This window comes from Lacerta agilis, chromosome 10 (genome assembly GCF_009819535.1).
Source record: "Lacerta agilis isolate rLacAgi1 chromosome 10, rLacAgi1.pri, whole genome shotgun sequence".
Taxonomy (NCBI): Eukaryota; Metazoa; Chordata; class Lepidosauria; order Squamata; family Lacertidae; genus Lacerta; species Lacerta agilis.
The window spans coordinates 17,862,849-18,151,206 of NC_046321.1; the positions used below are offsets into that span (position 1 = coordinate 17,862,849).

General features: G+C 42.7%; 6 protein-coding genes across 23 annotated transcripts; 2 read left to right on the top strand and 4 right to left on the bottom strand.

The window, feature by feature from the left end:
* Positions 1-2,634: 2,634 nt before the first annotated feature.
* CAPRIN2 (caprin family member 2) lies at positions 2,635-35,564 on the bottom strand. Of its 12 annotated transcripts, none has more exons than XM_033163461.1 (23): positions 35,483-35,564; positions 33,698-33,963; positions 32,491-32,553; positions 31,455-31,511; positions 30,286-30,372; positions 29,354-29,592; positions 27,245-27,327; positions 25,371-25,559; positions 24,637-24,680; positions 21,909-22,580; positions 20,747-20,842; positions 19,660-19,788; positions 19,346-19,421; positions 17,995-18,047; positions 16,412-16,507; positions 15,084-15,197; positions 14,439-14,588; positions 13,001-13,169; positions 9,491-9,613; positions 8,181-8,281; positions 5,965-6,028; positions 4,979-5,146; positions 2,635-3,538 (listed from the first exon to the last, which is right to left on the bottom strand). In XM_033163461.1, the coding sequence occupies exons 2-23, from the start codon at positions 33,947-33,949 to the stop codon at positions 2,970-2,972; spliced, it is 3,594 nt and encodes a 1,197-aa protein (XP_033019352.1). In that variant the 5' UTR covers positions 33,950-33,963; positions 35,483-35,564; the 3' UTR covers positions 2,635-2,969. The 12 variants fall into 12 exon arrangements, with proteins under 12 accessions (XP_033019352.1, XP_033019353.1, XP_033019350.1 ...); XM_033163462.1 differs by having other exon boundaries at positions 2,635-3,535; positions 8,181-8,284; XM_033163459.1 differs by having other exon boundaries at positions 8,181-8,284.
* An 18,452-nt stretch (positions 35,565-54,016) lies between these two features.
* On the bottom strand, positions 54,017-73,223 carry SINHCAF (SIN3-HDAC complex associated factor). The gene is made up of 6 exons (XM_033163471.1): positions 73,060-73,223; positions 61,872-62,019; positions 61,603-61,702; positions 59,625-59,751; positions 56,729-56,879; positions 54,017-54,292 (listed from the first exon to the last, which is right to left on the bottom strand). Exons 2-6 carry the CDS (start codon positions 61,997-61,999, stop codon positions 54,130-54,132), a joined length of 669 nt encoding a protein of 222 aa, XP_033019362.1. The 5' UTR covers positions 62,000-62,019; positions 73,060-73,223; the 3' UTR covers positions 54,017-54,129.
* A 6,843-nt stretch (positions 73,224-80,066) lies between these two features.
* Positions 80,067-171,367, bottom strand: DENND5B (DENN domain containing 5B). Of its 3 annotated transcripts, XM_033162874.1 has the most exons (23): positions 171,126-171,367; positions 126,329-126,394; positions 123,355-123,464; positions 118,215-118,881; positions 114,164-114,351; positions 111,405-111,941; positions 109,811-110,042; positions 108,547-108,697; positions 104,224-104,326; positions 102,216-102,317; positions 100,069-100,200; positions 98,855-99,007; positions 97,457-97,535; positions 96,052-96,133; positions 92,601-92,729; positions 91,127-91,248; positions 88,311-88,456; positions 86,911-87,029; positions 86,318-86,505; positions 86,085-86,167; positions 83,974-84,100; positions 82,597-82,771; positions 80,067-80,826 (listed from the first exon to the last, which is right to left on the bottom strand). In XM_033162874.1, exons 1-23 carry the CDS (start codon positions 171,244-171,246, stop codon positions 80,643-80,645), a joined length of 3,996 nt encoding a protein of 1,331 aa, XP_033018765.1. In that variant the 5' UTR covers positions 171,247-171,367; the 3' UTR covers positions 80,067-80,642. The 3 variants fall into 3 exon arrangements, with proteins under 3 accessions (XP_033018765.1, XP_033018763.1, XP_033018764.1); XM_033162872.1 differs by lacking the exon at positions 102,216-102,317 and having other exon boundaries at positions 104,233-104,326; positions 171,126-171,366; XM_033162873.1 differs by lacking the exons at positions 102,216-102,317; positions 126,329-126,394 and having other exon boundaries at positions 104,233-104,326; positions 171,126-171,366.
* An 8,082-nt stretch (positions 171,368-179,449) lies between these two features.
* On the top strand, positions 179,450-196,568 carry ETFBKMT (electron transfer flavoprotein subunit beta lysine methyltransferase). 2 transcript variants are annotated; one of them, XM_033163046.1, is made up of 4 exons: positions 179,450-179,512; positions 187,356-187,789; positions 188,330-188,460; positions 196,139-196,568. In XM_033163046.1, exons 2-4 carry the CDS (start codon positions 187,470-187,472, stop codon positions 196,480-196,482), a joined length of 795 nt encoding a protein of 264 aa, XP_033018937.1. In that variant the 5' UTR covers positions 179,450-179,512; positions 187,356-187,469; the 3' UTR covers positions 196,483-196,568. The 2 variants fall into 2 exon arrangements, with proteins under 2 accessions (XP_033018937.1, XP_033018938.1); XM_033163047.1 differs by having other exon boundaries at positions 187,356-187,678.
* Positions 196,569-208,188: 11,620 nt separating this feature from the next.
* Positions 208,189-226,633, bottom strand: AMN1 (antagonist of mitotic exit network 1 homolog). Of its 3 annotated transcripts, none has more exons than XM_033162693.1 (7): positions 226,489-226,633; positions 220,784-220,916; positions 219,220-219,364; positions 217,164-217,381; positions 213,472-213,528; positions 212,663-212,774; positions 208,189-208,770 (listed from the first exon to the last, which is right to left on the bottom strand). In XM_033162693.1, exons 1-7 carry the CDS (start codon positions 226,536-226,538, stop codon positions 208,697-208,699), a joined length of 789 nt encoding a protein of 262 aa, XP_033018584.1. In that variant the 5' UTR covers positions 226,539-226,633; the 3' UTR covers positions 208,189-208,696. The 3 variants fall into 3 exon arrangements, with proteins under 3 accessions (XP_033018584.1, XP_033018585.1, XP_033018586.1); XM_033162694.1 differs by lacking the exon at positions 226,489-226,633 and adding an exon at positions 226,062-226,108; XM_033162695.1 differs by lacking the exon at positions 226,489-226,633 and adding an exon at positions 224,161-224,235.
* Positions 226,634-246,640: 20,007 nt separating this feature from the next.
* On the top strand, positions 246,641-275,901 carry RESF1 (retroelement silencing factor 1). 2 transcript variants are annotated; one of them, XM_033161543.1, is made up of 5 exons: positions 246,641-246,807; positions 258,742-258,809; positions 263,454-268,738; positions 270,904-270,981; positions 275,733-275,901. In XM_033161543.1, the coding sequence occupies exons 3-5, from the start codon at positions 263,479-263,481 to the stop codon at positions 275,873-275,875; spliced, it is 5,481 nt and encodes a 1,826-aa protein (XP_033017434.1). In that variant the 5' UTR covers positions 246,641-246,807; positions 258,742-258,809; positions 263,454-263,478; the 3' UTR covers positions 275,876-275,901. The 2 variants fall into 2 exon arrangements, with proteins under 2 accessions (XP_033017434.1, XP_033017436.1); XM_033161545.1 differs by lacking the exon at positions 246,641-246,807 and adding an exon at positions 246,893-246,944.
* The last annotated feature ends 12,457 nt before the right edge of the window (positions 275,902-288,358 follow it).

The following is a 288,358-nucleotide window of genomic DNA, read 5'->3' on the forward strand; positions in this document are numbered from 1 at the left end:
GGGTCCCTCTCCCTGCCTTAGGGAGAGGAAGCTCATTAGCTGTCAAGTAATAGGCAACACTCCCAGAACTTGAGAGCTGCAGTCCCCTTTTTGCAGCTGAGACTGCCCAGGCCCCCCCCTCCAAGTTCTCCCTGTACAAGGAAGCTCTCTTAACTCAGAAGTGCTATTGTGAGGGTAAAATTTGCAGTGATTGTACAGGTTGGAAGCAGATTCCCTCCCCCCCCCCACCTTGGGAAAGTAAGGGAGGGAAGTAGCAAACTGCCCTGTCTGAAGCTGAAGATCAAGTAAACACACAGGGTCACTGTAGAAGACTTACAGTGGGAAAGCAAGCAGCAGCGGAACCTGAAATGTATTTGAATAACCCTGCCTATGGAGAGAGTGGACATAGCTCAATTCAGGGTGTGCCTCCACTTTAAAAAGGTTAAGAAACCATATACAAAAAAATCTGCAGCTAATGTGGCATGGCGGTGCAACATGCACATACTTCAAGACAAATATGCAGATATAAGTCTCAAATTTATTTCATTTTACACCCTGGGACAATAAAATCACTTAATCCTTGGTAAAGGTAAAGATAAAGCACCCCTCACAGTTAAGTCCAGTCACAAACGACTCTGGGGTTGCAGCACTCATCTCTTTACTGGCCGAGGGAGCCGACGTTTGTCTGCAGACAGTTTTTTCGGGTCTTGGCCAGCATGGCTAAGCCGCTTCTGGCAAAACTAGAACAGCACACAGAAACGCATTTACTTTCCTGCCGGAGCGGTACCTATTTATCTACTTGCACTTTGACGTGCTTTTGAACTGCTAGGTAGGCAGGAGCTGGGACCGAGCAATGGGAGCTCACCCCATTGCGGGGATTCGAACCACCAACCTTCCAATCAGCAAGTCCTAGGCTCTGGTTTAGACCACAGCACCACCCGCATCCCTTGATACCCACCCACAAAGCAGACTGAAGTACAAGGTTCCATATGCTTACTTGCAAACCATCCAAGCGGAGCTCCAGCTGCACTAAAGCTTCCATCCCATTGGCCAGTTTTAATATTCCATTCTGACATCTGAAAAACCTTTTAGTTTATACAAAGCAATCCTTCAATTCACTTTTTACTTTTGTTACAAATCCAATTCTATGTACTTTGAGCACTTTGAATGTAGAACAGGCATCCCCAACCTGCGGCCCTCCAGATGTTTTGGCCTACAACTCCCATGATCCCTAGCTAACAGGACCAGTGGTCAGGGATAATGGGAATTGTAGTCCAAAACATCTGGAGGGCTGAAGGTTGGGGATGCCTGATGTAGACCCTTGCAAGGTAGGTTGTTTTTTTGTTTTTGTTTTGGTATAACAGTCTAGTCCAATGTGCAGCTTAAGGGCTACATGCGGCTACCAAGGCCTTTTCTGAGAGTCCTCAGCAACATTTGATGCTCCCCTCACCTGCAGCCCTTGCATACCCTTCCCAAAGCTTAATTAGTGCTTTCCCAGCTTTAGGAAGGAGGTGGGAGGGCTCTAGAACCCTGCCAGAGCCTTGCATACCCTTCCCAAAGCCATGTAGCTGTGATGTGTGTCCCAAATTTTGGCCTTGCTTCCTTGCACGCTCACACAAGGCAGTGTGTGGCCTGTGGGCTCCATGTTGAAGTACTCGTGGCCCACTTGGTATGGAAAGTTGAGCTGCCCTGATCTAGAATGTACCCCAAGGTATTAGCAATGTAATCTGCCTAATTTGCATACTGCTTCAAGAAGTGTGGTTGAAAAATAGTCTAAACAAATACTATTTGAATAGTTTGAACACTTCCCCTCTGTTGCCCAATATTAGGGCAAGAAGCCTAACCACATGTGTGTGACGCTTAACTTCAGATAGTTTGAACTCAAGAGAAGTTAAGAGTTCATCACCTGAAACAGCTGATACAATTAGTTTTAGGATGCATTAAAAGCTATAGCAACTTTGGTGATTGATGAAAACATTAAGGGTGTTTTAAGGCTCAGCTTAACTCTTTGTACCAATATTCATATATGCAGCATTGGAAAGCTATACTGGGCAGCTATACTGGCATATCCAGCTCTTGCTGTTGAAAACAGTATTCTTGCTAACATGTCAGATGCAACTAAGTGCTAATAGCAGCTCTTAATTTTAACAAGTGTTTCAGCAAAGGACTAAAGACAACTACCCCGTACTACAGAGGTCCATACATCCATGTGTGCAAAAACTAGTCAATGTACACATTGACCTGAGGAACTTACAATTAGTTAAATAGCAGCAAGAAAAAATGAGAACTGGTTTAGAGTGTTGCCCCAGATTTAGAAGTATTTCTTTCCAAGTAGCAGCACTGGTAGGTGACCCTTTTAAATTAATGGACCCAATTCAGTCAAGGGCATTCATTTCAGTGGGTCTACTCCCAAGTCTTAGATTGCATATTTTTATAAGGAAAAGTAAGAATATATGAAGCTGCCTTATACCGAGTTGGACCCTTGACTGGTCATTTAGCTTTATAAGTGTACTTTGAAAAGCAGGAGCCACATCCTTTTAGGTGGGAGTTATGAGGCCTGAGTCTGGGATCTCCTGCATGCAACGCATACACTTTACCATAGAACATGGTCCCTTATAAATAAAGGAGATCATGTGTACCCAGCAGTACAGACACTGATACTAAGGCATATTTTTTATTGAGGCACAAGGCATTGTGAATAGCCTAGACTTGAGGCAAATTTTGAGCAGTGTAGTAAGCTGATAATTACAGATCAGGGAGAAATGCAAACATACATTCACAGCATTACTATCAAGACTACGTCAAAACTGATAAAGTGCCACATTTGTGCTGACCCAACTCCATCTCAGAGCAAGACAGTTCACCATATCCCATTTCATAATTATGTGGGTGGGTTTTAAGTAGTTAATGTGAAGTGCAAAACGAGTCTTCCCAGTTTTCACCTTCCTTCACCAAATTGTTTAGAGCAGATCTATTGTAAACATTAGTGTTCAGTCTTGATACAGCACAAATCCTGAGAATGTAGAGTACTTCCAACTACTACCATAAATAGCTCCTCTGTGGAGGCGTAACCAAATCTGGTCTCCCTGAAAAAGCTGGAGGACTGCATGATTACTAGCAGTCTCATGATCTGGAGCACCATCATTGGCATATGCAGATACTAGAATCTCTTCATTTTTCATCAAGTTCACATAAAGTGGAACATTCACAGCCAACTTCAGCATATTGAAGAAGAACACATAAGTACCATTCACAGGACAACTAAACCTACCAAGATGGATATTAAAGGCTTCACCAAGATTGTGTAACAGGAGGTCAAATGTAATAGGTTGGTCTAGAGTTCCAGGAGTAAAGTTAGAAGTTCTAGTAGCCGAAAAGGCAGTTCTGGTTTGCTGTGGGAAGGCATAGATGTGCAAAGGTACAAAGGTGGTTGCTTGGCTCATCACTGGCATATCAACAGGAGTAATGCTGCGTGAGTCACCCTGCCCAGAGTCCCCACTGTCAAAAGTCTCACTGTCACGTTCTGGGCTGCTCACCTGAGAAGAATCGCTCCATCCTGCTGTTGAAGATTATGAGCAATGGTTAGTTCTGACGTAACCTTAAATTCAGTATTTCTAGCACTCGTTTGTTCAAGCTTGCATGTTTCAAGCAGTCATTAAAAAAGACCTTGTGTATTAGTGACTAGACAGATCCCAGTTAGACTTGCACCTAGTTCTTACAAGTTTTTAATCATTTTTCTTCAAAGTGAGTGTGGAGAAGGATACAATGTTAGAGAGGCGTGGGTGTGAGTTTCTCAGCTACAAACCAACTCCAGCTTCACTCAACCAACAAATATACAGCCTCTGGATTGAGTGTTGCTGCTGTAAGCCAGCTATGCTTTGGTTGCTGTGCTTTATTCATTCTCCCCACCCCATGCTTATCTGCTCCAGTATTTGTTCAGTATTTTAAAAATCTTCTCCACTAATGGCCAAGATAACCTCCAAAACGCACAGTGGTTCCCTGACTGACAGCAGTTGATGCTGTGCTCTGAAAAAAGCAGAGCTGCTTCATGGCAAACACAAGGGCCAGTCAATCAGCACTGTGCAAGTCCAGATTTCCTCTTAACTCAAACAGCTTTCCCACCTCCCCACTCTGAAAACTGAATGTGTGTGTCAGATATGTAACAAGTGCACTTCCACAGCAAGCTTAGTGTTGAAATGATTCAAGCTTCTCTTCACCCAGAAAGAGTTAAGATGAAAATGCAATAGTTCTACTATTATCTGAATCATGGCACATTGTGTCTTGTTGGATATTTACTACAGTTTGTTTAGCTTCAGTTCCAGAATTATGTTTCTCATAATGCCTTTTAATTAGGACTGGATTTCCATTACTTCAACCAGAATAGTAGTTGAGACAGCAGAACTACAGTGGTTTGGGGAGGGCATGGTGGACCTGCTGCTTTCCAAATCTTGCTGGGCTAACACCAACCATGGCAGAAGATGGCTGTGGTTTGTCTCTTTCAGTCTAAGTTTCTTAATTTCCCCTTCCAATGGTATCAATGGGAGTGCACATAATTTCCGCAGCTCTAGGGCTGGTGTAGGGAGAGAGGGCTCTGAATCCAAAACCTCCAACACACATCTCTCTCTCCATACCACCACTGTTGTCAGAGCAACAACAGCAGAAAGTTCTGCTACTCTCTGCCTGTGGAGAGAGAGGTCCATAATATACTACAGTTTTGAGATGGCTTCCCAGGGATCATAGGATTGCACTCCATTGGACCCGGTGTGACTTCTAAGCAAGCATATGACTACACTGTCAGAAATGTTTATGGTGAATAAGCAGTGGCTACATGCTCACCTTGGAAATCAAGACAAATACTTAAATATCTAGTTAACAGAAAACACATTTTGGAGGGTGCAATATTCTTACTACCAAGAAAGGACATATCTTAAAAATGTGTGTTTATTTAGTATAGAAAACCAAGTTACCAATATCAACTGAACTGTTAATCAACACTAACTGAACTGATGCATCCTCGTGTCCACAAGACTGCTTTCAGACTCTGCTTCCTTCCCATTTCTCTCAGTTTTCCTCAATTCCCTTCTTCTGAAGTATTCTCTAACATGAGTTCTACCTCGAGCTCTACCTGATGAGTAATTCTCTTCCTGTCTGTTTTCTTGCCTGTAACCTAAAATACAGAAGCTTTAAGGATTTTATAAACTCTGCACCAAGCTGCTAATATGGCTAAATTGGAGTAACTTCAGTACTTCTCCTTGATAAGCTGAAAAAACCATTAGGCTCACTTTAAATCACCCATGTATAAAGTGGGCTTACTACTGGCTCGAGACGATAGTTACAGTGAAATGGTTGCTCTGAACTGTTTATTTAAGTCAGTCTTGGATTCTCTCAAGCGGGGTTGTCAACCTGGTCCCTACCGCCCACTAGTGGGCATCTCAGGATTCTAGGTGGGCGGTAGGGGGGGTTCTAAGGCACAAGCTGAAAAGGACACACAGTGATGGGCAACTCCCCATCCACCAGAGAAGGCAGAGGGAGATTTCCCATGGTGAAAGTACCACAGTTGAGAAAACCTTTCACAATTAAAAGCCAAGTATTAAATAAAAATGTGACAAGAACAAATCCCAGCATCTCCTAGCAGGATATTTGACTGATCCTCCTTGCTTTGGCAAATGACTGAAGAGATGAGACATGATCATCTCTCCTCCAACAAGGAGAGCAGGCTAAGAACTCATCTGAAATGACAACTCTCCCCTTACCCATCAGCAATTTTTAATAGCTCTACAAATCATGTTCCTGGGCCAGAAAGAATTAGATTCCTCTTGCAAACAAAAATGGAGCACATATGTTGCGTAAGACAACTGATTCCAACCAAAAAACACATCCGATTATCCAATCACTATTGTATGCAGCCCAATGTTGTTTTATTTCAGATATTACATAATATCTAGAACAGAACTGCATTTTAAGCAATGTTTTAAATAAACTTACCTCTTGAGGTTGCCCGGCCACTACTAATACCGCCTCGCTTATAGTTCTGCTGGTAATTCAAATCCTATGAGGAAACAAATATTGGTTCCTGTTTAGTTAAGCACCTCCAGACAATATTTACAGTCATATAACATCTACTTCATGGGGAAGGGGGGGGGGGAGAAAAGAAAATTACTACACAGTGGTACCTCGGTTTTCAAACGTAATCCGTTCCAGAAGACTGTTTGAATTCTGAAACGTTCAAAAGCTAAAGCATTTACTTCAGGAAAACTCATTATGGAAGCTGTGTTGCATGTTTGACTTCCGAAAAGCATTCTAAAACCGACGCAGTTACTTTCGGGTTTTCAGCGTTCGAAAACTGAAAAGTTCGACTTCTGAGATGTTTGAAAACCAAGGTACCACTGTATCAGCACTGAAGTTTATTGCTGCTTAGTAGACATCAGAAGTAGTTAGTCCAAGATACTAAATTTCTACCAGCATCAACAGGATACATATTAAGCACCTATACTTTTAAATTAGAATGTTGGTAGAGTACATGCCATGAATGTTACTTCTTATTGGGTGTGGGAGGTGTCCAAGTGGGTTATGATTCCTCTATTGCTCAGAAGGAAGGAAATATGATCAGATTTCCCCCCTTTCTCTACTGGTGTGGTTCTGTTCCAAGGCAGAGGTGATGCCGAAACAACTTAGTAATACGAGAGCGAGAGAGCACGAGAGACAGAGTGTGCATTGAAGAACGAAGAAGACGAGGAAAAGAATAAAGCAGTGTGGCCTGGACCTACTGGTTTCCAAAGCTGAACTCTCAAGAAAAAAGGATAGCTAGAAGGTAAAAATAAATAAATTCTGAAGCATGTATGTCCAACTTGCAATGGTGTATGAAATGTGGCCTAGTTAACATGGCAAATCTGGTGCATTTATAGACAAGGCTGCCAATATGTAGTGTGTCATGGTGTTGGCAGATGTAATGACTCATAAAATACTGAAGTCCTTATCCACTAGGATTGAATTAAAGCCTTTCCCCTACTGCAGTTAGGCAGAAGGACGTAAGATACTGTTTTGTGTAAAGGCAAGTGTGTGGGAATGTTGATCTTGAGGACCCAGACATTCAGCTTCTTCCAGGTCCACTCAGACAGGTGATATGGTTTAAAGGTTGGATGAGAACCGGTTACTGTGCTCCATGGAAACACAAGCTGCCCTTAGGAATGAAGGTCTGTCCAGAATATTGCATATTGGAAAACACACTGGTGGTCATTACTGGCAACAGCACTGAGTTCCAAGATTCTCCACACTGTTGTGATGGCCATGAGAAAAAGCACACATTGACTGACCAAGGGAGCTCAAAAGGCAGTTTTTATAGTGCATTGATGCCCTTGTGGAGACTCCAAGTGAGGAAACCAGAGGCCTCAGGTATATGTTTTAGGGTGGTGCGACTGCATGGCACTTTGATGCACACCTCAACTATGCATCTCCATCCTTTGGGAGGAAAGCTCCACTCAGGAGCAATGCTCCAGGGGCACCCACTCCTGAGTAGTATTGGGAGAGGACTGCTGGATAAAGAGAATATGATCAAATCTTTCCTGCCTTCAAAGCAGTAGGAGGGGTCATAATCCACTTGGACACCTCTCATGGTCAACCCTTGCTCCAGTATCACTGCAGCTGACTGAATGTGCTTTATTAAATTGATATGAGTGTATATTCCTTTAAAGTGGAGCAAGTTGTAATACCGTTGTAGCTATACATCAGCACACTGGGAACTAAGAAACATAGCTCCATGACACACACATTAACCCAGGCATGGCCAAACTTGGCCCTCCAGCTGTTTTGGGACTACAGTTCCCATCATCCCTGACCACTGGTCCTGTTAGCTAGGGATGATGGGAGTTTTAGTCCCAAAACAGCTGGATGGCCAACTTTGGCCATGCCTGCATTAACCCAATAGACTTGAGATATATAAATGTAAGTCATGTTCTCAGAGTTAGGATGGGAAGCATGAACATATTCAGCCCTTTCTAGATGGCATTTCAATTAAAATTAGTCCCTACTAAATGATACATTACAATACTCCTCTCAATCTGATTAAGTCAAATTTGCAAAGCACCATTAACCTGACTATGTGCAAATAAGTACTTGTTCTTTATTCCCGAGTAGGATCCAGGACACCACCACCAAGCGTCATGTATACTTCTGCAAAGCCAAAAATCTTCCAAAATAATTACCCTGTGGGGATACTGCACTGAAGGATAATCTCTGCCAGGAAGATGCATTTGGCTATAAAGACCATTAGGAACAGGTGGTGATCCCCTGTAAACTTCAAAACCTGCTGAACAAAATATGAAATCATTTGCTTTTAGAACTAGAATGATTTGACAGATTGATCTCCGTATCACCCAGTAACGCACTGAAGAACTCTGGTAGTTCCCTCCTAGGGGCAGGTCAAATGCCCAATATGTTGCTGAGTACTAAGAGGTTCTGACTCTTGCAACATAACTTTGTTTTATGGGTAAAGAGCAACTAGGAAATTTATCCAGTAATTACAGTGTTGGAGAACTCTTCCTATGTTAGAAAATTAAGGAGTTTATGACCCACTTTGGCAGCCAGCATTTTCAGGCAAAGGAGCAATGCTCAGTAACTATGTATCTGACTTCAGTTTGAGCACATGCTTACAAGCAAAGTTATTTAGGGTCATTAACACTTAAATTGATATTCACCTAGTTTGCAATACCAAATAGCATCCAGGAATTACCACCAACCAAATACATGAGTGTTTCTTGTTAAGGTCAAAATCCAACTAGATATGGACAGCAAATGCTGCATTTGATCTTTTGGCTTAAGTTTCTTCCTTTTCACATGCTGCTACTATTTGGTGAAAGTCACTTAAAAAAACAAGACTAACATTGTGGTTGATATGGAGTTATATTGTTACATATGCAATAAATGATTGTTCTCAAAAAATATTTTAAAAAAAACAGCTTAAAAAACAAGCCCCTGCTTTTGCTTAAAGTAATGGATCAACTTCATAGGTATCTTATTTAGGCACTTGAAAGTTGCCCTTTGAGTGCCTGCCTTTTCAACCTTAAGCCATCAGGCAGCTTACAACAGAGCACCACAAAAGGGTTTGATGCACAGCTGCACAGGCAGATGGCTGCTCATGAAATGGGACTTCCCTCCTTCTATTTGTGCATGGTGCGCTTACCAATTTTAGCATTTGACTCCATTCTAACCTCAGGCTCTGTGCTGCAGCGACACTTTAATGAAAGGTCCCAACTGAGAGACTTCAGGGAACACGGTGTTACAGCAGAGACTGGAAAACCCTGTTGTTCAATCAACCAACTGCTGACACAGCTTTGATCCAACCCAATATGTCTTACAATTAAAAAACAACAACCATGAGCAAATAAAGTTCTAAAGTTCAGCCGTTTGAATGTTGCCCTTTACTATGAGGTTTTTTGTATTGGCCAACTTTATTTTACTTGTCCAATGTTAAGATATAGCCATTGCTAAGTATTTCCACAGAAACCATACATACCTTTATAGCCACCAGGAGAGCGATATGAATTGGTTGCTGACCTTGCACCTCGAAGGGTGCCTCTGACCGATCCACGGCTTGTGACAAAAGGTTGAGCTGGTCTAGGGAAAGTGGTCGTCTGTGCTGCATAAAAGGCAAGACTACCATTGCTTACAGGAACAGCTCCCTCAACCAGGTACTTTAAAAATAGTCTTATAATTTTCTGCCTAAAAGCAGGAGCAGTTTCCCTTATTGCTTCGCCCAATCTTTAGCAGCTAAAGACTTTCAAGATAGTTTGCAAGTCTTTACTTTGAACAGCTAGAATCATTTCCCCTATTACTGCCAGTTACAATTAACCAAACCACTTCTAGAGCTTTAACAAACTAAAGTTTTACAGATAAGTTATCCACCTGCCTCCTTGAAAATCAAATCATATTTATTGTAACAAGTAGTTAATGCAGTTATTACCAACAATAGTTTACTTCATCAAAGGCTGTCCCATCAATAATTATGGCTTATTTTTAGAATTTAAATCTATACTCCACCCCTCAAGTATAGGACAGCTTGCAGTAGAAAACATATGTAGCCAAAGTTAAAAAAAAGGAGCAACAAAAGTTGAAAGCCTAAGAAAATCTTCACCTGGCCCATGAAAATTAAGGGTGTAAGATCGCTGCTGAATCAGGCCAAAGGCCCTTTTGGTTCAACATTCTGTTCTCACAGTGGCCAACTAGATGCCTACCTATTGTCCTAGCAGGGCATGTGAATAATAGTGCTCTCTCCTGAGATTTCCGGCAACTACTCTGGTATTCAGAGGCATGCCATGACAGTGGGGGCAGGACACAACCATTGTGGCTATTGACTATTGATAGCTTTATCCTCTGTAGGGTATTGTTAAAGAAACAGTCTCTGCTAGCACAGTACAATTTTTTCACGACGTTTCAGATAAGATCATGTTTCCTTGGAGATGGACAGTTGGATACTGCTAAGTCATCACTCTTCAGTCCTTTTCTACTTCTGCTTTTATAGCCACTAGCAGAGTGCCTTGAAATCATTTGGGAAAGGGCAAATGGGAAAGGCAATAGAAGTGATATACCAACAACAAAAAGCAAGGTTAATTATAAATGGAAACCTGACTGAAGAATTTCCAATTACAAAGGGGACAAGACAGGGTTGCCCCCTTTCACCCCTGTTATTTATATTAGCTTTGGAAGTTTTGTTGCAAAATCTTAGAAAAGAGGAAAAGATAAAAGGAATTACAACTGGGGAAAATCATATAAAGTTACAGCATTTGTGGATGATTTGATAATAACACAAGACCCAAAAGAAAGTATCCCAGCAGCTCCAAAAGTAATTAAAGCATACAGAAAAGTGGTGGGCCTGAAGGAAAACTAAGATATCAACTAAAAATCTAAATACGGAGGGGGAGGGAAGAAATACAACAGCTGACAGGATTAGAGATCAAAGGCAAGGTAAAGTATCTAGGGATCCGGTTATCAACGAAAGGTATTAAACTTTATGAAGATAACTACACCAAAGTATGGAAAGAGGTTAAGGAAAATATGGAAAACTGGACAAGATTACAACTCTCTCTATGGGGCAGAATCTTGGTAGTTAACATGAACATACTTCCCAAAATGATCTTTTTATTTCAAACAATTTCGATACTAGGAGGGATGAAGTGTTTTCAGGAATGGAAAAGAGATATGGCGAGATTCATATGGAACAGGGGGAAACCAAGAATAAAATACCAACTATTAACAGATAAAAAAAGAGAGGAGGCTTTGCACTTCCCAATTTAGAAATATACCACGTAGCCGCAGGTCTTCTATGGCTCAAAGACTGGATAACATTAAGAGATTCAGATGTGTTAGATTTGGACAGATATGATAATCAATATGGGTGGCATATCAGGGGTTCCTGAATCATCTAACAAGGAAATAATTATGTAAGATCTGGATAAAATATAAAGGAATATTGGAACCAAAAATACCTCTGTGGACCTCGCTGACAGAAGCAATGGCAGTTAAGAAAAAGAACATGGAGCGGGTATGGGCCACATACTGAGTAATATTAGAAGAAAAACAGGAAGAGACGATCCAAAAAAAGTATGAAGAAATTAAGGGATATCTGACAGATTGGCTGCAATATTTCCAAGTAAATCAAAGATTAATTATTGACAGGAAAATAGGTATTGCAAAAGAAACATCAAAATTTGCAAAAGAATTAATACAAAGGAAAATATATCTCACAAGTCTATGACCTATTAGAATGGGAATTAAAGGAAGAACAGGTAAAGACTGATGGTAAGATGGGCGTAAGACAGGGGTCAGCAAACTTTTTCAGCAGGGGGCTGGTCCCCTGTCCCTCAGACCTTGTGTGGGGGCCGGACTATATTTTGGAAAAAAAAAGAATGAATTCCTATGCCCCAAAAATAACCCAGAGATGCATTTAGAAGGCAATTGGGCGGCATCCAGCCCCCAGGCCTTAGTTTGGGGACCCCTGGCGTAAGACCTAGGTTACAACACTCTTATGGAACAATGGGAAAAACTATGGCAAAACGACATTAATTTACGGCCTGTTATAATCTTAGGGAAAATACTATGAAGATGATGTACAGGTGGCATCAAACACCAGTACAACTTGCCAAAATGTATAAAAACAGGTCACCCATATGTTGGAGATGCAATAACGAAAATGGGTCTTATTTACACATGTGGTGGAACTGTGGAAATTTGAGAATTTTGGAATAATGTATATGAAGAATTTTAAAAAATTAAAACATTTTAAAAAGACCAGAAATATTTCTTTAAGTATATTGCCAACTAAAATAGGAAAATCTAAAAGACCAATGTTCATGTATGGGGTAATGGTGGCCAGAATTTTAGTGACAAGAAACTGGAAAAAATACTAAAAGACCTAATATAGCAGACTGGCAAACATTAATGGTAGAATACTTGCTGCTAGCAAAGGTGACGGGAAGAGTTAGAGGCCAAACAAAACAGAAAGTCCACAAGGAATGGAGACTATTTAAAGAATATTTGAAGAACCATGGTATAAAGAGTAATCTCCTAGCAGACCTAGATTGAGCCTTGTAGTATATAATGGTAATTGACAATTTACATAGACACACGATAAAAAATAAAAGTAGTAAGTAACTGCAGTAAAAGTGTATTTAACAGATAACGTACAATGAGAATGTTTGGAAGTCTTATTTAAAACCCCAACTACTTTTTCTTCTTTATTTTATTTTTATTTTTCTTCTCTTCTTTTTTTTAAAATAAATTGTAGTGTCATCTGCATTGTGAGGTATACAAAGTATCTTTGCTTCAGTGGCCATCATTTTCTTTTTTGTTACAAACAAAAACAGAATTGTATAAATGTTGCATAAATGTATATTTTTAAAAATAAAGATGGAATTTTAAAAAAAAAATCATTTGGGTTAAATATGCTAAGGCACCCCCATTGCTGAGGAATCAATCAAGTTGTACTCTGATGTCCCCATTACCATTCTTGCACTGAGGTTTTCCTTACCATTTGGCAAAGCATCTTGAGAAAAAGCAGTTTGTTCAACATTTTGAGTAGACTGTGGTTTACACTGGGGTGGAGTCTGTGTACTTGCTGTACAAAAATTCTGATTATATCCTGCTGGATGCAAAGAGTGCTCCCTGCGAGGTGGTAAAGGCGCATTCACTTTGAACACCTGCAACACAACACACAATTATGCAAAAAAGGGTTATTTTTACAGTGTTTCTATAGGCCACATGCATTATCAAGTCTGCCCCATCTTGTGCTGTGTAGTCTACACAGAGTAGAAATTTAAGTATTTTCCATTTACGCTGGAGTGGGGGGGGGGGGGTCCGGTGCCAGGGTCATATCACATTCTACCAGGAATTTGCAATTAATTTCAACTAAGTATTAAGATTGGTACTCCTTATTCACAGGGGTTCTAGTCTCAAAGCTGCATAATTTCAAGTAAGAACTGTAAAACAGCAATTGTATTATTAGGTCTAAATGCAGCTGTAAGCATGCAAAAAAAAAAAAAAGGATCCCTTGAGGGAATGCTTCTCTTGTAAACTTGTAGTAAATACATCTGCATATGCTTAAAAAAAATAGTTTCTACTAAACATGTATCCTCTATGGTCGCTTGCATATTATATAGGGTGCTCTGCTGTTTCTGAGGAGACCCTGGATTTAGCTCCTCCTCGTTTATGTCTAGATTTTGCCCTCCCATCTACCGTATTTTTCGCTCCGTAAGACACACTTTTTTCCTTCTAAAAAGTAAGGGGAAATATCTGTGCGTCTTATGGAGCGAATGGTGGTCCCTGGAGCCGAATTGCCCAGGGGCCAAAAGAGGATCGTGCTTTTTTATTTTACAAAAAGAAAAGGGGGTGTTGAAAGGACCCCCCTCAGCAGCTGATCAGCAAGAGATTGGGAGAGAGATAAGAGTCCCGGCTCCCTTTCGGCCCCATCCCCTTGCCCAGGCCTCCTTTGTTGAATGTGCTGCAGAGGGAGGTTGTTTGTTTCCCCAGCGACATGTGACTGGCTGATTAGATTATCTGTCTGGAAACTGTAGAAATGGCTCCCTTTCCTTAAGCGGTAGAAATGTGAGTTGAACCCCATTAAAATGGGGCTTTTCCTCTTTGCTTTACCCCCTTTGCAAAAAAGCTGCACAAATCTGAGCTGATCCTCAAAAAACCAGGGCTTTTCCCTTTGCAAAAAAAGCTGCAAAACTTTGAGCTGATCCTAAAAAAGGGGCTTTTCCCTTTGCAAAAAAGCTGCACAAATTTGAGCTGATCCTAAGAAAAACAGGGCTTTTAGAGGAGGAAAACCAGAAAAAAATATATATTTTTTTGTTTCCTCCTTTAAAAACGAGGTGCGCCCTATGGTCTGGTGCACCCTATGGTCCAGTGCGCCCTATGGAGCGGAAAAATATGGTAATTGCATTCACCTAGACAGCCAACGTACTTACAATCTGCACAGCCTGAAAGGGAGGTGCTTTCATGCTAATGCTACTACTTGGGGAAGGAGACTGGAAACCCTTCCCTTGGGGTACTGGTGACATGGTAGTTCTTGATGGAGTCAATGATGTCTGTGATTCACTTGAAAGAGGAATAGGAACCTTGAAGGAAAAAATAGTAATATTCTATTGTCATGCCAATGGGAAAGCCATTTACACTGTTAAACCCTATGCCGTCAAAACACCAGCAGTTTCTGCAAGCCAATGGTTACCAATCAAAGAACAGAATAGCTTCTACTTCATTTGCTCTTGCTGTGCATTTGGGATTTCCATTAGTCTCTGCTGACTATGTCAAACATGTTTGAACTAGATGTGTTACCACTTCATTTACATACAGAAGTTTAACATGATGGAGATACTTATGGCAATGAACTCTCATTTTAAAACTTACTAGTTTTCCTTTTCAGAGAATCAACATTATATAGCAAAGGGATAGCAAACATGGTTCCCTCCAGTTGTTTTTGGACTACAACTCCCATCATCCTTGACCAGCCATGCCAGCTGGGGCCAACATATCAAGGGAACAATATTTACCACCCCTGCAATAACGGCACACTTTTTTATCAGTCAAATTCTTACAGTATGTGTCAAACTCACCTGAGAAATTTCAGATTTTTGAGGCATTAATACTTCAGAAATCTCTTGGTTTATCTGATACAAGGACTGAGGTGGACTGAAGTTCTCAGACTCTTGAGAATTTGTAACAGGTGTCTAGAGACACAACCAGATAGTTATTAGTTACTTAAAATGGAAATAAATGCTTGCAAGAAAGTGTGTCCAGATTAAACATGGTATTTTGGAAGATGCTGGGACTCAGTTATTACAGAAAGTATATCCTCTTACTACATGCCTAGAATATCAATATTGAAGTTAGGGAAAATCTGAAATGAATCCAAGGCTGCAACCCTTACATCATTGCACCATAATGACCAACTGGAAAAAATACATTTCCTTCTCAGTCAATACTGCATGCATCAAATAACTGTTGTATTTCACTTAATTTCCTTCCCCATCAAATATCACCTAAGAGGGATGAAGTTAGTGCAAATTCACTAGAAGTGAATTCCCTGTTGTTCCAACTACAAGCAAGCTGCGAAGTATTCATACCGTGTGCAAAAAATTATAATAGTCACTTCCTTATTCAATAGCTATCAGTAGCTTTAGCACTGTAGATTGACATATTCTGGCTTTCAGTTTCCCTTGTAGTATAACACTAGAGCTGTATCTTAATTGGCAAAGTACCAGTTGCAAGATCAAGCTACATCTTCAGCTACCACAATCATTTAACTTCCAAGCTATATCTAACTATATTATAATTAAGCAAATATATGTATTTGGGAAGAATGCTTCAAAGAGTACCAGGGTCAACCCATCTATTTTTTGATAGCTAGATAGCTAGATACAGTAGATAGATACAGTAGATAGATAGATAGATAGGGTGGTCAGCCCAGTTTCACTGGATAATTTGCCTTACTGAAAATGGTTCAAATTTATATTATCAGAATTTCAATTTACTGAAGTGTTATTTTGTAAATGTAAAAACTGTTATAGAGATGCATAAGGGTAAATTCCAAGTCTGGTTCACACATCACATAAAACCACTGTTAACTTTAAACTATGCCTTAATGTGAACAAATGGTATGTTGGTTCACACTATTCAAGACCCTGCTTTGCTCCTCCTTAACAGTGCAACAGCGGGGGGTGGGGGAGTTGACTTTGTTTGATATGCCTTCTCCCAGTAGGGGCTTTTCTCAAAGGCACACCAGCATTTGCTGCACACCAACCTGTCACATTCAGTACCACCTGGCATAAGCTGTTCCCAATGTGTGCCTGCCCCATTTCTCAGAAATGAATACCAAAGGGAAGGTCAGAAACAGGCACCCCCTCATTAGAGGGCAACATGTTAATCAGGGTCAAGGGCAAACCTGTGGTGTTGCAAGTTCAGTTTCTGATCCAGACAGTGTATTGTCAGAAGTTAAGGAGGTGGTTGAGCCGTGCAAGGTTATGGGAGAAGCAGCAACCTGTCAATAGAGGGATATACAATGTAATATATAATCTACTGTACGGTAGACTTCATATATAGTTAGAAAAAAATTCTTGAAAATATTATTTAGGACTTCCGTTTTTTGCCACCATGGTGAACAGTGGTTCCCACAATAGCAGGCCCCAGGCATGCATCCAATTAAGGATAATTTGAGAATAATTATCCTTGCAAGCCCCACCCCCTTGGGTCAGGGGGGGGGAGCTCTCACTCGCAGATCGTCCAGTACCTGCCTCCCACTCCTACGGAATGCAGGGGGGAGGGGTTGCTGAGTGCATAGCATAGGAAACTCTTCAACGTGGTCACCATGAGCAGAGATTCTTCTGTTTTTTAAGATATATCAGAATTCGGACTTAAGAAACAGGCATGTTCTGGAATAAGGAGACAAGTTAACCTGCTCAATGAATCAGTCACTAAGTATCAAGGTCTCGATCTGGAGAAGATTTTTGTCGTAATGTGATTGGTATGTGGTGGAGAAAAGCCTTTGTTTTCTCTTTATATTCACTATGCTGTTTTATGATTTGGCAGCTCTTCACCGAAGAAAAAATTAGCTACTAATGCGTTGTAATTATTAATGGATTGCAATTATTAATGGACTGCAATAGGGAATCAACAAGAACTTTATAATGCTTATAGATTAATTGAAAGAAAGGAACTTTGTGGAAAATATTGGGATACTGTGTGGCAATACCCCCCCCCCCAACGGAGGACTCTAACTTTGATTTATTATGGTGTTGGTGAGATATCAGCTTGTTATTGGATGGGAGAGTATTCAAAGAAAATGCTGGAAGTCTGCCCGGAGTAATGGCCAGATGCCAGATGCTGGATCACTTTCAGTTTTGAGAAAAGCAAGATGGCGAAAGGTACACAGTAAAATTGAGTCCTTGGAGTGGGGGCAGAAATGCTGAAAACGATTGACTGCAAGAAAAACGGAAGGTTGAACGTTGGGGGGGGGGGAAGCATTCCACACAGAAAGTTACCAGATATAAACTCCTATTGCAAATTAAAGGATATGGAACAGTTAAATACGAACGAAAGTCAACACATCATTGGCTGTTAAAATAAAGGACCAACATTGGAACTGTATTATTTGGATTAAATAAGCGGATTGGAGCAGGAACAAGGAATCAACATCTCCTAAAAATTTCCTAAAATCAGAACATGGCATTGAGCTCAAATAGAAACTGCTTGTGTGAATCCCCTAAGTCTGAGAAGTTGTTTCTTTAGAAAAAGCTCCATCCAAGTTGCATGGCACACACGTCAAAAGCCCCACTACACATTTTGAACAAGTTGCATGTTTTAGGTCCCAGCCACTGTGCCTCCTAAAAACTGTTTAACCCAAAATGATAAGTCACATTTATACCCCCATCTTTTTAGAAGGTTACTCAAGGCAGTTTATGCAGTCAAGATACAAAAATACATTCCAAATAATCAATGCATGCTTGACAAATGGCTTATCACTCTTACCTGAACCAGTTCCTCAGGGAAATCATTTTGGCTTGAAAGTTGTTCATTAGGTGCTACAAAATATGGTAACATTTGGTTATGCCCTTTCTACACATGAAACTGCTCTTCAAATATCAGAGCTGAACTACTACCATAATATTGTATGCCTGATGCTAGATAATCTATTAAGACAATGCTAACATATAAGGTTTTATTTAAATATATATGTATGTTTATTGATACTTGAAAATTGAGTTGTAAAAAGTCAGCAAGATCTACAAATCGAAAGAAAATAAAAACCATAATAACTGTAACTGAGTGGAGTACAGAGGTTGTTTACATTATGTTCATCTTTACATTAAGAAATAAATATGGAGTGACAGTCCAGAGTTTATATCTGAATAAAATAAAATCACAAACCATCAACAACAAAACATCAGCTGAGAAAGGGAACAGTGTGAGACATAAAATAAAATAAAAAATTCCTTCCAGTAGCACCTTAGAGACCAACTAAGTTTGTTCTTGGTATGAGCTTTCGTGTGCATGCACACTTCTTCAGATACATGTCTAGGCCAACCAAAGAGTCTGTTGGGAGGATGGGAGGTAAATACTCCCTCCATAGTGATGTATGAGTCATTGGAGTTTTGTACAATACATTGTTGTTGGTTATAAAAGTTATAAATAGAAACTATACTACAGTATGTCAAAAATATATGCAGTGGTAAGTCAGGTGCTCTGATAATACAATTTCCCATACACTCTCTAACCATCCAGTATGTGTAGGGCTAACAGAAAATCTCCCTTGAGGTTTTACAATTAAGAGAATTAGTTCTCATTTAGTGACTATTTGTGTCAAGATCAAGGACCAAGTTTCAAAGTTTTTAAAATTGAAATTCAAAGAAAAAACTTTTGAAGAAATTTCTAACAGGAAGAATTAAGTTCTTCTCCAGTATCAAGCAAGATTTTGGATGCAATGTAATTTAAGAAAATTTGTTTCCCAATTTACTGCTTAATTGAAATAGAGGCTTTAAGAAAATAATGAACTCAGAGTTAAATTAAAGTTTATCTCTTTTTTTAACAGAATATCTCTGCACAATCTGTATAGTATGTATATTTCTTTCTGGTGGTGGTTGAAGTGACCATAATGGTTGTTAACAACAAACAAAATTGAATTGAAATTAAAGTTTGCATACAATACTTCTAAGATACACCATGAAGCATTAATCTCACCTATCGTACATCTTTGTCACATAGATTTAAGAATTTGTTGCTATACCAGTCTTTTCTGCTTTACGAAAGTGATCAAGGGATTCCTAGAACATCAAACAAAATAGGGTCTTCCTTGTTCACCATTAACCACAATTATGATTACCTGTGGAATCAACTGAAGGTGCTTGTGACGAACAAATGGCACGTTGTGAAGGTTTATCAAAATCTAGTAAAGACTCCTTAAAGACAAAAAAGTTACAAGCCTCTTGAATAAAACAAGAATCTATTCAGAGATGAATAAAAGTTTACATATTTTGTGGTGAATTTTAACCTCTGAAGTGCTTTCAGCAATTGAAAACATGGGCCATTAAAATATCAAAGACCTTGACAACAACTGATGCCCTCCGTTTCATTTTTTCTTTGCGCTACCATCAGTTAGGTACTTCCCAAAAATCCATGTTACCCAGGACAACTTACTTGCATGAAATTATAGGTCCCTTGTATTTGAGTCATCAGGTCTTGTAGTCTTTCCCTTCTTAATACTGGATCCTTTGGAAGACTAGTAGAGCAAAACTCTGCAGCTGGTTGATGTACAGGCTTAGGGGCCTAATAAAATAATAATAATGATAAATCACTAAGGAAAATGTTGGTTGAACTATTCAGAGTAGCCACCATCCCAGGGTGCTTTTTCCAGGATGCTACTGTATGGATTAAAGGTTTTGTTGATGCTGAAGCCAACTTGCAAAACAGGAGTAGCCAACATGGTACCCTCTAGATGTTGGAATCCAACACTCATCAGCCAACAGGTCCAGAGGTCCAGAGCAATGCAAGCTGTAGTCTACAACATCTGGAGAGCACCATGGTGGTTACCCCTCTAATCAATAATATTCTCCCAATGTACATCTTACATTAGGCTTAAATTCTAAACACTGTTACAACGGAGAAAGACCTCAGTGAACAAAGTAGGAGCTACTTCTAAATAAACACATGGGATTGTGTTGCAGGTACACAATTTCAAGACAAATAAAAAGGAGGATCCTGGAGCCAAGTCCTGAAAGTGGCATTTTCAGAATATGAGCTCCTTTTCAGGTTACCATTTTAACAGGAGGTCCATCCATACCTTTCCTGAAGTGGACTCTTCCTGATATTAAAATTAAAAATTTCTGGATTTTTAAACATGGATCTACTACTAAGGCTATGAATTGATTCCTGAGACACTCAGAACTTAGGAAGCTACCTTACAGAGGGGCAGACCACTGGTCTGTTTAGCTCAGTACTGTCTGCACTGACTGGCAGCAGCTCACCAGGACTTCAGACAAGGGTCTTTTCCCAGTCCAACCTGGAGGTGCCAGGAATTGAACCTGGGGCCTTCTGCATGCAAAGCAGATGCTCTACCATCAAGCCATGGTCCTATGTAACAACTTGAACAGTTTTTCTTTGGTTTCAAATTCTGCTTTCCCTGGAGAGATTCAAAGTGGATACTTCACACAGGAAGTATTCCAGCTGTTCTCAGGATTCTGAGTTTAAGCATTTTGAAGCATTTCCTATGATCAAGAAAGCAAACCTGAAGGCTGTTTTCAAAGATCCTAGGTAGTTTACAAGGTTCTCCAACAGACGTAGCATCAATGCCTCCTTTGTTCACTCCATCTGTCTTTCCATCCTATGTAAAATAAGAATTTCATGTATTAGATTATTTATTATAATATGACTTAGCAATGTACACCTTTTACATAAATACACCACAGACTCAGTGTTCTACACAAGTATCAGATTAGCTCACTTTTGAAAGCCCCATTATCTAAGGGCATTTTACTGTAACCACTTGTTTCATGTCAGAGTCAAACTTCAGTCTGAGCTCTCATTTCTATATTGAAAAGCATTTAGAAATATGTTTCGACAAATTAAGTAGAGGTCATACATAAGGATCTAATCTCAGCTGATTGATAAGGTTGATGAGCCCTATCTGCCGCTCACTTCCCTCTGCAGCACAAGCAGAAACCACTTTGACAGTTGGACCCACTATTTGTCTTGTTTTGTTCAATCTGCAGAGACTGTCTTCGCATGCAGGGAAGTACCTAACTCACCAAGGGGTTGAGACCCATTGGCTACCCTCACCTTCTCCTTTAATCATAACAACCCTGTCATGTAGGTTAAAAAAAAGTCTTCCATATTAAGGTTACCAGATTTTTTTCAATGAATCTGGGGACACTTTTCAACTTCAATGGATTTTGTATGGGGACCAATTTGTAAATCCGGTGACTGTCCCCGGGAAATGGGGACGTCTGGTAAACTTATTCCAGATTCATTATCCTTCCCTCATTTTTTTATTATAAAAATCCAAAACTGATCCAAACTTGGAGGTCTATGTCTATATTCCTCCCTGCTCTATTCCTCTATTATATATTACTCCCCCATTCTGAACATCTAGAATCTTCAAGGTTTGTGATCAGCAATGCTAAGTTCTCTCCCCCTTGCCATTCCAAATATGAACTTGGCAAAAATTCACTGAACAGCAAACTATTTACACCCCTTTAGGTTTAGTTTATTTCCATGCGCAAATATTTGCTGAGAACACTGTTTCATGTAGAGTTAGACTACTGTGGCAAAAAAGAAGCTGGTAATTGACAAAGCCCAAACTTTGAACTTTTAGATACATCACCACCCCTAAACTGCAATTTTAATATAAAAATAATGTTCCGGCAATACTATTGTTTATACCAACTCACTTCATTGGGTCCCAAATCAGGCTTCTTTGGCCCAGATTGCTCCTTTGAGGTAAGATTTCCAGCTCCCCATATCTTTGGAGGGTTCTGTAATGGCTTCTGAAGTGCTTGCCGTGGTCCCTCAGATGTTTCCCAAACCTTTGGGGGTTGGGTTTTTTGTTCCCTCTCTTCCTTGATGTGTGCTACCCATTGCTTTGCAGGTTCATGTTTCTTTTGCTCCTTCTCCTCTCCAACACATGCACTCCAAAGCTTCACAGGTTCTGGTTTTTGTACTGTTTCCACCCTTATTTGAGCAACCCATGTTTTTGGACCTTGTGGCTTTTGCTCCTGCTCTTCCTTAGCTTTGCTCATCCAGTGTTTAGGGGAGTCCCGCTGTTCTCTAACCTGAGTTACCCATGGCTTTGGAACTTCCTCCTTGTGATCATTACCACCTTCCTTAAGATGAGCTTCCCAAGGCTTTGAAAGTTCCAGTTTCTTTCCCTGCTGCCTTAAAGATTCCAGAGTTTTAACATAATCTTGTTTCTGCTTCTTCTGTTCCTGTTCTTCCATGTCAACAAGCATTTCCCAGGACTTTAGTGGTTCATCTGTCTTAACATGTTCCATTTCCCAGGGTTTGGATTCCTCAGGCTTCTTGATAGGGGAGGCAGCTTCAGGCAAATAGTGCCTATTAAGAAACTATACAAACCAAAGAAACTTAGCATTTCACCAGTACTTGTCTAAATTGCTAGCACAATTAAGGCTCATGTGAAATCATGCCAGAAAGTTGTTGTACAAGAGTCACCCAACAGGACTGAATTGTACATTTTGCAAAAATGTTTGTAACTATGTGTGTGACAGTGAACTGCCCTAAGATCTTATGATGAAGGGCAGTATATAAATTTAATAAATAAAGACATAAAGACTAAACACTTGTTTTCAGATTTACAAAATACTACTATGCCATCCTGAACACTCATTATATGGTTCTCATATTGGGAACATCTGCTGCAGCTTCCTGGCTAGTTTCTATCCAAGATTCTTGAAAGATAGAAATATGCCTGGTTTAAGACCACAGCAAGGTAGACGACTTGGTTAAAAAAAACCACAGTAATAGCACAGAAAATCCATATTGTGCTACAGAGATTTTGCCCATAAACCCTCAAAGCTAAACAGGCAGGTGGTTGTCAATTCTACCTCACTGCACCCTGTCTCAAAGTCAAAGGATTTATGGACTCCTATTTGGCAATTGCCTTTGCTAGAGCCTTGCTACAAATTTCTTCAAGTGGAGCTTTCTGAAGTGATTCCTGTATTATCTCCAGTTTTTAGTTCCAGCATCACTGGACTGATAAAGCAAGCTATTCTCCAGTTTAACACTAATTTCTTCTACTGTAGTAGATCATTTACCGTATTTTTCGGTCCATAAGATGCACGTTTTCCCTCCTAAAAAGTAAGGGGAAATGTCTGTGCGTCTTATGGAGAGAAGGCAAAGGCCCAGCGGCCAGACCAGCAGCCTGAAAGGGCTCCTTTTAGGCCGCTGGTCCCATCTCCTCTGCTGCCACTGAACACGGCAAGAGGCAGGGAGCCCTTTCAGGCCGCTGGTCCCACCGCCACCACTCGTCCTCCGCTTGCTCCTCCCCGGCGCGCTGAGCGTTTCAGCGGCTCTCCCACTTGTTTTTCAGAGAGCCGGGGAGGAGCAAGCAGAGGGTTAGCGTCAGCGGCGGGCATCAGAGATATAACCAGCGGCCCCAAAGGAGCCCTTTCAGGCCGCTGGTCCTGCCGCCGCCACCCACCTCCACTCGCCCTCCACTTGCTCCTCCCCAGCGCACAAGCCAGGGGCGGCTTCCCTTTGGGGCAGCGGAGCTGGGCAGCAGCTGCTTACACGGGTGTAGGCAGCTCCTGTCCCTCTGCTGCTTTGAAGTAAGCCGTGAGGGAGGGCTACGATTCCCTTCTCCGCAGCTCGCTTTGGGGCAGAGGAGCTCCTCCCAAGCCTCCGCAAGAGGAGAGTGATCTCTGCAGAGACTTGGGATGGAAGCTCCCAAACAGAGGCATAGCAAGCCCAAGTGGTACCCGGTGCGGATTTTTTTTTTGTCACCCCCCCCACACCCCTTCAAGTCACAGTGAGCGTTTTGCGTTCCCCCACAATGCTTTGCGGCACCTCATCCAAATGAGGTGCCGCAAAGCATTGTGGGGGAATGCAAAACGCTCACTGTGACTTGAAGGGGTGTGGGTGGATGGTACCCCAGGTCCAGGTGGACTGAGTAAAGCAAGCACAGCTAATGCTTTTGCAGTGCTATGGTGAGTCCTAAGCCCAAAGCCACTGGATTTGCTCTGGCTTATGCTTGAGGCTCTAAGTGGAGGTGCCAAATGTCACCCCTTGAAGATGGCACCTTTGTACCCTGAGGGCAGTGCCCTGGTGAAATGTGCCAGGGTGCTGGGTGGAGCCCTGGCTGGGCAGAGCGGTGCTTCTGTGGCTCTTCCCAGCAGGAAGGAAAAAGCAATGTGTGCTGTGTAAGCCAGCTGCTGCACTAAGCAACTTATGAATTGTGGGGTGGGCATGCTGAGAGCCACCCCCTCCCCTGGAACCTGGGGTGGGCCCCCCACCCCCTCCTAGCGACGCCCCTGCTATCAAGCCTCCCAGGCTTCTGCAGGGGTTGCTCTCCTCCCAAGGAGGCTGTGATTCAGATTTTTTCTTGTTTTCCTCCTCTAAAAACTAGGTGCACCTTATGGGGCGAAAAATACGGTAATAACTTACCTCTTGAGGCTGTATCTCAGACTGAATGTGATCCATTTGAGGTTCTAGGAAGAAGGATTGCATAATTTAGATTCAAGTTCTCACAAAGCCAAATGCTATAAAACAGTCAAGCTGAATAAATATGTTAATACTGTTGCTAGACCAGTTTACTTTTCTAAGCATCCATAGCACATTCACTTTTGCAGGGGGGGAAACCAAACTAAAAATGACTTACATTCCAGGCTAGTCTGGCAACCACCTCTGAGAATTTGCTAATGTTCAGTCTTATAGTAAGCAGTCACACAACTAACTTCTTCGGTATTTCTTACTTGATACTGTTACAGGTATGTAGCCGTGTTGGTCTGCAGTAGTCGGAAAGAAAAAAATTCCTTCCAGTAGCACCTTAGAGACCAACTAAGTTTGTTATTGCTATGAGAAGTGTGCATGCACACGAAAGCTCATACCAATAACAAACTTAGTTGGTCTCTAAGGTGCTACTGGAAGGAATTTTTTATTTTTTATTTTGTTTCTTATTTGATACATTTAGTATGAAAGTTTAAAATTAATCCCAAACAGCTAGGATTGTTTTATTATAGCATCTGTACTGTGGTACAATTGGTCTTAACCACGAATAAATCCTAAATAAGGTGAAGGGCAGAATATACATAACTTAGCTAAAAACGTAAAAGTTTAAGACTCACATCAGAAGTACTGTATCAGCAGTCAAGAATTTAAGATTTCTACATATTTATTACCTAATTCACTGACATGCTCTGAATCTGAGAGTTGTCTTGTTTTTTCAGGTCTTTGCATTTCTTCACATAACTCAGGTCCTGTAGACAGTTCTTTTGATTCCTCTTTTACTGATATGTTGGAAGGAGCAGGAGTTTTTTCAAAATAACTGGAACTTAACAGTTTAGATAACAAATCCTTCAGGCATTTATCTAAAGGACAGAGTGTTGAATGTTAAGCAGATTAAAAGATCACAAAAGGAGTTTACAGTTTTAGGATATGGCACCATCTCATCTCAACAAATAAGATCAAACATTTTTCTCTTGGCACAATACATTATTGATAATGTTTTTAAGTAAATACATAAGATATTTGAAATGACAATGTGATTCAGGCATTTCAGTTAACAAAAAGACCAAGAAAAAGTTACAGTTATGAACACTGAGAACATCCACAGAACACCCTTGATTTCAAGAACTTAATTTGCTAATTGGTAGAAGACTGTCATATCCTCAAAGATTTAAAAAATAATGCAGCCTTGGGAAGTTATCCTGAGATATACTTTGAAGAATATACCGGTAAGCCTTTAACCAGGCATAGGCAAACTCAGCCCTCCAGATGTTTTGGGACTACAACTCCCATCATCCCTAGCTAACAGGACCAATGGTCAGGGATTATGGGAATTCTAGTCCCAAAACATCTGGAGGGCTGAGTTTGCCTATGCCTGCCTTAAACACAGGGATGCTGAACTCACAATTGGCTAAAAGACCAATTTCCCTATCCAGTAAATCTCCTGGAGTCACACCCATAAATGTGCAGGTCTACCTTAATTATATACCAAGATAAAACATGGTTCCTGTAGCTGTGGGAACTCACCTGTTATTAAACACTTAACACATAAATGTAATCCTATGTAAATCTACATAATATTGTGGCTTGCTTTTTAAGCAAAATGACTTTCCACCCATGATAACAGACTGAGCACAACACATCTAGCAGTACTTCCTCTTTGCATTCCTTGCACACACTCAAGGTATGTTCTGGAGTGTTGGGGGTTTTCTCGAGCAGATTGTGGGTGCAGGGAGAGGAAAGGAAGAGGAGGTTCTGTCATGTCTGGTAATGCCATATTGGATATTGCCCTTAATGTGCAGTGGGGAACTACAGGCCATGCTGGGGATCTCTAAACAGTTATAAACCTGCACTTATGTTGCCCTAACCAGGCAACAGCAGTTACTGGATTAGAAAAGTAATTCTTCTGAGCAATGGAAGGAACAAAGTACAGTGGTACCTCGGTTTTCGAACAGCTTAGTTCCTGAACAATTTGGAACTCGAACGCTGCAAACCCGGAAGTCAGTGTTCTGGTTTGTGAACTTTGCCTCAGAAGCCAAACGTGCTCCCAAGTTTCCGTTTTCACTGTTGCGCTGCTAATTTGCGCCCCCCCATTGTAATCAAAGCCTTCCATTTCCAATTGCAGTGTTCTGAGGTGATATTTGGAGCTTATATTTGGTGCTTTTGTTTTTGCTATTTTTTGCGTTTTTGTTTGTGTGGCTTTTTTGTTTTTGTGACTGTGGCTTGTCTTATTTTATAGTATAATACAATGATTATTGCTTTCCTTTTATGGATCAATGGTCTCGTTAGATAGTAAAATTCATGTTAAATTGCTGTTTTAGGCGTTTTTAAAAGTCTGGAACGGATTAATCTGTTTTGCATTACTTTCTATGGGAAAGCATGCCTTGGTTTTGGAACACTTTAGTTTTGGAACAGACTTCTGGAGCAAATTAAGTTTGAGAACCAAGGTTTCTGAACTGGAATAAATGTTCTAATCTCAATATTGCTATGAAGTATTTTGCCTGAAGATGGTAGACGTTAGATGCAAAAATATCTAAAGACTACTCACAAGTTGTCCCAGCTACTGTTTTTTCACTGCCTTCTAGCAGATCCCAGAAGTAGCGTGACGATTGCTCCATTTGGTCTTCAACACTTCATGTCAGTGGGGGGGGGGAAATAAGTGTCAGTGCAAGATCAAGAAAGTAATGAACTTTTACTTAAGATGGCTGTTTGATATAATAGGGATGGCAGAGTACCTTGTACTCTATAAGAAGCAACAGTTTTTTGCTCAGAATTGAATACTTTACTAAAAACATCTTTTAGCCAGTTATGCCAACATCATTTCACCAATTTAATTCTTTTTATAAACCACTTCCTATGAGACATCTTGAAACAGTTTATTGATAAAAACATCAATTTTTTTTTAATCTTAGTACCAGTTCAACTGTTACAAGTGCACGGTGTACACCATTCGGCTTTTTTCAGAAGACCTAAAAGCCAAGTATATTTTGTCTGCAAATGCAAATTGTACTCCCTTCAGGCTATCTGACAAGTGAACAACTTGTACGGCTCCATTCCAAGTTGAGCCTAAAGGTCTACCAAATTATATGCTAAGTTGAGAAAACTAGTAATTCTAATTGAATTAATTTAGAACTGCTTCATTTTATCGTAGATAATGTCTTCAAAAACTATTTTAGCAACCACAAAATAGCCATAAAAAACTGGTAATATTCAGAGTCCCCCTCCACACACAAAAACACCAGGCAAAACATATACACACATCTCAAAAGAAATAAAATGTGGGGGTGTAGGGGAGAACAGGCAATCCTCCAACTAATCCGAAACACTCAATTTTTACAACAATTTGAGCGGCAGGAGGTCTTAGACACCAATGGGGTCTCTTAAGGACAGCAATGCTAAGGTTTCTGGGAACAATAAGCACATCAGCCTGGATTTGCCCAGCATGGCTTTGACTACATTACAGCAAAGTTCTGATAAGGCTCAATTAAAAACCCAAATTTGCAAATTAGAAGTTGATACCACTGGTAGCCCCAAGATTAGCCAGTAGTCTGCTTCAATATGATTTCATTTAGTACTGCATATGAAGCCTCCCCATTCAGAAAACGAAGCCACAATATCGCAGTTCAGTCCTCAGAATACATATTATGGTGCTCCATTAGTTGTTCAGACAAGTATGGAAGTTGTCCCCCCCTGAACAGTATTTGCTTGCAGGGTTTTATGTTTATCCCAGTCTTGTTTTAAAATAAACAGGTGAAAGCCACAAAGCCAGTTCTTTCAGCCTTGTAACCCTAAGGCAGCTTTCCCCAACCTGGTGCCCTTGCTAGACTACAACTTTCATCATCAATCATGTTGACTGGGGCTGATGAGAACTGTAGACTAACATCACCTGGATTAAAAAGACTGTCCAAAGGAATAGTGTATATATATATATATATATATATATTACTAAACACACAGTTCTGTAAAACAAACTATGCCAAGCACTGAGCACCAGGATGTCTGGGCACTTGTTGACATGCCAGGAGTTGATTGGCTCCTGCCATTCTTACTCCATCATACGTAAAAGAGCAATGAAGCAACAGCAGCAAAAAAGAAGGAACTGCCTGTCACTGATGGATCCAATTCCCACCACTATCTTAAGCGACAAACAACTGCCCCCTTAACAGTGGGTGCCCTCTCACTTTGCAGGCAAAAACCTGCTAACCTTGCTCTCTCTGCAGTGAGAAAATGACTGTGGCAAGGAGGAAACAAAGCACCAGCAGCAAGGAGGCTGGAGGCAGCTTATCCAAAGAGCTATCCTGAAGGGGCCTATGAGGTAAACCTGTAAGGTTTCAAAACTACACTTCTAATAAAGCTAGCCAGCATGGTGTTGTGGTTAAGAGAAGTGGTCTTGTAATCTAGTGAACCGGGTTTGATTCCCCACTCCTCCACATGCAACTGCTGGGTGACCTTGGGCTAGTCACACTTCTCTGAAATCTCTCAGCCTCACTCACCTCACAGAGTGTTTGTTGTGGGGGAGGAAGGGAAAGGAGAATGTTAGCCGCTTTGAGACTCCTTAGGGTAGTGATAAAGTGGGGCATCAAATCCAAACTCTTCTAAATGTCCAAATGCTAGCACAGATTCACTTTGCAATTTAAGTAAGGACACATTTACTTACCTCATGCCTTCATTTCTTCCAGAGCAGGTCAATTTTGCAAACCTAATGAGGCAGTCTAGTTCTTTAGAAGGCAAAAATATTGCACCATTAAAGCCACATTTGAAGTCTCTCTGCACGTGCTCTTGAGTGAAACTCTGCAACACATACTGGACCTGCAGTACTGTGCGGAGTTTCTTCTTCTCTGCTTCAAGCTTCATTATACTCTCCCTTCTCTGTGCTTTCTTCTGTGCTTTCAGCAGCTGTATTAATATAAAAACAAAATAGGCCTATTACACAAATTCCTGACAGGTCTGACCAGCAGCTGGACTGTAGCTCAAGGAAGTCAATCCAAAGTCTTACCTAAGTCATCTTCCTAAATAAAGGTGCTAAAGATTTTTCCTCAAGTCTCTGTAACAACACATTTCAACTTCTACAATCATTCCACTTATCATACAAAAAATGTTCAAAGCTTAAGTTTCTGGGTAGTGTCTCATATCAGGGTAGGATGGAATGACAGGGGTGGGATGGAAGAGGAGTACTCCATACACTGGTACCTCGGGTTAAGAACTTAATTCATTTTGGAGGTCTGTTGTTAACCTGAAACTGTTATTAACCTGAGGTACCACTTTAGCTAATGGGGCCTCCCGCTGCGCCGCCACCAAGCAATTTCTGTTCTCATCCTGAAGCAAAGTTCTTAACCCAAGGTACTTTTTCTGGGTTAGCAGAGTCTGTAACCTGAAGCGTCTGTAACCCAAGGTACCATTGTATCAACAATTTTGGCGCTGATATGCAAGAAGGCACCGGACATACAAGAGCAGAGACCCAAATCCAGATTCTCAGACAAGTGGGGGTGGGGGAAGGATAAAGAGAACCTGAACAAAGCCCACCTCCCCTCACAAAGTGGATCCTAAGCCACACCGACCCATTTCTACTCAATAATTCAGTCTACTTACATCTTGACTAAGCCCAGAAAATGTCTTCTGAAGGTCTTTAGCAAACTCCAAGTTATGGATCACTTCATCATATTTTTCAACAGCTTCCTATAATCAGCCAAACATTATTATTAAACATGTATAAAGTGCCTAGAATTATGAAGCACAGATGTTTTAACAAGACTATCCTTTAATGCACACAAAGCTTCCGGTAACATCTCAACTTCTGATAGTCATAAGGTGCTAAGACCTGAGGAGCAGTGTGAGCAACAGCCACTATGACTAAATTATAAGGTGATTTAAATAGAATTTTAATTGTGAAGTTTTCTGCTATGTACAGGTTACAGTTAAAACCAATGGATTTTTTAGAAGATACATAAACTGAAGGCTGCTATAAATCTGTCATTTTTATTATTATTTTACTACTTACAAAAGCACCTATAATTTACAGAATGCTACATTAAATAATAATAATAATAATAATAATAATAATAATAATAATAATAATAATAATAATATCTGATTTATTACCCGTCTTACACCATGAGGCCCCAAGGCAGGTCACAACAATGTAAAATACAGTGGTACCTCGGGTTACAAACTTAATTTGTTCCAGAGGTCTGTTCTTAACCTGAAACCATTCTTAACCTGAGGCACGCTTTCACTAATGGAGCCTCCTGCTGCCACCGCGCTGCCAACACACGATTTCCATTTTCATCCTGGGGCAAAGTTCTCAACCTGAGGTACTACTTCCGTGTTAACAGAGTTTGTAACCCGAAGTGTTTGGAACCCGAGGTACCAGTGTACAACAATAAAAACAGTTATGCCTCTTCTTATATACTCTTCTATCTCTTCTTATATACAGGGCTAGTTGCTCTTCCAGATGATGTTGCAGCAACTCCCATCAACCCCAGCCAGCATGGCTAATAATCAGGGGTGAGGTTCCCCAGCTCTGATCTTAAGCAAACTGAGCACTGCTATGCTAACAATTATCGTGCTTACATGTGAAGGACTTGGCTCACTAAACCAGGAGGAACTCATCATAAAGCTTGCAAATTTCTTGCTTAACAACTCTGGCTGGAGTGTTGAAGTATCTATACTTCCCTTCAGCAATTATTCATAATTCAGGGTTACTTCATAGAAAATGGATTAACAAAGGCCACATCTCCAACTCGATTCTCAGTGCTTACCTTGACCACAGATTCAGCAGTTATTTGACCTCTAACAAGCTGTGGCCCAGACTGCATCTATACAATTTGGTAAATGGCAATTAGACAGACCTCCCCTGCCAAAGCAGTAATATCAGATATCACACGCCATAAGCAGCAATATCTTCTGAACTCTTGGTGTACCAATTGCCCCTTCGTAGCATCAATTTCCCAACCATTTATCCACTATGGTGTCATGAAGATCATGACATTCAAGTAATGGCTATACAATTTAACAACATTTGCTCATATATCTTAGAATTCTAATCCAAAAAGTCAACTAGCTGTCAACCAATAAATTGTATCTTGCTGTATCAGAATAATCTGGCAATGGCAGTGGGGGGAGGGGAGAGGGCGTCAAAGAGAACTAAAGCCCAGGTCCTCCTCCTTAAAAGAATCAGTTATTATTTTTCTGCGCAGTATTATATATTTTTGTTAATGCTAACACATATAAAAAAGTTCATGGCTTTCCTGCTGCCTTAATTCATAACCAATCCTGTATAAAAATGGGATAATGCAGCATCACAGTTACTATTATTGGAACTTAAAATACCTTTTCTATCCAAACACTGTAAAAAGAGACAAGAGCCCGAGTCAAAAAGAGCCAACAGCATGAGTCAGGATGAAGATAGATCTACTATTCTCAACAAAATGTTAATTCTGTTTAACCATTCTAGAGCAGCTTACAGACCTTAGCTGAGAACAATTTTAAGTTTTTAGAAGTAGTTTGCTTTCCTATGTATTTTCTACATACTTTCCCAGCCATATTTGGCCCATAGGACTGCTTGAAGGTAGGTCCTGTAGCTCTATTCCCATAGCTTCAATAGGGCCTAGACACAACACAAGACCTCAGCTTGATTGGCACCACTGAAATCAATGTGCAATAACTCTTCGTTAAGATTTAGGCCAATATGTTTTGCCTAGGCATGAAGGACCGTCTCAGAAGTCTGTCATGAGCTGCTGAATTCATTGCTGCAAATGTTTGCTGCAATCTGAGATACAAGAACAGAAAGCTTACCAACTGATCCTGGTTGAGGGGTTCCCCCTTTTTCAGACGATCTCTGTAGTCTTCTAGTTTGAGCTGAGAACATGTATTGAGCAGGTACAGGATTAGACCATGTATAACCAACTTCTTAAGACTTTAAGCATAGGCCAAACTTGAATAACATGGATGCCTACCTACACATGCTACCATGCATTTGTAGCCTTAAATACAATAAAAAGCACATCAAAACAACCATAAATTAGAGCTCTTTGGCAGACATTTAACATTAGATTTTGGCAGTTAGTTTTAGCAAGAGGTACACAATATATTCATATGAATGGCAAATAATGCTGCAGCTCAGCGTCATGTTCTATAAAGGTGGTGGCAATACAGAGTTGATAAGATCTGGTGTTTCTAAGCCAGGTAACAGCTTTGGGAGATTCAATGCACAATAATTTCATAATACTGGAACCACTGTCAAGATACCAGTAGTACCACTAGCAATACAGTATATCTGGCTACAGTTACCAGATAAGGCGGATGTTATCTTCATAACAGCCTTTCTATGACATTCAAGCTCTGGTAACTACTGCAGCTAGATGGGCAAAGCCACCTTCCTGCTGGATGAAGACTGGCTACTTAAGCATGAAACTACTTCTAGTCATGCAGGTTTCTTTATATACTGATAGCACTGAGAGACTGCATCAAAATTCAGTAGACAGTTTAATTTTGGCATGCACTCTACACTACACACAAAGTAGCATCCATCCTTTAGGACTTAGTGGGCCAGTTCAGAAGCCAGAATACCATACTGGCAAAATTGTAATTGAAAAATGTAAGTAAAATATGTGAGATTTTGCCATTGTAGCCACACAGGGAACACATGAACCTAAAGCTTGTTCTCACCACAGTAACAATAGTTTCTCATGACACCTGAACCAGCTCAATACTGACGGCTCATACAAATTACACACCACAGCAGAAAGTTCTTATTTCTCTCTAGTCATAAACTCTATCCATTCTATTTTATTAATCTAATTTTGAAAACTGGCAAGTATCCTAAGTGAAATCAATTTATAGTTACACAGCATTTTACACTTCCATAAGCAATAAATATAGGGCCTTTTACCCCAAAGAGCTTACAATCCAATAGACAACAGCAAGAAAGAGTAAATGAACACAGTAGTTTGAGCAGTTTCCTTTGGTACCATTTCTCTAATAATCTAGGAGAGATACATACCTTTTTTTTCTCAATGTTCCTGATCTTGTGTTTCATGCAGATAAGTCCATTGTCAATGTAAGTCTCATATGCCTGGGATGCCGTTGCAGCAGAACTCAAAGCTGCCTGCAGGGGGCTCAAGGGAGGCTGATTGTCCCCATGAGGGCCCTGAGTCACCTGCTGCTTGGCAGGTTTCATGCTCTTCTCCTCCGCTTCCTCAGAGTGGCATGAAGGCGAAGTGCGGCAAAGCGGGGACTGTGAAAGCTGCACCATTGAAACAGCTAGGGCTGCAAAGAAACTGGTACTGTTTAGTTTTTCTCTCACAGCAGCAACTTCAGCATCCAGTTACTATTAAGTTTGTCATCTAGGCTGCAGCTGCAGACCTAACAGCATTTGGATCAATAAGATTCCTAAAGGGGAGTCTCTCCCTTCTTTTTCTTATTCCCTATTCCAGTATGATGCCAGCTTATACTAATCACCATCCTAAACTCTTTGCATGCATGTACCAACTAGAACATCATATCTATATGCCAATTTCCTAAGCAAGCAAGCAAACCTACTGGAGGCTTTAGCCCTCCCCACCTGCACTAGAAACAGGGTCACAAGTGAGGCATCAGCAATTCCTCATGCTGGAGACAGAAGCTAGCAGAGGAGTGCCTAAACATATTTTCAGGAAGAACGCAAGACTCTCATTATGTATTCCTAATTGGCTAATTCACCTACGAACAGACCAAAAAAATTACTTCCAGAGGGGAAGCCCTGTGGGTCAGTTGCAGTTGTGGGTCAGTTGCAGTGTATAGGCCTATATATACATATACATATACATATATATACATATACATATACATATATATATATACATACATATATATATATAATGGAGTTCACACCAGCATCAAACACAATTTGAGAAAGATGCTACCTTACCCGTTACCAACAAATTGGCAGTTGGGAAAGGGGTGAGCAAGACATTTCCTCATTCCTTACTGAAAATGCAAGGGCAGTTGAGCGCCTAAGGTAAAAAAAAAAACACCCAGCCATGTCGAGGCACTCTGCTTAAGTCGTCCTTCGTCAGAAGATTCGAGGGCATCACACAGAGCAGCGAATGAAACAATTTGGCGGCCCGTCGCCGTTCTGTTCGAAGCCCGTGTCGCTACTTTCAGCAGTGCTCCTCCTCCTCCTCCTCCTCCTCCTCCTCCTCCTCCCAGCGCATGATGTTGCAGCCTCACAGCGCAGCCAGCACCCCCCCCCCCCGGCCGCACGCTCACTAGGGCAGTTAATACCACAGTCACAGGGGCGCTTATTCCCAGGCAAGCAAGTGCGCGCAGGACCGAGGCCCCAAAGCTCCCTCCTCTGAAAGGGCGTCCAGAGAACAAGGCGCAGCTTGGCAGGAAAGGGGAGCAAGCAGGGCGGCGATACAACCCGCATCACTGGAGGGGTTTTGTGCGAGAGGAAAAACACCGGGAAATTCTGCCCGCTTTCGGGAGGGGGTGGTGGGAAAAGAGGAGGCTGTAATTATGGGCTATGGATAAAAGGAGGGGCGTAATAAGTGGCGTCGAGTTATCCTCTCCGCTCACGGAGGCGGGACAACGGCAGAGGTTCTCGCTCCTTCCTTTCCCCGCAGCGTTCCCACCACAAACGCCGCCAGCCCCCGGGATACGCCGCCCCATGTACTGCCTTCCTTCCCTCACATCGCCGCCTCACACACGCGGAGGAGTAGGAGGCGGGAGCGGCATCTGTTTCCATCCGTGCCGCGCGAGCAACCACTGCCTCCCACCCGGTGGATCCCGCCCTTCGCCAACTCACCTCAGCAGCCTAAACTCTCTCAAGCCCACCCGCCGGCCGGCTGGCCTCCCGGCTTATAAACCCGCCCCGCAGCGCGGCGGGGGGGGGGGGGGGAGAGAGAGAGAGATAAGTGGGCGGAGCCTCCGCGGAAAAGTCACACGCCGGCTTCCCAATCGCCAGCCGGCCTCAAGCCGCCCAATCAGCCGCCGCGGCAACCGCGTGGCCTCCTGCCGCTCGCGCGTTCGACCCCGCCCCCGCGTGACATGCCGGACCGTTAACTGGTGAGGAGAAAAGAAGGTTGCGAGGTGTCCGGGCTTCCTTAAAGAAGGTTGTGTGTTTGTATGTCTCGGGCAAAGGTTCCAGTCCTGACCAGGATGATCTTCTACACGTTCACACACACAGTCCCTCCTATACGGTTTTTTAAAGCATCAGGCAACACTCCAGATCACTTTAAGATGCACTAAGATCACTGAAACCATATGCTTATTACGGTTCCTTATTTAAAAACAAAAAAACAGATAAAAGTGATTTGGTGTCTGGGTTGGTTGGTCCCGTCCCGTGCCCCCCCCCCCAAGAGCAGTCGATCAGACATATTTGCAATGCGTGCACTATATAGCACACGCATCCATGTATACCCACACACTATAGACATATATGCAGAGAGAGAAAAAAACATAAATGCACAGATAAAGATGAAAGCAGCAGGCAAAACTGGTGCTTTAACTAAGGAATGCCACAAAGTAGTGAGTAAACTTTGAAGTGTCACATTGGGACTCCTCTCTCTGTTTAGTCTGAAGCTAAACACAGATACACACCTGCTGGGGAGGTCTAAGAGAGGAGAGAGAAAAAACTCTAGTCTGCAATTTGGAAGATGGAGCGGAGGTGTTATGCAAACTCAGGATGTTTGTCTACTCAGAAGGAAGTTCCGCTGAGATGCTCTTAGGTAGGTAGATGCTGGGCTGCAGGTAAGATAGCATTTTAAAAACAAAGCGTAACACAAACAACAGTAGTAGTAGCAGCACAAAGCAACAGATGTTGAGGTTGGGTGGCCAACTGTCATGTATGTTTTTAGTTGAGATTTCTGCCTTCCAACTCTACAATTCTATTATTTTATGTAGCACATTTCTGGGACTAAGTCCCAGTTGGGTTACAGAACTTGCTTCTGAGTTAGACACGCACAATAAATCGAATTAGAACATGCTGCACTTCTTTTTAAAAACAGTTGACAGTTTTAAAGGCTGAGGCTTTTCCAACACATTCCGTAGGAACTTCCCCCTCCTGTGTCCCCCCCCCCGTTTTATTTCATTTATGTTTTTGTAGGTAAGATATAATGTTGCTAATGCTTTTCTTAGTCTTAGTGGCGGGTTTGTTTGTTTGTTTTTTAAAAAAAATTGGTATCTTTATATTATTGTTTATGGTTTTATTCTGATTGTAAGCTGACTTGAATGTTTAAATACTAAGAATAATAGTTGGTAACAGTAATTTTCAGTTCCCTCACCCCATCTAATATTTAGCCCAATAGGAGTGCTGCTATGCAGTATATGAAATACTTTGTAATGTTTTAGTTAGTCCAAAGGAAGTTATTGTGCTACCGTTGCTTTGGATTTTTCCTATTGGACCAGTCAGGTTCAAGCCCCCATAACTTTCACCTTCAGGGAATGGACATGGACTCTAAAAGAAACAGCGCTGCATTCCTATCAGAGGACAAGCTTGGGAACACAGAAAGCTCTCTTTTCCTCACAGCGGCGCCACAGCTAGTGGGGGTGTAGCCAGGGTTTCTGCCCCGGGTGAAGCCTCCAGAGGGGCGCCACTGAGGCTCCCAGCATGTCTGGGCTTCAAGAGAAAGATGAAAAAGTGCATAGCAGCCATGAGCTCTGTCCTTCCTTTTTCCCCATGAAGCTGTCATTCACAGCCTGATGCAGGGAGAGGGAGAGTTGGAAAATCTGGAGAGGCTGCGTGAAGATAGGATCCCCTGTGGGTTTTCTACTATGTGAGAAAGAAATTCTGGAAGGACAGAGGGAGGGGTGAGAAGCTGAGGAAGAGAAACAGTTAGACTAGATCAGTGTTTTTCAACCTTTTTTGGGCAAAGGCACACTTGTTTCATGAAAAAAATCACGAGGCACACCACCATTAGAAAATGTTAAAAAATTTAACTCTGTGCCTATATTGACTATATATAAAGTAATTCTCTTGAATTTTTCAATTTTTCCTATGGCACACCAGGCAACATCTCACGGCACACTAGTGTGCCGCGGAACAGTGGTTGAAAAACACTGGACTAGATGATCCTTGGGGTTCCTATGATTCTATGATCCCTTCAGAACATTGAATATGTTTAAATAGCTAAGGCTGAGTCATTTTACAGACTATACATAATCTACATGCAGAGGCAGTTCCCTGGCAAGCTCTGGTCTGCCCGGCTGCATTAGGATTGTATTGGAAAGGCACTTTCTACTTTAGGCTCGCAAAAAGCATTTATTCACCTTACATACTGGTAGAACCTAAAATGACCACAAAATTATCATTTCCTAAAATGAGTAATCAAACAAAAATAAAATTGAAAGGAATCTTGTTGAAGCTTACTCAGAAGTAAGTTTACACATCAAAACTCCTGGAAAGGATTTGCACAGAACAAAAGAGAGAGGGAAAACATTTTAAAAGGAAACCAGAGGATATTGACTGATCTTTTGGAAATGCAGTCCTTTAATGTTCCTGTGACCAAATAAATCCAATTCGAAACCTGACCTCAGATAGACAGTTGCTACACATGGAATTCTACTTTTGACAAACAATTTGCTTTTACTGGAAGAGATGTTCATTCTCCCTTTGGTCATACAGTCATAATACTTCTTAGGATTCCTTTGTATTCAAACAATATATTGCCTACTTTTTATGCCCTTTGTGATTAAATGTGTTGAGGTTGTGTGTGTTTGTATGTATGCATGCATGCTTGTACAGTAGTACCTTGGGTTACAAACACTTCAGGTTACAGACTCCGCTAACCCAGGGGTACTACCGTACCTAGGGTTGAGAACTTTGCCCCAGGATGAGAACAGAAATCGCACGCCAGCGGCGCAGTGGCAGCGGGAGGCTCCATTAGCTAAAGTGGTACCTCAGGTTAAGAACAGTTTCAGGTTAAGAACGGACCTGCAGAACGAATTAAGTTCGTAACCCGAGGTACCACTGTATGTGTATGTATGCAAGCATGCATCCGTGTGTGTATGTGTGCGTGCACCAAAATGGGTCTTTGACCCGGGTGACAGAAAGCCTAATTTCAGCCCTGTTCCTCATACTGCATCATTGATCCATCTAGCTTAGTATTATCTACACAGACTGGCAGAAGCTCTCCAGGATATCCTACTCCTGCACATATGATACAGTAGATTCTCTACCACTGAACTACAAGACATGCAAGTGTATTTGTGTAAGATGCAATATACTGGAATCACAGATGCGAGAGAGACCCTGATGGGTTTCTCTTGCCAAGTAAAAACTTTCTTATACCTCCAGGCAATTGAGCTATCTTCAGTATTGTGTATTGTGTATTTTTTTAATTAGTTTAAGTTATTGTTGTTATAAATGTATATTTTTATTATTTTTTCATTTTATTATATTCTGGAAACCACCCTAGGATTACTATAAATGATGAAAGGTCTACAAATAGATACAAATAGATTAAAAAAAACCCTATTGTACATATATAAGGGACACCCCCCTTTTCCAGCTGGGCAAGTGGATGGGGGGGGGAGAAATTTGTTTGTGTACCTGTCAAAATGGCACTTCTTGAACCAGCAGGTAAACTGAAACACAGCAAGAAAAGAACTAACTGTTGTGAGAATCTTGCCAATAGACTTTAAATCACCCATCTACCATTAGAGTCTGATCTACTGTCTGTCTGTCCCTTATCCTCAAATAGGGGTAGGCAGTGCGGTGTCCCAGCCAGCATTGCCAGCGGCGAGGGATTATGGGAGTTGTAGACAAACAACAGATGGAGGGCATTGCCTTGGCAATGCATGTAGTTTATTGACAGCTCCCATAATTCTTCGGGAGAAGCCATGAATGGTTAAAGTGGTATCATAATGCTTTAAATGTATTGTGTTAATGTGCCCTAAGTCTTTTTATGAACAGCAAACATTTTATTGTTTTGGATAAGAGCGGCAAGCTTGAATGCAATACCAATGACATTGATCAGATTAAAATTATTGTACATTTATTTTCTGTATCATACAGGAATAAAATTATAACTGTTGTTTTCAGAGTTTTATACTATAGAGAACCCTCTGCTGACTTGCATGCATACCATCCTTAATAAGCAGTAGACAAATTGCTAATTTGTATGGACAGTCACTTTTAATACTGGCAGCTTTTAGGAACAGTTTGACCTCTGAATAGTTATCACCATTATGTTGAATATTCAGGTCTAAAATAATATAAGAACTCAGTGTCATTTAAATATGAAGAGCCACACATTAACTAACAGGTCACCCTGTTCCAACAAATGGACTACCCTTGGAAAACAGTCATGGATCCATTGTTGCAACTGCAGAAGCACACAGTGGTGCCATTAGGGCAGGGCTTTGTGGGCAGAAGTCCAAGGTCCCATTCAGCTGTAAGAGCAGAACAGCACTTCAGTGCAACTGGGCTGGCTTACAACATTTTTTAAGTAGAATCACAGAATCATAAAGTATCTCAAATGTCATCTAGTCCAACCCTCTGCTGAGGCAGGTAAAACATTTCTATCTAAAGTATTTGCCAACCTGGTGCTCTCGAGATGTTGCTAAATTATGTCTCCCATCAGCAAAGCACACTGGTGACTTCGGGCCAGTCACTCTCTCTCAGCCAACCTACCTCACAGTGTTGTTGTAGGGATAAAATGGAGAGGTGATGAAGTGTGTATTCCACCTTGAGCTCTTTGGAGAAAATGTGGGATACAAATGTAATAATAATAAAAAGGATGGGGGATGCCAACTTAATGCCCATGGGTGCTATGACACTCATGAAACACTTCAGGGGCCTCAAATTCTAAGGTTTCATTAGAAAAGAGCAAATCTATATCTCTCCTAGAAAGTAAGTTATGAAGCAAAATGTACTGGTAACTGGTACTTTCCTGAGTGATGCATATGAGCTAGATTGACTGCTTTCACCTGTCAGCGTTTTTAGCCAATAAGCAAAGCCAGCTGAAACTGATACATGAGTTGTTAAAACACCAGGCAATAGGAATCCCTGGGAGTGGCTGTGGTCCTTTCCACTTTAGAGCACTTTACCTTTTTTCTGCCTTATTTTCTAGTAATCCTTGGAATCTCTGTGGTTTGGCTTTTCATCTTTCCTTAGCAACCAAAATGCATCTTTCCTGTGGTGGGTTCATTGGATATCAGGTAGTTCCTGGAAGTTTTGTTCTGCAAATACTACTGCTCAATAAACATGGGTGGATGTTAAGGAATTGCCCCCAACTCTCATAAGACAAATGTGAAAACTTTGCAGAGGCTTAGGCATGTTTATTGCTGTGTAGGAGCTAAAGACCAGACACTCAGTAAGAATTTACTGTATAGTTAATTTACAGTACAATGGTATGCATGTATACTGATGCAGATTAGTCTTTGGATTAGGATTGGCATTGGTGAAAAACATGGTTCTTGTACCTTTAACAGCTGTATGGCTGGCAGAAATTCAAGAGGTTAAGACTTTTTTTTAGTATGGGAGCATAGTATGGAAAAGCTTAACCACGACTGTGCTGTCTCTAATTTTATGTTATGCCATGCCCCCCATGGCACTCCCTAAAAAATAAAAATGTGTGCACTGGGTCCCAAAAGCCAAGTGACACCCGATATAGGATCCTCAGCTTTGACAGCTACCTGACATGGTACACCACCACTTTAGCATTCTATAGCTTCATTCAGCTACATGTGTAAATCAGACTTAAGCAAAAGTGCAGGTTTTACCACCCTCCCAAGCTGAAGCCTTAAAAAAACCATATATTTTTGTTCTCTAGGGTTCAAATAAATTTTAAAAGGTTTATCTATTACACAGCCTGAGAAGGGGAATTCTAATGTATTCTACACTGATACTTTCCTGGGGTCAATGTTAGGAAACTGTAATGTGACCAATTCATATCAGCTTTATGCAATTGGCAATATAGAGTTTGAGGCTTATGACATCTATTGCTAAACTAAGGCTTTGAAATTAATTTGGTGGTTGATGAAGATTCTCTGAAAGATTATTCTTTGAAGAGTCATGTTCTGCATCACATTTCAGTGATCTTATGCTGTGTCATTCATATTTGTTTTAGAGCAGTGGTGGCCAAACTTGTTTTGGGACTACAGTTCCCATCATCCCTGACCACTGGATCTGTTAGCTAGGGATGATGGGAGTTGTAGTCTCAAAACATCTGGAGGGCCGAGTTTGGCCACCACTGTTTTAGAGGAATGGAAGGACCTGCATGAAATTTCAGATATATTGCCTACTTTACATTTCAGGGATCTGCTAAAACTACAAGTAATATAGCTTCGAGTATTTGTATCACAGATCTCTAATATTTTATACATGTACACAATAGCTGTGCTATTGATATGGCAACCAAGGAATATCGTTGTTTCTCACAAGGGGACAATGACAATAAAGATTTATTCTATTCTATTCTATTCTATTGCTAGCTAGCCTCAGTTATCCCTTAGATCATTGGGAAAGTTTTTTACTGGATTCCTTTCAACTTCAGCACAAAGTCAAATGTCACCTTTGAGCATTTTATTGCAAAGAATAAACTCAGAAATTAAATTTAGTTCAGCCCTTCCTGGGCTTACATTTAACACTCATTGGTTTTTATCAAATAATTGTATTTCCACTTTTAAGTTCTACAGTCCCAGTACAAATAGAAATAAATACTACATGTTGCTTTATGAATGAAATATCAGAGGGCAGATTCGGCAGCAGGAATGAGGGTATGACGTGGATGTGCCAACATAGTAAGAAAGTTGTCCTGCATGCACAATGTTTGTAGGTGCTTTTGTGACCATTTCCTATTTTGCTCTATAATGGAGGCCTGCCAAAATGGAATCCTGCTGTGTTCGCAAAACTGTCCAGCAGCCACTTACTTGGAACAAAAGTGACAGAGGCCCGTATTGTCAGGAGCACAAAGAACAGCTCTTACATCATTGTAGAGCTTTCCAGGAGGAATTAGAAAATGCAACCATGAGTGTCCCCTTGCTAATCTTCTTTGCCTTTGCCTTACAAAAGTTCCTGCTGGCAGTCATGTCCATGCCAGCATCTCCAACTGGATGCATGAGGCCAAGTCATTGGTTGTCAATTGGCATCTCATTACATAGAAAGATCTTTTAGATGCCATTTCTGTTTGCACCAATGAGAGAATTACCGGTAGCTCAGTACTGTGGTATCAAAAATTATTCCACTTAATATTGCTCTGGTAGGGTGGCCACCCATCAACGGATAGATCCTCTGAGAGATGGTTGGAGCACTTCAGCAGCCCTGGTTAAACTCAGACACTCCTATTAAAAAAAAACAGAGAGAAAGGGAGTTATTACCCCCCGCGCCCCTGCCCCACACTACTGCTGCTCTTACTAAACAATGATTTACCACTTGCTTTGTGCAGTATTTATTGCCGTACATTTATTTAGATGTGACACCTAATGTATGTTCCACACTTATATCAACCTTTTAGTGTGGTAGCACCTGTACCCTGGAACTCCCTGCCTATTGATGTTACACAGGTGCCCTCATTGCGCAGCTTTGGGTGCTTACTTAGAAATACCTACCCAAATGCCCATTTGTATATTTGCTTTTAAAGCTTGATCTTATCTATATTTTGAGAATTTCATGGCTATAATTTTAAGGTTTTTTATTGCTGTTTTTAATTAATATTGTATACTTGTAAGCAGGTGCCAAAGCGTACAGTGAAGGCACCTGCCAGATGTCAACGGGGAGTTCCCAAGTGTAGATGCTGCTACTCATCTTTCTTACTCATCCAGTTGCAATTGTGGAAGTTTGAGGGCTATCAAAAGTAGGACCTTTTATGTGGGTGGTGCTCCAGCGCTATAATTTCATCTGTTGGCATGTTTGCCTCGTACCTTCATTGCTACTTTTCAGGTGGCAGAGAAATCTGCCCTATTCTTGTGGTCTTTTACTGAGTTAAGCTGCTGTTTTTGCCTAATTGCTCATTTATTGTTTCATCTATTGTAGAGTTCAATGTGTTTATTATACTTTTTTAATGGATTTTCTTTTATAACCCTTATTGAAGTCATTTGTCAAAAGGCAGGTTATGACTGTTATAAATAAGCAAGCAAGCAGTCCTACCTAGGGAACAGGGAGGGAGGGAGTTAGCAACTGCACAGTGCAATGAGATTTCTGTAAATATTTCAAAACTGATCCAAATTCCCAAAAAGCCATTGCACTTGGTTCTCTGAGTACAGAATCAAGCCCTAATATAAAGTCATAAACTTCCCTCTACCTGAGGCTGGCATTTGGGAAGGTTTTTTTGAGGACGCTGAAATTCAGCTTATTTCGTCTATGCAACTGCGTTTCTGCAAGTTCAATATAATTGTTAGGTAACTAGCATCCACTTTTTATATTTCAAAAGGCCTCCAGCATTTTCTTAGTTCAGTATGTGTGCCATTCACTTGTGATCTCTGAGGTTTCACATAATGACTATTCAATGTGTCAAGCTTTTTCTGTGTGCTGTGTGGGAACAAGCAAAGATGGAGAGACACAAGCATGTTTTATTTCCTCTTGGCTCAAACGATCTTCTGAAAGCAGAATCCAGGACACTTGACTACTCAGTCCGGGGGAGGGGGAGCTTTTTTTCTAGAACATTAAGAGCAAATGGATCATAGAAAGGACAAAAGTGCAGTCAGGTCATTACATTCCCTACCTGTAAACAATTTGTGCTTAATATAGCAGCATGCAGCATTTTATTAGAGTATATTTTCAGCCCTTAATTTTCCTGATGTCTGTTTACTGTTATATAAGGAGTTTAGATCTGCCTTTATCTATTCCATGAACCTCAATGAAGCCATAGCATTTTACTCTGAACAAGTCTTTATAAATACAGCTTGGATAGCTGAGAGTAAACACATACATATTTGGGTGCATCTGCTCACAGAGACCGGATCCTCAGTCCTCTTAACATCCATACTCACACAAGAACATAGTGCTGGCCCAAGCCTTGAGATCGGCAGCAAAGGCCCTTCTCAAGGTCCCACTCATCAGTAAAGTCCATCATGTGGTGATTTGAGACAATCTTCTCTATAGTAACACCTTGTTTGCGGATACCCACCCCCAAAAAGGGGGCAAATCAAACTTCTTGTTAGATTTTTTTGTTGGAAAGGTTTGGAGAGATTCCTCTCATAGCAGAGTTATAGCACAATGGCAATTGTTCCAAGCACATTAAAACTTGGTTAGATTTAAACAAATGTTCCGCACAAAAATACCTAGGCTAGACTTAGTCAGTTAGCTTTGCAAACTGGTGACCGAATGGTCACTTTTTGAGGAGAATAATGTGGATACATATGCTTCAACAGTACTGTTCTATGTTAAAAGCTGCATTGATGTTGTCACTACCACCAGACAAATACGGGTGTTTCCTAACAACAAGCCCTGGCTAAACAGGGATGTGCATCTTCTGTTAAAGGCAAGAAATGCTGCTTTTCACTCTGGTGATGCGCAACAGTATAGAGAAGCCAGAGCCAAACTGAAAAGGGGCATTAGGGATGCCAAAGCTATGTACTGCCGGAGGATCGAAAAGCATTTTGAGAGCTCCGACCCTCGTAGAGTATGGCAAGGCCTGCGACAAATTACAGGGCAAAATATTAAAAACGAATTGACTAGCAGCAGCGAGCCCCTGGCTGATCAGCTGAATCAATTCTTTAGTCGTTTTGAGGTGGGAACTGGAACTACCGTCACCACAGCATTGGCTACCAGCACATCATCAGAAACTATTACTGATAAACAACCACTTTTATTACAGACTTCTGACGTACAACGTGCTTTTCGGAACATTATATCAGGAAGGCAGCTGGATCGGATGGAATCACGGGACGAGTTGTTAGGGACTGTGCTGCAGAATTAGCTGGTGTATTTACGGACATCTTTAACCTATCCTTGTTGCAGGGTTCTGTCCCTACCTGCCTGAAGACATCGATTATAGTGCCAGTCCCTAAGCAGTCAGTGGTGGTATCTCTCAATGACTACAGACCAATAGCCTTAACATCTATCGTTATGAAATGTTTTGAGAGATTGGTGCTGGATTATATTAAGGCTGGTCTTCCATCCACTCTAGACCCGTTCCAGTTTGCATACAGAAGTAATAGATCTACTGATGATGCTATCTCTATTGCTGTTCATACTGTACTGAGTCATCTAGAACAACAGGGAACCTACGCAAGGCTGTTGTTCGTGGATTATAGTTCTGCTTTTAATACAATTTTACCAGACAGGTTATTTTTTAAAATGACCAATCTGGGTATACATCAGAAGATCTGTTTGTGGGTAAGGAATTTCCTGACTGATAGGCCGCAGACAGTGAGAATGGGATCTTACTATTCTTCTACCCTAGTATTAAGCACAGGAGCTCCTCAGGGATGTGTGTTAAGCCCTTTTCTTTATTCCCTGTACACATGTGATTGCACCCCACTGTATAATTCCAACACAATCATCAAATTTGCGGATGATACAACAGTGGTGGGGCTCATTAGTGAGAATGATGAGTCTGCTTATAGGAAAGAAGTACAGGGGTTAATTCAATGGTGTAAAGAAAATAATCTTATGCTTAACACCAAAAAAACCAAAGAACTTATAATTGACTTTAGGAGAAAGAAAAGTGTATTTTTACCATTGCACATAAATGGCGAGGAGGTGGAGAGGGTTGGCAGTTTTAAATACCTGGGCATTTACATCTCCGAGGACCTCTCATGGACTGTAAATATTAATATGGCTGTGAGGAAGGTGCAGGGGAGGTTGTATTTCCTGAGAATGCTCAGGGGATTGAATCTATCTCAGCACCTACTCCTGTCCTATTATCACAGTACCATTGAGAGTGTCTTAACCTATAGTATACTATCGTGGTATGGGAGCAGCTCTGTAACGGATAAAAAGGCTTTACAGAGAATAATAAAAATTGCCCAGAATGTTATTGGGCTCCAACTACCAACCCTGGACGAGATCTTCACGTCTCGCTGTTTGAAGAAGTCACACAACATCCTGAGAGATCCCACCCATCCTGCTCACAAGCTTTTTGAACTGTTGCCTTCGGGCAGAAGATACAGGATAATGAAAACTCGAACCACACGCCTTCTGAATAGTTTCTATCCAAGAGCTTTGATTGCACTTAATAATGATCTCAGTGTCAGTAGTAAGTAATAGTAAGCAGTGAGTAGTAGGGAATGAGACAGGATCTTAGGTTATGCTATGCTTTTAATAGGTTATGTTATACTCTGGATTATGTTATGTTTTAATAGATTATGTTTTAATAAGGATGAGAGTGTTGGAGATATGTGCAAATGTGTATGGTAAATCCGGTCTTTGGGTGTTTGATTTTCGTTGTTGTGTATACTGTGTATATACGGACAATGACAATAAATAAATCTTAATCTTAATCTTAATCAAACAAGTGAAATTTTTACTCAGGAGTTACAGCAAACAGGGCTGTGGCTTTGAGCCTCACATTGAGGAAAAAAATTCCTGCATTGCAGGGGTTTAGACTAGATGGCCCTCAAGGTCCCTTCCAACTCTAGGATTCTGTGCTTCTAAGTTGGCAGTAAAAATAACGAAGAAAGGGGTTCTGAACAACTTAAAAATAACTTTTGTTTCCTTACAAAATAATTATGCACTCTTTGCATTAGCAAAGGTATAGGCTATAAAAATCTCATTTTAAGAGAGACTTTTCTTTCGTGTGCAGCATTTGCTGACCTGGGAGCCAAGTGCATGGATCCTTTCTTCCAGATAGGCAGAGATAAGGGAGGAAAGCAGAGACTGCTGGTAGCCTGCCAAACCCCACCCACTGGCAACTTGACTTCAGCACTCAGGTAAACCCTTTCATGCAGGCAAATAGCTTTTATGCATAGTATGTTTACTGCATGATTATTGCATTGTGAGCAGCTCTAGCTCTGTGATCGTAACTGGGTAAAGGGTGGTATGTAAATGAATCAAATAAGTAAGGCTTTTTTGTTATCGTAGTTAACTTTGAAACCTATGTCTCACTTCTCAAAATTTCAAAGAGAACATTGTTTTTGTCTCTGAATAAACTTTGGGTAGAAGTCTTGTTCAAGCATTTGACTCCAAGCATTTTTGTGTGCAGAAGCCACCCATACCGACCTCACTCCACAGCATCCCAGTTGGCTGTGCAGAGTAGAACAGCAGAACATGCCCACTGGACATGTGAAGACCGCCCCCCCCCCAATGGGAACCAATGGCCGGTTTAGCATGAGCTGCCTGCTTCTTTGAATGCATGGAGGCAAATGCCTGCACAGGTCTAGAGACAGACTGGAATCCTATATAAACTTGCCTGGATCAGAGTTCAGTGTGAGTTATTTCCAAATAAGATATAGATGGCATTGTGACTGAAATAACTGACCCCCAGACACACGAGACCTTGAGGATTTCTTAAGCAAACAACTCCATCTTGTGGCCCACAGCAATCATGTACAGATACAGTGGTACATTAGCTCTCAAACTTAATCCGTTCTGGGAGTCCATTTGACTCCTGAAACCGTTCAAAAGTCAAGGTGTGGCTTCTGATTGGCTGCAGGAGCTTCCTGCACTCAATCAGCTGTGGAAGCCACGTCAGATATTTGGCTTCCAAAAAACATTCGCAATCGGAACACTCACTTCCAGGTTTGCGGCGTTCGGGAGCTGATTTGTGCAGGAGCCAAGCCGTTCAACTACCGAGGTACCACTGTACTAAGAGATCATACTTGTACAGTTTGCACTATTGTAAAAGTCTATTCAAAAGTAAACCCCATTACTTGGAAGATCAGTTATCAGTATATCTGCAAAGGCAGACAAATTTCAGGCAGTCTGGTGAGTGTTTCATTATATCTGCTTCATCTGTATTGAATTCGTAAATACCACCATTAACCCACCAATGGTGTACTGTTTCATCGTATACCGTATATCGCGGCGTATAAGACGACTTTTTAAGCCCGAAAAATCTTCTCTGAAGTCGGGGGTCGTCTTGTACGCCGGCAACATCATGACCCGGAGTTCCGCCCCGCCACTGGCTGCATGGAGCCTCTCCCCGGCGCTTCAGCCGCCATGGAGCCCGGGCTGGGCGTGGGCGGCAAGCGCGGAGGCTTCCTGTGCGGCGACGGGGAGCTTCTCCCCGCTGCCCCAGGCGTCGCTGCCGACGCCTCAGCAGCCGTGGAGGCCGTCCTGCGCTTCAGCAGGAAGCGCGGAGGCCTCCTTTGGGGCGACGGGGAGCTTCTCCCCGCTGCCCCAGGCGTCGCTACCGACGCCTCAGCAGCCGGGGAGGCCGTCCTGCGCTTCAGCAGGAAGCGCGGAGGCCTCCTTTGGGGCGACGGGGAGCTTCTCCCCGCTGCCCCAGGCGTCGCTACCGACGCCTCAGCAGCCGGGGAGGCCGTCCTGCGCTTCAGCAGGAAGCGCGGAGGCCTCCTTTGGGGCGACGGGGAGCTTCTCCCCGCTGCCCCAGGCGTCGCTACCGACGCCTCAGCAGCCGGGGAGGCCGTCCTGCGCTTCAGCAGGAAGCGCGGAGGCCTCCTTTGCGGCGACGGGGAGCTTCTCCCCGCTGCCCCAGGCGTCGCTGCCGCCGCCTCAGCAGCCATGGGGGCCGCTGTGCGCTTGGGCGGCAAGCGCGGAAATCTCCTGTGTGGCGCGGGGGACGCTCTCCCCGCCGCTGCCGCCGCCTCAGCAGCCATGGATCCCGGGCTGGGTGAGTATACCCCAAACTCTGTTTTTTCACATTAAAAGTTGGGGGGTCGTCTTATACGCCGCGATATACGGTATTTTATATGATTTTTCTTGGGTGATGAAAGCTCAGTTAAGCTTCTGTGACATGCATTGTGTTCTTGAACTTCAGCACCTTTCATTTGTTGCCGTGTTTCTTTTTTTGTTCATATTGTTGATCTTGTTTTGTCTTGTTTTCCTTTTCTTATATGCAAAAATCAATACAAACATTTTAAAGAGAAATGTAAGCCCACTGTGTTTGATGTGGCTTGCTCTTTAGATAAGAGTGTATAAATGTGCACAGTAACTTTGTCAAAATATGTGGGGTCAGGGGAGTAATAATAATTAATGCTTAATGCTTTCCCCAATTACAATACTCAAGAACATTTCACATACATTACCCTGTTCATCTTTGCACCAACCTTGTAAAGTAGATCTGCATTATCCCCTCCCCAGATGGAGGGGAGAGAGAGTAGCTTTCCTAAAGGTCACCAATAGAGGTCATGACTGAGATCCCCATGGGAGGCATACCGGTTGTTGCTTAGAACAACTGCTGTGCCGAAGTCAATATATCAATATAGCCATCTGGTTTTTGGATGCAGAACTTGATTTATATCACGTAAAAATTTAACCTCTATTTAGACTTGAGAAACACTTCTGGGTACATGAAACAACATCCCACATGAACCAATGACAAGATCTGCTCTGAACTGTTTTAGATGTACATTAAGTACAAAACACTATTGAAAGCACTTCCAAGAAGCAGCAACAATACTGAGACATGAGGGGATTTCAAGTCTCATAGGCTTTGCAGAAATTCTTGCCAGCAGCTAAGTATTGGGATCAACAATTTTTTCCTGTGACAATTTGAACTTGCTTAATTCCCACACAGATCATAATTGGAAATTATAGAAATTATTATTCTGCTTAGGGAGTTACTTGCTCACTATGGTCACAGAGAAAACACATCAAAGATGCTAATTGGGTGGCAGCAAATATATTCATACTTGTGAAATTAATTCCACAATAATTCGAGCTGTGGCACAGACAATTCTCAGTCCATCTTCTAGCAACCAATTAATGCCAGAGTAACTCTGTCTTATGCTGGTAAAGCCATGGTTAGGGTGCAAAATGAATACAGTCGTACCTTGGTTTTTGAACAGCTTAGTTCGCGAACGTTTTGGCTCCTGAACGCCGCAAATCCAGAAGTGAGTGTTCCGGTTTGCGAACTACTTTTGGAAGCCAATCAGAAGCCGCGCTTTGGTTTCCGAACGTTTTGGAAGTTGAACAGACTTCCGGAATAGATTCTGTTCAACTTCCAAGGTACGACTGTATTGGGCTATTTTACAGTGGAGATAAAAATTCAAGGAAGTGTTTCTCTGTGAAATACCTCATCCTCATTTCTGCAGCAATATGAGAGAACGATCCCTACAAAAAAATAAAAATAAAAATGGGGGGGAGGAGAGGAATTCTCCTTATTCAGCCCATGATATCATCACACATCCAAATCTGATTGACATCATGGTGTCATGCAGCCATCAAACTAGCTACTTGATTCAATGGACATTTTTAAAGAGTTTGTTTTGTGATTCAGCCAAAGTAGCTGTCAAGTGTGACAGTGAACAGGAGGGACACTGTATTAAAAAATAAAAAAGACAATGTTTGGTGGGACTGTGTGTGGAAAACATCCTGAGATTTCTAAATTGTTTTCATACCAGGAATATTCACCCATGAAGGTTTATGATGTTACATAGTAAGTTCTCTCTTAACTTCCCATGGCTACCAATTAAGAATTGGGATGTTCTTCCTTATTCCATCCATCCTTGAAAATGAACAACTTCTTAAAACAGCATTAGCATTTGATCTGCCCCTGAATCTATACAGCCCCTATTCTCCTGCAATTCCCACCCACTTTAATGGTGAAATCAATAAATCAATTTGTGTTTTTTTTAAGTCAGGAAGAAAAATGCTTATTTTTCTAAATAAAATCTATTTTTTTATTAATTACCCTAGTGTAAAAAAAAGTTTGGATTACAAGTGTATGAACAATATAAAAAGTATAAAAACAGGTTCCATAGATTTCTACTACATTAATACAAAGTGCATAACTACATACAATTCATATTGCATTACTACATAGGAAGGAGGAGTAAGGAGGCTGAGGGAAAAGCAGTTTGCTGTTGTAGTAATAAATAAATAAATACAGAAGTAGACGAGATGATCCATATCATAGTACATTGTTTCATACTGTAGCTGTAAATGCACATAACCATTGACGCTTACTAAAAACAACAACCCAGAAACAAACAAAAAAATAAAACCTTAAATGTGTAAAATGATGAGGGGAAAATATCTGGGACTCCTACATGAATCCTTCTGAGATTACCAACCCAGCAAAACTGCCAAGTAGCTAGTCAGTTACAAATAAAGACCTATCTTATCCTCCCTTTAGAATATTTCTCCTATTTACAAATGGAGGGACACAATTAAGGGAACCCTAAAAAAAGGTAGGAAGACAATAGCTCAGATTTTGTTTTCCTAATGCATCAGCTTAGGATTTTTTTGTTTAATAAAAAGTATAAAAAGACAAAGTTGTGTTTGTAGTAGTGCACTGCACAAAACAAGACAAAATTCTCATGCTATTCAAATAAATGGAGAAATCTGTATGAGCTAAATACAGCAGCATACTTACTGCGGAAGCCATTATTTGCCAAAGCTGATAGAACTCTTTCCTTGGTCAACTGGCGTATTTTATCAGAATCGTGGGAATCTCATCTTAAAACAGAGCAAACAATATTCTAGTTCTTATGCTGGCAGAGATTTCAGGGAAAAACTGAATTCAGCCAAGTGCCCTGTCCTACAGTGACAATGCTTAAGAAACCCCTTTTCTCCCTCTCACAGTACAGACTGAGAAAGCATGGGGGGAAACATGGGAGTCCTAGGAGAGGCCTGCATGCCCATAGGTGCTAGGGCAGAATTAGCTCACCACCTCTTCAGGGAAGTTTGTCACATGAAATACTGAAGAGGGGCAGCATTTAGGAAGGAGCAAATCCAAAATAGGGGACAAGCAGGCAGTGAGGGGAATTAACTGTGCAGTTCTGTGCTGAAGGCTGAGCACAAGAGGAGTAGGAACAAGGACCGAAGGCACTTCTGGGAGATTAGGAGAGGAGGGGTAACAGGAAGGACTTGCAGTACTTAAGCAGCTGGGACCAGAAGATCATAGACAAGGGATTGACACTGACTACAGCCTGTGACGGCTCTTCATACATGAAGGCTATTATACGCATTTAGTGTCGTGAACTTGGGAAATAGCTCTAACTAGACAATACTAGGTTGTTGTTGTTTTAAAAAAGAGAAGTCACAGTAATTTATGCACACATTTATAGAGTATACATCTGAAATAAAAACGCTTTCTCTTATTTGCCAACAAATGCCGTGCATACCTAGAACTCTCTCTCTCTCTTTAGATAATACTTTATAATAAGGATGCGGATGGGTTTGTTATTATTGCGATTTTCCTTCCTTGGGTGCGTAACCAAGCTAATCAAACAGTGCAGAAAGACAGAAGAGGAATCTTAAACCTGAGCTTGAGCTAGAATGGGCTTGCTTTTTTGACTGGCCTTCAAAATTCTTATTATTAATAATAATAATAATTAAATTTGTATAAAATGAAGAGTGATTACCGCGTTGTTTGCATTCTGCTGTTGGATTGGGATTATAAAACCTCCTCTTACCTTACCAGGCACAAACTGACTGCTGTTCCCAGTTGCAATTTACTAGTTTTAGGCAGATTTTTACTCAGTCCTTATCAAGGTGTGGGACTAGACAGGTAAAGAGAGCAATCACAAATTATAATATACACTTAATTGGTCCCATATCAAGGTACTGAAAAGAAGGACTTAGTATATATACTGTTATCATCACAGCCCTACACAACTGGCCAACATTTGTAAAGGGTGTCCTTTCAATACTATGAAGGAGCCCCTCATCTCCCTGAACATTGTAATATTAATGCATAAATCATACATGGACTGCACACTGCAACAGGCAGGGGAGAGAAAAAAGTTAACTTGGTCCAGTACCAAGGTAATGAATGGGACAGTCTCAAAACTTTATTGTTTGCCAAAGGCTGATTGCATGCTCAGTCCCTTCATATATAGACTTTTACTAGGCCAGAAAGATGAGCCCTTGGCGTCGGGGTTCAGGACAGGCAACACTTTTTATCCCTGTTAAAGCATCAGTAGTAAAAATTAAGAGCTCCCCACCTTTACAACATATACAGAGCAGGGAAGTCTTGTACAAACTTCGGCAAACTCAGGTCCGTGCCTAAGAGTAATAAGTATTTTCCTCACAGGGAGAAAAGGTTACTGGCTAAAAGTTTTAACATGCCAAAATGTGAGCACTACTTCTCTTTCAGAAAAACACACTAAATATTTTAATTCTCTTTTATGGCCTTTCATCTGAAGAAGCGTTGTGTGGGGAAAGAGGCTGAACCAAGATGATTTGCAGCAGCATTCAGCTCGATTATGGATTTTAGAGCCTTTTAAATATTATTTACAGTCATTTCGGGGGGGGGGGGAGATATGAACAGGTTTCTGAATTGGTGGAACTGAAGCAGTAAAAAATGGGATCCTGAAACCGTTGAAGGTCGGGGGGGGGGAGTCTTTTGGCAGCATAGCAGGCTTCTAAAGTGAAGAGAAAATCACTTTCAAGCCTTTCCAGAGAGAAAAAGAGGTTCTTTTTTACACCGACTGCTGTGGAAGTCACCACTCTTCCTGGTTGGAGATGGTTGGAGACTGGGGGCCTTGTGGCTCCGGCTTCTCAGTTGTGGACTTCTTATTGCTACAGCAGGGTTTGAAGAGGTGAGCATCTATAACAACTTCTCCAAAGCGGCCTGTGTAAATAATTCCACAGCAAATTTTTTGCCTTCAAGAGAAAAGAAGAAGATAAATTTGGATTTCATTTCATACATGTATTAATTTCGACAAAAGATGGACTTGATATGGCATACAAAAATATAATAATAATTAAAATCAGCTAACAGATAAGAATGAAACCATCACAGCAAGGTAAAGCAGCATTAAATCTAAGTGGTGTTCAATGAGATTACAAAGGATCAAAGCAGTTTAACCAGAAAATCGGGGGGAAATGTTACTCCTAAGATTCTTGTCTGAACAATGAAAGGTTTCACAGCTCATCCAAAGGCAAAAAAGCAGGGTGATAAACCTCTTCAGGTGTCCTGATGAAGAAGGCTCTGTCCCTATCACCCACCAAATTGATTTCTAACTACCACACAGCAGAAAAGCAGGTGCCAAGCTTAAGTTTTGAGCAGTTCTATATGAGTGAATGCAAACCTTAGTAATACCACTTTAGGAGGGTTGGGGAATTTTAGGAGAAGAAACAGTATTTTTTGGTGTGTCTAAAATGCTATTGGCCAGAGATTATAGAATGGTAGAGTTGGAAGGGACCCTGAGGGACATCTAGTCCAAACTCCTGCAATGCAGGAATCTCAGCTAAAGCATCCGTGACAGATGGCCATCCAAGCTCTGCTTAAAAACCTCCAAGAAACCTCCTCCTGAGGGAGTCCATTTCACTGCCAAACAGCTCTTACTGTCAGAAAGTTCTTCCTGATGTTTTTCTTGTAACGTGAAGCCACTGGTTTGGGTTCCGGAGCAGGAGAAAACAAGCTTGCTCCATCCTCCATGTGACAGCCCTTTAGATATTTAGAAGATGGCCGCTAAATCTCCTTTCAGTCTCCTCTGAAACTTATCTGGCCTAGAATCGGGTGTCTGAAGCGAGGGCATGGAATAGATTTTGCAGCTCCAGCAACACAGCATGGCTCCGGATAGCCCTGCTTCTGCCATGTCACATTCCTCCTGGGGTTTGTCTCCTGCACTGGGCCACCTTCCTCCTTCCTAGGGGCACCCCTGCTCTTCATTGCTGTTCTAGAACAGTCCATTTCGCTCTATTGAGAAATTTCTCATCCTGCCCAGTAATTCGAAGTGTGAATAGGGACAAGCCTGCTGGATCAGGCCAGTACGCCGTCTAGTCCAGCTTCTGGTTCCCACAGTGGCCAGTGCCTCTGGGGAGCCTGCAAACAGGACATGAGCACAGTAGCCCTGTGCCCACCTGCAATTCCTCGCAGCTGGTATTCAAAGACATAATGCCTGACAGTCAAAGCAGAACATAGCCTTTTCCTCCATCAATGTGTCTAATCCTCTTTTAAAGCCATCCAAATTGGTGACCATCACTGCCTCCAGTGGAAGCGAGTTCCATATGCACTACATGAAGAAGTACTGTACATTCTTTTATCAGTCCTGAATCTTCCAATATTCAGATTCAATGGATGTCAACAAGTTTCAGTGTTACACAAGAGGGAGAAAAACTTCTCTGAATCCACGTTCTCTGTGCCATGCCTAATTTTTTAAATATCTACCATGTCAGCTTGTATTCACTTTCTCTCTAGCCTTTTTTCACAGGGGAGTTTCTCCACCGCTTTGATCATTTCAGTTGCCTTTTTCTGTTGCTGCTTTCCAAGTGGTATACACTTGCTGGTGAGCAAGAAGGCTCCAGCTAGCAAGCATGCCCGACAGCCACAAATAGCCTTGCCCTCTGTGAATCTGTCTAATCCCCCTTTAAAGCCATCCAAGTTAATGGCTATCACCACACCCTGCAGCAGCAAAAGCCATAAATCGATGGTGCACTCCTAGACTTCTCGATCACAGTTTGTTATAGAGCAGGTGTACATATCTTTGCTAGGCAATACAAGCCTACACAGTATATGCAGCAACTAGCTAATCCTAAAGCAAGAGGGATACTTGGAGATCAATACTACTGCTGGCTACTGTCATGGCATCCATCATTTCCCTCTAAGAGAGGATTAATGGGGGGGAGCGGGGGGGGGGGGGGAGAAACAGCCCCAGGACTCTGGCTTTGCTTTCAAGAGAACAACAAGATGCCTTGTGACCCACTTCATGCTGTGCATGCTATCCAGTTACTTTATTTACATCCCTAAACACCACGTTGAGTCATCAGCTGTCTGCAAGTGCTCCCTAATTGCTAAACCGAACGGAAGCAAAAGAGCCTTGTAATTAAGATTACATTTATTGCAATTATGTGCATTTTTAACCTCTGCCTCTTCCTGTGTTTTCCTCCCGCTGTCTACTTTCCCCTTTGTCTGAAACTAAGACTGTAAGCCGCCTTCAAGCAGGGTCTTGCTGTAAACATTGTTTTTAAAAGTTTTATAAAGAGTCATATTTGTGTAGCTCTACAGTTGCTAGTTGTGCTTTGGAAATAGTACAGATTTCTACCATGAATTAAAGGAGTGTGCTGATTCTGTTTCAGGCTTCCTTTTCTTTTTACCTTTTCCAGTAAATGGGATCTAAGAAGGAGAAGACATGAGGGCGGCTGGAGCCAGCGGTCATCTCAGTGTCTGAGCCATCATCAGACTGATTGCTATAGCAGGGTGACTGGGCTGGAGAGGCACTTGAAGTAGTGCTGTGGGCATCAGAGTCTGTAAGGAAGAGGAAAAACAGTGTACTTAACTAGTTTTGCACATGTCTTTTATTTCTTTAGAATCTCAACTTTCAAAATCTCCAAGTTTCTGGTCCATATGATGATGAAGAAGAAGAGTTTGGATTTGATATCCCGCTTTTCACTACCCAAAGGAGTCTCAAAGCGGCTAACATTCTCCTTTCCCTTCCTCCCCCACAACAAACACTCTGTGAGGTGAGTGGGGCTGAGAGACTTCAGAGAAGTGTGACTAGCCCAAGGTCACCCAGCAGCTGCATGTGGAGGAGTGGAGACATGAACCCGGTTCCCCAGATAACGAGTCTACCGCTCTTAACCATCACACCACATACAGCACATTTCCACGGACTACTGAGACTACCCAAGTGTCTACCTACTATCAGTGTCTGGGGTGGGGAAACTTTTGCTTACAGGCCACATGTGGCCCACCAGGGGTCCCAATGTGGCTCACAAGGCTGTTTTCCCCAAACCACACCCATCCACCCGGCCCATGACATGATATGTGACTTCAGATGTGCAGCAGGTACTGACATGGCTTCAAAGAAACAATTGGGAGCTTAAAGTTGAACTCCTGATTCTCCCTTTGTTTAAACAAGATAGAAAGGGCACATCTTTCTTTGGGAGTGGGAAGTGGTTTCCATTGACATCTTCCCCTCCATTTTAACAGCAGTTTCAATGGAAACCACTTCCCCCTCCTGCAGCAAGGTTCAAAGAGCCGCCTACAGCAAACAGCCCTGTGCTGCTCTTTGAATCTCTGAAAATGTACCCCATATGGGGCTGGAGTGAGAAAGATCTGGCCCGGCAGCCATAAAAGGTTTTCCACCCCTGAGTTGAGCTTTCTCCTAGGTTCTCCTCAGGGTTGTTAGTATTTAATCCCCCATGTACTTATTACCCCAAATCCTGCAGAGAACCATTTGATAAAACCTTTGGAAGTTTGGAACATGCCATTTACCGTACCTATTGTGGGTGAGGAAGCTCCTGGATCCACCCTTGTCACTTCGGTGGCTAAGAGTACTTTTTACCAGCTACAGCTGGTGCACTAACTACCAACACTTTCAGACAGGGACAACTGGCCAAAGGTAACTCAGGACTTGATTACTGCAATTCTATGTAGGGCTACCCTTGGGCCTGGCCTCAAAGCTCTGGCTGGTGCAAAATGTTGCTGCTAGACTGTTGGTGGGGACAGACTACTGCCAGCACTTAACACCTGCCCACAAAGGTTGGTGCCAGGGAACAGGAAGCGCCCAGTGGGGCGGTGCAGGGGCTGTCAGGGGACAGAGAGGATAGCAGGGGAATCTCCAGCGGGAGCGACAAGCAGGAAGGTAGCCCAGTGGAGAGGTGGCTGGGGGATGCTCCAGAGACCCAACACCCACTCAGCAGGCACAGACAAGAGGGAACAACGACAGTTCCGTCGCCCCAATTACGTAGGGGTGTCAAATGCAAGGAGGGTAGGAGGAGAGTGGGGGTGCCCAAGTTCTTATATTGGGGGCGCTCCCGAAAAGCGCCACTTCCGGAATCTGAAAGTGACTAAGCTGGTCATGGACTTTTGAGCTCTGCACTGTACATATCTGCACAATAAAACCTGTAAATATACGGGACCTGAGTCGAGCCTCTTTACTTGCGAGGAACCACAGCAGAACCCTTACAGTTGGCTATTCAAATTCAGGGTTTTTTTATTGATTTACAATGCCCTTAACTTGGGTTCAGGATACTCAGGTTCAGGACCTCCTGGTCTCTTATAGACCTCCCTGGATCACTGAGATCTTAGGGGGAATCCCTGCCAGTGGTACCCATTGACTGAAGATGCATGGCTCATATCCACCAGGAGCCCTGCATTCAGTACTTTGAGGGCAATTTGGTGGAACTCCCTCCTGGCTGAGATTAGACGGCTCCTGCCCACTTCCTGTTGAATGCCAGATGCTTGACATTCAGTTATGCAGGGATTTTAAAATGTGTCTGGTTATTAATTTTAATTTATGCAATGTATGCTTTCAATTTTTATGTGCACTGCCTAGAACAGCCTTTGCTAAGCTGGTGTCCAAAACATCTTGAGTGCACCAGGCTGGCTTAGAAACTTTGGTAATTAAGTGGTATATAAATAGCTTAAATAAGACATTATTTTTTAAAAATAGCAGCAACATCTTTACTTATCTTGCCCTTCTCTGGATTGCTAAGGGTGGTGTCATCCCATTTCCATCCCCAAAACAACTGCAATATGAATTATTTCTTTGGGATAAGACTGTGAACATACACAAAGGGTGGGAGATAGTGACCAGCCAAATGGAAGACACATGTTTTGACCCATTTATGATAAAAATGGTTTGAAACAGATATAGGTCTATCCCTTAGGTTGCAAATACAGCCAGGTTTGGTAGGGATTTTCAGCTTGATTGAATTTCCAATTTTACGCTGCAACTAAGCCACTGGAACTGCAGAAACAATACTTTCAAAGTCCTCCAGTAATGTTCCTTTGCTCAGGTCCAAGAATAAGCAAGACACATACTGTAAAAAATACTGTAGGGCTGTGAAACTAGTAAGATTTAAAGCCAGCCTCTTAGATTTAGGAGGGAGTATTCCAGGGTAGCCAACATGGTGGATTTTTGGAATTTCATACTGCCTCTATACACCAAAGGCCCTCTCCTGTGATATATATTACAGCCATTCAGAGACAAGGACCACTGCACCAAATCAAGCCCATTAATGGAAAAAGCAGCTAGGATTAACATACTGTGTCTCTTCAACTCTTTCTGCAGCTTGCTTATCTGATTGCTCTTCAGCCTGCTGCCAGAAAGGGTTTTCATCTTCTTTGGCTTCAATGTCGTCTTAAGACTCGGTCCAGCTCTTGCATCCACCACCTGGAAAAGGACAGCAAGAAAAAAGTTTGTTTCGTCGACTCTCATCTGATTACTGTAATTTTTTTAAGTGTCTTTTTATTAAAGATTTACTTGGTTTACAAAAGTATGTGCAATGTCTCTCTTTTTCAAGTAACATTTTTTACAGATCAGTTTCATTTGTTGAGACATTAGGAAGAAAGGGGGGAGAGAGGTGGGGGGGAAAGATGGGTGGGGTGGGGTCGGGTGACTATGTTTCTATTTTACTTAATGTATGTGGGGTTTTGTGTCAGCGTCGCTTGTGCAGGTTCTCTGCCATTCACTTGTGTTCCATTGGTGGTGAGAGAAGTTGGGGTTGGCCTAGGGTGTGATTGTTCATTTGTGGTTGTCACTGTCTTGTTGGGCTGTGTATGTGATAAAAGGGGAGCCGTACCAGGGTGAGTGAAGGCATCTTCTTCTATTTGTCCCTGTGTCAGTTTCAGTATATTGGTTAATTTTTCTAGTAGGGCTGTTTCCCATACTATTTTGTACTATTGGTCCATGCTTACTCCTGACAGGTCTCTCCAGTGTCTGGTTATGATTTTCTGGCTGCTGAAAGTAGGTGGGTTATGAGTTCTTTGTAGTGTAAATGGACATTATTGTCTCGGAAGATGTTTAGTAGGGCCAATTCTGGGGTGAATTCTAATACTTGCTTAGTTACTTTACATATTTCTCGTATGGCTGTTGTCCAGAATAGTTGGATTTTGGGGCATCTCATCTGATGAATTGTAACAATAAGCAATGGTGCAAAAACTGCAAAACCTTTTTTAATGGGGAAAGCGGCTGTGTGCTGATTTGCATGCAAGAGTTTGCTTTATACTGCTCAGGCTCTACTGTGCTTTAAAACAAATAATAAAATAATAATTGAAACCCAGCACCCAAGACCTTTCAGGTTCAGTGCCAAGTAAAGCTGGATGCTTTGAACAGTATACATTATGCAAATAAAGCAAAATTTGACTAAATTATGCTCACCTTATCTACCATTGGTGTCATTTGCCTAATTTAACCCGATTTTGCACACCACAAGGATGAAGGAAATGTCAGCCTCAACTACTGGAAATCTCATTCAGCCATACCTGATACATGCATGGTTTGTAGGTTTTCAAGCCTGACTGCAGCCATAAGGAGAATAACCTGGGTTCTGTTGGTTTGTTTTAAAAAGGTTAAGCTTTAAACCATCATCAAGTAGCCAAGCTGTAATTACAGTATTGCCACATTTTTGTGGATGCACTCCTGCAGAATCAATGCAAACACTTAGCCTTGTATACACCAATGGAGAGTATAATAAACTATTGTGCCATACCAGGGTTGACAGGTTGCAACCCAGAAATCCACACCCACCCTTTGAATTGTTCCGGTGCACTGGGAGATGATGCTTCTGCCCCCTGCTGCTTATCTACCTGCTCCTACACCTAATGTGCAGCATACCTCTACTCATAATAGCTAACCAGTGTCCTTCAACCTGGTGCCCTCCAGATGTTGCTGGACTACAACTCCCATCAATTCCTGATTAGTGGCTAAGCTCACTGGGCATCAGAGGAGTTGTAGTCACACTGTATCTGGTCCTGTTGTGGCTTATGCAACTCTCCCTCCCAGTCCTATTTATCGAGTATATTAATGCCTTATGAGTCATAACATCCATTAAGGCAGGTAACGGCAGAACCATAATACCAGCTGTTCTACACATTGTACACACAATGGCTATTAAGAAGGAAACTCTTCTACCAACCCAAGCCATCGTGGTCAGTGATCATGGAAGGTGTAGTCCTGCAAGATTTCGAGGGCACCAGGCTGGCTACTCCTACCATGATACAGGATGAGAGATGGCAAACTCACATGATTCCAGTTCTTTTTTGATCCTGCTGGCAGTTTTTTCCATCTTTTCACCAGAAGCACACAAGCGTTGCAAATATCTCCTGAGCGGGCCTCGTGCAGACTGTGAGAAGAACACAATATAGTTCAATTGCTTGGTTATACTAGAAGCAGATCAACAGAGAGAAAGGCACACAACACAACACACCTTTGGTTTTCAGGCTTCACTGAATTTTGTAACAGCCTTCGGCTCAGAAAACCCAACACAGTACTGGAATGGCACCAACTCTTACCCAAAGCAGTTCTGGAAGTCCTTTTCATAACGCTTGCTGTCAGTGAAGCGAGAACTGGAAGACTTTGCTCTGCAAATGCAGCAACCTTCTAAGCTCCGGTACATCTTCGGTTTGTGAAAGCCAAACATCTTTTCTTCCCTTCTTTAGCCTGTTGGGATGAGGGAGGTTGGGAAGGAAAGAAAGGAGGTGATCAAGTTTCAAAAAGGAACAAAAGTAGGCAACATTTAAAAAGCAGCTGTGGTGTCTACCCCCCCCCCCCCGCATCTGCCATGTGCAACTCTGCAAACCAACACCGCATCACAGTCAGAAATGCCCAGTGGGAGACGATCCATTATTCATGATCCCTGTCCCACACCATTTCCCATTAAGGACAGGTGTCTCAGATACATTTCCGTTTCTCTCGATCGCCAGCAGCGCATGCTTTTGTGTCGCCCCCTCGTTCAACGCAGAGGACACCACAGGAAATTCAGCCAGGCATGTAACAAGGTGACCCAAGTGGCTGCAGTTAACGCAGGGGAAAAGGGGGAAGTTGCCCCATAAAAAGGTGCATTCCATGTCACCACGTTTGTCTCAAAAGTTATTTCAGGTAGATTCGTTGGCTTCAAATGTGGAAGGGAGAAAACAGGCATACACCACTCAAAAGAAAACCACTCAGAATGGGAATCTATGTCCACCGATATTGTTCCTAATTTTTAAAGAAAAAAATCCAAAAACTACATTTCCGTGCTATTATTGCTACTGTGCTATAAAAGTACAGGGTGGCCCGAAATAGCTATACTTCCCTCAGGACCTGCACAAGGGCCCATCAATGATAACCCTTTAGGGCCTCCGAAGATCAGGACTGTATCCAAACCATATTTATATATCGCCTGGCCTTGGCTGGTGCTTACATGGGTCTTTAATTCTTGGCCCATTTCAGCTGTGCATGTTTTATAGCTATAATACTACAATGCAACATATCAGACTTATATTAAATAAGAATACAGAAGCACAGTTATTTGCCAGAGGCAAATCTCAACTGAAGGGACGCTGACTTCACAGTTCCGTCAACTGGGAAGCCCAGCCATCGCCTTGAACATGCAAGGAATGTGCCTCGCGACTAAGCTATGGCATCTCACCAGAGTACTGGGCCTGGTCACACAGAGGCCTGGCAAGAGGGTGGGGGCCCCCGAGGAAGAGACACAGATGCCAAGGACAAAGTTGGCAAGGCTTTCTGTTGTTGACAGGTCTAATTTTTGTGCACCTGCAAGAAAAGCTTCCATCCAGTTTCACGAGGCTGGATTTTCATCTGGCCAGGAATGAGCCTGCAGTTCACACCAGAATCTAAACCAAAAAGCGGCTTGTGGGTGTGCCCTTTATTTATTTCTTTAATTTATATACCCCCTTTTCTTCCAAGGAGCTATCTCTCTTTCACCAGCAACTACTCCACAGGCAAAAAATCCCTTTTGTGCCAAGGGTGCCGCGTGTCAACTGTTGGGGCAGGGGCAAAGCCAGTGGTGGGTGGTGCCACCCCCTTTCCACTCCTGGAGCCCCATCCTCTCTTTCACACTTCCTCCCCACCCAGCAGGCTACTAGGGAGGGGCAGAAGTCCACACTGATCACTTGCAAGGGGGCTCTTATCCTACCTTCCCTCTGGAGTCTGGACTCCCCCTCCTTGCATGAAATTAAGCCCTATGTGATGCCTGACTCCTCCTGGAATTTATGGCCAGTTCTATTGGAGATGTGGAATTCTGGGACTGAATATGGTCCAGGTCTCTGCCTAGCCCTTGGAGCTCTCCCCATCCCTCACCCACTCCCAAGTCACAGCCCTTGGCAGCCCTGCTTTACCTCCCCCTTTCCAGTGTTTCTGCCCAGCTGCGATGTGACCCTGCACTCTTGATAATGTCTTCCTTATCTGGGAGGAGGAGGATAGAGAGGAAAACAGGAGAGCAAAGAAACCAGCCTACTGCAAAAATCAACATTAGCATTTCTTGCTCAGCTCATGTTTACCTCTGGTCCCATCCACTCCCAATTTGTGAAGGAGGCAAAGCAGCCACCTGGGCTGGAAAAAAAAGTCCGCGCTTCATTTTATATCTACCCTCTTTGCTTTGTTTTTGGAGGGGATGATTTGGCAAAGACTGGGAGCTGAGTCAGGTGCTGCTGTCCACAGTGAATCTGCACAGCTGCTGCCCCGTGGCAGCAATTCCAAGCATGCTTCAATCAAGAAGCAAGTCCCACTGAAGTCAGGAGGACTTGCTTCCAACTAAGCATACTGTATTTAGGAACCGGAAGCTGCAGTTACAGCAGAATGCTCCGGCACAATCGCTGGCAGGAGTGAGACCCTGTCAGCATGTAAGCCCTTTACTCAGAGGTCTGCCCTGCTTGCCGACTTGCTACTGGGCCAAGTTCAAGTATATAAAGCCCTTAACAGCACGGAACCAGTTTACCTGCAAAATTGCCTGGGAACTGCAGCCCTGTGAGAGGTAAACTATAGTTCCCAGGATTCTTTGGGCTGTAGGCAACCATAGGCCTGCTTTGTTGCACAGGAGCCGGGCTAGACAGAACAGGATGGAGCGGAGCAAGAAATGCGAGTTTAAATCATTTTTAAAAAACCAAAAAACCTGATTAGCTTTTCACAAAAGAAATCAGCCCTTTCACTCAGAAAGGGATCTCAAACCAAGTTTGATGCCCTGTGCTGCTTCAGACAAGAGGAAGCTGCAATTATCCAGTTGTACAGAATGAAACAAAACACATTTAAGAGTGCAAGTGTTAGAAATTGGGGGTGGGGGTGGGGAATGCAGAGGAAAATACACCACATCACTTGTTTTCTAATAATCTCACTGCCAGGCAGTTCTGTTGCTACTGTTCTTATTAATAAAACAGAGGCATCAATGTACACAGCATTTTACAGAGGTTTAAAAGGCAAAAGAAGAAGTCGTACCAGCACTTGAAGATCTTGCACTGAAATTGATTTAAGATACCATGCCTCAGTTGCTAAGACTTCTACTGAGTGTTGTTCTACTGAGCTCTGGGCACACTTTTGCAAGGGAATGCGGCATTTAACTCATACCTTTTAATGACAGGACTACCAGAGGGCAAATGGGAGTCCAAGAGTGATCTCTGAAGCCACCAGTACTTTTCTGCAGTTTCTTGCCAAAACAATTACCAGTACTTCCAAAATCCTTAAACTCCCAGTTTTGGAGAAGAGCTGTAGATGAAGCACATGTTCTGCCTGCAGGAAGGCCCAAAATCAGCCTGTAGCATCTCCACGAAGGGCTGGGGAAGACTGCTGTCCAAAATCCTGCTGCCAGTCAGTGTAGAAGGAAAATACTGAACTGGATGGGCTAAGCATTTGTCTCAGTACAAGGCAAGCTTCTTAAGCTCCCCAATGCCTGGAATCAGCCTACAACCTTTTGCAGAGATGCAGCTATTTAGGCTGAGTGATGCAAATGGTCAGAAGAGATTCTCAGGTTTCTTTCAGCCTGAAACAAGAGGTGATGGACTCTCCTTACTTGGAGGTTTTTAAACAGAGGTTGGATAGGCCACCTGTAATGGATGCTTTAGCTGAGATTCCTGCACTTCAGGGGGTTGGACTAGATGACTCTTGGGACCCTTCCAACTCCACAATTCCATGATTTTTTTTTACACCTGTGTGTACCACAAAGGACAAGCAACAGATATGTCAATGTACATTAAGGGCATTTATCTCTGGAAGTAAGGGTGGATCACCTTGGGAAACTATTAAGCACTGCAACTAAAAGCCAATGAACTTCAAAACAGAAAAGTAGTAAAAGAAATATTTTGTTTCTATGGTGGTTTTATGGTGGAATGTTTAGTCTCCCAAAGTGCTTTATAATGCTTCTCTCATTCATAACAACCCAGTCGTGAGCCATTCTTTTTTTTAATTTTATTGCACACACATGAGTAATGCCAAGTTTAGATTTCAAACAAAAACAAACAATAACTAGGAATTTGGGGTTGAATGCTGGTGATCATTTCCGAATCCAGATCCAGCCGTTTGGGGGCAATTCCAAAACTTACTATTGCTTTCAAGCCGGCCTGTCTGCAAGAGTCACGCTTACATGAAAGAGCCTTACATACCACCCCCCTTCTGATAATCTGCTTTCTCAAGAGGCCAATTCATCTGCCAAAAACCTTCTGCAATGCAACCTTGTGAGATGAAGCCTTGATACAGTTTGCCTGGGAGAAAAACACCCGTGTGTGGAAACACCTGGAGCCTTTATTTTGAGAATGAAGGGTAACAATGAACAAACTGAACCACAACTGGAGGCCACGGAAACAGAATCTGCTGCTTCCCATTGGCAAGCAAGCGATGGCCCTTCTTCCTTTGGCAGATGACTATTTTTAACTTAAGCCTACACTATGCAAGGCCAACCTCCACCAAACTTCAAATCATTCTAGGCAGGACATAGAGCTGCCTGTCATTTATCTACCTGCACTTTTATTCCCATTTCTCCCTCAAAACTGGATGATACCAAGCACAGCCCCAAACTACTGGACGTAAGATCTGCAAGTAGATAAAAGGATCAGAGCCCTTGCAGCTAATATCATGGACAGCCTTGGGCTCAGGAATTTCCTTCCCTCCCACCAACCTTTTACTGATCTTCAAGCCACAGTACAAACCTCCCATTTGACAAGAGAATTCCTTGGCTCGCATGTTACTTCGTTATCTTCCGACAGAAGGAAGTTTACAAAAGATATGCATCTGTACAGGCTTATATATTCTTTTAAACCAGTATTTCCAACCTGTTTTTAAAAAGTAGTAATTGTAGGGGGGAACATTATCACAATTTAAGTTTGTTCCAGAAGTGTAAGACCCATCTTTTTGTAAACTTATCTTCTTGGAAGTTAATCATTTCTCATCTTTGATAGTTCAGTTAAGTAGTGTCACATACTTTTTCTTTAGCTATTTCTTTACAGGAGGCGTTTTATCCTTTTTCCAGTTCTGACTATTCTTGCATACATTAGTACACTTGTAATAGTGTCAGGGTTTTTGTTTTGTCTTGTTTTACTTCTCTCCGAATAGCACAAAGGAAGGTATTTGTAGGAATTCCTAGTTATATTGCACCCTGCTATTTCTTGTATAATGTACATTATACAAGAATGTATAATTCATTCGGCTTCTATATCCATAATTTTATTTTCTTTGCTTTTCTTTAAACTACAAAGTCTCAGATGTGGCAACCTTTCTCGACAGGGGGGTTGCTCCATCCCCATGACCATCTGGGTTGGATACATGCAATCCTATTCACCGACTGTCCAATAAAACAGTATTTTACTATGCCCGATGCAAATCTAAATGCTCTCTATGCAATACTTGTAAAACTATGTTAAGCAATGCTTCTTAAACACACACACTCCATCTCAATATGGGATTGTGATTCTCTCAATTCCATCAATGACTATTACTGTATTTTTTCCCATCCCTCAAACAAATTAGCAATGTCAGCATACTAGTGGGTGGGGTAAAATCCTGTAATATATACAAGGCTTACTATTCTAGGACTGGTTACAGGTAGGTAGCCGTGTTGGTCTGCCGTAGTAAAAAAATATATTTTATTTTTTTAAAATTCCTTCCAGTAGAACCTTAAGAGACCAACTAAGTTTGTTCTTGGTATGAGCTTTCGTGTGCATGCACAACTCTGCCTTCCCTTCAAGATACTTGTATTTCAGCAGGATTCTGGTCCTATGCTGTGACAAGAGGCCTTCCCAGACCAACACAGATGGGAGATACCAGGGATCAAATATGGGGCCCTGCACATGCTCTGCCACTAGGTGGATCGTGGCCTGATCTAGCAAGACGCTTACTGGTACATCCTTCACCAAGAGTGCACACTCAGGAGGACCATGCAACACAGCCATGTTTTAACTTCGAGAGACCTCCAAGGTGGATCAATGGGGTTCTAGTAAAAAAAAAAAATCAATTCAGGCTAGCCCTGCTTTAAAAGGAGCATCCCAAGGAGAGAATGCGCCATTCTAGATCAAGAAACCCATGTGCTAAAACTCTAACCAGGTTCTTCACTGGCCCAAGTTTGCTCTTTCTGTTGCGAAAGATCACCGGATTACCAAGCTTCATTATCGAAAACTCCTTGGGTGGTCACAGGAAAGCCTCTCTCAGCCTTTCAATCAACAGCAAGTTGCTTCACAAGGTTGATCCTGTGGGAATTAAGCATGGACTGAAAGGCTGGCGTGCCTTAAAATGGCTAGGTAATGCTATTAGTAGCAAGAACTATTTCTTTAAAAAAAACTCTGGACTCAGTTTGTTAAAGATAACAGTCTCTCTCTCTTAATTCAATGAAGTTTAAATAGGTGTAGAATGATTATCTGTGGTTGCTTAAACAATACTTCGTTGCAATATATTGGTGTGGCCTATAAAACACAGGGTGGGCCACTTTTCTCCTGCATTCCTTTGGGAGTAATCTGCAAGGGGTGGGGCAGGATCTCAAAGGGACAAAAGTGGGGGGGGGGAATGGGTGAGTCCACTCCCTGTTTCTCTCTCTCTCTTTCCAGTGCCCCCTTCTCCTCCCTCCTTCCCTTGTGGGCCATCAGGAGAAGGACTGCTCTTGTCAGAGGTCTGAATTGCTTGCCTGCAGAAGGCTGTTGAAATTAGATGCAGGTTACCCACACTTTATCTCCATGGAATAACATAAATGCAAAGCAAGCCAGGTCCCTCTGCAGAGATGCTGACAGTTTAATTTTTGATGCTAGAGGGTTGCATCCATTGACATTGTCCTCCTGGAGCAAGGTCTTCTGTGTGCATAATGGGGCTTCTTCTCCCTCTCAGTGTGTGCCTCCCCACACACCCTCCAGAGCAGATTCTGGGAGTGTGCCGGGCAAGGAAGTCCCACCGCGCTGGTGGAAGTCCTTGCACCAATGGGACAACTTTGTTGGATGCAATCCAAAGATAATAAAAGGGATGAACCTAAGCAAACACAGTTCCAAGTACTTGGAGATGAGGAGATACATGCAGCCCAATTCTGTACGTGTTTACTTGCGATGAAACTCCAGTGAGTTCAATGAGCCTTAATCCCAGCCTTAGAAGAGCCTATTGGGCCACATAGCCCTGCATCCTGTTCTCACAGTAGCCAACAAGATTCCTGTGGGAAACCCTCAAGCAGGGTCTGAGTGCAAGAGCACCTTGCCCATCTGCAAATCCCAGCAACTGGTATTGAGAGGCCTACTGCCTCTGGCAAGGGAGGTGCAGCATAGCCTTATCCCCCATGAAACTTGCCCAGTCCTATTTTAAACCCATCCAGGTTGGTGAAGGATCACTACCGCCTTCGGGAGTTCCGTGGTTTTAACTACACGCTGTATGAATAAGTACTTTCTTTTACCAAAGATGTCCTTTAATTCCTGCCCTAGATACCTACTTTGCTGCCAGTACCTGGATAAAAATAACAGCTTTTTCACACAACACTAAAAATTACCTCTGAGTTTCTGTTGCAGTATAGAAGTTGCATGTGAATGCTCCTCTCTGTGCTCCTTAAGGACCCCTCTACTGTAAATGAACACTAAAAGAGGTGGGAAAATACAATGGGACTTTGAACATCATGTTTTAAAAGACCCTCAACTGTCTCCATCCATACATTGAAAGCTGTGTGCATGTATATATAAAGTGATTACAGCAGGAAAGAGTTTCCAAGCATTTAAGCCATTTTTTTAAACAAAACGAAACACTGTGCAAAAGAAGACCACCACACCACGCCACGGCGGAGAGGCAAACCCTGCCTCCAACAAAGACCACCCACCCACATCCACCTCAGCCAAGGACGACCTACTTTTCAAAACAGGCAGTAATGATCAGAGAGACACCAAGATCTGAGGTCTCTCTTAGGCACAGGTGCAAGGAACTCTGCTTGCCCAGGAACAAAATATGTAATACACACTCTCTAGAAGCTGGGGGGGGGGGGAGCAACAGTCACAGCTATGCTTATGCAGGAGGAGAATGTGCCAATCTACCTGCCAAGCTCAGCCACTGCCATGAGGTCTCTCCATGTAATGCCCAAATGTGCAATGAGAGGATACTGTACTGTTGTTTACTTGTAGGATCTGATGGTTAAAAGAAGCCAACAATGGAGGGAGGTGGGAGAAGGGACTCACTCATGCATAGGCATTGCAAATCATTACACACACACACACCAAATAAAAGGCAATCAAAAGCTGTCTACGTATCCTGTTCCGCTTCCGACTAGCTCTGCAGTTAAGGGGCTGCCATGGAAGGAAGCGTCATAATATTCCCCCCTCCAGAGGCCGCCTAATCTCCCGAGTGCTACTGGTGGTAGTCTCTGCGCAAGGGGGGGGGGGGAGCGAGCGAGCGAGCGAGAGATCGGGGTTATCATAGCTACTGACACGGATTTTACACACACACACACACACACACACACAAAAATATATATAAATAAAAAATGCGGGAGAACAGTCTGCCCACCTTCCCCCCCTCCCACGCAGAAAGAGGGAAAGTGGCATCCCAGGCAAAGTGACTTTAGTTTCGAACGCTTATTTTATTAAAACCATAATGAGAAACAGCAGGTTGCGCTGGCGCTCTCACCAAATTTGTGTGTGTGTTTCTGTCCACACACCCACACCCACACGGTGGGAGATGGAAAGCAAAGTAATGGATCCTCCTCATTAAGTAACCAGGGAAAGTTTACTCCTCCGCATTCTCGTAGAACAAAAGAGACGAGAAAGGTTCCCACCCGCCCCCTCCATCCCATCTCCGCCGCGACCAGCAGCACTTCCTGCTCACTAATGCCGCCGCCCCCCCCCCCCCACCGACGCCCCGCTAAGCTCCTGCGTGCATATCGGGTGGGTGTGAGCGCGCGATCTGCCCGCGATGGTAGGAACTGGTTCCTCCTCATGGCTTTGCCCTGACGTAATTCAAACATGGCAACAGTTCCGACTTCAAAGCGGGATCGGCGAGACCTCCCATAAACACGCGCCACGAGGGGAGAGCAAAACGCGCTTTAACCCTGCACAAATGCACAAAAGCGCGCACCAATAAAGCAAACATGACATTTATTCCTTCCAGCTCTCTCTTTCCCTGTTAATTAATGACCGAGCCTGGGACAGGCAGCAACCAGAGCGCGTGTTTGTTCCAACACTCCGCTCGGTCCCTCGAAGGCGCTTCCTGCCTCTGAGACACCTAAACACGCCTCCTCCGCCTCCTCTTCCCTGCACGCGGCGTGGTACCTTGCACTGGGGGGGGGGGCGCAGTATCTGAAGTTTAACCTCAAAATATTTTTTTTAAAAAAGTCCTCAAGAAGCAGAGGCCGTCGGAGCCGCCGCGACCTCGTGCGTATTTCGTGCTCCGATTTCGGATGCAACACGGTTCGTGCGTGTTTATGTGTCGAAGGGATAGAAAGGAGCGCTGCCGCCCCGCCCCCCCCCCCCCGCCTCTCGCGCGCCGCGCCGTTTGCAAAGCCCAGCAGCCACATGCTCTATATAAGCCCTTTGTTTTGCCTACATGCGGCAAACAAGGTAGTAGCCGGGGCTGTTTGCTTCAGCGGAGTGGAATTCGAAAACAAAAGATTACATTTATGAGACGCGCGGGAAAGGGAGGAAAGGTTCTAGGTCGACTTTAAAGGAAAACAAGATTAGTATTGCACGGCGGCGCGGGCGGGGAGAGGCGGATGTGCAGCCAGGCGACTGTTAAAAAATAAAAGTTCCGATCAAAGTTGTGTACAGCACTTTTAAGAGTGTCTGCTTTGAAAGTGGCAGGATACCCCCCCTCATAGCTGCCAACTTTTCCCTTTTTTTAAGGGAAATTCCCTTATTCCGAATAGGATTCCTCGCAAGAAAAGGGGAAAGTTGACAGCTATGCCCCCCCCCTTTCCAGGCCGCATTCTCACCCACCCAACTCAGGTGGTTAATGACATGGTACTGTAGTCTGATAAAACAGCTTTTTAATTTTTTATATTAAAAAAGCCGAAATTAACACCACAATCCTAACCATGTCAACTCATAAGAAAGTGCAGCTTTGTTGAATAGGGATTACTCCCTGGTAAGTAGCTTTAGGATTGCAATTTTAAAAGACTTGCGTAGCTTGGAGCACGTGTCATGTCAGATTGCACAAAAACAAAAGATCCCTTCGTTTCAAGTAACTCAGTTGCTGCTGAAACTCAAGTCACCTCCAAAAGGCATGGGCAAATCACTCCAAGGGTAACCCGCCCCGCCTCTGTCCTGCTGTAGCCCATTCCTCCGAGGAAACATACCCCGACACCGCCATGGCTGCTACCCGCTTGCCATGCAACGCGGTGCAACTTTCCCCTTGCGGAATCAATCTACAGGTGTATCATTTGCAGAAAGGAACGCGGACCCCGGGAACGTTCGGAAATGGAACACCCGCGTAGCCAACATTCCAAACCTCGCCTCGAATCCTAAGCCGGTTTAGCCGACCTCGAGGGATTTGTTGCAAACCTTATTCCCCCTCCCCCTCCCTTTTGCTTCCCATTGTCGCCGGTCCCGCGTCCATAGCTGTAACGGACAACACAAATCTGACCGCCTCCAACACGACACAGCAAATTGCTGCCCCAAATCCCACATTTTATTACTCGGAAGTAGAAACCCATTAACTTTCATTCTACTGTGAAGGGTAGCCGGGATTGCAGCAATCACCTCGCTTCCTTTCTGTTACGAGAGAGGAGCGAACAAACAACTTTTTAAAACTGGGAACTCCTCGCTCCGGGGCCCGACCCGCTCCACCGCGATCCAAAGCACTAACTGCATTAAAACACCCAGCGATTTCCAAGTTCTCTTTACGATCGTGTCGAACAAAGCGGATTCAATTGGGAGGGGTAGTGGAACAGATAGAGAAACTCATCCCACAACTGTTTTCCTTCATGGGGGGGGGGGGGTCGTCACTCCGCCACATGCTCGACCTACAACAATACAAGCAGCGTTTCGCTACCCCAGTTTCTTCCGCCACAGGATACCCCTCCAAAATGCAAAACATTCCAGAGAATAACGCCAGCTACACACCGTCTCACCTACAAACACCCCCCTTGCATATATACGACGTCCTCCTGATAACTAGTTTGCTTGTAGAAAGGCAGGTCAATTAAAATTTTTAAAACGCACAAATAAAGAGCACAAAACTTGTCCGACCCCGCTCCCCATGTTTCAGATGTACAGCTACTATTTTAAATATATATTTCCCAACTGGAAACGACGAACATTTAAAAGGATTTACCTCCAACAAATCAATAGCGTGCTGGGTTGTGCAGAGCGATCTTCCTCCCCCCTCCTCTGCGCGGTCTCGTTGTCTAGCTCCTGCGTCTGGAGAGATGCAAGCTCTGGAGTCATTGGCTTAACTTCCAGGCGGTGTGCGCATGCGCGGTTCCCACGACTCCGTACTCCTCAATTGAGCTCTTTTGCATGCGCGTACCATTGTCCTTTTAAGGGAGAAAAGGGCCGAGCGAAAAGCATGGGAAGGAAAAGCACGGGGGAGGTCCCGGTCATTGTGACGCCAGAAGTGACGTTGCACGCACGCGGGACTAGATTTGCGGGAGGGAAGATTCTAAGCGAAGCTAAGGAGCCCAGACCGGGTGAGATGTTCCTGCCGCAGCGTCTGTGCAAAGCCAAGGAACGTCTCTTGCCGCAGTTGCTTCTCTGAAACAAATCATGCCCTCGCTGCCCATTCAGGAGTTTCTTCGGTTAAAAGGACATAATCTTCTTGTAGGGCAATGAATGAATGAGCTCGCTTCCCTTTTCCAGCCCATTTTCTACTCTTCATGCACAGATGAGAGGCTTCAAGGCTTGGTTTGGAATGTGAGAGCACTAACGCTTCCTGTGTAGGATTTCCTACCGGATACACACCGGCCATCACTGAGCAAGTGTGATTCTCCTGTAGCCACCCAGTCAATGGTGAGATCCATTTTGCCTTAGTTTCATAACAGTCACTCACAGGCTCCCAGCCTTCTCACTTAGGTGTGGCGTGGCCGCTAAAGTGTTGGGACTAGGACATGGGATTCCAGGTTCGGATCCCCGCTCAGCCAATGAAGCTCCCTGGATGACCTTGGGACACAAATCAATTTCTCGGACCAGTCTACTGCATAGGGGACATGGGGCAGACCATGTGTCACCTTGAGCCCCTTGGAGGAAAGGCAGGATGCAAATGTAATAAAATACACAATTGTGCATGTAGGCAAGTAGTGTTGGAGCACAGACTTTGGATATCTAATTAATAGCTGCCAAAACAAAATAAAAAATCCTTCCAGTAGCACCTTAGAGACCAACTAAGTTTGTCCTTGGTATGAGCTTTCGTGTGCATGCACACATCGGTCACCCAGTCCTGCTTCACTGTCTCTTAATTTTAATATCAAGGAGAAACCATTTCTAAATGTGTTAAAGATCTAAGTCTCTTGTCTACTAGCATCATACACAGAGGAGCTTCACCTGTTCTGCTGTAGGTACGTTTGGGAAACAGGTTTACCAAACAGAAGTTTAAAAACCCCTTGGGGCACAAAGCCTGCCCACTCTGGCTATCAAAAGTGTCGCATACGGACTTCTGATTCTACCAAAACTAGGGCTTAAGTCATACCAAATAAGCCGAGATGGTTGATGCTTCTAGTATGTGCGTTTCCTTTTAACAACTCAGTTGGTTACAGCATGGTGCTGATAATGCCAACGTATTGGTTTCAGTCCTCGTATGGGCTACCTACCTGCATACTTCTGCGTTGCAGGGGGTTGGACTAGATGATCCTCTGGGGTCCCTTTCCAACTCAGAAATTATATCTTTCCAACAAGTATTTTCATGTCCACTAGCAAGAATTGCTGTTGTGTTTCGGTGGTGGGAGAAGTCAACCTGGTTAGTTTATCACAGTCATCGTGTTAAGTGGGTGGGTGGGGAAAGTGTGCTTACTTTGGAAGGCAAGGACAAGGAGACTTGTGCGCAAGAGGTAAGGAGTAAATCCCAATGAATGCAGTGGAATATACTTTTGAGTAGATGTGAAGCATTGCAGCCTCTCAAATTTCCAAATGTGCCCACTGGTCCAAAAAGGTTGGCAGTCCTTGACAGACAGGTTTGGAATGCATGCTTACCTAGTTACAGAAAACTATTATTGTAACTATAACATGGGTAGGTAGGGTTTACATAAATTGTGAACAATTAACTGAAAAGATTTTCCTGTTGGCTTTTATTCTGGAACATGGAGTTCAGCCTAGTTACATTATGTTGTTGTTTTTTAAAAAATGAAATTAGAGCAGAAAAAGCAAATTTAATGCAACCATTAAAATCTAAACACCACTTTTTAAAGGCAATTGCACTTAGTAGGTAGCAGACCAATTCTACAAGCACCATCAGCTTAATGGAAAATTTGACAATAGTAACACTGTGTTTAAATATTAGGCAGTCTTTTGGTCAATCAACCAGTCAAATATTACAAGAGTGCCAACCCTAAAGACTTGCAAATAAAATTCAAATTGGGAAGTAATAGCAAAGCTAGGGTACAAGACGCCTTTTGTTCAGCTGGTATTACAGTACTTCTGCAATATTTTCCACTTTGGTCTGGTGCAGACTACTTCACAAAAGTAGTAACTGGTAACAACACAACCAAACTTGCACTATGTTAATTAATAACTGTATTGGGAAGGAAATTATTCTCTCTATTCATGCCCAAATGGATAATCTGCATTTGCCATTTTAACCCCTCCACCCTCTAAATATACTTGCCTATTGTTTAATATCCTGGCATCTTCCATTTTGTGTACATGACAAAGCCAGCGTAGACATCGCTGTCGCAGCAGTGCAAAGATGCTAGGCATATGGACTTAGGGAGAACACATCTTTGAGACTGGACACTAGAAAATGAACTTAATGGGCCTAAATGAGAAAAATAAATATTGACAGCATACCCCAACCCCTAAAAATAGTGTTGATGCTATACCTTCACAGTTCAGCATGTTAAATTCTACAAAGTATTTTTATTTTATTGGCCTTAATTAAAATAAAACATAATAATAATAATTTACATACCATCCTATACCCGCAGGTCTCAAAGCGGTTCACAAGATAAAATTACAATATAAAAACACAAAATACGTAATCAGAATATAAACAGAAACAGCCAAATACCCCCCCCCCATGAAGCATCACATGACACATTGTTGTTCTCATAGTTTTATTTGTAAATACCATTGCATGAAAAGCTGCATTTAATAGTAATCCAAACCCTGGAAAAAAACACCCACGTCAGTTTGTGATATGTATGCTAAAGTGCTTGAAATAACAATACTTTTACTGATATTCACTTCCTGAACATTATCCAGTCCTGATTAATTTATGAATAATGTGAAGATAAAATAGCAACATATTCTGAAGATATTTAAGGGTGGGGGCAGAAGGAGTTCTTTAATAAACTCTTGTCAGGTATATTTATACATTTCAAGTATAACATACGACGTTTCCTTATGAGAAATGCACCTTCACTTGATTGGGAAGAGGAAAATCAATGTTAATTATGACACTGCACCACCTCTTAAAACTTGCTCTAAACAAAAAAGCAGCTAACAGCCCCATCCCAAACATCTTTACTCAGAGATCAATCCCAGTTAAAAAATAATGGAATTTAACTCCAAGTAAATGGGCTGCTAAAGTGTTAATTAGAAAGATGAAGTGGTGGGGTTTCCTCTGCACTGAGAGAACCACATTCTGGTTTGCCTCAAAGACCCATAAACTGTGTTACATATTGATCTACTTTGCAATTCTACTTCATAGCTTCAAGTGTCCTTACTATGTTAGCTTAGCAATGCTATAAAGAATGTACAGTGTTTTGAGAGCCGCTGTTCTTGAACACAGAATTTTTACTTGGCAAGTTACCAGAAAGCCTTAGCTGCTTTAAAAGTTGGTTTCTCAAAATCAACAAAAGCTCATTAATTAATACTGATGTTTAAAAGGTACATTAAATTCCAGAGAACCACGACTACTAAAGTCTTCCTCACTCTTTTAAAGAAACTGGAACAGTTTCTGAAAACCGCAACAGGGGTGGGGAACCTGTTTCAAGTGATCAAAATTGTTTCTTAAACAAAAAAGTTGCACAACTAATGTAACGGAAGAACTGCACTCCTGAAGTTGTCAAATATAATTAATCTACCAGAGATCAATCTCATGCTTCAGAAATACCTTAAGGTTGTTACAATACTACACGTTTATACAGTGCTTTATTGCCTAAAAGGAAACTCGACACCCAGAGTGTCCCTTTCACACCAGCTCCAATTAAATGCTTTACAGAAAGAAATTATATTGTGAGGCAAGACATCCAGAGCCACATGCTAGAGGTGGATAGAGACCCGCTGTGAATTTCAGGCAAAAAACCTTGATTGGGTGTCTCTCTTTATCTGCACCAATGGTTATTTCCCCCATGTCATGAAATAAATGTCAAAGCAGAAAGGGGATAGTACAGAAAGCCAGTAGATGCAAGGGGAGATGGTAGTCAGTTAAGGAATCCAGGTCTCCAGTTTGACTCAGATTCTTCTGGAATGAATGTAGCCATCCAAGTAACATATTGCTTTTTATTTGCTGTCATTTAGTAAAACAAGACATGGGACTTCTTCAACGACTGGGGCCAGTTTTGAGACATGTAAAAAGCAAAGCACATTGATATCTGGACAATTCCTTTGGTTCTGTACCATATCCTCATTTTTCTTAGCTCAGTCTTTTTAGCTCTAAGTACTGTACAAAGGAATTTTTCAGAAATATCAACAGGCAAAATATAGATAAAACTACAAACAATCCACCATTTGTTTCTTGAGAAAAACAGCAGTGAGTGCCAAATTGCATTGGCTAGCTGGAAATTACAGGAAAACAAGGAAGGAGCAAATATCTCTAGTAAACTGTACATACTTGGGTTTTCAATGCAATAACCATTTCTCTTCTAACTAGAGCAGAGTCAATGAGAAGGAATGAAATATCAAATAACTTCTCCAGTTTGTAATGGGGTTGCATGTCACTCCACAAAACAGTTAGCTCTGGAAATACTTAAAATCATGCCTGAGATTGCATGAACATGTCTTCCATCAACATCGGACTGGGGTTACCTGGGAACCATCTGATCATAAATGAGGTAAATAAATGGTTGGGGTAAAAAGGAAGGTGGTTTTGCTCGAGAAGGATTATCTGGAAATCTCTCCCCACCCCCAAATATGTGTTCTGAAATTTTCGTGAATATTTCCAAACGCATTCATGTTTCATAGTCATGTTGCTAAAGCCCTTTGGGCAAATTTCATGCATTGGGATTCATGTGCTATTTCAGCAAATGTTGTGGCCAAAGGTGCCACCTAATTTTTCAAGGGAACAGAGATATTGGTGAAATATCTTGATGTGTGCAAGCCACTTGTTGGCTCAGAATCTTCTTATGGCTTATGGTTAACATTCCCAGCTTTCTGCTCTTTTTTTTTTGGATAACAAATTCACAGGTGAAGGGCCTTTGGAGGTCCCAGGTATCATTAGCAGAAAAAGGGTGGAAAGACACATGGCACATCAAAACACAGGGTCCTCAAAGCTAGGGCTCCTGATGAAGTACAAATTGGCAGCAGTTAAGTATGCACTTAACCCTTCTTCCATCCACCGCGTTCTCCCTCACATCCCTTCCCTGCCATTTTTCCTGACTTGTGTGCGGGATGCAAGTTTCTGAGAGAAGCAACCCTTTGCCATTTCTCCCTTGCAAATGCCCCTCTCCCCCTGCCACTTTGCATGCTGATGGCAAACCCCAGAGTTGGGAGCCCTGTGTTTGTCACTGAACATACTGTCTCACCCTTAATATCACGCCCTAAGAGAGTTCCTTGTCAGCGTACTACTTAGGAATATCATCTGTTAAGTGAAATAAATAGAGGCTTTGCACACTATGCTCTTGGCTGTTTTCTTTCCCAGATACTGTGTATTTTGCTTTCAGGGTTTTCCACCTGCTTCAGCCTTAAGGGGCCCTCTCTCTTGGACTCTATAACAGTATTAGAAAGTAGAGGAAGCACCAATGGAGCAGGGTGTGTATGTGCTATAGCTTAAGATGAAAGGTATCCATCACTTCTCTCAGAAGGACTACAGAGTCAGGCATGATGAATAGTGTGACTGGCCATGCCCCCCCCCAGTGCTTTACAAGTTAACAAGGAACTGACAGAGAGGGCTCATCCAGCCCCAAATGCCATCTCAATTGAGGGTGGGGGAATAGAATAATATAAATGATACATCTGCCAGTACTAACTTAAATTGGTCTGCTTAAAGCAACTTGTTTTGCTTCTCAAAATATTGCATCTATCCACTTGTCAGGATAGCCTCTAGATTTGGGTATCTGTTGCCTCTGTACAAAACCAAGGGATGCCTTGCATTATGAGGTGCACAAGCCGCTGTTCCAGTGGGATGCTTTCACATGCCACTGTGGCATCATAGCAACGCTGAGTTCACATGGGAGGAGCCGAAATGCAGCTACTTCCCTGTGCCACCATTGCTCCCAGGTAGGGCTATTCTGGTACCATTGCCAAGCCCTCCCATGCACCTATTGGCTTCCTCTGTTACCCGAGTGGCATGGGAAGGAGAAATGCTGAAATAGCTACCGGACCACTAAGGCAACGTAAGCATCATCCCTTAGGGGAGCCTTTACCTAACTGCATGGGGGGTTATTTCTACATGGTAACTCCCCACATCCTGGTCGTCTTGCCTAGAGCACCTTGCTATATACGGACCCTTTCAGTTTACATGGGAAGAGTTGTAGCATTAAAAGGTTATAAGCAAGCCTCCCATCGGAGTAATACAGTTGCAGGGCAGGGAGGCTGCTGACATTTTAAACCTTCCGAAACAATCATGCAGAAACTGTTTGTGATAAGAGATTGCTTTTCCTTCCAGAAGCCTTCCTCTCCCCTTTCAAAAATGTCTCCTGAAGCAGGCATTGCAACAGAACTCCAAACCCCAAATGGGGAGTGAAGGGAAAGGAGAGAAGGAGAGAGAGAGAGAGAGTGTTGAAAGGCCAGTTAACCACTCAACGCTCTAGTACAGCTTTTCTCCTCTTTTTGTAATCCAGTGGATCCCTGTTCAAAGCTCAAGAACTCCTCATGTCCAGTGTGAAGACTTTCCTTTGCACCACTTGCACTGACTGACGAAAGTCAGAGAGGGGATCCAGAATCCTATGATTCACAGCTTATTGGATGCACACAAACAAAGGTTTGGATATAAACGGAATAACGAGACCCCCCCTCCCAACACATACAGGGAACAGAGCAAACAATATACATTCACAAGAAGAATACAGCAGTGGCTACCCCAGAGAGTCTTCAGTTGTTCCTCTGCAATATGCAAAAAAGCCCCCCGCGCTACGTTTGTACAATATTTACAGATGGAGTGGCTTTTTCCCATACTTGCAAGAAATGCTTCCCTCCTTCACCCAACCCTATAAAGTTGTTTTAGGCTACATTTCCTTCCCTCCCCCAACCCCAAGAACACTGATTCTAAGAAAAGTTCCATATTGGTAATATTTCTGAAGTAAGGTAGCCTATTTACACACATTGAACACATGAAAATACTCTATTTTATACTAAACCTCTGGTTTGAAAACTACAATACTGCAGCGTAGCTTGTTTGTGGCTTCGGGGCAGACCAGTAAGGAAACTACACAAGCGAAGAATCTGCCCACAAACCCTATTCTCACCTATCAACAAGCTGTTTTTTAAAACACACAGTGGGGCACTACCAGCAGCATTTGCATTTTAACAGATCCACCCTCTCCCAAATTCAACACATCCCTTTGCTTGGGAGAAGAGAGAGGCAGAGCAGGTCTGCAAAGCCATACACTACACATCCACCCCTTTGACGAGTGACCCTTCCAGGACAATGCTGAAGTCCTGCAATGTCTGTAGGACTCTGATGAGAGAATTCACCATCATGCGGTCACGCAGGAGAGCGTTCTCTTCGTACATCCGAGTGATGGCTGGGCACTCTGCCAGTAAGGGAATCCACTGCGGGATGAAGTGATCCCTGCAGAAGAAATTGTATCATCAACCAATTTATGGCACATCCAGATACTTCATGCAGACATAACATTTAATTAAGAGTTTCCTTCCTTTCTTCCACTGCAAATCCCTCAACCATTAGTATAAATGGGCAGCCAAACAGGACCCGAAGCCATGGTTTCAAGCAGTGCTTCCAACAACTGTTTTCATTAACCATGGTAAGCGTACATCTCCATTGCAAACCACTGTTCAGGCACTTCCCCCAGCCTCTCAAGTCTTTGTGCAAGGTGAAAAGCAAGCCTTGTTGGTATCTCCCAAAAAGTTTAGCTTGAGAAGCCAAATCATGCTTTCCCTGCACACTGGCACATTAAACCAAGGTTACAGCAACAAACACATATGGGAACAGTGGTACTTTTAAAGAGGCTTTGCTAGGTAATTACTTGCAGAATGTTGGTTTTGTTGCAAGCTACAGGGTATTATCAATGAATCACAAAATCATGGAATTGTAGGTTGGAAGAGACCATGAGGGTTATCTAGTCCAATCCCTTACAGTGCAGGAATCTTTTTGAAGAAGCATTTAAAATCATTGTATCCTATCCCACTAAGACCGGAATGGGGAAGCTGTGTGGCCTTTCAGTTGTTGGATTGCAGCTCCCATCAGTTTCAGAACAGCCAGGAGTACAGGGTTATGGGAGCTGGAGTCCAGAAGCATCTGAAAGGCTACAGGTTCCCCAACCTTGCGCTAAGAGTTCCCAAAAGTAGCACCTGAAAACATTTGGCTAGAAAAGAGATCATGAGGAAAGCACAGCAGAAAAGCAAAACTGAAAGTAATCACGCAGCAGCTGCTGTTAAGAGCACTTGCACACTTTTTTCCAAATCAGAGGATAATATTTGATGTTTGATTCAGCCTCTGAAAATTATGTTGAACGTGGCCAAACAATGGATGGGATCTGAAGGGCTCAATTGTTGAGTTGCAGACCCATTTTCACTTTCATTATTGTTGCCTCAAAACAGATGGCCTGTTTCAAAAAGAAATCAAATGCCATGGAGAAGCAAGGAACAAGTTATTTGTGCCAGTGTCAGGAAGATTCATCTCCAAGAATTCAGAGTGTTTAACTGCTGATTCTCCCAGTGTAATGAAACTGTTTGTTGAGGACTCTTACCTTGCTCATGCAAAGTGGCTGAAGTTGGCAATGGCACAAGAGAGATCAGCATCTTTTGTGAATGGGGGGGGGGGGATTTAGATGAATCAGAAGCCCCTGAGACATGGACTGCAAACTGCTCTGTAATTCTGGGGTGATGGGCAGTACAAATTTAATAAATAAAATAACTTATCTGTTGTATGGACTGAGAGAGATGGTTCTCCATTAACATAAATTTCCTAATAATCTGTGCACATCATATAAAAGGCAAGGTTGCTGAAGGTGACAAGCTATTTTACTGCTAGTTTACAGTAAGTGCTATGGCGGCTTCTGGCAGCTGCCAGAAATCTGCTCAATTCTGCTCAAAAATCCAGACTAAAGAACTCAAAAGAGATCTAACAAATGTATACGGAGGAGGAGCTTAAAAATAGATTCAAGTAAAAAATATTAGAGGTATTACTGGAAAAACCCTGGCTCCAAAACCCAGTTTCTAATGATGCCATCATGATTTTGGACAAGCCACTCGCAGTCTCAGTTGCCCATTTTGAGGGACTGGAAATGGTCTACATGACCTCAGAGTGTTGCTAAGGAAGAGAACAGCTTTGAAGACTTTTGCATCTTAGAAGACATTTGTGAGCAAACGACATACGTACCGAGTTCCAAGGCAAACTAGAATTTGGAATTTGCCGTCCTTCCCTATGTTCCGTGGTGCCGTATTGATGGCATTTACATAGTGGCAAAATGTTTTGCAGGAGGATTTTTGAAGAAGAACATCCTCTTCACTGTCCCCAAGCTGGTCAGTGGTCTCAAAGTAGGCAACTGCCTTTTCTGAAGGTGGATGGTGGGGTAGGAGGGGAGAGGGAGAGAGACAGAGAACAAAAGCTCACTGAATGCAGAATGGAAATAATCTCTCAGCCCTTTCAAGCTGCCATTTTGTTGAGTGACGCCCTTCAGAAGTTAGGATTCACAAGTGCAAATAACACACAGCACTGAAGCTATGTAACTAGAGGCAGGGCTGTGTTTGTGCTTTAAAAAAGTATTAAACTTTTAAGCACACCCAGCTTGATCCAAAACCTGCACCATGAAAAACAATTCTGTATCAGTTGTACAAGTTGAGTGTGATTGCACAACTTCTTCTATTCTTCTTTCTTTCTCTTTCTTTGGTGATCACACATAGCCGAGTAAGATTGTCTTCCATAAACACGGTTTTAACATCAGTAACTAAGCATTTAGAAGCCACAGATTCATGGCAATTAGGACTTTGAAATTACTATTATATGAGGAACAGTTAAAGTAACCATTTTGTCATTATGTCTGAAGCTATTTCCTGAGTGACAATTTGGCCTAGGCAGTTCCAGAATCACAGCTAATTTATTGCCTCAAAGTGCATTCCTAACACATTAACACACAGTATCCATGAATTCAGAGGTAATGAATGCCTTGAAGGCATTATGCACATTCTGTTGCTTTACACTGTCTTGCAAGTTAAGGGTCACTTGGCAAATACAGGCCTGTTCAAACAAAGGAAGATATGGACCTGCCTAGAAAAATCCAATTTTCATTGCATATGGAATGTCTTGGTGAATTTCAGGGAGTGGCAGCTGTGGTGTGGGAAGTAGCCAAGTCAACTATGTGTTCCATTTCCCTTCCCCATTTAAAATCTTACCAGTGTGGCAATCTTACCTGTCCATCAAGAAGCATGACCCACACTATGAAAGCAATGTGAGAATAAGGCGAGAGACGGTACAAGACCTTCCCCCTCTTTCTGAGCTGTTTATTACTTTAAAAGCAAAACAAAGTAATTGCCAGTTTGCTGGTCTGAAAGTAGCTCCCCCACTTGTTGACCAAGGTGGACTATTCCACATTGTCTAATGGTCTAACAGTAGGGCTGGCCAAATGGTTCTCTCAGCAAGTAGCCACCAGTTAGAGATGGGCGGCATTCAGTTTCACCAGAATGACATGAAGTCCAAACATGTGGGCTTCAGGAAGTTGGGCCCATAAACCCCAATTGAACTGAATGTGCCAATTACCTATGAAGTCCCAGATGAAGACATTCTTATGGAAGATACGAGCAGACTTGAAACCATGGTGGAAGACCTGCTCCAGTGCTGCAACCAGACCATTTTCTCCACACAAGAGAACAGTGAGGCTTCCCCTCTGCAGAAAGAGAAATAATGGTTGTGAACACTGGCATACCAACACAAGCTACTTCTTATTTTTTTTCCTTAGCTACGGATCCTTTTTAATCAGCTTTTGAGACTTGTTATAATGAGTGCAACTTGGTTTTCCATGTCTGCACCTTAGGCCGAAATGTGATCTGGGTTCAGAGATGGGGCACTTGTGAAATGCAAAAAGCTGCATTTCATGAGTCAGTTTTTGAGCCAGCAGATACCAGGGAGAGGGAGAACGTTGTTGCTGATGCAGCTCCCTTTCTGGATACTTGCAAGATTTATTCTGGTGCAAGGGCTAAGAATATAATAACAGGCAAGAACAATTGGCATTGCTCCAGATTTTTATTCCTCATATACACTAATATCAACCTCAGTATTCTGAGTACTGGTCCCTATTTAGCCAAAATTACACCACCCATTCACAGGAGAGAGATGTCAGTGGACTCGGGGAGGAACCTTGAGTTTGCAGAAGTACGCAAAAAAACACCCCTCTTTACAAAGCATCAGGGTGAGTGCCAGGAGGGGTGCTGGGATATCAAATAGCCCAGTAAGGACTGAGTGTGCTCAGTGACCACAAGATGCTAACTGGGTGGGTGGGTTGGCTGGGGGCAGAGAGAGGGGATGATAGAGGACTGATCTACACCAAACATTTAAAGTGAGTTCATTGCACATTTAAAGCACACAACTTCTCCCAAAGAGTGGGGGGGACTGTAGTCCCCCCCCCCGAGACCTACAATTTCCAATACTCTTTACAAACTACAGTTCCCAGGATTCCTCGGGGGAAGTCATAGGGTTTTAAAGTGCACTGGATGTGTGTTTTAAACATGTGGTGTTGATCTGCCCAGAGATATGGAGGAAGGCATGGCTGATTGAATTAAAACAGTGAGCAGATGCAACCCACACTTCCAACGTTTTGTTGCAAGAGCTGCTTGCATGTTCTTCTAATTGAGAAAGAAGGCTCTAGAGTTGGGTAGAGATTTGCTACAGCAGTGAGCTATGGCCAAGTCCCTGCCTCTTCATCTCTGTGCTGCAGAAGTTGCTTTAAGAAGTCTGCATCCCATTTGCTCACATGGGAACAAATATCTGAACATCGTGTCAAATGCTGGGGTTGTTAAATTCTGCTTTTCCTTTTCTGTAAGCTAGTTGGCCTGTTCTTTAAACTTTGAATGGACTCAGAAACCATTTGCACCCACTGCAAATATTGTGGGCAAAAACAATGTGGTTCTGAACTGCTTGAAAGACATATACCACCAAAATTTCATACTTTCCACCAGTAAACTCTGAATGCATATATAAAAAGAGTGGGGTGGCGATGGGAGTTGCTGAAAGTCTGCTTCAAGAGCATGATCACATAACGAACAATGAGCAGTTATGCAATGAACTCCAAAGCTTGCCACAATGATGAATCTGAAACCAGAAATTTGATGATGTTGTAAATTGATCAAGATTCTGCGCCTCTTCCACATAACCCTCTTGTCACCCCAGCAGCCAGTGGAAGAGATTTGCTAACATCCCCTTTGGAAACATTAATATAATTGCAATTGGGTCTTTAGCAGCTTGGCATTGTTGTCGTCTTTAGCAGCATGGTGTTTTTAGTTTCTCTGACAGGGCATTCATCCACCATGTCCGTGTTTCTATCTTCCGCCTGAATGGCATCTAGAAATCCTAGGTCATCCGCAAAGATTGAGCCGTTCCTGATCATTGGCACAGCTAATTCAACTTGGTGTGTTATTGTTTGAGGTATTGAGGGGGGTGCTGGAAGGCCCATTTCTTCTGGGGTCAGGAACTGACTTAATGTCCAATCTTCGTTGGATAAGGGCTTTGTTGTATGGGTTGCATAGCTGAATTCCAAAGGGGCAGGAAAGGCTAGGAGGGGTATGGACTTTCTTATGGTTGATAATCTAGCAATTAGCGCATCCTGGGACTGTTGAATTTGCTCAAGGGAAAATTGCAATTGTTTGAAAAGGTACCTCTTTTTCAGGTTTGTGGAAATGCTTCACAATATTGTTCACAGCCTCCCCGATCCCCTCCTGGATCTGTCCTGCATTGGGTTCTGCAGAAAAAAAAGGAGTGGGGTGTGTGTGAAAAAGGAGGGCAGAATTCAGTCTCAAGAAATTCGAAGGTTCAAATGATAAAAGGGAATTGTTAAAAAATGTCATCATTGGCCACATTTATGGTGTTATCGCGAGAAGTTATGTCTTACTTGTATTTTTCCCCGTGAGAGAAGTGATACTCAATCTCCGGGCTGTTGTTGGGGATTTCTGTTGAGGTGGGGTTCGGCACTGCTTCCCAAGATCTTCATCCGATGCTGTTGAAAGCAACTCTCCTATGAGAATCCTCTCCAGGCTACCATCATCGACACCCTTCCCCAACCATCTTCCACATGGGAACCTAAGGGGTCACAAAATGGTGTTGGAACTGGTTTCAGTGTTCTAGTCAGAAAGGTATAACCACACAAGCTCTAACGTACAGGAAACCACAAGTTTTGGGATTTCTTGTTGCATCAGTTCATATGAATGGGGTCACTGTAGGGCTAGTGTAATCTACAAACATCCCAAATAAAAAACTTGTGAACTAATTTGCAAGTATGATTAAGACTGCAGTCTTATACCCACTTACCTGGGAGTAAGCCCCATAGAATTCAGTGGGACTTACTTTTGAGTAGACATGTATCTGCAAAGCAGTAAGTAAAAGTGATCATATTCATATATTTAGCATCTCAACTTTAAGTAAGATAGAGGAGTTCAGTCTTGCATGCCTTTCATATAATGTTTTCCTTCACTCTTCAAGACTTACTTGTAAGTGTGTCCTGTGATTTCGTTCCTGACCATGACACAATCCACCAGCCATTTGGCTAACAGTCCTGAGTTGTCATGACCTATCTGAACAGTAGTTAGCTTCCCCAAGTTCTGACACTGAAAAAAAGAAAAGGACAAACTTAATTACTTTTAGTATATACACAACCAAATTCACCCCATTTTCTTTCATTTCTCAAATCAGGCAGCAAAATATGGCAGCCTTTGCTCCCTCGGAGCGAACTCTGTATTTAGAAGTCCCTGGATGTATATTGCGGATGATCAAGCATTACTAAATGTTATAATCAGACCAAATGTGATCTGGTCCACATATGAATCTTCTTAACTTAAAAGACTGCAATATCAAGTGTGTGATATGAACCACTGCTGATCTAACAGCACAGATACAATGCTCATTTCAGCCTTATTTATGTCAAACACTATGCTTTGCAATGGAGTCAGTTTATTTATCAAGCATATAAACCCAAGAAGACTCTAAGGCAACATACATAATTCTGTCCCTCAATTGTTTTATCCTCATAACAACCTTTGTGAGCTAGGTTAGTCTGAGAAATAGTGACTTGGCTCAAGATCAAACGGTGTGTTTCATAGCCAAGTAATCATCATCTAATTTGGGGGCCCTACACCCTGCTGCCCTACACACCTCTGGTAAACAAGGAAATACCAAAATGAGTGTGATAAATGTGGGCTGAGTCAAGAGGCAACTCGCTCAATGAGCCATAGCTGCTCTGCGAGATTTCTAGAAGATGGATTGCTGTTGCTTCTCAGGAGGGAGAGGGGAGGCCAGTATGGTAGAAATGTATCTGGTGATGCACTTTTGGCCATGACCAAATGCCATGCGCCAAGCAGGGATCACCCATTGTCAGTTGTGATGAGGGAAAAACTCCCTGTACTCTCAGGGAACTCAGCCTCTTTTATTATGAATATTGGTGCCGCAATACAATACCAACCATCACCACAAAAGGAAGCCCTTAATCATTTCCAGTGTTTATAACTCTCAATGAAAACATGATGGGTCCCCAAAGAATCATGACAGAGTGCCATGTTATTATGAGCAATGCAGAGAAATGGTGATCTCTTCACCAGCATTATCCTTACCAAGCTTTTAGAAAGGAAAGTGACAAGGAGCTATAAAGCTTCTCTGTTCCCCGAGAGACCAGAATATATTGTGGTTGTCTATCGGAGAGCAAAGCAGGCTCCTTTTTGCAGCAAAAAGCTTCATGCTTTTGCTGGCCATCAAGTTATTTCTGCAGGTTTTTAAAAGCACCACCAGGTGTTGCTTAAAATTCTACCTGTGTCGCAATTTTAAACAAGGGTTTCCTGACAGCGGCAGCAACCAACATCTGAAAACAGGGCGAAAGTGCAGGGCACTAAACTCACCTCAAATGTCATTTCTAAAAGGTTCTTTGGGATCTGCATTATTCCAGTATCTCCCAGTTCTCCCGAAACACAAATCCATGGGTTTGACGTGGTGATTGCATTGCTTAGTTTTTTAATGGGGATTATCACCGTCCTATATGGAATCACTGCAAATAACAAAGAAAGAACATTCAAAAGGGTGGCTTCATATTATAAATTAAGTATTGCAGGCCCACTAGGAACAACACTGTTGCTACTAAATATGTAGGAGGATGCATACATCAAGGTTGTTTTTTTTTTTTTTTAAAGAGAACAATGCCATTTGCAGGGATAGGCTGCCTGGGATCTCCAGGTAAATCTCTGGGATTTGCAGTAGATCAGCAGGGATTTCCAACTCCCTGTTGTTAAGCAACAACTTTTTAAATGAAAACACATTCCTGGGTTCAGAAGCACTTAGAAGCACCCTGTATCTCTGCTCTTCTTTCTAAGCCAACACTTTGCCCTTGCCTTGGCTCCTGCAGGTTTAATCCTCTTCCCTTGCTTCTCTCTCTGCAGCTGCTTTTTGCATTTTAAAGGGAAGAGGAGTTTGGATTTGGATTTGATATCCCGCTTTTCACTACCCGAAGGAGTCTCAAAGCGGCTAACAGTCTCCTTTCCCTTCCTCCCCCACAACAAACACTCTGTGAGGTGAGTGGGGCTGAGAGACTTCAGAGAAGTGTGACTAGCCCAAGGTCACCCAGCAGCTGCATGTGGAGGAGCTTAGAGTAAACCTATGAGTCTACCACTCTTAACCACTACACCACACTGGCTCTCCTCCTTTGAAATGCAAACTTTGGCAGGGAGGTGGGGAAAGAGAGAGAGAAAGTTCCACGCCTGGAGGCTGCTCAGGCTTCCCTGCAGCTGTTCTTTACATAACAAAGAAACAAGCATGTTAATTGCATTCTTGCAATCAGCATAATTTCTGATTTGAGCTTTAGTTACTGTTTAATTTGTGTGTGGGGGGGGGGCTTAAAATGCAGGGGTCTTCTTTTACAATATTTTGGGAAAGCGGCAAGTTTTTGAAATAAAACAAACAAATAAATAAGTGACAAAGTTGTGCTTCTTACCTTGCTGATTTCAGCACAGAACTAGCTATGTCAGCTTTTATTATGCAACAATGCAAGTAGCCACTAGGTGTTGCTATGACTGCACAACCAAAATTAAAGAGCAAGCAAAGTTAGGAATTAGTTGCTATTTTTAGAAGGTAGGGTGGATGTCAGGAGGTAAAAATTCATACTTGCTGTTCTATTTCCATGGAGCTTTGCTGTACACATTGCCATTAGTGTAAAGATCCAAGTTTGGTGCCTCTACTTCTCTGGCAAAACTGAATGAACTGTCATAAAACTGGTGCAGTTTTGAGATGTATATGGTACCCCCCCCATGTGCCTATCAATCTATCCTGCTATCAAACTTGAACTGCCTTTCAGTACATTTTTTTCTGATGCTCCAATTAGGCAGATAGGTCAAGCGACTGCCATTTAAATTTCTCGCAATGCCTCAAATATAGCATCTTTCCAGGGCAGGGGTTACTAATACAGTGGACGCTTGGGTTGTGAAAGTGATCCATACGGGAGGCACGTTCGCAACCTGCAGCGCCGTGTCTGTGCACGCGTGGGTCATGATTCGGTGCTTCTGCGCATACGCAAGCACCGAAACCTGGAAGTAACCCGTTCAGGTACTTCCGAGTTCGGCGCGTCCGTATCCCGAAAACGCACAACCCGCAGCGAGTGCAACCTGAGGTATGACTGTACTTAATTGGTTCCGGATTACGTACTTAATTGGTTCCGGGGTGCTGTTCGTAACCCGAAAAGTACACAACCCGAACAGCGATATCACGCTTTGCACATGTGCAAACTGTACAGGACGCCTCTGCGCATGCACAACGAAAAACACTTCCGGGTTACCGGAGTACGTAACCCGAAAAAATGTAACTGTACTGTCCTCCAGATAACTGTTTGAATACAAATTCCACCATCCTTGTCCACTGGCCATGCTTGTTGGGGCTGATGGGAGATGTGGTCTAAAAACATCTGGAGGGTCGCACGTTCTCTGCAGTGGTACCTCTGGTTACGAACTTAATTCGTTCCGGAGGTCCGTTCTTAACCTGAGTTACCACTTCAGCTAATGGGGCCTCCCGCTGCTGCCGCCACGCAATTTCCGTTCTCATCCTGGGGCAAAGTTCTTAACCCGAGGTACTACGTCGGGGTTAGCGGAGTCTGTAATCCGAAGTGTTTGTAACCCGAGGTATCTCTGTATAAGCCATAATTACAGAACTGATCACTATTATTATTATTATTATTATTATTATTATTATTATTATTAATTCAACTTATACACTGCCCTATACCAGGAGGTGTCAGGGCAGTTCACTATGTCAAAGGCAACCAATGCCTCTTTTACTTATATACTGTGTAAACATGCAGGAAAGGCAAACAATATGGGTTAAAACTTTTCATATACTTCCACGTATAATGTGGGAACAACAATGGATGAGGACCTCAAATGGGGATGCGGAACCTGGCTCCCTCCAGATGTTGCTGGACCACAACTCCCATCTTTCCTGACCTTTGGCCACACTGGCTGTGCTGATCGGAGTTGAATTCTATCATGATCTGGAAAGTTGTGCATGCAAAGGAGGTGTGCGCCTACAGTTTGTGCAAAGAGATAGCAAGTCGACACCAAATGGGGATCAGTGCCGGTCGCAATAGCCATGACTTCAGGCTTTGTTAGAAGACCAGAGTTATTCCTTTATCACGCAGCAGCAGCTCAAGCTGAGGATGAGATTCCACCCTACTCACCGATGGTGGTGAAGACACTTGTGAAGCAGAAGTAATTCACAGCGTTGAGCGAGAGGAGGTGATAGAGGAACTGTTCCCGCTCTTCTTCGCAGCGCAGAAAGGCATAACGCTTGTACAATTTCCTGCAAGTAACAGGGAAGATGTTTAGACACCCCTGAAAACAACAGAACTATATTAGGGAAGTGCTGGATGAGAAAAAAAAAACTAAAGGCAAAAGTAGATTAATTGTCCTTGTACCATCTAAACAAAACCACCTGTCTATGTTTTTTCCTTCTTCTGTTAATTCTCAGACATAATGAAAAAATTCAATAGTTCCGGTTTTAATTTCATTTCTTTAATATGCCAGTGTAGGAAGCATGCAATAATTTAGGTGAGTTTTTCGAGTTTGTTAGGAAAAAAGCAAATGTTTGCACAGCCTGGGCTAAAATGGCTTTATACCAAGCTGGGCTACTGGCTGCTCTAAACCAAGTACTTTTAAGGATGGTTCAGTTCTTGATATATGGCTTTCTCTGTCTTTCTGTTGATACAGTCTTACTCCTTGTAGCCACCTAACTTGTTTTCAAAAGGAAGTGGTCGGGTGGGGGGTTTGAATTATGTTACAATGCACAGTAGATTGTATGGGAGAAATGGCTTGTCTTTATGCTTCATAAGTGATTTTATTGATTAAACAGCATGTTCTCTAGACAACTATTAAGGACAAGAAACAAACAAACAAACAAGCAGCAGCAGCAGCAACAACAACAACAGGTTTTTAAGGTACCCTGATCCAAAACCATATGTGAGATAGAAAGATAGAAAGATAGATAGAAAGATAGATAGATAGATAGATAGATAGATAGATGATAGATAGATAGATAGATAGATAGAGATAGATAGAGATAGATAGATAGATAGATAGATAGATAGATAGATAGATAGATAGATATGTAAAGCAGCCATTTGTTAGCCTTGTACACACATCTGTTAAAATGCAGAGCTCTTTTGTCTCCCCATAATTGGCTGCTATCCATGTCCAATGGTTCAGGGTGGTGGAGTGACCAAAACATGTTTTGTCACCTTAGTGCCCTCCAGATGTTTCAGACTACAACTCCTACTATGGCTGTGGAATTGAAGACTTGAAAACACATGGAAGACAGTGGGTTGGTAAATGTTGGGCTAGCGTTAAGCATCTAGAGCAGGTATGAATAACTTTTGGCCCTCTGGGTATTGCTGAACTACAAGTCCCATTGTCATTGGGTATGCTTGCTGGAGCTGATGATCTACAACAGGGACGTCCAACTCCCATGAAACCATGTTACCCCAAGCACCAAAACAGAAGCTTTCAGTACCCAGGTGAAACCAAAGAGCTCTGCAACACATTCCAAAGTGCATTTATCCAGAAGCAAGCCTATATATTGTGTTTAATGTACCCAGAATTTTTTGCCTCAGATGAAGGCCCTAAAAAGGACTGGTCCTTGACAACCACATTGCTTACTTTGCCAGGGCTTGGTTGGAAAGCAGCTGCTTGAGATGCTGAGACAAAAGTTTCTTTTCAAGGGACAGCCGTATCCAGGCTCGAGCTCGGCCAACATCAGTCTTAATTTCACTCATGTTCTGAATGTGCCTGAAGGAAAATAAAGAAACCCACAAGTTAAAAAGAAAGAATGAAACACAGTTCTTATATGCTGCAGGATTTTCAGCTAAGTAACTGAGACTGGTGTGAGAAGACTTCAGGCTTGAGAGAGATACTTTCCTTCTTTTTTTGGAACCAAAGTTGGTCAATCAGAGACACATGCAAAATGATAGTTCAGAGACTGAGCCAATTACCTTCTCCATCCCATAGACCCGTGCTAGAATGACCTGCATGTACACTTACATATTTTCATCTATGTTACTACAGATCAGGTGTTGCATGCTTCCTCCCAGTTCTTAGAAAGATGGAATAGGGGAGGAAGTAGCAGACCTCCAAATGAGACTCCTTAATTGATGTGCAGGTACCAGGCTGCACCAAGGCCTGCTGGGAATAATGTAACTATGTGAGAAGCTTTAGCTCACACAGAAGGAGCCTACACACCATGGCTGCTCCCTCTGCCATCACAGCCCCAGTTCCAGAAGGGAATAATGCTGGCATGGGTAGGAGCATTGTTGTTGCTGCAGCAGCAGCAGCAGCAGCAGCAGCTGAGCTGCAACAGTTAAGAAGAGAAGGCTGCTTATATCACACGCCAGGACTGCAATATGCTACAATATATTTGCACAGCCCCAAACACTGCATTGCTTCCTGCAGCTTTTCAAAAACCAAGTGCCTGCCAGGATTTGCTCCGCATACATCCCTGACCTCAGTTTAATAGTTTTGCCTGAGATGACACAAATTTATTGTGGTTCCCAACTCCTCACACAATTAAGACCTAAAGCGAGCCCTTGAAACTCCAGCAGGCTGTTTCAAAGCAGTGAGATAATCCCTTACAGCTCCCTTTGTCCTTTGTTAACAACTCCCACAGCCTCCCCTTCCTTGAGCAGTGACTCACTGCAACCATCCAAATAACTACAAAAGAGCCTTGCTTCTGGCGCTCCCAACACTTGCTGCAAAGCAGCCCCCTCATTTTTTGGCTCAGTCTCTGACAGGCAGCTCTTAGGCTTTCCAGCACAACACAACTGGGCATGTGATCAGAAGTCCTTGAGAAATGCGATGCACACACATTATTCACCCGCATCGTGCTGAAACATTCAGCATAGCTATTTAAAGCCTTCTGATAGGGGACTATATCAAAGCAGATGCCTCCCTGGTTCCCATCTTTGATCAAGAGCTCCATTTAAAAGCACCAAAACACTAAAGGCAGATAAATAATTTCCCTAACCTTGCCAAAGAAAATGGAGGTGGACATTGACGGCTGTTTCCACTCAGACCCAAAGGGTAGAAACTTTGTTCCCAGCATGCTCTCCTCTGTATGCAATGATATGCTCAGGGAAGCAGATTAGACACAACAGATGATAACACAAAACTGAAATGTATTAGAGCTATCTTATGCTCTGGGGCAAATGGTAACATTCAGACTCTCGGCAAGGATGCTTTAAATATTCAGTATGAAGACACAATGGGTTATCCCAGCAAAGTCATTCTAATAGCTCAAGGACTTCTGTTTTCACAGAGGGAGTTTCTTTTTCTGGAAGACTGAGTAGTTCTGGTGTGGGAGGGAGACTATTTATCCGGAATGGACTGAGGTGAGGAGAACAAGATGGGGCTCTCCTTTTAAGCCCTAGGACAGTGGTGGCGAACCTATGGCATGCGTGCCACATCTGGCACGCAGAGCCCTCACTGCTGGCACGCGCACCATCGGCTCAGGGCCGTCTCTCTGCGCGCCCTTCCAGTGCTTCCGGGATGGGAGGCGAGGGCGGGCGGCTTCCACTCCCGCCACCGCCTTGGGCGAAGGGGCGGAGTCGACGCTGGCAGCCGGAGGTTGTCACCTTATGCAAGGGCTGAGTGAGTGAGGGGGAAGACGATGAAGGAGGCGCGCGCGCAACAGCCTCTCCACGCCTTCGCCGGCGGCGCTTTCCTGGGACGGCCGGGAGAAGTCGCTGCCGCTGCCTCAAGTCCGCTGAGGGAACGAGGACCCTCCGCTTCTTTAGGGGCAGCAGCAGGTGCGGGGCCGAAGCCCCTTCAAAAGGAGAGCCACTGCTGCGTCTTCATCTCCTTCGAGCGGCGTCTGCCCGCGCCCTCCCTCCGCTCCCGGCTCCTTTACGAGGCTTCCTGGGCGCCTCGGGTGACTGGCTCCTCCCCGCTCCCTTGGCAAGGCGGAGGTGGGCGTTTGTTTGTCCGCCTGTTTGGTCTCCCGAAAAAAGGCTTTCCAATCCACGCGCCGTTGTTGTTGTTGTTTTTTGCCCCGGCCGCTGTGCTCATGTTTCCCTCTTGGGCGACAGGAGTGGCGGCCGGTCTCGTCTCCTTGCACTTCCTCCAGAAGCTCCCCCAAAAAAGCTCAACAAGTTTGGGCACTTTGTGATAAATAAGCGGGTTTTGGTTTACAGTTTGGGCACGCGGTCTCTAAAAGGTTCGCCACCACTGCCCTAGGAGTAGACTACGTTGAGCAATGTCTTCTGTCATTCCCAGGCCCTGGCCACAGAAGCCCAATAACGGATTCTGGTTGGCTCCCTAGAGACCAGTCCTGCCCTTGCTCTCCTGCCCAGCTGGCTGTAGGACATGGGTGGCACTGTGGTCTAAACCACTGAGCCTCTTGGGCTTGCAGATCAGAAGGTCGGCGGTTCGAATCCCTGTGACGGGGTGAGCTCCTGTTGCTTTGTCCCAACTCCTGCCAACCTAGCAGTTCGAAAACACGCCAGTGCAAGTAGATAAATAGGTACTGCTGCGTTTCCATGCGCTCTGGTTTCTGTCATGGTGTTCCGTTGCGCCAGAAGCGGTTTAATCATGCTGGCCACGTGACCCAGAAAGCTGTCTGTGGACCAATGCTGGCTCCCTCGGCCTGAAAGCGAGATGAGTGCCGCAACCCCATAGTCATCTTTGACGGGACTTAACCATCCAGGGGCCCTTTATCTTTTTTTTTTACCTAGCGTGCACAAACACCCCACGGTCACAGAAAAGGGTGCCTGCTGCGCCCCCCCCCCCCACATGGAACCACAGATTGGCTTCCCCAGTAAGTGAGGGAATTGGGACTTGTTGAGTGAGCTTCATGGATGAGTGGGGATCAGAACCTATATCCCCCTGGGCCTAATCTAACACTGCACCATACTGACATATCACACCACATCCCTGAAGCTGTGCAGAAGAAGATTCCTCTCCCTGATTCATTCTTTCCATGCTCTCAAGTATTGCAAATAACAACAACCGCAAGGCAAAATATATTTGATGGCCATAGAGCTGTAATATGCATCAGCATTCAGTTTTAGGCTGTGGTATCAACATTTTAAGCCAACATTTTACATATTGAATCTCATACCTCATATCACTGATAAGCGAGACTCTCAGAGTAGGTAACATAAGCCCTGTGTCAGACTTCCTTCGTTCTGGCCCTACGGCAACTGTGGAGTGAGGGGGGGGGGAAGCTGCATTAATTTGTTAGCAACACATTATCAGGAAGCTGCAGAAATAATCCTAAGCCTCTTTGAGAACTCCACCAGGAGCAGAAGGATGTCATGCAAAGACATTTCTACTTGTCTGCCACAGTTTTACATCACGGCAGCTTACTGGTTACTTTTCCCTTTAGTTAATCCAGAGCTGGACTCTGTAGATTTAAGAAGAATCATTAAAAAATGATTCCACTTTTACAATTGTAAAAGCTACATAAGCCTGTTCAGTGCAAACATTGTTGTTGTTGTTTTTACACATGAGAAAAATCCTTATGCCGATTCCTGCAATCGAAATGCAAATGATAAAGTGTTTGCAATTATGCAAGTTATTACCATCATGTAAAAGGCATGCTATGCCCAATTGTGTAGTCTAATTTCAGTGCCTCCTGTTCAGCTTTTTCATTACCATGAACAACACACAGATCCCTCCCTATCAGTCTGGCTAGCTCCAAGCATTAAATAGCTAAACATCACAAAACTTTATATATTAGAAGCAGAAATATGTCATTGAAGTTTTACAGGCTAGAGCTGGAGTAAAGGGAACACTCTACTTTTCATTCCAATCCTTCCTCCTTAGGTCTTTTTTATCATCGCCCCCTCCCCATCCCACAACCCCTTGTCTCCTCCACTCTTATCTCCCTCCAACTTGCCATCTTTCCATGCCACTGTCCCTCTCCCAGCCAATATGGACAAATCCTTCCCATCTTCCTGGTGGGGGAGAGAGGAAGAGCATCAAGGATGGAAGAGACTAGAGAAGGAATGTGTGGCCTTGCAAGAGGTTGTTGGGATTCCCAACATTCATCAGCACCAGCCAGTGTGGACAGTCTGTGTTTGTCAACAGATTCCAACTGTACCAGAAGAAAACACTCCTCTTCAAAATTGTGGGAATAAACAGCCTATTTGAATGCCATTAAATACTTCAGAACAAGTTAACATTCTCATATAAGCTTGCTGTGCATATACAAGAACACCCAACCCACAAACAAAAATGCAACTGCTTCTGTAATATATTACTGATAAGGGCAACTCAGCAGTTTTTCATCCAAACAATCAAGACCTAGGAGAAATTACTGCAAAACACACCAAGACAAAAACTGAGTCACTCTGCAAAACAGTGTGCCCACCAACTATTTGGATCTCTGCAGGTGCTTAGCAAATTTTAGGAGTACTTTTATTTCTCCTCCTTCTTTGGCCATCACCCAGTTAATATTTCCATTATAAGGTACAGCTATTAACACTGCACAAAACCACTTGACCCAAGTATTCTGTACTCACTTGGGGATTCTGCAAGCTGCTCCTGTTTCTCTTCCCTCTCCTGGTACTGAATTAAATGGGACCACAATGCAGATTTCCCCTTAAAAAAAAACAGATTTTCAGAAACCATTTGCAGCTTTTCCTGCTGCACAGTGCAGATATACCTAAATCAATTTTATGGTGTCACTTTTATATTTCCCTCCAAAGCAAAACACTGCATTTTAGCCTGCAAGGCAGGTTAGGTTTAAAGAGAGTGGTTTCCCCTGGGGCCACCTGACAAGCGTCACAGCAGAAGTTTGAGCCTGAGAGTCTTTTATCAGTGTCCAACAGTTTTAATGCTATACCACAATGGCTCTTGCCATGCAGCAAGTGAAACTATGAATGGATTTGCACCTTTCTGTCCTGTAGATTTACATGGGGCTTGAAACCCTGCATATCTGGACTCCAGCATCACAACCAATCACCACCACGGCATTCAGCTAACCTATAACACTTTGACTGATTGACTGGACTGATTATGATTCTATATGTATGATCTAGTTGAGATTCCTGCATTGTAGGGGGTTGGAATAGATGACTCTCTGGGTCCCTTCCAACTCTACAGTTCTATGGTTCTAGGTACTTCAACCCATTCATCCAATCCAAAAAGTTAGAGCTGCAGGTGTAAGTACTTATATTCCTTATATTGCATCACAAACTCACCAATACCCATGCTACAAAGATGCAAGGGCAGCTTTGCGCAAGATGCTTTCCCTAAAGATTGCACTCCCGTGTAGGAAAAAGCCCCAAACCCATACCAATTAAGAAACATAGCTCTCAGTGGGTAAGCACATTTTGCATACAAAGAGATTCTATGTTCAGCTCTCAGTATCTGCATTTAAAATGATCTTAGGTAGCAGGGGCTGGGAAAGGCATCAACCTGAAACCTTGGCAAATAAATAAAAGGCCTGAATTCCATTAGATACTAAAGACCAAAATGCTTTAATAAGCTTGCTGTGGGTATAAAAACAGCACTAGTACTAACAAACACCTTACAGCTGCCTCCAAAGATGTAGCATTTTACTGATAGGAGCAGGTCAACCATTTCCGATCGAGAGGATGAAATATACTGTCAATCTGAGTAGACAATATGGACCTAGATGGACCAGTGGTCTGACTCAGGATTCAAGACTCCTTTACTGAGATGGTTCCATGCAACAACATGCATTGTTTCATCCAGTCATGAAGTATCAGGTAACTGCTTGAGGCACCAGCAACCCACTGACAGAGCAAGACAACAGTCCTGGGCTAGGTGAATCAAGTGTAAGGCTAACATCATACGTTCCCAGAAGCACTCTAAGATGAGTGACAGCTTAGTCCTAAAAAGGGGTATGAAATAGTATAGCAGCTGAGGATCTTTGTGTTTTCCAAGTCACTGACCTGTTTGACCAGTAGTCCGTGACTCCAAATTCTTTCCAGCAAGTCACAAAGGCTAGCGATGAGCGTATTCTCTTCCAGACCCGTTATGTTGGCCTCTCCATGTCCAAGCTCAACAGCTTCATGGCCCATCTTCTCTACCAGCATACGTTTAGTCTGCAAACAAGCAAGGGATTTACAAGCATCATTACGCAAAGCATGGAAACTCATCAGTCACCCAAGGAATCCACTGAGCTGATTTTTATGCTGATTTTAATTGCTGTCTCTGTTGCTTTACTGCCTTTCTTTATTGTCTTTCGTCCTGTTATGTACTTCTATTTTCATATTTTGCAAGTGGCCCAAATGTGGCAAAAGGTGCTTTAGAATCGTCTTAGTAAAAAGCAGCCAAACAGCAACTGGATAATCTATCATGCTTTGCTTTAATTTCTAGTGACGTGAACCTCACTGAGGCTGGTTGAATCTTTATGTGAAATAAGCTACAAAACAGGACTCCCTCTTAGTATGTGCAGAACCAGTGAGATGATCAGATATGTAGACTCTCCCAAGGTACAATCCTCTGCAGTCTAACACAAGAGGGGGAAATACTAGTCCTCTACATGCAAACCACTTCCTATCCCATTCATAATAAGTAAACCATAAAAAACAGCCATATTCCCACACACTTGCAAGCATCTGGGCATTCTTTTAGGGCAATGCTGCCACTCCACAGTGAAGGGTTTGAATGAGGGGAGCAGAGCTGTCAACCTTCCTTTTTTCGCATTAGGAAACGTCCATAGCTTTCAACTTTCCCTTTTTTTGCAATGGGAAACGGCGCTGGAATAAGGGAATGTCCCGCAAAAAAGGGAAAGTTGACAGCTATGGAAGAAGAAGAAGAAGAAGAAGAGTTTGGATTTGATATCCCGCTTTTCACTACCCGAAGGAGTCTCAAAGCGGCTAACATTCTCCTTTCCCTTCCTCCCCCACAACAAACACTCTGTGAGGTGAGTGGGGCTGAGAGACTTCAAAGAAGTGTGACTAGCCCAAGGTTACCCAGCAGCTGCATGTGGAGGAGTGGAGACACGAACCCGGTTCCCCAGATGACGAGTCTACCGCTCTTAACCACTACACCACACTGGAGGGGAGTGGAACCATGCCTCCCAACACAGATGTCTTTTTTTCAGCAAACCACATTTTACCACACACACACACACACACACACACACACACAAAATACTTACCTTCATTCGACATTCTTTGAGTAAACCTTCTACGAATTTCCAGTTTGTCTGAGCAATTACAGCAGGAGAAAGATCGGAGAGTTTGGGCTGCCTCAGATTTTTCCCCAAGGTCCTTGCTTCTTGCATGTACTTCTAATCCAATGATGATTTAAAAAAAACAACAACAACTAGAATGAACACAAAAAACAGAGCACGTACACCTTTGCCCTCCTTAACTGACAAACTAACTCTGCACTAAAAAAAGAAAACAAAAAATAATAATATGTGGGGCCAAGGTGATCCCCCCCACCCCCTCAAATGTCAAGAAGCTGGAAGTGAGAGGTCAGAGAGGGGGAAATAATACCTGCACATATAGTAAGTTTTGTGTAATGGTTTTTAGCAGGCATCAGCCTTATACTGTAGATACACAGGTAGGGAGAGAAGGATAGCCTGCAGTTGAACTGTATGGACTGTCAAGGATGATGGCTGGCTACACAGCTCACATCTGTTTTCTGCCTGTTGGTGGAGTCGGAAGCAACCGACTACCAAATATATTTTGGTGCCTGAGGCAGAAAGCCCACATCTTCCACACACACAAGATATTACAAGATATCCTAGATATTACTGCTGTTCAACTGTACCCCCAGATCTTCTGAACTGCACTGCTTCAGCGTGATGAAATGGGAGGGCGGGGCATACTGGGGGGTGGGAGAGGTGCACCCTCATATTCTTGGGACACATCTGATACCCCTGATCATTGGAGGATGAAAGGGGGAGCACAGTAAGGCTTCTGCATGAATCCTTTTGCAGGAAAGGGCTTTGCGATCCTCTCCACACGTCTACCTTGCACCTATGACATTGGAGCAGGCACCCCCAAACTCGGCCCTCCAGATGTTTTGGGACTACAATTCCCATCATCCCTGACCACTGGTCCTGTTAGCTAGGGATGATGGGAGTTGTAGACTTTATGGAACTCACCGAACTGACAGCAAGACTGTGTGAACAGAGGGACGAAACGGTGCAGGAAGATTGGAAGAAATTCAAAAGTTATTTGAAAAAAATATTGTAATGTTTAGATCTTTGAAATCCTAGGGAAGTATCGATAGGTTTCTGGTAGTAAATTGGATATATATGATGTAAATATATGATTTAGGGAATTAATAATGGATAATGAAGTATTAAGAATTTGAAAAGGATAATGAACATTTGATTAATTTATGAAACCATTAAAGAAGAATGGAAATGAAACCCAGAAATTGAGAGGTTGGGTGAAGTTGCCCTAAAATGTTAAAGAAAAAAATCTGAAAATTTATAAGATTTGTTTGTTTTGTCTTTGTTTTATATGTTTTGTTTTTTATAAAATGAATAAAAATATTTATTTATTTATTTTAAAAAGGGATGATGGGAGTTGTAGTCCCAAAACATCTGGAGGGCCGAGTTTGGGGATGCCTGCGTTGGAGGCACAAAGAAGAAGAGCAGGGTGGCTTTGAAAAGGCTCTTGATGATCCTCTGCCCCTCTTCCTTTGCACCCCTGATGGCAGAGATGCAAAGGAGAAATGCAAAGGGGGAGGATCAGAAGGCTCACAACCCTGAGCAAGGATCTGCAACAACCATTTTAAGTAGTCCCCACCCCCCAAAAAAAATAAAGTAAGTGACTGTGCGAGGATCCAACAGCAACTGCTTTGGAAAAATAACGGTGGAGAGAATGTAGCATGAAGCTAGAGAAAAGGGTGAGGATTAGGACAAGGAAAGGTGGTGGTCATCTTTTAAAGTGTGGTTCCAGTCAGGTAAGTAGCAGAAAAAGACCACCTATATGGCCTTGGTCTTTGCAAGCCACCTTGACAATATTAATATGGGAATCAGGATTTTAGATGTAACAAGAACTACTAGCTCTGCGTTTGCCGGGACCTGACTAGCCCCACATCTCAATTTTTTTGCCTGCCCAACAAACTGTTCTGGAAAATGAGAGGCTGAACTTGAACATCTTTCTTAGGCCTCCAGTTGTAAAACCAACACAAGGCAGGGCCCCGTGGCACTGTGAGAATCATCTACCTGGTCAGAACCACGCTTTATGGACTGCTATAAAGCGGTGCATAAAATTCTACCCAAAAAAGCAGCGGTTAGCGTGAGAAGGAAAGCAGTTCTGGGCAAAATTAAATAAAACATACCAGACTACATTCAGAGAATGATTTTTTAGGTGGTCGTGCAGGAGGATGTGGGCCCTGATCCCACTCCCAGAATGCCAGTGAGTTCTGATGGATCAAGAACTCCTCCAATGGCTAAGAGGAAGGTGGATATAACGAATGGCAGAAGCAGCAGATGGAGAAAAAGGAGCGGCAGAACAAGCATGCATAAGAGTCAAAGCAAAAACAGAAAGAAAGAGTAAATACAGTACAGGGATGAAGAAATTAAAAAGCATGGAAGCAATTCATATAAAACGTCACAAGGAAATGCTTCTGCGCCGTCACATTCGATAGCATCAACGCTCACAAATAACACATTCCTTTTGTTTCAGCAGAATAAGCTTTCACATTTGGGTATGTATGAAATGCAGGGCCTCTCGCCCTCCCTAAAACTGCACTTGCTGTAGTGGATGCAGAATTCAGCAATGCCACAAGGACCAAATGGCATTAAGAATAAAAAGGTAACTAAAAAGAAAGCACAGTGACTTTGATCCTCACGAAAACCCTGTGTTGTTCTTGCTTGTTTCAAATGGGCAAAAAAAGATAAATAGGAATAAGACAAAGACGTATGGTGTTTTAACAAGCCACGCAGGAATCCCTAACCTTCAGGTGCAGCTATAAATCTAGCACGCTCCCATTTAAAAGGCCAAGCAGCATGCCACTCGCACACAATTTGCTGGGATGAAACCAAAGCAAAACGTGCTTGTTTTGCTCAAGCGCTTAATCTCCAGAAAAGACTTATTTGTAAGTCAACTGCTAAGGATAAGGCAGAAAAGAACTGCAATCTGGGGCTCCAAGGGCAACTTGGCCTGCTACATCTCAACCACAACATGCAGGAAGATTTCTCCTACACTGTCATGTCACCAGGCTGTGTGTTTCCACACCACCAGCAGCCAATGATGCAGAACATGGTTGGGAAAAACACGCACACAGCTGCAATATCACAACTAGTACATATAATGAGAGTATGCAGTTTGACACTTTTGATGGTACCCCCACTTTGCCCCTAACTCACTTTCACCCTAATATAGAGTTCCATATGTTTATAGCTCCGCACAGGAAGGGAGTGCCCTTTTCATGTCAAGCGTTCCTCCTGTCTACAGAATTGGATGTGGAATCAGAAGCTCATCATGCACAGCTCAAAAGGAGAGACCCCTCTAAGTCCCATAAGACTGCCTTGCATGCCCAAGGACAACTTACCCAAGGACTATTATGGATGAGAAGAAGACTGCCATGCGCTTATGGGGCTCTTCAAACTAGAGGCAGCTTGAGGAGCCTTATATGCACACTGGGCCCTCAGTACAACTAGAAGCCATAATTAAGTTGATGGAAGCTTAGCTTAGCATTCATTTAAATGCATAATTCAGGAGTTGCTTTGATGTTCAGCACACTGGACAAGCGGATCAGCGGGGGCCTGTAATCCTTCTGAAAACTGAGCCTTTTGTTAAATTGAATAGATTTAGCGATCTTCTGGGATAAGGGAGGACATTAAAGCAAGTTCCTCCTGGGAATTAAATCCCTATCATCTCCCATTCCCAGAAGCATTCCTTCTTCTTCCCTGAAGTCATACTGATGCACTTTGGAAGAGCAAGTGAGTGCAACCATAGGAAGAGGCTAACAATAATCTCAAAATACAACTGACTGAGAGCAATGATTTCTGATTTGAGAGAACAGACCTTGGGGAAGCAAGAAAGGAAGCCAGTCTACATGTTAGGCTTGCGGGTACCATGTGCGGGGAGAGGACAATTCTTTCTAGATAGAGATGGGTGGAAGATGGGATATCAGCTTTTGAATTGAACCTCCGCTAAGGAGGCCTTGTAATTCTTTTTTCCAGGAACCTGGACCCTGTTATCTGCTCCTGTCCCAGATTTTTTTCTTTGGTGTGAGGAGACGTATATGCTTTATGCGGAGGTCTTGCTCTAAGTTTTGACAAAGCTAATGCAGCCAAACCCTAAATGGATAACAGGTATTGGGTGTCTCTGCTATTAACCACAGCACTTACCTCTCGTAAGTCATTGTCCAAACCAATGTGCTCTGACTGCTGTCGGAGGCGATCTTTCCTGCGCTGTGCTGTAGCGCTTCGACTCACCCACCGGCTGAGGTTGAAAGAAAAGAAAAGAAAAGAAATGAAAAGTTGTAAGAAACAATTACATGCCAACTCCAAAGGGGGGAAAGGTTAGCACAGGGTTGCGTCCAATATTAGTATTAGCTCAAGAGCAGATTCATTGAATGTAATGGACATGATTAACTTACACCCATTTATTTTTAAATATTCCAATACAAGCTTCATGACTCCAAAAGGGCCCATTACAAACTAGACAGATGGTGACAGAGATAAAATGAAGAGAAGAGAGGGTACCATGGAGACATTCCAAGTTACTCTTCACTGGCTAGATCAGAGGTTGCCAATGTGGCATCTGCAAATGATAGTGTGCCCAACCAGAGTCTCCTATGACGCCCATGGAAAGTCTCACTAAATATCCTCTCAAAAATCCACAGCACATGGGAGACTCTTTGGTCTTCCTGCTCAGTTTCTCTTTGCACTGACTCAGCCTCTCCTACCCTGAACACGCCCACTTGCTCATGCCCACATTTCGCTGGATGCCAGCATCGGACGCCCACTCTCTCATCTGTTTCTGAACAATTAAATGAATTCCAACTGGAAGAAACTTCCACAGGCCAACTAGGTGGGAAAGGGTTTGTCTCAGGTATTCCCCTGTCCAGCTGCAGGAGAATACCTAAGCTCACAGACCCACCGGGCAACACTGGCTCTCAGCTCTTCTAAGGGCCTTCTTAGAGAATGTCTACATTTAAACACATTTACAAAAGCCAAAGTCAATTGAGATCATAAGTGTTACAAATACTAGTGCTCTGATGTTGTTACAGATGCCTGGTAAGGAGAAACAAGTTTTCTTCAAGGGCAGCAAGTCAATACTACCAAATCTTCATACTTGAATGTGCCCCTTAAGGGTTTCCTTAAAAGAAAAAAGGAGGGCAGGAACTTATCCATGCATTAACTCTCCCTTCCCCACGCTTTCCTACACTAGAATGAACACACCCCAAACATCCCACTCTTCATTAAATCCAAGTCCAAGGCAGGATAAACAAAAAGCATAAAACATAATGTGTGGAATTCAATTAAGTTTTTTTTTTTTTAAACAGAATTTATTAACATTTTCATGATATAACACAAACCCAACCCCACACCTACAAATACAAAAACAACTACAAATACACATAAAGTCAGGATTCTTCTTCTTAATTATAACCTTACAAAAAAAAAATTCTAGTTCTGAATCTTGACACTTGACTTCCCCCGCCTTTTCACCTTCGGTTTTAATTCAATATACTATTTCCTTAACAACTTTTCTCTGTAAAAAATTTAACTTTACTTAAAAAATAAAGAAAACATACTTATCTCAATCTTTGCATTATACCTTAAATCGTAACCAAATATTCTTATAGCTAAACTTATTTCTTCTGTCCTTTATCATGCTGCTTTTAACTTAAAATTCAATATCTCCTTACTTATTTAAAATAAACTTATCATTAACAGACTTCACACTCCGACTTCGGATACCATGGCAGACCATTTAGATTATACACTTAATTCTTCAACCCACTCCTCCTCTGTCCATTGTCTTTTCCTGTCTTTCTCCAGCGCCAAATCTCCCATTGTCTTCCTCCAAGTGTCCACAGATCCAGGCTGCATCCACAGCAAACCCCGCATCGAGCCTCAAGGCGTTTCTCATCTGCATTCTGGGCTCCTCCGTTTCTTTTGCTTCTTCTTCTTGTAAAAATTCTAATTCCATGTCCCTTACCCCCGAGCTGCCACCTCGGGGTCTGGATATTGTAAGTTTTCCCATTTCCAGTTGTTCTTCCCGGATTTGCCCAGCCATCTCGGACCATCTTTCAACCGCCCCTCCCAGCTCTTTGCCAAGGCATGATTCCATTGCGTAGAACTTTTGAAAAGCCTCCTCTGTGGAAAATAGATCTTTTTTGTGAATAATTCCACTCAAGACTTGTAGTTTCCGATCAAGCAGTTCCATCTGCAAAATAGTGAGCTTTTCCTCATCCTTTAAATATGAGTTCGATGCCAATATGAGCGCGAAGTCCAGCATTTTAAGAGAGAGGGTGAGTGTCAGATTTCAGTTCCTGTCTCTTCCTTCCTTTGTTTCAAATTTCTCCTGCGACACACCAGGTCGCCGCCATTTCTCCGAAGCAGGAGTATAAAGACCAAAACTTCAAGCGGAGATATTTTTCCCCCAGTTAACCCCCGAAGGGAGATCTCAACAGACTCAGTTTTCACATTCCAAATACTTTCTATTGATTGTTGTGGCAGCAGTCACTTAAAGAGTTAATTTCTTTCACCAGCCGAAGGGAGGGAGGCGGGCTGCCTTTCTTCTTTCCCCCAGAGCATTCCAGGAAAACAAAGAGTCAATCAATTACTCACAGCTTCTGGGTTCTTATCAGATCCTTAATGACAGGTAGAACTTAGACGCTCATCACAGGCTTAGCCGCCGCAATTCCATCCCGGTTGGGGCATCTCCCCTGAAGCCCGGCTCCGTCGTCCCTTCACCCCCACTCCCCCTTTACAGGGGGTGCGGGGGAAGGGTTCGGAGCCACAACGGGCACAGCCGGGGAGCCCAGGGAGCGGGACGCTCTTCCCGCTCCCCAACCGGAGCCCCGCTATGCGGCTGCAGGGCTCCTAACCCCCGGAATGAACTGGGTGCTTCGCAGCCGAAGCATCCCACGACCACCCATAATGGCGTCCGCAGCCGGAAGCCCTCAATTAAGTTTTTCTCAGAGCAGACCACTGAAATTAATGAACATGTTTAAGTTAGGCCCATTAGCTTCAATGGGTCTACTCAACATAAAACCTAATTGAATACCACCCAATAAAACCATGCTATATAAAAATACTAATATAACCTTAATACAACAAATCAGTCAGGGCATCTTCATCAGTAATAATTCAGCAAAAGGCCTGGGCATACAAGCACGTTTTTAACTGGTGCTGAGGCCCAACAGGATCAGTGACCATTAAACCTGCAAGGCAAGGGTGCTCCACAATTGAGGTGCCAGTATCAAAATCATCCTCTCTCATGTAAAGCGCAGAGGACCCTGCTAAAGATAAAAATCCAGGGTTTCTTACTCCATCTGCAAAAATGTTCAGAGATGTAAATGGCTCTTGTGCTCATTTTGCTGGTTGCTCCACCAAACCAATCCATGTGACGCATTATGCTCCTTTGTAAGTAATTACAAAGAATTACAGGATAATCAGTGGAGATTAGTGTATTAGAGAGCTTATTTAATTACTTTGATTTCACAGCATACGTGTTCCGATTCCCTCCAAGTTAACCTGCAGTTTAAAATCAATCAAAGAAAACCCAATGAAGATGTCTGCTCCCGCTAAATTATAACTCCTTTTGTTACCAGAAAAAGAGAAGCTGGAGACTCTGATTGGAACTCAAAAAATCAACATTTCGTAACAGGTTAAATACTGATAGTTCAGCTCCAAATACAAAGCTTGTAACTGGGAAGAACAAAATACAATGTCCAGGGGATAGCAGGAAGCGTCAGTGCAGATGATAAAATACTGCAATAATTCAGCCTTGTAAATAATCCCATAGCCACTAGCCTGTAAATTATCATTTTTTACTAGTGTGCTTAGATGCTATAAAAACTTGTGTTTCCACAGAGGAAGAGAAGCCCCATGCCTGAACTTTGTCCCTCCTCTGCTAGCCTATTTGGTTAAAAGGTGGTTTTTACAGCTAGCCTGCATTTCCATTCAGGCTGAGGCTGGAGGAGTTTCTCCTCCACTGCAGCCAGTCTACTCACTCACCCACATAGAACTTAGCTACATGAAATCTCTGGTCACCTATAGCTACCAAGTGAGTTTAACACTAGGCTTCTGCAATATATCCTCAAAGTGATTTGGCACAGGATGCAGCACCTGAAGCTACTGGATACTCTTCAGGGGAAAGCCTCATAGAAGATACGCTACGCAGTGATGGCCAAACTTGGCCCTCCAGCTGTTTTGGGACTACAACTCCCATCATCCCTAGCTAACAGGACCAGTGGTCAGGGATGATGGGAATTGTAGTCCCAAAACAGCTGGAAGACCAAGTTTGGCCATCACTGCGCTACAGTAATGCTGCCAAGGGGAAGGGAGAAGCTCGTTATCTAGGTAACGCTGGGTTTTTTTTCAGTGACCGAGGGAACGGAATCCTAAAGCGGCAAAGTGAACCAGAGACTACACTGAACAAACTATTCCCATGCATTCCAAGGGGTTATTACAGTTGCAATAGCTTACTTGTTGTTGGTAGGCCCAGCTGCCAGCACATCTGACTGAAGCTTAGGGAAGAAGCCTTGTTCATATTTGCCTTGGCCTATCTTCATATCAAGCAAATGAGGATGGATTGCAGTGTGATCAATCTTCGTCAGCCGCTGTTCAATGGCCTGAGCTGAAAATAGTAATTAACACACAAACAATTTATTTTTTAGTTAACTGAAACCAAGGAACTTTTCTTCCACAGGCAGGATCTATCCCTGGAGCCAGCACACCTGAGTTAAGTTGTGGACAGTCTATACAGGTGAGGCAAGAACAGAGGCCATCAGTAGACAGGACCATGCTTACTATTAGGGACTCCTAAAAAAATTGTTCACCGAAAGCATATTGCTTGAGTCGCCATTGCTAAATGGGGATGAGGAAAGCTGCTTCTCAAACACGGGCTGAAATATCAGTATGTCCATATTCAAAAACAACTCTGTTCCTTGGTGAACAACTGGAGCAAAACACTGGTGAAGGAACACAAGATTCCATGCCTGTGTGTTAGTCAAGCAAACATTGCGTGTTGGATTCAGATCTGTGAGATTAAGAGATCAGAAGGAAACTTGATACTACTATCAACTTGATGCCTTTCAAGACAAAGCGCATGAGGTTCTGGTGCCACCATATCAACCGAAACTAGCCTCCGAAGAAAAAGCAGACCTGAAAATTTAAAATGGTTTCGAACACAAATTAAACTTTTTGGTTTGGTTGTTTAAATCCCAGTGTTTTATTTCTGAAGATGAAAGAAAATGGAAAAACAACACAGTTTGACAGATCATATCTAGCCAGCTGCAATAAATCACTTTAGTGACACTAGCATAGCTTTCGCAGGTAAAAAGGAATTGCACAGCTAAACTCCATGGGGACTTTTACATTCTAAATGGATCCAGTCAACATTTTTTATTTCAGAAGGTTTTAGGGGGTGGGCTGGCAAATTTAAGATTTTTAATTCTGATTCTCCCGCTGGTTTCCATGAACTCTCAGATTGTACTAACCCAATTTAATGCTTTGTTTTTCTTTGAGGTGTTTTGCATTGCTCCTTTTTGTTTTACTGCACTGTAAGGTGGTGAAGGGGAGTCAAAGGAGGGTTATAAATTAAAGCAAATGAATATCATAATCTAAATCAAATAGGGTAAAATACAACTTCTGAGTAGCTAGTCTCTCTCTCTCTCTCTCTCTCTCTCTCTCCCTCCCTCCCTCCCTCTCTTGAAGCTTGTACACTGACAACTGATAGACCTGTACATACCTGCTTCTTTCAATGTGTTGCACTTCTGATATGTAGACGTTCTTAGTGAAGGAACCCGGACATTATACAGCCTTATCTTCTCGATTCGGGAATCAAACACTCGCAAAAATGGGTCTTTTTCTTCCCAATGGGACATAATTTTATTGTCGATGAATGTTGCGAACATTTGAGTTTCAATGAAGTGCGAGAGGAATGGGAGGTAAGGCTCAGGTTGGTCAGAGAGAAATGAAGCCTAGAGTTGAGGGAACCCAAAAAAAAGTTACACCTTGCAGCATCCTTGTTTTCCATTTCAGTAATTGTCCGATTCTGTCCTAAGCATACTTTCACAGGGAGCATGCATAGCCCAATACCAAAACAGTGTGACCTAGTTGGCACGTCACACCAAACCAAATTGAAAAGAAACTATGGTTTAACGCCAATGAGCTCTGGCAGTTCTGTAGCACTGCTCCCTTGCTCAAGCTGCACTACAAATGAAACAGCCTACAGTCTGGCTTACAATGTCATCCAAACCCAGACTTGTGGTTTGTTTCCTCCCGTAAAGCTACAAGCAGTCACCTAGATCTGCTCTCATCTTAATATTCATGATTGTTTGGAGGAAACAGTTCATACGCCCAAGTTCAGAGGACACAAGCCAGACCATGGTCTGTTCATCTGCAGTGCAGCAGCCTGAACAGGAGATGGAGGAGCACCATGGGAACTTGTTCACATTTAATCATAGTTAGCTTTAAACTATGGTTTAATGTGACACAACGAACAAGGACAGTGACAGAGATAATAATAAAAAAAACATAATTGCACCAAGATCTCCAACCCAAAATGTCTCACCAGTGTAGAGTTCCTATTTGCTACTTTTCACTCTTATTACACAGATTGGTTACCATAGTTGGCTAAGAGGCACTTTTGAAGTATGCCTTTGCCATTACTGGCAATAAAGAAATCCCACAAGATTCTGATAAATTTTCTACACCAAATCTAAGGTTCAAAAAGGAGAAAAATCCATGTCACCATCATTTTGGATCAATTTGAGAAAGTTATTTCATCAGCTGCCTATCATGTACTCCTCCTCTTACTCAACATGCCATTGAAGTATTTTCTAGTAAGAAAAATAAACCAGTCACGTAACAAGGCCTAGACAAAACCAGACTGCATCTAAATCATGGGTGAGGGGACCTGCTTTACCACAGCTCCCCTCACCCCTGACAACTGGTCATGTGGGAGTGGGTGGGAGTGTGGATGTTAACAGAGCCCAACAACATCTGGAAAGCCATAGGTTCCCCACCCCTGACCTAAATAACAGCCATCCCCATTAACACTTGCTAAGTAATTTCGGGTGCCAAAATTCAAAAGGAGCTTTTGCTCTTTGAATGGGAAGAGAATCTAAATACATAATAGAACCTTAATGCCAAACCGTTTGGCCAATCTAGCTCAGTATTCTCTAACTCAAAAAGTATTTTGGGATCCTTTAAACCGGAGATGGGGGACTGAACTTGCAATGCTGCAAATGAAATCATGTGCTCTAACACTGAGCTCCAAGCCTTCAAAAGGCAAGGCAACCGAATTGATTGTTACAAGGAAAATATTTGGCTGCTTTTACTTTGTCAAAATTTTGCATCTGTTCCCTGTTGGTCAGCCATGATTCCCTGTCTTGCGCCGCCTGAATGACGAAAGCATCATAGTCAGAAAACATCTGCGTGAAGCGGTTGGCGAAGACCTCTCGTAGCTGAACGTTCAGTTTGTAGTCCCTCAGCTCCCCATCTTCACACTGGAGCTTAACATTCCTTTCCTTCTCTTCCAGAGGAATGTTGATACTCATTTTATCCACTGTCACCCCTGTTCTCTTTGCCAAAGCGTGGAGGCGGGCAATAGTCTCATTGCCCTTGAGCAACTCATACATGTTGATGGTGTTGCTGGGTACATTCCCATTTTTTTTGTCATTGGCCAAGTCACTGAGGACTAGGTTCTTAAACTTGGTGGCACTCTCGCTACAATGGAGGGTGCCCTCAAGGGGAATTCCAAACTGAAGCAGAACTTCGGAGATTTCCTGGATGAAATCCGGCTTGTTGGGAAACTGAGGAAGTTCCTCTGGTAACTCAATAAAGTGGTTATCGATATCCACGAAGCAGAGGTTAGCCTGGAGGGGGGGAAAGCCAAATATTATTATTAAATGTATTAGCTGCCTAATACAGAAATAGTCTCTTGGTGGGGGGATGAAATAGTCACTTGGAGACAAAGTGTTTGTAATATACTAATCAACACACTAAAAAATGCAACTTCAAGTATCACATCAACAACGGCAACGTAAGAAATACATAGGTAATGATAACCCATCAGCACACATAAAATATTCAGAAATCACTTTGAACAGACAGGGGTGTCTTTACAGGGAAATCCTTGGGAAGACTTAACAAAACAAACAAACAAAACAAAACAAAACAAAACAAAAACTTTCCAACTGATTGGGGTATGACAGAGGCAAAATATCCATGCCAGAGGCAGCTTAATCCAAATATTCTCTCCCACTAAAGTACTAATATAGAAAATCCAAGAATGAGCCATTGGCTCCCCTCTAGTAGTGCCCAAATGTTTGTTGCCTGTCCAACAGTGAGGCTGACTTCAAGAATGAACACAATGATTTCACCACATACATGGGGATCTTTTGTTTGGAAATATAAAGTAAGCCAACTTTTACATAACACAGTAAACCCTCAAAATAAAAAGTGGTGCCTTGGAAGAGATTACTATTCCTCACCCCCCCCCAACTCAGCTTGAGTCTGAAATTCATTGCTCACGAATTTGCTGTGCTGAATCCAGTTTGTTTCCCCCCCAAGGGAGCGGAGGCCTCAGATGTACCAACCATGACAAAGTAGCATAACAGGAGACCTAGATATTCACAAGGGCAACGACAACTCATTCTAGTCAGTCTTTGAACTGATATTTAATTGGTACCAGCACTCGGTTGTTTTCTCTAGGGTGTGTTGAAGAAGTCCACTTGCAATGCACTTCTCAGAGGAAGGAAAAGGCAGTAATCTGAACTAAATCCCCAAATTACATTAATTAGCTCCCTCATATGCTTAGAGATATATTTTAAAAACAGGACATGAAGCAGGGAAGGACTGCAAGGTTCAGAAGTTCAACTGGCATCTACGGTTGTTATCGTTTCGGTGTCAGCTTAATTACTTTTCCAAGCATTAGGTGTTGAGATTTTATAAAACTACATTCTAGTTTATTTGAGCGTTAGCTTTATCTGTTCTTTTTACATATTATATTGTGAGGATGAGGACCTGCATTTATTATTTTATACATTTGCAGTTGACCCTTGTGTCAATTATAACAAGGGTGAGATAATATGCCAAAATAAATTGAGTGTAGAAGGAGGATCTACAAGATAAGCTCAATTCCATGTTGCACATTCCCATACACCAGGGAGGTGAGCTCGTCTTTTATGCAAGGCAGACTGAAACTGTTACTGGTATCTGATTTTTAGTCTTTTCTTTCTACTCCTACATCTACTGAAAAACGACTCTGGGTAATATAAAGGTGGAGGAGCTGAGGGGCTGCATTTAATGGTGGCATTTTGAAACAGCGCTTTCTACAAGATGGTAAAACCATTTGGTCTTCTGGTACATGAATACTAGTGAACAAAGGTTCATTTCAGTGTTCCTTTCATTGTTCAGGCTAAGCCCCACACACTTGGGGCTAAAAATAAAACGTTTGTGCACTTGAGATAAAATTCTAACAAGTGGCATGAATATATATTTGAACCACCTTGTTAGAAACAGGAAAAGATGCAGGGAAACAGCTGTCGACAGTAATAAACTAAATTAAATGACTGGTGATGGCCAACAGCACTAATAAATGGGACACACACAAACTGGAAAAAGGCAATTCAATGCTACTAGGGCTTGGCTGGGTAGACAAATGTTACAAAACTGGTCAGGGAAAACATACAACAAATGGTACAAAACTGGTCAGGGAATATGCTTCTTCATAGCCCAGTAGTCATAAAGACAATTAAAAACAACAACTTCTGAAGTCCCAGGACATGCAAACAATGACAGTGTAAAACTGTTTTTGTGCCACAGCTGCACCTAAAGAGATCTTGTTCTTAGACTGAGTAAAAAGAGAAACAGTCATTTAGATTGCACTCCTAAAGCCTTGCTCTGATGTTCCTATCCAGAGAGGATCCATGCCCAAATACAGAGCCCGTGGGTTTGCTACAAATGCACAGAAAAATCAGGAATACCCATGTGGAATTATATTCTGTTTTAACAACAGAACAAGGCATCCTTAACTCAGGTTGCCAAAATTCAGCACTGCACACAGCACTAAGGTTCAGCGGTGTGCAATAGTCACCTCTTGGGGAAGCTCCAGTTTGGAACGGTCTGTTCCCTCCTTCGACTGCAGGCCCATCAAGTAAGGTACAGGAGCATCGAGGAAATGCAGGAGAGAGGCTGGGAGGATGGGGACGTAGACATGTTGCCACTGAAATGGGAACAGCAGCGTGGTGATCCCTTCTGCAACCGTCATCAGACGCTGGTAGTCTACACAGGGAAAACCAACACAGAATTACTATATCGCTCCTCTTAAAAACCCATCAACACTTCAGCATTAGACAGATGGCAAGTGCAGAGCAATTCTTAAACCCACAGAGCACGTTTTGCAGCTATTCGTCAGCTTGATTTAAGTGTGCGGCATGAGCTCGCTGCTTGTTTAAAATGGATTGAAATATTAACTCCAGAGCCATTACACAAAGAAAGCTATGAAATTTTAATAGACACATCCAGCTATGATGATACAAAATTTAAAAAGTGAATTTAAGATGAACACCAGGAGAACGGCAAAGCGGAATTATGTACATTGCTCTGAATTGCCAGAGGAACAGCAATATGCAGATGGGACAAGAAAGGAACAAAGAGCAAGGGGAGCAACTGCTGTCATGCCCGTTTTTGCTCATAATTGTTCATTAGGCTGAATTTTCAGCTCACGTGTTAGCAGGCTCCAGGAAGCAAGGCAGCCTGCAAATCCACCTTGACGGAAAATCAGAACTAACTACACAAACGTGAAATGCACCCTAGGACTTGTTTTTAAAACAAGATTTCAAGCCAGTACTCTCAGACTCACCAGTACCCTGTCAGCATTTTATTCCTGTGTATTCTATTAAGTTTCTAGCCAGAAAGGATGTTTGTACAACAACTGATATAAAGTGTTCTTCTTTTGATGCTGCCCGATACTGCTCCAACATTTCCAAACTGATCTTAGACTACTTCTTCCATATTAGAAAGTGCAAATGATTCTGAAGGGGAGGGGGCTCTAAGTGAAGGTTTGATATGAATGTAAAATATATCCCAACTGAAAATGGCCAAGTGGCTCACCAGTGTTAACAGTGATTAAATTTTCTCTTCTTGTGCCGGAACAGTTGTATTCATATTGACTCTAGTCTAGTTGGTTAATTAAAAATGGATTCCCACAGTTTAGACTCCTTCACATCTATTAATTTTGTGTGTGTGTGTGTGTGTGCGTGCGTGCACGCACACACATACACACACAAAAAAGTCAGATTAACAAGGACAGGTCTTATGTCTTTTCCAACAACAGAACATGTCCTCTGGCTTACAAGCACATGGTCTAAAGGGGTAAAAAGAAATACTGAAATGTTTACTAAGAGCACTCCACCAGGGTGCGATATGGAAGGAAATGCACCCTCTTCTCAAGTATTCCGTTCCCAAACTTTACACCGCTTTAAATACGGCTTTAGAAGAGGGAAGCTACCATTGTAAACTAAATTTAGAATGGCCTCTGGAAGTATTAGCTTGGAAAGCACAGGTCAAATCCATTCTAAATGCATGCATGCCATGTCTACACTTTTATACTGCCTCCCATTAGCTGAGTAGCTTCCTATTTATTACCTCTCTGCTGGAGGAGCGTTAATGAGCAAAATAAAAACCACTGCCTCTCAAGTATATTATCTCTTTTAATGCCCTATCTACATCAGAGTATATTGCCAGGCTTTCAGCACAGAAAAACAATTTGATCAGTATTCACCCAGGAATTTAAAATTGCTAGGGGGGCGGCACTGGCAGCCCAAACTCCCTCTTTATCTCTGGCACAATGAAGCCTTCTCAAGAGGGCAGAAGCTTAGGAAAATGTAACTTTTTGAAAGGGAGCAGCAAATAAACAATTTAATTATTTGTTGAAAATAAATCCAGCTATACAGGTTGTAAAACAACCAAATAATACAAATAAACACATAATAAAATTCAAAATCAGTACAAATACAGCCGCCTAAAAATAGCCAAGCAGCCTGAACAACTAATCAGCTAAACATTAATCAAGAGACAAGGTGGTGTAGTAGTTAAGAGTGCTGGAACAGGACCTGGGAGACCAGGGTTGAAATCGCCATTCAGCCCTGAAGCTCACTGGGTGACTTTCGGCAAGCACTGTCTCTCAGCCTGATCTACCTCACAGGGTGGTTGTGAGGTCTGCATGTGCCATCTTGAGCTCCTTGGAGGAAAGGCAGGATCTAAATGTATGAATACATACCAAAACTTCAAAAGCCTCAGGAAATTAAAAAAGAATTAGCCAGGCACCAGAAGGATGACAATATTGGCCTTCCAAAGACAGGGTGCCACCACGGAGAAGGCTCTATCCTACAAAACCACAAAGTGAGTTTCCCCCAGTGGCAGAATGTGAAAATGTGGCTCCTCCCAGGATCTCAAGACACAGGCAGGCTGGAATAGGGTGATCTCAACCATCTGAGACACATGAGCATAATGCAGCCATGATCTCAAAATTTTCTCCATAGCAAGTAGATGCTACAGCAATTTTCTCTCTTTCTCTTCAAAGCACACACAGAGCTAATGTGTATTTAAAAACACTCTTGTGCCATTTGCAAGCATCTGTAGAAATCTGCAGACAAGCAACCATCAAGCACACTCTTCAAGACTACATCCTAAACATGTATCACCAATTTCATAAAACAAAAATGTTCCAGTGTGTAAGATGGAAAAGGTTTTGGAGAGTTTCTTTAATTTTTTAAAAATGTATATATTACCTTTTTTTAAAAGAACAAACCTGTTTCAGATGTTTCTGTTTTTAAATGTTATTTTAAAACATAGTTATTTTGTTGTTATTTTTATTTAATTCTATCGTCTTAACTTTCTGGTGGTTGCAGTTCCGGGCTCCTTTGGGAAGAAGAATGGACTACACATTTAATACACAAAATAAATAAATTAGGGGGTAGCCAATGCAGTGTCCCCAGACCACATGGCCAATAGTCAGGGATGATGGGGGCTGTAGCCCCACATCTGGAGGGCAGCACATTGGATAAACCTGCTTAAATTCATCTATCTGGCACCAACATTTTTTACAATTTTAAAACTTCCCCCTCTATAATTAACAATTCCTCTCCCCTCCCCCCCTAGTTCTTAGTTATGTTTTAATTTTATGTAGTATCTTGTTTTTGTAAACTGCCCTAGAAGAAGTATATGAATCTTTAAATTAAGTAACAACAAATAAATGCCTATGAAGAGAAGAAGGCTTAAATTGCAAGGACAGGAGAATTCAAACTCTTCTTTAAATTGCTTGCAGGCACACATCCGAAACAGATTTCCTCCTTTCTGCGGAGTTAACAATTTAATTCACCCCTCTCTGGTAGCAATCTTGTGCCAGTAGCATTCGTCACTTATCCTCTGGAAGCTGTATTAACAGCCTCAGAACAGGAGAATTCTGAAAATGTTGGAACACAGCCCATAGCTGTCAACTTTTCCCTTTTCTTGCAAGGAATCCTATTCGGAATAAGGGAATTTCCCTTAAAAAGGGGGGGGGGCAGTTGACAGCTATGACACAGCCTTTCCCATAATATTAATGACACACACAATATATAAACAAATAAAATACATACATGCATGCACATGCACACACACACGCCTTCAAAGGGGCAGCACAGAAATTCAGATATAGAATAAAAAAATTAAAGTGAGATAACTGCTTTTAAAAGTCAGTCCAGAAGACCCTGCAAGCTATTGAAAATGTGTTAAGAAAAATGCTGGTGTGAAATACTCTGAGCTAAGCAGTTAAAAGGGTTAACACCCAAAAATAAACAACGTCTTTCCACAGAAACAGCTGTACTCCTGAAGGTTATAATTTTCGTGGAAGACAGTAACAGCCTTCGCAACTGTCTTTGAATCTTCAGTTGCTGCTTAGACTAAATTTGTAGGAGAATACAGAGCACTCTGTTAAGATATATGCATTTGGCTCTAAAAGATGTTGTTTGGCTGTTTCAGGTTAGCTTTTTAAAAAACATTGTTTCGGGGGGGGGGGGACACATCACCCGCTATTACCATTCGTGTGGGCAAGTTAGAGGTAAACTCAGTAACCTGATTGAACAAAAGTTAAGTCAGCTTACCTTGAGAATAAAGAAGGATCTGCATTTCTAGGAGAACACACGTAAAAACCTGGATGAGGTTCTCCAAGCCCAATAACTCAAAGGCCTCCCGGAGAGGGTAGTCGGATAGCGGGAGTTCATTAGGCCCAGGTCTCTGGCAAAAGATAGGCTCGTAGACCCCGTAGAATTTGAGAGACCTCCCTGGCGGAGGAAGGGGCACTTCATAAAGAATGTTATGGATGTAGCTCTCCAGGGGTAAAGGTGGAGGTTGCTGGGAGGTGACTGCCTTGTAAAGCTGGATGAGGAATTTCTTGCAGGCTTGCATGAAAGGAAGGGGAGCAATGAGGCAAATGCACTTGGAGACGTAGAGGGTGTCCCTGTTGATATCGTAGGAGTTGTAGCGCTGCATCTTGGCCAGCGACGTGGAGTCACCTTCGTCGAGGCTGCTGGCCAGGGAGTCCATGCTGCACGACGACGAGGCGCAGACGCTGTTGCATTGCTCTGCGTTGTGCATTTGATAAAGCGTCTGCATAGCTGTGCAAATCTGCTTGCTCGTGACCTCTTCGTAAAAGGTGAGCACGAACCCGTATGTGCGGGAACCGTCTTCCCGGGTAATGATGAAAGAGTGGAACTGGGGGTCTCTGTTATCGGTTTGAGTCCTGAAGGATAGCCCTTTGGGCATGCATAACTGCAAGAAGAGTGGGGAGGGGGGGACACAACACATCAATAGCTCATCTAATTTCACCTGGCATAATCCACTAGGGTGTTTCTCTTGTGCAGGCCCCAATGCAATGCCCAGGAGCTCACGCCATTTGTATAATTCCTGTTTGGTTCAAGAGGGTTTTTGCACAGGAGATGCTTCTGGCAGAAGAAGTTGGAGAAAGCTATCTTGTTAAACCAGTTAATTTAGAAAAAAAAACTGCACTCTTGAAAATAAGATTCCCAGCCTCAAGCACAAAAGGACATTGCCTTTAATTTGTATTTTTTTTATGAAGCAAACAGAATGACTTTGCACAATTATACTGCAATGGCCATTTGTCACCGTTCATAAATTTATTTACAGCCTTAAGAGTTAAATGTGAGTATCTCAATAAAGCAGCGAACAAGAGCTCCTCTATTTCCTTTGTCAGTAATGTATGGAGTACACATAATTCTTAAAAGGGAGCTTAAAAAAATTAAGCAAGCAAAAGCTGAATTGTTCAAGGAAACTGCAATCAGAAAAAAAGAAAGAAAGGGAAACCCAACCAGGATTCCCCATGGAACAAATAGCTGCAGCAACTTTATAACAAGTTACCAAGAAATGTATGTACTTATTAATTTTGGTAGTGGAAGCATAGGTGTAAAGCAGGCATGTCCAAAGTCCATTTCGGGGGCCTAATACAGCCCGTCGGTTGGTATAATCCAGCCCCTGTGGCAGTTTATTTCCTGGGGTAAAATCCTAGAAACCTCAACAACTTCAATCCTAAAAAGAGCCATTCACTTCATCAAATCTGGCCCTCTTTGAAAAAAGTTTGGACACCACTGACTGTAAAGGTAAAGGCAAAGCTTAACTGTATTTAGCAGCCAACAAGGTAAAATCCCGTTATTCTCACTCAATGCCGCTTGCTACAGAGAACACTAAAATTACTGATTTACCAGATGTGAAATGCTACTCAATCATTGATACTGGAAGCAGAAGAGTGAGAAATACAAGTGTAGATCTAGTATTGTCATCACCGTGAGTCATCCAGACTGGGTCCTCAAAATCCCTTTTACAGTTAATGCATAGAAGGGTATGGCTATGACTCAGTAGCAGGGTTTAATTTCATTTAACTGATAGCCTGTGTTGCAATTTTATGGTTCATGTCAACAAAGGCTATTTCTGGATGGCAGCCATGCATTCATTCAAAATGTTTCCAGATTGTTAATGCTCACAGGGCAGCATTTTTACTACTACATCCTGCAATCAGAGATTTTCCAGGCTAGATTTTAAACTGAGATTGATTCAACAACAACAAATATATATTTGGGGTATATTGGACAACATCTATGGAAGGAAGCATAAATTTGGAAATGCCTCACTGAGGTATATGATGTGGGCTTCTCTGCCACTTAGCAGATTCAAAATATTTATGGTATATATAATTTGCATGTGCCTGGGTGTATGCACAAGCCCGTGGGATGTGTACATCCACAGTAAACACACATACAAAATCACAGAACTGTAGTTTGAAGGGACTACGAGGATCATCTAGTCCAACCCCCTGAAATGCAGTAATCTTTCACCCAACTTGAACTCACAACCCTGAAACTGAGTCTCGTTGGACATTTAGTAAGTGCAAAGCAAGGACTGTCTGTAAGCTAGTGGCCACAATTCAAGGTATTGACAATCATTTATAAAGCCCTAAACAGCTAAGGGCACAAGTTTTTGCAGGTGCACCCCCTCTAGTGCCAGACAACACAATCCTAATGATGGGGAAGGAATTCTGTTTGTGGTCCTCATGAGGAATTGTGGTGAGAGGGATTTGCAGAAGGGTCTTGTCACTGTCCAGAGTGAGGAATCAACTCTTTCTTGTCAAAAGTACACTTATAAGTTAGGAAAATGCATGTCTATTCATAAACACACACGTTTTCATTGATGGTTTTTTCCTGTGAAAATGCTTCCGAGATATTATATGGGATGTGATTCACAAATGGAATCAAACCAAGAAATAATACATTAAATGAACATATATTCATTAGACTGTTTGGCAGCTGCAATTCTAGCCAATAATATTCTGCCAGTAGGGAGTAGATCAAGCAAGGGTAGTGATTGTGGCAGGATTTACCATTTTTCAGGGTTATGACTTACTCACCCTTACATTTCCAGGCTCATAGATCCTAAAAGTCACATAGAAAGGACTTAATACTAATTCCCGGGGTGGGGGTGGGGAATAAGCAAGTAAGGATAAGAAGCAACAGCTTGGGAACATTTGCATTTGCCAATGGATAAGGACATGAGTCACCTGGGATTTTCCCCACAACTTAAGTGCAGGACGAAAAGCAGCCATTGCTGTATGTGAGAAAACAGAGGTTTCAATGTATGTGGCATCCTGCATGGTTCAGTAAAAGGATTCCCCCTTCCTCTCTCCTTTTCCATGAACTAGATTTCGCAGAAGCCATTTGCAATCCATTTAGTATCCAGCAGTCCCAGAAAGTTCCCCCATGGGCTAACCTTCAAAAAAGCTCGTGCATTTGCCTCCAAGGAAGACCACCAATTGCTATTTATATAAATGGAAGGCAGAAATGCAAGGCAATGACAAAACTAATACTGAAAGAAAAAGAGCAACAAAAGCTAGCAACCGCCTATGGTTATTGTTAGGGGGAGAAAGAAAAATGCTCTCTTAAGTGAGGCTTTTATTCCCCAGCCCTTAAAATGACGACAAACAAGATTTGGGGCAGAAGCAGCTCCATAAGGATTATTCATTTTAGCACATTGGTTTCACCCCATCATCATATAGAATGGTGTCATTAATAGGTCAGGAAGTGAAGAAGGCCTAAAGTAGCATGTTCTGTTTTTGACTTGGTTCTGATGAGGACTGTAGACCATGGGTAGACAAACTAAGGTCCAGGGGCCGGATCCAGCCTAATCGCCTTCTAAATCTGGCCTGTGGACGGTCCGGGAATCGGCGTGTTTTTACATGAGTAGAATGTGTCCTTTTATTTAAAATGCATCTCTGGGTTATTTGTGGGGCATGGGAATTCGTTCATCCCCCCCCCCCCCCAAAAAAAAAAAATATAGTCCAACCCCCCACAAGGTCTGAGGGACAGTGGACCGGTCCCCTGCTGAAAAGGTTTGCTGACCCCTGCGTAGACCATTCTGCACAGAATAAAAACTACACCGTGAACTTCTGTGTTTACATGGGTATTACAAGTTAAGGTGTTCAATAGTTCTGTATGACAGGACTAAGTTTAGTTCTGGTACTAAGAATAAATTTCTGCATCGAGCAAGTGCATCGAGGGGCTTCCTCTCCAGCATGCAGAGGTGAACAGATCAGGCAGGAAGTGACTTACATGTAAAGGACGCTGTTCAGACTGACAGAGGATAAAGGAAGGGAGGGAGGGAGGGAGGGGCAGACAGCCCGGGTGTGGAGCCCAGAAGGGAAGCAGGAGCAAAACAAGTGATGAGTGAATGAATGAACGCCTGTGAGAGAAGAGAGTTGAGCTTGAGAAAGAGGAGGAACAAGCAATATACTGATTGAAGCAAGAATAGGGGAAATGAGCATGAATGTGGGGAACTGAGAGCATAAGGGGACAACAGGAGGAAGAGAAAACAGGTAAGAGAGGGAAGGAGGCTTGTTAAGTCTGGGGCAGTAGACAGCTTAAGAGTCAGGAGTATAAATAAATAAATAAAAACCCTGGAGGTTTTTAAGCAGAGGTTGGGCGGCCATCTGTCATGGATGCTTTAGCTGAGGTTCCTGCAGCATTGCAGGGGGTTGAAATGTAGATGGGATCACCAGGTGGCTCTGAACACAAGAGGCACGCTGAATTTCTGAATGTATTTGGGACCACAAAGAAGTAAGGGAGGAAGCTTCACAGACAGACTGCTCCGTAATTCCAATAATAAACCCCTTGTCACTATTTTGTACCTAGCTCTAAATTTGGGATCAAGTAAGCAAAGCAAAACAGTAGATTCTGCCAAGCCTGAATTGTGCCCAATACTGCTTTACACAATAGTAATATTCACTGGCAAAACTAGTGTTCCACCAATAACAGTTGGCAAAGGATAATCTGAAAATTGTACTCCTTTTGAAAGGAATACTTTCAAGCAGAAAACTGGTTCAGTGTGACAGCCTAAAAGTCAACAAGGAAACAGAAGGAAAACTAACCCAAAGCTTCTCTGCTTAGATTTAAGCGGCAATCCTATGCACATTTACTTGGAAATTAAGCCTCATGGAACTCAGTGGGTCTCTGTGCATTAAAAAAGGGGGGGGGCTGCAAGTTGATATGCAGCCTTAAACAATCACTACACCAAAATCCTAAGGTCCTACTTTCCCCCAGCCTCCTTCTACTTTTCACACTGTGGCTGAAGGAGATAAGAAGAGAGGAAGGCTGAAGCATGCAAAAGAATCCTGCCTTCCTAAAGTGATGGGGGAAAGAATGGAAGGAGGAGACCTCTTTGGAAGGCGTCTTCTCTACATACCATGTTGACTGCATCTTGATCAAAGGGATTCCACTCTATGTTCTGGGGATAGTGAGCCAAGACTTTGGACTTGAAAGTTCTTCTTAAGGGGCTCTGGTCAAAGTTTTCTCCTGCAACAAATAAAAAAAGCCACAATAGTCACAACAGCTGGTTTGCAAGACATCTAGCCTGCTCAACATCTGATCAAAGAAGAAAATGCAGAGGGAAAGGACATGTATGTTTTTACTTCATTGGCTTTTGGAAAAGGAAGGTCTAAAGGATGTGCACAAGATGCATTCAGCCATTTCTTCCTTCACTTAACTTGGCTCTGTAATTTGAACTGATGTGGATGCATTTCTAAGCTACTAAAAGCAGTGCTGGAAAACTCACAATCATCATTAGGGGCTGCTGTAGAATGGCAGTGAGCCAAACTGGCAACTTAATACTCTTGCCCAAGTTTAATGTATTCAGTCTAATCTCTGGCATAGTGGCGAAAAGATCAGCGGAAGAAGGGCAACACATGAATTTGCATGGTACACGACAGTGTCTGCAATAAGAAACAAATGTGAAAAAATGTGATCCAGGGATCAGCTCCCCGTCACCAAGGGAGGAATGCTTTATGTTTGTCTACTTAAGAACAAGCTGGTAGAAAGGTCGACTGAGGCACTCCAAAAAGCTCCTGGTCAATGAGGCCTAGAAGTTTCAGCATCTCTACAAAGGGCCAAAATGGACACCATGTTAACTGCATCTATGCACTGACCATCTATGCACTGTTGTTTTTAATGTAGAAAAGCATCAGGGGAAGGGGTTGAAAAGTATTAGGATCCTAGCAAGCAGCCAAGGTGATTCAAACCCTTTTCTTCCCTACTGTCCTCCTGGGAGAAATCCCAGCAAATGCCCCATTGGCACCATTAGGGAGGAAAGCATTGAATTCTCTCTAGCCACTTGGTAGGATTGTGATAATTATCAGCCCACCACAAGCAGATGCTATTTGCACTTCTGAAAACCTCCATGTTGAACTCTGCAATGCCTAACAGGTATGACGTCACCAGAGTTCTCTAGCGGAAAGCGCAACTGAATAGAAGTCGCATAAGGAGACCACAGCTCGTTTCAACTGGGCTTGCACGGGAGACTTGCTTATGGCGGTGTGCCTTATGCCACCTGCTTCATGTGGTAAAATATCTCAGGCTGGCCCTAGACAGTGATAGCACCAAACCTCAAGAGATGGTAACTTCAGAAAGGCAAAGTGAACCACTACATTCTTCTTGGTTGAGAAACAAGGCAAAGGGCATTCAATTTAGGGCCATCAGTTTCAATGCTGGCCCCTCGTTCCCCACCCACCCCAAACAAAAGTATAGCACAATATCCAGTAGTAGTAGTAGTAGTAGTAGTACAATAAAAGATGTACAATAAGCACGTCTCCAGCTATGAGTCTCATCAAATTCACCACTTTTTCCAGCAATATGTTTAGGATATACACCTAAAAGATTAATATAGTAAACATATTTTAAGACTCATAAAAGCCATTCTCAGTTTGTTATTTTCCCAGAACATATACACCTCCTCAACACATTTACATACATTCTCCTGTCTCTGCTTTAAATTGGACAAAAATGTCCTGCTCATCCCCATTTGCTTTTTAGAAAAAACAATAGCTACTAACACAAAAAGATGCAATGTGTAGTGAGGCTCAGTTTGGAAAAGAAATTGCAAAGGAAGACTAAAATACAACACAACACAGAGAAATACACACATGTATACAGGCTGCCAATCAAAGGACTGAAAACGCTGCAACGAATGGTGCAGATTACTGCTTGTTGTAGGGCAACATTGTAGAGTTATGTAGACTTATCTGCTTGGTGCATATGTTGTGGTGTACTGCAGCCAGTGCTTTGAAGTTTGGAAAACTCATGAGAATTGGAACAAACATCGCTCCACCACCCATAGCAATAAATATGGATCTTGGTATCTATTATATAATTGTAGGTTTTTCCAAGGTATTTGAGACATGCACGTTTTGAAATTTTAAAGATGAACACAATTCATTTTTCTGGATAACTATATCACTGGAATTAATTACTTTCTCAGATGAAAAAAAATATAATCCACAAAGCCAAACAGTGAGAAGAGTTACGGTAGTTCTACTTTTGCTTACTTTGGACTGCAAAAATAAAGAGGTTTTCAAGCACCTGCAAAGGTGAGGAATGCATGTATTGGGGGTGTTGTAAGCTAATGATTATAATATTAACTTATAAATTGTACTGGCCCAATAACGTATTTTAATTCACATTTGGCAAGATGCGGGAAATGCAAAACTATTCATAAAAGTAAGTCTGAATGCACTCATTGGGACTACCTGGCTAGATAAGTGTGCACAGGATTGCAGCCATGCATTCAAACTCATGTTCTAAAATACTGTACAGAAAATTGTGCAATTTATTTGCTTTCTAAGCCTTTGTAAATATTCCTGTGTCCCACTCACACTCATTCTAAAATCCCATAAGAGGCAGTATTATGGCAGTAAGCCTTTACGTCCTAATCCAAGAGAGAACTACTATAAATTACCACTGCAGTGGCACTCTATGCAAACTAATGGGAACCGTAGAGCATAAAATAAGAGGATTTCACCCAACGCAGACCTGCAACAGGGCTAGAAATCATTGAAGAAATAATTATTATTAAAGCAGTATTAAAGCAAAACATACTTGTTATGACCTTTCATAGGTAATCCTAAAAATTAGTCAGGGTAGCTGTACGGGACATTTCCAGACTGAAGAAAAAGATTTTCTTCTAGCATATAACCACATCTGCCATACAGGGTGGTGGGAGGGGAAATAATAGATTTATTGATTATTGATTACAAGGAATCAACCAAGATCAAACTAATCAAAGGAAGAGTGTTCAATTGAATTTAAAGTGCAAGATGGATGTGATTACAGGAAATCTGGAGATTAAATTAGTAAGCATCCGCCATCTTTCTTTATTTTCTTTTTACCTGATGTTCTGTTTGCAGTATCTGAGCTCCTGCCATGACGATCGGCTTCTAGCCACTGGTATAAGACTACATAACATAACAGAAACAAAAAGCACGTATGAACAAAATGAACAGAAAGTGCAGACACACACAAAAACATGGTTAAGAAAAGGAGACATGTACCATGAAGTAGCAATATTTCCTTCCACTGCTTCTGACACAAAGCAAAAGAATGGAACAATGCATGTTAACACACACACACACACACACACACAAAGCTCAGCCCACCAGGAAAGTCTCCTGCAGAAACCCAATTGAGACAAACAATAGGTATTTTTGTAATGTGCTCAATCATTTCAAATTTGTTTGTGCTGCTTTTCCAAATGGGCTGTGCATTGTCTGTGATAGTAAACAGCAACGGAACACACTAGGGGGTAGTTCAGATATCGCTGCCTCCACATGAGCATTGTTGAAGGGGAAGCAAGTGATCCTTAAACTGTGTTCTAAGAGGCTACGGTGCAGTGCAGTACATTACAGCACAGTTTAGAAGTTAACGCTAGAAGTATGTCAGAAGCCACCCCTGAGGCACTGATTCTCCATCCCTACCAATGTACGGAATAGTGACATCATCTACAGCAGGGATAGGAAGCCTGCGGTCCTCCAAATGTTGCCAGACTACAATTCCCATCACCACTGGCCCTGCTGGCTGAAGATGATGGGAGATGTAGTCCAACAACACGTGGAGGGCTACAAGCTCTCTATGCCTGGACTAAAGGAACACCTACTATGAGAAAGGTACTATGGCAATCAAACTACCATGTAGTGGCCAAAAATACCCTGGGAATATTTACTTACGCACAGCATTTGGCCAGCACATGGGAAAGCCATTTCAAGATTGAGTGTCCAGGTATTGTTGGACCACAACTCTAATCATCCATGAATATTGCCCATGCTGGCTGGACCTGGTGGGAGCTGGAGTTCAACAACATCTGGAAATCTAAAGGTTCCCTGACCTTTTGAGAAAATAAGGAAGTACAAGGATTCCCTGCAGCCCCAAATGTTATCCATCCCTGGGCCCTGAGTGACAGGGTTAAACAGAAGGGCTGGATACCAGGAGGCAGCATTAACTGGGCGATCTCAAAATTGCAAGGAGGATGCCTGCCCATTGTTCTGGAGGCTGGCGATTAGATGGTGCTTCAAAGTAAGTATTAAAAGCAACACTTTCATCATGTGTGGGGGTTGCCACCATGGGCAATGCCAACACCTGAACTGCCCCATCTACAAACAAAATACGAGATGTTAAAATCAGCAATGAAAAGGAATTTTAGAACAAGGAAAGCTTCTACACGTAATGCCATTCTCTCTCTCCCTTTTTTGTATTTATTCAATTTTTCAATAACAAGAAACCAAACGAAGAAAACACAAAACATAATCACATGGCTAACAGGCAGGGATTATGGGAGTTGGGCTCCTGATTTCTCATCCCCGCCATATACAGCGTTAGGCTAGTTCAGGCATAGGCAACCTTCGGCTCTCCAGATGTTTCAGACTACAATTCCCATCATCCCTGACCACTGGTCCTGTTAGCTAGGGATCATGGGAGTTGTAGGCCAAAACATCTGGAGAGCCGAAGGTTGCCTATGCCTGGGCTAGTTGGACCAATTGCACGATTCCATACAGGCCATCTTTACATGAAAACTGAGTAATCTGAGAACCTGAGGTTCCATTTGGAAAAAAAGTTTCTAGTTCGCAACAGCAGAAAAAAAACATAGCCATGAAAATTTGAGGGCAAAGCCTAGTAAAACCCGAGAAAACAGAGCATTATATTTTCTGATGTCAGGGACCACAAACTGCAGCATTTTTCTCCTCTCCACAACTGGCAGAAACGGAACACACTACCTGTACTAAAGATGTGGGTTAAGCTAGGAGAAATATGCATAATTTTAGACACATTGCAAACTGCATCTCTCTTTGGTATACGATTTGGGTTTACTATGGTGCTAAGTTCTGACAGAAATTTATGCAGCCCACGAGATTTGCACATCTTTGCAGCAACCTGAAACCACCTGCTTAGAATGGATGGGAGGGTGGGTGTCTGATTCTTGCATCCAATGAAATGTGAGCTTGTTGAAGGGGGCATGTTCAGTGCAGGCGAGGCTGAGCCAACGTAAACAGTCTCTTGTGCATTCCAGATTTATTTTTTGAGATGATGCTTACAGAGACCTTTACTTAGTGGGCAAACAGGCACCCCCATTTTAAAGAAATTGTCCCTTTCCTTCAGAATTATTTAAAAAAAATTCTCCTTGATTTGATTTTGTAATATAAACACTTAAAATTTAAAGGTAAAGTTTATTGGCTGAAGCCAGACTAATCATTTGGGCAGCCCTCTTTAATTCATTTCATGTTTTTAAAACTAGTTATCATCTGCTCTGCAAAAAAGACAGAAAAGTAAGAGACAGACAGAACAGGTTGAACACTTAGAAGTGTCAACCTGCACTGCTGGCAGAAATGAATACATGAGCAGTATACTAATGGTGCTATAACGACAGACAAAAATGGTTGGGTTTATATGGCCTCCGAGATCTCATTACCGCAAGCCATTCCTCTTTGATTAGCTTCTACACAGAACTGAGGCACGCACAGGCAAGACCTACAAATACACTTAGGAACAAGACACCCAAATATTTTCAAATAAAGCTCCTTAATTTATTCCCCAAGAGCTTGGTTATATCAAATGTTGGTCTGTTGGGCTTATAAATAAGGGACTGCCCCATTTTGCTATGAAGTATTCATGCACTTAACGCAAGGAGTTCGCTGTGATTGCTTGAGTCTACAAGTTATGCAAATCCCTGAAGAAAACTGAACAGCAAGACCCATTAAAATGAATATTAATTCACGGAGTACAATAAAACTCTTCAAATTTTGATTTGCAGGATCTAAAACACAATTCACAGAGCACATGAAATCCTTTTCAAATTACTCTCCGTGTGGGTTTTGTCTCCAGCAGAGAATAATTTGACTGCTTTAAACAACAGCTTTTCAAAAATACAGTCTGAGAAAGGGTGCTTTATTCTAGACTTCCTTCCCATCCTCCACCTTCTGACCTCAATTGAAGGATCTCCACTGTCTGCCTGGAGAGTAACGTTACACCAACCAACAGCTTTGGTTTCTTAATATAGCTACACATCCAAATGCCAGCAGAATAACAAAGACATTCAAGGGGGGGGGGTGCTGCGATCCGAAAGGTAGACCAAACCTTAAGATTCCGGCTGAACAATATTCAAATGAAAACCACGCAGGCACAAACAACACGGTTGCTTGGAGAATAGAGACCCAACATACATAAACTGCGCTTTGCCTTGAGGAACTAAAAGCTCAATTGCAGTTCATATCATATGCATAATTTTCAGAGATACGATCACTTCCACTTCATGCATATATCGGCTTCAACGCCCCACCCCCCACTGCATTTCGACTGCTAGCTGCAAGCTATTTTATAATACTCTTGGCACACACAAGGCTTATACCAAAAGGCACCAGTAAGCAGGTGCAGAACTGGCATTTTCAGAATTCTAAACATGGGAGAGCAATTTTCTTTTCGCCCCGAGCATCTCTTTTCTCCATGCCAAACACGCATGGAATTGAGACATTTCCTTTCTGTTGCCTCTCTGTCCTAGCATTCTAAGCATAGGATTGCTAACGTTTTATTTAAGGCACACACACGGAGTGAAGCTCTGATACAGCACACATACCCATTAAAAAAGACAGCACTGTCACCCTTGCAAGAAGGCAAGTTCGTGAGGGATGATCATCTGGAACAACCCAAAATTAATCTTATTATCTTGTATCATAGGGAAAAAGGAATGGACATAGGCAGGCTGCCTTAAACCAGACCAAACTGTTGGTCCATTTAGTGCAGTATTGTCTACACTGACTGGCAGCAGCGCTCCTGGGTTTCAGGCACAATCTCTGCCAGCCCTGCCTGGAGATGCTGGGGGTTGAACTTGCAGCCTTCTGCATGCAAAGCAGATGCTCCCCCACCAAGCTACAGCCCTCCCACACCCCTACCTAGAAGTGCCAAGTAATGAACCTGCAATCTTTTGCATGAATAGTTAATTCAGAAGAACTATATGGCTATGAGTCAACAGCAGGGTTTAATTTCATTTAACTGATTGTCTTTGTTGACATGAACCATAAAATTGCAGCACAGGCCATTTCTGGATGGCTGCCATAAATCCATTCAAAATGTTTCCAGACTGTTAATGCTCACAATTGTGGCGTTTTTATCACCGCCACCTCCAAGTGGAGATTTTTCCAATCCAGGAATGACACTAGCTTTTATGAGACTGCCATCAACATATCTCCTCTGGCTGACCTATGACCTCATCCCCCAAAGCCTGATTCTGCCTTTCCTCCGAGGGGCCCAGCGTGATCATATCTGGTCCCCCTCTTTATCTTCACAGTAAGACAAGAGGCTGAGAAGCATCCCAACTTCGTAGCAGAGAATGGATCTGTAAACAGATCTCAAGCATACCGGTAAATGCAAGGATTTGAAGTCCAGGTCCAGCACCATTTCACAACACTGCACACCACCCGCACCCCCCCAACCCTAATATAACAGGCTTGAGAAACTTGCTTATATTGTCACACCCAATCTAGCCATGCATTCTGTTTTCCATTTATGACTAGACAAAAGCCACAGAGGAAATATGGAATGAGCAGTTCAGGTGCATAATCTACAACACTCCTGAAAATGAAATGGTTTGGTGCTTAAAATTCTACTACAGAAACATGTTAAATATGCTAAAATGTCCTCTATGTTTGAGAAGGGAAGTTATAGTTACAGAGGCACTGTGCAGCTGTAGCATTGTCAGATCTAACCATGGAGTGCTCTGTGGACTGACATGCTCCTTCCTCTTTCCCCCTCATGTGCATGTTTTTCCGCCTTTCGTTTTCACAGCTAACCATGGTTTGCATTGCTGAGTTTGACAGCCCTGGTCAGCTCCAAACCACAGGCTGCAAGCAAGAGTACCTCTGAATAAAGCCACTTTTCCAGCCCAATGTGTTAGTGAATGCATTCAATATTCAGAAAATATGTTTGTGGTTTCATAAACATGTCTGGGAGCTCCAGTTAGAGGGCAAAAAGCTGGTTATAAAATATGGGAATAAAGCAGAAATAACCCTAGCATGAGGAACATAGGAAGCTACCTTAAACAGAGTCCATCTAGCTCAGCATTGTCCATTCTGACCGGCATTTCAAGCAGAGGACATTCCCAAGATGATGGGAATCAAACCTGGGACTCTCCAAATGCAAAGCAGATGCTCCAACCGCTGAGCTACGGCCCTTCCCCAAATGTTATCCAATCTCTGCGTAGAACAACCAAGCAGGATTGCAAAAGGCTTACATCCTAGAGATGATCCTCCCCCAACCACCACCACACCCTGTTTCTTAAGTCTACATTTCAAGAACCCTTTTTCCAAGGCAGTCACTGCTTATTCCAGCAGCCAGCATATCAATGTTTCCTACCCTGCACCGGCATGTCAGTTAAAATCAAGGGTGTGAGCTTAGGCATGACTGTCAAACCCTTTCAACTCACCTAGGAAAAAAATCTCTTTAAAAGCAAAATCCTAGGAGATGTCAACAATGTAGCGGGGTGCAACATGTTTGGAGTTATGTATGTGATAAAAAAATCTTTTCAAAAAGAATTAATAAAAAAAAATACATTTTAAAAATCACCAATGTAGTGGGATACAAGAAACAAGATTAATTCAGAGGTCTCAACCTGGCTCCCACAAAGCCCATTTCACACCTTCACCTGACATATACTTGTCCGGGTTGTTTTTAGGGTGGCGCTGTAGGTTAAACCACAGAGCCTAGGGCCTGCTGATCAGAAGGTCGGCGGTTCGAATCCCCGCAACAGAGTGAGCTCCCGTTGTTCGGTCCCAGCTCCTGCCCTCCTAACAGTTCAAAAGCACGTCAAAGTGCAAGTAGATAAATAAGTACCGCTCCGGTGGGAAGGTAAACGGTGTTTCTGTGTGCTGCTCTGGTTCGCCAGAAGCGGCTTTGTCATGCTGGCCACATGACCCGGAAGCTGTACGCCAGCTCCCTCAGCCATTAACGCGAGATGAGCGCCGCAACCGCAGAGTCGGACACGACTGGACCTAATGGTCAGGGGTCCCTTTACCTTTACCTTTCTATTCATGGTTAATGAGTAGGTAGCAGAAGTGAAGTGTCTGTAGCAAGACTGCCTACTTATTTATTTCTATCATTTAGTTAGTTATTTAAAGCACTTTTATCCTGCATTTAAATACCAAACTCTTCCAAAGGAGCCTCGCATAAAAAAGAGAACATGAGACAACCAATTTACAAAGTGCCAGACAGATTAAAAATGCGTTTGTTTTTCAATGATGTTTGTATCATGCCTTGCTGTTTTTAGAAAGCAACAACACCTCTCTCAATAAAGAAAATCAACATATACATTAAAAACCACCAGCACTGGAACTGTGTAAGATACAGCAAACCACTGTTATGGAGTGCCTCCACAAAATGCTCTATTAAAAAAACAGCCATGCCTTTTCAGCATAGCAAAGGGGAAGGGGCCTGGCAGGTCTCTCTGAGGAGGGCACTCTACAGCAGTGTTTTTCAACCTTTTTTGGGCAAAGGCACACTTGTTTCATGAAAAAAATCATGAGGCACACCACCATTAGATAACAATAATAGTAGTAGTAGTAATAATAAAAATGATAATTCTTCTCATGTCTGAATTGAGCATGTGAAGATGGTGCACCTTGCCCCGCCCCCACCAGGCTAATAATAATAAATAACAACTATAGTACTAGTCAGGACTCTCCCCCCAGCCACAGGAACTCAGTTCTGGCACCTCTCAGGTGGGCGCCTAAGAGGGAAGGCGTCCGTGATGAGTTCCAGGCTCCAGCACCTCTTTTTCTAGAAAAATAGCATTGGTAGCAGCAGATGCCCCAATGCTAGGTAGGCAGCAGAGGTAGGAGGCGGTGTCGTAGCGGCGGCCGCCTCGCCCTGCACGGCCCACGGGGGTCAGCCAGTTGCTCCACTCGCGCAGTGCCCAGATGTTGAGCACGCAGCTCAGGTGTCGGCACAGCTTCAAGAAGCTGCCGGGCTGCCGCTGCACCCGCAGCCGCCACTCAGCCAGTCCCAAGGACGGCGGGAGGCGCTCGGCTGGCAGCAGGCGGGCCGGGCCCGCGGTGGTAGCGGCGGCGGCGGCATCAGCCACCGGGCCGGGCAGTACCAAGAGGACTCCGGCTTCTTCGAAGGCCTCGCGGATGGCGCAGAGGCGGAAGGCCATGTCTCCCGGCAGCGGCGAGCCCAGCTCCGGGCGCTCGGCGGCGAAAAGCGGCGCCCTCGGGCACTCGCCCCGCACCGAGCCCAGTCCGCAGCGCGGCCCGCCTGCCAGCAGCTGCAGCCAGTCGGACGAGAAGTCGGCCGCGTCCGCCACGCCGCCCGCGAAGACGTGAGCACTGGGCAGGAAGGCGCTCCGCGGGCTCTGCCGCAGGAGGAGCAGCTCATAGTCAAAGGCGCCCGCCGCCGCCGTGGGCCGAGGGGGAGACGCGCCCAGCCCACCTGCCGCTAGCAGCAGCGTCGCCACCTCCCGCCAGTGCCGCAACCGCCAGCCCATGTTTTCCCACGGAACACCAGGCAACATCTCGCGGCACACTAGTGTGCCGCGGAACAGTGGTTGAAAAACACTGCTCTACAGCACGGAGGGACCATGACCAAATTGGCCCTAAGCCATGTGATGTCCTGCAACTGGAACATGCAGCTGAACCTGGGTGAGAGCCAGTGTGGTGTAGTGGTTAAGAGTGGTAGACTCGTAATCTGGGGAACCGGGTTCGTGTCTCCACTCCTCCACATGCAGCTGCTGGGTGACCTTGGGCTAGTCACACTTCTTTGAAGTCTCTCAGCCGCATTCACCTCACAGAGTGTTTGTTGTGGCGGAGGAAGGGAAAGGAGAATGTTATCCGCTTTGAGACTCCTTCGGGTAGTGAAAAGCGGCATATCAAATCCAAACTCCTCCTCCTCCTCCTCTTCTTCTTCTTCTTCTGTAATCTTTAATATAACCTAGCATCAGATTATTTTGGGACCTTTCGTTTAGAATTCAGCGTTTCCCAACCTTGGGTCTCCAGCTGTTGTTGGACTACAACTCCCATCATCCCTAGCTAGCATGACCTGTGGTCAGGGATGATGGGAATCATAGTCCAAAAATAGCTGGAGACCCAACTTTGGGAACCCTGGTTTAGATACTGATACATGATGGCTGTGTTTTACCTTCACTACCAGAGGCAATTAATCCTCTTGTACACTAGTTGCTCAGAATCGGAAGCAGGGAGAGGGTGACTGCACTCAGGCCCTACATGCCCACTGAGAAAACAGGATGCAACCTAGACCAGCCTTTAGCTTGATCCAGCACAGCTTTTCTTTAGGACAAAGACTGCTGACAGGTGGACAACAAAGGGGCTAGCACTCGGGTTAAGAACCCTTTCGACAACATGCTGGACCACAAAGAACTCTGCATAGGCAAGTGATTTTTTTTTTTTTAAGTTACACATACCGGTAAATACATGGGATTATAATTATTATTTATTGAACTTGCCACTTCTTACCCAAACAAGGTCTCTAAGCGGCATATCTGCTTGCTCTTAAAAATGAACACATGCAGTTCATAAAAATCCACCCAGCAGCAGCAGCAAAATCTTGGGCAGTGCAACTAGCAGTCAATAACATTGTTCTATTAAATCAAGAACCTGAGAAAAGAGGTGAGTTTTTCCCTGGCACTGAAAACATGCCAGTATAGGCATGAGGCAGACCTCACTGGGGGGCGACAGCATTCAGCAAAGGGGGGAGCAACAACTGAAAATTTCACCCTCTCTTGTCATTGTCCTCCAAGCCTATGGGAGAAGGGTCTTAGATTCTGCACAACAGGAGGCTTGGAGGGAAAGATTGATGGAAATCTAAACACAGTCTTCTGAAATATGACATTTCTGGGTTTAAACTGGGCATAGAACTGACTGCAGGGATTTGCCTGTTTGTTCCCTGAACGCATTTATGTGCACGCACAATACACATGGGGGAAGTCTCTAAAGCACTGTAAATATTTATCAGTTCCAACAACTGCCCCAGACCTTGCAGCTGTGAGATATTTTTTCCCCAGATCTGAAACTCTTTGTGTATTTTTAATACAAACTGAGCTGTCAAGTTTGGCTTGCTGCCAAGAAACCTAAATACAGACACTATGAGCCATCTGTCCGTCCTTTGGCTGCCTCCTGACAATTAAAGCCAAAACAGTAGTAGCTGCCCTATAAAATGACACGTTACTCCCAAGTCAGGGGCACAACACAAAATGTTGTGCCTTCCCCCAGGAGCAAAGAAAGGCATATCACTAGGACAGCACATATTTGAAATACTGGTGAAATGCCCCACAAACCTCCAAGACACATGGACCACTGCAATAAATGTTTATGAAGCAACTTGAAATCTGTAAAGGGCCTTAAAAAAAACTCTTGAGTTCTATACACACAAACAATCCCTGATAAAATAGATTATAACTCAACCACAAGCAACAGCAAAATGCAGAGCTATTAAAAACTAGATTAAAGGAGAAGTGCATTATCATTGCAGTGTTGAAGGTTCCCATTCCAACTCCAATAATTCTACGATTACCCCAATCCATACAAACAAGCTTGTAAGGTAGGCACACTTTACCAACCTTGTACTGCGGGAGGCAGGGATCCAACCTCGAGAACAGAGCGAGCTTATCTACGGTCACAGGGCAAGTTCAGATCTCCTATTCGTCAGGATTCCTTCACTCTTTCTTAGCCACTGTGTTGCACCAGCTTTCTATTACAGTGATTATCATTTGTGTTTCAAGGTAATGACTATAATCAGTGTGCTTATAAATAACGGTTGATGGCTACAGTAGCTACTTATGGTCAGGTAACCGGTGCACACAGCTGGTTGTCAGGCGTACCATTACGTAGTGGTGCTGTGACACAGCTAAAACAAAAACACACACAAAAACACACTTACAGAGTCTGCACTCAATAATCAGGTGGCGCAAACAAATACAGGAGGCTGGAAAAGTTTGCTCAGTTCTGGTCATGTTTGGAACTTGAGAGGACTCTTCAAAAAATTAAAAGAACATGTGGAATGTTCGGTTGGTATAGCATGAAACGCATAATCTCAGGGCTGTGGGTTCGAGGCCCACATTGGGCAACAAGATTCCTGTACTGCAAGGGGTTGGGCTAGATGACCCCCGTGGTCCCTTCCAACTCTACAGCTCTATGATTCTATGTATCACAGAGTTGTTCTGCCTTCGGTCCCCTTGTATCATGCTCAGACAGCCTAGTCACTTATCAGAGATGATGGGAACCAGAATACAACACCACCAAAAGCCCAAGTTTGAAGAAGACTCAGGCTGGTAGTTGAAGACTCAGGCTGGTAGATGCAGAACTTAGCTATGAAGGCTAAATTCTATCAAAACGTAGATTACATACAGCCATAAAACACTAGGTTTTTACAAGAGCAACATGCTGTAGCTTGGTGATATATTTCACGGATTGTAGGGGGCGGAATAATGTACAAAGAATCCCAAAGCCTCTACGAATTATGCAATCTCATATCATAAATGTAAATCTGCTGCAAGTATCATTTTTGCAGAAGGCTTCAGGGTTCAAACGGGGAGGCACCCCTGTGCTTTGCGTGACCAAATGTACCTCTCCTTTTAAACACACCAATCCCTTCCTGTCACCAGACACCCCTGTTGGTAAGAGCATCTCCATTCTTTTCGCTAAATTACTCTTTCAAAGGGAAAGGAAGTGACTGTCAACAGCCAGTTATTGCTAACAGCTTGGTTCTGGGTCCGTGAACACCAGGCCTGGACCAGTTTACAATCAGATTTGCTTCCAGTTAAGTACAGTATTGTTTAAAATGTCTAGCTTTGTGTCAAGTCTCATCTTCCTAGGTGCATGTTGATTTAATGTCCAGATAAGCTAATGTGGTAGGCTCTAGAACAGCTGCCAACCTTCAAACATTTTGTGCAGTCTGAGTAGAAAAAATAAACACACTGCAACATGCAGATTATGGCTGTACGTTTTTAAAAGAGCATTATAGAACGAATAATTCTGAGAAGAGTGTAAAAGTCTAGAAGTGAAAGCAAGAAAGAAGTCAAGATGTATAATAATAATTCAGTGCTATAAGGCAGCTGTATCAACCTGGCACCCTCCGGATGTTTTAAACCACAGCTGCTGGGAGCCATGGTCCAAATATCTGGAGGGTGCCAGGTTGGCAAACGCTGCCATAAGAATTTGCTTTCTGCTTCACATGAAAACCATAAAAATATTGGTGCTTGTGGAAGAAAGAAAAAGAGCAATGAACAGAAGCTAGTGCAGCTGGTTCTTCCTTCCTAAGAGTAGAACCTGACCTTTGTCCCTACTGAAATTCATTTTGTTAGTTTGGGATCAGTCCTCCAATCCTGAATCCCAGTTCTGTCTTCTGCGACATTAGCTACCCCCTCCCAGTTTGGTACCATCTGCAAATTGGACGAGCATCCCCTCAATTCCTTTGTCCAAGTCGTTTATAGAGCCATTGAACAACAATGGGCCCAGGAAAGAATCCTATGGCATCCCACTTGTCACTTTTCCCCAGGATGACAAGGAACCATCAGTGAACACTCTTTGGATTAAAGGTAGGTAGCCGTGTTGGTCTGCCATAGTAAAAAAAAATATTCCTTAGTTGGTCTCTAAGGTGCTACTGGAAGGATTTTTTATTATTTTTTATTTTGTTTTGACTCTTTGGATTAGGTCAGCCAACCAGCTACAAATCCACCCAACAATTACCTCATCCAGCCCACAATTTACCAGCTTCTCCGCAAAAATATCATGGGGGCAGGGGGCGGACTCATGCTCTTCAAAAGAAAAGAACAAGCTTAAAATATGAAAAGGCATCTGGTTTAGCTACAGCATCATTATATGGTTTCCTGGCTAGTATGTCCTCTTAATCCCACCATGAGACATCCGTATTAATAGTCTATCTCCAGCCACAACATTCCTTCTGTGCCCGGATCCTTGTCTCAGTTGGCACAGCCAGCTCCACTGGCACACTAAAAGGAAGTGCAAGGCTAGAATTTACATTCCGAAAGTGCCACCCCTTGGCACACACCAAACAAGAGGCTAAGCTAAAGTGGAGGAGGCCAACAGTCTCCAAACAGAAAGCTGCCTTTTGTGGAAGGTGCTGCCATTTGCCGTGCCCCACAGATCAGGCTATATTTGCTTTTGAGTCAGCCCACTGGGGAGCTGCAGAGGTCTGGCAACTCAAGAGAGGCAGGCAGGGTGAAATACTTCCAACAGTGCCCCCCCCCGCACCCGACCTTCCTTCCTCCAGCTGATGCACAAAGCTGCATCCAAGGCAGTGCCCTTATTCATGCATGTGATTGCCTGTCCCCCGTCTTTGCCGGTGATGCCGTGCAATTGCAAGCCTCCGGATCTGGCCTAATGCCAAGTTAGTCCTGAAACCATTTGGGCGTAGGGTCCCTGCCAGGAAGGAGAATGAGCAGGATGGGGGGCCAGACCGACAGCTGCCGTCACCCCGCCCTCCATGCATGAGAACCCTTTCCTTGTTTGCAGAGGCCTGGGCTAAAATTAGAGACAAAAGGACAGCAATGAACATGGAAAATGCTGTAGTGGTTGGCACTGAAAAGTGCTAGGAGTCAGGTCGCTGGGGCGAGAGATAATCGGCAGAAGTTGAAAGCAAACCTTGGGGTGAGGGGTAGAGAAGGCATTTCACTGCACACCTTGGAAGTGCTCACCGAGAATAGAAAATCTTTTATTTGATGCGTTTGTTTGTTTTCTAAGGAGACCTGCAAATAATAAGTCTAAAAACACAGACATGGGCTCTGCGCCATCGTCTATCTAAACAAGAAAGCCCTGGAGCATGTGATCCATGTCAAGGATAAGCTGCCCTCCTCTGCAGAGCCAGCTGTTGGGTAAGGCAGCAGCTCACTGCTAGTTCCCATAGCACCAAGAGGCTTGTGCTGCTGATACTTAGGGAACATGCTGTTTAAATCAAGGCAGCTGCCTGCGGAAGAACTGTGTGGCAGGAGCTGCCTTGTCCTTCAGGGTCAGACACAGTCACCTGCTCTGCTCCTGGATCTGATCTGGGAGAGAAGAGTGCTTCCATGGAAGGACCACTCTTGATCAAGGGAAAGACTCTCAGAGCCCACATAACTGTTAAAAGAACAGGAACTTGGAAGAAATTCTGCTTGAGCTTGCTTTCTCCTCTCTCCTCCCATTCTTTTTTCCTTGTGTGCTGCATCTCTTCAGATTGTGAACCTGAGGGTAGGGCCAATCTTACTACCGGGTACTGATTTCTGGTGGGTGCTCCAAGAGGCCTTTGGTGACAGTGCTCTTCTTATGAGTTTTGCTCTTTTACACTTGATGAGTTAATTTATTTAATGTATTTATACCCTTTAGCTTGAAAAAATGCATTAAATAAACTAACCCATTAAGTGTAGAGAGCACAACTGATAAAGAGTGCTGTCACAAAGTAACGTCCAGTGGGACCGGTGTTAGAATGAATGGCAGTTCTTCAGCAACTATTTACAAACACAACAGGGTTCTCTGAAATTTAATGTCCGCAACCATCATGCAGAGTTATGTCATGGGGAAGGGATGGGGGAAAGAAAGCTTGTCCCCTCAGGGATACCCCTATCTTGTTTATTTATAAATTAAAGTTGAAAATTAATAAATTAATAAGGATACTAATACGGATCAGATGGCTGGGGCCAAAGAAAAGTTTAATGAGTGGTTCAAACATGTGTACATTTAAGAAAGGAAAAGAGAGAAAGCTCAGTAAGGAAAGCAAAGATATTCAGAAGGAATACAGAGAGAGGAGCCCCTGGAATCTACCAAGACAGCAACAAGCAGGACTGCCACTGATCTTCTGGAAAGCTGCCAATCAAATACATAAGCACAATGCAACTTATTAGGCAGAAGGTGCCCATCACTGTCACTGACCACGCAGGAGGCAAACGCTCGTGAGCCCCCCCCCCCCAAAAAAAAAATTGCCTAAAAAGCCTACTAAAAGAGGACACACACCCCTTTAGCTGGCTGCAACTGTGTAGTCATCGGCAGCTACAACATTATAAACTTATAAAACAGAAAAGGATGAAAGAAAAAAACAGATGTAGCACACTTCTACTCAGGGCAGATCCACACCATGCATTTAAAGCACATCCATTGCCCATGACTTCCCTCAAAGCATCATGGGAATTGTAGTTTCCCCATCACAAAGCTTAACAACCTACAGTTCCCAGGATTCTTTGAGGGAAGCCATGTGCTGTACAGTATCTGCATACAGTATGTTATTGTTTTATACCAACTTTTTTCGCACACTGCTTGTATATCTTGATGTTTAAGTCCCATATTTTCACTAAACAAATGAAACTCTTAATCTGCCACATCAGCCCTACTCCACTCCGAGACAGAAAAGGAAAAAGGGCACTTCTCTTTTCCAAGGAAAAGGTTGGCTCCAAGAGAACTTAATCTAAGCCTTAAAAAGCACATAGAGCTGAAAGAGGAAGTTCCCAACTTTCTATTTCAACTCTAGATACTTTTCAAGGGAGAAAAAGATAACTGCTCTCCCCAAGTGGGTACCGGTAGTAATTTTCAGAACTTTACCTGTTGCATATCAATTCCATTGTCTTGTACCCAGCAACATATACTTTGTTCTACAACTTTCATTATTGCAGAGACCAAAGCATATAGTTTTTCCAGTAGTCTGGGGTGTGGAGAATTCCCTAGATTTGAGTTAATTTTTCAAGCAGTAGTCAAGGGCAAGGCAGACTAATTTTATGATGGTGTTACTTCTCTAACCAATGCCTGCACAAGCAAGTGAAGGCACATTCTAAAAAGCAGACAGGTGAAAACCAAGAGACTGAATTTTCAGCTAGCAGCAGTGTGCAAATAAAACACAATAAAACCCAAGTATCTGACAGCAGAAGTCGTCAAATCACATTTAAGCCCTCAAATGAATTGAGCAAATATATAGATTTTGCAGAGTGGTACACATCCGGCAGCAGAACAGCTCATACACACAGAGGAACTGATTTTCCTTCAGGGGAGGAAAAATCCAGAAAGCTGTCTGCCCAGCCTTATCACAACAGGCATGGCATTATTGCACACCCCTCCTTTGACCCTTCAAATGGAAGTACAGCACAAGACCTCATCCACGCACTTCTCCAGATGTATGTATGGGGAGCTGCTTCCACACTGTGCCACCCCAAATTTGGGCAGGTGGAGGCATGTTGTTCCAGCCCTCTCTCCCTAACTGCATACCACACTGAGATTCTGCTAGGAGAGAAGATACCCAGCAGGCAGGAATGATAAATGCCACCAACTCAGTCCAAGTGCTTGCAGAACTTGGGAACACAGGGAGCTGCCTTAAAGAGAATCAGACAATTGGTCCATCTAGCTCAGTACTGTCTACACTGTCTGGCAGCAGCTTTTTAAAGCTTCAGGGAGGGGACATTCTAAGTCCTGCCTGGATATGTGGGGGATTGAACCGGGGACTTCCTGCACGCAAAGCAGAAAGCTCTTCTCATAATTTCACACATGTATTGCTGCTTCAGGGAGGGTTTCGCACAGGCATCTGGTTGGCCACTGGGGGAGCAGAATAATGAATAAGATGGACCCTTGGTTTTGGGGTTGGTGGGTGGGTATGCATATCACATTTCTCCAAATGTAAATTACCTAGAAATGGCATTCCCCCCCTCCAATGTGACAAAGAAATCCCACACACATAACAGATTAGTTCACGTCAAGCCAAGCTGCTTACCGTGATTTAGATCTGGAAAGATTCCTAACCCTACAGAGTTCACATATGTTCACTTTGAAATGTGGGCACAGAGCATTCCAATTACTACAGGGAAGCCCATGCAGGCAGCATCACAGTAGGTACCAATATGTTCTCATCAAAACACGAAATTTCATTGCCACTCCCCACCCTGCTTGTCAGCAATAAGCATGGATTAAAAAGGGGGGTGCGTGCGTGCAAAGCTATCAGTTGTGCAAAACTACAATATGCCCACAGCGTAACTTTGAGCTAGTTAGTGAAGAAGTCAATTAGGCACCAATTGATGCTGGCTTTAATATATAAAAAAAGATAAAAGCAGCACACATTTTATTAAAATTTTGGGGAAACTAAAACTGTTTGCAGACAGCTTACATGGTGCATGAAAAAAAATCCCAATTATATCCAAGGTGATAACATTATCAGGGGAACCATGTGATGCACTCTTGCTGAGCTACATCCATTCAAACTGATAAAAGCCAGGAGAGGTGTTGAATACTTGCATTTTCCACCAATGAGAAAAGGTCTGTTCTTCTCAAGATGCTAGCTTTCCCTAATGCATTTGGATGCTTCTCCATGTAAGTGTGAATGACACAGGCTAGGATAGGCTAGGCCAGGGGTAGGCAACCTAAGGCCCGTGGGCCGGATGCGGCCCTATCCCCTTCTCAATCTGGCCCACGGACAGTCCAGGTATCAGCGTGTTTTTACATGAGTAGAATGTGTCCGTCCTTTTATTTAAAATGCATCTCTGGGTTATTTGTGGGGCATAGGAATTCGTTCATTTTTTTTTTTTTCAAAATATAGTCCGGCTCACCACATGGTCTGAGGGACGGTGGACTGGTCCACGGGTGGAAAAAGGTTGCTGACCCCTGGGAATGTACGGTAATTACCCACAGAGCTGAAGAAGTGTGCAGAACTCAACTATGCACAAGGGTTGTATGTAGAAACAGCCCCATACAGAGAAAATGCATGAACCAAGCCCTACACAATTATTTATGTTTACTTCAGTGCAACATATATGGAATGCTAGATGGAGGCTTCTATAAAAAGAGTACTCATTTTATTGTCAGAAATCAAAAAGACACCTTAAACTCTCCAATTTAAAAAGAATGACTGTCAAGTCACAATACAGATGCAATATTGGGGCACTCCTGACATGTTTAGAAACCTCCCAAAGTTGCCATAGCAACAGCAATAGAAGCCAGATTTACAATTCTCTGCGCATTTAGACCAGACTGAAGTATAGAAAGGTCAGGATTAACTGAAGGGCAAATCTTCCCAAATTTGATAGAGGCAAATTCTCAGAGACAGAAACAGCAACTGATTGTCATTCAAACAAACAGCAAGTTGCTGGTGTATGAAAGGAAAATTTCCATCAAAATGGAATAAATAATAAAGTCTTTATGTTATTCAAAAAAAATGGCACTGAAGCATCTTAGAGACCAATACAGATTTCCTGTTTTACAAGGGCTGCAAACTCCTCTTAAGATGACACTGGCTATCTGTGTTTACCAATACACACTTTGTGCTTGTATTGCATTTTTATCTGCTGAGCAATTAATACGGGGCACCGCTTTCAACTGAGCAGTCTAATGAATTACCTAACTAAATATTGGAACCCATGTTAGTGAGTAGGCACAAGCAACTCTTGCATCTGTTATATGCATGTATTAACTGCTGTGGCAACTCAGTCACATTTTCACCAGAAAACTGCTCAAGAGTCATATTCTCTAGAAAGTTAGCCCTGCAAGGACTAGATCACAAAGCTATTCCCTTATTCCAGGATGAGGAACCCATGGTTCTTCAAATGTTGTTAGGCTCCATCTCCCATCACTCACGATCCTGGGACATGCTGGCAGGGTCTGATAACTTCCTGTCTAAAACGCTTTTCTCTCTTGCCCCCCCCCATCTCCCTTTAGTAGGTGAAAAGATGTTGCACATTAAGTTAAAATTTGCAAAGCAATTGCAATGGATAAGTTAAACTTCCTTATTAGAACAACTGAACACTTTTATATCAACCATGGTTTTCAAAGTGCCAATCTTAATACACTACAAAAACAGAACTTAAAGGGACTAACTGAAATGGTTGAAGCTTTAAAATTTCATAAAATTAAAAGTTAACGGGAACAAGAAACACAAGCTACTTTAGAAACAGAATCTTCTGAAAGCAAAAACATTTCCTTACAAGTTAGAAGGAACTTACATTGCCTAGATGTGACCAACACAATCAGTATGTTTGAGGAGTAGAATGTTACGCTTTACAAATGTTGTGCTGTACTTCTTTTAATTCCAAAGCTAAACTACATTTATGCTGACTGCAGCTTTTATATTCCTGGTTGTCATGTACAAACTGACAAGCTAAACCTCTATGGAGCAGGGTGGAAGAGGGGGAAGCTGCTCGTTGACATTTATTTGTCAATCTGGGAAGAGTGAAAATTGGCTGTCAATGTTTCTAGTGCATGCAGAGATATAACAGCTTTGCATTAATATCTAGATCTGTGCATCTGTATCAAAACATGCTTTGGGGGGGTGGGGGGCAGGAAAGCTTGGCATATATTATACTAATTACCATTAAACATCCCCGTAAGGAGAAACACTGCCGTTTTAACAGCAGCCTGGTACAGGCACAGCATCTGTGGTCTGTTAACAGTGGTTAGAATGACCACAGCTGTCCAAGGAACAGCTGCAGTACCAGTTCGGGTACCAGATACTTGCCTTTCTGCACCTTGCCTTCTAGCACCCAGTGATGCAACAAGAAGGATGACGACACACATATATAGGCCCCTACTGCTAAGAAGTAAGGGAGTAAAGGGGCCAAACCTGGTTCTACAGTAGAGCCAAGATATTTAAACACTCTGTGCTTACCTCACAGTGAAGGGAGGGCACTCAACTTCAGTGTATGGTGATCTTGGTTTCCTGGTCATCAGATCAGGAAAAAGAGGATGTCTGCTCTGTGAAGGGATCTTCCCCAGCCAGAGGCAGAAATTCCAGAACTTTGAAAATGAGAGTCACTCATGTGATCCATGGTTTTCTTGGCAAAGAATTGGATGCTGAGCTTGCCAAATCCAGTTCCCAAGAAGGAACCTGTGCCTTTCAGAATTATACACCCAGGAGTTGTGCTCTGAAGATGTTTGTGGACTTCAGCTCCCATCAGTCCCAGCGAACACAATCAATGGTGAAGGATGATGGGAGCTGCAGTTCACAACATCTGGAGAGCACCATGTTGGCTATCACTGTTCCAATTATGGCACGACTGTAGTGGGAAGAGGGACACATTTTGGACAATGTTCTACTTTCTATGAAACTCTTAGTGCACAGAAATCCTTGCAGGGTCTTGCCCATGGGTAGGCAAATTAAGGCTTGGGGCCCGAATCCAGCCAAATGCATTCTAAATCCAGTCTGTGGACAGTCTGGGAATCAGCGCGTTTTACATGAGTAGAATGTGTCCTTTTATTTAAAATGCATCTGTGGGTTATTTGTGGGGCATAGGAATTCATTCATTCCCCCCCCCCAAAAAAAAATAGTCCGGCCCCCCCACAAGGTCTGAGGTACAGTGGACCGGCCCCCTGCTGAAAAAGTTTGCTGACCCCTGGTCTTGCCTGTTCATCTGAGTTGCCCCTTCAGTTCTATATACTGACTATCTAGGATATGGTCTCATTTTTGACATTTCTTAATGAATTTTGGTGTGGATTCCCAAAGTATGCCATTCATGTACAAGATTCTTCCCCCCCCCCCCGACGTTTTTCTCCAGAGGGATGAAGGCAGGACACGCGGTGATGTGGGGTGGAAAATTTCTCCATTCAACATTTCCCACTTTGAGAAACCCACTGTTTCACAAAAATAAATTAGTAACGTAAATGAAATAACAAAATGCAAGTCAAATTGAGCAACTCAAAAATGGCTACAAGTAATTACCAGTTTCCAAATGACTACTTAGTCACACAGTTATTCTGGCTTGCCAGAGTTCAAAGTTTCCAAAAATTTAGTGTAAGGGAGGTGTATATTATTGAGTTGCCATGCTTTAAAATGTTTAAAAGTAACCCAATATAGTTTTCAAGGGTTTATTTGAAGAAAATGCACCATTTAAAACCATACCAAGTGCTAATAAAGTATTTCAAACATTTGGCTACTGGAAAAGCTTTATGGATTATTTACACAGTATGTGCAATTAACATCATATACATTTAGTAGACAGAACTAAGAAAATGAGTCAAAGTAGAACATCACTGGATTTAGGAATGTGGAAAGTCCATTCAAAATTTTCCAGAAAACCCAAATAAATGGGTACACAGGGACATTGCCCTCCATCTTATACTCACAGCAACAAAGAGTTGTGAGACACAGTGACTGGGCCAATTTTCCCCATTAAGCTTTCCAGATGAACACAAATTTTCACCCAGGTGTCCTCATTCTGTAGCTTGACACTCTCTAGCTAATGCACCACACTAGCTCAGATTGAAAGTGTCAATTTTAAAACCAAAAAAAGAAAACTTGACAGTGTTTCACCCCTTAAATTAGAGCCATCAGAACAAGAGAAATAAAAGGCAGTCAAGATGCTTTAAGCCATATACAGTGGTACCTCTGGTTGCGAACACAATCCATTCCAGGGTGCCGTTCACATCCTTAAAAGTCCGCAACCAGAGCGGCGCTTTTGCAGAATGCTTCTGTGCGTGTGCACACAGCGGAACCCGGAAGTGTTTGCCGCGTTCTTAACCCGGAAAAACGCAACCTGAAGCGGCCGTAACCTGAAGTATGACTGTATTACAGAAGACTCAAAGCCCACCCCACAAATTGGAAACAGAATTGTTGGATACAAAGATTTAAAAAAATCTTTCCAAAATGTATAATCTATTGTTGGAATGGCATACGAAGGATGAACAAGTGAAATCTGTAATGATAGACTGGGCGAAGGATGTGGGGCACAACATTATGTTAAATGATTGGGAGAAATTGTGGAAAAAAGGAGTTAAGTTTACTGCATGTATTGCTTTGAGAGAAAATATAATGAAGATGATGTATGGATGGTATTTAACACCTGTAAAACTTGCAAAAATGTATCATACATCAGATAACAAATGTTGGAAATGTAAAGAAAAAGAAGGGACCTTTTACCACATGTGGTGGACGTGCCCCAGGATAAAGGACTTCTGGGAAAAGATTTATAATGAGATGAAAAAAGTGCTGAAAGACACTTTTATTAAGAAACCAGAAGCCTTTTAACTGGGAATAGTAGAAGAAATACCCAAAAGAGACTTAACATTCTTTTTGTATGCCACAACTGCTGCGAGGCTACTACTTGCTAAGAACTGGAAGACCCAGGAAACACCAATAATAGACGAATGGCAAATGAAGATGATGGACTTTATGGAACTGACTGGAAGACTTCGCGACCAGGGAGAAGAGACGGTTGAGGAATATTGAAAGAAATTTAAAATTTATTTAAATGAATAATGTAACATTTAGTGTCACCTTAGGAGGTAGTTATAGGTTTTTGCTATATTCTTTTGAAATAGGTTAATTATATGTGTTAGAAGTATATTGGTTAGGATGATAGTTTATAGAAACTGCTAGACAATGTTAAGGAAATGAAATTCAGATGGGGGGGTGGGAAGTCACCCAATAATGTGAAGAACAAGTTATGTATGTAAGAAGAACCTATTGTTCTTTTCCTTTTTTGTTATTCTCTTTCTTAACTTTTTCTCTTTTTTATTTTCTGTATAAAATGTAATATGATGTTATCTTTTTTTAAATCTTACAAAATCAATAAAAATTATTCTTTTAAAAAAAACACCAAAGCCCACCCCACAAAGATGTCACAGCTACTGCTTTCTATGAGTAATTTCCATTCTGCCGCATTTGTTTTCCAATAGATATGGGAGTTCTGGAAAAAAAGGTTAAGTGAAGGATCAATAACACACTTCAGAAGCTAGATTTATGGAACAAAGTAATCCATCTTTTCTTTTCCGAACTCATGCCCTCCAAGGACTGTCAAAGCCATATGATGCTCCCATGGGTAACGTTTTTGTAATTGCATTTCTGCTTTAGCTAAGTGATGGAGATGATCCATGTCGCCAGCCTTCCTGTCCCTTATTGACTATATGTGAAAAAGTTACAATCCATAGTTTTTTCCACATGCATTTACAGCCTTGCTTTCACTAAGCTGATTTAAAACCTCTTATTGTGGCCAGATTTTGCCTTGCTAAAAAGGTGCACAAGAAATACAGAAAGAAACCGAGACTTCAGTTTCCCGTGCCATGCTGCAAGCAATGCATTGATCCATATCTGAATTCCATGGGATTGCAGCTTTACCTTGGGCTAGAGAAGATCGAATTACATCCGAGAGTCCTCATTAAGCTACCACAGTGGACAGTAGCCTAACAGAGGCATTTGATGAGACTGAGCAGTAGCATGTCAGATTTTCAGGTGCCAGCGGTGAAAGTGCAGAATAGGGTTCAAACTCACCCCATAATCTAGCCCTGTGTTTCTCATACAGTGAACCTGGAGTCACCAGTGGGCCTTGAGCCACTATCTGATGGGCTTCAGTGCCACAGCCTGCCCAGTGGCCTCACCACTGGCCTGCCCTGCCCCCAGTTGTGCCAATACTTTTGAGAGACATGTAGGAATGGGAAGAAAAAGCCATATCCACTGAAGAGTCTTAAATCAGCAAATTCTGCCTAAACTGGGAAGGCTGAGTCAAAATACCTCCAGAACAAAGGTCGTTCCTTAGCTTGAGGAAGGCTGAGCCATGAAACCCCTTGCCACACAGAAAAGGCTGTGGCAAAAAAAAGCTGCTTCCAAAGATGGGTTAGATAGCAATAAATTGCCAGTTGATTGTGCCAAATTCTGCCTCCCATTTGCCACCATTTTGTGACTAGCTTTACCTCTGCACCACCATTTTGTGACAGGTAGGCCTCAATATTTTCCCACCAACTTCATGTGGGCCCTTAGAGCCCTTATCTAGCCTAAATCTTTCCTTGAGATAGGATAACTGATACCCAAGGTTAAAAAAAAAGCACCACATTACTATTCACCAATAACAATAAGCTCTGGAAAATAGGACCTGTGAGGTTCCAAGTTCCTGACTCTAATGCAATACCTGTCAGAGTTTTCTAATAATAATAATAATAATAATAATAATAATAATAATAATAATAATAATAATAATAATAATAATAATTTATTATTTATACCCCGCTCATCTGGCTGAGTTTCCCCAGCCAATCTGGGCGGCTCCCAATCGAGTGTTAAAAACAATACAGCATTAAATATTTAAAACTTCCATAAACAGGGCTGCCTTCAGATGTCTTTTAAAAATAGGATAGCTGCTTATTTCCTTGACATCTGATGGGAGGGCATTCCACATGGTGGGCGCCACTACCGAGAAGGCCCTCTGTCTGGTTCCCTGTAACCTCACTTCTCGCAATGAGGGAACCGCCAGAAGGCCCTTGGCACTGGATCTCAGTGTCCGGGCTTTTCTTACTGTGCCATTTTGATTCAGAGATGAGAATACACAGATCAGCTGGTGAAAAGGTAGGCAAACGGGATTTCTAGTCTCTTCTGTCTGAACGAGCAACACCCTGTCATGCTCAGGAGTTGGGAACCTGTGGCCCTTCACACACACACACACACACACACACACACACACACACACACACTTCTGCCACACTACAGAAAAAAGGAATTCCTCCCTCCTTCCCATTGAAGAATAGTTTCAACCTTCACAAAGATTTAGCACTGGACTATCTAAGCACAGAAGAATTAATATATGGGCTAATCCCTCCACGGCACATATCTAGACAAATCCGCTTAGACATTTAGCGAGAGCCACATCACTTACTTTCTCATCCATGAGATACAGAGATTTTGACTGAAGGAAGGAAATATTTCAAAGAATTATCTTGAGGACGTGATTATAGGCCATCAGCTACAAGATGCAACTTCCCTTACCTTCAAACTTATTTGCGGTAAACCAACAATGATTTAATAAATGAGTAATTATTAGATTGTTTCAGCATTTGGAGCAATGAACTGTGTGATAGAAGCAGTGTAATTGCACAAAATATGGGAGACCTTTAGTGTAATTGCACAAAAGGTCTCCCATGCCTTGGAGCGGGGTGAATGTGTCCGCCCTGCACATTTGTGTAAATGTTGGGAATAGAAACTCCAATTCTCCAGGAAGCCTTTAAATCCAAGACTGCATTTCCACAGCAAATGCTGGGAAACTTTTCTTTGTAACAGCCTCCCATGTCTGGAGCTAAGCCAGTTTGTGTCACAAAAATAATGCAGAGCTGTCAACCTTCCTTTTTTTTGCATTGGGAAACGGCCATAGTTGTCAACTTTCCCTTTTTTTGTAATGGGAAATGGAGCTGGAATAAGGGAATTTCCCGCAAAACAAGGGAAAGTTGACAGCTATGAATAATGTATATTATTAGGCAAGGCATAGCATTTCGTTTTAAGAATCATTACCCATATTGCATGGTAAAACATAGATGCCCACCTCTTTTGGGTGGAGACATCCTTAAAAATCTGTGTAACTGAACTAAGAAATGGCCCTTCTTTAAGGACCTATGAGCAGCCCTGCTAGATCAGACCAGAACTCTGACTTCCCAGAGCAGAAAATACGCCCCTGGGAAGGCATAAGGAAGGAAGGCATGGATGCCCTAGGCCAGTGGCTAGGAAATCATTTTTTAAACCCAAAGGTCCCATTGCCTTCCAGGGGTCACATGCCTATGGTGGGCAGGGCCAGAGACAAAAAAGGAGGTGGAGCAATTGATGTAAACACTACCTCTGTACGGCAGGCTAGCTTCTGCATACACCAGGGTTCGAAATTAGCAGGGCGCCAGGCGCATTTTGTGCCTAAAGTTTATCCACACTGTGAGCACCTCAAAAAGTCTGGGTGCCATTTTTTGCCCCTGGCTGACACTCAAGAATTCCTGACAATATGTTAAGGAGTTTAACAATAAAGAGTAGCATGTTTTGAAAACTGAAGTATGGTATCAATATTTTTTATTGTAAACAGCAAATGATACATACATTTAACAATTTCTGCTAAAATTGTGATATTAATAATGTGTCACTTATGTGAATTGTGTATTCATTCATGCTTATCAAAATAATAAATAAAAAGTGTTGCTGATCTTCCCCTCACCCCCAAGTGGCGACTAGACATTCTGTTTTGGCGCTCACAACCCAGGTGGCAGAAGCCATTTGGCTCCTAACTTTTCTATCCCAGTTTCTAACACTGGCACACTGATAATGCAAGCTGCATTATCAGAATTGAAGGGCACATTCCAGACAGTCAAAAACACTCATGGAGGGTGAGGTCAAGCAGGGCCAAGCAGGGGGTGTGGCCTAGAGAGAGTCTCAACAGCCAGGCAGAGAAGCTTAGAAAGCCACATTCGGCCCACAGGCTGATGTTTCCCACACATGCCCTAGCCCTAGCACAGCAGCACCCGGGAAGGAGCAAAATGGAGGCAATGTTCCTTCTGCGTACCCACACACTGACTTGTCCCTGCTAAACCATGGTTTGGCTTCATGTTATGTACAAAGTAGACCTGTGCGAAGGTTACTTGGGAAGACAACTTGGGTGTGGCCTGGAAATAGGATTGTTTCCCCCTGTATATTAACTGACCAGCTTTCAAAATGACTATTTCAGAGCATGCTATATACTGTTGCTTTAAAGAAAAAGAAAAAAGGACGAGGGTAAATTGAGTACCTAGCTCAATGAACTACAACCAAAACTGACCAAATACAAATCTCCCTTTCTTTTATTTTGAGAGTTCCCCCCTTAGCTTGGTCTTCAGTTAAGATTTACTTCATACAGACAAAGACTTGCGAGTAATAATTCTCCTCACATTCAAGCGGGGGGGGGGAGAGAAAGAAAAGAATTGTGTGCAGATTGCTTTATCGCTCCTTGCTAACAAAGGTTTTCAGAAGCAGATGGCAGCCTGTAAAGTCCTACAGATGCTTTGTTTGGAGTGCAAACTCGGCCCCGTTGCCTATCAAAGTCAAGCTTCACATTGTGAAGCACTGACCCTAACAAATTCATTTTGTTTCTTTCTGTCACTATGCTGAACCAGACAAATGAATCTGGCATAACAAGTGCGGAGACTAAGAAAAACCTTTAAAACTCCTGCAATCTGCAAAATGCAGAATGCGCTTGCAAATCTCACTCAGTGCATAAGAAGAAACTGGTCTGCAAGTTATCCAGGGGGCACACAGGACATTGCAAGAGCTTTAAAATCAAGCTCCTACATTTTTCAGCTTGTAGAATGCTCAATTAGTTTCTTCAACAGCTTAGCTATCAATTTAAAAAATCAGAATGCTGTAAGGGCTTTAAAAGATGTTTCCTGAAAGATGTTATCTATGTGTTGCCTCATTAGCAGCACTGGACAGGACCCATTTGGCCTCAGGGCTGTTCTGCACAGACAGACGGCATCCTAGAGAAAACACCCAGACACTCTCCTGGCAGCTATACATTGCAGGGTGGTGGTGGAATCAAAAGCAGCAAGAAAACAATCTTTCAGTGAAGCTTGCTCACCATTACCAATCTTCAAACCCAGTTTAACAACCACTGGACTGATGCACTTATATTTTTCTAGAGCTGTGCTGCTCCAAAATGCTGTAACCTTTCCTCATAGAAGAGCAGTTCCGGCCTCTCGATCCTCGTGGCTTAACATGAACAAGCAAACGAGGGTTCCTGGAGTGAAGACTGCAGCCACAGTACACCTCTGCCAGTCCTGATGCTGCAACACTACTCTGGGCTAAGCCATGGTTGTCTTAGCTTAGCACCACATGCTAAATGTCCTCTCTTCCTGTGCATCATTCTCTCCCCAGGTCCTGGGGCTGGTGGGTGAGAGAATGCACCTACAGAGGTATTATATTGGGTCACAAAGCTCTTCTAAAAGGACTGGATTTGGCTCAGGGATCGGCAGTTGCCAACCCTTACTTTATAAGGCTGGAAGCAAGCAGGCTTTTTTTAATATATCCAAGGTTCATACAGACCTTGGAAGTCCTCTACTCCAACATCTTGCTCACTGTTGGGCCTGCAATGTAGGATACAATTACAGCAGTCCACTACATTACTGCTTCAGGGCTTGCTTTTTAATTCCTATCTGTACACACACAGTATTCCACGTGCGAACATCGGAGAGGTATGTGTCAAGGATGCAGTAATGAGCATCCTCTACTGCCTTCTGCTCTGTCAATAAATACCACCATTCCTAGATTAAACAGAAGTTCCATGGCTATCATATCAGTGGTAGAATCCCAAGCAGTTACTACAGTGAAAAGAATAAACACAGAGAAACAGACCCCACTTTGAAATGCAGCCACACAAGAAAAGAGGGGGAGTCATTTCTGAAGGGAACAGCAGGAAAGAAGTGCATGTGACCAGCTGATGTAATGGTGACCAATAAAAATTCGCCGAAAGGCAAATGGCTGGTGGATAACTGGCCATCTCATTCACTTCCATGGAACTTTTAAAAGTGGTCTTAGCCAGGGGTAGTCAATGTGGTGCTCTCCAAGTTTGGCTAGATTACAAACCCCCATTCTCCCCGACCATTAATCGTGCTCGATTAAATTTGAGCACCCAATGCATTTGGCCCAGTGTTATACCTGTAAAATGCATTTTAAGTTCGTTGTGATTATATAAGCATGGACCTTTGTCCATCTGTAGTAAGATTTAAAAATCTGACTTCCAAGTTTGTTGGCTAAAGGAGTTTCCTTTTGGGGTATCTGATTCCTTCCCTTTTCCCCAAAAAATACACAGCTGTTGCCACTGAACCAGCAATTTGAAGGGTGAATGTAAAGAAATAAATCAATGGTATGCATCCCTGTTTACCATTATGCATAGAATGATTCACCACTTTGGCAGCCTGGCCAGTTTACTGCCTTAAATACAGACATGTCCAGGGACTCACAGAAGGCAACTGATCAACTCGAAAACAAAGACTCCAGCAGGAAAACAATGGTGGAAAGCAATAGCTGTGAGTTGAAACTGAATGAGTCAAGGCCCAACAGAAATCAGCATGCAGATTCCCCCCCCCCTTCTCACACACCCATTCCTCCGGAGCAGAACTGAACAAAATTACACACTACATTCTCCCTAACCTTCATGCTGCAACGCTTTAATCTCCACAATGCCAATTGCCTGCCTGGTTGCTCAAAAGTTTGCATTTCCTTCCATAAATATTTTATGTACAAGGACTATTTGTGTTACCCGTTTCTCTCGACATGTTTTGACAGCCATGCTGCTCATCACATGACAACGACGTTCTATTTAGAACAGCAGCTGCAGACACTGACAGATTGAGTTTCCATCTTAAACAGCACAGCTGAACTCATGACATCATGGGTAATAGGCTAAACACAATTCATGAGATGCTGCGACTGAGTAGTTAAGAGCATTTGTTTCTGAAAGTTGGTTCTTTAGAGGCAAACTGAGTCCTGCATGAAATAAACACGCAGACCCAAAGCAAACATAAACAATCAGTCATAGTTAATTTTTGCCTTCACCATGGTTAAACATTCCATCCAAATACATAAAATTATGGTTAAGGATTAGCTGCAATTTAGGATGCAGAGGCATGGTTTGCAAACCATGGTTATTCATTACATGGTTAAGAGAGTTTCCCCGGTTTTCTGCCTGCAAAGGAACAAGCCTAGGTTTCACTCTATAATACCCTTCAGGGGAAAGACTGGCTTAGCAAGTTAAACCCTTGTTGTATCTTGGGAGATCTTAACCAGAGATATGACAGCAAACTATGATTAGTGCAAACCATGGTTATGTTTTAACGTCTGCACAATGATCAGAGACTGACGAGTATGTTGCCGGTAGCAGAAAGTCATGAGTTCGAATAGAATATATTCAGTTAGAAAAAGCACTCTGATGAGGGAGAATTGGGGGGGGGGGGAATAACAGGGAGGAGTTATTTAGTTATCTTCACTCAGTTTCAGTAAGAGTTTATAACAGAATAGTATCCTTCATATGTATGTTGCATTACAACTCTAATGCAACCAACCCGCCAACCAACAGAATGGGATGATGGAAATTATAGTGCAACCACATCTGGGGAACAAATAATGAAGAACGCCATATGAGGGCAAACAATACGACTTACACATTGCATTGCAAAGTAACGCAAGCAGAAAGATATATTTCTGCCCAGATTATATCACCAGGGTTAGTTCTAAAGCCCAGTACAAACACTGCACTTCTCAATTTCCTAAACATGGTTCTGTACACAAGATCAACAACTTAAGAAGTGTAGCCACACATGAGAATCATGAACAGGATTTGGCTTCAGAGAGTACTTACAGAGAACACACTTACAGGGGAGTAATGATGGCACATTGGGACTATCTACCTACTTATTTCATAAATTTTTACACTGCTTCAATATAAAAGACCTCAAAGGGGTTGTTTACCATTTACTTCTGGGGACTTACTTCTGAGTAAACATGCATGAAACTGTGTTGTAAAAGTGCACATTCAAAATCCTTTCAGCTATGCTACTGCACGGATTCTGAAACAAACCTAGTTGCACGACTGCATCCCTAAGTCACATCTACAAAAAAATAATTAATGTAATATTTGAAATATAGGAAAGATTACTAATTACTGCCACTTCCTGTGAACTCCTGAAATACTGTGGGCAGCATCCTTTTAGGCAATGAAGTGCTACTATGAATATTCATAATGTAGTGACAATGAGACTTAAAAGACCTGGCAACCTCCAAAAAGACTTTCCTTAGGGGAGGCTGGGTGGGGGGTGGGGAAATCAGAAGCAAACATTTCTCCTTCCCTATCTGCTTCGAAGACTTTAAAAAAGGGGGGAGAGAGAGAACAGCTCCCTGTTGCATTAATTCTGATGTAGTCTTGAATCTACCAAGAATACACAAAACATTACAAAGACATTTGTTCCTCCTGGAGGGCACAACAGTCGAATTAATCAGGGCACTACATTTTTTGCGGTCATGGTGAGGACAACCTCTCTCACAAGCACTGCACCTGCTGTTAAGGGCAGAGCAAGAGACTGAGCTGGCTTTATGTACCGGTATTTGTACACCCAAGACATCTGTCCTGAAAAGGTTACTTCCATGCTTAAGAACATGTCAGCCAGGATTCCCCACATTCAAAAGAAACGGGTGGGGGGAATACACATCCCATCCCCAAACTGAATCTTTAAAGGAATGGCAATTATATTCCAAGTTTGTTTTTATTTTATTTTTTAAATCAGTTTGTCTTGGAGATACACAACTGCCCCTGCTACAGGTAGGTAGCCGTGTTGGTCTGCCATAGTCAAAACAAAATAAAAATTCCTTCCAGTAGCACCTTAGAGACCAACTAAGTTTGTTCTTGGTATGAGCTTTCATGTGCATGCACACTTCCATTTCAGTGTATCTGAAGAAGTGTGCATGCACACAAAAGCTCATACCAAGAACAAACTTAGTTGGTCTCTAAGGTGCTACTGGAAACAACTGTCCCTGGGTGGCTTTAAAACAAAAACATGCTAAAAATGCAATGTCATTTGATTAAAAACCAAATAATAAAGGCAGCAATATATATATTACCAAGAAAGCATAACACATCCTAGATTTAATACAATTTAAAAGCCTGGATAAACAACAAAAAAGTCTTTATTAGGCACCAAAAAGGCCACAGAGAAGACAAGGAAATTCTCTCTAGTTAGGCCCCATCTGCACTATACATGTAAAGCAGTATCATACCTCTTTGTATGGGGTGTTAGGGGATGGGTAGTGTCTCTGGTGGGGGACATGTCATGCTCCTTCTGGGGTAGTTTGTCCACCTTTGGTCCGCACCCTGCACTCAGCTCTCACCTGTGGCTCCTATAAGCTGTCAGCATGTGACAGCAGCCACACCCCTGGAACGGCTTCGAATGGCCAGATAAACCAATTGCGTAGCTGATTGGTCTGAAACACTCGGTGAGTTAGGGACTTCCTATGCATGCAAAGACAAGCTCCAGCAGATTGAGCGGACAAGACCAATCGTGAGTCCCATGGTCAAGAAGGTGATTTCTGCACAGGCTGTAGAGGAAGTGAGGGGCAGAAGGGGCTCAACAACCTGGGAAGGTAGCCCATCTAGGAGAATAAAATAATAATAATAATAATAATAATAATAATAATAATAATAATAATAGTAAATTTTTATTTCTACCCTGCCCTTCCCGATCCAAAAACCGGGAAGGTAAACTCTGATCCTAAACCTCCGCTGCCTTGCAGGATGCCTTTGGGAGATGAAAAGGCTAAGGAGTCCCTAAGATGGTTGGATGGTGCCTTATATCCCTCCTTCCGGCAACTCCTGCAGCCATGCTGGTGCCAAACGTATTGCTGTTTTCCTTTGGACCACATCAGTGATGTCGGGGGGGGGGGGTGTCTTGTAATCTGGGCAGCCTAGGACCTCCAGACACACTGCCCAGGTTTGTGCCCCAGGGAGCTCACTTTGCTGCTGCTAAGGAGCAGTTTGATTTCACCCCTGGAGGCGCACTCCATTGTCTCTTGAGACAAATGGATGCCAACAACCACCACTTTAAACATTCAGGACTTCCCCCAATGAGTCCTGGGAAGAGGGGCTGACTGTTAAGCCACTCTGAGAACTGTAGCTCTGTGAGGGGAATAGGGGACTCCAAACAAGTCTTGTGACCCTTAACAAACTACAGCTCCCATGATTTTGGGGAGGGAAGCCATGGCTATTTAAAGTGGTATGATGCTACTTTAACTGTACAGTGTACATAGGGCTATAAACAGGCTGTCACTATAGAAAAGCACTAAAGTACGCTTCTTTCCGCCCGCCCCCCTTGCAGCAGACTATGCACATCATCATAATCACAAGTTAATAAGTAGTTTTGCTTGTGTTGCCATAAAGTGGTAATTATGCCTTTTACAAGGCACTGGAGTCTCACCCAGGCAGATAGAGAGACACAGCAGGATGAAAGGGGGAAGGGAGCCTGGTCTCTTATGGATCATGCCATTTACTTATCACTGCATTTGTTTTAGCAATACTGTATTAAAAAGCTACCTCTAATGTCTGAAGAAGTGGAGGAAAATGTTTTAAGACTTAAACACACACACCCAAGAGGATGAAGGCAGCACATTTTATTTCCACTATTCAGACTTTTAATACCATATAGGTCATGTCTACAAACAGAAGCATTTGAAAGGACAGTGTGTTTTTGAGATACAATGGATATATTTTGATTTCACTAAGTCTAGTGCAGGGAAACTTTTGGCCCTCCAGATGTTGCTGAAATACAACTCCCATCATTCCTAGCTGTTAGCCATCCTTGCTGGGGCTGATGGGAACTGTAGTTCAGCAACATCTAGAGGGCCAAAGGTCCCCCACACCTAAACTAAATCAATTTCAAAACAGAACAGCTGTTTTGCTAACATTTACTTAAACAGCAGGTTATAGCTGTCCTAAAATAATTCCTCCATGTAACAAAAGAATCAAATGTCCCTTACTGAATGATAACATTCATTGCATGGTGACAGACCTGTGAAAGTATGGAAAACAAAAATGGGAACTTAAAACAAACTCAGATATTTTAGGAAGGTATTTTGAGAACAATGTGATGGAAATCTGTGCTTTGTGGCCTTCATCAAGATGAATGGCAATTGTGCAGAAGCTACTAATGTAGTACTTTTGTGGAAATATCAAATGTCTACACCAAGCATAGGCAAACTCGGCCCTCCAGATGTTTTGGGACCACGACTCCCATCATCCATAGCTAACAGGACCAGTGGTCAGGGATGACGGGAGTTGTAGTCCCAAAAAATCTGGAGGGCCGAGTTTGCCTATGCCTGGTCTACACAGAAACTGAATATTAAGTGTTCTGGATAAACAGTTTCCAAAAAGCAACATAAAAAACAAAAACCCACTATCTGCCAAGTGAAGCATTTAAATTGATTTCCATTTATGCTGTTAAATATTTATCTTCAAGAGTCCCAGAAGGAAATCTTCAATCCCTTTTAATATAACTATTGATCTGCCATCTACACAACCTTCTATTTTAGGCAGGTAGTTACTAAAATTCTATTGAACCCACCCAGATGTTCTTCTAGATGACCACAGGTGGGCAACCTGCAGTGACAGGGCTGAATGTAGACCTTCGTTGCAGTTTCATGTGGGTTGCGAGGATTGGGCAGCGGTATTGTTACATCTGTTTACACTATACTTCTGCTGATGCAGTCTAGGCATTTCAGCCACCACAATGCAGTAGTGACTCATGGTTAGTCTGTGGCTGCACCCACCAAAACTGACAGCTGTGATGAATTAACCCATACAAAGTCTTAAACTGACGGTATGAGGGTTACCAGGCAGGGATTTCACCAGCTAGAAGAACAGATGTCAGTCATATTAACTACAGAACTCTCTTACACCAACAGGTCAGAGTGTCCCAGGTGACTCCACAAACCATACATTTTATTTATTTAGTAAATGTATAAACTACATGTAAAGATTCCAGGTGAGGTCAGCTCACAGGTGAGAGCAACCAGTTAAGGTAACAAGTCCCTGCTGACTAATGGTCTTTTCTTTTGCTTCCTAACCAGATCTCCATTTCCCTGAAGCTGGATGTTCAAATTGTGTGTTCCAATGGCCTTTAGATGCACAGTATCTATTTCATCATTGCATAATTTATCAATAGCAAAGTTCTCACATTCCTAGCGGGCAGGCCTTGCGCTGCCAATGAAAGTATCTGTAGATGAACTAAGATGGCACATGATGACCTAAGATGCAACTGAAACACTTTTGCAACAGGAGCCGTTGTCAGTTTAAAATCTCAGTCTTGATAATCCAAAAAAAAAAAAAAATCCAGATAAAAATTGCCACTCCCCGCCAACACAAGCGAACAACAGAGACCCCTACACAAACAACGCTGACACCAAACCCTACATATATTAAGGAAAACAGAAACATCGTCACCCCACCTCACCCATCCCCCCATCCAACCCACCTCTTTCCCCCTTCTCTCCCTAAGGTCTCAACAACCAAAACTGATTTGTAAAAATGTTACATGGAAAAAATACGAGACATTGCACACACGTTTGTAAATCAAGAAAATCTTTAATTTTAAAAAAATTGCCACTCCCCCAGCCACCTATTTCTCATCTTCCATCAATACAACATGATCTCAAGTTTCCCTGTTATGTGAAAAGCCCACAAAAGCTATGAACACACAACTCGTGAAAAGCCAAAGAAAAGGGGATTCTCCTACCCAAGAATCCCACCATAAATTGGCCAACATGTCATAGCTTGTTATGTTTCTTAGAAAAAGTATTTATGATAACTCTCCAGACCCTTTTATAATTGAAACTAGGCCTCTACCTTCCAAAGAATTTTTCTTTCTAAACGACATTTTCCCCTTCCAGCAATATTTCTGTACAACACGAGCACTGAAAAAAGTTCTATATAGCCAGAGACACTATTTCTTCTCAGGAATTTCCAAGAACAAGCATCCTGCCTCAGTAACAAATGAAACTTCAAAAACTCTTTCAAAGCAGGGGCGTTTATACTGAGGTTATCCTTGATGTTTATATTACATAGCAGGAATACTGGCAAGAAAATATCTTTCAAGCTCACTCTTCTGATGTCATTGTGTTAACAGGTTCCCGACATTATTAATCAGGGGAATTAGTTTGAAGAGAGATTTAAAAGAGCATAAAAAGTGATGTCTTTAAGATGCACAATAAAAGGAAGGTGCCCATTTCAAACTCATCACCACGTACTTGGTATGCTGAGCAAACACCGCTGGGAACAGAACAACTGAACTATGAAAAAATCTTCAAGAAGCAACTCCACATTCCCCTGCCCCAATCACCTGCTTGAAGCGTCAAGGAGAACCTGTTATTGAACAGTGGTAGCAATGTCAATGTGCCCTAGTAAAGTGTTTCTCAGTAACTATAAGCTAGACTCCACCTCAGGTATGACTGTTAAAGCAAATGTATATTGCTGGTCACAGAATGAGAGTTGGAAGGGACCCCAAGGATCATCTAGTTCAACCCTCTGCAATGCAGGAATATGCAGCTGTCGCATACAGAGATCAAACCTGCAACCTTGGTGTTTTCAGCACCACACTCTAACCCAGTGTTTCCCAACCTTGGGTCTCCAGCTGTATTTGGACTACAACTCCCATCATCATTGCTAGCGAGGGATGATGGGAGTTTTAGTTCAAAATCAGCTGGAGGCCCAAGGTTGCGAAAGACTGCAGCCATTCTAACATTTGCAGCAACCAACACTGGCAAAGTATCATTTTGTGGCCAGTGCAAAAGAATCCCCTCAGGTGCCTTTACCTGAGGTCATTCTAGATGGTTAACCCTTAGCACACGTCTAACCACAACTGCAAATTTTAGAAAAAAGCTAAAAAGATGGAAGTTCATTCCTTTCTTCCATGCTTATTTATGAGCTGAGTCAAGGGACTGAATGGAATTTCAGTTAGGTCATTTTTCCAGATGAAGACAACCACATGGACCTTTAATACTTGAGAGCAAGACCCGCTGAATTCACTGTGACTTTGACATGGACACTTTTTTAATATGATCAGACAGGAAGAGCTCAGATTTCCTAAGTGTCACATAGATTCCAATAGCCTTTAGCCAGTCTCTTAAATCTGCGACTCTCCAACTAGTGTTGAACTCCAGCTCCCATCAGCTTTAGCCCACAAGGTTAACAAATCAGGGATCATGGGAGTTACTGAGTCCAACACCATTTGGATAGCCACTGGTTCTCCATCCCTGTTCTATTGGCTTGGAGACCAGACTTGGAACTTCTGTAATATTATGGGAATTGACAGCACTTATTTTAAATAAACCAGCAAGAGGGGAGGAAGAGGCCAGGGATAAGAGGGGAGAGAAAGGAACCTGAAGAGAGCAGCCACATGAAAATTATTCTGTATGTGCTAGTCCACACTTTCAGTCACATGGCTCTGATCATGTGAGTTCATACAAGTCACACATACCAGACTACTAAGGACACCCAATATAGAAGGGTATTTGTATAAGTTCACCCTAATTCAGGACAGAACAATTGTTGTTGCAGGCAAGAAGAGTTCAATGAAAGCGGTACTGCTACTCCAAATTTTGAACTCAGTTCCAAATTCAGACTCAGAAGGTAAAATGAATTCCTAAAACTAAGAACACAGCAGACTGCAGGTACAGGCATTTCAATCTTAAATTACAACATGTCAAGCGTGAAGAAATGTATTACACTGTCTGATTCTATCAGCATCTTTATTGATTCTGCTAAGAGCTCCAAAAATCAACATCCTGTTGATGAAAATGGAACAGCAAGAGATGCAGTCATTCCTCCCAGTCTGGCTGTAACAATTTATAGCTCTCTGAACAAGAGATGCTGCTTTATATGTAGTTAAGTAATTTTGTTGTAAGACAGCCTGAATAGCAACTGCCTCCAACAAGTGATGCTCCCTGTGCTGACAGCATAAAGTACTACTGAGACCAACTGAAGAAGTGTGCATGCACACGAAAGCTCATACCAAAAACAAACTTAGTTGGTCTCTAAGGTGCTACTGGAAGGAATTTTTTTTATTTTATTTTGTTTTGACTATGGCAGACCAACACGGCTACCTACCTGTTACTGAGACCATGTTTGTATGACAAGCACCAAGCACAGAAGCAAGCAACTGGGTACTAACAAATAGTCTCCAGAAACCTGCAATTACTTCAAGGCAATCAAGTTCAATACCCAGCACCTATGGCAGAGTTCCCCATCATGGCACTCTTGTGCCCACAAAGCCCCTGATCCCCCTTTCCCTCAAACTGACTTCCATCTTGGTTATGAGGTGGCAATGGTGGTTACTTTTTGGTCTCCTGAAAAATACCTAGAACTTAAGGAGGAAGTTGGAAAAGTGGTGCTCTTTCCCACTTCCTCTTTCAGCTCTAACCCTAAAGTTTCCTTCAACCAAACTTCGACTAAAAGGGGCCTGCAACTCAGAATACTGCATTTCTGATATTCAAACAACAGATATATTTGCAAAACAGCTTCCCCCATGCTATTATGATATTAGCCATCCATTTTCCATCCCAAAAGCATCCATTTACCATCCTTTCTGGTGACAAGTATGAGCTACCTGGGGAGGGAAACACGTTGCCCACCAGATGTTGTGGGACAACAATTCCCACCACCCCAAAGCATTGGCCATGCTGGTTGGGATTGACAGGAGTCCAACATCTGGAGGGCCACAAGGTCCTAAGAACATAAGGTTGTAAGAACATAAGAACATATGTTCCAAGTCCCCACCTCTGAGCAACCTGTAGGTCATTTTTTGAAAATCATTAAGTGATAACCAAGGCAAAGCATTGTTGCTAGTTAATACATCAAAGGACTCACAGCAACATGTAGATGGAAAGTGCAGGGGAAAAAACACAAAGCACATAATATAGGAGATTATCTCTCACCAGAAGATACTATGGAACTGGAAAGGCATATAAAGTGAGGAACAGGGGCGATCTTTCTGGAGACTGCAGCTAGAGATGGCCCTCAACTAAAAAGATTAGTTGGCAACCAGGTTGGAAGATATATGCATCATTTGGAGAGAGTACCACTTTAAAAATAAATTAAGGACAACGAAAGGGGGTGCTTCATTAACAAGTTCCCACCTTGCCTCCCACATTTCAAAAAAAATATGAGTCAAAAGCATCTAACCAAGAAGTGCTCTATAATAGTTGTCTACTAATCAAGCTCTGATTCTCTATCATAGCACATGTAGTGGCACCAGGAACACCTCTTGGATTGGGGAGAGATTTCTGGAAAACATCTGCCCTCCCCCTCAGCTAGGACCTCCACCACCACCACCACCACCACCACCCCCCCCCAGAGTTCTAAAGACATACTTTTTTTGAATGGTCTTTGGGGATAAAAATGCAAGGTTGACAGTTCAGTTAGAATGGACCATGCAACCAACGCTAGTTTTAGCCTATTTTTGTGGTTATTTGGTCTTATTGTAATTAGATACAATATTGTAAAAGATAGGCGTGCCTGGCGTGCTCTGGTCCATGGGGTCACGAAGAGTCGGACACGACTGAACAACAACAGTTTTTTATATTTTAATCTTTTTTTATAGATGCATCTTAGTGATTGCAGAGTTTTGTCCGAAAAGCAGCGTATAAGCCTTTTAAATAAAAGAAGCAAGGTATTAATTATAAAAAGTGTTCAGTCTTTAAAATGCTGCAAGACTTTGTCCCTCCTCACACCTTGCAAGCACAGTAATAAATTAACCATCACTCAGCAATCTATCCAAGGGCCAAAGGCTCCTCCTTCTCTGCTCTTGGACATAAAAAAGTGGTGTGGAAGGGTGTAAAATATGCTACCTGAAAGCCGTGCCATATGTTGGAAGGAACAAAAGCAGCTGCATTGTTACTGTATTGTTTTCTTTTAGCTATAAGCTGTTTGGGGGATCCTTCTGGATCGAGAGGCAGTAGGGAAGTCAGATAAATAATTACATTTGACACTTGAACCATAAGGATACAGTATTTTCATTCTCATTACTTCCTTTGCTCTTCTCCCCCCCCCCCCGTTAACGCTCCAGCCCAGAAGTCCACAGTCCACTTAATGCATCTGATGATGCAAGCTGCAGACTACAAAAGCTCATGTCATAGCAAATCATTTTAACATTGGCTCAGTGAAGAGGCTGAAGGAACATGATGCAATTCTACTGCTGAAGTTAAGCTAACTGACCCTAAGCGATGCCTGGATGGGAAATCAACAGAACATTGCATAAAGTTATTTGAAAAATACATGGGTGCACAACTATTATCACTGAGGCATACAGAGAATTGGTACACCTTGACCATGAAAATCTAGCAGATGAAGAGTTATCGAAACAGGGTCTTGTCCTGGAATTTATTTCAACTGGAATTTGATAATTCCTTAATAATAAAACTGTTTGAAGACTTTAAAACTGATCTCCCACCTGGCCAGAGTTCTTGGATTTTTTTATTTTTGACTTCTGGATATCACCAAGAACTCCAATTTCTATAGGAGAAAGGACTACAGCTCAGTGGGAAAATATATACTTTCCATGCTTAAGTTCCCAATTCTAATCCCCTATTGAAATATTCTCAGGTATTCTTCCTGGTATAGGGAAGAAAGAGACACCAGTGGGAGTACCCAACTAGCCAACACGTCCAATGCTATGGGATGATCGGAACTGTAATCCAACAACATTTGGAGGACGCCATGCTGGCTGCCTCTCATAGATGCTCAAGTGATTCAGCTTTGTAGGTTCATAAAAAATTAACTGCAAAATGGACCTTGTTTTTCTTATTCAAACAAGGCGTTCGGTTTCCTCTAAAAGTTAAGTGCTAATTTCTGTTTAGTCATACACCTGTAAAAAATGACAATGCTAGAATAACATGAATTTCCATTCACTGCCTCAGTCATGGAGGGCAGAGGTCACCGGGTTCCAGATGACGCTGGAATGCTGACTCACTTTGCCTGTCAGCAACTGAAGTGTCAAAGCACGACTCCTTTCCAAGCACGTTATAACACAGTCCCCCAAAGTTGTGCAAGGTCTGTTAGAATTAAGAGTTCAAGATTTCCGTTTCATCTGGCCAACAAAAATAGATTAAAATAGATCTGTTTTAATCTTCTACCCCCCCCCCCCAAGTCACCATATCCTGCTTTGAGAATAAGCCTTTGGTGTTTTTTAATTGTCTCATTGTTGTTTTATTTATTATCTAAATAGCCGCCTTCACCAGGATTCATGGAAAGGGTGTAAATGATAAATGAGGCCAATCCTATGCTCCCTGGGGGTGGGGGGGGGCAGGCAGCTGACAGTCTAGATTCAGCAGAAAGGCCACCAAGAGGGACCCTGGCTCAAAGCAAAGCTCTCCACCACAGTCCCACCATCCATGTTCTGCAGGCAGTGAAGGCCCAAATCCAAACCCAATTTCTTCTTACCCCAGCACGATGCCAAACATGCCCTGAAAATATGCCAACCACTGCAGAACAATGAACAATGAACCAGTAGCTCTCAAGGATTTGGATGTGGCAGTTGTTCCAAGGATTCACTCACTCATTCCCAGATGGAACCTTGCGCTTATCAGTAGCTGAAATAACTACCTATTCTTGTTTATACTGTCTTCCCTTCCCTTCTCCTCCACTGCCTCCCATGTCGGATTCTGCTCTGCAAGCCCTCTCATGTAGAAACCTGTCCATTAGGGCTTGCAAAGCACTGTGCACATTGAAGAAGGTATACAATAAAGAAAGCATTAATATGGACACTTCTTTTAGAAGCGAGTTTTCAATATTTCCCCTTTTAATCCACTATTACACAATAATAAATCAAAAATAGCTTGCAAAAACAAACAAAACCTTGAATCTCAACCCCGCCAACTAAATTTGCCAGGCCAATTAATCAACTAGAGCTTTATTATTTATTTATTTATTCATTCATTCATTCTGAAATTGACATCCTGCCAACCAGCCAGGAACGGCTCTCATGGTGACTATCAATACATTAAAAGCATTTATAGCTAAACAATATTTTAAAACTGTGCTTTTAAGCAAACACCAAGCTCATCTACAGCTTCCTTGAAAGGCAATCATTTAGTTGATTAATCTACCAATTAAGCCAATTAAAGCTTGCAGCCCAATTGTAAGAAACTGATGTTTTGGTGGGAGGACCAAGAACATGAATACTGTACATGAAGTTGTCTTATACAGGGTCAAACCACTGGTCAAGGCAACCCAGTTCTGTCTATTCTGACTAATGAGAGATTCCCCCAAATTCTCGGGGCTCAAGAGAAGTTTTTTCTTGTTCTCAATTAACCAACCACACACTTTATTAACTAACTGTGCAATCCTGTACAAGTCTACTAAGGTGTCAGTCCTATTGAGTTCAATGGAGCTTACTGCCAGGTTAAGTGGTAAAATGATAGGAAGAACTCTTGAGCAGCAAGCAGTCAGATGCACAAACCATTTACTGAACTTCAAAAGCGGCTGGTGATAGAACCATGGCCTTTGACTTGACTTCAGAAGGCCAACTCAAAGTTTTGGAATGTAATGAACGTAATGACATCTGTACACATTCTGCAAAATTGTAATATCCAACTTGATAAGCCAACCTGGCAAAGACCATCAGCAAGGAGGGGGCGGGGAATCTAACAGCATCTTTACTACTCATCAGCTTGAAAGCAAGTTACCGGTAGTATATAAAAGGTAACTTTAGACCAATGGTTCTCCAACCTGCTGTGTTTCTTTGCATTTAGCCTTCAGGATACTGCAAATCTTCTTTTGCAGTTCAGGAAACGGCAACAAGCATATTAACACTTACAAGCAGTGAGAACTTCCTAATCAACACCATCATGTAAATGCCCCTATTTTCAGAAAGAGGAATTGGAAATTACTCTAGTTAAAACTCCCAAAGGTCATACTATGCAAATCAACCCTGGTGTACCTTCAATGCTAGAGGAACCAGCAGGATTCTATTTCTGAAACAAGCATGTATGTAAACGGAAGCCATATTTCAGATTGAGACCAACACATTCAGGCTCCAGGTGGGAAACCAAAACCTTATTAGAATAGCTTTGATTCCGTCACAGATGTATACATTACATTAGATCATTTCATCACATAAATGGGCATCAAATTACTAAGAGTTACAATGTGCAACATATACAAAATGGCAATGTCAAATAAATTGTAAAGTTTAAAAATTATATAGAAACAATTTGCTAATTACTGCTTTTTTAAAATAAAAAAACAAACTCAAGGAGATTTCAAGTACATAACCCAGATTCAGCTCCAGCAATGCTTTAAAAGCAAAGTTACATGCAACTTATATGCACTAAAACACACAGAACTTCTAACTTTTTCTAATAAAGACTATGGGGAAGCAATTTCTGTGCTGGTACATTAACACAATCATCCCTTATCCCATATCAAATCCAACTGAATGCAATGAAGACAAGTGAAATCTATATTCAGGTATACATGGATCCTCTCAATAGAATCAGGGGCTACATGTTAAAGATTATGGCCCTAATCATTTGATTGCTTACCAGGTATTAGTACTCTGAAACCATCCCGTTTCAAGTCAAAAATGTCATCCACACAGCAAGTGAGCCACCAGCTCACTCATTAAGCGGCAAATTAGTTTTCTTAAAGAGCATGCAAAGAATTTAAATGAAGCTGACCTCAACTTCAAACAAAAGCTGAAGAATTCTTTATATGCATTGCTTTTGAAAATTTAAGAACAGTTCGCCATCATGAGACAGGCTAGTCAAGACAAATATCATTAAGAGCCTTTCAGAATTTCCTTGTGTCAAGTTAATAACCCTGAATTAAAACAAGTACAGCTATTTTCATTCCAAAAGCTTTACTAAAATTATTTAATTCAGCTTCAGAATTGGCCACAATGTTCATGCAAAAGGTAAGCAGGTAAATAGCTCAGGAGTGGGGAGACCTGTTTACTTCTAGATGCTGCTGGACTACAGCTCCCATCATTCCTGACTACTGGCCATGCTGGCTGGGCTGATGGGTGTTGGAAGTCCAACAATACCTGGAGGGCCACAGATTCTCTTTACCTGAATTACCACTTTAGTAACAATAGTCGATCCTGAAGTTGAGGCTCCAGTACTTTGGCCACCTCATGAGAAGAGAAGACTCCCTGGAAAAGACCCTGATGTTGGGAAAGATGGAGGGCACAAGGAGAAGGGGACAACAGAGGATGAGATGGTTGGACAGTGTTCTTGAAGCTACTAACATGAGTTTGGCCAAACTGCGAGAGGCAGTGAAGGATAGGCGTGCCTGGCGTGCTCTGGTCCATGGGGTCACGAAGAGTCGGACACGACTGAACGACTGAACAACAACAATAGCCAGCTACTTTTATTTCACATCCAAATGGATCCCGATTAAGTTTGAATACAGCTCTCCCTTTTTCTTTATTGGCTAGTCGTCATATTGCAGAATCTGAAAGAGTTTTCTGAACAAGATGCACAATTTAATTTTAACCTACTTTATTTCCAGAGATGCTAGTGCCATGTATCCAGCATAGGTCGTTTTTTAAAGGTGTCTTTGTAGTTTCTTACAACCCCCTTTCTATACAAGACTTTCTCCTACTTCCACAGCTAGCTATGCAGAGAAAAGCCTCTGGCATCTCTCCAGCTTTAAACCAGTTACAATTTATTTTTGACAAATCCTATTGAAATCACTCTGAATCATATGAGCAGTATTTTTAGCAGAATGCAACAAACACTTTCAGGATTAGGGATGATGGATAGACTCGTTTTTTAAATCATTCTCAAGCAAACTATTCCAGCTAAAAGGGCAATATACCCAGATTTCTGATGAGGGGGAGGGAGACCGGTCTGCTGTCTAAGCATTTGGATAGATAAAAATATAGGGGGCTTCGTCAAATTGGTAGCTAATGCAAAATAATGATTTTTACTAGGAACTATTGATTTCACTGGATTGTAGGATGACAGCCTATTGGGGGGAGGGGGAGTGAAAACACATTTCCTCACCGGAATTTTCTAGATTAAGCTTGTGTACATAGCCGCGTCTCTTAACTTTTGTAGGCTGCCTGGTACAATGACTAGCACAGAATGAGTAATATTTGCAGTGATGAACCTCAGCATGGGCCCAAACAATATCACAAGCTTACCTGCAATTTTGTAATGCATAATTCACACTGTTATGTAAAGAACTAGTGTGGTGTAATGGTTAAAGAGTTGGGACTAGGGCCTGGGAGACCAGGGTTCAAACACCTTGAGTTCCTTGGATAAAAGGTGGGATTAAAATGTAACAAAATGTATAAATAAATATCTCTTACTGCCCTTCCAATAATAATAATAATATATTTTAAAGAACCTAAAGCTGTGGGACAAAAAATAAAACAAAACATCTTAAGGTATGTTTTTCCTTTTAGCCAGCCAAAATACAAAACTGAAATATTAATTAGCATCATTCCGTCTGCTGGAAACAAGGAGTTTTAACTTGGCTATCTAATCCCAGCGCAGAGTGGCTTAAAGCAACCCCCTCCCAGCCCTCCAAACCCCGCCAGAGAACAGAAGCGAAAGCACTGCAGTCTCCCAAAGTAGTTACAAAGGTAGATTTCCCTGCTCTTTGGACCCAAGATAGCGGTCATTCGAAGGGGAGGTGATTGCAACAGCTACCGACATTCAAGACCTTCGCAAGGCCTGGTGGCAGCACAGGGCACTGGGGGGGTGGGGAAGAGGGAATAAAGCCCTGAGCCGCGAGGAGGAGAACTGCACTGAAACGTGGGTCCTCCTGGCAGTGACATAACCGAACCTGGCCACTGCAGTCTGGAGGCATCACGATTTTGGGAAGCGGGTGGAGGACGAAGAAGAAGGGGCAGGGAGAGCCAGGCTGGCTACTCAGATCTGGAGATCCGTGCATGGAAAAGCAATGCGGAAGGCGCTTGTGGAAAGGAGCACCGTTTCTTTGGAGGAGGGCTCCTCCTGAGATGTTGTGGGAGCGGGGTCGGGTGAGAGAAATTAAAAAAAAATAGCGGAGCTGCGAACACAAGAAGTAAAGTCTCCAGCAATGGAGCTTCGGGTGGTGTGTGCGCGGGGCCTGGCCGGCGCAATGTCGCCGCGCAGAGCGCAGACCCCCCGCGCTCCAACCCGGGCGCAGATGGAGACAGCGCGCACGCAGCCATCGAGTCGTATTCGCTCTCTCCGCCGGGGTGGGCGCAGCGCAAGCGGGGCAGGAGCCGGAGAAGGTTCCAGGCGATCCTCAGGAGCAGCGCACAGCCATGGAGGGGAGGGGATGCGAGCAGACTCCGGGGGGAGGCGCTGGAAGAGAGGGAGCAAGGCAGCGGCTGACCGGGGCCGAGCAGGGACTGTGTGCCTCGCAAGGAGAAATGGGGACAGGATCAGGCTCCCCCCCCCCACAGACCATCCCAGCCCCCGTCTTTGTCTCCCTTTCCCTCCTCGCCTTACCCGCCAGCTCGTCCGGCTCCAGCCCGCTGTCGGCATCGATCCCGCACAGCACGAAGTAGTGCGCAAAGCGGCATGGTGCCGAGCCCGAGCCGGGCCCGGGGGGCGCCGCGCTGCCGCTCATCCCTCCGCCGGCGTCTGCGATCTCTCTCGGGCAGGATCCCAAGCAACAGGGGCAGCGCCGCTAACGCATCAGCACCAGCAGCCGCGCTCCTTCCATGGCGCAAGTCCGCGCGGGTGACGGCCTCCTTCGCCGAGGGACGCACGGCCGAGCAGGAGGAAGACGCGGCGCCGGCGGTAGTGGCAACAGCAGCGGTGGCGCCCCTCGGTCAGCTGAGGCTGCAGCCGGCGCTCGAGCCCCGCTAGGCACCGTCCCGCCGTCGCCTCTGCCGCCTCCCCCTGCCGGTCAGACGCTAAGCCGCGCCGCGGGAGGGAGAAGGAGCGCACCGGCCGGCTTCCGCCCCGCCTCCTCGGCGGGACATTTAAATCACACTTGGCGCAGGAAGCGAGGCTCGGCAACCCAAGCCCGGGATTGGTTTGGTTCTCAGCCGCCTCGCGGACCACACGAATTGTTTTCCTGCCTGTTGTAGCAATTGCAATGTACTATGCTAGAGCCCAGATGCTGTATGGTTTTTAACTGTATTTTTAATGCCTCTCCTGTTTCTCTTGTTGCATTACCATTTGAATCCCATAGAATACAAGGTATAAGAAGCAATCAGAATACAATTTAAAATCATGAAGAATATTTACTACAGGCTTGCCATGGATCATCTGAGTGAAGCAAATACTGTATGCACAAGGAAGAAGTGAAGAGGCACTGAGCTAACAAAACAAGGAGGACAACAGTGGTCAAGAAGCCAAAGCAGAGAAAATGCCACCTCATGAGAAGAGAAGACTCCCTGGGAAAGACCCTGATGTTGGGAAAGATGGAGGGCACAAGGAGAAGGGGACGACAGAGGATGAGATGGTTGGACAGTGTTCTCGAAGTGACTGGCATGAGTTTGGCCAAACTGCGGGAGGCAGTGGAGGATAGGGGTGTCTGGTGTGCTCTGGTCCATGGGGTCATGAAGAGTTGGACACGACTGAATGACTGAACAACAACAAGCTGACCAGAAGCAGGGCAGATCCGGAAGGCCGAGAGCAGGATGGCTCCTTCCTCACATTGCTTGTGCAACACAAAAGCTGTCCCTTACTCCACATATCTGTCTACCAAAAGTGGCAAGTGAAGCTCAGACAAATGCAGAGACATGAGAGATAGACAGGCAGGCAGGCAAGATAAAAAGGCTGAAATGGATCTGCGCCTTTGGCCTGTAGAAAACTGCCACCCCTGGATCCATTCCAGCCCTTTTCTTCTGCCTGCAACTCACTTTACTCCACTTGATCCCCTTTAATAAATTAAATAAAAATAGTGTGTGTTTTGGCACACTTGGCCCACCCCCTGAGCACACCTGGTACAGCCCAAAGTGTTGTTTAGGTGCAACATGATTTTAACGATGATCACATTTAGGAATAAAAAACTAAGGGTTTTGCATTCCAAAATAACCTTGGGTTACTCCAGATTACATTTCTGTATATCCTAGTACAAGAGTCGGAAACCTTTTTCAGCCTGAAGGCCACATTCCCTTCTAGATGTTGGAAGATGTTTGGTGATTCCACAGGAAAAGGCACTGTTTCTTAATTCTAAGGGCATTATTTGGCTGTCTGGCTAAAGATTTTTAATCATGCTACTTAAGTAACCTTAGCAACGCCAGAATATCTCTGCTTTCTATGGCTAATCTTTTGTCTTGATTTGATCAAATCACTTAATCTCAGCAATTATCAAGTTAAGTGATTTGATCAAATCAAGACAAAATATTTGTTTTCATACTGCGTATGTTAATCAATTTACCAGTGCCAGGTTGTCAGTGCTGTCTTTTCTTTTTTTCCTTTTTTTTTGCAAATTGTTCCCTGCCCTACTGTTAATACAATCATCTCAGCATTTGTTACCCATTTAGAAGGTTACTGTAAAATATTAAAGGCACACCTATTCAACATATATAAATTTAAGCTTTATCACTGACTGTAACTTTTGTATCCCATTGCCATTCAAACCCCACCTTACAATTTTCCCTTTACTGTATATGCCTATGCCTGGCTGCTAAGATTTCATGTAATGCATCTGATGAAGTGAGGTTGAATTTGTTAGTCTCTTAAAGCACTGCAAGGCTCTTTGCTTGTTTTTACTGTACTTTGCTCTGTAAGCCCTCTTGCAATAGGACTGCTATTGAGGTCAGGGAAGAATGCACCTCCTCATACTGGATTGCTTGGTAGTCTGTTCTGTGGCTGTGTGTGGCAGTTCAGTTTCTATGTGTAGTATGTATTTATAGGACTCCTTTAAGGGCTATCACAAGTTGCTGAACTTCTACACCCTTGTTGTTGCCTACAGCTGTGTGAATTAGATTCTCTGCTATGTATTAATTCACAGTTTAGGACTAAATGCATGCAAGCTGAGAGCAGTTTCTGGGAACTGGCTTATGGGAACATGTGTTCCAAAACTGAAAAGAGAATGGTGAACATGGAAGAGGGAAACAGGTCTGGTGTGTGGTCGGGAAGACCTTGGGCATGTCAAATATGGGAGCGGAGCTTTGAACACAACCTCAAGCTACATTTAATGACAAGACACATATTTGAATGTCTAAAAGGAGCACACCTAGAAAACACCTCTGCCTGAGACATAAGAGCTTTGCTAGATCAGGCCAAGGGTTCATATAATCCAACATCTTGTTCTTATGGTGACCAGCTGGATGCCTATGCAAAGCCTATAAGCAGAAGCTGGGTTCAACAACAAGTGGGAGGGGGGAAGAGAGAGAGAAAGAAGTAGGAGCAGAGTACAACAGCGCTCTCCTCACTTAGGATTCCCAGCAACTGGTGTTCAGAGACATGCTGCCTTGACAGTGGAGGTAAAAGATGCTGGGGAGCAACTGCTAGACCAGGCAGACAGGTCCTGAATTATATTGACTTTCCATTTGATTCTGTCTGAATTTACTTCCAGGGGTAAAAAAAAGTAGGTATACCCACTTACAGAGAAGTAAGCACTATTGAACATATTGGGACTTACATTTGAATAAGCATGCATAGGATTAGGCTAAAATCCTAATGCACACTTATCTAAGAGTGATAATGTTGAATTTTAATTTAGTAAACCTCAGGTGTGCACTGAATGGCTCAATCAATTCTAAGTACTGGTAAACCACTGGCTCAATCATTTGCACACTTAGGTTGGCCTGTTGTCTTACCTAAGTGGGTTGTATTTTGAGTAAATATGCAAAGCTCTCTTAGGTGTGTTAGTCACACAGCTCTTTGCATCCTGGCACCTCTGAACAAACCAAGTTAAGCAGGGCCTCTTGTCTGAATCTAGTCACAATCTTTACAGGTATTTCAGATTGCAGCATAACTAGAGTTGGGTGTTTTTCATAGCAAGAGAGGAAGTGTTCCATTTTTAAGTATGAGTTTTTGTCAGCAAGAAAGTTGCCCCTGAAAAAAAAAGTTAATTTCCAAGGGGTTTGGGCAGTGGCAGAGGAAAGGACGCCTGCCCTACAGCTGAGGGGGAGGCGGGGGAGAGACTCCAAGCATCGGAGAGGCTCGCCCCGCCCCCATGGGCGCAGATCGCCCCACCCCATGGGCGGCTTGCCCTGCCCCTGGCTGCAGGACACACCCCCACACCAGGCACCCAAGCGGCTAGCTCGGGGGTCAGCAAACCTTTTCAGCAGGGGGCCAGTCCACTGTCCCTCAGACCTTGTGGGGGGCCGGACTATATTTTGAAAAGACATATGAACGAATTCCTATGCCCCACAAATAACCCAGAGATGCAGTTTAAATAAAAGAACACATTCTACTCATGTAAAAACACGCTGATTCCCAGACCGTCCACTGGCCGGATTTAGAAGGCGATTGGGCCGCATCCGGCCCCCGGGCCTTAGTTTGGGGACCCCTGGGCTAGCTACACCGCTGGTTTGGGGTATTTTCAGATTCACAAAGATCAGCATCAGAGGCTCTTGCTCCTTTGTCAGGTATCAGGCACTCAGCCTTTCCTGTAATGGCACTGCCATATTTCCCTGCTTTAAAAAACCCTATCAATTTTGCACTGTTTTATGCTGTCTCCTTTGGTTTTAATGTTGCTGATGCATATGAAACTGCCTTATACCAGGACATCCTATTGTCTATTTAGCTCAGCACTGTTTGCTCCAGCTGGAAGTTGCTGCCAAGGTTTCTGCAGATATGTTTCCCACCATCTTTCCTATGGAGAGAGCAGGAGCTTGGCTGGAGACTGATGTATTTTAAGGTAAAGGGACCCCTGACCATTAGGTCCAGTCGCGGACAACTCTGGGGTTGTGGCACTCATCTCGCTTTATTGGCCGAGGGAGCCGGCGTACAGCTTCCGGGTCATGTGACCATGGCTTTCCTTCCTGCCGGAGCAGTACCTATTTATCTACTTGCACTTCATACTTCCGAACTGCTAGGTTGGCAGGAGCAGGGACCGACAATGGGAGCTCACCCCATCACGGGATTCAAACCATCGACCTTCTGATCGGGAAGCCCTAGGCTCTGTGGTTTTAACCCACAGCGCCACCCACTGTGTTATTCTTGCCATAATTGCAATATACTATATATATTTTTCTTTTGATAATAATAATAATAATAATAATAATAATAATAATAATAATAATAATGATGGGTTATACATAATTTTGCAAACAGGAAGGGGGTACGTGCTCAGTTAACTAACACACACAAAATGCATGTTTATTTTGGAGTAAGTTACACTATGTCCAAAGCTGTTTGCTTCCCATCACATCTGTTTAGGATTGCAGCCTAGTTTTGGGATTGCACCTCAGCAATTGCAGTTCAGCTACTTACTGCTCAACTCTATTTTGGCAGCATCATCTTTTGTATTATAAATTAACATCTACTCCTGGATTAACCTTTTGCCTGCAGTAATTATCAGCTCCATTCAAACATTCATCTTTGATTCATGGCCAGTTCTGGGACAGATGGAATAAGAAGGTTCAGCTATAGAGACATTTTTTAACCCAATTAATTGCATTTTTTTATTGCAGTGACTTATTTCCCCCTTTGAATTTTCAGTTCTAGTTTCCTGCATTAATAGTAACATTTTTCCTTAATCTCCTCTGAAGCCTTTACCTTTCAGAAGCTGCCAGCCTAAATTGGGTCAAAAGCTGACACATATATTAAAATCTTTTTGGTTTTGCCATATAGGATCAGACCATTTGTCAATCAAGCCCTATCTCATGCCTAGAAATAGTTTTTTAAAAACCCATTTTTAATTGTAGCGGCATACAACTGGGAATAAATCTTTCAATGTTCACCAAGGCTTACTCACTGATAAATTCTGAAAGCAATTCTAAACTTACTTATTTGTTAGTTTTCCAGTGATGAGGACCCTGTCCTTTGGTGTCATTCTTCCTACAAGTCCTGTCTGTCAGCCAAGAACAAATACCGGTATATTTGACAAGTCAGGACTGCCCCACCCCTTAATCTTTAAGATTAAAATTGTACCCAAGCAATTCACTTTATATTTGACCCTATAAGCCAAGGAGAGCACCCAAGCTGGCTGACACCCAACTCTTAAGGAGCAAAACTTTTGCCTGCAGCCACAATGCTTACAGTAATTTGTTGAAATGTAGAAGTCATGCTAATGATAGGACTAATGCAAGCTTCTCTAGAAGCCTATGTTGAAAAACTGCTAAATGTAGCCAATTTGAATTTGTTTTAGCCACAACACAAAATCAGTACAAAATACGTTATGAAAGCAGTTGTACTTGGTCACATCCATACCATACATTTAACACACATGGTTCCCCCCCCAAAAGAATCCTGGGAACTGCCGTTTGCCCCTCATACAGATACAATTGCCAGCACACTTAGCAAACTACAGTTCCCAAGATTCTTGTGGGGGAGGGACCCATGCGCTTTTAATGTATGGTGTAGATATGACCTTAGTTGTAGAGCTTTAAACGATACGCAGCTAGATGCATAAAGCAGCTACCTTTGACACTGTGATGCTGGGGGGAAATGGAAATTTAAACAGCCGTTACCAAAGTTAAAACTGAAATATAGACACCAGTTTGTAATCGGAACAATGAGCGGTTTAGAGCTGCTACAGCAGCAGCCCCTGCTATTACCCCAGGGAACGAGGGGTAGTCCGAGGCCGTTCAAATGCTGCTGGACTCCCATCAGACTCAGCCAGCAGGACATAAGGCCAGGATTGAGTTGTAGTTGTAGTTCAGCAACATATGGCTGGACACAAGTCCTCCACCCTTGCCCTATAACAATTCTTCATTATAGGGTTGCCATATTTCAAAAAGTGAAAATCTGGACCCAAAAGTTGGGGGTGACACATCGGGGGCGGCCCCACCCCCTGGGCTTTTTTAAAAACTTTTTTAAAAAATGTATTTTTTTTTTCTTTTTAGGCTATTTTCGGCACTGCCGGGGTGGAGCCACAGGGGTGGCCAGCGAGGAGGGGTGTCACCCCCCCTCGCTGGCCGCCCCTGCGGCTCCGCCCCGGCAGCGCTGAAAATAGCCCCCCCCCCTTCCAGCGGCAGAGTTCGGCATGGAGGCAAGGGGCTAAGAACGCCCCTGGCTCTTATTTCACGTTGAACAACGTCACTGTTGCGTTGTGGATGTCTGCATAGAATGTACAGCCTGTTTTCCAGAAGCACAGAAAAAAAGCTCCACCCCTCGCAACTCAGGTCATTAACAACATGAGAATAGTCTGCTGGATCAGGCCACTGGCCCATCTAGTCCAGCATCCTTTTCTCACAATGGCCGACAGATGCCTATGGGAGGGAAACCAGAGAGCAGAACATAAGCACAACAGCACTCTCCCCTCCCATTCCAGCAACTGGTATGCCTCCAACTGTGGAACTAATCACCTTTTAAAGCCTTCCAAGTCAGGGGCCCCCACTGCCTCCTGGGAGAGTTCCACAGTTTGACTGACTATGCACTGCTTGAAGAAGTGCTTTATGTGTCCTACATCTTCCAACAACATCTTTTCTCAACAAAGACCAACTCTTCCCACCTCTGTAAAGGGCTGGAAGGCTATGGAAATGCAAAGCCTCCTGACTCAAGTTAAATCCTGCAATTGTCATGTAAATGCAGACAATCCAAATTGTTGGCATCCATCTGTTGACAAGCCCCATCTGCCCCTCACTTCCCTCTACAGTACATGCAGAAAACTGCCTTCTTGAAAGGAAGGCGAATGAAATCCATTGTTATTATAATTAATTCATTAAATGTATATACACCACCCTTCATCAAGAGGCCCCAGGGCAGTTCACAAAATAAAATACAAGATAAAACACAAGTAAGTAATTAAACCAAAACAATAACACACACACCCTCCCACAGATACATTTAAAATATGACATGAATCAGCCAAAGGCCTGGTTGAAGAGGAATGTTTTCGCCTGGCACCTAAAAATATATATTGAAGGAGCCAGGCAAAACTCCCTGGGGAGAGCATTCCACAAATGGGGAGCCACTACAGAAAAGGCCCGCTGGGCCTCACTTGAAGAAGGACCTCAGTATGAAATGGTCCAGCTTTTAAGAATGTAATTCTGTGACCAGCCATGCAGTTAGGTAACTTTTAGACTCAGGACTTAATGGTCACTCCCTCCTTTTGATGGTAATATTTATTTGTTCACTTACCTTACATCGTAGTAAGTCAGCTCTACTTAGTTTTCAGGTTCTCCTGCTTGTTCTGCTGTGCAGGACTCTGGCCCAAACTCCTGCACCAACACCACCACAGACCACCTCAATACGGAGAGTTATGGGGGTTACATTTGCCTCCTAGGCCTGAATTCCCCTACCCTGTTATCTGAGAACAGGCCTCCAAGGCAGCTGACGTAACAGAAAGGGAATGCCGAATAAATATAATACAGTAAAGGATTTTTAATGGTGAATGATAACACATTAAGGCTTTAGAAGGGTAGGGGGCGCTATGATGTCAAATCTTTGTTCTGTAAATACTAATTGCAGCACATATCTATTGTACTAAAATCTGTGATCACTAGATGGCCTCATAACCTAATAAATTTAGGGAAATCTAGGCATAAGGTCCCTACTTTGTGAGTGGCATTAAATCTGAAAGGTTTACTCTGACAGGACTTAAGGATCTGCTGTTCCCTCATGCACCACACAAGGATGGCGGAGATCTATTTATTTATTTTAAGGTTGCCCCTGAACATACCTCACAGTACAAGGTTCCAGAACATAGGCCTCTTGTTGCCTTGGTAACAGAAATCTCATTACAATAAAGCAAGCTGGCATTTCCTTCCTCACTAGTTGGGTGCATTGACACCTCACGGAATACACATTAAGGTAGCTTTAAGGTAAGAAGAGTTGATGCACTTCACAATGTTTGCCATTGTTTCCACTAGGGTTGCCAACTTCTTTTAATCTGCCCCGCTCCTGAGCATTTAATAGGAGCCTGGCACACAGAAATGTAGCCAGTGAGCCTTTTTCTGGCATGGAGGAAAAGTGAGAGGAAAAGCTAAGTTTGCACACTTTTGTACTTGCTTACAACGGAGACAAGAGTACAATACTCTGATAAGGGAGCGGGAAAGGACATAATATGAAAATAGCTGGAAATCTCTCAGCTTTGCTCTCATAAAGGGGAATGGAGCTAAGTTTTGGAGTCAAGTTCAAGGAGGCCTATCAGGCAAACCTACCGGGCTGGTACCCCTCATAACACCTGAAACATGGGTGTCTCACTTTAGTGACATCTATGGCAGTGAAATGAACTTATTTGCCTATAGGCCAGAAAACTCTGAACCTCCCTGGCTGGCCACCTAGGTCTCCACTACAGAGGTTGGATAACTTACTATGTCGCTGCATTCTGGGAAAGCACCAGGTGGAAGATATGATCCCTCCTGAGATATTCTCCTCAGATGTACCTAAATTGATGGGCTCCAATTTTGGCCAAACTACCGATATTTACTCACATAAACATGACTGGTGACATCCCCTCAGGGTGGCACACCAGCACAGTTTTACCAATCCCCCCCCCCCAAAATGAGACCTATCAGATCCCTGTAACTATAGACCCATAAGTCTCTAGATGTGGCTTCCAAATTATACTCACAATATCTATTACCGTAAATAAAATTCTGGACTGGGACAGCAAGCAAGCCATCATCCATGAACAACAAGCAGGATTTAAGAAAGCCAGTGCACTACAGACCAAGTTTTTGTTTTGTACCACCTAATCTGTAAATTCACAAAAAGCCCACATTAGACTCTCTACACCAGTGTTTTTCAACCTTTTTTGGGCAAAGGCACACTTGTTTCATGAAAAAAATCACGAGGCACACCACCATTAGAAAATGTTTAAAAATTTAACTCTGTGCCTATATTGACTATATATAAAGTAATTCTTTTGAATTTTTCGATTTTTCCCACGGCACACCAGGCAACATCTCGCGGCACACTAGTGTGCCGCGGAACAGTGGTTGAAAAACACTGCTCTACACTGCATTCGTTGACTTCTCCTCAGCCTTTGATTTACTGGTACTAGATAGGGAATGAACAAATCGGCCAATTCAAATATCAATAGAAGACTTCTCTGGCTCATCCAACAACTAGGTACATCAAGGGAACCTCATGCAAGTAAGACTGGGCCTTCTAGGCATCCTCTCACAGGCAATTCCAATTAACAGAGGTGTCAAGCAAGGATGTATACTGGCACCCTTCATATTTAATTACCATCCCTGATATGGCATCTCCCTCCTTTTTCGCAATCTGTAGCACCTTGCTTGTGGTTAATGCTTAGCTGGAATTAAATCTTCAATGCAGCAATTGAGAAATTAAATAATAATTTATTTGTCAGACAAATAAAAGATAGGCAGAGTGGTATATGGTTACCAGAGCTCTGCACCTCCCAGCCCTGATGGTCAGCACTTATATTTCCTCAGCCCAGCCCCTTGCTCCTCCTTCGGCTGTTTACCTGGACCAATCAGCCTGGTTAAAATTCCTATTGGCTGTTTGCTAGAACCAATCATAAAAGATACACCCATTTCCTATTGCCTTTTTATAGGAGACAAAGAGCTATATTTCCTTCTATCCATAAATGACAGACAAGTAGCCATAAATCTTTCATTAAGCCTGGACAAGGTACCTTGATTAACAGAGCATCCTTGCCTCCTTCATTCCAAAGCAGATAGCTGATAAGGATAATTAATACAAAATCATAAATTCTATCTAGGCAGAGAACTTGAATAGACATTCTTAAACAACTAAGGAACTTTTTATAAACTAACATTTTTTTATTTTCTAAACCCTTTGCATTATTACATTAAGCCAACACATCTTATACAGAAGTAGAACAAAGGCAAATATAATTGGTTATAATATATAACATAGGGGGGAGAGAGCATTCAAAATAGGCCTTTTTTAAAAGAGAAAGAAAGGATTTTCAGTTGACACCCCCTCCCCATCAGCTCTCTAAAATTTATTGCTCTTTAACTCTCTATACTGCAAACCTTAAACTTTTAATAAACTTTAGAAGCTTTAAGAAAAGATTGCTAAAATCCTTTATGGGGGGCATAGGGTATTATTTTCTCTTAAATAATAAATCTTACTAACCCTTAATTAGAGTTTTTGCAACTGAATTGTATCTCTAGTATGCAGGGTCAATGCTGTAACCTTTCTCCCAACCAGTTACTGTATTATCCTAGCCTGCTTTTTCAACCTTGAATGCCAACTTGTCTCCTTCTATTGCTATAAATCAGCCGCAGACAGGGGCCCCTACTTAAGGAATGCAGGAAGATAAAAATGGTCTATATACAAATGCTGGCTTTCTCTTTCTGGAGTAAAATGAGTATCTACAGCCCAATTTTGAACTGATATTTTTAGCAGCCTAGTGTAGATGATAATGAAACACACCAACATTTGCAAATATATATTTAAACTCATTTTAAAATGCAGGCTTTGATCAGATGCCTCACTTCAATTCTGCTGACATCTCATTTAACTTGTTTACTTCAGCATATTTACTGTGCCTGTGCATCCCATAGCCTTAATACTGCTCTTTGCTAATACTGCAGACATGGACAATGGCCCATTGACAATTGGAAACTCTTTAACAGGAAATGTCCATCTGCTTTAAAATGCTATGCATGGACTTTCTCCTTTACACTTTTGACCTCATGCTTGCAGGAGTCTTGCCAACAAGACTGTCTGTGCTATATTTGTAGACAATCTTGTCAACCGGTTGTCTGTATCTTTAGCATTACGTGTGGGAGATGAAAGCTGCTTGCGCTTTAATATTACAAGTATAGGCCTATAGGGGGGCATGCTAGGTCTATTACCTTTACCTGACACCCACTACCACAAAACCACCCCTCAAAACATTATACATATATCACAGAAGGAGGCAGTCTCCAGCAGAATTTGAGAGTGTTGCTTCTCTCCTGTCTGCCAGGATACCTAATAATGCCTTACTTGATTGCATTTTCTTGACCATTCCTTCAAGATGGTAAATACTTAGTTCCTGAATCTTTTACACATATTGATAGTGTGCTCAGCTTAGCAGATACTTGCCAGACTGTATTTGAAAATAGAGGTGAAATCCCCTACAGTCAAAAGACAACTGGAAAGCTCTTCCCATTTCCTTCCTCCTTGCAGTGAAATATTTGGGGTCAATTTGGGAGAGTCAAAATGGCTTCAGGATTGTTCTCCTGTCCTATTTAAGACATGTGGTTTATATACTTCTGTATGTGTTGGCCTTGTACATTTATGTACATTTATTTTATATTTGAGACCTCAGAATTTTTATAACAATTGTAAAAGTCTTTGGCTATATATACAATAAAATTGACTATGTATGTTAGGCTGGGGTGGGAGCGGTGGGAGAAATTGGGCATGGGTGCGGTCATGCTCTGTTTTGAGTGTTGTCTGCTCAGTCTTTTTGGAGAGAAATGAATACTGATCCACTATTGCTATAGCAATTAAGACTTGAACCTTTCCACTCATCGCATTGGTGAGGAGTTGCTACTCTTCTAGACAGCCAGAATCTGCATAGACAGAATTATATATCCAGTGCTTTTTTAAAAAAATAGAAAAATAGGTACTGCTACTCACCATGAAGTTGTGACAGTGTGTGTCACACTTTTTAACTACACAAAAAAGAGGTGCCAGTTCTGCATACCCTTGAGTACCCCCTGGGGGAAAAAAGCATTGTATATAGCAGTCCATTTAAAAATTTGCATTTGAGCTTATTTCCCCTCCTCCCTTCCATTCCTTTTTCCTTGTGGGTCATGTCTTTATGTAAACTGCTATGGGACCCCTTCTTTAAACTCAAGAGCTGTGTATAAATGCCTTCAATACACAAACAAAAAGCATATGCAAAAACATTTTTTGGCCCTACCAAGCTTAGTGCTTGTCAAATTGTGCTGCATTTGACTTATTTCATTTTTATTCCACCCTTTGCCCAAGGAGCAGAAGGTTCTGTTTCCACCCTATTTTTATGTTATGCACAATCACCCTGCAAGGTAGGTTTGACTGAGGAATAGTGACTGGCCCAAGGTGGGGATTTGAACCCAGGTCATCCTGGTTCTAGTACAGCTTGCTTATCCACTAATTACAACTGTGGGAAACCTCAGGCCAGAGGCTAAATGTGGCCCTACAAGCCTTTATATCTGGCCCTTGGGACTCTCCCCAGGCTGCACCCCTCACAAACCTTGTTTCACACTCTGTCTGCCTAGAAGTGCCCTTGGGCTCTGATATGCCTCTGGGTTGCCTGGATGGTGGCAGAAAGGTATGTACCGGTATGTGTGTACAAACTAGCCAGCCCACTCTACAAAAATATCATTTCCATTTGTTGCTCTGTCCATTTTTGCCAGCACTAGCATGTGGCTCCCATAAAGTGGTCCAGAAGAGAATGCAGCCCTTGAGCTGAAAAAGTTCTCCCACTCTGGATTACACCATATTGGCGTAGCACAAAGAATCCATTATAACATTTGCATTGCATTTGCATTGTTGAACTATTACAGAAAGAGAAGAAGTTTTTTAAACACTGGCTCCACTTCTCTGCCTTTAACTGCAGAATGGCACGCTGAGATGGAATAGGCAAAGCTTATCTCCATGCCAAGAGAAGCTTCACCTGTTGAGCTTCTGTATGCTAGGCTGCAGTTAAATGTACAGGGGAAGGAAAGGGGGGAAAAACACTAGCAGAAAAGGCTTGGCTCACAAACGCAAGAGGAACAACAGACACAATCTAACGCGTTCTCATAAACTGTTAATACAGGGAAAGGGAAGCGGCGGCTCTCTTAAGGAGTTATTGGACTCCAACTCCCATCAGCCCCTCCCACCACGGCCACAGATAAGGCTTGATGGGAGTTGTATTCCAGAATGTTCCACGTTCCCGGTGCAGCAGCTAAACAAAGTAATAACACTTCCGGTTGTTAATCGAACGCGAGGGGCATCCCATGCGGGTAATGGAATAGGACGAGGCACCATAGAGGTTTTGGTGACGGAGCGGTTCCGGGATGCCCGCTGTGCTCCACCCTGCGGGTGAGGTTGTTCGAATGGAATCCGGAAATGAGGATTGTTGTTATCACGTTTTCTTCTTCTTCTTCGATTCGTAGCTGCGGGTGCAACAGGGAAATGCTTTAGCAAAAGCGGGGAGCCGCTTTGTTTCTGTGAGTGCAAATTGTTGTTGAACGCGAGAGATTTTGCAAACAAAGGCCACTCTCAAGCGGTCCCCCGTTTCTCTGAAGGCGGGTTACATGCTCGGATTTGCTCAGTGCTTATTCTTGGATACCGTACCTTATTTCCTATTGGGATTGTCAGAGGGGAAAATAATCATTGGGAGCGATGACCTGCTTCCCAGTAGAATTAATGGGTTGGTTGTATCTTGCATTAGACCCCTGCAAATGAGTGAACCTAAGTTTTCATGTACATAAATTTCAGTGGGTCTACTCTGAGTAGCTTAAGGTTGGTTACAGCCCTAGGTTTCTCTGCTGTCAGGTTGTAAAGCATCTATATATGAACAGTTGCGCCAAGCCATTTTTTAAAGCTAGGAGTTAACAAAAAAAAAATCAAAAGCTTCTTGATAAAGTAGCATATTTGATATCCCCCTGGTGTTCACGTTTGACATTCTAGAGTAATTTAAATGTAAAGACCACATTTTCACGATGAAAACTGCTGAAAGAATTCATGATACAACCAGACAAAAATGCAGTTCATTCAAAATTGAATGTAATTAGACTTCTCCTAACACAGTTTCCAGAGATATTGCCAAATTATGAGACGATGCTATGCATGTTTGCTCAGAAGTAAGCCTCACCATGTTCAGTGGAGCTTACTGAGTAGTAAATGTGTTGTAAGTTTAACCTTAGTCTGTTCCTACCAAAACAAAAAAGACTCCTGTAGCACATTAACAACGAACAAAGTTAATAACGACACAAGCTCTCATGAAGTATGTTAAAGTAAGGTGCAGCTGTTGAATTTCTGCCTGTCCAACACCAGGGAGAGCTGCAGTTGGGAGCCCTTAAAGCTCTGGTTCTAGGATATGCTGAAGCAACTGGGGCTGGGCATTGCCTGAATGGGGGGGGGGGTGTTTGTATGTTTTCTGTGGCTCCATGGAGGAAAAAGGGCAGGATGTACATGTAATAAAATAAACACATCTAAGCTTAAACAGAGTGCTCACTGGAAGGACAGATCCTGAAGCTGAGGCTCCAATACTTTGGCCACCTCACAAGAAGAGAAGACTCCCTGGAAAAGACCCTAATGCTGGGAAAGATGGAGGGCACAAGGAGAAGGGGATGACAGAGGACGAGATGGTTGGACAGTGTTCTGGAAGCTACCAATATGAGTGACCAAACTGCGGGAGGCAGTGGAACACAGGAGTGCCTGGCGTGCTCTGGTCCATGGGGTCACGAAGAATCGGACACGACTAAACAACTAAACAACAATAACAACAACAAAGCTAATAATAATAATAATAAGTTTTTATTTATACCCTGCCCTTCCCAGCCAAAAACCTGGCTCAGGGCGGCTAACACTAATTAAAATTCCAGCAAAAACATAACACAGTCCATTTAAAATAACAGATTAAAATACAAATTTAAAAATTCAATTTAAACAAGGGTATCAAAGGAAGACCTTGTGATTGGTCTCCCATGAGACTTGTGGAATCAGTTCCTCTTTAAGCAGGTTTTGTGGTCTCTGTTTCTACCCCCTCGCTTCTGAACTCTCTTTTTCAGACAACAACAGGAAGTTTCCACCCCCAAAGTCTGTCAGGTTAACAGTGTAATTTCCTCTAAGAGCAGCTGTCAGTTAAATAGCCCATGTTGCTTTCAAGCACAGTGTGACTGAGATGCAATCATGGCTGCACTTGTGCCAAGAGGGCCTCTCAGACCCCTACACTAGAAAGGATCCTGGGAACTGTGGTTTGTTAAGGGTGTTGAGAGTTGGTAGGAGACCCATGTTTTCCACAGAGCTGCGGTTCTCAGAATGGTTTAACAGCCAATACCTCTTGCCAGGGAACTCTGGGAATTGTAGCTCTGTGAGGGAAACGGGTCTTGCAACAATTCTCAGCGCCCTTAACAAACTGCTCTTCCCAGGGGGAAGCCATGACTTGAAAGTGGTGTGATACTGCTATACACATACAGTACATAAAGGGCCCAAGATAGGTGGAAGTTATGGTTATTTATAGAGGTATAAAATTGAGAAGGGGTGACATGTGACTGGAGAAATGGACAAACTTGTTTGTATAATAGTTGGGAAGGAGCCAACCAAGTTTTTATTGTATAGGGCACACAAACTGTTGCAGAATAAGGAAGAAGCTCAGTGGTAGAGCACATGGGTTGCATACACAATATAGCCAAGATCCAGTCTTTGGCATTTCCTGTTAAAAGGATCTCCCATGAGCTGCCACCAGCCAGAATAAGCAAGGCTGGCTGGACAATGGTCTTAATGTAAGGCAGAGTTACACATTTCTAGAATAATTCAAAGAGAGCTCCTAATGCAAAATACTGAAAGTAATAATAATAGCAACCATAGAAATCTGTGGACATGAGTAACTTTGGTCCATTAATTTCAGTGGGTCTACTCTTGAGTAGAACTTAGCTGGTAACAGCCCTAATATATGGGTTCTATCATCCTTAGTACCAACTGATACACTCAACTAATGGCATATATACAATGAAAATACCTGTTTTTTGTTTTTTTTAGGAATGACTTCCCATTGAGTCTGAAAGCTGTAGCTGATGAATTTTTCTTACCAAACCTTATATCGACACTTTCTGCTCCAAGGAAGCATTCCTGATGTGAACTTAAGCTGGGAACATGATTTTCATAGGCTGGAGGCAGCTGATAAGCTTATGTAGCAGACACATCTTCAGTACAAGTCTAAAGCAAAAGGATGGAAGCAGCTGTTCACTTTGGAAGTGCTACCACCAGAAGACTTCAGGGAGTCTCCTGGATCCAAAGATGAGACTGTTTTTGGAAGCAAACACGGAAGTCATCAGCAGTGGGAACCTGACACCAGAAATAAGGTTAAGACTTCTGACTCCTCGCTGTCGATTTTGGCGTGACAAGGCTGCCTTATGGCCATATGGGGACCCCTACTGGGCAATCTATTGGCCAGGAGGCCAAGGACTAGCCAGGTATAAAACACTTACAAGCTCTAGAAGGCATTACATGCCATATGTTCACCCTGACTAAGGTTTACTAGTGTTATGGAAATAGGGTTTGCTAAGTGGGAGGTCAATCAACCAGACAAGAATCAGCTAAGAAGCTCTTTATTCCTGAATAAGAAGGTTGTGCCCTGCACCCATTGGTCGCAGAGGCAGACCCCAAACACATATAACACATAGCCTTTTATGCATTGAAGTAAACAACTCCTAACACATCATCAGCTGTATGTTAGTCTTTGAGTTAGTCTGCAGAATTGCCTTATCTATTCAGGCAGTTAGCTTTCTATAAATGTTTCAAGTCTTCCATGGCTCTTTTATTGTGTTCTTAGTTGTTTTCCTTTTAACTCACACCTTCTGCATTTCTCAATGCCCTACATCCATCTTCTGCTTGATTTGCGACGTATGCATTCCTTAAACCACTAGCTTATTCATATTCAGTGCTAGGCTGATGCAATAGACTTTGCTACGAATGTTGTTTTTTACTGTTCTTGTTTTTCAAAATATACTCAGATACCTTCTCGATAACCCCGAGGTTGTCAGAGAGAAGAGAGTCCTCGATCTTGGAAGCGGGTGTGGAGCAACAGCCATAGCAGCCATGATGAGCGGCGCATCGCACATTGTTGCCAACGACATTGATCCTGGTAAGATGCTCCATTGCACGTGCAGTGCAGTCAGTCTCAGTGCACTGGGAAGAAGGGAGGACCATATGCGGCTGCAGCATGTTCCAAGGTAACATGATACATGCACAAAGAAGCCTTTCAAAGAACTGAGCATGTCCCATAGCCATTGCTATGGAGGCAGGGCTACAGTCAACATAGCAGTGATGATCTTCCAGCTTTGTTAAAATGAGATACCCGTTTTGCAGAAGAGAAATGGTGTAGAATTCACCCTCTCTTAAAGACATCCAGGATGAGCAGTTTCCCCTTGTCTGTCTGAAGGATAAAGAACCCTACACTGACATACAGATATGTCTTCATATTGGCTGACTTCCCCAAAGTAGCTGGCATTCTTTTATAACTCCTCAAGGTAAAAGGTAAAAAAGGTAAGATACACAAACACACCCTGGATGGTTAAGTCCAGGCAAAAGTGACTATGGGGTTGCGATGCTCATCTTGCTTTCAGGATAAGGGAGTTGGCGTTTGTCCACGGACAGCTTTCCGGGTCATGCGACCAGCATGACTAAACCACTTCTGGTGCAACGGAACACCGTGACAGAAACCAGAGTGTGCATGTTTTTGTGTTTCTGTACCTCCCAGATCAGGAAATCTGCTTGTTTTTCACTATTTGTTCCAACCACAGACTGTCTGGTTCTAACCACAGCAACATCTGGCAAGTTATTTACTTTGTCTTCACTTCCTTTCCTTTACTCACTAGAAAATGTTGCCCTAGATTTCAGAGAAGTCACATGACTCACTGGTGCTAAGCATGCCAACTTTAGTGAAGATATAGTTTGTCAGTCAGATACACGTATGAGCCAAAGCTATTATTTATCATGTTTGTTGAACAACTGGACTATGCATGTTCAACAACTGGAAACTTTAGGGTAGGATTTAATATCTGCCTTATTGACAATTAGTCCTGATCCACTAGCCCAAAGGATAGCTCGTAAGGAGTGGCTGGGTGCAGGGATACCAAAGGAGGGTGTCAAAAACAGCAGTGATAAGTTCCACTGTTTTGTTAAAAGAATGGTGTAGACTTACAGCAACCCAGCCTGCCATGTCTCCTATAAAAACATCTCACACTTGAAAGGTACACCTGTTTGCACAGGTGTTGTAAGAAAAAATCTGCCCTCATTCCCTTATGGGGTACACAAGAGCCCTTTGCAGGTTCTCCATTGGTAGGAGTAAAAAACAGAGGCCAACCAGAGAAAATTGAGAAGCAAAGCAGCTAGTAAGCTTGATCTTTATTGAAGCTGTTGCAACAACTGTGTTTTCAGGGAAAAAGACCCACAACAAAGCCAGCATGCTCTTATAAAGACATTTCAAAATCCCTCCTGGAGTCTAGCCCACCCCCAGAAACATCAATCACAGAAGAGGTGTAACCCAAGCTCATCACCCAGATGCATCACACCTACACCACACAAAAAGGTGTTATCTGATTCCTTTGAGATGGTAATCTTTAATTCCTGGAACAATTAAATCCCTCACCCCTCCTTCCTTGCAGAGACCCATTTGGTAAACATTTGGTCATTTTGAGAGTCAAAATGGTGTGAGGCCTGTCTGCCTCAGACATGTGGCCTGTTTGCTTGGAAAATTAATAACTATTAATATATATATACTAGTGGTTTAAGCCCGTTAAAATAACGGGCGCTAGAACATATATTGTCAAACATTTTTAAAAACAGAGTTGTTCCAGTACAAAAATTAAAAAAAAATCTGTTTCTCTCTCTCTCTCTCTCTCTCTCTCTCTCTCTCTCTCTCTCTCCCTCTTCCCCCCCCCCGGGGGGGGGCTCTTAATCCTGAAACCATTTCTCTGTGTGTTTGTGTGCTAATGAGAGAGAGAGAGAGTGTGTGCTTCAATTTCCTTTCCTGTTGGCAGAATCGGCCCTCCAGAGCCTGTACTTTTACCATCCTGTCTGGAGATCTATTCCACGCAATATAGGAATTGAGTCTTTAGTGTGGTGGCACCTACCTATTTTATTTCTCTCCCATTAAATATTAGACAGGTGCCTTTTCGGTGCCTATTGGGGACTTTTCTTTCAACCATCTTTTAACTGGAGACCACTAACCCAGTCTGCATTTCTATTGTGATTATTTTTTACTGTTTTAAAATTGTTGTTGTTCAGTCGTGTCCGACTCTTCGTGACCCCATGGACCAGAGCACACCAGGCACCCCTATCCTCCACTGCCTCTCGTAGTTTGGCCAAACTCATGTTAGTAGTTTCAAGAACACTGTCCAACCATCTCATCCTCTGTCGTCCCCTTCTCCTTGTGCCCTCCATCTTTCCCAACATCAGGGTCTTTTCTAGGGAGTCTTCTCTTCTCATGAGGTGGCCAAAGTACTGGAGCCTCAACTTCAGGATCTGTCCTTCTAGTGAGCACTCAGGGCTGATTTCTTTGAGAATTGATAGGTTTGATCTTCTTGCAGTCCATGGGACTCTCAAGAGTCTCCTCCAGCACCATAATTCAAAAGCATCAATTCTTCGGCGATCAGCCTTCTTGATGGTCCAGCTCTCACTTCCATACATCACTACTGGGAAAACCATAGCTTTAACTAGACGGACCTTTGTCGGCAAGGTGATGTCTTTGCTTTTTAAGATGCTGTCAGGGGCGTTGCTAGGGGGGTGCGGTGGGGGCGGTACGCCCCCGGGCGACAGGTGTGACAAGCGGCGGGTGGGGGTGACAAGCGGCGGCCCCTCCCGCCACTCCCAAGCACTGCCGCTCCCTCCGTCACCCAAGGAGCAACAGCGCACGGCCGAGCGAGCACCCCGTCCGTGCAGCGCTGCTGCTCCGGAGGTGACCGGCAGCGTGGGGAGTGGCAGGAGGGACTGCCGCTTGTCACCCCCACACGCCGCCGCTCGCTCCGTCCCCCCGGGAGCAGCAGCGCACGGTGTGTGCGGTGCTGCTGTTCCCGGGGCAACGGAGCGAACGGCGGCATGTGGGGGTGACAAGCGGCAGCCCCTCCCACCATTCCCACGCGCTGCCGCTCCCTCCATCACCCTGGGAGCGGCAGGTGCACTCTGTCGTCGGACCGCCGCTTCCACAGCCTCCTTTTGAGCCGCAGAGCTTAAAAGCGGGCTCTTCGGCTTAAAAGAGGGCTTCAGAAGCAGCAGCGGCACTCCCGGAAACGCCCTGGGGGCGGGGCGTCATGACGTCACAATGTGATGTCACGGCGCCCCGCCCCCGGGGCGTTTTCTTTGCCGCCCTGGGTACCGCGGAGCCTTACTCCGCCACTGGATGCTGTCTAGGTTTGTCATTGCTTTTCTCCCAAGAAGCAGGCGTCTTCTAATTTCGTGACTGCTGTCACCATCTGCAGTGATCATGGAACCCAAGAAAGTGAAATCTCTCACTGCCTCCATTTCTTCCCCTTCTATTTGCCAGGAGGTGATGGGACCAGTGGCCATGATCTTAGTTTTTTTGATGTTGAGCTTCAGACCATATTTTGCGCTCTCCTCTTTCACCCTCATTAAAAGGTTCTTTAATTCCTCCTCACTTTCTGCCATCAAGGTAGTATCATCAGCATATCTGAGGTTGTTGATATTTTTTCCGGCAATCTTAATTCTGGCTCGGGATTCATCCAGTCCAGCCTTTCGCATGATGAATTCTGCATATAAGTTAAATAAGCAGGGAGACAATATACAGCCTTGTCGTACTCCTTTCCCAATTTTGAACCAATCAGTTGTTCCATATCCAGTTCTAACTGTAGCTTCTTGTCCCACATAGAGATTTCTCAGGAGACAAATGAGGTGATCCGGCACTCCCATTTCTTTAAGAACTTGCCATAGTTTGCTGTGGTCGACACAGTCAAATGCTTTTGCGTAGTCAATGAAGCAGAAGTAGATGTTTTTCTGGAACTCTCTAGCTTTCTCCATAATCCAGCGCATGTTTGCAATTTGGTCTCTGGTTCCTCTGCCCCTTCGAAATCCAGTTTGCACTTCTGGGAGTTCTCGGTCCACATACTGCTTAAGCCTGCCTTGTAGAATTTTAAGCATAACCTTGCTAGCGTGTGAAATGAGTGCAATTGTGCGGTAGTTGGAGCATTCTTTGGCACTGCCCTTCTTTGGGATTGTGATGTAGACTGATCTTCTCCAATCCTCTGGCCACTGCTGAGTTTTCCAAACTTGCTAGCATATTGAGTGTAGCACCTTAACAGCATCATCTTTTAAAATTTTAAATAGTTCAGCCGGAATATCATCACTTCCACTGGCCTTGTTGTTAGCAAGGCTTTCTAAGGCCCATTTGACTTCACTCTCCAGGATGTCTGGCTCAAGGTCAGCAACCACACTACCTGGGGTGTATGAGACCTCCATATGTTTCTGGTATAATTCCTCTGTGTATTCTTGCCACCTCTTCTTGATGTCTTCTGCTTCTGTTAGGTCCTTTCCACTTTTGTCCTTAATTGTGGTAATCTTTGTACGAAATGTTCCTTTCATATCTCCAATTTTCTTGAACAAATCTCTGGTTTTTCCCATTCTGTTATTTTCCTCTATTTCTTTGCATTGCTCGTTTAGAAATGCCCTCTTGTCTCTCCTTGCTATTCTCAAGTACAGAGGGGCTATTGGCACAGATAAATGCAATTCGCTTCTTGAGTGTGGCATTTTGGGGTTGCAAGAAATACCTGTGCAGGCACCCCCCAAACACCCTTGGGGAATCCCCCCCCCCGGGGGTGGGCTCTTAATCCTGCAACCATTTCTCTGTGTGTTTGTGTGCGAATGAGAGAGAGAGAGTGTGTGCTTCAATTTCCTTTCCTGTTGGCAGAATCGGCCACGGTTTTTCGGTTGACGGGGGGGGGGAGTGTGGGGCTCTTGACGCCTCCCCGGTAGCACCCCAAAACTACTCCTATCCCCTTGGGGAGGGATGGGCAAGGCTGCCGCTTGTGGGGAGGAGCGCCCAAACCCAGGCAGGGCTTCCTGACCAAGGGGCACAAAGGCGAGCCATTCAAGGGTTAACCGGGCAGCGCAGAGAAAGGAAAACAGGCTCTCGCTATTTGCATGGTGGGTGGGGGTGGGGGTCGGTTGTTGTTCACAAAAAAGTTTGCGCAATCTCCCCGCAATGAGAGACCGCTTTGCAGAAAATGACTGGGAAGCTATTTAAAGCCCGTTCCAGTACAATTTTTTTAAAAAAAATCTGTTTCTCTCTCTCTCTCTCTCTCCCTCTTGCTGCAAATTCTTGCTTCTCAAATACAGAGGGGCTATTGGCACAGATAAATGCAATTCGCTTCTTGAGTGTGGCATTTTGGGGTTGCAAGAAATACCTGTGCAGGCACCCCCCAAACACCCTTGGGGAATTTCCCCCCCCGGGGGGGGGTGGGCTCTTAATCCTGCAACCTTGGTCAGGAAGCTTGTGGGGCGCGCGCGTGCCGCCGGGGCGGAGCGCGTGCCCGCGGTGGGAGGGCCAAGATGGGTTAAAGTTCTGCCGCTCAAAACAAAAAACGAATGGGCTTAGCAGGGGGGCTCAAGCCTTCACCCCTGGCGGAACCTCAGACTTCTGAGCAAAGCATGAAAGCGGAGCCTAAAGTCCGCTCTCGGGAATGGGCTAGCGGGTGCAAAGGGGCAACAAAGCCTGTGGCGAGGAAAAGACCCAGAGCCCGGCTCGGTGCCACGTGCGAAGCATAAAGGCCGGTCGCTCTGGCACCGAGGAAGCCCCCCCCCCATTGCAAGCGACGCCTCCGCGCTACCTTATACCCCCTTGTCGATGGGAACATTTTTAAAAACAGACTGCTGGGCTGGGGGGGGCGAGGAGGCGGAGGGGAGTCCCGTTCGCGGGCGAGCGAGGAGCAGCTGGGTAGACGCGGTAAGAGGGAGGCCTGGGCGGACAGACTTAAAGGGGAACGCGGCCCGCTTCCCTCAGCCGCCACCAGGCTGGAGGGGCTGGGCAGGAAGAAAAGGCCGCTGCGGAGGCGGCCAAGGCAGAGAGGGGCGGGCGAGCGGGCGCCGGAGAAGGATGGCTTCGGGCTGCTGCGGCCCATAGCGGAGTCTGCGGGGAAGGCAGGATGAGGGAATTGGGCGCGAGGGCGGGGAAGGGGTTAAACTTTCCACTTGCCGACATTTTTCCTTGAGAGGAGAAAGAGGGAGCGATGCTGGCCCGCAGGCTGGCCGCGTGGAGCCCGAGTCGCCTCCCTCCGCTAGGCTTCGGGGCTCTGGTTTCAGCGGCGGCAGCGTGGCCGTCCTCCTCGGCCTCCCCTCTCTTCTGGAGCACCAGCGTTCCATTTCAACGGCCCCGCTTCAACTGCCACCGCTGAAACCAGAGGGTCTGTTAGCAGTGATCTGAGCATCCTGGACCCTGCCCCCATGTCTCCTCTTGCCCTCCACCAAAAACCCATCAAGTGAAACAAAAGATATTTACATTTCCCTATTTCCCAGCCAAGTTAATCACACCCTTTTGTCTGGCACTCAGGTATCAGGATGCCAGAGATTATCACTCAGGCAGGGGGCTGCTGTGTAGCTGGAGGGGCAACCCCCCCTTTTGTTCCTGAGACAAAGAAATACTTGGTCAGTTGGGAGTCAAAAATGGAGTGAGGCCTGTCTTTCTGTGCTGTTTTTCAGACATGTGGCCTTATTTGTTTTGGTACATTAATAACAACTATTATATATAAATAAAATACCTTAAAATTCTTACAACAACTTGAACAAAGCTGTGCTTTATTCTGCTGTATATAATAAAACTAAATATAAATCAAGTTACTAGTCAGCAGGTTCTGTTCCTGAGTCGTCATCCTGGAATTCACTGACTTGGCAGCTGGTAGCAAGAGTTATGGTTGAGATCCATCAACATATATCATATTGCAATCTTACACAGAACACATACTTCAATTGTTTACTCTGCAAAACACTATTTCTGCTCTCTGTTGGGGACCCCTTCCTCTTGCTTTCATATACCACATTCTTATCCTATAGCTAATGAAACATCTGGGCTCCATTGGCATTCTAATTCCACCCACACAGTTCCTAGTCCTTTGATTCCTGTCCAGCAATTAGTGCTGAGCCACCCAGATGTTGCAGAAGCAGTGCATGCTATTTCTTCTCACATATTCCCTCAAGTAATAGAGCGCACACATTAGTATAGGTCTCTTAAACATTGTATCCTAACACCTAACCAACTATATCATGTATCCCACACAAGCTGAAGCCACTCTAGATTGGTGATCAAGTTAGCTAATAGATGAGGGTCTTATTCAGAGTCAGGGAGTAGATGCTGCTGTTCTCAGTGGCATGAACTCTGGTCTGATGGAGAATGGCCTCCCCGCATAAGCTAATATTGTAGTTTATATAGGATTTTCTCTAGCGGTCCATGCCAACTTTGGTGTAGGGTTGGGTCAGGTGGTCAGTCAATACACTCGGTTATGTAAATGATGTGACTTGAGGAGCCTTCACCAATCTGGTACCCCCCAGATGTTTTGGACTACAACTCCCATCAGTCCCATACATAGTACAAAATGTAAGGGAGGCACCAGGGACTTGAATGTGATCAGCCCATGAATTGTGTCCCTAGCAATACTCTGCCCATAGAGAATATAAGATAGCTTGTTAAAACAATTCTGGCAAGGAAAGTCTTGCCCAACAAAGGATCCGAAAGACTAGAAAGTTGACCAGTCCAGGTGGCATTACCAAGTCAAAATTTTGGGCACTGATCTTTTCTTGTTTGTTTCCTTATTTCTCAGTTGCAGGAGCTGCCATGCTGCTGAACTGTGAATTGAACAACCTGAATCCTTTCCCTGTTCTCACAGAGAACCTCATTGGTACAGAGGTAGACAACTGGGATCTTATTATCCTAGGGGACATGTTTTACAGTGAAGCTCTTGCAGACAGCCTTCATCAGTGGCTGAAAAACCACATCCAGACTCATAGGACTAAAGTGTTAATTGGAGACCCTGGCAGGCCCTATTTTGTGTGCCACAAAATTCAGAAGCAGCTTCTCAAAGTCAGCGAATATGACCTCACCAAATCAACTCAGCAAGAGAACAATGGTTCCACCAGTACTGTGGTTTGGCACTACCAGCCTTGACTCTTCATGGACCTCAAGTGCAGAAATACTGGACTATATTGCATGTCACTTGAACCACTAAAAGCCCCATTTTGTGGCAGTTCAAATTCTGACTGGTGCCAATACATACTATACTGCCTATATGCATTCTATCAGCATGCATACATTCTATGTATTTCAATGACATAGCATGGTTTGTACCAGTTAAAGGTGGCATTTGCGCAGACCGGGACAGGAGTAATAAAAGAAAGCACTTTGCCTTATAATTCCCACTATAGTCAATGGAAATTATGTGTGCATGCCAGTATGTGGCTGAGTTTTATTCTTTAAAGAAAAAAAACTGTTTTCATTGAAGTCTTTTGCTTCCAGAGGATGGGTGTATCAGTAGTTGCTGGTGTTGATTAAAAATGTAAAATCCTATCTCCCTTGTAAAAATTGGATAAACCACCTTTTTGTGGCAGCTCACATGGGAGCTTTGGTTACATTGGAAACTGCAAACACAGGGGTGGCCAACTCCCAAGAAACTGCGATCTACTCACAGAGTTAAAAACTGGCAGTGATCTACCTCCTTTTTTGGGGTCCGGATCAAAGTTGTTGAGTTTTTTCAGGGAAGAGGTAAAATGTTGAGCTTTTTTAGGGGGGGCCACAGTTCAGCTTCTTTGGGGGGACCCAGTGATCTACCAGAGATCTACCGCAGACATGCAGTGATCTACCGGTAGATCACGATCTACCTGTTGGACATGCCTGTGCAAACAGATGTACTGTCTGCAAGTGGTATGTGTTGTGTCCCACAGGCCTAAATGCAGATCTCAGGTGAGTGGTTTACTGAGACCTTGAAAGACCCAGTTGCAGGGATGCCAAATGATCAGTTGTAAAGCTTTATTATAGAGAGACTTAAAACGCAATATCAGAGATTCTCGCTGTTACAACCCAGGGCAGACTCCGCACACATGGGGCAGGAGGTTTAAATTTTAATCTCCAGATTTAATCCTCAATCCATCTCCTATGCTGTAGGTCAGTATACTTATTTTAACAAACATGCTGGAAGTGCTGTCAGCCACATTGTAGTCACTCTTTCAATATTCACTTTTGTGAACACTATGAAGTGTTGGAACAAGTGGATAGCGACCAGTTTCCAGTATCAGTGACCCAATGTACTTAAACAGAATGCATATTAACAACCAAATCTGCAACAGGGAAAGAAGAAGAGTTTGGATTTGATATCCCACTTTATAACTTACCCTAAGGAGTCTCAAAGCGGCTAACATTCTCCTTTCCCTTCCTCCCCCACAACAAACACTCTGTGCGGTGAGTGGGACTGAGAGACTTCAAAAAAGTGTGACTAGCCCAAGGTCACCCAGCAGCTGCATGTGGAGGAGCTTAGACATAAACCCGGTTCCCCAGATTATGAGTCTACCACTCTTAACCACTACACCACACTGGCTCTCCTGCTTTGAAATGCAAACTTTGGCAGGGAGCCTCCTTTGAAATGCAAACTTTGGCAGGGAGGTGGGGAAAGAGAGAGAGAGAGCAGCTGCATGTGGAGGAGCGGAACCCGGTTCACCAGATTATGAGTCTACCGCTCTTAACCAGTACACTGCACTGGCTCTCAGTGGAGAATTATAAGGCATGAAAAGACTGAAATGGTCTCTCAGATTGGGCAGCAATATACCAGAGGCACTATTTAGTCATCACCTGGCAAACTTGCATCAACATTTTATGAGCAAATTTCCAACTCTTGTTTATGTCTTCCAGCAAATTGTCATAGAACTCGGGCCCTATTTGATAACTTCTACAATTAATAAGAAGTTTTTGATAACTTCTACAATTAATAACCCCTTCATGGATCACTGCCTTGTCGTGGCGAAGGGGCTTGAATTACTCAGGGAAGCTATGAGCTATGCCGTGCAGGGCCACCCAAGATGGACAGGTCATAGTGGAGAGTTTGGACCAAACGTGATCCACCTGGAGGAGGAACTGGCAACCCACTCCAGTATCCCTGCCAAGAAAACTCCATGGACAAAGACAACAGGCATATAAAAGATATGACGCTGGAAGATGAGCCCCTCAGGTCGGAAGGCGTCCAACATGCTACTGGGGAAGAGCGGAGGACAAGTACAAGTAGATCCAAAGCTGATGAAGCGGCTGGGCCAAAGCCGAAAGGACACTCAGTTGCTGATATGCCTGGAAGCGAAAGGAAAGTCCAATGCTGTAAAGAAAAGTATTGCATAGGAACCTGGAATGTAAGAACCATGAACCTTGGTAAGCTGGATGTGGTCAAAAATGAGATGGCAAGAATAAACATTGACATCCTAGGCATCAGTGAACTAAAATGGACGGGAATGGGCGAATTCAGTTCAGATGACTATCATATCTACTACTGCGGGCAGGAATCCCGTAAAAGAAATGGAGTGGCCCTCATAGTCAACAAAAGAGTGGCGAAAGCTGTACTGGGATGCAATTTCAAAAATGATAGATTGATCTCGATACGAATCCAAGGCAGTCCTTTTAACATCACAGTAATCCAAGTTTATGCACCAACTTCCAGTGCTGAAGAAACTGAAATTGACCAATTCTATGAAGACTTACAACACCTTATAGAAATGACACCAAAGAAGGATGTTCTTCTCATTATAGGGGATTGGAATGCTAAAGTAGGGAGTCAAGAGATAAAAGGAACAACTGGCAAGTTTGGCCTTGGAGTTCAAAATGAAGCAGGGCAAAGGCTAATAGAGTTCTGTCTAGATTTGGTGGATAGAGTGCCTGAAGAACTGTGGATGGAGGCTCGTAACATTATACAGGAGGCAGCAACGAAAACCATCCCAATGAAAAAGAAATGCAAGAAAGCAAAGTGGCTGTCCAATGAGGCCTTAAAAATAGCGGGGGAGAGAAGGCAAGCAAAATGCGAGGGAGATCGTGAAAGATACAGGAAATTGAATGCAGATTTCCAAAGAAGAGCAAGGAGAGACAAGAGGGCCTTTCTAAACGAGCAATGCAAAGAAATAGAGGAAAATAACAGAATGGGAAAAACCAGAGATCTGTTCAAGAAAATTGGAGACATGAAAGGAACATTTCGTACAAAGATTACCACAATTAAGGACAAAAGTGGAAAGGACCTAACAGAAGCAGAAGACATCAAGAAGAGGTGGCAAGAATACACAGAGGAACTATACCAGAAAGATATAGAGGTCTCATCCACCCCAGGTAGTGTGGTTGCTGACCTTGAGCCAGACATCCTGGAGAGTGAAGTCAAATGGGCCTTAGAAAGCCTTGCTAACAACAAGGCCAGTGGAAGTGATGATATTCCAGCTGAACTATTTAAAATCCTAAAAGATGATGCTGTTAAGGTGCTACACTCAATATGCCAACAAGTTTGGAAAACTCAGCAGTGGCCAGAGGATTGGAGAAGATCAGTTTACATCCCAATCCCAAAGAAGGGCAGTGCCAAAGAATGCTCTAACTACCGCACAATTGCACTCATTTCACACGCTAGCAAGGTTATGCTTAAAATTCAACAAGGCAGGCTTAAGCAGTACGTGGACCAAGAACTCCCAGAAGTGCAAGCTGGATTTCGAAGGGGCAGAGGAACCAGAGACCAAATTGCAAACATGCGCTGGATTATGGAGAAAGCTAGAGAGTTCCAGAAAAACATCTACTTCTGCTTCATTGACTACACAAAAGCATTTGACTGTGTCGACCACAGCAAACTATGGAAAGTTCTTAAAGAAATGGGAGTGCCGGATCACCTCATCTGTCTCCTGAGAAATCTCTATTTGGGACAAGAAGCTACAGTTAGAACTGGATATGGAATAACTGATTGGTTCAAAATTGGGAAAGGAGTACGACAAGGCTGTATATTGTCTCCCTGCTTATTTAACTTATATGCAGAATTCATCATGCGAAAGGCTGGGCTGGATGAATCACAAACCGGAATTAAGATTGCCGGAAAAAATATCAACAACCTCAGATATGCTGATGATACAACCTTGATGGCAGAAAGTGAGGAGGAATTGAAGAACCTTTTAATGAGGGTGAAAGAGGAAAGCGCAAAATATGGTCTGAAGCTCAACATCAAAAAAACTAAGATCATGGCCACTGGTCCCATCACCTCCTGGCAAATAGAAGGGGAAGAAATGGAGGCAGTGAGAGATTTCACTTTCTTGGGTTCCATGATCACTGCAGATGGTGACAGCAGTCACGAAATTAGAAGACGCCTGCTTCTTGGGAGAAAAGCAATGACAAACCTAGACAGCATCTTAAAAAGCAAAGACATCACCTTGCCAACAAAGGTCCGTATAGTTAAAGCTATGGTTTTCCCAGTAGTAATGTACGGAAGTGAGAGCTGAACCATCAAGAAGGCTGATCGCCGAAGAATTGATGCTTTTGAATTATGGTGCTGGAGGAGACTCTTGAGAGTCCCATGGACTGCAAGAAGATCAAACCTATCCATTCTCAAGGAAATCGGCCCTGAGTGCTCACTAGAAGGACAGATCCTGAAGTTGAGGCTCCAGTACTTTGGCCACCTCATGAGAAGAGAAGACTCCCTGGAAAAGACCCTGATGTTGGGAAAGATGGAGGGCACAAGGAGAAGGGGACGACAGAGGATGAGATGGTTGGACAGTATTCTCGAAGCTACTAACATGAGTTTGGCCAAACTGCGGGAGGCAGTGAAGGATAGGCGTGCCTGGCGTGCTCTGGTCCATGGGGTCACGAAGAGTCGGACACGACTGAACGACTGAACAACAACAACAACAACAATTAATAAATGGGACGCGGGTAGCGCTGTGGGTTAAACCACAGAGCCTAGGGCTTGCTGATCAGAAGGTTGGCAGTTCGAATCCCTGCAATGGGGTGCGCTCCCATTGCTTGGTCCCAGCTCCTGCCCACCTAGCAGTTCGAAAGCATGTCACAGTGCAAGTAGATAAATAGGTACCGCTCTGGCAGGAAGGTAAACGGCGTTTCTGTGCGCTGCTCTAGTTCGCCAGAAGCGGCTTTGTCATGCTGGCCACATTTATACAATCTGAGGTGAAACCAGAGTATTGTCAAGCTGGCTACGTGACCCAGAAGCTGTACACCGGCTCCCTCGGCCAGTAACACAAGATGAGCACCGCAACCCCAGAGTCGGACATGACTGGACCTAATGGTCAGGGGTCCCTTTACCTTTACCTCACAATTAATAAATACCGGTACACACAATCAACACACCTTGGTTGGTTTGACAGTCAGTGCAAGGCAGCTAATACAAGTTCCAGCTAGGGCAGGCTTCCTCAACCTCGGCCCTCCAGATGTTTTTGGCCTACTATTATATCATTCCGGGAACCTTAGTTCTTAAAATAAATGCCAAACACTGGATTTAGGAGAAATCAAGAGTAAGCGTTTTATTGCAATAAAAGGTCCAGGGAGTCATCTCATGGGCGTACCGACGGGGGGGGCAGGGGGGCAGCTGCCCCCCCCCAGAAGCAGAGTCCGGGGAGAGTCCGGGGAGGGGAGAGGCCCCGACTTGGAAAAACGTGGGACCTCTCTTCGTATGGCAAGCTTCTGGTTATATCAGTCTGTATCTGCCAGGCTTTACCCATCAACAATGCATTACAAATCATTGCATTGTGTCCCCCCCCCCCCCGGGCTTCCTTTAGAAAATAGGTAAATAAGTCGACTGGTGGAAATCAAGCGATTGTGCGCTGCATTTTAATTATGCCCCCCCCCAGAAACTCCTCCGAAACTTGTGCTGCTTGGTGCACACTTTCCTCACTGCGGTCTCATCGGCGGGGAACGCGCTCCGTCCCTGTCCAAGGAAACAGCGTCTCCCTTTCCAATTGCAGGCTCGCTCGCATTGCAACGCTTTTCTTTCTCTCTCTCTGCTCCCCACCCCGCCGCCGGATCTCTCGTCTGCTCTTTCCTACAGCCTTGTCAGCTTCCGCATCCTTTCTTCAGCCGACTGCCTTCCCTGCCCGTGATCTCCCCAGTGTTTGCAGGCTCCCCCCATCCTTCCAAGTATTCCCACTACCCCCTCTCTCCTAGTCTTTCAGCGTATCCCCGTTTTTGCAGACTATTTCCAGGGAACCTCTCCACTCTCCCTCCCTGCCTCTAGTCTTCCCCAAAACACTTCCCACAATTCCTCTCTTGCAGAGCATCCACCTCTCTATCCTCCTCCCCTTGGCAAATATCTGTTTCGCACGCATTCATTCTCTCTCTCTCTCTTGCCCCCAATTCTCTTCTCTGGGACTGCTCTTCACGTGGGGTCCCTATCTTTCTCTCCGCCCGCTCTGCAATGCCTTCCTTGCGCAGGAGCGCAGCAACCTCCTTCCCACAGGGTTGTTGGCTCCCCCCCTAGAAGCAAAAAATAAATAAATGCCCATGCCTCTGCACCTTTCCTAACCCGAGCCCCGGCACCTTCGTCTCGAGAAAACCCTCCCCCCCTCCTCGTCCGCTGCTCCTCGGCTTGATCCAAAAGCTAAACTTAGTTGGAAAAAGTTAGCAGCGAAAAGGCCAGAAGGAAAGCGCGGGGCGGCCAGACACATACGCACATCCAGAAGGGGTGGACTGTTCTCTCTTTTAAAAATAAAAATAAATGAGGTGTCCGATGTTTATTTAGGAGGTTGGGGTTTGTGCATTTTTAGCTGAGGGAGCCAAGTCTTGCAGCAAATTAAACAAAACTAAAGCCTTAATGCAAGGATTTATTTGTTTAGAATCCCGTCCTCTATATAGCAAACCTCACTTTGCTTGGAAAACCCTCTCAAAATGTGGCAAATCTTACGGGTATTTGGCTTTATCTTTATATGCATATATTAGTATAAGACATGTAACTAGAATAAATTTTTTTTAAAAAATTCAAGCAAATAATTGTAAAAACTACCGTAATAAAGCACTGCTATAATCATATATAATTTTCTTAAAATTTTGGTTTCATTCGCCTTTTCCGTGCTGAAATGTCACAACCTGAAGGACCATGGCTTGGCCAACCCCCCCCCCCAGTTTTGATCCTGGGTAGGCCCCTGAGTCATCTCCAAAAGACTGGACATTAATCAAAGGTATCCAAAGGTTTTTATAGATCCTTCAAACGTTACATATTCATGCCTTGCATTAAGCATCAAGCCAATGAGTGTATGACAGCAACCCAGAAATCCAACCCTCTTGTCTCCAGAAGACTCTCTGAACTTCACCCTAGTTAGCTGAGACAAGGAGATTCACTTCTGCTTTCTTGTAACAACCTTCTGCCCCTGTGAACTCTCCTTTCGTTGGGTCATTCTTTCAGCTTTGTAAGCATATAGATCTCATTATGTCATTTGGTAAAACTCTATATATGTATCTCAGACACCCAGAACATTCTGCAGACATCCTGTTTTTCCCAACATCCTGACTCACTTGGGGACATAGGACCCATGACATAATTTATCTTCTGTGGTCAATCTGCCTAGCTAGATATTTCTGCTTAGTTCAGCTATAACCCACAAACTCTTTGTAAGAAGCATTCCTTACAAGGTACAGTCTTAACGCATAAGCATACAGAATAAAGCAAAGGTGAGATTATATGTTCCCAGGTTACAACATACAACTCCCATGATCCCTAGCTAGCAGGACCAGTGGTCAGGGATGATGGGAATTGTAGTCTCAAAACATCTGGAGGGCTGAGGTTGAGGATGCCTGGGCTAGGGCAATTCAGGATTTGTGTACAAATCTGTAAGAAGAATCCATAGAAAATTTGATCAAATGTAGATTGACATACAAGAGTCTGCTTGAAGACAGGAAAACTGAATATATGAAAACCCAGTGGCAGGAATTGGGACTAGGAGTAACGGACCAGAGGGTTATCAGTAATGGAACAACAGAAAGTTATTAGACCAAACTCTCACCAGTTTGTTTAAGAAATGCCGTAACTGAGTTGCAGTTCCAAGTGATGCCCTCTGCAGTCTTGGGACTCAGCTAGATTTGTAAAGAAAAAGCAATTTATATGTGTTGTATATGTGATATAACATTGTGCCACCAGATAGCACTATGGAGTCCTCTTTTTCTCTACCCGTTTTCCCTGATTAAATTTACAACTTGTGTAACTGAAACACTTCTTTGATGTGTCCTGATTCAGTCTTGGATGGACACTGCACAAGGTCCCATTCTCAGTCAGACTTTGTAGTTGTGGAAGACTCACTCATTATCTTCTAGTTGCCCCTTATATAGAGGTCACTTTCTGAAAACTTTGTTCTCACAAGCAAGCAGGTAGGCCCCAACAGAAATGATTCGGTTTCTTTTGAATGTCAGCAATAGCTTAGTAACACAGAGTGACCCTCTATGCATTAGCTGGAGAGAGAAAAATCAGGAAAAATGAGTCCGATAAAATCACTATAAATTGTTGTGATTTGGAGCTTTAATCTTGAAATCCAAGTTGAATTTGAGTTTGTAGGTGTCTCTGGTAACTCTTTTCATCATGGATGTTTTCTTATATTATGGATATATGTTCTTTATTATTCTATTAACACTATTGCTACAAGTCTGCCATGGACTTTGGCTAGAATAATAAACTTGCAAACTGAACCTCCCGTCCACCCATCTGTCAGATGGGGGGATGAGTGGGAGGCATCTACTAGGTTGCACAAATAACTCCCAACTCCCTAGCCAGCAGCCAAGCTCCCAAATCAAGCAGATAAGCATATGTGGGATGGCTCTGCAGCAAGTACCAAATAGTTTCAGGGTTATACTGACTACCAAGATGCCTTACACATATAGTACTTGGCAGTGACTGCTAAATTTACACAACACTGCTGAGTAATGCATGGAGAAACAAAAGGATACTTTTGATGCTGATTGGTTTACGTCTGTTTCTTTTATTAACTGTTACCCAGAGGAACCCAGAACCACTATAACTCATATATCTTTTTGGCTTCGGTTATTTAACTTAACATGCTATTATTATCTGCCTAATACACACAATCCCTGTATTTTCCTTTTATCTGCTGATCAATACCCATTATTTCATGTTATTCTGAATAAAAATAATCTCATAAAAATGTAAAATCTACATCAGGGCAATAACTAGGACGACCAAACTGCCATAAAATAGCATGCAGGCTTTGACTTCTACCGAATGTTTTATCAGAGGAGGGGGTGTGGGATAGAGTTGGTTGCCGTCAAAGCCACAAAGATGTATATCTTCTCACAATCTCAAGAAAGAATGTGTCAGGATATATCAGACATTCAAACAAGACTCCCACTATGTGCTATGCAGGTTTAAAGTTGCACTTAGGGCAACTGAGCTGAAAAAATGTATAAAGGCTAGCATTTTCCCTTCCCAGATTTTGAAAATATAAAATCAAGCTGTTACCTAGATCTGTCTCGCTCCTTAGGTGAAACACACAGGTTCCTCGGTAGACAGAAAACAAGGAATCAAGAGAAAGTAGGTAGGTTTTATATTAACAAAGCTAGATGTTAATTTTAGGTGGCATGCTAGGTAAAAAAGCAAAAAGAAGTCAAATTGGATAGTTTTACTTAGTACTTGGAGTGTTCCGTCAGAGAATAAAGTCCCATCTTTGGGTAGTATAAGTCCAGTTTGCAACTAGCTGTTGAACGGCTGAATTTGGTATTATCCAAGTCATTTAAAAAATGCTAGGTGCTTTTATTAATAATATAGCTAAATGGGACCTCCAGATTCAGAGACAGCATATCTCTGAAAGCCAGGTTGGGAGGGAGGGAAGGAAGCAACAGGTGGGGAAGTATTTTGCCTTTTCTCTGCTGGTGGGTTTCCCAGATACATCTGGCTGTGCATTATGGGGAACAGGATGCTGTACTAGGGGCTCTTCTGCTAATTCTATTTTTGGGGGGGGGGATCCAGCCTCTGGTATATAGGCTTTGAACAGAACAGCAGTCATTTCAAGAGTAAGAACATACAGGGGGGGGGGGTCCCCACTTAAGCAGAGGTACTGTTCCAGTTGCCACACACATTACTGGCATGCACGTGAGAGAGGATTCCCTGATTTGCCCCCGCCCCCTTTTGGAGCCAAAAATGGTGCACTTGTCAGTAGAAGTGCTTGTGCTGATCATGTGCAAGTGGGGAGGTGCCAGTACAGGCTTTATTAAATATAAGACATAAAATGTAAGACCCTCACCTGGTTTAGCTGGCTAGTCAAAGCCATTCTCACGGTGTGGCCGCTGTTGCAAGCTGACACTAGGAGCCACAGGTGAGAGCTGAGTGCAGGGTGGGGACCAAAGGTGGCCAAAAGGAGCATGATGTGTCCCCCACCAGAGGTACAACCCCTCCCCACACCTCAGTCCTAAGTACACCTAAAAGAGAGTAAGTCCGATTAAGCATGTACAGAGTTGGTCTACAACTCAAAATAAATTTATAGGAGTAATTACTTAAGCCAACCTTGTTATGCAGTTACATTCCCTTAAATGCATTCTATTGCTATTAGTAAGCAATTTTAAAGTTCAAAAAATATTCATACTGTGTTGTTAACAGCTACAATGAAAATTAGATTAAATAAAAGACAGCAGGTGTAGGTGGATGAATTAAAGCTGTGTGGTTTTCACTAAGGCTGAAAACACTGTACTGTTGAGTCAATTAAAGCTGTTAACACAGATCTGACCTTCATGCTTTAATCAGGCTCTAATCAAAACTGTTTTCTGCAAAAGAAGCAGCTCACAGCACTCTAAATAGGAACACAAAACCTTTCTTCTCCATTCAGATATTGAGAAGTCCACCTTCTGCCCTGAACATATTCATTTATTCCTTTGATTATCCAGCACAATTAGTGGAAGTGTTCTCTGAATACTTTAAGCTTGTATTCTCCCTTGGTCATGAAAGTCGCTTGAAGCGATTAGCCGATGGTGCAATCAGCCTGCTGCATGCGGTGGGCTCTCGTGGAGGAAAGACAGACCATACCATGTGAGGTATCAGTAGAGGGACGAGAGCGCTGGGCACTCCCCTGCCCACATATTTGTTTAGTACAATATATGCATATGTACAAGCCGTTAACCAATCACCATTATACACTTCTATAGTAATTAATCAATTATATTAGCAAAGCTTATTCATGCCCTTGATGTCGAAGCCCTTTGTTCTCTACAGCACACTTCATTCTCAGGCATGCCTGCCATCTCGGTAGCACACATCACTCTTATGATATGTTTATGATCTCTGTAGCATACTATATTATGCTTGTGAGGGATGTGGAACGAACGAACTCTACGCCCTACTGCACTAGCAGAATTACCATAGTGCCCACATACCAGGTTATTCCCACAATCGCTGCTAGCAGCCTTAAAGCAAGAATATGGGGTGGGGCAGATATATTAGTAACTTTAATGAGGCTGTTATTAACAACCATAGATATTTCTATTTAGTATTTAGTGTTATATAGGTATATAATATAAAATGAGATAAAAACAGTGGTTTTTAATGTTATATAGTATTCTACCCTGCAGGTGGACAAGACACTCAAATCCCATTGAAACCTTTCATTTGAATACTCATTTTTCTCTGGCAATGCACGAGCTGCACATGATCAAACAACTCATGTACAGGGTTTAGGAAGAAATCTAAATTCCTAGACTAGATAGCAGTATACCTTCTAGTTTTCACTACTGTACTACATTCTTCACTGGGCCAGAACATGGTATCCTGGCTAGGAGGTGTTAGCACAAAGCCATATGTTAACCCTTTCACCCAGAAACAGAAGCAATGAGTACTATAAACACATTCATTGATTCTTTGGAATGAAAGAAAATACATTCACAACATGAAGATGGTAGGAGCATTTATTTCAAAACAAGAACCAGCATGCAGTAAACAAAACCTCACGTCTCCAATTATAATGGCTACCTTGAAACATAACTGACCCTCCCCAAAGTGATGGCTGAGCAGGTGACCTTATAAAATGCTTAGATGAAATAGTGGCTGTCAAGTCTTGCTGGCTCACCACCTGCTACATCACATTTTCCTGCTAGTTCTTCACTGCCACAGAACTTAACATTTGAACATAATGATTCCTGAATTACAGTTCTGACCTGTTGCTCTTATATGAACACTAACAACTTCCTATTCGTAATCCATCATGTGGAGTGGGAAAAAGAGCAACATTCTCGTTAATCAAGAAAATAAACACAGCATTAGTGCCACTACCTTTGGCAGTTGAAATAGAAACGAAGCATGTCAGTGGGAGACAGTACTCTCTACAACACCAGAGACATGCAGTTCCAGGCATGGTTCTTTCTTGAAAAAGAGAGGCCATCAACAACTAAAGAAAAATCAATAAACAGTCCATGAAACCTGCTTAAACTTATTTGGTCCAACCAACTGTTCCAGGGCTTCTCGAGAACGATCTGCAAAACAAGGAAACAAGGATGATAAAATACATTGGACAATTCAATTTTCTCTAGGATAAGAAAATGCTAGGCAGGAAGAGCAATGCAAACGATGGCCTGCCTTGCGCCTGTGGCCGATTCCTACAGTTTAAGAAACGGGCCTCCAGATCAGTAAACTGATGCTGCTATTTGCTGCATAAATGCTTTGCAGGCTCTTGTAATAAGCTTATTCTTCTCTTCTGGTTAAGCAGGTTAAGACATGTTTGTTTCAACGTGCTTTCGGTTTCTTGTTTATATTCCAGTGTTTTCTGCAGACATTCCTTCATTGTCTTTACCTATAGCCCACCCTTCAATGAATGGTCCCATAGTGAGTTACAAAAACCTCACAATAAAACAGCACACTGTATTAAAAACATAAAATAAAATGACCAAACTAACAAGGAACAGAATTAACAAAACATCAGCACAGAACAGCAATGCAGCACAAGGAGGGCAGGTTATTCCACAAACTGAGAGCCAACACAGAGAAGCACCTCTCATACACCACTGCCCATCAGACTGCATAGGGTAGCAGCACTGCCAAGGGGGCCTCCCCTGCTGATCTTAACACTACAGCAGGTCAATGTTGTTTTTCGTGCTATTATTTCTAGGTTTTACTTAGATTGCTTTGAAACTGTTGTTCTTATTCTTATTCTGGTCTGTTTTAAACCACCTTTTGGGGGGCGGAAAACACCCAATTTTGATTGAACAAAATTTACTATCATCAAGGCAAAATAATTTTAGTAACATTGTATCCAGTACCCTTTTTTCAGTGAGTACTCAAGGATATGCAGTACTGGCACCTCTTTTTGTTGTTAAAAAGTGTGGCACTTACTGTAACAACTTCTTGAAAAAAAAAGCACTCATTGTATCTGATGCAGTTGAATTAAACAATTGCTCTGTTAAACAAGCCTATCTGGACAGAAGCCACACAGGCATACAGTACTGTAAAAACCTGAGTTATACAAGAATGTATTTGGCTCACATCCAAGCATACGAATAGCAACTGTTTAAAATTGCATTAGCTGTGAACGTAATTTATTTAACTAAACTGTGATAAGTCAGGACAATTCAAGGCTTTCTTTTTAGAAAAGGAAGGATAAGCATATTGTTTCAAGATATGGAGCAGGGAGTAGTGGTGTACCATTCTGTCTCTGAGGGCTGTTAGAAAAATAGAAACATGCCACTCATTCCCATTTTAACAAATTTAATTATTTTGCAATTAAAGTAAATCAGCAACAGGGCCTGTGCCAACATCTCTGAAATCAGCCAAAATAAGTGAAAAAAGTGTGCAGGTGTGGAAATATTTGCCACACTACTCATACTACTGCTATTATTTACTCGTCTGTTGGAGGACACTCGTGGTACAAGAGAATTGGTGGAATTCCAGTCCCTACTACAACACCTAACTCTGAATCCACTCACTCTGACCTTGCCAGAGGTCTCCTCTAGCTTCCTAGTATCATGCCATCAAGTCTTATTTATCCACCTGGAGTTCTGTGCTACATAATGGTCTGAAGGTACAGTATATATGACACTGTTCTACTGCAGCTAAGCAGGCTATGATATGGGGTATTCAAAAACCTTCAATACAATAAATGAGAGATCACATGGAAACCATTATGAAAGCTGCTCACAGGAGCACATCTAATAACTGAATAATTTGGAGCTACTTGTTTTGTGCTACTATAGATCTTTTTTAGCTACTGTATGATTGTTGGTATCACAGTAGTTTGTGATTATCTTGAGATCAGCCTCCAGGACCCTCAAGTTAACTTTCTTTGTAATTTTTATTAAATAATAGAATATTAGACACTCTTTAATGCCAGCTATGTAATTAATTACTTGGGGAGGGACCATGCACCCCTCCACTTGCCTCTACCTCCAGTTCCTTCTCTTTCCTTGTTAGAGGATCCTGCTCTTAATATCACAAAGAGAGTAATTACTACTTAACCAAACGTAGGATTACAGCAAACTTTCCCACAACAGTTACAACCCACTGTCCTCATTCTGGGCCAGGGTTTCCCAAACTTGGGTCTCCAGCTGGTTTTGGACTACAATTCCCATCATCCCTGACCATTGGTCCTGCTAGCTATGGATGATGGGAGTTGTGGTCCAAACACAGCTGGAGACCCAAGTTTGGGAAACCCTGGTCTAGATCAATCAGAGCTTATTTGGCCCAACGCAATCATCTCATTATAATAATATGTAGTTACACATAAACATTTACCTATGTATTTATTATTTACTGCTCTATTACTGCTTGTCTACCAACATATGCTTTTGACTGTGTTATCAGCCCTCCTACTGACCTAATTTTAAATGAAATTGCCATGCCTAGCATTCATTTCACCATTGCCTTGTTGGTGATTATCTGTCGAATTATTTCAGTGTACAAGGACATAAGTCCTGATTAAAACAGTTTTCATCTACTAGGAGAGGATAGTGAAGGTAGTACAGAATATAGAGTTCTAACTGCTCAAAATGGATTCAAACTAAAAGGAAAAGGGATATTTCTCATTCAGCTTGCAATGAAAAACATATTTGAAATATAAAAGCTACAAGAGCAGCAAGAATATAGCAAACCAGCAAACCAATGCACAATTACATATGCTGCAATATTTTAAAACCATTTAAAAGAGCAAAGCTAATTTAAAATCCAGTCCACTCACTGGGAAAAGTTATGGAAGGAAGGTATAAAATTTACAGCTTGCAATGTACTGAGAGAGAATATTATGAAAATGATATATAGATGGTATTTGACACCAGTGAAGTTAGCTAAGATATATCATGGTACAAGTAATATGTGTTGGAAATGTAAAAATCTGGAAGGTACCTTTTATCATATGTGGTGGACATGTTCAAAGGTTAAGGCTTTCTGGGAGAAGATTTACAATGAACTTAAAAAAGTAATGAAAATTACTTTTAGTAAGAAACCAGAGGCCTTCCTTTTGAGCATGACCAATCATGAGATACCCAGGCAAGATAGAGTGTTCTTTATGTATGCCACAACAGCTGCTAGAATTTTACTTGCAAGAAACTGGAAAGGTGAAGAGCTCCCGACAGTAGAAGAATGGCAGATGAAGTTAATGGATTTTATGGAACTCGCTGAGCTGACCGTGAGACTCCGAGACCAAAGGGAGGAGAAGGTGCAAGACGATTGGAAGAAATTTAAGGACTATCTTAAAAATCGTGAAAAGATAGATATCTGAAGCAGAATCAGTGCATATAAGTGGCTTTAGCTAGATGATGTTAGGTAAAAATAGTGCATTAGAAGTAATGTTTATGAATGGTTTATAAATGATTAAGGTTATGTCTTTTTTAATGTAGTGAGATATATATGATAAGTTAGTATTTTAAATTTTTATTAAGAATAATGGTGAATGATAAGAAAATAGTTACAAAGTTACTAAAGTATATTAGTATTGAACGCAGTAGAATGGGGGAAGTCCCCAGATAAGATTTGAAATTAGAATTAAACAATTACTATCTATTGTTCCAGTGTTTGTGTGTAGGTATGTATAAGTTTTGTTTTTTGTTGTTTTTTAATGTGTTTGTTGTGTTTTTAAATTGTATTTGTGTGATGTATTGTGTATTTGTTGTTTAATGTGGAAACTAATAAAATCTTATAAATAAAATAAAATAAAATAAAATAAAATCCAGTCCACTCACAATACCAACCAACAGAAAAACATCTTTAAACATACTTAAAATATCGGGCGACTGCTGAAAATACCCTCTCTCATGCCCACCAAGGAGATGGATTCTGCTGGTGGGTCTGTGAGCAGTGCCTTTTAGACTGATCTTAAGGCTCAGACAGGTTCACAAAATCTATTGTTGAACTTAGCTAGTAAGCAGCACTTTGAATCACCTGTTATCAGTGGGCATCCATGGAACAGAAAAATGTATATCCTTGGACAGCAAGTGAGAACAGCTTCCACAGCTATGTCAGTCAGATTCACACACCTTTCCATATGGATCTCCTATTAGGGATAATGAATACCAGCATCAGCAACTGTTACCGACAATAATGCAGGGGTCTCCAACCTGCGGCCCATGGGCCAGAAGCAGTCCACAGAGGCCGTTTAACCAGCCCACGAGCTGCCCCCAAACCGAGCCGCCTGCTCGGCAAGTCCCTGCGCGCTGCACAAAACCGGCACAGCACAATGTGGGGACTCTCTTTCGTGGCTCCAGAAATTGCTTTTGCGCATGCCCAGACGCTAGAAATCGCTTCTGCGCATGTCCGCGGCACCAGAAATTGCTTCTGCATGTGCCCAGATGCCAAAAATAGCTTCTGTGCAGGTGCGATTTTCAGCGTCTGGGTATGTGCAGATGTGATTTGCAGCGGCGCGCTGTGCTGGTCCGGCCCACGGAGGATCTACGCGGGAGTGATCCGGCCCATGCCCGGTAAGCCTTGCTGACCCCTACAATAATGGAAAAAACCCATATGAGAGTAAGAGCTACCCTGCTGGATCAGACCAAAGTCCCATCTTGTCCAGCAGCATTCAGTTTCTACAGTGGCCAGTCAGATGCCTATGGGAAACCCACAAGCATGGCATCTAGTCATCTTTGACTAATATCCACTGATTAAATCCCTTAATTCTCTTAAGAAATTTAAATATACTACTTTAATAATAATAATAATAATAATAATTTGTATTAAACATGTTGAAAAGTTACCTTTAAATTCTTTGAACACATTCCACTAACAAGTGCTATTACACCATCATCAGTAACCTGGATGGGACAAATCAGAATTTTTGTTGGTACACTGAATAAAACTATAGTAACTGTCCACTTCAAAAAACCGAAACAAACATTAAAGCAATCCTGTAAAAAAAAAAAAAAACCCAACCATAACAACTTCAGACTGGTTTTCTTCAATTTGTATGTCTTATAAACTTGAATTTTACATAAATGAAAGCCAAATTAATGTATTATCTTTAAATGACAGAAAAAAATATTATATATGTGCAATAATGCCACTTTTCAGCCCTTTCTCTGACTTAGTACAAACATCACACACTAAGCCAAAGCATGGCTTAGCAACAGAAACAGAAGAAGCTTCCTTATACCAGCTCAGAGACCATTGGTCCATCTAGCTCAGTATTCTCTCTCCTGACTTGCTCTCCTACAACTGTAGATTTCCATGGATCTCCAGGGTTTCAGGCAGAAGCCTCTCTCAGGCCTACCTGGAGATGCTAGGGGTTGAAACTGGGACCTTTGCATGCAAAGCAGATGCAGAATTTCCTATCTCCCTTTATCTCTCTGTTAGGACTCTGTTTTGTTTGTTAAAACTCAGTATTTTATATTGTTTCAAGTATATCCTATATTCTAATGTGAAAGAATTAAAAGTTGAGAATACATGAAAGGAGATCGGCCAGGCAAAACAGTATCAACGAATTTATGTTAATGTAGAGAATGAATATATTAATCATGGATTATTAAGAATAGATGTTTGTAGACATGTAAACAATTAATTAATAAGATATTAATTAAAGTTGACCTTGAAGGATGACAATGTATGATCACATATTATTATAATGAGAAGGTTGGAGTGGGCTAGTAAAAAGAGTACTGTATAAGGGTTTCTATCTGATTTAGAATGATGACCATAAGTTGTAATTCCTATGGGGAAGTTGTTGTAATCATTTGATTGGCTGCTCAGAAATCATTTGCTTAATCTGAAAGTGTATAAGAAACATTGCTTTGCATGAGGTTCTTGGAAGCCGCCTCCTTATTTTTTAGGCTGTCCCTATGTGCATTTGTATTTCAGTCTTTCTATCTTTTCACTTAAAGCCTGCATCATTTTCTTTTGAGTTTCTGGAAGGGATACTCCAGTCTAGGAACCCCTTTTAAATTTCTCCAAAAGCTGCGATACACTGGAGGAAGGTTTGCTGTGTTTATAACTGCTTTTAACCTTTCTGCCATTAGACACCCATTTATGTAATTTTCTGGAAAAATAACGTTAGCACCAAATTCTGGGCAATATATATGTCTCATTCATATATGTATGTATGTATGTATATTGAAGAGCAGCAAGAGTCAAAAGAGAAGAAGCAAACAAACAAAGAGAGGAACAGGAAGAGTAGTACTGATCAGAAAATGGAGAGGATCAGTACAGAAGAGACCTGCAAGCATGGCGTGAAGCACGCCGGCTATTTACCAGTAATTGGTTTTCTGCACTAACGTTACATGATTAATTGCTCCTTCTTATTATGCTTTATATTAATGTACTTGCATCACTGATTGCACCTATATTTAATTACATTTCTGGATTTTAATTATACCATGCCTTTGCTGTATTGATTGATTACTCCCTCCAATGAATTGCTCCCCCCATCTGAATAAATGAATTGCTCTCCCTCCTGATTGAATTGGTTAATCGAGCCTTTGAACCTGCAGATTGTGGGTTATATCGTGTGATTGCTTCCAAGATGCCAAGGAGTGTGGTGGAGTCTCCTTCTTTGGAGGTCTTTAAGCAGAGGCTTGACAGCCATCTGTCAGGCATGCTTTGATGGTGTTTCCTGCTTGGCAGGGGGTTGGACTGGATGGCCCTTGTGGTCTCTTCCAACTCTATGATTCTATGATTCTGTGATAAGATATCAACTTATAAATCTTGGGTGCTTTTCTTTCACAGATTCACATATTGTTAAATATTAACCTTGCTTAGTGCAGCCACACAGCGCTTGGTTTACTGGTCAATTCTCACTAGTTTTGGCAGGGTTTCCTCTAGCCTGTCTAATCTGCAGTTCCTCTTCTAGTTTCTTTCTTTCTTTCTTTCTTTTTACATAATATTTATTAAGGTTTTTATAACAAACATACATATAACAAAACTACACAAACAACAATAAAAACAATACATAAAAACATACATATTTCTGATACCTAATAATACTTCCTCACATTGTAGTGGGACTTCCTCCTGCCCCATCCCTTGTGAATACCTTTTCATAACTTCCTAAATTCCAAACATTCATAATCTACCTTCTAATTACTAAAGATCATTAATATCTTATACCTCTTAACCTATATTATAACATTGCCTAATTAATTAAACATATCTTAATCCTTATCATCTTCAATCTTAATCATCTATCATCTACTCTACAACCTATCTTATCCTCAAATTATATCTAACTTTCAATCATACAATGATTTTTTAAATACAGTTTAAAATTCCTCCATTCTTTTTCCACAGCGTCCTCCCTCTGGTCACAGAGTTTCCTGATCATTTCTGCGAGTTCCATATAGTCCATCATTTTCATCTGCATCTAGTTTCTTCTTCCACCTTATCTTTTCATTTCATTTCATTTCACTTCCTTTTTTAATTTTAATTTTGTATCTATACACCATTATTATTATTATTATTATTATTATTAATTATTATTATTATTATTACTACTACTACTACTACATTACTATTCAGTAGCACTACTCAACCCAACTATCTCCTGTTAACCTTGCATTAGCTGTGCATGCAGCAGCCCTTAAACTTCCGGCAGCCTCAGCAGTAGTGTTTCTACTACAAATAATCACCACAAGTCCAAACTCTTCCTGTGTGATACTTCAGATTCTCTCTTAATAAAATTTGGAGAGGGAAAAAAAGTGTAAAATGGGTGGGAGGGATAGGGAAATAGGAAACACTAGATTTACAAGCCAGATGACAATTTTTGTAGGGAAACTCACCACGTACCGCCCTTATCAGGAAGAACATGCACCGCGCCTACTGGGGTACCGCCCTTATCAGGAAGAACATGCACCACGCCTACTGGGGTACCACCCTTATCAGGAAGAACATGCACCGCGCCTACTGGGCGCGGTGAACACCGCATGCACACAGGCCCATTGATCCACGTAGACATAGCATGTTAAGCCACGTAAGCAAGTATGAGTCCACCCTATCCATATATGACACTTCCATATCCGCTGGCTGATGCAATCATGTAGTCCAAATATGGTGAAATGTTCCTGTATGCTTTTGTGTTGCTGCCCCATAAATAAAGGCTCCTGTAGCCCTTGAGTAGTCAGACTCTTTCAACCCACACCGGTGTGAGACTGATCATTTCTCGCCTATGACGAGCGGGTTCTTGTCAAATTTTGACAACAAAACCTCACTGCAATTTATAGATAAGAGTTCACATTTCCTGTGGTAGGCTCAAAACACTCATTTTATCTAATGCAACCACACTAAGCAAAATTAAGGTAATTCTGAAAGCAAAAGAGGCCAAATGCACTTTTATCAAGACAGTATCTCAAAATACCGATAGCAATTTAGTGAAGTAAGAGTCAGTTCTCAAGAGTATCATTTTAATTATGCCATTTTGCAAGATATATATGCCAATAAGATATATATTTGCCAACAATCTTACCTGGGTAGATGAAAAATCCACACTATGTAGGGATTGGCAGTTCTGTCCAAGAGCTTGCAGTGATGTATCTGTAATGCTGGAACATCCACCTATGTTAACTATTTGCAAAAGTGGGCAGTGGAGGGCAAGGGCAAGGACTCCACTATCTGTAACGTTGCTACATCTTTTAAAAGAGACTTCACGTAAATAAGGGCATGACAAGGCCAGTGCTGCAACCCCTGTTGGATAAACAAAGCACATCATTCTCATGTTCATCTCCAGAAGTTTGAATAGAAGAGCATATTAGAAGAAATTATTACTTTAAGAGCAACATATCAAAACACTTTGGGCATTAATATTACAAATTACAGTCAAACCTGCAGGATACTAACCTCAAATATCAATTTTGCTTATAACTTTTGAATGCTGGCCTCTTTGGGCATCATATTAGTATATTCATTGTGCTCTACTAATAATGGTTGCAATTCAGTATACTGTACAATGGTATCTCGGTTTACGAACTTAATCTGTTCCTGAAGTCCGTTCTAAAACCAAATCTGTTCTTAAACCAAGACGTGCTTTCCCTAATAAGGCCTCCCGCTGCTGGTGCCCTTCCACCATTCAGCTTCTGTTTGTATACTGAGGTAAAGTTCGCAAACTGGAACACTACTTCCGATTTTGCAGAGTTGGTAAACCGAATAGTTCATAAACCGAGGTACCACTGTAGAGTTAAGTGTCCTTAGGACCACTGATGTGAATGGGCATAAAGGGACCCCTGACCATTAGGTCCAGTCGTGAACGACTCTAGGGTTGAGGCACTCATTTTGCTTTATTGGCCGAAGGAACAGGTGTACAGCTTCCAGGTCATGTGGCCAGCATGACTAAGCCGCTTCTGGCAAACCAGAGCAGTGCACGGAAATGCCATTTACCTTCCCACCGGAGTGGTACCTATTTATCTACTTGCACTTTGATGTGCTTTTGAACTGCTAGGTTGGCAGGAGCAGGGACCGAGCAACGGGAGCTCACCCCATTGCGGAGATTTGAACCGCCAACCTACTGATAGGCAAGCCCTAGGCTCTGTGGTTTAACCCACAGCGCCACCCGCATCCCTGTGAATGGGCATAAGTGCATTTAATTCTTGTTAGCCTGTTCTCATCTAATCCTTCCTTTTCTATTTGTATGACCTGTACCTAAAATGGCATTCATTTGCTTTATTTACATTCCTATCCCACCTTTCTACTATAGTAGAACTCAAAGTGATACACACAGGACTCTGAGATGGTCTCCCAGACTTGGACCTCAGCAAGGTTGATGTATCATGTGCCTTTAGGCCAGGGTGGGGAACTTGTAGCCTTCCAGATGTTTATTAGATTCCAACTCCCAACAGCCTCTGTCATCATAGCCAATGGTCAGGGATGATGGGATTTGCAGTCCAAAAATATATGGAGAGCCAGATTTTCCTCACCGTAGCTTTACAACACACCCTGCAACCTTGTAAGATACCTTGAAGGCAATCTAATCCAACCCCTTGCTCAGTGTAGTATCCACAATGGAGGATGCAACTGCAACACCCCTGAGAGATGAACATTCAGCTTCTGCTTAAATACCTCCAGCAAAAGAAAGCCCTCCAGCTCTGGAAGGCAGCTTGTTCCATAGTTCTGACTTCTTTTGAACCTTCCTTTCTAACTGCCTAATGTGCTAGCCCAATAGTGAGAACAAGATGCTAGGCAAGATGAGCCCTTGGCCTGACGCAGCAAGACTCCTCACAAAGCAGGGTTGCTATTTGCTGGGATGACATGGTTAGCTGCAGCCAGTAAGAGCAGATAGTGCTCTGGGCTAGATGGATCAATGCTCTGACTCAGCATAAGGCAGCGTCCTGAGTCATGAAAAAGCTCAAAACTACAAAGAAAGAGCATGTGTACAGCCTTCAGAGCAGACGTATGGAAGAAAATCCAATCCTCTGGGTATTTATTTACTAAAAATGATAATGAGAATCCTATCTGGGGAAGAAGAAAGCCTGAATGAAACTTAATTTCTCTCACTGTCCTTTGAAATAAATATCACATAGAAAACAAACCTTCTGAAGTGACTGTTAGTCTGTTGCCTTTCCAAATGTTTAAGTTAATTTTCTTAAGCTGTTTGCAGTTACAAAGCTGTTGCAAGGCATTATCTGAAACATCACAGTCCCGAAGGTCGAGTGCCTCTACTGCAGGGTGCAAAACCTAAAACGAAAATATTTTTGTCAAGCTCTACGTGGCGCAGCACAGGAATGGGGAACCTTAGGGCTGAGGGCCAAATGTAACCTTCCATTCCTCTTTATCTGGCCATTGGGACTCTACCAATAAATAATAAATTCATTTAATATCAATTAAGATTTTAATGAGCTTTTCTCACAAAAGACCCTGAAGTACTATCTGCAAAATGCATGCTTGTTACCACAGCTTTAACTTCTACTCTATCACCTCAAATTTATTTAAAACAATAGCAGATATGCCTCGTCAGCAAAAAATCAGTATTACATCTAATTTATTCCCTCCTGGAAGATCTAGGAGGTATCCCAAGCTTTTCAATGGGTCAGCAAATAGAATTCTGCTTCTATGGATAATAAAATTACTGTGCCCTCTTTCCTTAGGCAAACAGTTGATCATTTTGCCAGTTTATTTAAGCTTATGGATTTTAATAGCTTTGCCATTAGAAACTGGCCTATCCTGTATATGGAAGATGAGTCATGTTTGGAACAGAACTTTAAACTCAGGCAAAGGTTTCAGCCATGGTTCCCATTTGAGGCTAATGTAACAATTTAGAAGAGGGGTAAAAGTTATACTACGCTGATGGTAAATGTTGCTAGATGCAACTCTACTTCATGATAGATTGTCCCTATCAGATTCCTTCATATATCTGAACATTATTCAAGGTAATATGCGATAATCAAATCCAGCACCAAAGAGAAGAGGAACTAGCCTAAATAGCAGGATGGTGCAGGTGTGGGTAAATGCAACTGAGCAAATGCAAGTTTTTTGTTTTGTTTTTTTAAAGAAAAAATGCAAGTTTTGTTTAAAGAGAAATAATAGTTAACTCTTCTGGTGCTTAAGTTTGTTGCTTGTTCCTAGCTCCTTATCTGCGTAGGAATTTGAAATACAGCTCAATCAGAAAACTAAAAAACAAAACAAAACTTGACATGACTCTGAACTCCAAAGCAAATTTTAGAATGCCCCATATTATCCCCATGACCTGAAGAATGTCCCTTTCAAGATGCACACTACTTTTCTGCAATCAAATTATTTGTGTTTGTTCAATACTCATGAGAACATAGTGACCTCAAATGACAACAGCAGATGAAGAACTAAGGGTGTACGATCAATAAGCTTTGGGACATCACAAATCACAGACCCATACATCCAGGACAGCATCCTCTAGAAACTGACATTAAGTCACATCAACTCCGCCACTTTATTGAACTTCATGGCTGAGTCTGGATTAGAACCCTGGTTTCCCAGGTCATAGAACAATGTTCTATCAAATACACAGCCTTGGCTTTGGCTATGGAAAAGACAGCAATAATAATTGCAAATATAAATATGTATTGTTTGTAAGTCACAATGATGACAATGTGGTGAGTTGTGCTCAAAGTGGCACCTTACCATATTAATATTTGAATCACTTATCCACCCTTGGACACTCAATGATTTGATCAGTTTATCTTTGATGTTGGGAGGCAAAGGCTTAATATCTTCCGCATATCTGGATATGTTCCTTGTTAAGCAATGAAGACTTCTGGAGGGGAGGAAGGGAAAGAACAAAAAGTAGTCATAAGATGACACACTTTCTTGGCAACTTGGGAAACAATTATGTAAGCACAATTTCTTAGACTGTAACAGGGACTTCTCGGGGGGAGGGGGCTGTCCAGCACCTAGTACAAAATTAGGTAATGGGGAAAAAATAGATGTACACCAGAGGCGGGGGACCTATGTCCTTCCAGGTACTGCTGTGTTCCCCATCACTCCTGTCTATTACTGTGATGGTTGGGGGTGGTGGGAGTCCAACATGTTGAAGTCCACCTGACATACACAAACAAGTGGAAAAGATATTCACAAAGTTTACTCATATCAAAAAATATTTAACACAACAACTTTAAATGAGATCTAATCACTAATATATGTATATTCAGTTCTGAATGGCTTGGAGCAGGCGTGCAGAACCTTTGTTGCTGAACTACAGCTCCCATCAGCTACAGGAAGCATGGCCAATGGCCAGGGCTGATGGTAGTTGCAGTTCAGCAACATCTGGAAGGTCAAAGGTTCTAAGGTTTCCCATATTAAACTTAATTATTATTGAGACATTTAGTTTTAAACTGCACTTTGGGCACTCTGAGGTTCCTCAAGTGCTCATCAAGGGCTTCTGAGTGAGAATGATCATTGGTTGAAAGACAGTTTGCTCAATGTGACTGAATTCCCCTGCAACATGTAGCCAGAGTTAGAGAAATCAATAAATTATGACTTCAGGATGAAGGATAATGAACTTTGCTCTGATGAACAATAAGAGTGAAGGTGACATGGAATAAGGGTGAGGGTGACATTGCTGATTCACATACTGCTTTAGTCACAAGAACAAAGTTGCGCAAAAATGTTTTAACACTGCAGACTGCCAATAAGCAATGTAAAATAAATTGCTATGTAAAATAAATCTTAGGGCAAACAACTATTTATGTATCATGTTAAAATATTGCTTTGAACTCTTTGTAATATTCCACTGTATTTGAAGAAGTGAATCTCTGTACTTTGCATGACATTTACTGTATAACTACTATGCACTTTGTACCATATTCACTCTGGCAAACATATGCTAAGACCTCTTTCAGCCACTTGGAATGAAGAGGAGCATTAGGCATGAAACAAAAGTTGTCCTGTAGTTCGATTTCCACATCATTATCGGGTATGCTATAGGGTCCCAGTGCTCTGGATGAACGAGTGGGTACCCTTCAGCATACCCCTAGAATCCTCTGCTCTGTGCCCAGGTTCTGCTAGTAGTCACTCTCAGTACAGTGGTAACTCGGGTTACAGACGCTTCAGGTTACAGATGCTTCTGGCTACCGACTCCGCTAACCCAGAAATAGTAGCTCAGGTTAAGAACTTTGCTTCAGGATGAGAACAGAAATCACGTGGCGGCAGCGGGAAGTCCCATTAGCTAAAGTGGTACCTCAGGTTAGGAACACTTTCAGGTTAAGAACGGACCTCCAGAACAAATTAACTTCTTAGCCCAAGGTACTGTACCACTATAATGCTATATAGGCACTTGAAAAGTGGTTGGAAATCTCTATATACCGTAAATAAAATAAAAATGTTGTAGGATTTGATTATTTTATTATTGTACTTTGTATTTTTTTAAATAAATTTTGTGTTATTAACTTTATGTAAACCGTCCTGGAAAAAAACATTTGAAGAGCACATAAGCAAACAATGAAAATGAATTCAGGGGTTACTCAGTGTGTCAAGGATTCCTGAGATTAGACAAATTTATAGAAATGTCTCCCAATGGCTAGTAGCCAGTTGAAAGAAACCTCCTACGTACCGGTATTTAGAAACTGTGATGGCTATTTCCAATTTGCTCTGTCTGTGAGTTTCTTAGAGACATCTATCTGTTCACTGTTGTCAGCAGAGCTGGATCACTATTCAGATCCATTACAGAATATTTGTATGTAAACAACTGTAAATTTAATTGTTCAGAATACAAGTAACATGGGAGGTCAAAACTGCTTCCAGCACAATTTTTTTCAAGCACTTTGTTTACTTGCTATAACTACCGGTATGTCTTTGTGAATCTGCTCTTGGGCATGTAGTTTCCTTAACTGTAGCTGTTTTGTTGCAAATGTTAAAGAATATGAAATTATCACAGGAACCAGGAACACACAGTACTAAAACAATATGCCTTCCTTGAGGGTTTGTGGTTAAACATGGGTATAGCAAAGAAGATAAAGATAAAAGATAGGTCTGTGCATATGCCAGATAATAAAGTATCTGAAGAAGTGTGCATGCACACGAAAGCTCATACCAAGAACAAACTCAGTTGGTCTCTAAGGTGCTACTGGAAAGAATTTTCTATTTTGTTCCAGATAATAAAGTTAAACCTACTTTCTTGAAAAATCAGTCTGACATACTACTGAAACAATTCTGCTTGGATTCAGATGGGGTCTTCAGATGTTGCCATTTGAAAATGTCTTCAGGTACCGGTACTTTGGCAGGCAACGCAGTAACCAATGAAGGTTGCCAACTGCCCTCCAAAATTCCTCCTTTGCCTTTAACACAAGTGAATATTTTCACCAGCAAGGAGAAAAGTATCTGCTTATGTCTATGCAGACCAAAGCACTGTTAGCCATAGGTGACAGGCAGAGCAGAAGGCATCCCTAGTATCGATGATTACTCAAGTAAGTCCCAAAGAGCTCCATGGGATTTATTCCCTCATAAACTTGGTTAGGAAGGACAGATGTTGTGATCTATGGCAGTGATGGAAAACAAGTAGGGAGACAGAAGGAGCACTATCAGGCACTTTTGAGAAGGCTCAGTGCAACAGCCTGCTCAGAGCCTCCATCACTTTCCTGTCCTCCTCCTTAGTTCAGTACTTCTTACATGCTGAGTAAAAGTGTCAAGGAGATGGGGGGGGGCAGGAAGGGTGGGTGGGTGCCCTCCTCTAACAAGAAAGGGCCATAATAGGAGTAGAAAATTAGAAAGTGAGATAAAATATTGATATTTATTATTACAGTATTAATAATAATAATAATAATAATAATAAATGAAAACTGGGAATAGAAAGGAAGTGGATATGAGAAGAAATATGTTACAGGAGGATACAGTGAATATTAATGTACCAGGGAGGAAGAATGAAAAGAGATGGGGGAGGGAATAAAGTACAAGCTGAGTGTGAAAGAACAGGAGAAGAAAATACAGGAAATGGGTTAAAATACTTTGGAAGCCATGTAGGGGTAGGAAGGAGAAATAGAAAATAAAAAGTATTTTCCACTTAGAGCCACTGCATCAGCAAACTGTGGGAGGCTGGATCGCAATACCTCCAAAAGCAAATGTCTATCCTCAGTTTAGGGGAGGCTGAGCTACAAAATTCCTTGCCACCAGGAAAATGCTTCGACAAAGAATTTACCAATTTTCAGAACTGGATTAGACATCAATAGAAAATGACATCAGTAATTACCAGCTGATTATAACAGATTCTGTCTCTGTCTGCCACAATTTTATGATTGGTTCTGCCCCTGCACCACCATTTTGTGACTGGTGGGTCTCATTAAACCTGGAGGAGAAAAATTAGGACCCTCAAGTATACATAATATACACCAGGGCAGCAGGATTCAGTCCAACTTATGCCCAACTTATTCCCCATACAGACTTCTTCAGCTTCTGTTAAATTGCTTGTGCTGTCAACAGATGCATGAGGCTGGTGTGAGAAATGTGTTGCCTTTTCATTGTTTCCCTAGCTAGGATAAGGATGCTTTTATTAATGCTTCTTATTATAAGAATGCTTTTATTAATGGATCTTAAAGAAGGCTGATCGCCGAAGAATTATTGCTTTTGAATAATGGTGGTGGAGGAGACTCCTGAGAGTCCAATGGACTGCAAAAAGATCAAACTTATCCATCCTTAAAGAAATCAGCCCTGAGTGCTCACTGGAAGGGCAGATCCTGAAGTTGAGGCTCCAGTACTTTGGCTACCTCATGAGAAGAGAAGACTCCCTGGAAAAGACCCTGATGTTGGGAAAGATGGAGGGCACAAGGAGAAGGGTACGACAGAGGATGAGATGGTTGGACAGTGTTCTCGAAGCAACTAGCATGAGTTTGGCCAAACTGCTGGAGGCAGTGGAGGATAGGGGTGCCTGGCGTGCTCTGGTCCATGGGGTCACGAAAAGTCGGACACGACTGAACGACTGAACAACAACAACCACAATCTATCTTGGCCATTTTTTGAATAGGATGTTTCTAAGCAACTCTTCATCTTTCCATTACTTCTCCATTTTTTATGATGCTTTTATCTGCTTTTTCATAAAAATCTAAAGGTCTAAAGAGCAACTGCCTGCTAAGATAATAGTGAGCATAGAATTTGATGCACATGAAAGCTCATACCAATAACAAACTTAGTTGGTCTCTAAGGTGCTACTGGAAAGAATTTTTTTATTTTTTATTTTATTTTGACTTGTAGCTAGGATATTTGGTGGTCAACTTGGGCTTTGTACTCTTAGCCTTATCAGATAAGAAACTAGCTTATGCCTGCATATGGAACAAATAGTGGTTAACACATCAAAATAGGACAATTTGAGATGAGAATATAGGGGTTGCTTGCATCAAAATATAAAATGTAAAGATGCTTTGACAATATATGTGCAATGATTAACAGGGGGAAGTGGGGTGGTAAAATGTTAATAAGGCAGACGCGATACATTGTAAACTTTGCACGCTCCTCCTTGGTGGGCATGTAAAGGAGGGACTTTTTGGCCAGGGGGGGGAGGCAAATAATATAAACTGTGTTTTTCCTCATTAGGGTGTCCCTGCATTGGTCACCCATCCTTGCGCAATTATGTTTTTCCTTCAATAAAATTCTACTACTTCACCAATTTTGCCCATATCTTATTATTTAAAGGATTCTGAGACCTAAGACCTAGGAACCAGTTTTGTTTTAAATCTTTAACAGCTGGAAAATCAGCAGGTGAAGTTTTTCCAGGTATGAGATAAATGCAGGGTCACCTGGGAAAATCTTGCAGTTCAGTGATTTTATTTATTTATTATTAATGGCACAGCTATAGTGATATTTTATTATTATTATTATTAAAAGCACAGCTATAATGGTCCCACTGCTAAGTTGGTCCCACTTCTCAATAGAAGAACAGCCAGGTTTGTTTATGTATTATATTTTTCTATCCCACCTTTCCTCCAAGGGGCTCAAGGTGCCGTACATGGCTCTCCCTCCCTCCTTATGGGATTTGTATTGGGCTGCTCCCTAGCCAAGGGCTCTAACCACTACTCTAGACTACCTTGCGCCCAAGGCAAGGTGGAATTTCAGCAGGCTTGCTTGTCGACCAAGCAACACCTGCTGAAACGGCCTCTTCCGCGCAGCTATTTAAAACTGCTCTCTGCACACGCTCAGGGGCACGCTTCTCCTCGTTGGCACATCACAGGGGCAGAATCCGGACAAAGGGCAGCAAAGAGGTTAGCGAAGAGGCGGGGAGGGTATAATAAGGGTGACGTCGGAGATGGGGGTGAAATAAGGTGGTTTTCCTGGTGCAGGGGGAGGTTCATGGCGGGTGGGGGGACGCACGAGTGAAGACCCCGCTCGCCCCGCCGGCCACTCACAAGTCGAGGAGGGACCTAACGGCCCCGCCGCTTTCGCTGAGGTAACTCATCGTTAGGCCCCGGCAGCTCGCTCTCGCTTTTCCTCTCAGGCCGGGGGATGTGCGGCATCAGGGACTGTCCTTCAGTTCCTCGCAATGCACGGACGCAGCGCCCACTATGCCTCAGCCCTTTCCCCTGAGACGGAACTCGAATGAGCGAAATGGGAGTTCGGAATTTGCAGAGCGACCCTAAGTTGAGAGCGGAGCACTTTGGGAAATGTAGTCTTCGGCGTGCGGTACTGAGGCCTTCGGAGGTGGTTTGGCGTCGAAGGGGCAGGAGTTGTCGTAGGTTCTAAACGGGGTTTAGCTCAGTCTCCGGCCCTCAAGCCCAGCTGAAGTGAAGCAACGTCAAAATAAGCCAAAACAATCCTAAACGTTTCTTCTTCCTCTTCTTCTTCTTCTTCTTCTTCTTCATCTCATTTCGTTTCACTTTTAATTTTATTCGTATGCTGTCCGTTGCATAGTTAAAACCATGTGCTTACACCATGTGCTTACAACATGGAAACAATTTGCCTATAATCAGAGAATTGTAGAGTTGGAATGGAGCCCAAGGGCCATGTAGTAATCAACCCCCTGCAATGTAACCATAAACAATAAATAAAACACATCAAGAAGTGCAACCAAATTTGAACCATTTACATAAAACGTAAGATTTTTAAAAACAACACTATTAAATACAATAGTATTACTTGGCAAAAAAAGCAGTTGCAAATAGGCTCACAATTAAATGTCTTGAAGTGTAATCAGTTAAGCAAGATTGAAAAGAGCAAGGGAATCCTTAATAGCTTGTACTGTAGCAGAAGGAATTTCAGTAGGTGTGGTTTGAAAGATACTTCTATATTGCTACAGTGCATACCTGCAGCTTGCAGAAGATCTCTCAAGCATACCGGAAAAGGAAAGACATTTCAGCACTATACAGTAAGAACTTAAAATGCAATGCTAATTGTGAGAAATGATATATATTGCCTCTTCTTTGTGCATGGAATTAAGAGACTTTAATTAGGGTATATATTGCAGCCATAAGCCATTAATTTGACCTTTGCTTCTAGGCGATTCTTTACCTTATAGTAGCAATTCCTAACAAACCTAGACAGCATCTTAAAAAGCAGAGACATCACCTTGCCGACAAAGGTCTGTATAGTTAAAGCTATGGTTTTCCCAGTAGTGATGTATGGAAGTGAGAGCTGGACCATAAAGAAAGCTGATCGCCGAAGAATTGATGCTTTTGAATTATGGTGCTGGAGGAGACTCTTGAGAGTCCCATGGACTGCCAGAAGATCAAACCTATCCATTCTTAAGGAAATCAGCCCTGAGTGCTCACTGGAAGGACAGATCCTGAAGCTGAGGCTCCAATATTTTGGCCACCTCATGAGAAGACTCCATGGAAAAGACCCTGGTGTTGGGAAAGATTGAGGGCACAAGGAGAAGGGGACGACAGACGACGAGATGGTTGGACAGTGTTCTGGAAGCTACCAATATGAGTGTGACCAAACTGCGGGAGGCAGTGGAAGACAGAAGTGCCTGGCGTACTCTGGTCCATGGGGTCACGAAGAGTCGGACACACCTAAATGACTAAACAACAATAAACACAGGGCAGAATAGGAGGACAAAAGTGAAGACAGTTTGCACAACAACAGTGGCCATGGCATTGGAGCGAGAAGGGAGAGACACTGAGAAGGGAAAGATGGTGGTTTAAAACTATGGCAAGGGATGGAGATAACTAACAGGAAAAGGGTGGCTTTAAACAATGGCAGAGGCTTGAGAAAAGTACTTTTGTTGTATGAAGGTACAGTGATGGTACATTGTATGAAGGTACTATGGAATATTTGAGGGCTACACATCCTTTATCTCTCATGAAGCAGCTGAGGAATGGAAAAGGGTGAAGAGTATAGCAATGACCAACATCACAAATTTGATGGATCTTACAACCATCTGAGACATTCTGACAACCAATAAGAGACTGACACAGCTTTTCTGGTATCCACCATATATGTAACTTAATTTATTCTGCATACACATAAACAAATTCATTAATTCTATTCATACCCATTCATAGTCACCACTCATGCTACTGGTTGGCTACAACATTGTCATGTCTGAAGACTTTGGAGAGGCTGGTAAACTACTTTGTGTGGCAATGTTACCTCAATTGATGGTGCCCAAGTGTCAGGAAACCACCCCCCCCCCCGTGGCTGGAGGGGTTGCGGGAGCATCTGCGATACAGAGAACCTCCCAAGCTGCTTTCCAGCTCCACCTTCCCAGACAGCACAGGAAGCGATCATTCCTCTAGCGAGGAGGGGGGAGCAGAGGCAGGAAGGCGGTGCAGAGGCTCTGAGAGGATAATAGAGCCTCAACAGCATGGGAAGAGCTGGGAAAGGAGTCAGGTTCCCACGCTCAGAGATAGGAGGCAGGAAGGACGTGAAAGAGGGAGGCGTGGGTTCAGAATTCCGCGCCTGTTTTGTTGGACAAAGAGTCGGAAGTCCTCATTCCAGGGATCTGCAGATGGATGAGATGGACGTTTGTTTTTAGCTCCTCTATACATAGTTGTGCATAATAAAGAACTTAGCTTAGAAGTTCTGTGTTTTGGCTTTCACTCATGAGCAACCACTGAACATCCTTACACCAAGTATCCATTTAAAAGTTTCACCTGTTATTTTAAACTTGTTTATGTTAAATTTATGAGGTGAGGCAGGGTATAAATTTAATAATTAAGATGAATATGTTAAATGAAGGAAATAATTTCAATAAATAAACATAACTTACAGTCTCTTGACAGTAATTATCTATCCCAAAGTTATTAGGAAAAAACTGGTTATTTGCCAAGAACATCAGTTTTATTTCCTGCCACTGTACACTGGACATGACATGCTCTGCCAATAATATGTGCAATGGACTTTGTCTATAGCAGCATAGTCTCTGCCAATAGCATATTATTTGGCCAAGAGTATTATGAACAACCAACAACTTTCACGAAAGCCATTACACCTGTACTGTCATTGAAACAGTTGTTAGATCACCTTAGATGACCAGTCTTCCCATCCACTCTGCAACCACCTATTATTAACTATGGATACATGCAAAGGATTAAGGTTTGTTACATAGCCGTAATACCAACTCTCTGGCACTCCTTCTTTTCATATTGTTTGGGGCCATATTGCAATTGGAAAGTGTCTCACCACAGATCAAACGCATAGACTGAAGGATGTTTTCATCTCCAGTCCATGTGAAACTGAGACTCAGATAGCTATCCACATATTGTTGACAAACTTTATTTTCAGAGGTTTGCTTGGGTCTGCTACTGGTGTCAAATTAAACGAGCCTTCTCCAGCACTCTGTTTGTTCAAACCAGTTGGATCACAACTAGGATTTTCCTCAGTATCACTTGATGCTATTGCTATCATTTTCAAAAGATATCTATCAATATTTTGCAAATAAACATATTTTTCCTATACTATACAATACTACACTACACTGAAATGTTAAATGTTTTGATTGTCCTTGACTCTTCCTGCCACACTTGCTATCTTCTCCTTGCTACTGCCCTAAATGAAGCATTCTGCGTAAGACCAGCTCAGCCCTTCAGTTTCCTCTCCTTCACAAAGGGACCCTCAAGACTCCCTCCTTACCTGCCCAGATCTGTTACCCCTGCTCTCCATAGGCTATTTCTGATCAGCGCGAACCAGCATCAGCACACTTACCTGTCACAGGACAGGAGTTATATTTTGCAGCAGGTTTCCTCACCTACTCTCTACCCCACAGCATCTTGAAATAGGACAGGAACTGTTACCTGGTGGTTCATACTGATGAGGTAAGGAGGATTCTTGATGCAGGCTGCAGCTATCCATTAAAATGTACCGGTAGTATTAATAGTAAGCAGCTGAAAGAGTAAAACTCTTAAAACTCTCTTGGTATTTTGTATTCCTTTTGTAGCCTAGCATAAGTGTATGAAATTTAGATAACCTCTTTCCAGAGCTGAATAGTTTGTTTAAAATGTTAGGGTTCATTATCGTTTCACTGGATGTGTACCACTTTAAAAGCCAGGGTGCATATCCTGACCTAATTCTTACAGCTGTGTAGCAGTGTAGCAGGTGCTGATAAGTCACTGTAATTAGCTGTGTCAGCAATTGTGAATTATATATAATGTGCACCCTGGTGGGTGGGTGGGTGATGGTTATAGACACTATGTAAGATGTATGTTGGAGGAGTTTTGTTAAAAAACCATGCAAAGATATTTTTGTGTCTCTTCAGTGTTTCCATCTGTGTGGTCTACTCTGCACGTACTCTGTGGCATGTTTCAATGCCCAATATCCAGTAGAAGAATGTTTACAGATAGTACCTGCAGTGCTAATATTACAGCATAGTAAATGCATGCAAGTGTTGCAGGTATTCCCAGTCAATAAAGACAGACACGGGTTCTTGCTAAGGAAGGTCAAATTTATTCACCTGTGCAGGGGCTACAGCAAGAATATTTCTCAAAGGCTGCACCCCAAGTCAGTTTCAGGGGCTCTTCTTATAGTGAGCAACAAACAGCTTTCGCAATATTATTAAAGCAGGCAGAAAAGCGGAACTTTACTCCAGCAGGCAGAGAAACAGAACTTTATTTAGCCTCCCCCTTCCGTTCTGTCTGCCCCAAACTGCGAGCATGTGCAGATTTCTTACCCAAACTGCAATCGTGCAAGTTTAAAAACAGACACCCGTTAGCTTATTTTATTGTGACTTACTTTCTGGCATAGATTGGCTCACACATCACTTTCAGCTCATCTCCACAGTGGGGGCTGTTGGGGGAGATAAGATTCCATTCGGACCCAGGGCTAGGGTTTTTTGCGCCCTAGGCGAGATCACGTTCTGGCGCCCTCAGAGGCGCAGGAAGGTCAGGTGGCACCCGGTGCGAAAAATTTCTCGTCACCTGCCCCCCCCCAACGTGTGTGTGTGTGTGTGTTTGTTTTTTGCCTGCAAAAATGGTTTTACATCATTTCATATTTTCTTACAAAGGAATGTGGATTCTGGGCCTCTGATAACAAGTAGGTGACTATGGACAGATACTTAAATGTACAGGATGGATTGTGTTTTGGCCTGTGTTATTTTATATTTATTTATTGTTTATATAATTAATAAAATTTATTTTTTAAAAACTTCAAAGTGGTTTACCAAAACAAAAAACACCACAACAGTAAAATCAAGAAAAATTAACAATCCTACTTAAAAACATGCAAAAGATAAACTATTAAGATTACTTCAGCTTCCTAAGCATCTAGGTATGCTTGCCTAAGGAAGAATGCTTTTAGCAGTTGCCCGAAAAGAGTCTAGCAGAGGCACGTGCTTTGCTGCAATAGGCAGGGAGTTCCAAAGTGCAGGTGCTGTCACAGTAAACAATGCAGTACAAATATTATGTGGAACCTGTAGTAGTGCTTGAAACTACTGGAGGGGAGGTTTTTATTTATTTATTTATTCAGCTCCACTGAATTGAAATTTCAGCCAGGCATGTCCAAAGTCCATTTCAGGGACCTGATTCAGCCCACCAGTTGGTTTAATCTGGCCCCTGTGGCAGTTTATTTCCTGGGATAAAATCCTTTAAAAACCTCAACAACTTCAACCCTAAAAAAGGTTAACAACTTTGGTCGGCCCTTTGGTCAGCCCTCACGGCCCTTCACTTCATCAAATCTGGCCCTCTTTGAAAAAAGTTTGGACCCCACTGGCTTACACCATACTAAATTTGTTAGCCTTTTAAGGCAAGTCTTATTTAAAGCAGGCCCCTACCCACCAAAAAAAAATATTTTTGGTTTCACAAACAGCAGCACATTCCACCTCAAAACAAAATATTAAACAGTAAAAAAATTATAACTCCTGTTAGGATAATTAAACCAATCTTACACATAGATTTTATGGGCCAATTTATTCACACAGGCTTTTCCTATGAGGTTTTGACAATTTGAGAACTCAAGCAGTGAAATTGCTAGGAACCATAATATACGGTAAGTTTCAACTACTTTATAAGAATCTGAAAGCAAGGAGACATAGCAACTCACACCTCTTCCATGCAGCAGCATATCAGAACACTAACACTTTATGACTAAATAGCTTATAATTTACTTTAATTACTTGCAAGCAAGTGCTAACCATTAAGTGACAAGATGTATTCTGAAATGCAAAGAAGTGAGTTGTTTGAAAAGCACAGGAAAACATCACTGCTTATTTATACTCCAGTCATCAATCCAGCAATAGAAAGTACATCAACACACAAGCACACCAAACCATGTGTGTTTGTTTACTACCAGTTAGGTAGACTTTGTTTAGTTTTAATTTAGATTTGAAAAATCGTCCAAACAAACACTTTTTTAGGGGTTAAAAAAAGGCGGCGGGGGGGGGTTTAAAGGCAACGGACAAGGGGATAAGTCACTCACAAAAAGATTGCTGTGGATCAAAATAGCAGCACAGAGAAAGTTCCATCTTCCCTTCCAGAGATCATACAACCATGGAGGGGGAGGGCGAGGGGGAGGGGCAGGAGTCAGTTTTAGCGACCAGGGCCATCAACTGGGATTGGGCGTTAACAGGTCACAGAATAGCCTGCTTCTTATCAAGCAGTCTAAGGTGGGTGAAAACGTCTGGAGACTGATAAGGAAGCTTGGGGAGGGGGACGGGACTCAGGGAGGTATCAGTCTCCAGTCCTCTCCAGACGTTTTCACCCAGCACACTTCCCTCTTTGCTCAGTCTCAGCGAACAAGCACTCAGCAATGGTAGCAGCGCTGCTTTTTAAGCCAGACCCAGGAGACGACTGAAAAGCAAAACACGAGCCCAGCCCAACCAGGCACCCATGCAACCTGCTGCAGAGCCCGATGTTTCAGGAACAGGGAGAGTTTCCCCCTGTAGAGTCACTGTCAGAGGAAAAAAGAAGACTCTTAAAGGGACACACATGCTTTCCCAGCCTCCCTACTTGGTTGGGGCGTGGGAGAACTCAAGGCAGATAGGAGGAATAGGGGAACTTGAGAGGGGAGGGCAAAAGCTTCACCTTGGCTAGCCAGCCGCTGTTGCACCGAGTGAGGCTTTTTGCAACAGGCGGCGCGGGGCTCGGCCGGCCAGGGGAGTGGGGGGGCGCCAAGAGTGTCACCCCACCTCCAGAATGGGAGGGGATGGGCTGCGCCGCGCTGTGCGAGCGGGCAAGCCAGCCCGACTGCCGCCGCCGCGCTCAGGCAAGGTTAGAGTTAGGGTTATTCCTGCGGCGCAGCCAGCCTGTCACCCCATCTCCTGTATGGCAGGAGGTGGCAATGGGGGTGCTCCACTCCCTTCGCCCCTCATGATGCCTCGGCAGCGGTGGGGGTGGGGGGCAGGCTGGCCAGCGCCCCTCCATTTTGGCGCCCTAGGCAACTGCCTAGTTCGCCTTAATGGACGTGCCGGCCCTGTTCGGACCCTCCCTTACAGGGAATCAGCAATGGGAAGCAATTGTACGTAATCATGTTGTGGCAAGAATTTGCCCAGGTGAGGGAGTAAAAACTCAAAGACACAATCAAGAGAAATAAATTTAAAAATTGTCCAGTAGCACCTTAAAGACCAACTACCGGTAAGTTTGTTCTGGGTATAAGCTTTCATGTGCATGCACACTTCTGAAAGCTTATGCCCAGAACAAACTTAGTTGGTCTCTAAAGTGCTACTGGACAATTTTTATTTATTTATTTTGACTGTGTCAGACGAACATGGCTACCTACCTGAATCTACAACCGAGAGAGATATGCAAGTTGAGCTTCTGGTAGGGACCCAGTTTATTCAAAGAAGTTATAGCAATAACGACAGTTGCTCAGGAGAACTGCCCAAAAGGCACATTTAAACAAAGCTTTTATAGGGTTTTCAAATACTGTGCAAGCATCAACTCATAGAATGCATACATAAAGGGAGGTCACAGGTGAACGAGTTAAAAACTGTCTTGCTGTTATAATCTTTCTTCCATTATCTCACATGCCTTGATATTCTGGAGCCTCAGGACTTTCATTTCACCCTGGTTTGTCTTCTTGACAACCAAACCATCAAAAACAGTCCATAACTTTGTTTGGCCCGAGGGTATCCGGGAAGCGAGGTCCAGCTCCGGTCCGGGGTTCAAAGAGTCAGTGAGGAGTGAGTCCAAAAGAGTCAGGGCAGGAAACCAGGCAAGGTCAGGTGCAGGAACACAGGCAGGATCTGGCAAACATAAATGTTGTTGCCGCAACCTGAGGCGGGGTCTGACAGCCTTTTATCTCTGACGAGGTAATGGCCGGTCCCGATCCCCCGACAACTCACCACCCTGTCTCACCCGAAGGCGAGCATTCCTTTTGTGAGTATTCAGGTCTCTCCTTCTCTCAGACCTGAGTCTCTACAGCTCGGGAGACGCCGGTGGGTTACAAGACCCAGGGGCCACCTCAGCCTCTCCTCAGCCGGTAGTGGAGCAGCTGTCAGTGATGGCCCAGCTGACAGCAATGAGGTATTCTCTGCATCTGGAGCCAGGACAGGATCAGGCCCCTGACTCGGCCCAGCTGGTGCTTGTTGCAGGGGAACCTGTGCAGACATGTGCTCTTCAGGATCAGACCTCAGACTTGGTTCAGACGATGCCTGGGGCAGAGGATCCGGTGCAGACTGAGACTCCTCCGGTTCCGAGTCTGAGCCCAAGTCCCAGGCCATCAGGGTAACACAAAATTCCTATAGCTTCCTACTCCTGGGAAGACTCAAGGTAAGAACAGCCTTTCACATAAAAACTTTCACATAAACACTATGCAAACAGCACTTAGAAATATAAGAAAGGGGTTGAGAAGTTCACATAGTACTGTATAGGAATCATGATATTACAGAAATCAAAGCATGCATTTACATAATTCATTATATAGAGAATATGAGTAAGGACTATAAGGTACATAAATTTTATTAAATGCTAAATAGGTTTTTTACTAATTCTATAACAACGTTAATACAGGAGAATGGAATCAGCCATGGAGAATGACTGTAATTAATCAGAAATGGATGAATTAAGGTGCTGAAGAATGGCTATACTTAATCTTAAACCCTATCTCTGGAGAGTCGTCCTATTTTCAGGGCGTAAGCAGTATCGTTATCAGTATTCAAATTTAGTTTACTACATAGTTGTTCATTGTTGGTTCCCACTCTAGCATTGAAATCGCCTGCTATTATTAGTGAGGCGTTTGGGTATTTGTCAATCAGATTTTCTATATAAAGGGTTAATTGTGACCAGTTCTCACTGCAGATGTTACATTTGGTAGGGGTACATGGTAGATGTTACTTTTGGTAGGGGTACATTTACAAGGAGCAATGTATCAAAAAAAAATTTGAGTTAAAAGTAAAGCTTGTGCAAGTGGAGAGCATTTTTTTAGCTGTTTGATTTCTAACCCTAAGTTGTCTTTAATGAGGCAGCAGAAACCTGCCTTTGGCTGGCCCTTCGTATTTATTTTCCATGCAGGTATCATATAGGAGGTGAATCCGCTGATTTTAATATTTCCGGTTGACCATGTTTCTTGTAGACAGCAGGCGTAAAGTATGTTTTTGAATTTGCGGCTGATTTGCAGAGTTTAGTCAGTCTAATTCAGTTATTAAACTCAGAGAGAGGTTTTGTCTTACACAGATACAGCCATTTGCCACTGCTTTCGGTGGGGAACATATGGGCGGATCCTCTAAGTTCTTTTTTGAGGTGCGGGAAGTTGGAACTCCCTCCCTTTCTTGGGCTTCTTCCTTTGATGTTCCTTGTTCCTGAGGGATTTCTATAGTTGACAGACAGTTGTGGGCGTTGGATCTATTATCAGTCTCTACTTCCACTTCTTTAGCCTAATTTGATGTTAGACTCAGAACATCAGCTCTGTTGATGATCATCTGTTGTTCGACAGTGTTAGTATCGTTTATAGTTCCTAAAGAAGAGCTACCTATTTCATTTGGAGCTAGTGTTTGATAGCTCAGCCAGGAATTTGTGGTCACGTTATTTGGATTCTTCCTATCCATGACATATTCCGGGGGTCAGCAACCTGCGGCTCCGGAGCCGCATGCGGCTCTCTGACAGGTCTCTCGCGGCTCCGGCATGCCCCCTTTCAATGCCCTTTCAATAATAATTAAATGGTTATCGGCAAAAAAAAGGGCCAAAAAAACCATGAATAATCCGCATCAACGTTGAACAGCTGGGTGGTCTTTCTCAGCCCTCTCGGGGTTCCCGAGGACAGACCCAAGATTGATGTCCACCTTGACCACTCCCAGAGAGAGGAAGCGACTTCTTCACACCAATAAGCGTGTGGGGAGGGCTGAGCTTTTACCACCTCGGCGTGCCGATTGGCAGGACAGATCGCACGCCTTGGCGCATAGGCTCGGAGCCAGGGCCTTACCGCCGAGGTAGCCACTGAGGATGAAGGCGGGAGGTGGGCACGGGAGAGCGATGCTTCGTCCGGCCAATCAGCCGCCGGGATGCCTGTTCCTGTTTGAGGGGAACATGCCAATGAGGGTGGCGTTAGGGCGGGGAGAAGAAGGAGCTGGGCTTTGCGAGTTATCGAGAGAGAGAGAGAGAAAAGAGTCGGGATAATAAAGGCGGCGGGAGGTGGTGGCGGCGATTGGAGCGGCCCCTGTTCTGAGCGGCCCCTGTCTGGCGGAATCCTTTTCAAAGCGGCCGCGCGGAGGGCGGAGCAAGCGGGCCAGGCGTCGCCGTGACGGGAGGGCGGTGATGGTCGCTGACAAGATGAAGTAGAGCTGCTTTGGGGCAGCGGCGGCGAAAACGTCCAGGCTGCTTCTGAAACCTCTGCCAACCGGTGCTTCGCCAGCGCTCGCTGCGGGCGGTGTACATGCTCAAGACGGCCCCAAGGGCGGCTCGGGGGCCCGGAGCCCCGAGGCCGGCGCGCTGCAGTGCCTGGCGTGATTCCCCCCCCCCCAAAAACCTGTTTTTTGCTTTTTTGCTTTTTGGCTTGCTCTCCCACCCCCCTCTCTTTTTCTTCCTCCCCTCCTTTTTTAATCCAAGGGGAGAAATCCCATTTTTAAAACAAACAAACAAACGAAAAACAAACAAACACCCCCCACAGCTGCTGCAGCCACTCTATTTGAATTTTTATTATTACCCTTTTCTCCCTCTATCCCCCCTTTTTCTTTTCTCTTCCCCTTTTGTTTTTGTTTTCAAAAAAAGGAAAAGGAAGAAAAAGATTTCCCCCCTTTATTTTTATTTTTTAAACTACTACATATTTTAATAGATATTCTCCCCACCCCACCCTACCCCCAATTTATATTTTTCCACCCCACTTTTCCATTCCCACCCCCCCTTTTTCTTTCTTTATTAGTTCGCTTGCCAACCTATCTTAGAGGGGGAAGCCCTCTCTCCCACCCACCACACCCCCCAAAAAACAACTTTGAGCTGAACCCAAAAAAACGGGGGTAGATCACTGCTGAAAGTAGATCACAGTTTCTTGGGAGTTGGCCACCCCTGGTATAAGACATGTAACTAGAATAAAAATTTAAAAAAACCAAGCAAATAATTGTAATAACTACTGTAATAAAGCACTGCTATAATTATATATAATTTCCCTAAAATTTTGGTTTCATTCGCCTTTCCGTGCTGAAATGTCACAACCTGAACGACCATGGCTTGCCCCCCCCCCCCCAGTTTTGATCCTGGGTACGCCCCTGAGTCAATGCAAAAAAGTAATAACTTATTCTTGTTGTTTTTACTAATTATACTTTGCATTGGCTCCTATACGTTATTTATTATTATTGCATTAAGGTAAGAAACAATATATGCAGCGTTATATTTGTTTTAAATGTCGCAATGGTTTTGCGGCTCCCAGTTGTTTTTTTCCCCTTTGGAAACGGGTCCAAGTGGCTCTTTGTGTCTTAAAGGTTGCAGACCCCTGACATATTCCATAGGGGGCTGAGTTTGTAGCTCTGCATCTATGCATTTGAAATTTCCACTGGTAGCGCTCTTTTTAACTATGCATTTTGGAGAGAGAGCTGGTAGGTGCAGGGTTTGATTGTATGTGCAGGGTTTGATTGTATGTAGCTGGAGCCCTTGTACAATTCAAGCAAACAACATATCTTTCACAATGTCCTAATTAGACTAAAGGATGTTGAGAGACAAAATATTGTGGCAGCTGTAAATAAAATTTGCTCTCCCATATTCTATGATTTAAATATCTTAGATAGCAGGAACAAAATAGAAAATTCTTTCCAGTAGCACCTTAGAGACCAACTGAGTTTGTCCTTGGTATGAGCTTTCGTGTGCATACCGGTACACACTTCTTCAGATACACTGAAACAGAAGTCACCAGATCCTTAAATATAGTGAGGGAGTGGGGAGGGGCATTACTCAGAAGGGTGGTGGGAATGGGTGATCAGCTGATAGGTGTGGAAAACCTGTTGACGACTCTTAACGGCTGCAATTAGTCTTGCAGGGAAAGGCAAGGGGTGAGATGGCTAAAGATCGCTTTGTTATGTATAATGAGATAAGAATCCAATGTCTTTGTTCAGACCAGGTTTCTCCATGGTTTTAAGTTTGGTGATTAGTTGCAATTCAGCCACTTCTTTTTCCAGTCTATTTCTGAAATTTCTTTGTATTAAGACAGCTACTTTGAGATCTTTTATAGAATGTCCTGGGAGATTGAAGTGTTCTCCTACTGGTTTCTCTGTCTTGTGATTCCCGATATCAGATTTATGTCCATTTATCCTTTGGCGTAGGGTTTGGCCTGTTTGTCCAATATAGAGAGCTGAAGGGCACTGTTGGCATTTGATTGCATACACAATGTTGGAAGATGAGCAATTAAATAGTCCTGAGATGGTATGTTTGATGTTGTTGGGACCAGTAATGGTGTTGTCCGGGTTTATGTGGCAGCAAAGTTGGCATCTGGGTTTATTGCAGGCTCTGGTACCAGTGTCCATGTTGAGTTCTGTTGTTGTATTATTGTGGGTGAGGAGCTGTTTGAGATTGGGTGGCTGTCTGTAGGCGATGAAGGGTCTTCCTCCCAGAGCTTGAGAAAGAGAACTGTCATTGTCTAGGAGAGGTTGTAGATCTCTGATGATGCGTTGTACAGTACTGTTTTAATTTGGGAGTTGTATGTGATTACTAGTGGTGTTATTTTCTTTTTTGGGTCTGTCTTGCAGCAAGTTCTCTCTGGGTATCAGTCTGGCTCTGTTGATCTGTTGTTTAACTTCATCAGGTGTATCTGAAGAAGTGTGCATGCACACGAAAGCTCATACCAATAACAAACTCAGTTGGTCTCTAAGGTGCTACTGGAAATAATTTTCTATTTTGTTTCGACTATGGCAGACCAACACGGCTACCCACCTGTAATTAGATAGCAGGGTCAGTTATGTAACTAAACTAATAATACCAACCCAACGTAGGGCATTTATGCTGGCCCGACTGAATATCTTTCCCTCGGCATTTGTCAGGGGTAGATATCAGAATATTCCCAGAAACAAGAGATACTGCAGATGTTCCCTTAATGTCCCAGACACTGTAGAGTATATTCTCTTTTATTGTCCACTACACAGTACGCTGCGTGAACGCGTGTTGTCTCCCCTTTTGGGTGGTTTGAAACCGCAGCATGGTGGAAGTGTTGGATTCTGTCTCTCTGACATTGACCAAGGGGTGACTGCGGGGGTAGCCGAGTTTTTGGCAGCAGTGCTTCAAGTACTTTAACAGGAGGAAATTCTAGATTTTACATATATACGCATACCATCAGCCTATGAGTTTAATTGTTGTTTCTCTGTATATACATTTCAAAGTTAGAATCATAGAGTTGGAAGAGACCACAAGGGCCATCCAGTCCAACCCCCTGCCAAGCAGGAAACACCATCAAAGCATGCCTGACAGATGGCTGTCAAGCCTCCGCTTAAAGACCTCCAAAGAAGGAGACTCCACCACACTCCTTGGTAGCAAATTCCACTGCCGAACAGCTCTCACTGTCAGGAAGTTCTTCCTAATGTTTAGGTGGAATCTTCTTTCTTGTAGTTTGAATCCATTGCTCCGTGTCCGCTTCTCTGGAGCAGCAGAAAACAACCTTTCACCCTCCTCTATATGACATCCTTTTATATATTTGAACATGGCTATCATATCACCCCTTAACCTTCTCTTCTCCAGGCTAAACATACCCAGCTCCCTAAGCCGTTCCTCATAAGGCATTGTTTCCAGGTCTTTGACCATTTTGGTTGCCCTCTTCTGGACACGTTCCAGCTTGTCAGTATCCTTCTTGAACTGTGGTGCCCAGAACTGGACACAGTATCCAGGTGAGGTCTGACCAGAGCAGAATATAGTGGTACTATTACTTCCCTTGATCTAGACACTATACTCCTATTGATGCAGCCCAGAATTGCATTGGCTTTTTTAGCTGCTGCATCACACTGTTGACTCATGTCAAGTTTGTGGTCTACCAAGACTCCTAGATCCTTTTCACATGTACTGCTCTCAAGCCAGGTGTCACCCATCCTGTATTTGTGCCTTTCATTTTTTTTGCCCTAGTACTTTACATTTCTCCTTGTTAAAATTCATCTTGTTTGCTTTGGCCCAGTTGTCTAATCTGTTAAGGTCATTTTGAAGTGTGATCCTGTCCTCTGGGGTATTAGCCACCCCTCCCAATTGGTGTCAACTGCAAACTTGATCAGGATGCCCTCAAGCCCATCATCCAAGTCATTGATGAAGATGTTGAATAAGACTGAGCCCAAGACAGAACCCTGTGGCACCCCACTAGTCACTTCTCTCCAGGATGAAGAGGAGCCATTGATGAGCACCCTTTAGGTTCAGTCAGTCAGCCAGTTACAAATCCACTGAATGGTAGCATTGTCTAGCCCACATTTTACTAGCTTCTTTACAAGAATATCATGTTCTTGTATGTGATTCTTTCTCTCGCGATTTTACTTGTAAAATGCCTAATAAAGGTTTGATAGGTAAGTGATAACTATCTCCTTGAAGTACAAAATAAAAAATAACAAAATTCTTGAAGTACAAATAATATTCCATGATAATTATCCCATACACTGTTAGGCTTAGAAAAGCAGTGAAAGTCTGCTTCTTTGACAGCCCTCATATAGTGGTGACATGAAGGACCAATTATGCCTCCTTGAAATACAGCAGAAAGTTACCACTGCAAATAACAAAATGCTTGTCTAACATTCCAAATATAGAAATGATGAACACAGAGTTTCAACAGTGAATATGCTTACATTACAGATTTCAGCACTAGCTGTAAAACTGATTAAAAATTATTTTGAAAGGAAATTAAAGAAAAGGAGTCAAATAGCTATTTCTTATTTTATTTTCTAAAGCAGCTAACAATTTATCTGTCTGCCCTAAATGGCACAATTACATTCACAACAAGTTCCCAGGCATCTGATAAAACCAGGAAGGAATAAAAATTTGCATCACAAAAATAAGTCATTTGTCCAGTTTGCATTTCAAAGGAGTGAATATTCAAGGAAATTTCTCCAGCAGTCTTAGAACTGCCTCATCCTATTCACTCGTGCCAGCTAATAACTTCTTGCTTGGCAAGGACCCAGACCCCAGGTTTCCCCAGAATAAAACACAGGAACACAAGTATATTGGGTTAAAGGGATAAATAATGCCACAACTTTATTGGTTACAGATGTAAGCGGTATTGGCTTAGGCAATTGGGTGAAGCAAGACTATAACCTGACTCCTGCATGCCTGCAGGAGGTCTCTTGGAAGGGTTAACCACCTGAAGGGGAGAGCCCTCTGATGTACATCAAATGAGCCCCCCCCCCCCGTCACCATTGGGAATGTGTCTTAGCCCTAGCCCACGCCCAGGCTTCAGACAGGAACCACACACCTGGATCCCTTTAATGGGATACCCTTACTATGGAGGGGCAGGCAGAGGCAACAACCTCCCCTCACATAAAAGGCTTACCCAATGCCTAACACCACAAAGTTGTGAGGATTGCTACTAGGTAGGCAAAAACCAAGTGGCTAGAGCAGTGGTGGAGGAAGCCGCTCGGTCACCCGGGGCGGCAAACCTGGGGGCCTGGCAGTGGCGCGTACCACATACGCACCGTTGCTGCGTACAATGCACAACGCACGCGCCGTGTGTTGTACGCAGCGACGCATGGGCTGTGCATCATATGCAGCGGCACATGCGTACCACACACGGCGCGTGCGCCACTGTGTACGGTGCACGGTGCATGTGTGCTGCACCGCTCCATAGCGGCGCCGGTGGGCGGGCCCCGAGCAAGCCGTGGAGCGAGGCAGCCTCGGCCCACAGCCTGCTCGCAAACCTGCTTGGCGGCCTGCGAGCAAGCCGTGGAGCAAGGCCACTCCACCCCATGGCCCATCTGCCGCCCGTCGGCGCCGCTATGGAGCACTGCGGCACGCATGCGCAGCACGCGATGCACGTGCAGCGCGTCGTATGCAGTGATGCATGCGCCCTGCGAGCAACATGTGTCGCTACGTGCGGCGCACAGTGCATGCAGCAAATGTGCCGCGCTGCTCCATAGCGGCGCCGGCGGACAGGCCGCGGGGTGGAGTAGCCTCACTCTGCGGCTTGCTCGCAAGCTGCCGAGCAGGCTGCGGGCCAAGGCTGCTTCACTCCTTGGCTTGCTCGGGGCGTGCCTCGGCTTGGGTGGGGCGCGCACGCAGAGTGTCACCCCCCCTCCCCTGGAAACCAGGGCACCCCGCCCCCATCTCGCTATGCCACTGGGCTAGGGCCATTTATGCCAAGTGGAAAAATTCCTACCCGGCCCGAACAACCAGGTGACCGAAAGCACATACTAGGTACTGCTCCTGCGGGAAGGTAAACAGCATTTCTGTGCGCTGCTCTGGTTCGCCAGAAGTGGCTTAGTTATGCTGGCCACATGACCCGGAAGCTGTCTGCGGACAAACGTCAGTTCCCTCGGCCTATAGAGTAAGATGAGTGCCGCAACCCCAGTCTTCCGTGACTGGACCTAATGGTTAGGGGTACCTTTACCTTTACCCACACCCCCAGGCAAGCCCCTATTGGACAAGCTGAAGGTGACATGGCTGGGGAACCTGCTGATGTGGGCGGCTTACCTCCGCCCACTCCAGGGTCACTATGGAGACCCAGTTCCTGCCCGCAAAGCAGCCCCTCCCTAATGGGGAGCTGACCTCCTAAAACAAGCTATTGGGGAAGGATTGTAGCTCAGTGGCAGAGCATCTGCTTTGTATGCAGAAGATCTGAGGTTAATTTCCTGGCATCTCCAGATCAGGCTGGGATTGTTTCCTATCTGAACTCATGGGAAGCCACTGCCATTTAGTGCAGACAATTCTGAGCTAGATGGAGTAATGGTCTGTCATTAAAAAGGCAGTATCCTCTCAACTTTGCATATAAAGGTTGATATTGCTAGCACCACCTTAACACTCTACTTTGCTCTGGAGGAGAAGCATCATAATAAAACAAACCAGTGTAGCTCAGCATTGTGAGATATAAATGCTGGTCCCCAGGATTTAGGTCCTGGACCTCTTTGAAATAAGAAAGTCTGGGCAAAGTTGATGATGCAGCAGTATTTTATTGAAATTAAACTTTTGCAAGTGGGTGTCCTGAAAAGGCAGGCACACACTTCCTTATCAAAAACATGAATATATAAACCTTTTTCCTGAGTGCAAGTTCCTCCTTTGCTGCCCACTAGGAAGGGGCGTCCGAAGTTTACACATCACGTCCGCCTATTGCAATGTAAAATCCAATCCCCACTCCCTCTTTCATCCCCCAAAGCCCCTTATTTGGTTAATTTTTCCCATTCTCCAAAGCCCTTATTTGATCAAGCCTCTGTGCCCTTATATACTGTTTTAGCAATAAAGCTATGTTCTTTTATTTCACTGAAGCGTGTAACACTCTTTGGGTTGGGTCAGTGTGAGAAGTAAAAACTGGGTCCTAAGACCCTTAATAGGGAGGGACAAGGGTGGCGCTGCGAGTTAAACCACTGAGCCTAGGGCTTGCCAAATAGAAGGTCGGCGGTTTGAATCCCTGTTACAGGGTGAGTTCCCTTTGCTCGGTCCCTGCTCCTGCCAACCTAGCTGTTTGAAAGCACGTCAAAGTGCAAGTAGATAAATAGGTACTGCTCCGGCGGGAAGGTAAATGGCGTTTCCGTGCACTGCTCTGGTTCACCAGAAGCAGCTTAGTCATGCTGGCCACATGACCCAGAAGCTGTACGCCGGTAAAGCAACCCCAGAGTCATTTGCGACTGGACCTAATGGTCAGGGGTCCTTTTACCTTTACCTTTACGACCCTTAATCCCGCTCCTTAAAATACAATCTGAAAAAACTGGTGAAGCAGCAAAGAATTTATTGAATAAAATACATTCTTGCAAGAGCAGATGTCCAAAGTAGCCGCATCCAAAAACTAGCAAAACATAAGCTTATATTCGCTATACCTAAAGGTTCCCTCCCTTGTCTCCTCATTGGCTGGGTACTGCAAGGGTTACAGTCTATTACGACTGCCTGATTTTCCTACTAAAATTCCCTTATTTGGTCTATGCAATTACTTGCTTAGTCAAGCAAAGATACTGCCTTCTGATCACAGGCTCTACCATCTCCTGTTAACAAGTGTGAGCCATTCTGGACCACATCCTACATCCACATCTACAACCACAACCACATCCTGATCCCTAGCAGGTGCAAGCTAGTTCTATACTCGCTGACGCGTACAAATAAACCGTTTCTCATCTGCAAGCTGCCCCATTTACGAGCATCTTAACCACAAGCCGTTCTAAATATAAATATAAGCAAGTCTGTGCTGCCTGCGGTTATTGAACCGTTGCAGCATTTCGGTGAAAACGCAGCTTTAAAACGCAACTCCTCAGTCAGTCAGCTTTGTTGTTGTTGTTTAGTCGTTTAGTCACCCCATGGACCAGAGCACACCAGGCACTCCTGTCTTCCACTGCCTCCCGCAGTTTGGTCAGAGTCATGTTGGTAGCTTCGAGAACACTGTCCAACCATCTCGTCCTCTTCTCCTTATGCCCTCAATCTTTCCCAACATCAAGCTCTTTTCCAGGGAGTCTTCTCTTCAGCTAGCCAGGTACAAATCCACCTAACCGTTACCTCGTTCAACCCACATTTTACCAGAATATCCTGGCTGCTTATCTCCTGTTTTGTCCAGTCCATAAGCTGGCTCAATAGTTCTTTATCTTTGATTCAATATTTTCTTTATCTTCTGTCTTCAGAGTCACATACCATCTGGTTCTACTCACACTTCAGACATACCGTACTGAATATATCTTCAATTATACCCTGAGATCACTTTTTAGTCCTCACATACATACAAAAACATATATTCAGTTATACCCTGCATGAGGTCATTTTTAGGTCTCACAACAGCACGGAGCGCGGCGGTTACAGTTCCCAGCCTACAGAGGTCGGCGGCGACCCAAGAACCGCCGCCAAACCCCAGGAATCTTTTGCCTCTTCGGGGAAGGCGAGTTGTTCCCGCCTCCCCCGCCCCTTCGTGGGCGGGGCCAGGTGGATTTGGGGAGGGGAGAAGAGAGCAGCGCCCGCTCGATCCTCCTCATTCAGAGCTGAGGTAAACGTGTCTGCGTGTTTTCAGGAAGGGAGAGACTTGAAGGGCGCTGCTCAGACACTCCTCTTCACCAATCTCACTCGGGACTCCCGACTCCGTTTTGCCCGGCGGCGAGGCTTATCCGCTTTTTAAAAGCTGGCACTTTGGAGAGTCGCTTCCGTTGCTTCCCGGAGAGTTGTCGCCTGAGGCACATCGGGGCGTCACCTGCCTCTCTCTTCCCTCCCCTCTTCGGCCACGGCGGAGCATCGCTATCCCGCGGGCGGCGCAGGGACAAAACGGGTACGGGGGGGGGGGAGAGGGAAGGTTTGGTAGGGAAAGGACGTGAGTGGGTTTAAAATGGCGAGTGGGAAGGGGGGGGGGAATAAAAACGCCGCCCCAATTAACACAGCTAATTGCAGAGGGGGTTGGCGGCGGCGGTGAGGTATCCTCCTCTTCCCTCCCGCCGCTGTGGATTATTTCCCAAGCCTCCCAGCGCAGCGGCCTCAGACGAGAACTGCGCGCGCGCTGGTCGGGCGAAGCAGGGCGCTCTTCCAGGTTTCGGTTTCCCCTCCGCGTTTCTCTCCCCACCCCTGTGATGTCAGGTGACACCGAATCCTGATGGCTTTCTCCCTTTCTTTCTTCCTGCTTCCCCGCTACGACCTCGCACAGCAGGGAGAGAGACAGAGAGGCAGGCTCGATTCCCGGCATCGCAAACCTGGGCGAGGAGGTGGCTGGCGCCGTCGCTGCTGCTTTGCGAGGAGTGAAAATCCCGAGGACCTTTGGCGCCCCGTGGAAGGAAACGATGTTGAAACGGCTCGAGGATAAATGGGCCCGCCGTAAGTGTCATGCTTATCTTGTCATTAAATGCATTTTTATAGTCCGTCGTCCCGACCCGACCCCCCAACCATCTACTTTTTCCATTTAAAGAGTCCATAAAGTGTGGAGAGAGGACTTGTTTCCCGCCTGGTCAGAGGTAAGTTGTTGATCTCGGAGGTGGGAAAAGGGAATGTTGGTCTAAGTAGCAATCCAGTAGCAGGGGCGAAATTAGGCATTACAGTATTTCACCCGGGTCAAAGACCCAGTTTCGCACCCTCATGCACATTTGCGTACAAACGCAGAGGCTGGGCGTCCCAATGGCGCCAAAAATATCTGATTAGTCCCCCTGCCGCCCTGCTAGCAGGGCTGCTCTTTTACAGTTTCTTTACATGTGTATATGAGAGATCATTCTATGTAATTTCGTTATAGTGATGGGGGGAGATAAGCACAGCTAGTTTCTCTCCGACCCCCTTTTCTCCTTTTTAGGGTTCTGTAACTACTAGTGTTACTGTGCTGCTAGGAGTCTGATATCCCTTCTTCTGAGAGCCCCCACATAAAAGAAACTCTGAAATTTCCTAGCTTGTGTTGAGTTGGTAGTGCTGTTACTCTAGAGACTTGATTTTATTCCTCCCTCACAGATGTGACTGGGTGATCATCTTCACAACGTTTTCTTTCCCAATGGTAAAATATTATCTGAATCAAAAGCAAAGTCCGTTACTTACACTTTTTTGGTTAAAAGTTAAATATATATTTTAAAAAAATCAGGTCAGGATTGAATCTTGTTGTTTTTCAAAGATTAGTTATCTTTAGCTGACTTTCCCTGCACCAGAACAAATTCCCATTGAGTAATTGTTCCTATGTATATATGTACAGTATTCTGTTTTAAGAGTACATATTCTTAAAACAGTACAGTACTGGGAAATTCAGTGGATAAAAGTGAAAAACTCTGAATTGACCTTGAAATAAATATATATTTTCTACTTGTGTATCTTCAGCTCAGTCCTAGTCATGTTTGTTTGAAGCTTAGGTTGCACAGATTTAAAAGGGACTGGCTCCCTGGTGTGTATAGGATTGGTATACTCAGCTGCTTGTTATAATTGTACCTTCATGCCAAAGAGCTATTTTTTGAGAACATATTCCATCTTCCCTGTTTTAATTTATGAAGTGTCTCAACAGCTAGAAGCACTAAAGTTATTTTTCAAAAGTTGCTTCAGCAAGTCAATATTTCTTACTGACTGAAGAAAATTAAATGTTTGTTACCTTGTTCCTATACAGACACTGTCCTAAAGTGTCCTAGCAGTGTTGGAATGATCCTTGAAGGTTTGTTTGTAGCATCTAGGTTGACCATGTAAGTCACAGAATTATGCAGTTAAAAGTGGTGCACAGAAGAGTAAAATATGATGCAGAGATGGAACTGAATTCAGTGTGGAAAATAACACTGTTACATTAGAATTATCTGACTGATAATAATTGATATTACATTTAATCTATTGTGGCTTTTTAGGTTAAGTTGCTCCAGTATGCCTAGATCAGGCATCCCCAAGCTTCAGCCCTCCAGATGTTTTGGACTAAAATTCCCATCATCCCTGCCCACTGGTCCTGTTAGCTAGGGATCATGAGAGTTGTAGGCCAAAACATCTGGAGGGCCATAGGTTGGGGATGCCTGGCCTAGATCATTGTAATCTTTACCGGTAGAAAAAGTAATCTAAATTTCAGAGTATAAAAACAATTTAAAACAATCAAAATTATGAACTACAGTAAACTATATTGAGTTATTGAGTATTATAGAAAGTACAATGGACCAGTTACGGAAAACGGGGGAAAATAAAACTATTGTTATTACTTGACAGTCTTATCTCTTATATACCCAGCAAATCCCTGTGATCTGCAGGAGTATTTCTTCAAGTTCCAAAGTTCTCAGAGGCCCATGGTGCTTTTATTGTGGCTGAACCTGAATAGCGTTTCTGTTGAGATATGACAGGAGTCCACACTATCAACATTTTCCAGAAACAATATTTTTTTGTTGTGACAGGCTTTGCTACAGGTGTCCACTTAAGTTTTTGTCTTGTTTTTAAATATATTCTTACTCTTGTTTTTAAATGTATTTGATTTTTGTGTGTTTAACTATCCTTCTGATTGGTTAAGAGCCTAGTAAAACTACTTTAAAATTTGTTCTCCCCACCTTTCCCCAAATATTATTACAATGATTTTAATTCTGGTTTAATTTTGTTCTATGCCTTGACTTCCATCACATTCCTAATTGACTTCCCACCTTTCCCAGTATAATCTGTTGCCTGGGTTTGTAAGCAAGTTTGTAGGAAATATAAAAGTTATGGAGGATAAAGGACTGATCTAATTGAGGCAGCCAGGAAAAAAAACCACATGGTGGCAGTGGTGAAGACCACAGCACTGTTCAAAACTAAACAGGTGCTAGTCACCTTTTTGCGACTCAGGAACACCCGCTTGTGACCAGTTGGAGATTTTCAGTTGCAAGGTTTTTAAAAACTAATCTGGTTCTGGTGGATTCTGAATATAAAGATTTTCAAGGGTCCTTACCTGTTTTGTTACATGAAGATGATGCTTTTATATCTTGCCTGATAGGCAGTGATCTCGCCTTTAGACAATATTTGGTTTGGCAGCAAAAAGAGCTGTGTTCTGACCCTGAAGAGTTAACTTTCTGTAAATAACCTAGTCAGTTAATGAGTCTTTCAGTAGAAAAGTAAATCATTCTGATGAAGTTTGTGAACTGGTAGGATTTATTTATTTTTTATTTATTTGTAAAGTCCTGTGAAAACACTAGAGTCGGTTTCCTCTGGGATATTATTGGCTTAATGCCGCAAGTTAAATCTGGTGTTGGCTAGATAGAGTGAAGAAGCTCCAAAGCTTTTAAGGTGGAGCCTTAAACTCCAGGATTTTGATTTTAATAAAGTTGCTTAAGTTATTTAATGTTTTATTCCTGTGTGATGTATGTACCCTGCTCTCTAACTTGCTGCTGCTGAGAGCCAGTGTGGTGTAGTGGTTAAGAGTGGTGGACTCGTAATCTGGTGAACTGGGTTCGCTTACCCGCTCCTCCACATGCAGCTGCTGGGTGACCTTGGGCTATTCACACTTCTCTGAAGTATCTCAGCCCCACTCACCTCACAGAGTGTTTGTTGTGGGGGAGGAAGGGAAAGGAGATTGTTAGCCGCTTTGAGACTCCTTAGGATAGTGATAGAGCGGGACATCAAATCCAAACTCCTCTTCCTCTTCTTCTAGATGAACAATGTGGATCATGAGGATTAGAGCTACTTTAATCTCTGTTTTATTTGGTATTACTTATTATGCATGTTATTATTTTGTAACTTCTTTATGCTGTTACCATTTCTGTGTAGAACAGGTTTTAGTATTGAGATATGGGCATGTTATAGTAAATATATTATATTTGTGGCCTACTTAAGATGAAATTCTAGCATCTAGAAATTTTATCTAAGAAAAGGGATATCATGAATTGATTGTTCAACAGAGCAGCTGTTGTTAATTGAGCCGTGTTGAACATGAACACGTCACTTGGTTGGCTGGTTGCCAGGACCCCCCCCCCCCCAAGTTGCTATGAGTATTTTGCTGGCTTAGCCTCCCTAGGGGAACACAAACTCCTGGGCCTGCTGTTTGACTCTTTGGTATGTTATCTGTTTGGAGAATAAAATCTGCAAAACAGTTTGTGTGCCATTAGATATACAGAAAATAAATTTGGGGAATGTCCATCACCCTTAGAACCCAATATTGGTTCTTTGTTGGATGCTGTAGCCTTTTTGTGTGTGGAGAGAAACAGTGAGTCCCATTCTGAAGAAATATATAGTTGCACTTCCAAAACAAAAAGTATTTTCTTACTTTTTGTTTGCAGCACCGTACCATTTTACAGCTCTTTTAAAATGCAACTAAATAAACTAAACCTAAAATCCTGATTAGTTTTCACTGCAAAGCAATACTAGGACTGTGCTATAAATCGATATATCGTTTGATATACCGTTGACATTGCAATTTATCGCAAACGTGTGTGGTATACAAAAAGCATAATATTGGAAAAACAGGGAAGCCAGTGCTCCCTTCTGTGTGTGCAGCCCTTGCCAACTCCACCTCAGTCAGCTCTTCCCTGCCTCCCACAATGGCAAGACTGCAGCAGGCTAACTTGCGTATCTCCAAGCTCTCTGAAAAACGGTTAGCAGTCACAGTCCTTCAGCAGCAGCAAATCGCTGCAAGTTGCTACAGCAGGCTGACTCCAATATCATCAAGCAGATATCGCCAAACAAAGCTTTGAGAAACTTCCCCAGCCAGGATTTGGAATTAGCAGGGCACCAGATGCATTTTGTGCCTAAATATTCTCAATTTGAGAGCGCCTCAAAAGTCTGGGTGCTATTTTTTGTCCCTGGCTGATATTCAAAGATTACTGAAATGTATGTGCTTTGGTGCTTCAAAGTATATTTTAAGGATAGACTGTGATGGCCTGGGATTCAGACTCGGATGCTGAACCTGAGGGATCCCAGCCTGCACAGGATTCCCCGCCTCCAGAATCAGCTGAGCCGGGGCCCTCACCTGTGCTGGATCTTCAGGTGCAGGCATCAGCTGAGTCTGCTTTGGCTCCTGATGGGATGTAGGACCCATTGCCTGCAGATGCCCCACTCTCAGCCCCGTCAGATGAAGCTGAGGCTGCCTCTGGGCCCGGTAACCCACCAGCCTCTCCTGAGTTGGACTCCTGGACCTTGGACTGGACTTTGACCCTGCTTCATGGACGATCCCCAGTGTGATGCTGACCTCTGACTACCCGGCTAAACCCATGGACTATTACCTAACCCTGCTGCCACCCCGTCCCTGGACTTGGTTGCCTCACTGGACCTACCGCTGTTGACCGGGGCTGCTGACCACACCCTGCTCGGCCCCGAGTGAGTTTCTGGTCTTCCCACCCGGTGTCCTCTGAGCAGGGCGCCCCCGGGCTCAGCACATAGGCAATGTGTTAAGGAGTTAAACAATAAAAAGTAGAGTGTTTTGAAAACTGAACTATGGTATCTATATTTTTTATGTGAACATCAAATTAAACGTATTAACAATATCTGCTAAAAATGTGTCACCTTTATGACTTGCATATTAATTCAAGCGTATCAAAATAATAAAGTGTTGACAGGAAGATATAGCACGTAACCTAGGTACCCGGGAACCTTAGTTCAATAACTCAAGGATCACAGACGCAGTTGTGGAGAAAAAGAAAGTAAAAAATTATTGCTGGCAGCTATAAGATCCAGTGGAGTTTTCTCCCAGGGGCTGGGCCCTGGACAAAGGAGACCTGGACTTATATACCCTTTTCCACGTCACATTAGGCATTACGTATTCATATATTGTAGCAGAATTAAACCAATAAGCGTGGACATAGCCCTTCCTGTTATCCATATAAAGATTACTTCTTTCCCAGCATTTCAGGTTACATACCTGTACACTATATTAGGCATTTCTGATTAGCCATTTCCTTAGATGCAGCATTATCAGCAAAGCAAAAATCCCCTCTTGGCAGGCAAAGATGTAAATTCCCCTTTTTTCAGACATCCTGGACTAAAATTACAAATGAAGGGAAACTGCCCAAAACCTTTTTTGATATGGTGGACAATTTGGACTTGATAGATTCATGGAGATTGAAGAACCCAACAGAAACAGAGGCAACTTATTTTTCAGAACCACAGATGTCATGGTCACGGTTAGATTATATCTGGATTTCTAGAGCATTGGCACCTAAAATTCAGAAGGCAGAAATCTGCCCCAATACATGTTCAGATCATAATGCTGTACAATTGGATTTAAAAATTTTCTCCAAGGATTCTTTCAGATGGAGAATGGATGATGCGTTGTTGAGAGACTCTAAGATAAAAGAAGAAGCCGCAAAAAAGATGAGAGTATTTCCAGATAAATTTAAATACACAAGTAGAGAAAAGAATTGTTTGGGACGCAAGTAAGGCGGTGATGAGAGGGTTTCTTATAAGGGAAAAAGCAAAGAAGAAGAAGGAACAAAATTTGGAAAAAGAAAGATTGCTGGAACAAATAAAAGGGAAAGAGAGAAAATTAAGAGGTCACCCGAAAAATCAACAAATTCAGAAAGAAATAAAGATCTTGCAGTCCCAATATGCGAAATTATTGAACCAAGAAATTGAAGGGAAGATTAGGAAACAGAAAACCTTTGAATCGGCTAACAAATGTGGAAAAATGCTGGCTTGGCAGTTAAAGAAGAGACAGAAATTGAATACCATCACCAACTTAAAGGTTAAAGATAAGAATGTGGAGAATCCAGAGGAGATTAGAAAATGTTTTCAGAAATTTTACAAACAATTGTACAAAGAAGAGAAAGTAGAGGAGAGAATCATTGAGCAATTCTTGGAGAAGAATGGACTGCATAAAATCCCAGAAGAGAAAGCAACAATACTCAACCACCCTATTACAAACCAAGAGATGGAGGATGCAATTAATAGAATGCAGATTGGAAAGGCCCCAGGACCAGATGGATTGACAGCAAAGTATTATAAGTCCCTGAAAGATTGGTTAATCCAGCCGTTGAATGAAGTATGTAATGGGCTGCTGGAGGGAGGTAGGGCACCAGACTCAATGGAAAGAAGTGTATATCACATTGATTTTGAAACCAGATGCAGATAAAACATTAATGAAGAATTACTGAGCAATATCACTTCTGAATGTGGATTATAATTTTTTTGCAAATGTCATGGCCTCGAGATTAAAAAGAGCATTGAAGGAATATATCCACAAAGACCAAGCAGGTTTTTTACCTGGAAGACACATGAATAGCAACACAAGGAATATTGTGGATATATTGGAAAGGCTAGAAAAGAAGATAAATACAGAAGCAGCGTTGCTGTTTATTGATGCGGAAAAGGCCTTTGACAACATATCTTGGAGTTTTATGAAGAAGAATTTGGAAAAGATGGAGGTCGGCCAAAGATTTATGAATGGCATCAATGCCATTTATAAAGAACAAAAAGCAAAGATTATAATAAATAATGTGATATGCGAAGAAATTAGAATTGAAAAAGGAACGAGACAAGGGTGCCCTATCTCCCCTCTACTTTTTATAACGGTCCTGGAGGTCCTTTTGAATATGATCAGAATGGATAAGCAGATAAAAGGAATAAGGATGGGAGAGAAAGAATACAAATTGAGAGCCTTTGCCGATGATTTGGTTTTATCCCTACAAGATCCTGAAATCAGTGTGCCTAAAGCATTAGAGATAATTGACTCATTTGGACAAGTAGCAGGATTTAAGTTGAACAAAGCCAAAACTAAAAAAAATGCCACCTTTGCAGGTACAGAAGCTACAAACCAAACAGGATTAAGCTTTGTCAATAAGGTAAAATATCTAGGGGTGAATTTGACACCGAAGAATCTAAACCTGTTCAAGGATAATTATGAAAAATTATGAAATGAAATAAAAAGAGACTTGGAGATATGGACTAGATTGAAGTTGTCTTTGATGGGCAGAATAGCAGCCATAAAGATGAATGTATTGCCAAAGATGCTGTTTCTGTTCCAAGTACTTCCGATTATAGATAAGTTGGACTGTTTCAGAAGATGGCAAAAAGATTTATCTAAATTTATCTGGCAGGGGAAGAAACCTAGAATAAAACACAAAATATTGACAGACTCTAAAGAAAGAGGTGGATTCTCACTGCCAGACTTAAGAATTTACTTTGAAGCTGCAGCCTTTTGCTGGTTGAAAGAATGGTTTAAGCTAGAAAACACAGATGTGTTGGACTTGGAAAGACATGATAATGTATTTGGCTGGCATGCTTAGCTTTGGTATGACAAAGTTAAGGCCCACAAAGCTTTCAAAAATCATATTATTAGGAGTGCCTTGTGTGGAGAACTAGCCCAATGCCAGGTAGGGGTTAAATTTTCTGACAGTTAGAACCCTCAGGGGCGGGCTTAGCCTGGGTATAAAACACCCCTCCCAGTGGTCAGTAAGGCAGTTGGAGTTAGAGTTAGAAGTGTGGAGAGTTAGACGTGGAGTTAGTTGAGCAGTGTGAGTCAGGAGTGAGAGCTGGGAGTTTAAGAGTCTGAGGTGGAAGTTAGCAGAGAGGATAAAGAGATTGTGAAACGTGTTGTTATTGATATTTAGTTAACTGTTAGAGGTAATAGGCCGGTATCATTTAGAGGTAATAGGCCGGTATAGGACAACTGTTATAAGCTTATTGAACATCCTTTTATTTATCAGCAACCACAAGCTTTTGTACTCAATAAACAACTTCTTTGTTCACAATATCCTCGTCTGTGGTGAATGAAGTAAGCAGGATCCAGCTAGTAGTCTGGAGGGCTGAAGCTGGGGACCGTTTGTCGTTGGTGCAGCACTCATAGACCGTAAAACGTCCGGGGGTGGGCTGTACAGGGCGAAGGGCCCGCGACACCTTGTATCAGGTTTGGATTCGGAACAAAGACTTGTTGGAGAGAAAGACCCCTAGATGGCTGTCACCAGTGGAGGCTAAGGCTTATAAGAGACCTAATATGCCTGCAAAGTGGCCGAAGTATGCTGATATACTGGAACAAGAAAGTCAGAATTTTAAATTGAAAAGTTATGAACAATTGAAAGAGGAAGTATCTGACTGGTTGCAGTATTATCAGATAAATGAAGTTTTTAAGCTAAATAGAAAACAGGTTTTCAATCAGAGAAATCCAAGTTGGAAACAGAATTAATCCAACCAAATACTAAGAATCTATCCAGAATGTGTAATTTGTTGCTAGAGTGGCATACAAAAGATGAAATGGTTAAATCGGTAATGATTGATTGGGCAAGAGATGTGGGACATAACATAATGTTGGAGGATTGGGAGAGGTTGTGGAGGGAAGGTATTAAGTTCACTGCATGTAATGTATTAAGAGAAAATATCATGAAAATGATTTATAGATGGCATTTAACACCAGTAAAATTAGCTAAGATGTATCATGGTACGAGTAATGAATGTTGGAAGTGCAAACAAGTGGAAGGTACCTTCTATCACATGTGGTGGACGTGCCCAAAGGTAAAGGACTTCTGGGAGAAAATTTATAATGAACTTTAAAAAGTGTTGAAATACACATTTACTAAGAAACCAGAGGCCTTTCTGCTGGGCATGACCAATCATGAGATTCCCAACAAAGATAGAATATTTTTTATGTATGCCACAACAGCTGCTAGGATTTTAATTGCTAAAAACAGTGGAAAATTGGCAGATGAAGTTGATTGACTATATGGAACTCTCAGAACTGACTGCGAAACTCCGAGACCAGAGGGAGGAGAAGGTGCAAGAAGATTGGAAGAAATTCAAAGAATACTTTGAAACAACATGAAAAGTTAGATATTTGAAATCTAAATCAGAGGACATTATAGGCGATAGCAATAAAATGTTAGTTTAAAATAAGATATAAGAAGATAGAATTGTGATTTTTAGTATTTCTGTTAAGAATAAGGTTATAGATACAAGATGATAGATAAGGATTAAGATTAGCTGTAAAAGAAGAGTTAAAGTGGTTATAAAGTTACTACAGTATATTCGAAATGAACGCAGAAGAGAGGGCGTGAGGAAGTCCCCCCCAAGTAAGATTATAAATAAGATTAGAATAGTTAAATAGATGTTTGAAAGTGAGGTTTGTTTTTTGTTGTTGTTGTTTTAGTTGTGTTTTTATGTATTGTATTGTTTTCTGTTTTGTATTTTGTATGTATTTCTTTGTAATTTGTTAAAATACCAATAAATTCCTTTAAAAAAAAGGTTGATATGCAGTAGCTTTCCTAAACTTATAAGTAGCCAATGAACATGAGTGTGTAGAGAGCCAATCAGGTGTCATCTTGTTTTGCCAATGATCCAATCAGGTCACAGTAGGATTCAGCTATTGATGTTACCGGTATGTACTGGAGCTGAGAGCAGGACGTTTGTCAGCATGTTATGTGATTGCTATCTGGTTGGTTGGGTTTTTTTTTGTTCTTTCGTTTAGTGAGCTGGAAAAACGTAATACATGCTGTCCAACCAGATGTCAAAGAAATAAACAACTATCTGACTTTTAGAAGACACCTGAAGGCAGCCCTGTTTAGGGAAGTTTTTTATGTTTGGTCTTTTACTGTGTTTTTAATATTCTGTTGGAGGCCACCCAGAGTGGCTGGAGAAACCCAGCCAGATGGGCAGGGTATAAATAAAAAAAATATTATTATTATAAAATTAAAGAAATGGTGCAAAGAGTTGACTGCTCACCCAGAAAACAATGTAAAATAGTACTGTTAAGTGAACAAGGCTACAGTTATGAAGAAATTAGAAGAAAAATTGATGGAAACTTAACCAAAGGTGGCATTTCTAAATTTTTGAAGAGGTATAAGGAGACTCCGTCACAACAAAGTCAGACTGATAAAGGGAAGAAAATGTGCACAACAGCAAGTGGCGATAGAAGAATTAAGAGACTGCCTACGTGACAGAAGAAAATCATCTGGATATATTCAAGATGACATGGCGCAGTGTAGTGTGAAGCTGAGTGCAATGATTATTTGGCGCAGACTGCAGGAATATGGTCTAAATTCCAAGGAAAAACCCATTGATATCTGTTTGAAAAGATTAAACTGCTAAAAAGCTATGTTAATTGGACAGCGGAACAATGGGACTGTTATTTTGCGTGATGAGACCACAATCTCTTTGCTTGGTAGTGATGGCATGAAATACGTGAGGAGAAGAATCGGAGAAGATTTCACATCGTACTTGTATTACACCTACCGTGAAACACCTTTTTAGTGTTATGATCTGGGGTTGTATGACAGCAAAATGTGTGGGCAGAATTTGCGTCATTAATAGGAATGTAAATGCCCAAATATACATAGCCCAGACCCTAACCGTCCTGCACATTTCCCGGTGGGGTGGGGGGGAGGGAGAGGAAAGCGGAGAGAAGCTCTTTCTCTCTGCTTTTCCTTCCCCACCGCCCGCCTCACTTGCGCATAAGCCGAGGGCGACTTTTTCAGCCCAAAAAATGGGCTGAAAAAGTCGGCTTATGCGCAAGTATATACGGTATGTCAGAAGCTATGAACCAATAAAACCCAATTAATAGAGACAATAATTCAATCTTGGTTTCACAGTTGCAGAACTAAAAAATTGGTTCATTCAATGGGAAGGTGGTGTAAGGTCCTAATTAAAGCTAAAGGTCACCCAACTAAGTATTAACTGACACGTTGAGAATTTTTGTATATATCATTTTTTCTGTGTTTCACACTTCTTCTTTATGACTGCTGTTGTAATAAATAATCCTTCATAAGTGTTATTGCATTACATTCATCATTAAATTATATTTCTATTGATATTTAATTTTATAGTATTATTCCAAAAAAGTGCTGTTATGAACCATCAAACCTCTGAAATATTTTTTCCAAAAGGTTTCCACAATTTTGGCCACTAGTGTATATATATTATAACTAGTGTATATATATTATAATCAGTGACCAATCTCATAAGTCATTTTACAGTTGAACAGAAGAAATACGATTCTGGAACAAAAGTCATTTTTAAAAATACTTTGCAATCCTTTCCCCTCAGTTTATTAGCACAATTAAATAGGTATCCTTTCAGTTTTGTAGAGATTTTAATTTTTTTATTGTCTCATATTGTTCTAGAGTTAATGTTTGCTGCTAGAGCAGAAGTAGCTCACTTTACATTTCCTTATTTTGGGGCGCTGACCTAAGCTAATTTTAAACCTTTGTTTTCTCCCCCACTGCCCCTTAATATATTTTTGTGCATCTTTTTGTCAATGATATTTGTGTATTGAGGGAAATTACGCTTTTAAGTGGCAGATCAATCTTAACCAAAATTTGTCACTTCTTTTTGAATATACCAGTAGTCTGTATTATCTTTCTGTGTAGCAATTCCATATGTATTGAAAAAGTATAGATGTATGGGAACCATGCATTATTTTTGTTTGTTTTTCAGAAACCTTATGTGAATACTGATACTACTGAAGATTAAATAAACTTGGATAAATTCAGAAATAACCAGTTGTAAGTATTGATTTGTTATTTAATTCAGTTGCTGTTAATTTTTTACAGATCATAGAAACTAAGGGATATGTATACAGTGGTACCTCTGGTTGAAGGGGCAAAAGAACCATGAATGTAATAGGCAACTATCACGTTACTATGCAAAATACAGGGAGGGCCACAATTTCGTATGTAATTGTTTTATGTTTAATGTATTTTTGCTTATACCCCAAATAGAGGGTTCTCATGCATTTATATTTTTCTAACAAGCTAGTGCATAGTCCAATAGTTAATCAATAATAAGTATTTGTGCTCTTCGACCTGTAACTGATAATGAGTTTCTGTGCAGCTAATCTCTAACAGCTTATCTGTGCAGCTAATCTATAACAGCCAGGGTGCATATTCCGACAGTTAATCAATAGCAGATAAGTTTCGAATTCCTGGAGTTCATGCGATAACAGCTGGTGAGTTACGGTTTCCCAGAAATCATGTGTTTTCAGGGAAATCAGGTGGGTTAATCATTGCGCTGCACCTTTGCTTTGCATATGCAATTCAAATAAATCCTGTTGTACCCTGCACGGCGTCTTGCCTCTTTGTGTCTGGATCCATTGCTCCACGTCCCAAGGAAGGTTCAGGTCCCACATTTTCTGGGGGCTTGTCCGGGATCCAGTGGACATTTGGATCCACACAAAGGCAGGTCTGTGCTCCTCGGCACAGTGGGCGACCATCCAGGCCACGAACCCCGGGTGCGCGTGTGTGAAAATGGAAGGATCTTCCACCCTACAGTCCCCTCTCGTGTATTTTAGACAATTGGGGAGCAGCAAATAAAGGAAATGACTATGGCATCAAGCCACAGAAGGAAAAGATGTGGAGCCTGTGCGAAGTAGATTGGCCCACACAAGGCACAGGATGGCCGTCTAAGGGATCTTTTGACCCAGGGAAAGTCAATCCCTTATGGTCCACAGTGATAGAGAATCATCTGGACCAAATTCCTTACACAAATACTTGGAAAGGATGTGTGGACGACAACCCGAGGTGGACGAGAGCCTGCCATGAGGCAGCATGTAAAGTAATGATGATGAAAGAAAGATGTAAGAAAAGGGGGGCCTCTAACAGGCAGTAAAAAAAAAACCAGTGCCCCCCCCCGCCTGTATTGGCGCAGGAACAAGGGCAGGAAACAGGGCCAGGCGTTGGAATAAGACAGCAGCCAGACGAGAGGGATACTCCAACAACCCCTGAAAAGGGCCTATATCCCTTTCAGGAGATGCAAGTACCCCTGGGAAAACAAGAATAGACTACGGGAGGGCCCGAGAGACAATGGATAAGTGGAAAGGGACTGTGGACGTGGCAGAGGGGTTATTAAAGATGGCAACAATGAAAGATACTGGTACGGAAGACTATCTGAGGGTTTATCTGAGTGCCTATGAGAAGGCTTTAAAACATGAACAGCACGAAGCCTTAAAGGAAGAATTGGGAAGGGTAGGTCGAACCAATATTATGCCACTGAGACAGGTGTGGGATGCCCCGCCACCACCTCCAGTGGCCAGACAACAGACGCCGCCCCGGACAAGTACCTTCCAGTATGTCCCCCTCTCCACAACCGACCTGATAAATTGGTTAAATACTACCCCTCCGTTTGAGAAAGATCCTGGCAAAGTTATCACCTTCATTACCTCATTAATGCGGACCCACACCCTCACTTGGGAAGATTGTCAGCAGATTCTACAACATCTCTTGACTAGCGAAGAGATACAAAGGGTCCACAGTGAAGCACATCGCCAGTTGGCAGCGAATGGAGTAGATGCAGGCCAGATCCCCATTGCATATCCTTTAATGGACCCCAATTGGGGCTATGACCAGGCCGACCACAGAAATTTGTTGCAGACATACAGACAGACCCTAGTGCAGGGCCTGACAAGAGCAGCTAGAAAACCAACAAATAGGCCAAAATTTCTGAAGTAATACAGAAGCCTGAGGATAGCCCTGCAATGTATCTAGAACACTTGAAGGAAGCTTTCAGAATTTGGACTCCATTCAACCCAGAAAACTGCAATAACGAGCGGCTAGTAAAAACCACCTTCGTGGCGCAGGCAGCCCCAGACATACGTAAAAAGTTTCAGAAAACGGAAGGATTTGAAGGAATGACTATGGATTGGCTGATGACGATGGCACAAAGAGTGTATAATAATAGAGATGAAGAGAAGGAGAAGAAACAGGAAAAATATAGAGAAAAGAAGCTGAATATGTTGGCAGTTGCTGTGGAAGAGAAGCGACAAGGGGAGGAAGGAGCAAGGAAGCCTTTAGAGGACTGGGAAGAGGACGTGGAATGGAAGGAAGAGGAAGAGGGCCCGGAACTGGTCTAGGAAGAAACCAGTGCGCAATATGTAGGCAAGAAGGACACTGGAAAGGGGAGTGCCTCAACAGGACAAGGGAGTGGGTGGAAGCTGAATGGCACAGCAGGTGCCGGAAGAGGAAGAGGAGAAAGAAGATATGGACCACAGGCATGGCAGCAGAGGGAACCCCCTGGTAATATGATCGGGTTAGCGAATTTTGATTCCCAATAGTACAGACCAGATTTGTATCAAAGTTCCCAAGAGCCCATGGTCACAGTAAGGATGGGGAACCGCCTTGTGGATTTTATGATTGATACTGGAGCAGAATTATATGTACTCCCCTTGCCCTTAGGAAAGCCCAGCAAACAGACCATCAAGATCACCGGGGATAGTCAAGTTAGGCCCTTTCTACAACCCATGGACTGTGTGGTAGGAGGGAAATCGGTAGTACATAAATTCCTGCATATGCCTGAGTGCCCAGTACCTTTAATGGGAAGGGATTTGCTGTCCAAATTACAGGCCCAGATCACCTTCACCCCAGCGGGATGCGAAATGAATTCAGAGCAAGTTACAGGAATTATGTCTGTGATGGTACCAAGAGAAAATGGGTGGAGATTCATGGCAGCACTGGTCAAGGAAGAAAGGGAAAGGGAAGAGATAGGAATGACGGAACCACAAATTCCTAGGATGATCCAGGTGCCCCCACAAGTATGGGCGGAAGGGAATCCACCGGGTATGGCCAGAAATATCCCACCCATAGTAGTGCAGCTAAAGCTTCAAGCATTACCAGTAGCAATGAAATTCGTTCCGGAGATCTGTTCTTAACCTGAAGCACCACTAAAGCTAATGGGACATCCCACTGCCGCTGCACTGCCAGAGCACGATTTCTGTTCTTATCCTGAAGCAAAGTTCTTAACCTGAAGCATTATTTCTGGGTTAGTGGAGTCTGTAACCTGAAGTGTCTGTAACCTGAGGTATCACTGTATTTTAATGTGCTGCGTTACAGTGCCCTGTCATGGCTAATCACAGCTTCCATAAGTTACGAAGCAGAAACATGCACAACCTGTTTTTAATGCAGCCGTCATCGTCCTCCCCACTTACACTGGGGTTATGTTTCCAGATCCTGTGTGTATACTTGAAATTGTGTAAAGTAGGGAGGGTGCGGTTGAGAGGGGCTGGGAAGCAGTTCTCTTGGCAGACCATGTCTGTCCCACCTGCCTGCCTTCAGTGACAAGAAAGTTGAGCTGGGGGGTTGGTGGTAAGCTTGGGCGATGTATCAATACATCTACCAGGACCTGGTGGAGGGACTTGGGAGCAGCAATGGTTTCACTTGCGGCATGCCATTAGGTGAAGCTGCTATTGCTCTCTGGCCCTCAAACTGCAGAGGAAGGAATAAGCTGCATCATCAAGGCCTGGGGCCGATGCAGCTTGTTCCTTCCTTGGCTGCCCGCAACTCAGTAGAGTAGTTTAACAACCCTCACCCTGCCACTGCCTCACACAAGCCGTGGGGGGGGGGGGCTTCTTAAAATTCCTCTTCACCGAGGAGTGTGTGGTTGCCTGTGCCTCAGCAGAGCAGTTTAATGAAGCTCTACCTCCAACCCACTAACTCAGCTGAGCAGAGTGGTTCAACAAAGCCTGCATACTCCTCTGGCTTGTGTGTGAATCTGAGATACACCAGGTCTCGCTCACATTGTAGGGCTGGTCAGTGTATCTTGACTGCTTCTTCCTTCCCTGAGGTGGAAAGAAGCAGCCGAGATAAATCCCATACATTGTGATATATCAACATGTTGCAGTATTTAGCTGCTGATATTTCGAAAACCAGCTATTGCCCAGCCCTAGTCGAATATTCACACAAGTTACCCCTTGCCTAGTTAACCTGATCTTGACTGAGACCATGGTGTATGGGTGGACTTTAACCCCTGGCCCTGCGGCATTCCCAACTGGAATTGCCTCCAATCCAGCTGTTAATTACAGAACAGCCACTTGCACACATCAAAGGCCTGATTGTGTTGTGCTGTTGTCTTGTTGGCCCTAACTTGGCTGTAATTCCTTGTATTGAATTATTATTATTGGCAGCCTGTTCCTGTGCTGGTTTATTTGGAAGTAAATTTGTTACTTGCTCCCACATACATGTGCATTCGATTGCCATATGTGTGAGAATTCACAAAACTACCTTATGTATTTCCTCCCTGAACTTACAGTGAACTTTTTTTATTGGTGTGTTGTAAGCCCAACCTATAGGGAATTATTATGCAGTTCGCACTTTTTAAATATTGCTGCATACATGAAAGTATATTTGTTTAAAATCTTTATTTTCCCCCTCACTTGTCAGATTCCTGGAAAGAACTATCAGCACAATGGATTGGAGCACAAGATCTCCCCTGACCTCCAACTTTCAGACAAACAATGTTCAAATTCAGGAACGACATCAGTCACAACCATTTACTGCAGCAGGTTTTCAAGGAAATGCATCTGTTCAAAATTCTTGTACTTACTCTGGAAATAATCAAACCATAAAAATACTCTCTAATAGAATGAATACCCTTGCAAATAACTTGCCTTTTCAAAATCCTTTTCAAAATACCTTACGTCCTATTCTGCCTAAAACATTTGTACATAATGACGTTCAGCCAGCCCACCTTGTACTTACGCTACATCACAATTCACTTGGACATGTTTCCTCTGAGAATGTTCAGATGGCTGCTGGCATGACGCAGAATTCGAGTTTGACAAAGAATGTGCATATTTCCTCCCCTGTAGTCGTACAAGGTAGTACTGAAAATCCTATGCAAAATATACCTCAGAAAACTGTTAATCTGCCTATTGCCTTGGATAGCGACAATAATCGACCATTACAGAATTGTTCTAATTCTATGACAACTTCAGTATATTGGCAAAAGAGCAAAAGTAATAGATGTCCAAAAGGACTGCAAACGCCGATTCGCTACTACCATGTTAATGGACCTGCTACCTCCCAGATAGATGCTACAGTGCCTTTTAGCCAGGTATCAAGTCAGTACTCAAATTCTCAGCAGAACCTTTCATGCCTTGTTTTCCCTTTACAGCAAAATACTCAAAACAAAATAAATGGCCCAAGTTCAAGCCTGACAGCAGCTTTGCATTCGCAATACTATGCCCCTAATAATGTAAGTCCTATACAGTATGGAGTACCAGCTCATCACAATTCTAAGAATGCAGCACAGGCCTTCCCTCCAGATAGAAATCCACCACCATACCCAGTTCCTCCTGCACAAAAAAACCATGGACAATTTGTACTTCCACAGGCAGTTGCAAATATATCCCATGAAAATGTACAGAACTATCACAGTCCTATGTTGGATCAAAGTAGTAATCTGTATTCAGCTCAGTTTAGTGAAAAACAGCAATCTGTACCTTTCACCCGAGAAACCAGTGAAGTAGGTAACACTCCATATAGTGCAAGTGGATATAGGACTGCAAATCAGCTTCCTAATGAACTAGCCAAGTCATCAGTTGAAGTTGGAGCAAGCCTTTGTAACCGTGTTGGAACAGTTCCTTCTGATGTAGCTTTAACACCACAAACGGGTAGGACTTTGGAACAAGAAAATAATCTAGCTAATGGCTCAAGACATTTTCCTGAGAACTTGAAGAATAAAATAACAAAAGAGAGACTAACTCTGGATGGAAAGAAACTGTATGAATTGAAGGAGGCATTGTCAAAAATAGATAAGGACTATAAAATGAGATGTAAAATGTACCTATCTTCAGTACAGAATGGTCAGGGTGCTGACACTTCTGTTCACAATCAAAATGCTGTTCACAATCAAAATGCTGCCTCCTCACTTCCTTCTTACAATACCAATCTGTCTTTGCCAGTGCCAAAGGATTCCAATCAAGCAATTCAGCTTCTTCCACATGATACCACTCAATCATTTCCTCCTATGTCCTATAGTTCTGGTGAAGTCAAATATGGTCCTTTATCACTGAAAACCAATAATCACTTAGAGCCAATTCTAAGGAATATGCTTAAAGGTACTACTGATGAAAATATGTTATTTAACAATTATGTTGAAAAAGGAGGATCCCATCATTTGGCCATCAAAGATAATTCATCTAGTGCTCCTATGCTTTCCAGCAGTGATACATCAGAAACTCATGTGAATAATATTGATGGTGCCTCTAGACTGAGGTCAAACATTACAATGGATTCTACCCAAGTGCCTTTGACATGCACAAAAAATGGTCCTGGTTATGAACTAACTACAAGATCTGCCACCGATCAGTTGATGAGTTGCAGTAAGAATACAATGGAAATCACTGGCCAGTATTTTACTGACAATGTTCAGAGTTCAAATCAGAACCCACCTGCCTCAAATGGATCATCCTTATCAAAAAAAGAAGAAAGAGAGTGCATTGAGCAGAGTAACACTTGTCTGCAAAAAAATGAAAGAAAAACTGTAGCTGGGAGCAATGAAAATATTTGTGATACATTTAATTCAGCTTCTCTTCCAAAAACAACTGTTCAAGAAGCAGGCATAATGCAGAAGTCCTCAGTTACTGGAAGTCCTTCTGTAATGACAGAAGTTAATTGGGAGGTAATAGAAAAGGGTCTTGCTTTATGGACCAAACGTTTGCCAGAAACTTTGAAACACTTATGTAAAAATAAAGATTCAACTGTGTCTTTGTCGTTATCAGAAGTTGGAGTGGATGGAGGGGAAACACAGCAGACTTTGGAAAATCTCCCCCGTGCATTAACTCAGAAAAACCAAACTAAAGTTACAGTTGGATCAAATGAAACAACAATGTCTTCTGCACCTTCCTCTCTTGGAAAAAAACTTGATGTCGTAAATTCCAATTTACTGAAGGGTTCTGAACTCCAAGTTGCCATTGTTACTCCATTAATAATGTCAAAAGAGAGTATTCAACATGAAGTGCAGAAAAAAACTCATTCATCTCTGTTGGAAGTAATGTATCCAATTATTGAAGAAAACAGTGTACATAGTTTACAAGAGCTTAGTTCCTTAGTACCAGCTGCTATTGAAGGGGCAGGAGGAACTGTTTGTTCGTCATCAAACACAGGTATTACTGTTAAGAAAGAAGATATAGATATGCATGAAAAAACCACCAAATCCAGTGAAGAAAACTTGATAGTGAAAGCTGAAATGAGCAAGGATTGCTTAATTCATCAAGTTCCTCAGAAAGATGTGAAATCTTACAAAAGTAGTTCAGATTTGCAAGAACCAGGAGATGCTGTTGAAGTTGTGCAGAATGACACTGTGTTCGAGATATCCAGTGTGTGTACTCTTGTACAAGGTGATGAGTTTTACAATTCACAAATAGCTTGTATTTTTAATAGTAGCCTTTTGAAATCTAGTAAGAAAAATGACACTTCAGAAGAATATATGCCTTATTTGCATCATAGTGAGCAGCATTCTGCCCTTTTGAAAAGTGAATCTGAAATTATCACGAGTGCCTCAGAAAAAGATACCCTTTTGGCATCCCAAGACCACTTATCAGATGCCACTACAGAAAAGCTGTTAGATGAATTGTCGAGTTTAGAGATTCCTCAGAGTGGGAAAGCTTCAAATGAGGGGAATGTCATTGATTCTGAGGAAGGAAAAAGCACTTCCATGCCCCAAAGTACTCCTCTTTCAGGAGAGAAACTTGAGCAGGATACACTCTGGGATCATATTCATAGTGCAGACTTTGGCAGTGATAATGAGGTTTTTCCTGTAAATAAGGGAAACATACTCAGTAGTAGTATTGCAGATGGAACAAACGCTACTGCAAAAGAGGATGCCACAAAAAATGCACTATGTGAAGAAAATCAACCAGATTCTGGAATCAACACTGAAGCTCCTAAAATGGTACTAAACGATCAGCTGACTGAACTCTTGGAAGAATTTCCTTATGGAATCAGTTTTCCAAATTCTTTAAAACCCCCAGAGAATAACAATTTTGTGACTAAAATAAGTGAGAAAGAAGATGAAGAAAAGCCTCAAAGTTCTGTGGAAACTCCCTCACAAATACAAATAACAATATTAACTTCTGAACAGATGAAAGGAATGTTTCCTGAACGGAGTCAGTCTTCCTGTAACATACAAAAAAACTGTGAAGATGACCAGTTTTCAACAGATTTTAAAGATGACTTGATGGAAGAGAATAAAAGGCATAGTCAAACTCATCAAGCTGTACCTTATGACAGCAGAAATATCTCAGCAGAAACAACACCTGCAAAACCAAGTAAGCATAAATATTGCTGCCTCCAGGGTTGGCTAGCTTCAACAATGGGAGAGAAGCCGTGTAAATGCATACTGCCTGAAAAAGTTGCCTCAAAGCAGAAGGTGGACATTTGTCCACAGTCTAAAACTACATCTAAAGTCAAACCAGAAGCTGATGCAAAAACTGGTCTTCAAGAAAATGAATCTAAAATAGATCCTGAAATTGTTCCGCTATCATCTCTAGAAAAACTAGGCTCTCAAGAACTTGATATACCTGTCAAGCAGGAAATGGAAGAATTACCACTCCATACATCATCTGCTTTGAAGACCAAAACAATTGAAATTAAAATACAGAACCACACACGTGAAAGAGATAATGTCTCTTTAGATAAAACACAGTGTCATTCAGGCACAAAAGATTTAAAAGTGGATGCTGCTAGAACTCTCTCCAAGAATGAAACCTCTGTTAAACAGAGAACATCAAAAGAAAAACTTGTTGTAAGATCAAAGAAAGATCATCGAAGGAGAATAGAAATAAAGCGCAACACATACCATGAAAGATATAAAATTAAACGGGACTCCAGTGAAACACGCATCATTAGGGGACCAACTTTGAGTAAGGGTTTGAAGAGAAAAATGGCAATAGAAAAAAAGCATAAGGCTTTGGTAAACCAGCATAATGATGCCATAAAGTCCCCAAATATCAACAGTATTAAAATTAAGAGCCCTAAACATAAATCTATCATGCTTTCACCAGAACATTTAAATGTAAGGAAGAAATTCGATTTTGAGAAAAACTACGGATACAAAAAAAATGTGGGGCACATGAGGATAAACAATGAACCAAGTAGGACTGAGCATATGGAACACAATGAAGAAAGTATTCAAAGGAAAAGTCTGAAGCTAAATTTGGAAAAATTCGCGTATTCGAAAGAGAAGAAGAATGCAGGCAATTACAGAAGTTGTCATTTAGATGCATCACCAATACACAGCCATGCTTCCAATAAAGAGGCTGTCCTAGATACTCGTAATAGAGACAAGCGACTTGAGAGATCTCTTTCTGATAAAAAAACATGTTTCAGTAGAAGAACTGGTGGACTGTCAATTTCTCTTCAAAGAGAACAAAAGAAAAAATATTTGAACCAAGTTGCATTCAAAAGGATTGCACAAAAAACCATTTGTTTGACAAACCTAGATTCACATTCCAAACCAGTATGGCATGTGAAATCCAGTAGTGTTTCAGCATTGTGTAAAGATCAAAAGAACAGCAGCGCATCCTCTCAGCAGCCAGAAGTGGAAAAACCGCAAATGCTTGAGTTCAAAATGTGCCCAGAGATATTGTTTAGAAAATCAGTCTCGGAAGAACAACTTTTAGATGGAAAGAATCTTCCTGAAAAAGACAAAACCCCTATTACAGGTACAGTATGATATGATCAAGCCAACCTGTAATACAACTCCTGTTAAATAGGAGGTTGTAAATGCAGACTGTTATTAGTTTTAGTATTTCCCCTGCTTAAGTGTACATTTTAAAATGTGCTTTGTGTGTGCGGGTTGGTGTCAAGGAGCTGTCAGGTGAGCATAGCTCATCCACAAGGCAGGAAAGAACTTGAGACATAAAATGCTTTTAACTTTTATTAACAGAAAGTAACAGCATAGCAGAGTTCCTCACTAGCTTCACAAAGACTGTCTTAGCAGGTAACCAGTGAAGTAATCTTAGAGGTACTTAGCTAACTTAGATGATTAAAATGCATATACTTAACAGTCTGGGGAGCTTGAGTACATTTCTTTTTAGGGTTAACATGCATGATATGATTAATTAACACTTAAGCATCCAGAATCCTGCTAAAGGACAAGAAACTACAAGAAGGAAGCAGCTGTTGGGAATGAATCATGGTTCAGTTGTCTCTGTACTAATTTACAGAGTATGGGATTCAAGCAAGATGAATTTGAGCTCATAATATAGGATGGCAAATATGACCCGGTGGGCATTGCTGAAACCTGATGGGATGAGACTCATGACTGGAATGTAGGAATTGGGGGGTATAGTCTGCTCAGAATGAATACACCAAACAGGAAGGGAGGAGTAGTAGAAGTATATGTAAAGGATGTGTTCACTGTTCAGATCCAGGATCTGAAGCATAGAAGAAAGACACAGAAAGAACAGTGACCTTACTATGGATGTCTGGTATAGACTGCTGAGCTAGACTGAATAGTTGGATGGTGCCTTCCTAGAGCAAGTAGTATGTCCTCTGCGTGGAGAAGGTGGGGAACACCTAGCTTTCCAATATTACATGTGAAAAGGATCTAGGGGGCTTAGTGAACCACAAACTTAACATGAGTCAATAGGGAGATGCAGCAGCAAAAAAGGTAATGATATTGGCTACATCAACAGATGTATAATGGCCAGATCAAGGGAAATAACAGTACTGCTCTATTCTGCCTTGTTCAGACCTCACCTGGAATGCTGGGTCCCGTTTTGGGCGCCACAATTTAAGAAGGATATTGACATATGGTAGAACATATGCAGAAGAGGGTGACCAAGATAATCAAGGTTCTGGAAGCCAAGCCAGAGGAACGGTGGAGCAAAATATTAGCTTTCCTCCCTGTCAGTCAGTGTTCCACAAATGGGCTGGTTTTGGAGGGTCTTTCAGAGAAATCTACCATAATTATTTGACTTATTCAAACTTTTAAAGATCTGCCTTAGGTTTTTCATCTAAAGGTTTTTTATTGACTGCTAACATTGGGAGAAACCTATTGTGTGGGCTTGGTGCCGTTCTGGTTACATAGAATAAATAAAAATGGAGAGGGAGGAGGAAGAAGAGGAGGAGGAAGGGAAAGAAAGAAAGAACATCCCATTCTTCATCTGCTAGCTATATAGATAATTATTCAACACATCCAGTCCAAGATAACACTGAACAATCCACCTTCTATAGACCAATATTATCTTCAGTCCTCACACCCTGATATAATAAGTTCATTTTTTATTCAAAAAGTCTGTAAGAAGTTTCCAATCTTTAGTAAATGTTGACACTGATTTTTCTCTGATTAAACACTCCAGTTTCACCATCTCAGCTAAGTCCAATAATTTTAACATGCATTGGAAGAGTCTTTGTTTCATTTGAAAATTGACCTTCAAAACCCTCAGTATCAGTTTATGTACTTGCATTTAATTTTTAAAAACTTTTTTACACTTCCATCAAGTGTGATGAAAATGTCACTCCATTTTCTTGACCATTCTGAAAAGCCCACTGAAACAGACCAAAGTTTCATGTAGCTCAGGCTTTTAGGTGCAACATCTTGTAGATAAATTCCCTTGAGTATTGACAAGGTGGGCATTTCTTGCAATGTGTTTCACTAATGCTTGGCTCTAGAGGGATTCCAAGTAAAGGAAGTTAATAGTTGAGAAATAGCCAGTGAGAGAACAACTTGGCATATTTTGCGATCTATGAATACATGAGTTGCTTCAGATCATTGTACTACATCGACCGTGGGGTGATTGTGGTTGTCCCTTACCCAAGTATATTAGCCTGAATTTCATAGACAACTGACTGTTTATTCATAACTTACAATTATCACTTGCAGCTGTCAAAAGTAAAAGAGAAGACTGGTTAAATTACAACCCAGTTAAAAGAAGAAAAACTGAAGAATATGAAGCTCAAGGTAACTTCTAAAATCCATATAAGGATAATGACAAAATTAGGGCCAACCAGAATATTGCAAAATAGTGCAGAAGTTCTGCAGAATTCCCCAGCAGAAAATTTGCAAATGTAATAAATAAGAGGCAGAAAAAGCAAGGGTTTTTATTTTCTATGTTATAAATCGGGGGTCAGCAACCTTTTCCAGCCGTGGGCCAGTCCACCGTCCCTCAGACCATGTGGTGGGCCGGACTATATTTTGGAAAAAAAAATGTACAAATTCCTATGCTCCACAAATAACCCACAGATGCATTTTAAATAAAAGCATACATTCTACTCATGTAAAAATACCAGGCAGGCCCAAAAATAACCCAGAGATGCATTTTAAATAAAAGGACACATTCTACTCATGTAAAAACACACTGATTCCCAGACCATCCATGGGCTGAATTGAGAAGGCGATTGGGCCACATCCGGCCCATGGGCCTTAAGTTGCCTACCCCTGTTAAAAATCATTAAACTTGATTTTGTTAGGTTGAATGCTAGCTTGAAACTGACTTGGCACTTAGTGAGGCACTTGATGGAGGGAGGACCCTTCATTCTCAGCAGAGTGTTGTTCTTCAGTTGTTCAGTCGTGTCTGACTGTTTGTGACCCCATGGACCAGAGCACGCCAGGCACGCCTATCTTTCACTGCCTCCCGCAATTTGGCCAAACTCATGCTAGTCGCTTCGAGAACACTGTCCAACCATCTCATCCTCTGTCGTCCCATTCTCCTTGTGCCCTCCATCTTTCCCAACATCAGGGTCTTTTCTAGGGAGTCTTCTCATGAGGTGACCTAAGTACGGGAGCCTCAACTTCAGGATCAGCTCTTCCAGTGAGCACTCAGGGCTGATTTCTTTAAGGATGGATAAGTTTGATCTTTTTGCAGTCCATGGGACTCTCAAGAGTCTCCTCCAGCATCAAAAGCATCAATTCTTTGGCGATCAGTCTTCTTTATGGTCCAGCTCTCACTTCCATACATTACTACTGGGAAAAACATAGCTTTAACTATACGGACCTTTGTCAGCAAGGTGATGTCTCTGCTTTTTAAGATGCTGTCTAGGTTTGTCATTGCTTTCCTCCCAAGAAGAAGGTGTCTTTTAATTTCGTGACTGCTGTCACCATCTGCAGTGATCATGGAGCCCAAGAAAGTAAAATATCTCACTGCCTCCATTTCTTCCCCTTCTATTTGCCAGGAGGTGATGGGACCAGTGGCCATGATCTTAGTTTTTTTGATGTTGAGCTTCAGACCATATTTTGCGCTCTCCTCTTTCACCCTCATTAAAAGGTTCTTTAATTCCTCCTCACTTTCTGCCATCAAGGTTGTGTCATCAGCATATCTGAGGTTGTTGCTATTTCTTCCGGCAATCTTAATTCCGGTTTGGGATTCATCCAGTCCAGCCTTTCGCATGATGAATTCTGCATATAAGTTAAATAAGCAGGAAGACAATATACAGCCTTGTCGTACTCCTTTCCCAATTTTGAACCAATCAGTTGTTGCATATCCAGTTCTAACTAGCTTCTTGTCCCACATAGGGATTTCTCAGGAGACAAATGAAGTGATCCGGCACTCCCATTTCTTTAAGAACTTGCCATTGTGGTCGACACAGTCAAATGCTTTTGCGTAGTCAATGAAGCAGAAGCAGATATTTTTCTGGAACTCTCTAGCTTTCTCCATAATCCAGTGCATGTTCGCAATTTGGTCTCTGGTTCCTCTGCCCCTTTGAAATCCAGCTTGCACTTCTGGGAGTTCTCAGTCCACATACTGCTTAAGCCTGCCTAGTAGAATTTTACGCATAACCTTGCTAGCGTGTGAAAATAGTGCAGTAGTTGGAGCATTCTTTGGCACTGCCCTTCTTTGGGATTGGGATGTAGACTGATCTCCAATCCTCTGGCCACTGCTGAGTTTTCCAAACTTGCTGGCATATTGAGTGTAGCACCTTAACAGCATTGTCCTTTAAAATTGTAAATAATTCAGCTGGAATATCATCACTTCCACTGGCCTTGTTATTAGCAGTGCTAATAAGCAGAGTGCTTATCAGTAGAGTTGGTGTCAAAAGCTTCCCTAAGTGCAAAAGTCCAGACTTCAACCTACTCTCCACATTAATATTGTTCAAGGTGGTCTAGTTATGGACAAAATATTGCAGAGAACAGATGTAACTAAGTTTTAGGTGTACCACTCTGCCCTGGCAGCTCCAAGATAGTGGTGGAACTAGCCACAGCACAGGATACCATGCCATACCTATATTGCCTAAATAACATGTGGGCGTGAATCATGAGATGAAAAAACCTCACTGACCACCAGCATTTTAGCTGCGTCAGAATCTGTGTCCAGCACATTCCGCTGTGCCTTAAAGTCTTTCTCCTTTCTCTTTCAAAGCAGAGTACAGCGAAGGCAGCAGCTTGTGTCTGTGTTTTGTTCTTGCAATAAGTCACGGCAACTCCCAGCTCATTAAACAAAAGATTTATTAAGAGGAGTAAAAAAAAACCTTCAGCCAGGTGAGAGCACAGCCATCTCAGCTGAAGACAGACAACAGACTATATACAAACGTCTCACGTTGAACAGAGAAATACACATACAAATCCCCGTATGTAGAAACGTCACACCCCTGTGACACAGGGCGACACTGCTGAGCTTTTATTTTTTTTCCAATGAGAATTTATTGGATTTTAATAATAATAAACATACACAAAATACAAACACTACAAAATACACACCAACAAAACACTTATTTATCCAACCTTATCCTTTCTATAATCCTAGGTTTGGGACTTCCTCACGTCCTCTCTTCTGCGTCCATTTCTAATCTTCTTTAGTAACATTGTAACCTTGTAAAATCTTCTTTCTTACACCTAATCTTAATCTTACAATTATAATCAACATATCTTAAATCTTATTCTTATCAAACAAAACATCAAATTCCACATCACAACTTCTTATATCCTCTTTTAACTTAACTTTCTAATACTGTAGCCTATATTCCTTCTGATTCCAATTTCAGATATTAATAAATCACATCTTAACAAATACCTAAATGTTTCTTCCAGTCTCATACACCGTTTTCCCTCTGGTTGCGGAGTTCCGTGGTCAGCCTTTATAATATCCCCTTTAAATAATCATCCTTTACCCCACCCCCCTTCCTATCCATCGCAAACCCTCCCCTTACCTTTCCCATCCCCCACAAGTCCCCCCCAAAATCCACCCTTTCCAGCTCTTATTTCTTCTTCCATTATTTCCTTCATGCTCAATTTTATACTTAGTATTCTTCGTTGTAGCTTCTCCTCCAGATTGTAGCTTTCTTCTTGGTAGGTAGTTGCTCTGGCATCGTCATAAAGTATCTCTCCTCCATTCTCAACTGCATATTGCATTTTCCATGGTTGTTATTCTTGAGCTCTTGGGCTCTCACCCCCAGAGCTCAGTGTAGTGTCCAGTCTATAGGCTCCCAGTCTCTCACACCAAGGGAGCCTTTCTTGTTTTCCAACTTGTATGTCCTCCTCTTCCAAAAATTCCTCTGGATCTGCCTCCTTTCCATCATTTCCATCGAGTGGGTTTGAAAAACAGTTCGCTAAAACAGCTCCAATCTGGGTGAACTTATCTGTAACTCTCTGCTGAAGCAATTGACATTCCAACAATAGCCTTCGCTGAAATGGTGTCAGTGTTGAGTCTAGCATTCTTTAAGCTTCGAGGACACCGTGGGGTTTGAATAAGCAGGAAGTGGTGAATCTCAGTAATTTTCCAACTGCGCAATCCAGTCCAAAGCCGCCATTCCCCGCCTGACCCAGACTCCTTAGCCAGGGGGATTAATGGTATCTTCCCTTTTAGTTTGTAATCCACAAGAAGAAATAAATCAAACTCTCAGTCTACCCCCCAAGCAGGGGTTTTCTAAGGTATACAAAACCAGCTCTCCACTTGAAATAAACAAATCTTTCACAGCTACAGTTTCTAGGTGTTACTTTAAACTTGCCGCTGTTAGAGAGACACAGACTTCCTCTTTTGATCTCTCTGTCAGCCGAATTTCAATAGAATTTGCAAATCAATCGTTCTCAGTACTTACAGAGACCTTCTTTTGTAATCCGAATTAGGGAAAAGCAAAGCGCTCATCTACCGTCGGCTTCCTCCGCTTCGTGTTTTCAGGCAATTGATAGGTCTTCAGAGCCGTGCCAGAGCCCCGCTCGCTTGAGCAAACTTTACTACTTTACTAAGTTTCCTCAAGAGCAAGGAAAGCACTTCTGGCTCCCGCTAGACCCCAAGACGCTCTTCCTGAGGTTTAAATGGAGCCCACAGTGCGGTTGTGGTCGCTCCTAACCCCAAAACACCGGACCCTCCTCGGAGCTGAGAGAGGTCCTGACGGAACGGAATGGCGCACCACCGGAAGTTTCGACACTGCTGAGCTTTTAACCCTGAAAGCTCACACAACCTCACACATGTCTGTTAAGGTTGTGACTGGTCTACTGTTTTGAAGCTTGAGTGAACATGGAAAGCCTTAACACAGCATAGCATGTTAAACCAAACTTATTTGCTAGTTGAATATCATTGTTGAATAGTAATGATGCACTTCTATACTTGCCTACTCAGAAGTAAGTTTTAGCAGATTCTATGGGACTTACTCCCAGTATAGTTTTTTATATATAGCTCTGGAGTTTTGGCAGGAGAACCTGAATTTTGCAAGCCTGTCTTTTCAAAATCTTATAAATCCTCCAAATTAACAGTGCAATTGTTTGTCACTATTCTGCAGTTAATGATGGCATTCCTCTTGATACTGCAATAAAATTATTGGAAGCAATGCCTGTGAAGGATTCTAAAGCTACATTTCAGACCTACAAGAAAATGCATCTGGAAAAAAGAAGCCGAAGCCTAGATAGCACTCCCTTAAACTAAATGTCATAAATGTGAGGAATAACATGGACATGTCTTGTTTATGGTGCATGTATTTGATGGAATTGGGCTGTAAAGTAAAAAGTGGCTGACAGGGGTAGGCACTGTAGAAATCATTATTGCACACCGGGATGTTTTATGTTCAAGAAAATATTCAAAATTTGTTTTCCCATAGAATTTACAAATAATTTTAACAATTGAATGTATCACATTTTGCAATAAATAATTTCCCCTGACTCTTTAATTCCACCATCTTGTCTAATATATGAGGATGATAGCACTGTATGTGCAGAAAGAAGCCAGTGGATTTTATCCTTTTTAAAAAGGTATGTAATGAAATATAGTTTATTGGTTTATTGGTCAGTAAAATTGTAACATGCCGTATAAATACTTCTATCTTTTTCCAGTTTGATGGTCCTCATTGTGATGTTGTTAACTTATATTGTTGTTAGCTGTTCTATATCTGTAATGATCATGGCATTTTAAAGAGACAGAGCAATTTTGTTTTGTCTTAACTTTGGGGAGAGAGTTAAAACATGAACAAAAACAGATACGCCTTGGGTATTCACCAGGGAGCACTGGAAACTGTGCTGCTATCCAGTTTTGCTGAACTTTACAAACTTTTCAGAAAGTTACTTTTTACTTTATTTATAATTTTCTGTTATTTGAGGCTTGTTGATTTTCAGGTGTTGTTTTTTTTTAAGGAAAGGTTGCAAAGACCTCTGTTGAATATCTCCACTTGGATTGAAATGTAATTGTATTTGAAAACCCAGTTTGCATTTTGACCAAAACTTTGAGAGTCAAAATCTTATCAGGATTTACCAGCCAGTTATTTAAACTAAACAAACCCTCTGTAAGCTATATTAGCTAAGGGTTGTACTTAACTGTATTACTCAGCTGACTTTAAGACTTCTTTCAGCCGAAGGGAAACAAAAATGATTTCCCCCTCCTCCAGCAGCTCTTGTGCCCCACTGAATCTACTCTGGAAGATCCCCAACCATCCAGAGCAAATTTCAGGGTGGCGCTGCAGGGGGTGGAGCACCAACTCTGAAATTGTTTCCTTACCCGTTCCACTGATAAGAAGCCTTATCGTCAGTTGAACAACACTGTGGGATACAACCCAGTATGTTTCCAAATATATGCCCTAGAAACTATTCTGATGTTGAATATTCACTTTTAAGTGCCTTTTGTATTATTTGGTATATTTGATTATATTTTATAACATTGCCATTTATTGAGTTTGGGGTTTTTTGTAAAAAAAAGTTACATAAACTCAGTGCTACTGTTTCTTAATGCAATTAAAAGCATACTTATTTTGGCAATGGTGGCTTTTTTGTATTTGAAAGAATACTTGCTTGAAAATGAGTGGGTGGGGTGTCTAGATTCAAACTGCCGAAGCAATTCAAAACAAAAGCACTCATGTATGACCATCATCAAGCACTTCATGTACTGTTTGTGTTACATCAGCTATGTGATCAGATAACACCTCAATTTTAGCTTTGTGTAGCTGCAAAGCAGCATTCCAGTCACTTGCTAGAGCCTGACTTATATTCCTCTGAATCCGTTTCCCCCAGGGGCCTTTATAGTTCTACATCGCCATTTGCCTAGAAGCACCAGACTGTTGAAGATATTAGTATTGTGCAGTTTGAAGCAACTGGAAGCATAAGAAATTACTCCTTTTAGAATAAATCATTGCCCAGACCCATAAAAATATTATTAAAACTTACTGGCATAAATCTTTAATTAAAAATACATCAAATACATCTCTCTCCCCCAGCCCCTCCCCTCCCCCTGCCCTCCTCCACCGCTCTGCCTGCGGTTGGGAGCCGGCAGTGGTGGCGTTGCCTCTTCTTTTGGGCCAGCTGGCGCACCAAGCTCCAGTCAACAGTGCGAGGTTAGCAGGCAAGCGCCGAGGCTTCCTATCAACGTGGAATGGTTTGGTAGATTTCTGTGCGCCGTCTGTGTGCTGCTTACTGTATACTGCCCTTCCACCACAGGGCAGAGAGATGCCAGGAACAAGGAGGGAGGAGGCGCCGCTGCGGTGTGTGGGAGGGAGGGGGGAATTGCAAAAAATGGCGTCCACCCAAAAAAAAAATGGCGATCACACCAATCCAAGTGGCGATTGTAGAACCGTTTGTGGGCTGGATCCAGATGGCAGTTGGGCCAGATCCAGCCCGTGGGCTGTAGTTTGCCGACCCCTGGTCCAGACCATCCATACAATGTATTGCACTGTCCAGCACCATGCTCAGCGTCTTCCAAAATATGAAATAATTCAAACAGACCTAAAAGCAAAGGTCTCTTTCTACATTCCAGCCTCCAGACTGTTTACTCTTTCCTTCAGGAGAGTCTATTTTATATCCTTCACTGAGTTTGGGAGAAAGACTCAAAGGCAACTCCCTTCAAAATGGAAAATTTCCAACCCAGTATGGTCTAAGGTTACAACACTCACATGTTAACTACCAGAGGACAATCATTAATCATTAACTTAGCAAGTGCTGAAAGTGGTCTCGATATAGAAAGCAAGTCTGGGGTTTTCATGAAAAAATCCTATGTTAAATCTATTGGAATGCATGTGTAATAAAAAAAAATTAAGGTCTTATATAGGTATCTATATATATATATATATATAAATGTTCCCATTGTGTGCGCAGCTCAACATCAAAAAAACTAAGATCACAGCCACTGGTCCCATCACCTCCTGGCAAATAGAAGGGGAAGAAATGGAGGCAGTGAGATATTTTGCTTTCTAGGGCTCCATGATCACTGCAGATGGTGACAGCAGTCACGAAATTAAAAGACGCCTTCTTCTTGGGAGGAAAGCAATGACAAACCTAGACAGCATCTTAAAAAGCAGAGACGTCACCTTGCCGACAAAGGTCCGTATGGTTTTCCCAGTAGTAATGTATGGAAGTGAGAGCTGGACCATAAAGAAGACTGATCGCCGAAGAATTGATCCTTTTGAAATATGGTGCTGGAGGAGACTCTTGAGATTCCCATGGACTGCAAAAAGATCAAACTCATCCATCCTTAAATCAGCCCCGAGTGCTCACTGGAAGGACAGATCCTGAAGTTGAGGCTCCAGTACTTTGGCCACCTCATGAGAAGAGAAGACTCCCTAGAAAAGACCTTGGTGTTGGGAAAGATGGAGGGCACAAGGAGAAAGGGACGACAGAGGATGAGATGGTTGGACAGTGTTCTCAAAGCGACTAGAATGAGTTTGGCCAAATTGCGGGAGGCAGTGAAAGATAGGCGTGCCTGGCGTGCTCTGGTCCATGGGGTCACGAAGAGTCGGACACGACTGAACAACAACAACAATTTTAAAACAGTAAAAAATAATCACAATAGAAATGCAGACTGGGTTAGTGGTCTCCAGTTAAAAGATGGTTGAAAGAAAAGTCCCCAATAGGCACCGAAAAGGCACCTGTCTAATATCTAATATTTAATGGGAGAGAAATACAATAGGTAGGTGCCACCACACTAAAGACTCAATTCCTATATTGCGTGGAATAGATCTCCAGACAGGATGGTAAAAGTACAGGCTCTGGAGGGCAGTGTAAACTTATTTTTTTCTGTAGTTTTCAAACCATACAATGAGATCCCTTGAGGGACTGCAATCTTTATTTACTGCCCAAGCACCCAATGTAGCCCTTGCTGTATTATCATCTGATATTTGTCCAAATCCATCAACCAGTTCACTACAAAAGCAACCATATCCTTTCCTTTCTTTTTGAATATGCTGGTGGCTATAATGATCCTGAGAATCTTCCAGCTGAAATTGCAGTGCCCTGACCACTTCCTTTCCTTTCCTTTTTTCTGTTTTTTGTTTTGTTTCACTTTCAGTTTAATTCATTTCTAACCACCTGGACCAAATTTCAAGCAGTGATGATTCTCAAGAACTAGGTGCTTATACAGACTTGTGCATTATTGATACGCAATTGTTCTTTGGAACCAAATATCACAGTAAAGGCCGGAGTCCTTCTAGGTCAACAGCATGCTGATCATAGACCAAAAAACAGCATTTATAACAGAAGTCAATAATTGTTTTGGCACAGATCCCTTTCCCACAAAATTGTGCTTCTCAATGTTTAAGCAATCCTTTACTGAAGATAACAAGTTGGCTATGTTCACTGTATTGTATAAAACATCACAATATCGGGAAGGTACTATAAGTATAGGATTGGACTAGAGCAGATAGTCTGAACAGTAAACCATTTTGCATTCTTCATTCCCTGGCTTTTAAACAAACCCCGCCCCTGTTGAGAATTTCATTCCTCCCAAGCTGTAGATGTGTGGGATTGGTACATGTCAAATGTTTGTTTACATTCCAGCACTGATTGTTGGAGTCTTGTGAGAGGAAATTGAGATACGCTGTTTCCGCTCTGTATAGCTTTTGCTTTTGCAGTTCTCCAAGGAAGAAAGACAGAGGAGCCATGTTTTCTTTGTTCTGTTACGTTTGATTTAATTTGCAATAAATTAGGCTTAGATGTTACTCCTCAATGCTGAGCTTCTTTTGAACTCTGCTTGCCGTGTGCTCATTTCCCTGGATATGGACCACATCAGCGTGACGGGAGACCGGAGTGATGAATCCTGGGTGGTGCTGCGTTGGGGGGGAGGCACTAGGCCTCCCCATTATCACCCAACAGCCCCCACCCCCAAAAAACCTTTAGGGACAAATACCTGTTGACATCATCATTTAGAATACTTTAACTTACAAGCCTAAAATCTAATGAATAAATAAAGTATATTGTGCAATAATCCTCTAGCCCCTCCCCACTGCCCCCTCCCCTCAAAATCAGATACACGAATAACCAAATGATCGGGAAAGCTGGCTATAGGCACCAGGTTACAATAGTGTACATGGATCTACACTCAAGTGTGCTACAGAAAAATACCATGAATTTCACACAAAACCAGTTGATTACTATCGTTGGCTTAAGGGCAACTACATCCTTACTGAAACACAAGTTTTAAACAAATAGGAAAATGTTTACAAGGCATCCACATGACCAAATTGCAAACATACACTATGTAATCACAACTTATATGATGTCAAAAACAGGACATGAAACTAAGCATATATAATACCACTCCAGAGATATAATCAAAATTGTACAAAAACCAATCCAATCAGTGCTGGAAATGCAAAAGCGAAGTGGGCACTTTTTTCATTTATGGTGGGGCTGTAAAGTTATAAGCAGATTTTGGAATGAAGTTTATGAGTTTCATGTCCTGTTTTTGACATCATATAAGTTGTGATTACATATTGTATGTTTGCAATTTGGTCACGTGTTGCTCCGTTTTCAATTCACTTCAGTGTTTGCAACACGGGTTTGGTTTGGTGTTTACAAGGCATCCACAGCATGTAAATCATGTGCAAATGGATGCATTAAATGTTTCCCCTCCCCAATAGCTTTTATTTATTTGTTTTTTAGATAAATACTTTACTCTTCTAAAGAATTAAGGGGGGGGTTTGGAAATAAGGTTATTGCAAAAATAGAATTAAATTGAGAATCTTAAAGTACCTTACATGACGGCTTATAAAATGAAAGGTCACGGAACCCATGAAAATATATCTAACATTTTATTGGATTTAAAATAGATCATTTTAGTTGTATTTATAGTAATCTCAAAGTGATAATTTGAACTTTGTAAATAATGCAAACAATTAAAAATTATACCCATTTTGCTCGACCTGTTTTAAGCTGATAGAAATCAAAGGGGGGGGGGAGAACTATAGAAAACCACATTTAGAATAAAATCACAATTTACATTATAATAAAGGCAAATATGTAGCATTTAAAAAACCCTGCAGCAATGAGTCAGATGTCAAAGCAAATTACAACTAAGCATAAATTAATTTGTTTGGTTTAAAAATATTCTAGCATGTTTATGGATGTGTTATACACATGCACAAAATTCTTATTGGTTTTAGATGCCTAAAATCTCTCTTTTTACCCAAGACTTAATTGTTTCAGGCTGAGATCCAAAGCCTCATTGTCTGCCTCTGCTATGTCAGATATCTTACTATTTCATAAGGGTTTCAAGTAGCTTCAGGGCATTCACCCAATCATTGGTTAAATCTTATCTTAATAGCTTAATTTGTTGGAAAAGAGCCATTCTGTGTCCTTTCCCAATATAAGGTGTTATCTCTAGATAAACGTGGGAGAGGGGTTCAAAGTGAAGATAATAATTTATTTTAAATTTAAATTAAGATCAACCAGGTTGAACCAAATACTGTTTGAGGTGGGGATTGTTCAGTTTCTGGAATACTGGCATACGTTACGAAATTAAATCACAATTAAAGCCATATTTCTTGTGGATTATATATTGCACTATATTGTAGTTTGATTGATTAGTTTGCAGCAAAATTCCATATTTTGAAGATTTGATAACAGCGGCTAGTTGCTGAATCAGTGTTGAAGTCAAATGTCATAAAATATCTGCATCAGACTGGTAATGGTATTTTTATGAGACCTTACCATTGAAACATTAATGATGAAAGAATGAACTCATGCAGAGTGGTTTGTAATGCATAGACACTTAAGGGAGTGCTTACATTTCAACAAAGTTTACTGGATAAAATTTAAGCTTTTGCTTATTTATCATTATTAGTTTACAAACAATTTTGAAAAGCACAAAGGAATGTGGGAGTGAGGAGCCCAGTGCAGCTATCTCCAGCTCCCCATGCTTCCCAGAAGTAAAAGTGAGCAGGCTGTAAGCAGGTTGTGCAGTGGCAGCTGGCGGCGTAATGCTCTCCTGCTCTCCCCGTGGTTGTATAAACAGCAGGAGCAGACAGCAGCAGAAGAAAGCAGCGGGGATCATCAGAGTGGCAAAGATGGCAGCTATGAGAAGTATCAATCATAAGTGGAAGGCAGGGATTTATGTATTTGTTTCATATTGTTGTACACTGCCTCAGTCTCCAAGCATTGCAAGATTTTAGGGGTTCTTTGAATGAAGGACTGTGGGGACCGTGGTGTCTTTATGACGTATGGTTTATTTAGTTGGCAGGAGCTGGGACAGAGCAATGGGAGCTCACCCCGTCGCATGTATTTGAACCACCGACCTTCTGATCCTGCCAATCTAGCAGTTCGAAAGCACGCCAGTGCAACTACTGATAGATAAATAGGTGCTGCGGCGGCGGGAAGGTATATGGCTTTTCTGTGCGCTCTGGTTTCCGTCACGGTGTTTCCATTGCACCAGAAGCGATTTAGTCATGCTGGCCACATGACCCAGAAAGCTGTCTGTGAACAAACGCTGGCTCCCTCGGCCTGAAAGCGACATGAGCGCCGCAACCCCATAGTCACCCTTGACTGGACTTAACTGTCCAGGGGTCCTTTACCTTTATGGTTTATTTACACATATATACAACCTTGGTCTATGAAGGAGAGGCTCACAGCATAAACACCCCAGATGGTCTTGTCTCTCCCACAGTCACAGCATTGGAATCAAGCAGAAATCAAGTATGGCTCTCACCCTCCAGCTTCTGCTGGCTCCTGGCCCACTTCTCAGCTCACACACACTCTGGCTTTTGTCTTCTTCACTTACCAGCCAGGTGAGGGACAGGAGCCCACCCTCAGGCACAGAGCAGCTTTCTTTGTTATACCAATGACCATGGTTAGGTGGCAACTAGGTGCTTGAGGCTAATTCAACAATGGAATCCTCCATTAGATGTTAACCCTTAATGGATCGTGTACCCTAGGGAATCAAAAGGGTCTCATGCATCATGCAGACTAACCTACCAAACTCACAACAATATATTTATATACCCCAAGACAATCTCTAAGCAGTTGACAAAAACAACACATGATACATACATATTTTTTTTCCACATGTACTGTATATATTCCTGGAGACAGGTTGTATATCTACAGCAATGACCAGAAGAAGAATAGCTGCTGGGAGGAGCGCAGAAAGAAGAAGCACCGTGGTACACCTGCACCAGCACAACCAGGCACCTTCATCTCTCCCACATCTGTCTCTACAGCCACAGCAGGCACTGTAATTCTTCAACGGTTTGACTTCACCCTCAAAGGTGTGAGACAGACGGATGCCAGCACACAATATACACATACAAACTACAGTAAGCCTGGTTGCCTTACTGTTCTTTCTCCTTTGCTCTCAAGCAATCTAAATGGCTTTTCTGCAGCAACAAAGGGAATCCCTAAGAAATGGAGGTGGTGGAGGATGTCAAAAGGTGAGCAACTTGACCACAATATATGGTTAGAGGCCAGCAGCTGTCTCATACACCTGCAAACAAAAAAGGGTTATTCACCTTTGCTCACCATTCCTGATGTAAGGTTTTGCTTTTCAATCCTGTCTGCTGACTCCTGGGTCTTGCCCTCAGCTCTGATTTTCAGGTTGCCCTTTGGTTCCAATTCCTCTTTTTTCCTCAACTCTGACACCTGATTTTTCTCAGCTCTGATTGCCCATGTTGTTGCTTGACTACAGTCTCCTCACTCCTGTATGATCCAGCTGCCTATAGCTTAGCCTTAACACTAGGGGTGAGGGGCATGTAGCTTCATTCTATCCCAGTGCAGTCAGCCTGGAATGGATGCAGACTGGCAATACTGTGAAGGAGGGGATGCAGTAAATCTTTAAAATACTGGTAATATCCCACTAGAATCACACAATTCTGTTCCACTGAAAGAATGCCTACAAAAATATAGTCATTTTGATAGGGTACCAGAGACGAATGCCACTGGTTTCATGAGGCCCCTTTGGGGGCTGCTTCAAGAGCTGGATTTTTTCATCAAGCCTGGTGTATGCCAGGGAAACCCTGAGAAAACAGGAAATAGGAAAGTATGATGTCATTTTGCCATTTGCCCAAATGGGATACAAGAAAAAGCCAAGGGCCTTTCAAAAACAAACAAATGGCTCTTCTGTACTGTGAATAAGAGGTCAAAGTGGCTAGAGAACAGTTGTCTAAGTGTTTTTATAAAAAACAACAACACCCACATCCAACAAATAAAAACCTACTGGGGACTCGTGAGATGCTCCTCTTTGCTTCAAATTACTATTGAGTAACATTAGGTTTTTTTTAAAGTATTAAAATTGGTAACTTATATTAAGCTAGTGTTGGGAAAGATTGAGGGCAGAAGGAGAAGGGGACAACAGAGGATGAGATGGTTGGACAGTGTTCTCGAAGCTACCAACATGAGTTTGACCAAACTGCGGGAGGCAGTGGAAGACAGGAGTGCCTGGCATGCTCTGGTCCATGGGATCACAAAGAATCGGACACAACTAAACAACAACAAAAACTTTTTTTTACAGTTGTCCCTTCCTTCCTTCCTTCCTTCCTTCCGATATAAGAATTACCGGTAGAGATCCAGGGTGTAGATTTTTTTATTTTAAAAATGTTCCAATATTAATTGTATTGATTTGTGTGCCTGGATTTTAGGCTTGGATTTGTGTTTTATGACTCCTACGCTGCATTCCTTTCCTATCTGACCGGTAGGGATCCAGGGTGTAGATTTTTTTATTTTAAAAATGTTCCAATATTAATTGTATTGATTTGTGTGCCTGGATTTTAGGCTTGGATTTGTGTTTTATGACTCCTACGCTGCATTCCTTTCCTATCTGACCCTGAAAGTGGCATACCGTAAATGGTCATTCAGGATAGTTTGCCATGTCTGTTTTGAGTTAGCACCAGGGTGAAATCCATCAGCTCCAGAGGTTCCAAGGAACAGATAGGGACACCTGGAATGTCAACAACCCTGTCAAAGGCCTGGTTGCTAAGGAAACAGTGATAAAGACATTTGAGACCCAAATGGTCTGAGGAGTTAGGGGCACCCCAAGGTAATTGTGGGGGTGGAGTTACCAGTATGGAGCCATGCATGTTTCCCTTCTCATGACCTGTAACCTTTATTGATGTATGTAGAAGAATGTTTGATGTTTTATGGCTCTTTGTGTGCTGTATTTGAAATTGAAAGCCTATATAAGCTTTGTTACAAATTTGCTCTGGGCAGTCTTTTCTAACTACTGTAGGTCTGCTGACCATCCTGGTTGGCAAGACCATCCTGTTGCAATAGTTAATAAACTGGGTCCCTAACTGGATCTGCTGATGCTTCTAATTCTCTTGGTTCCATATTTTATTGAAAAGCTGTTCCCTCACCTGGGTAACAAACAGGTGGTATAGAAATAAATTCATTTTCTTCCTTTCATATTTTTACAAATTTAAGGAGGGGGCCCCTATAGTCTAGAAATGAATAAATACTAGGATTTTGATTAATTGAGATATGGATTAAAGTACAAACTGCAGAGCTGTGTCAGACGGAATTCCTGGGCTTTCTTATGCAAACCAGCCTGGCTGGCTTAATGAAGAGCAAACCTGTTAACATGACAAAAACAGTGAGTATATTTGTGCCAACCCCTGCAGTGTTTCTTCTCTTGTATCAAAAGAATTCAATTCAGGCCCAATATTGAAGATTGTCCTTGCTGGGGACCTGCTAAATGCCTATAGCTACTGATGTTCCTCTCTTCTTTTCTACCACCTTGACCACCAGCTCCTTCTCTGGTTGGTTGGTTGGTTGGCTGGTTGGCTGGTTGGCTGGTTGGTTAGTCGCTTCCTCTTTATCTGGGCCCAACCTAGCACTGGCAAACAAGAGCAGCAATCATTGCTGCTGCCACTTCTGATCTCACCATTCACCCATGCACTCTCTCCCTTCACTCTGAATTGTGCTGCATGGTCCTTTTATGTAGCATGTGCCTTTTATAGTGGGTGCAACCTAATGCACACTTAAGTGACATGTGGCACAATTCTAAGCATGTTTAACTCAGAAGGAACATTATACCGAGTTAGACTATTTGTCCATATGGCTTAGTATCATTGACACTGGCAGCATCATTCCAGGATTTCAGATGGGCATTCCTTCCCATCCCTATCTAGATACCCCAAGACTGAACCTGGGGCCTTTTGCATGCTAGCATCTGCTCTACCACAGAGCTTCAGTCCTTGCCCTGAATCAACCATACTTCAGTCGGCTCCCATCTTTAATAAATATCCATAAGAACTTCTGGAATCGGAGGAATCCTTTTTATATAAAAATAATAATTTATACTTTTCAGGTTTATACATTGCACTGACTTTACAATCCTTTTGACATTTCAAAACTTGACTTTCCCCCTTTCTGTGGTTCCTTAAATTTATTTTTAATATCTTCTGCATGTCCAAATGAACTTAATTTGCTCATTTACTCATCAAATATATACTCTTATGAAACTGCAAGTTATTGCAATAATATTGCCAATGTTCTTATCTGTTTACAATTTATCTGTAAATATTCAATAAACAATTTCCATTCTTTTATAAAAAGTTTGTTATCTTGATTTCTTATTCTTCTTTTAAGTTTTGCCATTTCTGCATATTCCATAAGTTTTTGTACCCATTCTTCCTTTGCTGGGACTTCTGCTTCTTTCCATTTTGGGGCAAGTTACATTTTTGCCGCTGTAGTAGTATACATGAATAAGTTTCTACACAGTTTAGGTAGTTCTGTCCCTATAATTCCCAAAAGAAAAGCTTCAGGTTTTTTTTTTTAAAAAAACCAAAAACATTATTTTAAACACCCTTTTCATTTCATTATACAGTATATCATTTCGGAATAAGAGGAATCATTGAGGCAAATGTCAGGGGGTGGTTAAGTTAGTCTGTTCAGCTAAAACCAAAAAAATTCTGGCACTTGGATGACCAACCATTTTATTGTGGCATAAGCTATTAAGGACCAGAGCCTTTTTCCTCCAGTGCATGAATCCATAGTCCCTTCCCTTCCAGAAGTAACTTTGCATGATCCCACTAGTCATGTTTGCCCTTTCTATTCACTCCCTTTATCTAGTATGGTTGTTTAGAAATACAGAGCTGTATTTCAATTTCAGTCTGTCTCACTATTTGCTCTGAATAAGGCCTCCAACTTTTAATTTCCTTTCCTTATGGGGGTGTTGCAGGCCAATTTTATATGTAGTATATGATTTTTTTATTGTCATCACCATCATCATTATTTAAAAAATACTGCCCTTCATCTGAAGATCACAAGGTGGTTCACAAAAAATAAAAATAAATAAATTTACTTAGATTTTCCAAATCCATGGAGGGTTTCTTTAGGAGTGGTTTTAGCACTGCTTCCTTCAAGCTGGCAGGGACCACCCCCTCTTGCAAGGAGGCATTAACAATCTCCTTGGCCCAGCCAGCTGTCCCCTCCCTGCTAGTTTTATCAGTCCAGAGAGGCAGAAGTCCAAAGTGCAACTCATCTTCCTGACATAATCCTGTTTTGCTACCCATGAGGCAGCAGAATAGGGCTGAATACAAATTCTAGTATATAAATATATACATCACAAATCTTTCCTACTGTTGAGTACCTCATGTTCCATCTTGCTGGGTGCTGACCTCAAAGAATAGCAAAACAGCTGCCATGGAAGATCAGCAATCTGACATGCCTTCTTCTCCATTCCCAATTCTGAATAATTCCCACGTTGAAATCATTCAGTTTCAAGACA

Excerpts from the sequence above, each read along its gene's own strand:
- CAPRIN2 (XM_033163459.1), bottom strand. The coding sequence starts at position 33,949 with ATGGTGCAGCTTTCACAGTCCCCGCTTTGCCGCACTTCGCCTTCATGC. Across the intron at positions 14,589-15,083 it reads AAAAATCTGAAATTTCTCAG|GTTCCTATTCCTCTTTCAAG; the intron begins GTGAGTTTGACA and ends TTTTCCTTCAAG. Across the intron at positions 6,029-8,180 it reads CAGTGCAGTATCCCCACAGG|GATTTGAATTACCAGCAGAA; the intron begins GTAATTATTTTG and ends GTTTCCTCATAG.
- SINHCAF (XM_033163471.1), bottom strand. The coding sequence starts at position 61,999 with ATGTTTGGCTTTCACAAACCGAAGATGTACCGGAGCTTAGAAGGTTGC. Across the intron at positions 61,703-61,871 it reads GACTTCCAGAACTGCTTTGG|TCTGCACGAGGCCCGCTCAG; the intron begins GTAAGAGTTGGT and ends TTCTTCTCACAG. Across the intron at positions 54,293-56,728 it reads GATCCCATTTACTGGAAAAG|GCAAAAAATTTGCTGTGGAA; the intron begins GTAAAAAGAAAA and ends TTTCTCTTGAAG.
- DENND5B (XM_033162874.1), bottom strand. The coding sequence starts at position 171,246 with ATGAGCGGCAGCGCGGCGCCCCCCGGGCCCGGCTCGGGCTCGGCACCA. Across the intron at positions 102,318-104,223 it reads ACTTACGAGAGGTAAGTGCT|GAGTTCTTGATCCATCAGAA; the intron begins GTGGTTAATAGC and ends TAGCCATTGGAG. Across the intron at positions 91,249-92,600 it reads TCCAACCAAGCCCTGGCAAA|GAAATTGTACAAGCGTTATG; the intron begins GTAAGCAATGTG and ends TGTTACTTGCAG.
- ETFBKMT (XM_033163046.1), top strand. The coding sequence starts at position 187,470 with ATGATTTTCATAGGCTGGAGGCAGCTGATAAGCTTATGTAGCAGACAC. Across the intron at positions 187,790-188,329 it reads GGAGGCCAAGGACTAGCCAG|ATACCTTCTCGATAACCCCG; the intron begins GTATAAAACACT and ends AAATATACTCAG. Across the intron at positions 188,461-196,138 it reads TGCCAACGACATTGATCCTG|TTGCAGGAGCTGCCATGCTG; the intron begins GTAAGATGCTCC and ends CTTATTTCTCAG.
- AMN1 (XM_033162693.1), bottom strand. The coding sequence starts at position 226,538 with ATGAGTTACCTCAGCGAAAGCGGCGGGGCCGTTAGGTCCCTCCTCGAC. Across the intron at positions 217,382-219,219 it reads ACTAACAGTCACTTCAGAAG|GGGTTGCAGCACTGGCCTTG; the intron begins GTTTGTTTTCTA and ends TTTATCCAACAG. Across the intron at positions 212,775-213,471 it reads TGTGTTCAAAGAATTTAAAG|GAGATCCATATGGAAAGGTG; the intron begins GTAACTTTTCAA and ends TATCCCTAATAG.
- RESF1 (XM_033161543.1), top strand. The coding sequence starts at position 263,479 with ATGGATTGGAGCACAAGATCTCCCCTGACCTCCAACTTTCAGACAAAC. Across the intron at positions 268,739-270,903 it reads AGACAAAACCCCTATTACAG|CTGTCAAAAGTAAAAGAGAA; the intron begins GTACAGTATGAT and ends TATCACTTGCAG. Across the intron at positions 270,982-275,732 it reads TGAAGAATATGAAGCTCAAG|TTAATGATGGCATTCCTCTT; the intron begins GTAACTTCTAAA and ends ACTATTCTGCAG.